This window comes from Dryas octopetala, chromosome 1, assembly GCF_963921425.1.
Source record: "Dryas octopetala chromosome 1, drDryOcto1.1, whole genome shotgun sequence".
Lineage (NCBI taxonomy): Eukaryota > Viridiplantae > Streptophyta > Magnoliopsida > Rosales > Rosaceae > Dryas > Dryas octopetala.
The window spans coordinates 13509968-13791659 of record NC_141366.1 but is presented as its reverse complement, the minus strand read 5'-3'; the positions used below and the strand labels follow the sequence as shown (position 1 = coordinate 13791659).

General features: G+C 36.9%; 31 protein-coding genes, 1 long non-coding RNA gene and 6 pseudogenes across 51 annotated transcripts; 11 read left to right on the top strand and 27 right to left on the bottom strand.

Moving 5' to 3' along the window:
• Window positions 1–167: 167 nt before the first annotated feature.
• Window positions 168–3510, top strand: LOC147298171 ((-)-germacrene D synthase-like). 3 transcript variants are annotated; one of them, XM_086239002.1, is made up of 7 exons: window positions 168–343; window positions 552–813; window positions 1491–1863; window positions 1992–2213; window positions 2377–2515; window positions 2640–2888; window positions 2999–3510. In XM_086239002.1, the coding sequence occupies exons 1-7, from the start codon at window positions 221–223 to the stop codon at window positions 3287–3289; spliced, it is 1659 nt and encodes a 552-aa protein (XP_086095128.1). In that variant the 5' UTR covers window positions 168–220; the 3' UTR covers window positions 3290–3510. The 3 variants fall into 3 exon arrangements, with proteins under 3 accessions (XP_086095128.1, XP_086095121.1, XP_086095135.1); XM_086238995.1 differs by having other exon boundaries at window positions 552–831; XM_086239009.1 differs by lacking the exon at window positions 1992–2213 and having other exon boundaries at window positions 552–831.
• Window positions 3511–14215: 10705 nt separating this feature from the next.
• LOC147298170 ((-)-germacrene D synthase-like) lies at window positions 14216–17557 on the top strand. Of its 2 annotated transcripts, none has more exons than XM_086236680.1 (7): window positions 14216–14393; window positions 14602–14881; window positions 15529–15901; window positions 16030–16251; window positions 16419–16557; window positions 16682–16930; window positions 17049–17557. In XM_086236680.1, the coding sequence occupies exons 1-7, from the start codon at window positions 14271–14273 to the stop codon at window positions 17337–17339; spliced, it is 1677 nt and encodes a 558-aa protein (XP_086092806.1). In that variant the 5' UTR covers window positions 14216–14270; the 3' UTR covers window positions 17340–17557. The 2 variants fall into 2 exon arrangements, with proteins under 2 accessions (XP_086092806.1, XP_086092814.1); XM_086236688.1 differs by having other exon boundaries at window positions 17053–17236.
• A 2646-nt stretch (window positions 17558–20203) lies between these two features.
• LOC147298169 (uncharacterized) lies at window positions 20204–22471 on the bottom strand. Its single transcript, XM_086245193.1, has 2 exons — window positions 22035–22471; window positions 20204–21581 (listed from the first exon to the last, which is right to left on the bottom strand). The coding sequence occupies exons 1-2, from the start codon at window positions 22469–22471 to the stop codon at window positions 20204–20206; spliced, it is 1815 nt and encodes a 604-aa protein (XP_086101319.1).
• A 2447-nt stretch (window positions 22472–24918) lies between these two features.
• OCT4 (organic cation/carnitine transporter4) lies at window positions 24919–30066 on the top strand. Its single transcript, XM_086228750.1, has 2 exons — window positions 24919–25451; window positions 28762–30066. The coding sequence occupies exons 1-2, from the start codon at window positions 25013–25015 to the stop codon at window positions 29949–29951; spliced, it is 1629 nt and encodes a 542-aa protein (XP_086084876.1). The 5' UTR covers window positions 24919–25012; the 3' UTR covers window positions 29952–30066.
• Window positions 30067–30544: 478 nt separating this feature from the next.
• Window positions 30545–31363, bottom strand: LOC147298167 (uncharacterized). The gene is made up of 2 exons (XM_086228751.1): window positions 30853–31363; window positions 30545–30759 (listed from the first exon to the last, which is right to left on the bottom strand). Exons 1-2 carry the CDS (start codon window positions 31176–31178, stop codon window positions 30705–30707), a joined length of 381 nt encoding a protein of 126 aa, XP_086084877.1. The 5' UTR covers window positions 31179–31363; the 3' UTR covers window positions 30545–30704.
• A 4779-nt stretch (window positions 31364–36142) lies between these two features.
• On the bottom strand, window positions 36143–38981 carry LOC147298166 (RNA-binding (RRM/RBD/RNP motifs) family protein). Its single transcript, XM_086234807.1, has 4 exons — window positions 38706–38981; window positions 37862–37930; window positions 37644–37750; window positions 36143–36650 (listed from the first exon to the last, which is right to left on the bottom strand). The coding sequence occupies exons 1-4, from the start codon at window positions 38857–38859 to the stop codon at window positions 36549–36551; spliced, it is 432 nt and encodes a 143-aa protein (XP_086090933.1). The 5' UTR covers window positions 38860–38981; the 3' UTR covers window positions 36143–36548.
• A 1812-nt stretch (window positions 38982–40793) lies between these two features.
• On the top strand, window positions 40794–44768 carry BGLU41 (beta glucosidase 41). 3 transcript variants are annotated; one of them, XM_086234779.1, is made up of 13 exons: window positions 40795–41516; window positions 41603–41672; window positions 41764–41822; window positions 42233–42308; window positions 42399–42470; window positions 42552–42639; window positions 42714–42969; window positions 43092–43207; window positions 43297–43520; window positions 43899–43930; window positions 44022–44124; window positions 44199–44307; window positions 44444–44768. In XM_086234779.1, the coding sequence occupies exons 1-13, from the start codon at window positions 41400–41402 to the stop codon at window positions 44631–44633; spliced, it is 1512 nt and encodes a 503-aa protein (XP_086090905.1). In that variant the 5' UTR covers window positions 40795–41399; the 3' UTR covers window positions 44634–44768. The 3 variants fall into 3 exon arrangements, with proteins under 3 accessions (XP_086090913.1, XP_086090905.1, XP_086090921.1); XM_086234787.1 differs by lacking the exon at window positions 44444–44768 and having other exon boundaries at window positions 40794–41516; window positions 44199–44311; XM_086234795.1 differs by lacking the exons at window positions 40795–41516; window positions 41603–41672; window positions 41764–41822 and having other exon boundaries at window positions 42294–42308; window positions 42399–42497; window positions 42596–42639.
• A 1373-nt stretch (window positions 44769–46141) lies between these two features.
• LOC147298164 (mRNA capping enzyme family protein) lies at window positions 46142–51077 on the top strand. Its single transcript, XM_086229020.1, has 13 exons — window positions 46142–46431; window positions 46972–47111; window positions 47200–47268; window positions 47347–47418; window positions 48125–48226; window positions 48392–48448; window positions 48559–48697; window positions 49566–49630; window positions 49772–49822; window positions 49940–50002; window positions 50145–50268; window positions 50476–50537; window positions 50664–51077. The coding sequence occupies exons 1-13, from the start codon at window positions 46356–46358 to the stop codon at window positions 50757–50759; spliced, it is 1116 nt and encodes a 371-aa protein (XP_086085146.1). The 5' UTR covers window positions 46142–46355; the 3' UTR covers window positions 50760–51077.
• Window positions 51078–53536: 2459 nt separating this feature from the next.
• On the bottom strand, window positions 53537–55750 carry LOC147298163 (Uncharacterized conserved protein (UCP012943)). Its single transcript, XM_086248357.1, has 3 exons — window positions 55259–55750; window positions 54434–54620; window positions 53537–54200 (listed from the first exon to the last, which is right to left on the bottom strand). Exons 1-3 carry the CDS (start codon window positions 55624–55626, stop codon window positions 53802–53804), a joined length of 954 nt encoding a protein of 317 aa, XP_086104483.1. The 5' UTR covers window positions 55627–55750; the 3' UTR covers window positions 53537–53801.
• A 5168-nt stretch (window positions 55751–60918) lies between these two features.
• LOC147298162 (uncharacterized) lies at window positions 60919–61927 on the bottom strand. The gene is made up of 3 exons (XR_015120063.1): window positions 61793–61927; window positions 61660–61705; window positions 60919–61206 (listed from the first exon to the last, which is right to left on the bottom strand). It is a non-coding gene; the product is annotated as an uncharacterized LOC147298162 (long non-coding RNA).
• Window positions 61928–64424: 2497 nt separating this feature from the next.
• On the bottom strand, window positions 64425–65896 carry LOC147298161 (serine protease, putative (Protein of unknown function, DUF538)). The gene is made up of 2 exons (XM_086229058.1): window positions 65386–65896; window positions 64425–64766 (listed from the first exon to the last, which is right to left on the bottom strand). The coding sequence occupies exons 1-2, from the start codon at window positions 65873–65875 to the stop codon at window positions 64711–64713; spliced, it is 546 nt and encodes a 181-aa protein (XP_086085184.1). The 5' UTR covers window positions 65876–65896; the 3' UTR covers window positions 64425–64710.
• Window positions 65897–68247: 2351 nt separating this feature from the next.
• On the bottom strand, window positions 68248–70368 carry LOC147298160 (DAG protein, chloroplastic-like). Its single transcript, XM_086251472.1, has 5 exons — window positions 69953–70368; window positions 69030–69127; window positions 68878–68943; window positions 68605–68796; window positions 68248–68521 (listed from the first exon to the last, which is right to left on the bottom strand). The coding sequence occupies exons 1-4, from the start codon at window positions 70303–70305 to the stop codon at window positions 68606–68608; spliced, it is 708 nt and encodes a 235-aa protein (XP_086107598.1). The 5' UTR covers window positions 70306–70368; the 3' UTR covers window positions 68248–68521; window position 68605.
• Window positions 70369–88424: 18056 nt separating this feature from the next.
• Window positions 88425–90815, bottom strand: DFL1 (Auxin-responsive GH3 family protein). Its single transcript, XM_086242402.1, has 3 exons — window positions 90462–90815; window positions 89404–90335; window positions 88425–89285 (listed from the first exon to the last, which is right to left on the bottom strand). Exons 1-3 carry the CDS (start codon window positions 90785–90787, stop codon window positions 88696–88698), a joined length of 1848 nt encoding a protein of 615 aa, XP_086098528.1. The 5' UTR covers window positions 90788–90815; the 3' UTR covers window positions 88425–88695.
• A 12745-nt stretch (window positions 90816–103560) lies between these two features.
• Window positions 103561–107286, bottom strand: LOC147298158 (Transducin/WD40 repeat-like superfamily protein). The gene is made up of 4 exons (XM_086229145.1): window positions 106956–107286; window positions 106538–106702; window positions 105810–106294; window positions 103561–104235 (listed from the first exon to the last, which is right to left on the bottom strand). The coding sequence occupies exons 1-4, from the start codon at window positions 107260–107262 to the stop codon at window positions 103864–103866; spliced, it is 1329 nt and encodes a 442-aa protein (XP_086085271.1). The 5' UTR covers window positions 107263–107286; the 3' UTR covers window positions 103561–103863.
• Window positions 107287–119797: 12511 nt separating this feature from the next.
• On the top strand, window positions 119798–123172 carry LOC147298157 (transcription factor bHLH123-like). Of its 2 annotated transcripts, none has more exons than XM_086250676.1 (7): window positions 119798–120181; window positions 120259–120859; window positions 121079–121171; window positions 121296–121361; window positions 121519–121584; window positions 121756–121812; window positions 121963–123172. In XM_086250676.1, the coding sequence occupies exons 1-7, from the start codon at window positions 119880–119882 to the stop codon at window positions 122113–122115; spliced, it is 1338 nt and encodes a 445-aa protein (XP_086106802.1). In that variant the 5' UTR covers window positions 119798–119879; the 3' UTR covers window positions 122116–123172. The 2 variants fall into 2 exon arrangements, with proteins under 2 accessions (XP_086106802.1, XP_086106793.1); XM_086250667.1 differs by having other exon boundaries at window positions 121052–121171.
• Window positions 123173–125662: 2490 nt separating this feature from the next.
• On the bottom strand, window positions 125663–130380 carry FQR1 (flavodoxin-like quinone reductase 1). The gene is made up of 4 exons (XM_086244203.1): window positions 130245–130380; window positions 127277–127370; window positions 126178–126440; window positions 125663–126070 (listed from the first exon to the last, which is right to left on the bottom strand). Exons 1-4 carry the CDS (start codon window positions 130265–130267, stop codon window positions 125839–125841), a joined length of 612 nt encoding a protein of 203 aa, XP_086100329.1. The 5' UTR covers window positions 130268–130380; the 3' UTR covers window positions 125663–125838.
• Window positions 130381–138175: 7795 nt separating this feature from the next.
• On the top strand, window positions 138176–141346 carry LOC147298155 (G-type lectin S-receptor-like serine/threonine-protein kinase SD1-1). The gene is made up of 7 exons (XM_086233697.1): window positions 138176–138822; window positions 138954–139070; window positions 139827–139984; window positions 140065–140275; window positions 140414–140651; window positions 140730–140880; window positions 140957–141346. The coding sequence occupies exons 1-7, from the start codon at window positions 138180–138182 to the stop codon at window positions 141263–141265; spliced, it is 1827 nt and encodes a 608-aa protein (XP_086089823.1). The 5' UTR covers window positions 138176–138179; the 3' UTR covers window positions 141266–141346.
• An 854-nt stretch (window positions 141347–142200) lies between these two features.
• On the top strand, window positions 142201–144845 carry LOC147298154 (uncharacterized). The gene has a single exon (XM_086233688.1). The coding sequence runs from the start codon at window positions 142308–142310 to the stop codon at window positions 144588–144590; it is 2283 nt and encodes a 760-aa protein (XP_086089814.1). The 5' UTR covers window positions 142201–142307; the 3' UTR covers window positions 144591–144845.
• A 286-nt stretch (window positions 144846–145131) lies between these two features.
• LOC147298153 (G-type lectin S-receptor-like serine/threonine-protein kinase SD1-1) lies at window positions 145132–148541 on the bottom strand. Of its 2 annotated transcripts, none has more exons than XM_086233711.1 (7): window positions 147928–148541; window positions 147689–147805; window positions 146603–146772; window positions 146310–146520; window positions 145939–146176; window positions 145664–145814; window positions 145132–145587 (listed from the first exon to the last, which is right to left on the bottom strand). In XM_086233711.1, the coding sequence occupies exons 1-7, from the start codon at window positions 148523–148525 to the stop codon at window positions 145258–145260; spliced, it is 1815 nt and encodes a 604-aa protein (XP_086089837.1). In that variant the 5' UTR covers window positions 148526–148541; the 3' UTR covers window positions 145132–145257. The 2 variants fall into 2 exon arrangements, with proteins under 2 accessions (XP_086089837.1, XP_086089844.1); XM_086233718.1 differs by having other exon boundaries at window positions 145133–145587; window positions 146618–146772.
• Window positions 148542–150002: 1461 nt separating this feature from the next.
• Window positions 150003–153601, bottom strand: LOC147298152 (G-type lectin S-receptor-like serine/threonine-protein kinase At4g27290). The gene is made up of 7 exons (XM_086233677.1): window positions 152138–153601; window positions 151804–151926; window positions 151504–151637; window positions 151187–151397; window positions 150817–151054; window positions 150570–150720; window positions 150003–150485 (listed from the first exon to the last, which is right to left on the bottom strand). Exons 1-7 carry the CDS (start codon window positions 153408–153410, stop codon window positions 150183–150185), a joined length of 2433 nt encoding a protein of 810 aa, XP_086089803.1. The 5' UTR covers window positions 153411–153601; the 3' UTR covers window positions 150003–150182.
• A 4189-nt stretch (window positions 153602–157790) lies between these two features.
• LOC147298151 (G-type lectin S-receptor-like serine/threonine-protein kinase At4g27290) lies at window positions 157791–166394 on the bottom strand (annotated as a pseudogene). The gene is made up of 7 exons (XR_015120634.1): window positions 164985–166394; window positions 159605–159721; window positions 159232–159379; window positions 158924–159134; window positions 158598–158841; window positions 158350–158491; window positions 157791–158266 (listed from the first exon to the last, which is right to left on the bottom strand). The product of XR_015120634.1 is annotated as a G-type lectin S-receptor-like serine/threonine-protein kinase At4g27290 (transcript).
• A 3817-nt stretch (window positions 166395–170211) lies between these two features.
• On the bottom strand, window positions 170212–170809 carry LOC147298150 (calcium-binding protein KRP1-like). Its single transcript, XM_086233751.1, has one exon. It carries the CDS (start codon window positions 170697–170699, stop codon window positions 170337–170339), a length of 363 nt encoding a protein of 120 aa, XP_086089877.1. The 5' UTR covers window positions 170700–170809; the 3' UTR covers window positions 170212–170336.
• Window positions 170810–171543: 734 nt separating this feature from the next.
• Window positions 171544–175017, bottom strand: LOC147298149 (G-type lectin S-receptor-like serine/threonine-protein kinase At4g27290). Its single transcript, XM_086233667.1, has 7 exons — window positions 173736–175017; window positions 173501–173632; window positions 173262–173419; window positions 172956–173166; window positions 172600–172837; window positions 172365–172515; window positions 171544–172216 (listed from the first exon to the last, which is right to left on the bottom strand). The coding sequence occupies exons 1-7, from the start codon at window positions 175015–175017 to the stop codon at window positions 171902–171904; spliced, it is 2487 nt and encodes an 828-aa protein (XP_086089793.1). The 3' UTR covers window positions 171544–171901.
• Window positions 175018–185231: 10214 nt separating this feature from the next.
• Window positions 185232–187733, bottom strand: LOC147298148 (protein FAR1-RELATED SEQUENCE 4-like). Its single transcript, XM_086244984.1, has 2 exons — window positions 186773–187733; window positions 185232–186283 (listed from the first exon to the last, which is right to left on the bottom strand). Exons 1-2 carry the CDS (start codon window positions 187731–187733, stop codon window positions 185232–185234), a joined length of 2013 nt encoding a protein of 670 aa, XP_086101110.1.
• Window positions 187734–189191: 1458 nt separating this feature from the next.
• On the top strand, window positions 189192–190770 carry LOC147298147 (G-type lectin S-receptor-like serine/threonine-protein kinase At4g27290 pseudogene; annotated as a pseudogene).
• Window positions 190771–190899: 129 nt separating this feature from the next.
• Window positions 190900–191488, bottom strand: LOC147298146 (calcium-binding protein KRP1 pseudogene; annotated as a pseudogene).
• Window positions 191489–192476: 988 nt separating this feature from the next.
• Window positions 192477–195668, bottom strand: LOC147298145 (G-type lectin S-receptor-like serine/threonine-protein kinase At4g27290). 4 transcript variants are annotated; one of them, XM_086228685.1, is made up of 7 exons: window positions 194372–195668; window positions 194149–194280; window positions 193910–194067; window positions 193604–193814; window positions 193248–193485; window positions 193013–193163; window positions 192477–192864 (listed from the first exon to the last, which is right to left on the bottom strand). In XM_086228685.1, exons 1-7 carry the CDS (start codon window positions 195666–195668, stop codon window positions 192550–192552), a joined length of 2502 nt encoding a protein of 833 aa, XP_086084811.1. In that variant the 3' UTR covers window positions 192477–192549. The 4 variants fall into 4 exon arrangements, with proteins under 4 accessions (XP_086084811.1, XP_086084813.1, XP_086084812.1 ...); XM_086228687.1 differs by having other exon boundaries at window positions 193910–194025; XM_086228686.1 differs by having other exon boundaries at window positions 194149–194289; window positions 194384–195668.
• Window positions 195669–205748: 10080 nt separating this feature from the next.
• Window positions 205749–209839, top strand: LOC147298144 (G-type lectin S-receptor-like serine/threonine-protein kinase At4g27290). The gene is made up of 7 exons (XM_086228688.1): window positions 205749–207012; window positions 207214–207351; window positions 207724–207881; window positions 208392–208602; window positions 208877–209114; window positions 209194–209344; window positions 209417–209839. The coding sequence occupies exons 1-7, from the start codon at window positions 205749–205751 to the stop codon at window positions 209723–209725; spliced, it is 2469 nt and encodes an 822-aa protein (XP_086084814.1). The 3' UTR covers window positions 209726–209839.
• Window positions 209840–211199: 1360 nt separating this feature from the next.
• On the bottom strand, window positions 211200–215110 carry LOC147298143 (G-type lectin S-receptor-like serine/threonine-protein kinase At4g27290). Of its 2 annotated transcripts, XM_086228689.1 has the most exons (7): window positions 213766–215110; window positions 213254–213388; window positions 212816–212940; window positions 212536–212746; window positions 212134–212371; window positions 211904–212054; window positions 211200–211813 (listed from the first exon to the last, which is right to left on the bottom strand). In XM_086228689.1, the coding sequence occupies exons 1-7, from the start codon at window positions 215042–215044 to the stop codon at window positions 211505–211507; spliced, it is 2448 nt and encodes an 815-aa protein (XP_086084815.1). In that variant the 5' UTR covers window positions 215045–215110; the 3' UTR covers window positions 211200–211504. The 2 variants fall into 2 exon arrangements, with proteins under 2 accessions (XP_086084815.1, XP_086084816.1); XM_086228690.1 differs by lacking the exon at window positions 213254–213388.
• A 10565-nt stretch (window positions 215111–225675) lies between these two features.
• Window positions 225676–229737, bottom strand: LOC147298142 (receptor-like serine/threonine-protein kinase SD1-6). 2 transcript variants are annotated; one of them, XM_086237428.1, is made up of 7 exons: window positions 228171–229737; window positions 227659–227793; window positions 227249–227379; window positions 226972–227182; window positions 226590–226827; window positions 226344–226494; window positions 225676–226244 (listed from the first exon to the last, which is right to left on the bottom strand). In XM_086237428.1, the coding sequence occupies exons 1-7, from the start codon at window positions 229441–229443 to the stop codon at window positions 225933–225935; spliced, it is 2451 nt and encodes an 816-aa protein (XP_086093554.1). In that variant the 5' UTR covers window positions 229444–229737; the 3' UTR covers window positions 225676–225932. The 2 variants fall into 2 exon arrangements, with proteins under 2 accessions (XP_086093554.1, XP_086093563.1); XM_086237437.1 differs by lacking the exons at window positions 227659–227793; window positions 228171–229737 and having other exon boundaries at window positions 226972–227151; window positions 227249–227628.
• Window positions 229738–233329: 3592 nt separating this feature from the next.
• Window positions 233330–237408, bottom strand: LOC147298141 (protein DETOXIFICATION 18-like). Of its 2 annotated transcripts, none has more exons than XM_086237528.1 (8): window positions 237278–237408; window positions 236202–236725; window positions 235194–235735; window positions 234664–234750; window positions 234522–234578; window positions 234197–234423; window positions 233953–234071; window positions 233330–233701 (listed from the first exon to the last, which is right to left on the bottom strand). In XM_086237528.1, exons 2-8 carry the CDS (start codon window positions 236352–236354, stop codon window positions 233570–233572), a joined length of 1317 nt encoding a protein of 438 aa, XP_086093654.1. In that variant the 5' UTR covers window positions 236355–236725; window positions 237278–237408; the 3' UTR covers window positions 233330–233569. The 2 variants fall into 2 exon arrangements, 1 of the variants encoding a protein (XP_086093654.1); XR_015121275.1 differs by having other exon boundaries at window positions 233680–233701; window positions 234163–234423.
• Window positions 237039–241461, bottom strand: LOC147298140 (G-type lectin S-receptor-like serine/threonine-protein kinase At4g27290). 3 transcript variants are annotated; one of them, XM_086237478.1, is made up of 8 exons: window positions 241148–241461; window positions 239631–240981; window positions 239187–239318; window positions 238750–238874; window positions 238467–238677; window positions 238070–238307; window positions 237839–237989; window positions 237039–237724 (listed from the first exon to the last, which is right to left on the bottom strand). In XM_086237478.1, the coding sequence occupies exons 2-8, from the start codon at window positions 240901–240903 to the stop codon at window positions 237413–237415; spliced, it is 2442 nt and encodes an 813-aa protein (XP_086093604.1). In that variant the 5' UTR covers window positions 240904–240981; window positions 241148–241461; the 3' UTR covers window positions 237039–237412. The 3 variants fall into 3 exon arrangements, with proteins under 3 accessions (XP_086093604.1, XP_086093612.1, XP_086093596.1); XM_086237486.1 differs by having other exon boundaries at window positions 239631–240947; XM_086237470.1 differs by having other exon boundaries at window positions 239631–241302; window positions 241382–241420.
• Window positions 241462–241948: 487 nt separating this feature from the next.
• LOC147298139 (G-type lectin S-receptor-like serine/threonine-protein kinase At4g27290) lies at window positions 241949–245692 on the bottom strand. The gene is made up of 7 exons (XM_086237551.1): window positions 244393–245692; window positions 243865–243987; window positions 243458–243582; window positions 243173–243383; window positions 242772–243009; window positions 242541–242691; window positions 241949–242448 (listed from the first exon to the last, which is right to left on the bottom strand). The coding sequence occupies exons 1-7, from the start codon at window positions 245684–245686 to the stop codon at window positions 242137–242139; spliced, it is 2454 nt and encodes an 817-aa protein (XP_086093677.1). The 5' UTR covers window positions 245687–245692; the 3' UTR covers window positions 241949–242136.
• Window positions 245693–246753: 1061 nt separating this feature from the next.
• LOC147298138 (G-type lectin S-receptor-like serine/threonine-protein kinase At4g03230) lies at window positions 246754–248222 on the bottom strand (annotated as a pseudogene).
• A 405-nt stretch (window positions 248223–248627) lies between these two features.
• Window positions 248628–252574, bottom strand: LOC147298137 (G-type lectin S-receptor-like serine/threonine-protein kinase At4g27290). Of its 3 annotated transcripts, XM_086237515.1 has the most exons (8): window positions 252504–252574; window positions 251200–252411; window positions 250672–250794; window positions 250264–250388; window positions 249977–250187; window positions 249578–249815; window positions 249347–249497; window positions 248628–249254 (listed from the first exon to the last, which is right to left on the bottom strand). In XM_086237515.1, exons 2-8 carry the CDS (start codon window positions 252152–252154, stop codon window positions 248943–248945), a joined length of 2115 nt encoding a protein of 704 aa, XP_086093641.1. In that variant the 5' UTR covers window positions 252155–252411; window positions 252504–252574; the 3' UTR covers window positions 248628–248942. The 3 variants fall into 3 exon arrangements, with proteins under 3 accessions (XP_086093641.1, XP_086093624.1, XP_086093632.1); XM_086237498.1 differs by lacking the exon at window positions 252504–252574 and having other exon boundaries at window positions 251200–252495; XM_086237506.1 differs by lacking the exon at window positions 252504–252574 and having other exon boundaries at window positions 249722–249815; window positions 251200–252495.
• Window positions 252575–256664: 4090 nt separating this feature from the next.
• Window positions 256665–259142, bottom strand: LOC147298136 (G-type lectin S-receptor-like serine/threonine-protein kinase At4g27290). 2 transcript variants are annotated; one of them, XM_086237449.1, is made up of 7 exons: window positions 259008–259142; window positions 258648–258782; window positions 258183–258307; window positions 257907–258117; window positions 257532–257769; window positions 257287–257437; window positions 256665–257208 (listed from the first exon to the last, which is right to left on the bottom strand). In XM_086237449.1, the coding sequence occupies exons 1-7, from the start codon at window positions 259090–259092 to the stop codon at window positions 256897–256899; spliced, it is 1257 nt and encodes a 418-aa protein (XP_086093575.1). In that variant the 5' UTR covers window positions 259093–259142; the 3' UTR covers window positions 256665–256896. The 2 variants fall into 2 exon arrangements, with proteins under 2 accessions (XP_086093575.1, XP_086093583.1); XM_086237457.1 differs by lacking the exon at window positions 258648–258782 and having other exon boundaries at window positions 259008–259092.
• Window positions 259143–259332: 190 nt separating this feature from the next.
• On the bottom strand, window positions 259333–260324 carry LOC147298135 (S-locus-specific glycoprotein S13 pseudogene; annotated as a pseudogene).
• Window positions 260325–277048: 16724 nt separating this feature from the next.
• On the top strand, window positions 277049–277432 carry LOC147298134 (calcium-binding protein PBP1 pseudogene; annotated as a pseudogene).
• The last annotated feature ends 4260 nt before the right edge of the window (window positions 277433–281692 follow it).

Genomic DNA, 281692 nt, shown 5'->3' with positions numbered 1-281692 from the left:
CATTTACCATGCATATTCTAAAGTAGAGAATATCCACATCTTTCACAATAAACATGCACACACATGCATGAAGTGCATTGACCGTATTCTAAAGTAGAGAATCCACATCTTTCACTATAAATAGCAAACCATAGCTATTGAACTCACTCACTCCTGCCTAGCTAGCTTTGATACAACTTAAGAGTTTAAACATTCTAAGTACTGCCAAGTTTGAAAAAATATGTCTGCTCAACTTTCAGCATATCAAGCTCAAACCCCAAATGCCAGTTCGAATGTTAATCGACCTTCAGCTAACTATTCTCCAAGCATTTGGAGTGATCATTTTCTATCATATGCTTCCATGGTAAGATATATGAATTTCTTATAGTTACAAATTAATGAGTTGCGCCATTTAATTAGTTTTATATATTTCAGAATTAATAGAGATTAATTTGGAATTTTATTTCATTCTCTTATATATATCACCAAGTGGTGCCAAGTGATAATTTCTCTCTGCTCGATCTACAGACCTTAATTTTTTATTTTTTATTTTTTTCAATTTGTCTGACTAGGAAACGGAGACTAAAATTGAGCAACGTGCCCAAAAACTAAAGAAAGCAGTGAAGAGGATGCTATTGGCTCCGGTTAAAAATCCCTCACAAAAGTTGGACTTGATTGATGTCATTCAACGCTTAGGTGTGTCCTACCATTTTGAAAATGAGATTGACGAAATTTTGCAGCAAATTCACATGAATTCATCTGACTATAATGACTTACAAAATGATGATGACCTTTACACTGCTGCTCTTCGTTTTCGATTGCTCAGACAACAAGGTTTTAACGTTCCATGCGGTAAATTCTCTCCTCAGTGGTAACAACCCTGTTTTTTTAATGCTTTCGGTACTGTAACTTTTTTGTTTGGTACCTATGCTAGACGAAATTGGGCTATTATATATAGCTAGTGATGTGTGGCATATATCTATTTAGTTGTCAGTTTAATTGAGCTAGAGTTAGTTAGATAAAGTTAATTAATACCCAATTAAAATGGACTTTACTGTTGTAGTGTGGATAAGTTTGACAAAGCATCAAAGTAAGCAGTTAGTATCCCTTAATAGGTGGGATCTAGTTAGCTAAGTACATATAAATTTGGGTCTCTGTGCTTGAGTAGAGATACGCTTAACATTCAGTTCTTGTTACCTATTGACAAAGTTAAGCTCTCAGTATAGTACTAAAAGTGTAGAAGATTTAAGATTCATTTTTGTAATAGCTTTTGTGGAAATGTCTTTAGTAAGTATTATTTATTACTGTCGATCTATTACTATTGTTTTAATTGATTGGTTATTTAATTTGAAGTGATTCATTATTTCATTATCATGTATTCGATTGATTATGTAAGCTACTGCCAACAACCTAATCATATGGTATCGAATTCTATAACACCCGTGTGATTTTGAGTGTTAACTAAAAAGAATCTCATCAATGGTCATGTAATGCATTGGCTGGTCATGCAGATATGTTCAACAAGTTCAAGAACAATGATGGAAAATTTAAAGAATCACTTATGAATGATGTAATAGGACTTTTAAGCTTGTACGAAGCAGCACATCTTATGATACGTGAAGAGGATTTACTAGATGAGGCACTAACATTTGCCACCACTCATCTTGAGTCGGTAGCATACCGTTTGAGCCACCCACTTTCGAAACAAGTTACTCATGCCTTGAATCAGCCACTTCGAAAAGGTTTACCAAGAGTGGAAGCTAGACATTACTTGTCTATCTACGAGGAACGCGATTCCCATAACGAAACTCTCCTAAATTTTGCAAAGTTGGATTTCAACCTACTCCAGAAATTCCATCAAAAGGAACTAAGTGATATTACAAGGTTACTACTTAAACCATATCACTTAGACTTGTTAAAGCTGTGGGCTCTCTTACACGTACTAGTGACAATTAAAGAAAATGCTATATATAGTTCTGTTGTACTAATTAATAATGCAATATATTGATCAGGTGGTGGAAGGAGTTGGACGTTAGGAACAAGCTACCTTTTACAAGAGACAAAGTGGTTGAGTGCTACTTCATTTGGGTTTTACCTTTGTACTTTGAGCCCGAATACTCCTCTGCCAGGATTACATTATGCAAAATTATTGCCCTGGTATCTATTATTGATGACATTTATGATATTCATGGCACACCTGAGGAACTAGAGCTCTTTACTGAAGCTGTTGACAGGTTTGAATTAGCACCACCTGGCCTCTTATATATTGATCATCAATAATTAATCCTTTTTAATTCAAGCCAGGAAGCTTATTAATTGCAACAGACAGTAGCTTTGGTTAACTGATTAAGTCATCACTTGACATGTATTCTAGCTTATTATTATTTTGTTGGTCAGGTGGGACATCTCTATGATGGATCAACTGCCAGAGTATATGAAAGGCTGTTATCAAGCATTATTGGAAACCTATTGTGAAGTCGAAAAAAAGCTTGCAAATGAGGGAAAACTATATCGCATCCACTATGCGAGAGAAGCGGTATTTCAATTCCCACTACTACTTTTGAGTCTATATATAAGTACGTTTTACAAGCTCAGCGTCATATATATGGTAATGAAATTAATTATTGATCTCTAGCTATCCTCAATTGATATTTGTTTAGATGAAAAAACACGTTAGAGGTTACTTGGAAGAAGCCAAATGGATCCACCAGAAACACATACCAACACTGGATGAATACATGCCCCTATCACTTTTGACATGTGGCTACCCATTGATAACAACCACATCCTTTGTCGGAATGGGGGATGTTGTTACAAAAGACTCCTTTGATTGGTCGTTGAGTGACCCCCAAGCAGTTAAGGCCGCATCAATAATTTGTAGACTCATGGATGACATAGTGTCCCGCAAGGTACTTACTTATAATTGATATATAGTACATGCACTGTAATTAATTAAATTTTTCATGACATTAATTTATATATATATATATATGATCGATGTTTCTTCTTCATGTTCAAGGAAGAAGCAGGACAGGACTTCTCAGTTATGGACTGCTACATGAAACAATATGGTGTCACAGAAGAAGAAGCAATAATCGAACTTCGTAGACAAGTGAATGACGGATGGAAGGACCTAAACGAAGCGTGCCTCCGCCCTACAGATGTCCCCATGCCCCTCCTAACTCCAATTCTTAATCTTGCGCGTGCCATGGATGTTGTATTCAAGAATGATGATGGCTACACTACTAATGATGCAACTGTGCTCAAGGATTTTATAACTTCTGTACTTGTCGAACCCGTGCCTATATAACCTTAGATTTTCTATTTCTTCTTTTTCTTATAAAAATAATGTCGAAAATAAGTCCTGTGGTAGAATATTAAGGAGCCAGTACGTCCTTTAAAACTGTTTCAAGGACAGTGAGTCCTTGCAGTTGAAACCATGTCTGACTTAAGTCATATTTATAATATTATAGAATTGGAATAAAGATTAATTCAATGAGTTGAGTTAATGAGAAGCATTTCTTTCGTCCATTTCCTCTCCTGCACTCTTCTTCTATATATGAAAGTCAGAGCTACTAAAGCCTCACGGTTTGACAGAATACTCCATGTATATCAATATATTTTCTAGTAACAATCACTATATATTAGCTATTTTAGTACTGCATATAAATTGCAAAGCATCAAATCCCTTTGATTCACAACCAATTATTAAGGTCCGTTTGACACCATTTCTTAGAAAGTGCTTATGCTTAGTAGCACTTTTGCGAGTTCTGAATTTCATGCGTGTGATGGATGTTATTTACAAGCATGAAGATTGCTACACATATCCTGAAATTGTGCTCAAGGATTTTGTTGCTTCTCTGCTTATTGAACCCATGCCTGTATAAGCCTAAAATTTGGTCCCTTGTTCCTTTTCTTAGAATGATATGATGAGAATAAATCAGTCTCTTCATAAGAATTAGAATTCTTCTGAGGAGATTCAAAATTTAAGCCACATTATAAGTGGCAACTGGTACTTTGTGAATTAGTAAAGCAATTCTACCCTGCCCTGCTTGCTGGAGGCTTCAGTTTGTTTGATCTCTTGTTCCTTGTCGAGTGTAATAAGCAGCTCATGATCAGATTGCTGGTGTTGCTTCTAAAGTTGATGGTTGGTTGGTTCCTGTTTTTAAACAGAGTTAATGCTTTTTCTGATGTACCGTTGCCATCTCAATTTATTTTGTCAACAGAGTTTTTTTTTTTTTTTTTTTGGGTCTGAAACATACTTCATAAAAACGAAACAAAGGGGCAGAACAACAAAACAGGATGGGGGACAGCACCCAACCCATCCCATGGGAAAAGTAGACAAGATAAAACAAAAGGAAACAAAGGAAAGGCAGCACCGGTCTAGTATCCAGAAGTGACACTAGCAAAGGGAGCTGCAGCAAAAAAACCAACTAACAAAACTAACACAACTAGCTGGGGGGCCAAGGGAGGCCATCCCTGGAGAGAACAAACGAAAGAGAGGTTGGTGGCTGGTTAACCCAGGACTCCATGCACAACCTCTGCAATCCAAGCCTTGCCGCAGCATCAGCAGCTGCATTGGCTTCGCGGGCTATCCACCGCCAAGAGCTTGAGAGAATCACTCTTCTCACTACAAGAAAAAAAGGTTTGGGCGACGAACCTAGTTCCTCTCCCAAAGTATAATTTCGTCGCCCAAATGTTTGGGCGACGAACTCAGTTCGTCGAGAGCTTGGCCGCCCAATCTGTGACGCCCAAGAGTTTGGGCGACGAACCGCCGAATTTCGTCGCCCAAAGACACCTTGCGCAACGGAGTTTTTTCGTCTCCTAAAGTATATTATTCCTCACCCAAATCCTGTTTAGGCGACGGAATTTTTCGTCGCCCAAACGTACTTTGGGCGACGAACATAGCTATTCCTCACCCAAAGCATGTTTGGGCAACGAAATTTTTCGTCACCCAAACATGCTTTGGGCGAGGAATAATTAATTTCCTCGCTGGAACATGATTTGGGCGACGGAATTTTTCATCGCCCAAACACCCTTTGGGCGACGAAAAATTCCGTCGCCCAAACATTTTTTTTTTAAATGTTTTTTTTTATTTAAATTATATATTTAAATTTAATATTTAAAAAAAATTATTTATTCAAAAACTATATAAAACAAAATTCATAAATTTATATATCAAAATATCCATACAAAGTAGTAATTAACCCTAATATATATAGTCAATCTATTCTAAACTAGTAGCATCATCATCATTCATATCTGACGGAGGTTGATGAGAAGATGGTGGCGGGACAAACCCAGGTATCGCCTTGGTCAATGCAGCATACAACGCCTCCTTCTCCGCTCTCTCAGCTCGTAAGTCCTCCTGCAACTTCTTCACTTGAGCGGACAACCCTGCGACGATTGCAGATGGCTGAGACGAAGATGAAGACGAAGACGAAGACAAGGATCGAACATCACGAATCCGCCCATATCCCATGCCGCGTATTTCCTTACCGGGCCTAACACCCAGTGAGTCTATCATAATACGAAGTCCGACATCGGGATCGGGTACTGGAATCGACTCCAACGGAGTACCCGGAGGGTGCTGCTCGGCCAAGCTCTCCAAATATATTCTTGAGTTGGCCACCATCTCATCCTTCAAAATATTATATATACAAGTAACCAATTAGAAAAATAAATATAAAAAATTGTGAAAAAAATTAAAATATAAAAAACTAACATGTTTTGCCTTGGCCGCATCACAACCGGGATGAACATAGATATCTCCGAAAGTGTCTATCTCCGGGAATTGCGACCCACGCTGAAAAAGAAAATAATTTTGTCAAAGACCCAACCAATATTAAAGAATATATATGTATTAAATTAAATAATGACGTACCCGACGTCGCGACTCCACTCGATATGAGATGGGCGTCGGACCACTATGATGGTTAAACGGCTTCCCTTTCCGGTTTCTGGCGTTGGCGACCGACTTCTTCTGTTAAATATTAAGCAAATTATAAATATGTTAGTGTATGTATACAATAATAGAATAACAAAACAATAATCGATTTTTTAAAGTCTTAAGATGATAAAACGTACCAAAAACGACGGACTCATGAAATGATCGCACAAAAAACGCCACTGGTCAGACCGCTCTACCAACTCCATAGGGGGGTTCGCCAATGCCTCAACTGCCGACGAAAATCCCTTGAAATGCACGTGTAGTTCGTGCTTCCACTGCCTGTAGGACTTGATGAGTAAATCTGTCATGTACATGACAGTGAAGGGATCATCCATCTGAATGTCAAAGTTAACCTGAAAAAAATATTAGATTGTTATGAATGATCAAATTTATCGTTTTGAATTAATTATTGAGCTATATACTCATTGACATGGAGCAGATCACTTTGTGTTGAATCTCTGCCGGCAATTTTTTCCAAGTGGTTGCAACCATGGCGCACTCAGCACGAATAATAGCCCCCACATCATGCGAGAACAAACTGTCAACGTTAGGATCTAACGGTCGTCGGCCGTTTTGCACACACATGACTGGAATCCGCGCCCCAGTACTGCGCACGATCCGAGAGGACTTCAACCCACTACATGGTCCCCTCGTCGCAGTGGATGACGTCGCAGTAGATGAAGCGGAAGCGGTGACCTGACTAGAGCGGTGAGATCGACGGGCCCTCCGTGGCATAGAGGGGCTCCCAGTACTCGAGGATGGCTGAACTACATCATTGGGAGCTGACTCCATCGCCTTTCACCTTATAACTAAATTATATTTCTCAAATTAATTAATCTACATTTTGTAATTAAACTAAATTTTATATTTAAAAACTAACAAACTAACTAATCTACATACAAACTACCTAATAAATTTTATAATTAAAAAATATATAAAACTAACTAATTTTATATGAAAACTAATTTGTTATCTAACATAAAAAAATATCAGCAAACTAAGAACAATGATCAGAATTAAACTAATTTATTCAACACTAATAAACAAATTTAAGAACAAAAAATTAAAAACACCAGTCAAATAACATTGAAGGAGCGATTGAGTCTTAAGTCTGACCTGAAAAATTTCCCTGGGTATTACTATTCCCCTGGCCACCTGCACTTGATCCCATTGAAAAAAAAACTAAAGCTGATGGGCAGAAAACACACAATCGGGTGGGCTTGCTGCAGCCGGGTTGGCCATAAAATATAAACCCACAACATTAACTAATTACCACTAAAATCAGAAATTTCACAACCAATTTATGCAAAATCCACAAGATAAAAAAACATAAAAAACAGAAAATAACAAAATTTAATTAAAATAACAGAAATTAAAAAAAAAAATACCTCTGTGGGTTTCGGTGAGCTGGTTTCAGGGCAGGGGGGGTTTTTGAGCTAGTTTCGGGTTTGGGGGGGGGGGGGGGGGTGGGTCTCGGGGAGGGTGGGTTTCGGTGGGGGTGGGTTTTCGGGGGAGGGTGGGTTTCGGTGGGGGGTGGGTTTTCGGGGGGGTGGGTTTCGGCGGGGGTAGATTTTCGGGGGAGGGGGTGGGTCTCCGATGGGGGGGTGGGTTTCGGGGGGGGGGGGGTTGCCGATGGGGGGGGGTTTGGGTTTCGGGGGAAGGAGGAGGGAGGAGGAGGAGGAGGAGGGAGGCGCCGGCGCTGAGAGGGAGTGGAGGGAAGGAGGAGGAGGAGGGAGGCGACGGCGCTGAGAGGAAGTGTGAGCTGCGAGGGAAATTCAGAAATTAACCAGACATGGGTTAAATTGAAAGACTTTGGGCGACGGACATGAATTCGTCGCCCAAAGTAACTTTGGGCGAGGAATTAATTATTTCGTCGCCCAAAGATACTTTGGGCGACGGAATCATGTTCGTCGCCCAAAGTCGTTGACTTTAGGGCACCGTTTTATCCCGCCACAATTTCAGAATTTGGGCGACACATCATTCGTCGCCCAAAGCTACATTTCGTCGCCCAAAGTTGAGTTTTGGTATGAACTATGATCGTTCATACGTTCGAGCTCCAATACCAAACTTCTAAATCTCCAATTGATCTAATATTTTAGAGGAATGATCTTTGAGTGACAAACTAATAAATGAACGGTTCGGATCGTTAAAAACACAATCGACATATAAGATTCTACATATAAATCAGTGGATTTTACACTTAAATAATAAAATTCTATTAACTATTTCGTGCAAACCTTGTCGATTCAATAATTGTGAAGACAATAACGTCATTACAACAATCATAGTCGTTCATCATATATGTTCATACTCAAAGATCAACCCTGGAAAAAATCGGCTCAATCGGAGTTCATCTACCCGTTTGATTATTATTATAAGAATCAAGATCGTTCATACATCCTAAATGCCAAACCTGACTTCTACATCTCCAATTGAGTTAATTTTTTGCATGGATGATCTTTGAGTGGGGCACTAAGGAATGATCGGTTCGGATCGTTAAAAACACAATACAAAAGTGATCTTCTACATACAAATACACTTGCAGAGTATAATTATATTAACTTTTGGGTAGAAATTTTGGCGATTCAACAATTTGTGAAGACTACAATGTGATTTCAACGATTAGAACCCTTCATTCTATTCGTTTATACTGGAAGATCATCCCTACAAAAAATCGGCTAAATCGGAATTCATCTCATATTTCGATTCGTATTAGAAAATTCACAATCGTTCATAAGTTCAACCACCGTTACCTAACTTCTACATCTCCGATTGAGCTAATTTTTTGCATGGATGATCCTTAAGTGGGGAATTAAAAAATGAATGGTTATGATCTTTGGAAATACAATCGTATTGTATGCTATTACATATATAAAATTGTAAACAAAAAAGTATTCGTACTTTGGGCGATGAATTACAAATTTCGTCGCCCAAAGTGATCTTGGGCGACGAAATTATAAATTCGTCGCCCAAAACCACTTTGGGCGACGAAATTTGTAGTTCCTCGCCCAAACCATTATTACAAATTAATCATTCCTACATTCGAGCTCTGATACCAAATGTTTACATCTCCAATTGACCTAATTTTCTGCAAGATTAATATTTGAGTGAGAAACTAATAAATGAACGGTTCGGATCATTGAAAACACGATCGACATATGAGGTTGTACATATACATGAACGGTTTTTGCACTTGAAGAATAAAATTCTATTAACTCTTTCGTTAAAACCTTGTAGCTTCAATAATTGTGAAGACCACAACGTGATTATCACGATCAGAGCCATTCATCATATATGTTCATACTCAAAGATCAACCCTGAAAAAAATCGGCTCAATCGGAATTCATCTACCCGTTCGATTATTATTATAAGAATCAAGATCGTTCATACATCCTAAATGCTAAACCTAACTTCTACATCTCCAATTGAGATAATTTTTTGCATAGATGATCTTTGAGTGGGGCACTAAGGAATGATCGGTTTGGATCGTTAAAAACACAATACAAAAGTGATCTACTACATACAAATACACTTGAAGAATATAATTCTATAGTTTTTTCGTTGAAACTTTGTCGATTCAAGAATTGTGAAGACTATACTGTAATTTCAACGATCGGAGCCGTTCATTTTATTCGTTTATACTCAAACATCATTCCTGCAAAAAATCGCCCAAATCGGAATTCATCTACTCCATTGATTAGTATTAGCAATTTCTAGATCGTTCATACATTTGAGCACCGTTACATAACTTTTACATCTCCAATAATCTTAATTTTTTGCAATGCTGATCTTTCAATGAGGAATTAAAAATTGAATGGTTCGGATCGTTGGAAACACAATCGCATTGTATGATTAACATACATATAATTGTACCAAAAAAAAAATGGAATGACCCTTTGGGCGACGAACCGAATTTCGTCACCCAAAGAGTCTTTGGGCGAGAAATATGTATATTCCTCGCCCAAAATGAGTTTGGGCAACGAAATATTTTGTCACCCAAAGCATGTTTAGGTGACAAATTTATGTTTTCCTCGCCCAAAGATACTTTGGGCGACGAACATGTATATTCCTCGCCTAATATATTTCTCAATTAATTGTTTGTCGCGTAAGTTTAGGCGACGAATAACACATTCCTCGCTCAAACCTCTTTTGGGCGACGGATCTGTTCGTCGCCCAAACCTTTATGACATTGAGCGACAAATGTTCTTGTTCGTCGCCCTAAATTGATTTGGGCGACGAATATATGTTCGTCGCCCAAAGTTTCGTCGCCCAAATATGTTTTTCTTGTAGTGTCTATAAAATACTGGTTTCATTCTTCTTGTTGGACTGAAGAATTAATCTGAACGAACTCCTTAAATATACCCACCTTAAATACAGACATAAAATACTTAATTTGCGATGTTTAAGAATTTGAAAAAAAATCTTCCATATTATAGGCATATGTGTCTATTTCTCTTATTACAATAAAAAAGACAAACCCGAGCATCTTTTTCATTTGCAACATGATATATGAAACACATTGTTACGTCTCCCCTGTCTAATTTTTGTAGGGATATTTGTATGTTTAGTCCTCCACACATATCACTGGACTAGACACTATCTGCTTCATCTCATACAAGTCTTAACACAGTATATATATATATATAGATAAATTAACAAGATTCTCCAATTGTGGCCCTGAATTTTATCATGGTACGTATTTGATCCACCATTTTAATCCACAGAAATTGAGTTCAGCTACCACTTGTTTGGATTCAAGTATCTGCACCAAGGCCAAGCTATAAAAAGTATATATCTAAGAGGCAAATAAATCAAACACGTAAAGGGGCAATCACACAAGACACCAACAATTTCATGGTTCGACCTTAAGCCTACATCTACAGAGCCAACAACAATCCAGTTTTTACTATCTCATTTATCCTCTAAAGTTTGCACACAAACTATACAAGATATGAAGTTTAGGAATATCCAATAATATTCTATTGCAATGCAAAATAACAATATTACGTTGATAGACCGTAAATTCGTAAATTAAATCCTCCTGAAACTAACTTTTTTTTCACTTTACCCCCTGAAAGTTAAATCATCCCACTTTGCCCCCTCAAACTTTACAAATGACTCTCAATAGCCAAGTTTTGTCAACTTCATCCATTAGTCCAGTTTTTATCTCAAATTTGGCTCAAATTTTGACCCATCAAACCTTCACCAAAATCGGCAATCTTATACTCATTTTGAAGCTATGCATTTCCTCTTTACAACCATATAAAGATCACTCAAAACAGAGCTCTATAACTCCAGATAATGGATGGAGTTGAGGGTCTTTTTTTTGGGCAAGTGTGAAGAGATTCATTAAAGAGGCACCAAGCCAGGAAAAAACAACAAAAGGGCCAAGGCCCAAAGAAAAAACAAGAGAAAAACAGCCCAAACAAGAGGCCCAACTCAAGAAGAGAAGGTGCAGGCTGAGCTAAACAAGAAAAAAAGAAAACACGATATCCCTAATCCTGATACAGGGAAGAGCAGCCGCTGCCAAGATCGAATTCTATCATCAACCACGCGGGTTTGCAGCGAGATAAGCCACAGCCACAAGCGCACTCCAGCCACAAAATAGCAACCAAAACCCAAATTGAAACCCTGACAAAAGCGCAAAAACCCAAACCAAAACTCACTAGGCAAACACCAAGATCCAAACATCACCTTCCAAAACGGCAAACATGGCCCCTGCAAAATGGAACAACACTGAGAGATGGGTATGTAATGGGGTGACGGGGACGAACCGCATGGCACCCACTGAGACAACTCGCCGAATAGGCGGGTAAGGCAGGAGGAAGATCCATTCATATTTGGGGTTTGAGGAGTGAGAAGGTTGAAGGAGAGAGTGGTAATAGAGGTGAAGTACTGAGGAGGAGAGAGAGGGATGATGGTGTAGGCATGGAAATCTAGGGATTCAAAATGTGGGTTGCAGGAGAAAGGATTAGGAGATAAAAGAGAAAGAGTAAAGGGTAAAATAGCTCCCAAAGAAGAGAGAGGAGCTCCCATTAACAGGAGAGCAGCTGAGACAGAACTCAGGGAAGGAACACCCATTTCAGGTGGAAAGCAAAGGAAAGAGAGAAGGGGCAGAAGGGAGAGGGACAGAGGAGCACCCATCTCCCTCCTGAAGCTTGCTGGTGTGTGGAGGAGAGAGAACAGAGGTTTTTAGCTAGGAGAAATGAGGGACTAATAGAGCAGAACTTAACCCATGGATGGAGTTGAGGGTCTAAATGAGAGTGTAAAGTTCGGGGGACAAAGTGGGAGGATTTTACTTTCAAGGGGTAAAGTGAAAAAAAAAAAATAAAAAAAAGAAGAAGTTAGTTTCACAATAGATTGTCACGATTCAACCATGGCAATATGTCCACTATGCAAAAAAAAGAATTAACAAGGGCGCATCGAGAGTTCGGCACTGTTCACCGAGCGTTTGGCATTGTTCATCAAGCATTTGGTATTGTTCATGTTGCGTCTCTTTTTTAAAACACGAGTGTAGTTATCATTAGGTGGACATTTTAACATTTTGAACCATTAAGTGGATTGATTTAACATTAAATGCACTTTAAAGTTATTTACTAAAATTATTTAACATTAAATGCACTTTAGTATAATGAACTTTAAAATTATTTACTAAAAAAAATAACAGTTTTTTAGGGGTGTTGCTGGTAGCTAGAGTAAAATGCATCATTGGTCCATATACTTTTATCATTTTCCCATGTTGGTCCATACTTTAATTTTTGTCCCATGTTGGTCCAGTTTATAATTGACGTGTCCCAATTTAGTCCATTCCGTTACTTTTGGGCTAACGTCCGTCCGTTTTCATCATGTGCCGTACATATGGGCTTTTTGGGAGGGCAAAAAAGTATTTTTCCTTACATTTTTGCCACCATCTCCAAAATAATAATAAAAAAGAAAAAAAAAAGAAGGAATAAAAAAAAAAAAAACAAGCCCAACAGCACCCCTACAAGTCCACAACACTAACGTACCCCACCCCTCTTCTTCTTCCTTTTTTTCTTTTTCTTCTTCATCTTCCTTTCTGCAACACCCCCCCTCCCCCAACGGAACAGATCATCTACATTCCCCCACACACCACACCTATAAACATAAAATTAAAATTAAGAAAAAAAACAAAAATAAAATAAAACAAGATTAAATGAAATAATCAAAATTTAAAAAATCAACACTTTAAAAATCTGTGGATGTCTCAGAAACCTCTGCAATCCCATCTTTGCAGAGGGTATAGGAACTCTCTACAAAAATCTCTCAGAAACCCCATCAATCATCATCATCATCCCACAAATTTCTCCAAACCCAAAATCAGTGGATGTCTTCAAACCCACCCTCCTTCATCTTCCTTCACTTGCTCTCCTTCACAAACCAGAAGAAGCCGCCGCCGAGAGAGAAAGATAGTGATATAGAGAGAGAGAGAGAGAGAGAGACAGAAAGAGAGAGTGGGAGAGAGAAATATAGTGAAAGACAAAGAAAGAGAGTGAGAGAAAGAGAGAGATGCATGCGGCCAAGAAGGGTTGTTTCCGGGGAGGGATTGGGTACGTAGATAGCCGGACTGGGGGAGGTAGGTGGGAGGGGAAGGGTTGGGTGGGTGTGGGGAGGGGGTTTCAGAATCCTTCCTTTTTTTTTTTATTACTATTTTAGAGATGGCACATGAAAATACTTTTTTGCCCTCTGAAAAAGCCCACATGTGCGGCACGTGATGAAAATGGATGGACGTTAGCCCAAAAGTGACGGAATGGAATAAATTGGGACACGTTAATTACAAACTGGACCAACATAGGACAAAAATTAAATCGTGGACCAACATGAGAAAATGATAAAAGTATGTGGACCAATGATACATTTTACTCCCGGTAGCTATTTCACTTTAAAATAGCTAACAGCCATAGCTATTGGACTCACTCCAGCCTTTGATACAAATTAAGCATTTAGACATTCAAGTACTTCCCCAGGTTTGGAATTACGAAAAGAAGTAGCTACAAGTAGAGAATCCACATCTTTCACAATAAACATGCACACACATGAAAATTGCATTTACCATGCATATTCTAAAGTAGAGAATATCCACATCTTTCACACATGCATGAAGTGCATTGACCATATTCTAAAGTAGAGAATATCCACATGTTTCACAATAAACATGCACACACATGCATGAAGTGCATTGACCATATTCTAAAGTAGAGAATCCACATCTTTCACTATAAATAGCAAACCATAGCTATTGAACTCACTCACTCCAGCCTAGCTAGCTTTGATACAACTTAAGAATTTAGACATTCTAAAGTACTGCCAAGTTTGGAAAAATATGTCTGCTCAACTTTCAGCATATCAAGCTCAAACCCCAAATGCCAGTTCGAATGTTAATCGACCTTCAGCTAACTATTCTCCAAGCATTTGGAGTGATCATTTTCTATCATATGCTTCCATGGTAAGATATATGAATGTCTTATAGTTACAAATTAATGAGTTGCGCCATTTAATTAGTTTTATATATTTCAGAATTAATAGATATTAATTTGGAATTTTATTTCATTCGCTTATATATATCACTATATAAGTACTGCCAAGTGATAATTTCTCTCTGCTCGATCTACAGACCTTAATTTTTATTTTATTTTTTCAATTTGTCTGACTAGGAAACGGAGACTAAAATTGAGCGACGTGCCCAAAAACTAAAGAAAGTAGTGAAGAGGATGCTATTGGCTCCGGTTACAAATCCCTCACAAAAGTTGGACTTAATTGATGTCATTCAACGCTTAGGTGTGTCCTACCATTTTGAAAATGAGATTGACGAAATTTTACAGCAAATTCACAAGAATTCATCTGACTATAATGACCTACAAAATGGTGATGACCTTTACACTGCTGCTCTTCGTTTTCGATTGCTCAGACAACAAGGTTTTAACGTTCCATGCGGTAAATTCTCTCAGTGGTTACAAGTTTACAACGCTGTTTTTTTAATGCTTTCGGTACTGTAACTTTTTTGTTTGGTACCTATGTTAGACGAAATTGGGCTATTATAGTGATGTGTGGCATCTATTTACTTGTCAGTTTAATTGAGCTAGAGTCAGTTAGATAAAGTTAATTAATACCCTATTAAAATGGACTTTCCTTTTGTAGTGTGGATAAGTTTGACTAAGCATTAAAGTAAGCAGTTAGTATCCCTTAATAGGTGGGATCTAGTTAGCTAAGTATATATAAATTTGGGTCCCTGTGCTTGAGTAGAAATACGCTTAACATTCAGTTCTTGTTACCTATTGACAAAGTTAAGCTCTTAGTATACTACTAAATGTGCAGAAGATTCATTTTTGTAATAGCTTTTGTGGAAATGTCTTTAGTAAGTATTATTTTATTACTGTCGATCTATTACTATTGTTTTAATTGATTGGTTATTTAATTTGAAGTGATTCATTATTTCATTATCATGTGGATTGATTGATTATGTAAGCTACTGCTAACAACCTAATCATATGGTATCGAATTCTATAACACCCGTGTGATTTTGAGTGTTTACTAAAAAGAATCTCATCAATGGTCATGTAATGTGTTGGCTGGTCATGCAGATATGTTCAACAAGTTCAAGGACAATGATGGAAAATTTAAAAAATCACTTATGAATGATGTAATAGGACTTTTAAGCTTGTACGAAGCGGCGCATCTTATGATACGTGGAGAGGATATACTAGATGAGGCACTAACATTTGCCACCACTCATCTTGAGTCGGTAGCAAACCGTTTGAGCCCCCCACTTTCGAAACAAGTAACTCATGCCTTGAATCAGCCACTTCGAAAAGGTTTACCAAGAGTGGAAGCTAGACATTACTTGTCTATCTACGAGGAACGCGATTCCCATAACGAAACTCTCCTAAATTTTGCAAAGTTGGATTTCAACCTACTCCAGAAATTCCATCAAAAGGAACTAAGTGATATTACAAGGTTACTACTTAAACCATATCACTTAGACTTGTTAAAGCTGTGGGCTCTCTTACACGTACTAGTGACAATTAAAGAAAATGCTATATATAGTTCTGTTGTACTAATTAATAATGCAATATATTGATCAGGTGGTGGAAGGAGTTGGACGTTAGAAACAAGCTACCTTTTACAAGAGACAAAGTGGTTGAGTGCTACTTCATTTGGGTTTTACCTTTGTACTTTGAGCCCGAATACTCCTCTGCCAGGATTACATTATGCAAAATTATTGCCCTGGTATCTATTATTGATGACATTTATGATATTCATGGCACACCTGAGGAACTAGAGCTCTTTACTGAAGCTGTTGATAGGTTTGAATTAGCACCACCTGGCCTCTTATATATTGATCATCAATAATTAATCCTTTTTAATTCAAGCCAGCTAGGAAGCTTATTAATTGCAACAGACAGTAGCTTTGGTTAACTGATTAAGTCATCACTTGACATGTATTCTAGCTTATTATTATTTTGTTGGTCAGGTGGGACATCTCTATGATGGATCAACTGCCAGAGTATATGAAAGGCTGTTATCAAGCATTATTGGAAACCTATTGTGAAGTCGAAAAAAAGCTTGCAAATGAGGGAAAACTATATCGCATCCACTATGCGAGAGAAGCGGTATTTCAATTCCCACTACTACTTTTGAGTCTATATATAAGTACGTTTTACAAGCTCAGCGTCATATATATGGTAATTAAATTAATTATTGATCTCTAGCTATCCTCAATTGATATTTGTTTAGATGAAAAAACACGTTAGAGGTTACTTGGAAGAAGCCAAATGGATCCACCAGAAACACATACCAACACTGGATGAATACATGCCCCTATCACTTTTGACATGTGGCTACCCATTGATAACAACCACATCCTTTGTTGGAATGGGAGACGTTGTTACAAAAGACTCCTTTGATTGGTCGTTGAGTGACCCCCAAGCAGTTAAGGCCGCATCAGTAATTTGTAGACTCATGGATGACATAGTGTCCCGCAAGGTACTTACTTATTAATTAAATAGTACATGCACTGTAATTAATTAAATTTTTCATGACATTAATTTATATATATATATATATATATATATATGATCGATGTTTCTTCTTCATGTTCAAGGAAGAGGCAGGACAGGACTTCTCAGTTGTGGACTGCTACATGAAACAATATGGTGTCACAGAAGAAGAAGCAATAATCGAACTTCGTAGACAAGTGAATGACGGATGGAAGGACCTAAACGAAGCGTGCCTCCACCCTACAGATGTCCCCATGCCCCTCCTAACTCCAATTCTTAATCTTGCGCGTGCCATGGATGTTGTATTCAAGAATGATGATGGCTACACTACTAATGATGCAACTGTGCTCAAGGATTTTATAACTTCTGTACTTGTCGAACCCGTGCCTATATAACCTTAGATTTTCTATTTCTTCTTTTTCTTATAAAAATAATGACGAAAATAAGTCCTGTGGTAGAATAATTAAGGAGCCAGTACGTCCTTTAAAACTGTTTCAAGGACAGTGAGTCCTTGCAGTTGAAACCATGCATGTCTGAATTAAGTCATAATATTATAGGATTGTAATAAAGATTCAATGAGTTAGAGTTAATGAGAAGCATTTGAATTCTTTCATCCATGTCCTCTCCTGCACTCTTCTTCTATATATGAAAGTCAGAGCTACGAAAGCCTCAAGGTTTGACAGAATGCTCCATGTATAAAGCAACCAAAATTGACAAGGAGCCAATCATAAAATTTATTGTACCTGCAACTGTAAACAATTATGTGTCAGTAATCCTGATCTTTTTTACCTCTTGTGAGAAAGAAGATAAAAACTAGTGAGTTATTAGAGTCAAACTACTCGGGTACAACCCAAGGCCAATCCGACCAAAACCTATTATCAAATTAACCCTGTATATATATATATATACCAATATAACTGGTGAACTGCAATCCTATAATGTATTAGATGATTTCTATGAGAAACGATAAGGTAGCATTTTGTCTTCTTTTTTTGAGGTGTATATGTAATTGAGAGAATTTTTATTCATTAACAAAATAAGCTTGTAATTGACACTAACCCACTCTAGCACTCTTACGCAAATTTAAAAATTCTAATTGTACGTAGTAGTTTTTCATTTATTCATAGCCAAAGTATATTTTTGATCCCTGTACTTTAATGAAGTTTCCATTCTAGTCCTCGTTCTTTTGATTTTGACAATGTTAATCTTGTATTTTCATTATTTTTTTCAATTAGGTTCAAAATATTAACTCAATTTATTTTTTTAATATGATGTGACAATGTATATAAAAATTTTGTTAAAGTACAAAGACCAAAAATGCTGTTTGGCCTTTATTCTTTTATAAATTTACGCTAAATCCCATTTATTCACAGACTAACGTATTATGTACGACGTTGTAGTATTATTGTTCTGCAAATAACCTTATGATCGAGGCGAGCGGCTGGCAAGGAAGCCACAATTAATCATTACAGATTATGATTAGGGAGAAGAAAGTTGATCTCTATGTTTGTGTGTGAAGAGAGAGAAAGAAAGAAAAGAATATAGGAGGAGAGAGAAGGGGATATTGATAGTAGTATTAGGAATTTACTGTACATACATAGGAAATGGTTAAACTTTTATTCAATACTTACATTTATTGCAAGTTGGCGAAATAATAGAGCTAGCCTGTCTAGCTAGATGCATAGTGGCATAGTGCATATGCAAATGTAAAAACATGTGAGTGAAAAGTGTGTGCTGTAGAAGAAAAGTCACCGACCCATGTGACTTTCATTCATTCTTTTGATTTGCAATTCGGTTTGCATGTTCCAACATGCAGCCAGAGGCAGCTCTCTGCTAGTAGCGACTGAGCCACTAGCCGTCTATCAATCTATTTTCTTGTAACAATCACTATATTTTAGCTATTTTAGTATTGCATATAAATTGCAAAGCATCGAATCCCTTTGATTCACAACCAACTCTTAAGGTAGGTTTGACATTGTTTTTTAAAAAGTGCTTATATTTAGTAGCATTTTTGTTGAAAGCAGTTTTACTCATAAGCAAGTATAATTTTTTGGAAAAGTTCTAAGTACTTCTTGCAAAAGCACTTTAATGTGATTAGGTACTTATCAAAAAGTCACTTAAAAGTATTTTTATAATGTAGAAGTACTTTTATTTATTTTTGTCAAATATTATTAAAGACGTTTCAATAATTTAAAAGCGTATTTAACAATTCTAAAAACAGTGTCAAATAGACATACCATTAATTTGATACAAACAAGATTGAGCTAACATCCACTATGTCTGTCCAAGTTTCAGCATGTGAAGCTCAAATACCAAATGCCACTACTACTCCAGGTGTCTAGTTATATATAACTATTTTATCATTTTGATGATCAGGTGGACATCTCTGCCATGGATCAACTGCTAGAGTATATATTGAAACTCTATTATCAGGCACTGTTGAATGTCTATAGTGAAATTGAACAAGCGCTTTAAGATGGAAAATTATATCTGATCGACTAGGCGATTGAAGCTGTAATCCTCCTCCCTGCACTATTATAGCTTTAGTAATACTAATTATACCTTTGTTGTCATCATTTATGTAATTATAGACAGTGATTAATTATGTGGCTCTCTCAGATGAAAATTCAAACGATGATAGAATACATGTCCTTAGCACTTGTGACCACTGCCTACTCAATGCTAGCAACCACATGCTTTGTTATTGGGAGATAATGTTAAAAAAGATTTCTTTGATTGGTTGCTCAAGGGACCCTAAGGCCATCCACAGTGGTGAGAGTGAGAGTGAGAGTAAGACATAGCCTGAAAAGTGATTTTTTGTCCTGAGAGTGAGAGTGATATGTGCTGAAGCTACAGTGGTGCTGAGAGTAAGAGCTGAGAGTAATGTAATTGTATATAATTAAATTAAGCCTAAGTTAGATTAAGTTATAGTTAAGTTATAATTTATAGTTTAAATATTTATAAAAATTATACCATTAGTTTTATTTTAAATAGATCTTTAATATAAGGTCAATATTGACTATATTTGAATTTATAATTTTATTACCTAAAATATAAATTCTATATTTTGTCTCCACCAATACCTTTATTTCATTTCACCAACATAAAACAAGAAAATTTAAAACAAACATAAATAAACATAAACAAATAAAACAAAAAACAATCACAAACAAACACAAACAAACACAAAACGACAGCCACAAACACAAACACAAACAAACACACAATGGTATTGGAGACATCTTCAACATTTCGGCGTTCATCGCCGGCGTCGGCGTTGTGCTTGGCCACGACTTCCTTCTCGCGTCCAAAGGTGCTGGACCAAATCATTCTTCAGTTGCCGGCGGAGTGTTGTTGACCGTATCAACCTAACCCGAGAAAGCCGTTGCTCTAAAAGAATTGGCTGATAACTTTGGCCTCCATCATATGGTTCAGTGTCATACCGTGCCACAGCCCGGGAGATTCTTTCCTGAACGTGGTCAATGTCATCGTCCGATTCATCGTCCTCGTTCTCTGGACGCTCGTCCTCAATGATCATGTTGTGCAAAATTATGCATGTCTTCATAATATAGCCCAGATCATTGGCTTTCCATCCTTTGGCGGGCTTTTTTAGAATCTCCCATCTAGCCCTCAGAATCCCGAACGCCCTCTCGACATCTTTCCGGTAGGACTCTTGATATCTTGCAAATAGCTGACTTGCCTCTCCTACCGGATTCGTTATTGTTTGTATAAGCGTGGCCCATTTGGGATAGATCCGATCCACTAGATAATACCCCATTGTGTAGTCATTGCCATTAACCTTATACTTGATCTGATGGTTTCGCATCTGCTCCTCATCATCAAAAAGGTGTGAGCCATCCAATACGTTGATGTCATTGTTGCTCCCTGGAAAACCAAAATTGGCATGCCAAATCCACGTGTCGTACCCGGCAACGGCCTCTAATATCACAGTTGGGGTGTGATAATGGCCTTGATATGCCCCTTGTTGTCCTACTGGGCAATTTTTCCATTCCCAATGCATGCAATCCAGACTCCCTAGCATACCTGGGAATCCTTTTTTTTTAGCCTTACGCAATAGCCGTTGGAGATCAGCCACTGTTGGTGTGCGGAGGTATTCCGCTCCGTACACCTCCGGAATAACTCTTATGAACTTCTTGAATGACTCCAGCACTGTGGTTTGGGCAATTTGGAAGCCCTCGTCTGGGGCATCAGCCGAGTACCCAGCGGAGAGCATTCTCATGACCGAAGTCAGCTTTTGCTCTGGCGTACAGCCCCATCTTCCAGTAGCGTCTTGTCTTTGTTGGAAGTAGACATCTTTGTTGCACACATCTTGCATCATCTTTAAGAATAGTGATTTCTTCATCCGATAGCGTCGTCGGAACATCTCTTCAGTATATCTTGCTCCAGGGTCGAAATAGTTGCTCATAATAAGACCATGGCCTAGTTGTCGGTCTCGAGGGATATATCGTCGTGGTTGGGATGTGCCTCCATGTATTGGCCTTCTTTCACTTCGTTGTGTATGTCGTCGGTAAGCAGCCATGGCACACGCCGTGATATTTGCGAGCTGGTCATCGTACATGTCTAGTTGTGCCTGAAACATCTCTTCATCTGAATCATAATCGTGGGGGGTAGACATCCTGAAGCAAAGTGTAAACGAATTTTCTGCAATTACTAAGCAGGGTGAATTGGTGAAGGCACGACATGGTGAAATTTATAGACTAGGTGTGATAATGTAAACGAATCAGAATCTTATCATCTTGGAAAATTAAACGAATCAGAATCTTATCATCTTGGAAAGTTAAACGAATCAGAATCTTATCATCAGTGATAATAGGCAATCTTATCATCTTGGAAAGTTAAACGAATCAGAATCTTATCATCTTGGAAAGTTAAACGAATCAAAATCTTATCATCAGTCATAACAGGCTATCTTATCATCTTGGAAAAGTAAAGGAATCCGAGACATATTTAATAATAGGGTATTTTATTTTAATTCATAATAAAATGCATACATAAAGTACACGACAGAAATAGTTGGAAAAACAATGACATGTCAGTCATATTGTGAAAAGTCAGTGTTGGGGAAGTACCCTCCCGAGCTTGACGTGCCCTGATTGGCCTCGTTAGCAGCACTTGCCCTCCACCTCGCCAAAACCTCACGCTGTTGTGCCTCCCAAAACGCTCGTTGTTCTCCGTGCATGTTGGTGAGGTCCTTGCCCATGACCTCATAATCTTGCTGCTTTTGTTTGAAATCGGTGTGCTCTTTGATCAATCGGTCGCGTGAAGCAGCTATGTCCTTCTGCCCGTGGCAAAGAAACCTGATACTATCGGCAAGGTCATCATCATTAGTATCAACTTGTTTGGCCCTCTTGGAGTTGTTTCTACCAGGTGGCCTCGGGCGACTACCGCTAAGTGGTTGAAAGGCCGGGGCATCCTCATCCGCGCTCAATTGAACCGCTTCAGCTTCGGTATCGGCATCAGTGGGGGTGTCGGTTTGTGCATGTTGCCACTTCACAAAGTGTTGCATCTTAGCAAAACAATGGTGCCAAGAAAATTCCGGACTGTGCTGAAGGGTTTTAATTCTTCTCTCTGCCCTTTTTCGTCTTTTCGATTTCGGTGGGACCCACTTTGATAAAAAACTCACACACTCTCACTCTCAGCCGGATCCTCTCCTCACCCTCAACTCTAACCCTCACTCACCCTCACTCTCATTACTCCGGCCCACTGTAAGCAAAATTAGAGCTTCAGGGCACTCTCACTCTCACTCTCAAGCTCACCACTGTGGAAGGCCTAAGAGTTTAAACTTTAAAGGCTTCAACAGTAGCTTGCAGACTCATGGATGACATGGGGGGCCACAAGGTACTATTTAATTACACTACTTGGGGATTTTGCTCTCTCTTTCTTTTTCTTTTCCCATTTTTCATGCATATGGCCTTTTTGGCCTTAACCTTCTTGATGTCCATGTAGTTTGAGCATAAGAGAGGGCATGTTGCCTCAGCTGTACGTGGACTGCTACATGGAGTGCCGGCCCTGAAGGGAGCACCGAGTGCGACCGCCTAGGCCCACCTTCAAGGGGCCTCACAAATTTTTATATTATGTATATATTAAATATATATATATTAAAAAAGATAGTTATTAAGTTTATTTATAATGTTTTTGCTGCAATTAAATCTTTTTACTTATTGTGTCAGAGCTGTAGTTATATAGTTTATTTCCTTAGGCTTAGGCTCCTCTTTGTACCAAAAAAAAAAAAAAAAACTAGGTCCTTCTAAGATATAAAATTTGGGTTCTACTTCTGCAACCTAATTTTCCTTGAATATTAGTTGAAAGCTACCTTTTTTTTTTTTTTATTACCTTAATTTATGTTTGGCCAACTTGCTTCATTTTTCTTTGGCTTCTCACGTGAATCACAAGAGAAGCAAGCCAACATCCTCATCTGCATGGAAGTGGGTCCTTTTTGCCCTTGGGTTTACACCTTTTTTTTTTTTTTTAATCAAAAGTACATGCCTTTTTTCTGGAAAGTTGGATTCAAAGAGCATGTTTGCTTTGAATTGGCAAAGACGGATCTTTACCTCTCCATATAGTCTTGTGGAAAACTGGTTTTTTTTTTTTTTTTTGTGTTCTCCACAGGCTCTTTCAATCTGAAAGAAATTAGAGAGATCCCATTAAGGCAATAAGGTAATTAATGTTTGTGAGTGTATATTTTTCCCTTTTAATTTTTCTCTTATATTCCTATAAATTTTTTTTTTTTTCAATTATTTTCTTGACGTTCAACCAAAAATTTCCTAATTGATTTTTCGATGTGATTGAAAATTTCCTAATTAATTTCTTGTTAATTGTGAATTGTTTTGAAAAATATTTTATTAAGGGCCTAATTTAGATTTCGCCCTTAGGCCTTCCAAAAGTCAGGGCCGGCCCTGGCTACATGTTACCATTTCAATTAATTTTGTCAACAGAGTTCAAACATGAGCATCTTTTTCATTTGCAACATGATATATGAAACACATTGTTACGTCTCCCCTGTCTAATTTTTGCAACGATATCTGTATGTTTAGTCCTCCACACATGTCACTGGACTAGACACTATCTGCTTCATCTCATGCAAGTCTTAACAATATATGTATATATAGATAAATTAACAAGATTCTCCAATTGTGGTCCTGACTTTATCATGGTACGTATTTGCTCCACCATTTTAATCCACAGAAATTGAGTTCAGCTACCACTTGTTTGGATTTAAGTATCTGCACCAAGGCCAAGCTTTACAAAGTATATATCTAAGAGGCAATAAATCAAACACGTAAAGGGGCAATCACACAAGACACCAACAATTTCATTGTTCGACCTTAAGTCTATATGTACAGAGCTAACAATAATCCAGTTTTTATTATCTCATTTATCCTCTCAAGTTTGCACACAAACCATACAAGATATGAAGTTTAGGAATATCCAATAACAATGTTACGTTGGAAGACCATAAATTCGTAAATTTTAACCACGTAAATATAATCAAAAGGCAATCTAATCAATTATTCATATGGTAAGAGAACATTTTTGTACGAGTACCTCCTTTAAGCTTAACCGAGGACAACAATAATCTCCCACAATTTATAAAATTTCGAATCAACAAGAGTGGGGAACAAATGGCAGAGGACTAGAGGAGTCCAACTTGGAAACTCAAAGCAAACCCCAAGGTGCAAAAGGCCTTTTTCTTTTCTTTCTTTCTTTCGGTCCTACATTGAAACAGACTCATTGAGGCTACAACGGTACAACCCAATGGACCTTTATGAACCCACAACAGCATTTCTCCCTCAAATATTAATATTCCGTTTCAACTAAGTTACAAGGTAGGGTACTGCCAAAGAAAGAGATCCTAGGAACATTCCCAAATCACCCTCCACGTGTCAATCCAAAAGCATCACACTCCTTGTGACAAGGAAGTGCACAAGCATACATATCCAATTCCCATACACATATAAAAAGGCTTATATGCATCATATCACCACCAGGCACCAGCTCTTAAACACATATTATAAAAGTTACAAGTTACAACCCAATTAAATCCAATATGCCTGCCACCTCATCATCCGACCCGGGTGAGCAGAGGTCCGACCTCCGGTCACCTCTTCTAGCGGCGAAGAAACCCGTCAAAGATCCCGAATACTCGGAGAAGCTATGCATCGACGACATGCTTCAAATCTATTGCGGCGAGTTTGGACCCTGGCAATTGAGGCACTTTGTGCTGACCAACTTGGCTTGGGCTCTGGAGGCGTTCCACACCATGGTCATGATCTTCGCGGACCGCGAACCGGCTTGGAGGTGCTTGGCGGGGGCGATGGGGTCGGGTTGCGATGGGACGGCCAGGACAGTTTGTGGGTTCGAACCGGGTTCGTGGGAGTGGACCGGGGGAGTGGGGAGCTCGACCGTGTCGGAATGGGGCTTGGTTTGTGAAGACAAGTATAAGGTTGGCTTGGCTCAGGCCTTGTTCTTCGGCGGCTGCATGATTGGTCAGTTGTCCTACTCTCTCTCTCCCTCTCTCCCTCTCTCCCTCTCTCTCTCTCTCTCATATTTATCCGTTGGTTTTATTATTTATCAACCATTCATATTCCTGCCAAAAAAAATTAAGCAATTTATAAATTAAATCACGTGATTAGACGGTATATAAGATGAACTAGAAACAAGTAACAACTAGTGTAGAAAGTACAAAGTTACATTTTTGGACCAAACTTGTTTGATAGCGAATTGGCCAATTGCATGTGCAATACTGCAATGTGCAAAGAAGACGACAGTACGTATATATATATATATACAGGCTCCTTCTGTTGAGGTATACCTCAACTTATTTATGTTGAGGTATGACCTTGTTGGGGTCCACACGAGTCGTTTTGTGTCGATCCGAACCGTTCAATTTTTACATCTTCATTGATAGATCATCTTTGCAAAAAATTAGTCAAATCCGAAATCATTTGCCTATCTAACTTTGATAAAACAAATGGATGGTTTCATCGAAAATATTTGATTCGTTCATTTATTTGATCAAAGTTAGATAGGCAAATGATTTTCGATTTGGCTAATTTTTTGCAAGGATGATCTATTTATGGAGATGTAAAAATTGAACGGTTCGGATCGACACAAAACGACTCGTGTAGGCCCCAACAGGGTATACCTCAACATAAATAAGTTGAGGTATACCTCAACAGAAGGAGTTTGTATATATATATATGTATGTATGCATACACACTATACCTTTCTAAGGATAAACTAAGTTAATGGGTGGATAAAATGTGAATGCACTTCAACCCTATATGTATATTATTTATTTGCTCTAAGTGCATAAGATAAGGTTTTTTAACCTCCATTTGATTTGAATTTTTTGTTTTTTTGAAAGGAGGCTCCATTTGAAGTTAATGATTAAAGAAATATGAATTTGACAATAAAGTTATTATTTTTTTAAGAAAGAAACTATAAAAGTAATAATTTAAATTTGAGATGACTAGGTACAATGAATTGTTATTTGAAGTTTACATGTTAATTTTTAAGTAAATTAACAAAAAGCCACAAAAAATTATAAGTTTCACATATAAATCCATAACTAAACTATGCTTGAATACCTTACTTGGGTATGCATGAGCTTGAATAGTATTGAATGTTTTATACTTGATTTTTCTTGAATAATAAATAGATTAGAAGTTTGGGTTTATGATTAATAAAAGTTGTATGTTGTGGCTTATTAATAAAGAACTATTATTTTTTCTAATACAAACATCTAAAAAAAGAAACTCTTGTATCTAATATTCTAATATTAGAGAAACTATCTATATGATGTTATAAATTCACTCAAATTATAACACTCATAGAATTATTAATATTTAAAATCCTAAACTCTAAATAACACAATTAAAAAATACGTTATAATTTGAATGAATTAATAAAATCACATGCATACAATAATTTTTTGTAATATTATTGGTCTAGTATGATTAGGCTTATTATTAATTGAACATAGGTTATACTAAAAAAGACAGAGATGGAAAATACGGTGAAACTAACGTTTGCAACTTTGCATAGTGCTAGCTAGATATGTATAAGCGTGACTGAAGTCAATATATGCGGTACCCAAAAAAAAGAAGTCAATGTATGCGGATGCTTTTCTGAAAAGATGAGAGAAGATATTATGTGTAATGTAATATATATATATATATATATATATATATTTACAACTTTACAAGCATATGTACTTTGCTATATTGACGTGAGGATTTAAGAGTGAGTATGTTTGTCCGTTTCCTAAAGAGTAGCACAGAAAATGGAAATGCTTAAGAATCAACCACGAAGCATCACCATCAATTGGACCTGCAGCAGTTACAGGTCTGAGGTATCACGTGTTCCTTCTGCACATATACAGATCGAAAATGTAGGGCATCAGTCATTAATTATGATCCCCTAAAACATAAGGGACCTTCAACTTTCTCAAATGTCTGGGTATATCATATTAATCATTTAGAAAAAATTTATTTTGCCAATATGTAATGTGATTTGTCTAATATACATATCCTTAATCTGAATTATTAATTGAGTGAACTCTTTTTAAACTTAGTGACTTAGTGTGTATAGATTCCCAGTTCGATGGCATGATGTATGCCTGTAAACATATATGATGGCCTTGAAGGTGCCATAGTCGGATGATAAAACGTGTACAGTGCCATTATTAATTCCCTCCGTTTAACAAACTAAAGATGGAATACTCTATCTGAAAAGTAAGATTGGGCGTGAGTTCTTTTTTTTTCTTAAAGTGACTTGTTCACATGATAGGTTGTCTGTTCCAATGTACCTAGCTATAAAGTACTTCTTTGGTCTTTAATTCAATCTTTAACTTTGTTTTTGTTTTTGTCTTTAACTTTCTGTTTTCCCTTTTGTCACTTTAATTTCTTTATGTAACTGTTTGCTAGCTTGTGTCTAAGAGAAACCATAATGGGGTGTTACATTGTGTGCTGAGGTTACATTGTGTGCTGAGTTAGATATATATTCAATAATTTTTTCCATTAATTAATTGTCATCCATGAATTAAGTCTGCACATGCACAAGTTATCATCATTTAAAAAAAAAAAAAAAAAAGAAGAAGAAGAAAGGTCTTGAATTATATATAACATTCATATTTAGTTTTAGTTTTAGTTTATTTATTATTTTTTATTTTTTATTTTTTATTTTTTATTTTTTATTTTTTATTTTTTATTTTTTGTTTTTTATAATTAAGCTGATATTTCAATCAATACATCAAACAAAACACATGCACCAGCCTACCTGCAAGCCATATTAGGCCTTGCCAGGTAGCGTAGCATATTTCATTCCTCCCTTATCTTTACAAATATGTATGTGTTTGGTTAGTTTTCATGCATGAGTCATGAACCTGAGTTCTTCAAGAAAGGGAAGATATGACACATGGTTTTGATGAAGACAGATAACAAATGGTACTAGCTGGTAACTTACCTGTAATGCTTGCTTGCTCAGTCATGATCATGTAAAGTTGTGACCATGGTTCTAATTAGCACGATGCACACCTAAATCATATATGTACTAATCATATATACTAAAATGAGTAAAACTTTTTATACCATATTTAATTACAGTTTTACTACATTTCTAATATATAAAGATGAAATGATTATATATACAAGTGGAAGTGAAGACGGTGTTTGATTTGGACTCATTGTAATTTGAATTTTCCTTTAATCAAATTAATTTGGTTGTGGATGTAATATCATATTTCAACTTGCATGGGTACTAAATTAATGAAGATTTGGCATGCATTACTTTCAGGTGCTGGAATTTTTGGGCACTGTTCAGACTGTTTCCTAGGAAGAAAAGGCTCCCTAATAATAGTATGCACCATGAACACCATCTTCGGTTGCCTAACAGCACTCTCCCCATCCTACTGGATCTACGTCCTCCTCCGTCTCCTCACCGGATTCAGCACCGGCGGCGTTGGCCTATGTGCCTTCGTCCTTGCCACCGAGCCCGTCGGCCCCACAAAGCGCGGGGCCGCCGGGATGTCCACATTCTACTTCTTCTCAACAGGGATCGCACTACTCTCCGGCATAGCCTACATCTTCCAATCATGGCGTGAACTCTACATCGCCTCCTCAATCCCATCCCTCCTCTTCCTCATCCTCGTCCTCCCTTTCATCTCGGAGTCCCCAAGGTGGTACCTTGTGCGAGGCAAAATCAATAAGGCCATGAAACTCATGCGCGCCATTGCCAAGCGCAATGGCAACCACCTTCCTGATGGGGTGGTTCTAGCCCTTGATGATGAAGCCAAAGACAAGGAAGAAGCATACAAGGGTGAGGATGAGTTTGAGAGTAAGGAAGCAATAAGTGGGTCTTTGATCGACGTGATCAAGTGTCCAATGACTCGAATTCGTTTGTTTCTAGCAGTGACCATAAACTTCCTCTGCTCCGTGGTGTACTACGGGCTGAGCCTGAACGTGGTGAACCTAGAAACCAACCTGTACATGAACGTACTAGTGAATGCGGTAGCGGAAATGCCAGCGTTCACAATAACAGCAATGTTGCTTGACAAGTACGGAAGGAAGCCCTTGGCAATTGGGACGCTCGGGTTCAGTGGGATCTTCTGTTTCGTTGGAAGCTTGGTGGGGAATGATGGGGCGTGGAAGGTGGTGAAGATGGTGTGTGGGGTTTTTGGGATTTTCGGGGTGGCGGGGACTTACAACTTGCTGTTTATTTACACCACGGAGTTGTTCCCAACTGTTGTTAGAAACGCGGCGCTTGGTTGTGCCCAACAGGCGGCGCAGATGGGGGCAATTCTGGCGCCTTTTGTGGTGGTTCTGGGTGGGGGGTTGCCGTTTGCGGTGTTTGGGGTGTGTGCGATTGTGGGAGGAGTGTTTGCGTTTTATCTGCCGGAGACGCTGAACAAGCCTTTGTATGATACCATGACTGGGATGGAGGATGGGGAGAGTGCTGACAATGCTTGCACAAGTACTAGTGTGTGACATTAAAGGCTCATGTTTTCTGCGGTTTTTTATTTTCTCCAACTATATACACTACTTGATTACAATAAGTTTGTATGATCCTCATAATATACAATACAGAGCTTAACTCATTTCCTAGTTTTAACAATGGAGGCTACTTGTCTTATAATCACACCAAATAAGCTAGAAGCTTCTGTAGCTAGGCAACCTTACTAGCTAAAGTGCGAATAGGCCCATTCACCATATAACTCAACTAAAGGCCCATAAAGAGAAATTGGGTATTTAGAGACTTTTCAGTTGTTGGTATGCATATATGCATTGGGCTAGACCCAAGTTGGGCCAACCGCATTCTTTTGTAACTTCATCACTATTAGGCTGAGTTGAAGCAGATGCTGCTTTTAGGAGTTGATTATTGGGCTTGATCCTCACTGGTTTATTAGTAGAATCTCCCAATCCCAAACCAATTTCTCTATTTTTTATTCCTTTCTTTTGGGTAAGCTATCCAAGACAATATACTAGACATCATCACGAATCATCATACCATGATTCACTTCAATATATTAATGAAAAAAGAAAAAGAGAAATGAGAAACTTAACAATAACAATAATGAAAATGTTAAATTGCACTATTCAATATATGATTGATTACAAGGGTACATTACTAATAGGCTTTAATATACACTCTTTGATCCCAACTTGGGTTGGATGAAAGTGTGTATATGTACAGTCCTCTTAAAATCTAATAATGCAACTTCATCCCATTCCCATCAAAACTCAAAACATGAACGGTGTCGGAGAAAACGCCGGAATAGCCGGAAGCGAACTCCGCCTGACAAAAAAATTCAACCAATCAATTTCATAAAAAAAACACTAAATATAAGTGAAGACTACGTCGTCGTTTTACTATATACTGATTACTGACCCGTAATCATCGCTGTGGCTACGGACGCGAACTCGGGCTCGCTCCGGACCACTCTTCCTCTTCACAGCTCGCTCTCGCTCATCCTTCCTTGACGCCATCAAGACGGTGTCCTCGGAGATGGAGATGAGGGACGGCCTCCACTCGGTCGACGTCGGCGACGCCGAGAAGAAGGCGCCGGGAATCCCGCGCTTCCTGCGGCGGCGCGGGCGGCTCGGCGGCACCAGCGAGCTCATCTCCTCGGCGCTCCGAACCGGCTCGGACGTGTTCGGGTCGGCCCGGCGCGTGGCGCTGAGCGTGGCCCCGCAGCACGACAACAAAAACTTCATGATGTACGTACGTAGCTAGCCACCTACCTGATGAGAATCGTGTGAAAGATCAGGGGCTTGGAGTTGAGCTTAATTACGATTTGTGCCATTGGCGGAGGCGTTTCATCATTGTCGACGATGGTTCATGCTTTTCGGTATGGGAGATTGGGTTTGGATACTGGACTTTGCTTGTTCCTGCCTCTTCTCTTCTGCATTTTATAATGGGTGTGGGAGATCTGGATTTATCTCAACGCTCAAATGATTTGCCCTTGCTTTCTGGGGTTATTACAGCGATGCCCCTATTCACAGACAGGTTGACGTGGCGGCGGGCCAGCCTGGTTGATAGGGTGACAGCTCGGACACTGAATGAATGCCTTCTCTTCTCCACGACTCCACCCATATTAATACATGCAGCGGTGGGGACTGTGGACTGTACAATACATTTCTGCCTTTGTCAATAGTTAACCCATAAAGAAAATTTGGCATATTGGGAATGTCCAAATTAAGATTTTAATACATTTTAAAATTTATAGAATCCATCAAAATTTTAAAAAAATTGCTTGAATTCTCTTGAAATTTGTTATGTATAAAAAATTTATCTAAATTCACCCAAATTTATCACCCAAATTTGTAATGAAATTCATGAATTTTTTAGGATACTTATATTTCTAAGAAATTCATTAAAATCTTAGTTGGGGATCCTAGATTTATTTGAAATTCATTAAAATCTTAATTGAGAACACCAAGATCTTGTTGCACTTTTAAAATCCATTAAAATCTAAGTTAGGGACACCAATTATAAAAATAATACAACAAAAATATTTTACATAACTGATCAACACAATAAAAATAACAAAAACATTCACACCAGCTAGTTTAATATATTATATATATATCAGTTTCAATTGTTAAATTAAATCCAATTATTGAATCATTATTCCTCACTTATCCCTTATTTTAGGTGAAAGTTTCTGATAAAAATGACATAGCTTCCTAATCTAACATAATTCATTTCCCAACTAGGGAAATTAAATTATGTGGCTTAATTTCCATAATTGAGCTACAACTATTATGTCCTTTTCAATGGACAAATAGCTAGTTCATCCACTTTCTTTAGAATGCTATCAGTTTCAACTTAATTGAAAAACTTCTTTATGAAAGCATAATTATAACTGGTATACTCAAATATTTATAAGTCATCCATGCATTTTATGTTCAAAATATTTAACTCTAAACACATATGACGTCATTTGAGATACAATCATACAAGCACAACAATATTAACATAGAAAATATGAGCAAAATATTATAATTCTATATATAATTTTATATTTAAAGTGATGAGAGAAACTTTCCTGGAATTGGGAAAAGGTTATATTGGTATGTCAATCCAATAAAATAATGAAACATATGTTTTTATATTTAATCACATAAAATTTTTTTCAATTTCAAGAAATTTTTTCTCTTTAAATGCTAAGTCAGCATCTATCTCTATTATAGAGGCTAGCAAGTTATGAGCTAATTAATATATATTCAATTTGGCTGACTTAATTTTTTTTTTTTTTTTTTTTGAACAATAATACCACAAACACAAAAATTCTTGTAAAATTCAATTGCTAAATACTATGACAAAAATTCTCTTATGTGCATGAAAAAATGAATATACATAGGCATAGAAAAAGTGAGTAATTAAATTGCAGCGCACCTATTAAAATCTTATATATACTAACACTTATTATACTTAAAAAATATATATATATTCATCGATAGTATTTGCTTTGCAAGTGCTCAAGACTAGAAAATGGGAGAGGAGGGAACAATATGGCCTGCATCAAGCCATATTTGGTGTACAGGTAATGGTGAAGTGTCCAACAATTATGGATTGGATTAGATTGTTAATGAGTAGATGTTAGCAGAGGGCATGCTTATCAGCTTATCCAATAAGCCCTCTTTACGAAAATACCCAATGGCCAAATGTCAAAGAGCTTTAAGGTCATATACTCAAATCCCTTTCTTGCCCAATTGTTTTTGTCAATTAAATAGATGGGTCATATACTCATTTCTTTGACATCACATTACCACATGACAAAAAGTTACTTGCAGTACATGCCTACAGGGATCAAGACCTCCTTGTTGGATAGCTTTTGGTCCATCCCCTACAAACTAACAAATAAAACTTCATGTATGTATCAAATGGAAATTGACTCGATCAATAAACGTGCCATATTGAAATTGTTATGGAAATGCCTAATTCCCTGTCCAAGACTTTTTATTTTGGACGTGGACAACCCGCATTATTCATATTTTAAGTGAGATACAAGATTCACGTAATAAATTTTAATAGGTGAAATTATTTACAAAATTATTTTATGAATTGTATCATGTGTTCATGATTTATTTTCTCATTAAATACAATATTTTTAAATTAAGCTTTGGATACACATTACTCGCAAAAACTTTTCAGAAATTGTGTGGATGCATATAACTTGAAAGGCATAATTTCATCCCCATTTTGTCGGTTGAAAATGGAAACAATTCCATCCTCATTTTCTGTCACAGAAAAGGATGTTCATTATCATATGCACCTTTCTCAGGAATGCAATTTCATCTCCACCACAACTCTAACTCTAGGCTTCTAGTATTGAAAATAGAATCTTCTCAAACCCTCCAATCCATTCCATATATTGGTGGCTCTTGAATTCATTCATATTTAATTCAAATTCTCTACTAGAAACTTCATTCTGCTCAATACTCACCCTCAAAAGAAAGCCAACAATTCAAGAACCTATAAATGACTCACCAAATTTGGCAGGACCATTTGTCCTTTAGACTTAAATGCTAGTAGCTACAGCTGCTGAGAAACGAAGACGCATCTAATTTTATCATCTTCTAATTCTCCCCCAACTAATTTCCATGTAACTAAAAATGATTTATTTGTCCCAATGGGATGACAATGCATTCGGTTCTAAAATATCCACTGTTTGGTTACTTTCAGTGTTATAAATTTTCTTGGGTTGCTTCGATGAGAAGGCGAAGCCCTATGGGCACTGGCCCATATGTCTGAAAATTATGTGCATGCTATTGGTTCGATTAAGCCCCCTCTTCTGTGGTGTAGTTGATGCTCAGACAAGCTATCAGAATCTGGATTTGTATTGTTTATGGCTAAAATTCATCTTCATCTAGCCACCATGTATTTGTCTAGCAAAAAGTACGAGTGTCAAATAATATATAGGTATAGAGACAAGAGAAGTCTAGCTTGTATGTTGTAGAATATTGTTAATTTGTTTTGATTTAATAGGTCTTTCATTGATAGTTTAACAATAAAAAAAATCAAATATATGATAAATACACTCTGTATTATATACAAGTCCCTTTTAATGAGAGGGATATCTCTTTTAAGGGTAAATAAAGTATCTCTCGTGGGGCTTATTTCACATTGTAATTTGACGATCGAAGTCGTCTATTTTTTAAGTCTCATTTCAATAATCAACTTTACAAAAATTTAGATAAAACGGAAACAATTTAACCGTTTGATTCAATAGTCATTATTTCAAACTTACATTATATTCGTCTATTTATTTTATCAAAAATTAGATATCCTAATGATTTCCTATTTGTCTAAATTTTTGTAGAAGTGATCTTTAAATAAAGACCTAAAAACTAGATGGTTCGAATTGTTGAAATACAATATATTTGAAAAATTCTTTAATGGAAGGAGTCTGATACTATATAATATACATAGACATCCTACTCCCACTCTACATATCAGTGATCATAACCATTCATTATTAGGTATTCCTTCCTTTGAAGGTCATTCTTATAAATACTAAGTCAAATTACAAATTGTTTACTCATTTGATTACCACAATCATCATTCAATTTTATCTGACAGACTTTGTTAGTCAACACAATTTACATGACCTAATATTTTTTTCTTTGGCTATAATTTTGTAAGAATGATTTTTGAAGAGAAACCTAAAAGATGAACATTTCAAATGTATCATGCAGTGGCTAGGATGAGGACGTCCACATTTTTTGTAAACATCAACAGTTGAACCTTCCACATTAAAAAAAAAAAAAAAAAAAAAACAAGTATAGGCATCTTCATCTTAGCAACATGACGATGCAATTCAATAATCAAAATTACCCACATCTTAGGTCTCATTCAAGGATCGTTCTTAAAATTTCAACCAAATTGGAACTGTTAGGTCATCTAAACTATGTTAACAAATACAATTTCTCATATAAAACTAAATGAAGATAATGATGGTAATCAAATGGATAAATAATTTCTAATTTGACTTTGCTTTTACATGTCAATTAGAGTAGAAACACCTATAGAGCAGATTGTGAGTAAGTAAACGTTTGAACGGTCACTCATAGTCCAAATGCAAACATCTACACTTGCATATTTTTCCTTAAGTGTCATTTTGTATTGGAAGGTTCCGCTTTGGGAATCAAGTAAGGCACACCTAGCCATACAAAAACATTGTCAAAGTGTACACTTCCAGTAGTCTTCCAGTTTGACTCACTTGGTCACTCATAGGCCTTAGTAAACGTTGCTAGTGTCATTAGCCTTCTCTCTACTCAGCTGTTCTGGGTGTGTAGAGCTTTCCAAGCTCGATTTGACCGCCAAAGTGAAGACAACAGTATCACTCATGACTCATGAGTCATGAGCTACTTCACCCCACACCATTACCTTGCTTTGCAAGGGAAGTCATTGTGCGCTCCAACCGCATCAGCCTAGTGGAGACCAGAAGGTACGAGCACAGTGAAGCTACTCATATGTCCTTTTTAGGATTCCACATTATTTAAAGGCTTATTTACACTCTTATCCCTTGAAACTTATCACTTTACCCCTTTAAAATTTATTGTCTTAATTTATCCGTGTAAATTTCTTACGTATCTCACATAATCTGAAACCGTCAAATCCATCAATTTACCCGTCATGTAGACGCTACATCTACCAATTCCAACTGTGCAAATAAGCCTTATATAAATTCCATATACCATTATTAATGAACCTGAAACATAACCCTTCACACAAATTGAAGATACAGAGCAATTGCTGTTGAGTTGTTCAAAGAAAAAACACAGAAACAAACGACCCCTAAGCAGAATCATTCATTATGCAAGTTGAAAAATTCTAGAATAAATCGGTCCAAGTTTTGGACAAGTTTACAATAGCAAAAAGTGTTGCACACAGTTGTCTTAAACAAAAACATTTTTGTAATACATATTTTTTCCACTTCTGTCTTGCTTGGTTGTCATATTGAGAATCCCAGTCAATGAAGACCACCCAACCACAAACCCACGAATGAAGAAATGTGATCAATAAATTCCACTTGCTGACAAATATAATTAAATGGACGATGGAACTGCATACAGGATTTAGTAACGGCCATATGAAGGAGGAGCCATATTATTCTCAGGCGGCGGCATTGGTTGTCTGGGCCTTGCGTATTCAGCAAAGATAACCCAACCATCAAGAAACTATACAGAAGGAAAAAAAAAAAAAAATCAGTTCCAAAATAGATAATTGCGTAAAATAATGAAAATAAATAAAAAATAAATTAGACTTATCAAGAAAATAGTAAATAAATGGGAGAACCATTATCATCCTCATTGAAAGAAGAAGAATGGCTATATTGAATGGATTTGATAAACAGAAGTTACAGGACTGAATGATACCCTCCGAAGTAGAAGTGCCAAAGCAAAGCACAAATTGCATAATGCTACTGATTTTGGAAAATTATAGTATTTTGAAAGTCTCACAAGTTATTGGGACTATCATGCCATGGACATCCATAGAGTGAGAGATGATAGAGATGTCAACATTGATCTGTACCAGTACTGTCATACTCAATTCTGGAGAGAGCTCAGATTGAGATAACCTAGATGATGTATGCAGGTCCCTGTGAATGATTAATTGACACTTTTTTGTGGGCACAGAAACAAGGAAAATGTATTTATTTGGTTGACCATTTTGGTTGAAGGGGGAGGATCATCTCAAATAGATGTATTTGCAAGAAAATTGAATTTGCTAAACTACTGCTTCAGTGTTTCATGGGAACTTTAGGGTCTACTAATCTCTGTGCTGAGAATTCCTTATGTTGTGCTTAGATTAGTAATGGAACATTTTTGTGAAAGGTAGCGCAAGAGTGTCCAATTTGTTTGCCTTAAGAACTAAAGAACAGTAAAGGAATCATTTTCCAATGGGAACCAATTCTGAAACTAAGGAGTTCTCTTTTTTACAAATGTTTTCTTAGGAGTTGGCGTAATATTTTTCAGAAACAAGAGTTTCAATTTATGAAACTTCTTTCTTTTTGACTGTTTTGAGCTTTGGGATACCAAACTTGAACAGTTTAGATTAATTAATAGTTTGTGAGATTTGACTTCGTGGATAGTGGGCATAATGTGTTTTACATGAATTAATCTTGTGGCAACAAACAAACTTTAACAGTGTAGGGAATTCTGTCAACTCACCTGTCCATCCATGCCCTTTATTCCTGCGGTAGCACCTTCTAAGGTAGCATACCTTACAAAACCAAATCCCTTAGAGTATCCTGAAACACGATCAGTCACCACTCTAGCTGTAAACAGCAGAGAATCAACAGTTAATAGACGAAATTACAAAGAAATTAACAAAGTTAAAAAAAAAATAAAATAAAAATAAAATAAAATTTAATAGAAGAACAACAAACCCTGAACTACTTCACCAAACTTAGAAAAGGCTTCATGTAGTGCTTCTGAAGTAGTACGTTTGTTAAGCCCTGAAAACAAACATATATGTGATCCAATACAAATCATAGTAGATCGAAAGGTAACTCAAGTGTGATAAAATATAGACTACTGAAGTATGATGATACACATACCAACCAAGGAAACAAAAACAAAAAGTTCATTTGAAATGAAATGGAAGACAAGGAACTGCCCACAAGATCATCAGTCAGTCACTTGCACACTCACAACTCAAAATGATAAGAGTTAAATAATCATTTTCCAAAAGATACTATTTAATCCTTCTATTATACAGAACATAAAATCTATAGAAAACCCCAGGCAGCTGCTTAAGGCTAATCTTAAAGAAAGAGATGTCGAAATTCAAAATTGATACTACAACATATCCACATTCAATATGAACCTGTAATCAAAAAGCTGTAAACTTTGAACTGTAACCCTTTGTTCTGAGGAAAATACAGGAAATGGTAAGAAAACAACAGTTTGTAACACCTTAAGGGTTCTATAATTAAAAAAGCTAAACTAATAGAAGTAACAAACCCAATCACTTAAGTGTTCGGTTTCTAGGTTGCCCAGGATATAAAAATTACGAACGACGAAAATTACAACTTTCTGTCATCATTTTCACCATTTTCTCAGCATCCATACACTTATAAAGTCCAAAATTATTGAACTACCGACATAAAGCTACGAGATTTTCACCACTTACAGACAAATAGACTAAAAAGCCGATGACCCATAAGCAAATAGAGACAAATAGGAAAGAAAAGTGAGGGGTAAAAAGGGAAGGAGGGAAGAGGGATATACCGGAGACGAAGAGGTTGGTGCTTGGCTCAGCCTGCTCTCGAGTCTGAGTCGACGGAGGGGTCATTGGAGGAATGAAACTTGTAGAGAAGAGCCGCCTCAAGCCACGAGTTGGCCCCGCCGCCGCCGCCGCAGCTGCTCTCATAGTCAAAGCCATTGTATATGCGTTTGAAGGGTTTATGCCCAAAACCCTTTCACTGGTTTTCTAGAGAGAGAGAGACAGAGACTGAGACAGAGGGAGAGGTTGGAGAGCTAATTTTATTGAAATCACGAAGATGACCTACGTTCTAGACTTCTAGCAAGTTAATTGTTAATTTTTGGAGAGTAAATGACATAAGTACCCTCTAAGAAGAAAACCACAAATGGCCGAACATGTAGTGGGCTTGGATCTTAAACAAGTTGGGCTTCAGTCGGATCTGGCAAGCCCGGCCTAACCCATTGTACGCCTCTATTTTATTTTATTTTATTTTTTTTTATGGTCAAAATTGTACACCTCTACCGACATTTTTTTTGTGGCCATTCACCTCTACCGACATTGAAGGTTAAGAAGACACCAATCTTCATGGAAATCTTAATGGATGAAGTCAATAAAGAGCTTCATAAAGCTTGTAGAGAATTGACTTGCGTTGATATACTAGGATTTTTCTCACATACAAACATTGCAATGTGATACATCCACATGGATGGTAGAGCGTAGTCGTAAGGGTACATCATTTTTTGTAGGACATAATTTTTTACCACTGAATAGTAAATATATGACATCGGCTGTTTGTATCATAGAAGCTCTTGATATACTAATGGTTTCAACTTCTACTATTGCACCACCAAATGTAGGTGTTCAAGTTGTATAAGAGAGTACGGCAAAGTCCTTCTTTCAAGGAAATTGGCATTAATTAGCTTGAAATAAGAGACTTGGCACAAATAAAAGCACAAATAAAAGAATGAAAGAATAAGAAGAGCAGCTTGCAAAAGAATTAATGAACCTAAAATTATCAAGACCAGAATGTATGGGTGATAGTTCACCTAAGGGTGAAGATTGAGGAAATATAATTTGGTTTCATTTTACTTTAAGCATATATATATTTTTTTTATTAGTACTCATAAAAATTATTCTAAAATTTTTAGGCCTAACCGCCTAACACAATATTTAAAAGTTGATAAAATTGCAGGACCCTGAACATTTGAAGACCTAAAATAGTTAGCTTACATGACTCTTCTTAAAACCGGGTCTATATGTGATAATCCTTCTAGTGTTAAAAACTAGTATGTACCTTCTCAATTCTCATCATTTTCCTAGTTCTTTTTCAATATTTCATATTTGATGTTTGTTTGATGTATTATTCTAAGATGATATAGCAACATACTGTAATGGTTTGATTCAGCAGTCATTAATTGTAGGAGAATGGATTGGGTCAGCAGTTATCTTACAACATGTTGTAGCTTTTGTATTATTGTTTAATTTTTCTACCTATCAAGTACCTACATGATAGCTTGATTAAAGATAGGCCAAAAGATATCAAATTTTCATCAATCTTGGCACAACACAAGTTTGTCAAGTTTGATGGAATATAATTTTTGTAATAAGCGAATTAAATCATAAAATACTTCATTTAAATTGTATGTTGGATTGTGCTTATAGTTTTCCGTACAGTAATATACTAAAAAAGTAGTAAAATGCTTTATTCTTGGTTCTGTTAGTTGTCAGGCTCAAAGTTGATAAGTGCGTATTTTCCACGCAATTCACGCACGACAAGTCTCCGTTCCTCATCGACCAAAAAAAAATCTCCGTTCCTCTTTCTTGTTTTTTCTCCCCATTTTTTTAAGAAAAGAATCCATGTAATTATAAAATAATCAAGATACTTGATGATCTAAGACTTTTTGTTTTCTTTGTTTTTTCTTAGGGAGGCAAATGAATGAAGGAGTTCAAAGATTGGAAGGCATCGAATTTCCATAGGCTATAATAAGACGACAATGTTTATGAGGTTATTTAGATAGGATGGATACAATCATATCTATCATGGCGGCTATAATTGTTTCCTTTTTAAAGGAAGAAGGCAATGGATGTGAAAATATATTAGTCCTCTTCCTACCAACTAGAGCTTAAATTTGACGCGGATGGAATCATTGCCCAAGGCTTAAGTTTTCCCTTCATTAGGACCCTTGCTTAATGCTTAGCATTCTTCTCAATCACACCAAACCCACAAACATTAGGAACCAAAATATCAGCAGAGAATCCCAACACCTCAAATCACACACTCTCACAAACATTAATTAGACAAAATAAGTAGACCAATTAGTCATCAAATAGGTCATCCTCATAGTCTCATACTATTCAGCTATTTCGCTCCCTATGGGGAGTGTCTGAATCCTCTATTTATCTTCCATGACATGCACACTAAGACCAAAGAAAGTTCAGCTCATCAGTCAACCTCCCCAAGTCACCTCCCTTAGCCTATCCCAGAGCACCTTCAAGTGCAAGAGAGAGCCTGGTCGCTTTTGCCCATTTCTTCTTCCATCATATTCTTCACTTTACATCTAAGACACATTGCTTACAGCCTTGCACTTTCTCTATAAACTAAGAATCCCCAGAAACGAGTCTTTGTTCCTCAATGAGGCTGGAAACTTACCTGAAACACCTGAGGAAGTAGGAACTTCCTAGTTCCCCTTCAGAAACCCAAGAGTACTTCACCAATCACCATGAGGCTATGTCTCATCCTGTTTCTGATTGCCAGGCTCTTTACAAACTCTGAATCTCTTAGCAGGGCTGATTTCCCAGATGGGTTCCTTTTTGGAACAGCTTCTTCAGCATACCAGGTACTTCTTTGTTTTGGTTTTAACAGCATGATGGGGCTAGCATATGCAAGAGCAGTTTAACAATCATGGGATCTTGTATGTGGTAGTTTGAGGGGGCTGTAAATGAAGGAAACAAGGGAGCTAGCATATGGGATACTTTTGCAAAAGAAGCAGGCGGTATGAATTCAAATTAGATGGACAGTTTAAGTGATGCAAACATATTTTGCAGCAGCTTTGTAATTGCATTACTTGCTTTCTATGCTAACAGGGAGGATTCTAGATTTCAGCAATGCAGACACAACCGTAGATCAATATCACAGATTTCAGGTGAACTGCAGATTGACCTTGGTTGAATTCAGAGTTTTCATTTGTAGAGTTTTAAACATACAAGCAATAGCTGATTATCTCCAACTTTTCTTTCTTTTCTTCGCTTCTAAGTGTTTTTCTAGTTTAGACAAAAAGTTTTCATATTAATTTAAACAAAGAACTTGTTCATTGAATAGTAGCAGGGTAATTAATCAAATGGCCTAACATCAATTTTAATACTAGTCTAAATTATAAAAGTAAGATAATGATGATGCATGACAATGATCCATCACCAACTTTAATAATTAATACTATAACAGGAAACATATCCAAATAAGGCCATTGACAAAAGTTCAAATATATTATTAGCCAACAGATGGCAGCTGATCTCTTACTAAACAAAAATAGATATTAAAACTCTAAATTTACAGACTGATGTAGACTTAATGAAGGATATGGGAGTGAATTCATACAGATTCTCAATATCGTGGCCAAGAATTTTTCCAAGTAAGACCCGATTCTGTTCAAATTTTCTTTTTCACTACTTCATTGTCTGTCTGTTGATTACTAACTGCTTTTCAAACTAACGTTAAACAGATGGAACGGGAGAACCAAACTCAGAAGGAATAAACTACTACAACAGCCTTATAGATGCTTTAATAGAAAAAGGTTACTCATTGAGACCTCTCTAAGAATGTAATTCCTTCTGAAGTACAACATTATTGAAGTCAAACTATTCTTTTCAATCAGGGATCCAGCCTTTTGTAACTCTATATCATTGGGATCTTCCACAGATGCTTGAAGACAGATATGAAGGATGGTTGAGCACACAGATAGTGTAAGTATCATACACCCACAGGAGACGTTTTGAAAATACTGGTAAAACTTTATACTCACCTCAATCCCTTACAGAAAAGACTTTGAACATTATGCCTTCACCTGCTTCCAAGCATTTGGAGATAGAGTGAAGCACTGGATCACCTTCAACGAGCCTCATAATTACGCACTCCAAAGTTATGACTTAGGTATACAAGCTCCTGGCCGATGTTCTATTCTTGGTCATTTGTTTTGTAAGAAAGGAAATTCATCTGCTGAACCATACATTGTTGCTCACAACATCCTCCTGTCCCATGCTGCCACTTATCATATTTACCAGAAATTTTTCAAGGTACCCTGATTTCTACATATAATAATTCCCAACTCATAGAGTAATCATTATTTTTAAGAATATGAAAAATGGCATTTAGGCTTTCTTTATTTTTAATTGGTTTTTTCTACTGGAACACCTAGGAGAGACAAAGAGGTCAAGTAGGAATTGCACTAGATTCCAAATGGCATGAACCTGTATCTGATAGTGATGAGGACAGAGATGCAGCAAGTAGGGCAATTGATTTCTCATTGGGATGGTAATTTCTTTCTGTACATTTTATTCATAACATTTAGGAAGAGTCCAAAAATTGTATAAACCACACATAACACAAAAAAAGTGAATCAGGTTACTTGATCCACTATTTTTTGGCGAATATCCTCTTTCGATGAAGAAGTTTGTGGGTAAGAGATTACCAGAGATTTCGCAGGAAACCTCAAAACTCCTGGTGGGATCCTTGGACTTTATTGGCATAAACCACTACACCACATTATATGCTCGAAATGACAGGAGTCGGATTCGAAAATTTATATTGCACGATGCTACATCTGATGCTGCAGTCATTACAACCTGTAAGATGCCAAAGCACAATCTTCTACCCTCTGGTAGTGTTTGGTTTCTGGAATGAACATTGGAATGGAATGGAATGAAATCAAGATAAGAATGAATGTTGAAAGAGTTAGAAGTTAAACTGTTAAAGACTTAAAGACTTAAAGTAGGAAGAATAGAAAATTGGTAAGGAATGCAATTGGTATTCTCAATCATTTTGAGGGGATGGACACTCCTACTGAATGTCCATTCCTTTTTTTACCAAACAATGGAATTGGAATTCCCTAGAAATGCCCATTCCATTCCAAGGTTCATTCCAATGAAACAAACACTACCTAAAAGTAATTATGAAAGGATGAAAATCAGGATTTCAACTGATATGTACCTGACTTTGATTGTAGCATATAAAAGAGGAGTGGCAATTGGAGAAAAAGTAGGTCTCAACCGCTTGCTAAATCCCTTAATTTAGTCATTCCTTTCATATTTAAGAAACATCATCAATTCTTCACTTCTTCCTCCTCCAGGCAGCTTCCCGCTGGTTACGCATAGTCCCATGGGGAATCCGAAAGTTGGCAAGACACCTCAGAGACAAGTATCAAAACCCTCCAGTGATAATAACAGAAAATGGTGAGTAGATTAAGACTCAAGATTTATACATCAAACTTTCATGAAATAATAACGGTGTAAATTCATGAAAACAGGTATGGATGATCCAAATAAACCTTTTATACCTTTAGAAAAGGCTTTAAATGATGAAAAGAGGATAAGATTCCACAGGGACTACCTCTCGAACCTATCTGCTGCTATAAGGTAAGAACAACTCCCCACTTTGATGGCTTGGTGTAATGTCCTGGGTTCCTGAAAGCTTGGATAGTGAGATCCCTATGCTATGCTTGAGCCCTTTAACATTGTACATGCCACTTAACAGAAAACTAAATCAATACAGGCAAGACAACTGTGATGTGCGTGGTTATTTTGTGTGGTCATTGCTCGACAACTGGGAATGGAACTTGGGCTACACCGTCCGGTTTGGACTCTACTATGTGGATTACAAGAACAACCTTACAAGGATTCCTAAAACTTCAGTGCAATGGTTTAGAAGATTTCTCCAAGTTAACAATGATCTGAGACTCTAGATCGAACAACATACTCTTGGTTTTTTTATTTTATTTCAACAACATACTCTTGTTACAGATCAATAAAGCACATGTTGTACAATGCATTTTATATTGCAAACGAAAGGTCAATAAAGCAAAAAAAATCAATGAAGCTCTCCAAAGTCCCAACCTTGTTATACGTATGTATTCCAATTGTCAAATCACACACCAGTTAAGCGAAAAACAAAAAAACAAACATGAGTAATGCACAACCAAACATCATAGTATACAATTCAATTGAAGAAATTGATGTCTTTCATTTTAACAAACCGTATTACACATACAATTAATACCAACTTATCAAACTACATCAATTAAATGTTCAATTAACTGGGATATATTGATATATAAGTTTGTGTTCTGGACAACAAAAAAGTAAAAAATTTGGAGATGGAAACAAAGAGCGCGGTGATAATGGCATACCGGACTTCGCCCCCAGAGCGAAATACGATTGAAAACGATGAAGTCGGAGTCCTCGCAGCCTAAAGCTTCCAGAAAGAAAGACACAGATTGTGGTTTGGGCAACTGAGCGAAAACATCAGCCAAACTGGTTAGGACTCACCAACTTACTGTTGTTGCTGTTGGTTGTTTTTTTTTTTTGGCCAAACTGTTGTTGCTGCTGTTAGTTGTTACTTGTTATTGCCTTATTGGTTTGGCTTCTCGCAGCCATTTTAGAAGACCCTCCAAACGACATGTCGCAGGATTTTTGGGAGGGGGTGTTTGGTTACATGAGGACACCTATCCTAAATTCTAAATCCTAATTCATTTACCTACCCGTCCTCATCATTTGGACTAGTATTTTTTTTATTTTTTTATATGAGGCAGCCTTAAATAGACAAAAGTAATAAATGTCACTTAATCCATCTTAAGCGAATTGATAAGCTAATGGAGTGGATTTGCATCAACAATATAGACATTCATTTATGAACTTTATTCAGTAATATCTACGCTGTCACATGTAGTCTTATAAGCTATATAAGATTAAATTTAACATGTTATTGTTATAAATGATTAATAGTTAACAAATTCTAAAAACACGTGAAATGACGAAAATACGCATATTCATAACAAGCACATAACGATATCATCATTCCATTAGTTTCTTGACATTTGAGTTTTGATTGTAATCTAATATAAAGTACCTGAAGAACAATATTAGAAATTGCTCAAATTTTATGGGCTAAAAGTGTTATTTAGGGAAAAAAAAATACAGACCGAGTGTACCGCAGTTCAAAACAAACCTACACATACACTGCTATGTTTGACCTTCTGTGACAAGCTGTTATGAAAGATTCAAAGTTGTCTTCTTTTTTGGTAAATATGTTCAACCCAACCCAACCCAACCATGCCCCTAGCCCTAGCTTCATCAAACTGGAGAGGAAAATCTAGTACGCGCCTGACCACAATAAACAAAATACAACTACATATTAGGTGAATAGGTGGTGACGGTGTTAGGTCCACACAGCCTGCAAGCATAAAATCTCATATATAGAGAGAGAAACACTTACTCAAAGCACCTTTAAGCCCTTGAAATACCCCATTCTCATTCATTCTTTGTCTCTCTCATTAAACTTTTGTTGGAGTACAAATAGAAAAACGTGTTTCTTTTCTTGTTTGATAGAAAACTCTAATCTTGAGCCTGCATTCGATTCTTTCTTGCGAAACGCGGATACTGTGCTACTGTCATTTTGATTCTTTGTCATGAAACGAGGGTACCCAGAATCGTCTTCCACCTCTCTTGGGCCAGCTCAATCCAGGCTCAAGCACAACCCAGAAGGTAATATTGGTGATGCTGAATTTACATGCCTTTTTGTTCCCTGGTTCGGATTTGTAGTTTCATATGGTAAATTGTTGATCTTTTTTGTTAGTTTGGGATTTTTTGGATCTGGGTCTTGTAGTTTTATCGTTTTCTCTCTTCTGGGTTGCTGAGAAAGTGAAGGAGAAGGGAGAGAAACATAAAGTTTGAACTCTTTCTTTCATGTTTTCGGTTGTTTTGTTATTCAATGTTTGTTGTGTATCTGATTAATGTGGTTATTAACTCGAACCTGGGGTTATTAGTTATCCAACTTACGTATTTGCTTGGTAACAGAGGAAACTGAAAGAAGGGGAATATAACCAACTTTTGGTTTGTCTATTTTTTTACTCTTTTTTATAACTGAAACATAGCAAAAAAACATATGATATATCTAACAGCCATATAATGAAGAATCAATATCAAAATCTTCATTTTTCTTCTTACAGTTCTTGCAATAATATTGAATGCAAGCACTGTGTTAGATTTTTGTCTTAATCTCTGTGACTCACATTGTGGTCGTAGGTGATTCACAATTCTTAGAGGATGAAAGTACAAAAATTTTTGCACGTAAAGTGGCCGATCATTACAGTGCAAGGACGAATCAAACTCTGGAAGAACGAGAAGCTAGTCCAATCATCCATTTAAAAAAGCTTAACAATTGGGTATGTCTTTTAAACTCATACATACTTCATAATAGTATATCACACTTCATATTTTTTTTAGTTGATCATAGTTCCTCTGTTTGAGCAGATTAAGAGTGTCCTAATTCAGCTTTATGCTCGGCGAGGAGATGCTGTTCTTGATCTTGCATGTGGCAAGGTATTGGTTATTCATTACATCTTTTTTTCCTCTTTCCTTTGACTAAATATTCTCTAATCAATCTCTTATTTTTGCTAGGGAGGTGATCTCATCAAATGGGACAAGGCCAAAATTGGGTATTATGTTGGCATTGATATCGCTGAAGGCTCAGTAAGTGCTGAAATTTGGTTAAATTTAGCTCATTAGTTCAAAATTTTCATTTAGATAATAGCTACATTGATTTACAACTTACATGCAACTGTGGTTGAGGTTGTCGAGGCTCTTCATCATAGTTATTCCCTCTTTTGGAGTCCAAAGATTGATTTCAGAATCATTTTTCATTGTATTGCCCCTCAATTTCTAACCTATGTTTCAGAATGTGTAAACTTGCATTTGTGCTTGTAGACTTGTAGTTGGTCTACATTAAAGCTATTGTGAGGTGTTGTATTCAATTTCCTAGTCTGGCTTGGTCATTTTTGTAGAGAATTGCTTCTAATAAGTTACTTGTTTGGGTTTTATTTGGTGCGGAAGGAAAATCCTTTAATTTTCAAACAAGGAATGAGTCTTTTGTGTCTTTTGCGTGCTTGTGTATTTTTTATTATCCTGCACAACCTCATCATGTAGTGATAAATTGCTGAGTCTTTTACAACGGTAAAGAATTTCTGAACACCACCAATTTCTTATTGTTCAAGTATGAAATTTTGCTTGTGTGTGTGTATTTTTTCCTGATGGCCAATAAAGTGATATCTTTATCCTCAATCCCCATGAAGACGTTCTGAAGCTGTTTTGTTGGCTGCCTTCTATTTCTTACTGTTTATGCTTTTAAATGTGTGCCACCATTAACCATCTTATTATCATGTTCAAAATTTATGTACAGATAGAAGATTGCCGCACCCGTTACAATGGTGATGCCGACCATCATCAGCGTCGTAAAAAATTTACATTTCCTGCTCACCTTATATGTGGAGATTGTTATGAGGTAATTGCAGATCTGATAGCTGCCAGCAAAGCCATTCTCTTTCCCTAGTGAGCTTGCCTTTGCTTCATTCAATCAAGGAAGCAGCCATTAAACAGAATATGTGGACATGAATCCTGCCTAGTAGTTCTATGCCCTATAAATATTAATGCTATGTTGTGGTTTCAGGTTCGCCTGGATAAAGTCCTAGCAGATGATGCCCCCTTTGATATCTGCAGTTGCCAGGTGAGCCTCTCCATGTACTAATAGATTGCTAACTTCTATTGTAAGTAATTAAAATTGGAGGTGAGGAAAGCCTTTGAAACTGAACCATCAAAATACATTTTATTTTGCAGTTTGCCTTGCATTATTCCTGGTCTACTGAGGCACGTGCACGGCGAGCCTTGGCTAATGTCTCAGCTTTACTTCGCCCAGGTGGTACTTTCATTGGCACAATGCCAGATGCCAATGTGATCATCAAAAAGCTTAGAGAAGGTTTATTTTACACCTTGCTTTTCATTCTCTTTCGGAGTCATGCTAAGAGTAGGAAATTTTGAATCTGAGGAAACAAATTTGATGCTCTTTCATAAGTCCAGTAAATTCTCAAATAAGAATTTTTTTTTAAAAGGGGTGAATGGAGCTTCTAATTAAATTTTTGGAATACAATATGCTATGTTGGCATGCTAGAGATATCCACAACTTCCTGACTCTCTGTAGAGAAATTAACACTGCCGTAATCAACCTTACCACTGTATTCCAACCTTATGTGGCTTCAACAAATGGTTTCCCTCAATGATGAGCATCCCTTGAAGACTGATGTTCTTGCTTCCTTTAGTCCAACTTTCAATGAGCGTGCTTAATCTGCTTCATCCCGCTGTGCAGTTATTTAGACAGAAATCCTCTTTTGTTTATCTTTTGTTTACTCTCTCCCTTTTCCTCTCTCGCCAATCGAACAAGTGACCTATTGACCTTGGTTGTTATGCAAAGCCAAATAGACCATAGAAGGATCGGCGGAAATCCTCTTGATTTCTGCTTTTGAAATGAAATACTCTTGAAATTAAGCTTCACAAAATTGGTTGAGAGGACAAGAGAAAAGACAGGGAGGCATAAGGAAAGACCTAGTTGTGCCTATTAAGATTGTTCTCTTCCAAATCCTTAGAAAATTGTGTCCAACTTGTTTCCTTTTCTTGTTATGCACTACACACTTCAGGTTATTATAAACTGGATCTAGTCTGATCAGATGATTTGTATGATGAAGCTCCCATTAGCTTTCTCCCTTATATTTAGCATTAAGATTGTTGGGCATGGCATTCCACTTTCATCATTATTGATTGGAGATGCTATGTTCATTGTGAATGTGCAGCTGAAGGATTGGTCTTTGGTAATACTGTCTACTCGATATGTTTTGATGAAGAATTTTCTGAAAAGGTATGTTTTTACTCATATTGCTGTTCTATGTGCTTTGATTTTTATTTATTGAGTTATTCTTCAAGCTGAGATATGATCTTTGAGAACATGAGTATTTTACATACTATTTCAAATTTGACGAATGCTTCATTTATGGCTCAGAAATTTAAGTCTTCAAGCCCCTTTGGTATCCAGTACAAGTTTCACCTGGAGGTATGGAACTTGTTTATTTATGTGTTCCGCTGTTAATATTGGTTGTATCTAAAATGTAGTGCTAGGTGGTCTGTTTGATTTCTTTCCTATGATTTCTGCTTATAATTTCCTTTGCAGGATGCTGTTGATTGCCCGGAATGGATTGTCCCCTTTCACATGTTCAAAAAATTAGTAGGAGAGGTATACTTTCTTCTTTAATGAGAATGTCACCTGCTTTTGAAATGTACTCAGTTACAATGTAAATTATATGTTGATATTTTAGGCGTTGGGTTCTTAATCCTCTAATATTCATACTACTTAAAATACATTTGACCTTTTGCAGTATGATATGGAGCTAGTTTTTGTGAAGAACTCACATGAATTTGTGCACGAGTACATGAAAAAACCAGAATATGTGGAGCTAATGCGAAGGCTTGGTGCATTAGGTGATGGTAATCAAGATCAGAGTAAGTTCTTTTGCTTCAATTCTGTGGCCCTTTACTTTCTCTTTGCATACAAACGGTTGATTAATTGGGACCCAATTTAATGATGGTAGTAAAAAAAAAAATTCAGTATCAGTTGATTATGTATGGTTTTGTCATTCACTTAATGACGTGTCGTGATCATGAGTTTTAGTATTAATACATTTTTCATTCTTGCTTTGTAATATCCAGGCACACTATCACAAGATGAATGGGAAGTAGCTTATTTGTATTTGTCATTTGTCTTGAGGAAGGTGAGCGCATACTCCCTAGTGCAAAATGACCCATACAATCCCATTTTTGTGTTACGGTTACCATTATTATAGTCCCTCTGTGTTTCCATTTGTGTCTGTTGAGGAATATATCTGTGTTATTTTCAGCGAGGCCAACCTGAACGGACACTAGTAAATGGTAGAAGAGACAAAGGGAAGATGAACATATCAAAAGAGGACATCATGTACATTAGTAGTCATTAATGGAACACTAAATATGCCTCAGAGATCCATTTTTATAGCAGAAAGGAACAACGGTTTTGCAGAATGGAGAAACCTGCTTTCCCAAATGGGAGAAGGAAGAGCTCAACTGCCCACACAGAGGGCGGAACATAGAAGGGACTAAGGGGTCATGTCCCCTGCAAACTTCTGAAAAAAAAAAAAAAAAAGACAAAAGTTAACAGATGTTATAGTGAATACCAATGTGTTGAACATATGTATAACTTGTAAAACTTTTTGTACTCTCTTCTACAGTTCTACTCTTCATGAATTGGAATTTCCCTAAATTGGAATTTCCTAAAACTTTTTGAACATACATAGATTCCCTAAATTGGAATTTCCTAACCATTAAAATGCTTCAGAGATTTCTAGGTAGAAATAAAAGAATTAAAACGAAAGACATAAAAAAAACATTTTAGGTAAAAAAATTAGAGAAAATTATAGAAATTGTCCATTTATTATTCGTTATGTTTTGTTTTGATTTACAAATTTTTTTAAGTTTCATATTGGGTCATGAATTGTTTTATGTTTTTCATTTTGGTCCAAAATGGATAATTTTGTCCCTCAAAGTCAACTCATTGGTACAAAACTTAGGGGTAAAATTGTCTGATTTTGCTTGATTTGGTTCAAAATGAAATATTTTAGACAATTTGTGGACCATTATGGCACTTAAAAAAATTTGTAGACCAAAACAATACTTAACGAATAATAAGTGGACCATATTTGTAATTAACTCAAAAAATAAATAAGAAAGTCTTTTGAATAATGACACTTCTCCTATCTCTAACTGGAAGTATACTTCCGAGGCCAAAAAATCTGGAAGTTTATTTTTACCAAATCGTTTTTAATGACGGGTTCTTTTGTTTTAAGAATCATACCTCTTCAAGCCCAATTTCTCAGTTTAAAGTCATCCAATATTATACAATCAGCACATGAACAATTAAACTATCAATTACAAAAAAAAAAAAAAAAAGAATCAAATAGAAAATCAATATTTAAAAACTGGATATTACATAACGAGTTAAAAAAAATTGATGATGATAATTAGTGCTACAAATATCATACCAAGTTATTGTGTTGAAGTGGTATGATATTCCAGACTATATCTTATTGTAATTGAAAAAGTTGTTCGGTTTCAATACATGTTATGACATCTTTCGAAAATGGACATCCAACTTTTGAGTTTTAGAGATAAACTTACATGTAACATAGATATGGCTGATTTGATATCTCAACTCAATAACATAATGGCACATATGCTCTTATATTTCATTACATAAAACTTTTTCTAATTTCAAAATAAAACATATCTTATGAAATGTCAAGTCATCTCTTATCTCTCTTATAGGTAAATATTTTCTTGAGTTTTATTAAATTACTATGAAATCTTAATAAATGATTTATTTTAAGTGGTTTGACCTACTATAGTAACGAGATGATGTGATATGACCAGCATGAACGTTATTCTTCTTTCACAAAAGTTGGGAAAGTCTTATTTGTCCATTGGATGAGTTTCACATTCACAGAGGTCTCGTTTGATGCATAGTATTAGATAGAATATGATAAATGGTAAAATCATGTGCTTTTAAGGAAAAAGATGAAGGGTGTTTTCTAACATAAAGGAAGAAGATGAATTAGTTATGAAGAGAAACTTATCCCTCCTAATCCCACCATTTTGGGGGAGATTGGAAGGGATAAGTTTTTTCATATTATTAGTCTATCTCTTTTCCATTTTCTTTCTTAAAGTTAGAAGTTTCTTATTTAAATACACATGATTTTACAATATATTATATTCTATCCACTCTTATACACCAAATGAGGCCAAAGTGTATAATCACCTAATGGGTTGTACACTAATATCCAGGCACACTATCACAAGATGAATGTTAAATAGCTTATTTGTATTTGTCATTTGTCTTGAGGAAGGTGAGCGCATACTCCTAGTGCAAAATGACCCATACAATCCCATTTTTGTGTCCCCGTTACCATTATTATAGTCCCTCTGTGTTTCCATTTGTGTGTGTTGAAGAATCTATCTGTGTTATTTTCAGCGAGGCCAACCTGAACGGACACAAGTAAATGGTAGAAGAGACAAAGGGAAGATGAACATATCAAAAGAGGACATCATGTACATTAGTAGTCATTAATGGAACACCAAATATGCCTCAGAGATCCATTTTTATAGCAGAAAGGAACAATGGTTTTGCAGAATGGAGAAACCTGCTCACCCAAATGGGAGAAGGAAGAGCTCAACTGCCCACGCAAAGGGCGGAACATAGAAGGGACTAAGGGGTCATATCCCCTGCAAACTTCTGAAAAAAAAAAAAAAAAAGTTAATATGTGTTATAGAGAATACCAATGTGTTGAACATATGTATAACTTGTAAAACTTTTCAAGTAAAAAAATAAATTAGATGTCTTTTGAATAATGACACTTTCCCAGTTTCCTATCTCTAACTGGAAGTATACTTCCGTGGCAAAAAAAAAAAAAGTTTTTTCCACCAAATAGTTTTAATAAGGGATTCTGTTGTTTTAAGAACCACACCTTTTCAAGCCCAATTTCTTAGTTTAAACTTACACTCAGAGCTCTCAAGTCCAAACCAAGTATACTAATCACACACATGAGAAACCCCAGGAAACTTCGTCGTTTGGCATGAAGCCACACAACAATTAAGATTTTCACTTCATATGTTCCCCTGGGATTGACATTCGAAATTGATGGGGGCATTACTGAAGGATGCCGGAGTCCAACAATGCCTACCAAAGATAAAATCAAAATCTTGCATAGATATAACGATCAAAAACACACTAGCTACTTCATATGCTGTGCATGTCATTTTACCACTTTCTCAATAGTATAAAGCCTTACACAACCAATTAAGCTAAAATACTTGTATGTAGTACACTGAGCTGGGAGAAAATACCCCCTAGGCATCTAAGTTTCTTTTATTTATTTCACATGTAGGCAGAAACACAGACATTGGATTGTCTTTTCGGCAAATTCAGATATGCAACCTGGAAATGAACTCTAAACACGCTTCAGCAAAACCACCATAACAACCATAATTGCCAATCCCATGAACGCAGATGCTACTACAGTTTTCGCATTCCCGTTGTCTTCTGCATATACAGGGGGTTCAAAAATGTTCTGAATGTAAGTGGACAGACTGTCGACCAAGTTGGACAATGTAAGCTTCACTTTATGAACAAAACCACTGATCAAACTTTCCAGGCTTTCAGATTGGCTTGAGTCAGCTATCTCTTCAGGCATCACAGAGGATACCGGCTCCAAAAACTCAGCATCTGCAACATATTCATCCAGGCGAAGGTTACCACTATTGTGGGACTCCATGAATTGTTTGACTGCAGAATTTTGCATCATAGCATTCCAGATATTTGGGTCACTTGCAATTGAAGCAACAACAGTCTGGGAATGAACAACAACAAAATTAAATTAGTCCCCTAAAAATGGTACAAGTCTGTCATCACCAAATTCGGGTAGCTGAAAGCAGAAATAATGTTAAAAGCACTTTTAAAAGACAAAACACACAGGCAAACTTCGATGTTCACAGCAATTGGATCTTGGAAAGGACTCCAGATTTAAACAAGACTCGAACCTTCAATGATAAATATAACTGGCAGATGGAGTTGAAAGAATACCTGTGCTTCAGCACTTCTACTCAGCATTTCAAAGGCCTGGAGAGCAGGTTTTGGCACTGAAGTCCTAGTGTGGGATTCTACCTTCGATTCTGCCTCCGCTTCAGGGTTTAGCAGAGAAAGGCCAGACACCTTATCAGTAGCAGACAGGTTCTTAGGTCCAGCAAATTTGGGTGAAGAGAGATATACCCTGAAAGTTCACGTATCAATCACATGATAGAACAAAAATTAGTCAAGCATGAGATTACACATACTAGATCAACCTGCACCCCAGCAAACAGGTTATAACACAAGATAGAAGTACCATTATTAGTTCAAATGCTCTTAGTACTTCAGTGCTAATGAACATAATCAACTAAGCTTAGAGACTGAGACAAAATCAGTTCCACTACCACAAGCAAATGTTGAAAGGAGGCACATATGGATCTGTCAACATCTCTATATTAATTCAATTATAAACCCCAATAAATTCAAAGACCGTTACTTTATTCACACCCAAAACCATTTGATTTCAGTTGCACTTAATTTCTTTCACCATCCATATATTTTATGGCAAAACTCCAATTTACCATACATTTCATTATTCCAAATAAAAAATCCCCAAAAACTTCCAAATAAAAAATCCCCAAAAACTACATACGTGTTCACCACCCTACGATAATCAACTAATGAAAAAAATTAATTTCCATTTCACAATCCCTATTTTTTAAATAGGGTTTTAGAGAAAAACAAAGCCAATAGAACACAACCATCATTAGCAAATAACAAGAGCAGAAATTAAAAAATTTGACAAAGATTGAATTTTTTCATTGGCAGAGAAAAATATACATATCAAGGGCGTCTTTCAATTCAGCGGTGGCCTCCTGGGCCTCCTTGAAGCTCGGAGCAGCCCCGAACACGACCCTCGGAATCGGCTCGCCGGCCGACATCACCAGCTCCTCCTCGCCGCCGCCGACCACCTGCCAGTCGACGAAGTCGTCGACCGCGTCCCACGCTGGCTGATTCTCGATCGCAGCCACGTCAGAGGCGGACCTGAGATTCTGAGCTGCCGAAAAGGTGGCAGCCGCGGCGGGGATCGAGGCTTTGCGCACCGAATGACCTGTCGGAGGCACCGCCGGCTTGCCGCGGAAGCCGCCGTGAACCACGCCGCTGATGCCCGCCACCTTGGCCGCCGTCCTCATCATCCCGCCTCCCATGTTCTGGTAGCTGTAGAGTTTCTCTCCGAGTCCGAGTTGATGATGCAATTTATATTTCAATTTATTGCAGATTGACACAGAGAGTCCGCGTCTGCAAGGGAATTAAGGTTTTTGTTGTTTATCTTTCTTTTTCTCTCCGTACGTAGTGCCTGTGTCATTATTATGATCATTGTGAGGCTGCCACGTGGGGGATAAAATCACTTCTTATTTATTAATTTTTGTGGGAGCTTTTTCTTATTTTTTATTTTCAATCTCTCTTATAAAGTTATAATTTCTTTTAGCTTCCTATTTTACCCTTCTTATTTTTTATTATTTTTAAATTTAGAAAGAAAAATTAAATCCGAATGAGATATGGCTAGACAAGGAGTGAAATTTCAAAAATTTCGGCGAAATTTCGTCGAAATTTTCGTTTTTTTTTTTATCCCAAAATTTTATCACATAACCCTTAATTTTTGGTAATTTTTCAGCGAAATTTCAATCCTCCTTCAAGTGCATTTCTGTGAAATTTCATCGAAATTTCGCTGTAAATATTGAAATTTTGTTGTACGGTTGTACAGCCTGTACCTCTGTCTTCTCCTTTTTCACTCGGATCTCTCTTTTTCATTTCTCTCTGTCTTCTCCCCTGCCAAAGATTTCTCTCCCCTTGCCTCATCACTGGCGTGACTCTCTCTCTTCACTCTGTCTTCTCCGCCTGCGACAGCCCCTTGCCTCCTTCTCCGCGCGTGACTCTCTCTCTCTCTTCACTCTGTAACTTTCTTCCCCGACGGTGAGACCACTGCAAGGTTTGTACTTTGTACTAATTCATACTTCAATTAATGATGCATATATGGGCAAGACTGCGCATACATCTATAATGGTTCTTGTATCAGTATATATATGCGTGTGTGGTCAGACACTCAGACCAAGCCAAAGCCACACAAGAGTGGATGTGGATCTACTGCAAATTTCTACTCGCATCTTCAATTTTATTATGATATTACAAATACCGTGTATATGTTTTCTTCTTGATGATAATATTGGGCTGATGAAAGATCTCCACAAAGCAAGACCGATCATATATCCCAACAAACAAATAAAAAGGAAGTTAAATATTAATTTTTAAAATTCAATTACTTCAAGTATTAGATGAACATGGCTGGTCTAGTTTATAGATGATTTCCCTTTTCTACATAATTCAGTGACCCTATTGGATAATGGAATAAAAAAAAAAAAGTCAACCGTTATTACTTTTTCGGTATATTCAGAATTTATAAGGCAGGATATTTTCCCTGCCAATTTTTTATTTTTTGCTAGAAAATTTTTCTGCCAGTTTTATTCTGGTAAAAGGTGCATTTAAATTTGTTGCTAAAATGCTAAGTTCCATGATGTTGGAGAAAAAAAAACACGGAAATTTCTATAGAGCACCTAAACTTAAGATAAATTATATAATAATCTAAAACTCTCGATCTAAATTATACTTTTGGCTATTGTAGTTGTTAGTTTAGGGTCAATTATATCCTTATATCTTCAGTTTCAATATATTTTCATTTTTCAATATAAATGTATTTAATACTTATTTAATTCATGATTTAAACCTGCTAGAAACTCTATGTGGTATTGAATACTTATTTAATTCATGATTTAAAATTGTAATATAAATAAATTTGAGGTGTTATTTATATAATTATTAATTACTGACCCATTTTTTTAACAGTATTTACCACCAGCGCACATTATATTCATTTTATATTACATAAAACTTACTATATAATTTGGTTTCTTCAATATTTTTTATCAATATAGTAGATAATATGTTAAATAAGCATATGGTTAAGTTTCATTCAAAATTTTCGTATTTTGATAACAATTTCCGTCGTTTTTATCTAATTTTGTCAAAATCGAAATTTTCATCGAAAATTTCTTCGAAACCGAAATTTTACTCCTTGGCTAGACTAGAGGCATAGACCATCGGTGTATGTGCCGGCGGTGTCGACCTCTCGGAGAGGAGAAGAGGAACGGTGGGGGGAAAGGTGGAGGAAAATAAAGGAAAAAAATGCAAATGGACAAAATAGGAATGTATCTTATTCTTTGAATTTTTTTAAATCAAAGAAATAAATACACAAAACTATCTCTAAATCCCTAGCAAATTGTCTTAATTGGCCAAACGCCTTTAGCAATACTTTCTAAAAATTTGGATCCAATTTAATCGGTGTTTTAGAAATTTAATGTCAATCCATTGACATTTGCGACTAATCGATGGACTATTTGATTTAAAAAAAATTTAAAATCATTTGTATGTCAATTATCATAATGATCATTTATATGTTTATGGAAAATATAATTCATTTACTTAAAGAGTGGAGTTTATGTCGAATGCGCATTATGGGCAGATCCTCATGCAACAAAGTAATAACAGGAGTAGCCTTTTGGCAGCCCAAAGCTCGAAGAAAGGGAGAGTGCACAAGTAGAATCAAATACCTTTTGGCCCCAAAAAAAAAAATAGAATCATATTCAACCTCCGGCTTTCGACAGCCAAATTTCCAACTAGCTTTCCCTTTAAGCACTTGGCCAAATCTCAAAATGGCATAAAAACCCTCTTCCATTTGATATCTAAGCAGGAAATACTTGAGTCTTCAATTTTAAGGACCCTCTTATCCTGAGCATTTATACGACTCAATAAAATAAAGTCATGTGTTTCTCTTAATATATAACAAAACATGTTTTAATTTTTTTTAAACATACAACCAAACACCCTAGAAATGCCACCCCCACCCACCTACCCAACCAACCCATCAACTCCACCACCTCCCCATCCTCACCGTGGGGGCTCCAACACCCACTTTAAACTAATAAGTAGTCAGTCCACTTAATTTTTGTCTCAATAAATCAACAATACTCACAATCATTTCCTTAGTAACATTTGAACAATTCTCCCTCCTAAATAGGGGAAACAAAAATTTTGGTATTAGTAATACATCAATATGATTAAGCAATTGGATTTGCTCTATGTATTCACGATACTGATAAATGAATATATACTTCTAATATTTGTTTACCAATTCTATTATTTGCTTTGCTCACCCAACACACACACACACACACACACATATATATATATAACATATGTACTTCATACTAGAGATTTTCTTTGAGGGGGAATTAGTATTGCATGATTTAATTATTGTTCGAACAGTGACTATACATTAAAATTCATGACATACATATATGCATAGAGATTAGGGAAGGATGTTGGTCAGGAAAATTAAGTTGCACACACTAGTGCTGGGCCAATCATGCACATTAATGCTTTGGTTGCGTATCAATCAGGGTTTGATATGTTTGTCTTTGTCTCTGTCGTGATTGGTATATAATGAAGCAACAAAGTACACTTGTACACTTGTCTTGGTCCTAGTCATGTTGCCAGATCGATGGTTAAGTGGCAAGCCACCTGAGCCAAACTAAAACCAAAGAAAAGGCCAGAGGGGACAAATTTGGGGAGTGAGTCTTCCATAAGGCATGTTCTGAATATCTCTAATGAAATAGATCTTATGGAACTCATCTTATTAGGAGAGATGCCCATTAAGTCATGCCTGAGTCTTGACTCAGGCCAAATTTGGGTGCACCACTAGAGCAAGAAAGGCCATGTGGGCCCATCTAACAACTAGGACTCCACTTGTGATTGGCCCAAACATCCTGCTTTACATAAAATAATCTCAAAAATAATGCATATTATAGATAAAGATTGAATTAGCAGTCTAATAATATTAATGTTTGTTTGAAGAATACATACATAGAATCTGATAATAAGATCCACGGAAAAAAAAGTTTTGTCTGTACGGTAGCACCATATTCGCCCGTGAAGAGAGGCTTTACTTCACACTGTCTCAATCACAGGCTATTCAGCTTTGACAAGACTTTGTGAATATTGGGTTGGTCTAAGCCCATCATTTAGCCCATCTTTTGGCCCATTCTTCCGACCACATAAGGTTTGTAGTGGTTGTGTTCGCTCATGGGCACGTGTTAATGGTGTCAAAACATATCGTGTTGTGTATGCTCGATATGAGAATGTGAAATGTTGTTTCAGATTGAAAAAGTATACACTTACATAATAACTTATAAGGATTTTGGGCAACTACTCATATTATCAATTGGTTTTGGGATAGATATCTAGATTTTTGCATGATATCAGAGCAAGTTCACCCATGTGTGTTAGACCAAATGGTAACACATGCTCCACGTTACCCAATATGAGTTGTCTACGTGTTTGACTTAAGTGACGCCACACGAAGGGTCTTGGGCTATTCCTTTTATTGTCAATTGGTTTTATGATAGATGCCTAAATTTATTCACACAAGTCATTTATATAGGGACCATTTATGTGACGCCCCGAAACTGGGAACACCACAGCGGCACCCGTCTTAAAGATCTTGAGACTATAATACCCCTTACCCCGAGTATTATATTCCCAAGCTCTCTAAAACGAGTTAAGCCCTTTTTATTGAAGAACCCGGGTTGGATCAGAGTAGTAAAAATACAACGGAAGAAATTACTGAAAATGCCTCATATTATAAATAACAGTAAAGAGTACCAACCCGTGAGGGTTATATGTTTCAAATACACTAACCCTAATGCTACATAATAAAACAGTAGATAAACAGATATGTCAGGATAGTCCAACCCACGCCAGAGTGATTCAGTCTTCAACAAAGTGGTGCAACAAATTGGACTCATGGATAGCCATTGGGATATGCCACCTACGAGGATGAAAGAGAAACACCACCACGGATCCAAAGAAAGGATCTAAACCAGATAGCAAGACTGAAACTGACAAGCTACAAGTGCCACACCCACACCCACGACCTCAATCTTGGTTTCCAACAACTGGATTATCTGCACTCACAAGAGTATAGTAGGGGGTAAGCGTCACATACGTTCATCGCTTCCCCTCGAGGAAAAATCCTGGTTAGGTTTGAAGCAATACTCGAAAATATAGGATTTCAAGGAAAACAGTTTAAAAGCGATGCACACCCAAAAACAGGGTATCAATATCAATAATATTGTAACCAAAGCCAGTAATGATAAAGATAATTATGCCAATAATCAGTGAGTAAAGCCTTTGCATGCTCATACATCTTTTTCAGTGAAAATCCTTCCTGTCACGTGACATAGTTCAGAAACATACCTGCGACCGATCACATACAGGCCAACCACCAGTATTGGAAATTCAACCACCACCTCGATACTGTGGCGAGAGTATCCATTTACCTGGTAATACCACATTGGTTAGCCTCCCCAGAAGGACATTCGACTAACCAGTCCGTACTTACCCCTCCGGAGGTTTAGGGGATCGAAACCCAAGGTCACAACACGTGCCCGTTACTCTCAGGTCGTCCAAGGTATCACACAGAAAATCACACAAATATGCCATACAAAAATCATGCACATTCTCTGTGAAAGACATTTTCATATACATATAGTACGAAAATAGGCAGGAAATCCAATAACCGGGATATGGTACCTTCCCCCTACCTGCTTTACCAAAGTGTGTCCCTTGCCTGATCCCTTTCCTGTGTCTGGGTCCCACTTGTACCTGTTGGGAAACTGGAGATCCGAATCCGACGACAGCTATTAGGAACGTACTAAACGTACTCTCGGCCTTGTCTGTTAAGACCAGGTAAAATTTAGAAGTTTGGCACTAGCGTAACTTGCTAGGCTTCTCTAAATTCTTGATCCGGCATGACCCTGCTCCCCGAGGCAGACAGTCATGTCAGACCGTGTGGTTTCTAAGTTTATTTTAATTTATTGTCGAGGAGGTTGATCAGATATGAACCTTACAACGTGACCAGGTCAGTGCATGGGGAAACTGAGGGAGCTCTGGCTCAGTACCCAACGCATGTATGCTCATGGACTGACCTTAGTCATCACGTTATTTGGTTACCACTGATATGGCCTCAATATTTATTAAGTTCATTTAATAACAACAGTTAAACGGCGTTTCGTCTATAACCACCACTTAAACAACAGCAAATTAAATAAGCTGGGTTAAGGGTATACCTGTTGAAGACTTCCCACGAGCAGAGTCTCGGTACTACTAGACTTGCTAAATAATAAGATTAAAATAGCCTAATTAACAAGAGATTTATTTAACAAAATTTTAGCAGAAATTCGACAGGGATCAAGAAATTACCTATGGAGCTCAGAAATGATTTTTTTAAAACTTCACCAAAACATAGCCTTCACACTACTAGAATTGAAGAGCTCGTCGCCACGATCGCGTAGGCGAAATTGGATCGTCGATCGGAGCTCCTGAACTCAAGATAAACTCAAAACAAGATTGAAGAAGAGAGAGAAAGGAGGAGAGAGGAGAGAGAAGCTCTCTCTTGGGAAGCGTGCGGCTGAAATGGGTGAAGAACCAGCAAGGGTGCGGCACTATTTATAGGAAGGCTTGACTGAGTCAACTCGGTCAACTCGTTGACTCAGTGGGTGGACTCACCACCAACCGTCGCCACGTGTCAAGTGGAGAGGCTGCCACGTGTCGCGGGCCATGCAGCTGTTTGCACATGCAGCCGTCGGATCAGATGGGCCATGCGAGATCCAATGGCCCAGATCGTGCCACGTGGCGCGATCTGGTATTTCCTATTTTATTTTATTTTTCCTATATTCCCCAACTTCAAAAATTAATTAAAAATAGCTCGGGACTCAGAAAAATACCCCGAAAAATACTACGGACTCGTATCGACTAGTACTAATTAACTATGAGGTCAAATTACCAATTTGCCCTTTATAAAAATTTCGAAAATTTCAAGCTCCACAACTAAGATAAAATGCTTTTAAAAATGAAATTTTGGGAAATTCGTAAAATAATTTTCCGGACTCGGAATAATACGAGACTTGCTCCGTTGGGTTCGTGAGTAAAAGTACCACCTTTTAAAGGTCTAACTTGGGTCAAAACTCTAGTCAAAGTTGGTCAAACAATTAAAGCTTAAGGCGAAAAATACGATTTTCCGCCAAACAAATTTCTAGAAAAAAATTCTATAAATTAAAGAAAAATTCCAAAATAAATTTGGAAAATTTTGGGTCTCACAATTTATATTTTTTGTCGTTCTCGTAATTGTCAATTTAATAACCATGTCGTGCTCGTATAGCCATGACCTAAGTTCAACATGACATATAACTCGCGCCCCATTCCAACTCGTGTCGTGCTTTAAACAAGCCAAACCTATGTGCTTTACACAAATTGAACCTACATACTATTTATCTTTATTTTTTTAGGGTTTGAAATTTCTCTCATATATTTCTTTTTTTATAATTAGATTATTAAGATTTTTTTTTAAAGGAAAAAGAAAAATAATGTTAGAAATTTAGAATAATTGCTACTAGTCCAGGCTCATTTCATGCTCGAGTCGTGTTCATACCAATTTGACCCGCTTAATACCTCTAATACACGTTGAAGGCTACCCGACTACCTGCTCTTATAATTATCCTTCGTATTGATCGTCCGCTCTTGGAGTTGCATTTGTTATTAGGGATTCATTTTATATTGGGGTTTTTTTTTTAAGTCCATTTTAGAAATTAGGCTGATAACTCAGCCCATGTGCTATAGGAAATCTCATCTTGGTCCACTTTAATGAGAAGTGCGTGACACAGAGGTACCAAGCACTCGGCACTGTTCACCAAGCCCTCGGCAATTGCCACTATGCGACAGTGACAATTTGAAGCTGTGTATAACCTAAAAATGACTATTACTAATTGCCACTTTTAATTGTTATTGTTTGACAGTGGCAATTTACCCAATTAAAAAAAAAAACACGTCGAGCGCTCAGCACGAAAAAAAATAATAAGATTGGCTTTATTTGTACAAAGTGGACCTATTTATCATTACAACTTTTTAGGTGATATTTTTTCTCATTAAAGACTATAAAATGAACTTTAAGTAATTTACTTTTTTATATTACCCCCACGAAAACAAATACCAAACTTCATTCAAAATTAAAATTACACTAGTAAATGACTTGAAAAATCATTCCCACCCCAAAGCTAATGAAACACAAATTAGTAATCTATCTAAAAATCTTTGAACTGAATAAAACAATTCATGCAAACTCATTATTTAGAAAAATTAAGGGCCTCTAAAATTTTGATTAGGATGCTGAGTATGAGTTTCAAAGTAACACTTACTTCCAAAGTTCGAGTTAATTACACTTACACTCCCTGAGGTTTATCGTCTTTTCACATACACCCCCTAGGGTTTCAATAATTACACATACACCCCCTGAGGTTTCAAAATTGTTGCATATAATTAACCCTCTATAGTGAGACGAAAAATGATGCAAAAAAGCATGCTAAGAGATTAAATAGCCTAATAAGATTACTCAAGGTGTAAGATCCAACCTCAATACAAATATTTTCTTTTTTATTTATTTATTTTAATTTGTCTTTTGTATGGGGTTATATGCAATAGTTTTAAAACCTCAGGGGGTATATGTGTAATTATTGAAACCCTAGGAGGTGTATGTGAAAAGACGATAAACCTCATGGAGTGTAAATGTAATTAACTCTCCAAAGTTCCAAGCTAATAGGCTAGGCGGCAGATTCAGCGTAGAGAGACCATTTATTTATATAATAATGTGAGCTCTAAGGAAAATTACAACTTAATAAAAGGCTCAATTTATTGTTATGGAATTCGAAGTTGTATCTCATACTCAACACAATTAATTAAAAATGGCATATTATCAAAATTCTTGCCTTGTCAATTCAAACATATGTTTTAAGAAAATTGTTTCTTGAAAATATAATAATATATACGGCTGAAGAGAATAAAGAAATTTGATCCTTTGCTTTGCTTAAACAGATTAGAACACAGCAAGGAATAATTAACTAAAACAAAGGTTAGAAGATTAGAACCGCTAATATGATGAGGACATCATGATCTGATACCTGGAGTCCACATCTTTACGAACTCCTCCTACTCCTCAAAACCCTCTAATCTCAAGCCACCTCTATCTACTTATATATTATATATATATAAATATGATCATTAGTCTATAAAATATTAAATTGCATAATATAGAAAAAGACAAGGTTGAAACAGGTTGGCATCTACTCCTATCTCAGACCCTCAAAACCCTTTTCCTTGTTCATCACATGATTCTTCAGCACACCTGCACAGTCACATGAATTAGCTCAATAATCAAACTCAACTTGCATGCAATTTAATTCTGAGGGCCAAAAATAAACAACATTAAATGAAGCCTAATGTTGCTATTCACACTCTAATTTTGGCTACAACCTAGTTACCATTACCAATACCATTCAAGTGTCAAGTGTGTATAAACAATTCTCCAAAAGAATCAGAAAAAAAAAAAAAAAAAAAAACCAAAGTTTCTGTTCTCTTTTTCCTTTTTGTTATTATATTGGAAGGTTCTTCTCATCTTCTGTATTGTATTTTTCTTTTAAATCATTTCTTTGTTTTTGGGAGATTTTGATATATCATGTATAAAGTCTCTGTTTTTGTTTTTGTTTTTTTATTTTTTATATCAGTTTCTGAAACAGCCACAATGAATTAATATGCGTCTGTGACTATCAGACATGGCAGACATTAAAATCCAAAAAACTGTTCATCTCACAAAAACATAACAGAAACCCAGAACCTACATCCACAGAAACTGCAACATATGTTACAAAACTACAAAAATAAAAACATAATTCAATATTAAAGCAAGGCAATGAACAAAATTAAATGAATTAATTAAGCTAATCTGATACACCTTAATTAATTACCTGAGGGTTTACAGCTAGGTGGATCTTCAAAGAGTGAAAGAGAGAACTGTTTGTGAGCGACCCCAATGTCAAAGAGTATGAGGCCTGATCTTGGGTCATCAACAATGATGTCTTTGACTGGCAGCCATAGAAAGAGCTCTTCTTGGGTCAACCCCTCAACCCCAATGAGACTGCCATAGCTGAGATTGGCCCTCACAACGCTTTCGAAGAAGACCCTGTTCTCGAACTTGGTCAGGCATGGACCGTCGAGGAAGACTTGGAGGTGGCCATTGTCAGAGAGAGTGTAGGACTTCACCTCCTTTGGGAGGAGGCCAGCTGGCAGACCCTGGGAGCGAAGAAGGTCATGAATGGAGGATGATGAGAGAGAGACGGGTAGAGAGAGAAAGACCAGAAGGGTAGATAGAAAGAGTGTGGAGGAGTAGTGGGTGTTAAAGAAGGAAGAGGAGGAGGAGGACATGGTTGGGTGTTTAGAGAGAGAAACAGAGAGCATTAGAGGAGGGGTTTTAATAAGGGATGGTGGTTTTTGGAGAGTTGGAAAGTTGAAAGACTGTTTAATAAAGGAGATTGGGATGGATGAAATTACTATATTGCCCTAGGTTGGTGATTGTGTGGAGGGGCCAAATGGCCCAAAAAGGAGTTTAATTATTTTGGTCTGTAGCACCTAATGGAGACCTTAACCAGATCTGGGTTGTTTATTGTGAATCATTTGCTGTTTTGCTTGCTGTTGTATTAATCAATTGTTTCTTAAAGTTATATCTAGTATCTGTAGACCATATATATTCCTTTCAATAATGTTCAAGTTATCAAATTTTTTTACGAGATTTATACTCAACGCATGATGTATTAATACACATATTTGTATCGTATTTGTTAGAATAATTGAGACTCAAAATACACATGATGTATTAGTACACATATTTGTATCTTATCTGTTAGAATAAAATTCATAAATGATATTCAAAATGAGTGACGCTTCACTAAAATGCTAGTTCAGTTTTGGTTGATACATCACTATATAATAATAATTTTTGAATGTCATTTGGTACCAAATGGTTATTTTTGGAAAAGAAAGCCAACTATAAGGTGCCAAAACCAAAGACAGATTTCATGAATTTTGTGGCCTGTTCAGTCTTCTATGACCTAATCATGCATGTATATACATTGGTTTTATTAAATTTGCTCAGTATCATTTAACTGCAAGAAATGTACAATAACAAAGGTCTCTGAGGTGGTCCGAACAGCTCAGCCAATGGACATCCTGCAGCTCACACAGTCACATTTCATTATAGAAGTTGTCAAGTTGACAATACAGTATGATTTTATTTATGAAAATGATTTATTTTATTAATAATAAGCAAGCCAAGCCAAGCGGCCCCACAAGCACCCAAGGCACCCACCCCAAAGTCCAAAAGAGTCCAAATCAAACCCAAATGTAAATTTGTAACGATTGGTGTAGTCTAAACTATCAAAATTTAGGAAGGCCTCACATGAATTAACATGTAACTAAAGGGAAGGTAAATAGGTAAATTCCAAACCTTATGCATATATACATTTTCTTTTGCTGTCAAAGATAGAGTTGAGGTGTATGATTCATGGGCTTTAGAATTTGGTAAGCTTAATATCCGGAGGAAATTATGAAGTTCTTCACATGTTGATGACGAAAAAGGACATGATTCACATGAATAACCAGTTAACTACTTCGACCCAAAAAAAAACCACTTAACTACGCAGTGACAGTACGAGCATGCTTCTGCTGGACATAAAAGGTTCTAGAGGTGATGATTGGGTTACCTATGGGGTCCTGGGTAGATACCCCTTGCTAAATTGTTTTGACACTCGTGGGCCATTGATTGATTGGCTAGGTTTTGTCTATGGTGCGGATACTGTGCCACATGCAGATACTCATCTAACTTTTAAATTCTTTTAAGGATACATTTCTCTTCCTCTTTAGTAAAATAAAATGTGTGAGAGTATGTGGAGTGTGGTGTTTCATATTCGAAAAGTATAGTTTTATGTAAGTGCTTATAAGGGTTTTAGGCACCACCCCTCCTTCCACCCATGTGTGTTAAACTGAGTAGGCACACGAGCTCCACGTTACCTAATATGTGTTATTAACGTGTTATCAATGTATTTGACTCAAGTAACGCCGCACGTTTTAAGGATCTTGGAGTTTCCTTCTATTTTCAACTGATATTGGGTTTAATGCCTAAATTTCTTGTAGTTTCTACCTTTGTATAGTGATTAGTGGATGTATGTTGCGTAGTGTGCTTATATAATAAAAAGTCTCTGACCCGCTATTGCAAGGGAAAATCTAGCGAGTGTGGGTTATGCAGTGACATTAAAAGCCTGCTTATTTCTAACTCACTTGTTGGAATGAGTTGGTTCTTGAATTTCAATGCTTATCAAGCTTCCTTTCTGTTTGGACTTTTTAACACCCATCTGGATATAAATTGCTTTGCTGAATTCATAAAATCCAATTATTCCAAGATAAAGCATAGCTGAGTAGAGATGAGACCTAGATCTTGTAATCATAAGCTACAAAAAGATGCCAGCACCAGTTTCGGTGTCATAACAACCATGTTATCTCTGCCCAGAAGGCCAGAGCGGCATAAGCCAGGTACACAAGAATTCCTCAAGGATAAGGCAGGAAACAGAGAGGAAAAGCTTCAACTAAGGCATAAGCTGCTTAACATTTTTTTCTGATATTTAATATGTACCCAGATGTTGAATCAAAGAAAGCAGGACAGATAAGGAAAGATCAGCAGGCATATCAGATGTTGAATCTGATATTTAATACGTACCCAGATGTTTGATAATAATAAACCTAAATCAAACATCAGTACAACTAAAATCAAATCTAAATTGACGAATATCAACTGTATAGCTGAACTTAAATTCTTAGTCTTGATACAAAAACACTATCAAAAGGGTAATCTTAGATTAATTAGATATTCACCAATAATGACATTTCAATAACAAGCCCATAAGACACCATTTCTTATCCACGAAAAAGACAAGACTTCACCATAAAAAATCTAAGCACAGATACGGAACCCCTGAATGAGTTCCTTCATACATAACCTTCACTAGCAGTTTCACATTGTACTACTTGTCTATGGAGCCCCGCATTAATTAACTGTAGAAGTAAAGGAAAAATAGTTAAAAACAACTTCATTAAAATATAATATAATTTCTTGCACAAATGGCATTTCTGACTACCTCATCCAGATGCTGGTTCCGATGGAGTTGCTTTTGATGCTGTTGCTTCTTGCCTTGGCTGTCTTCGTTCAGGAGGAGGTCCATCTCTTCGTCTTTCATATCTTCTGCTCTCAAATTTTGACTCTCTTCGTTTCTTTGGTTGATAAACAGGGTAGTTTCCAGGAATTATCTCTCCATTAATGTACTTATCACCTATATATAAACCCCCAAGATAAAGTTATTACAATGATGCTTAAGTTGTAAAATAAACCATTTTTGTGTGGCATAACTAACCTCCATAATCCTTATTTTTAACATCTATGTACGAATCCGGCAACACCCAGAGAACACCAGGCAATCCTACATCAAGTTGAACCATATTAGCTCTACAAAGCCACTATCTTAGAAGAAGATCATGCAAAGGTGCACTCGACTGCAATACATACCTTTGAATTTTTCAGATGTTTCTTCGGATACAGTACATTGGAATCCAGTGTAGGTTGTGGTGCTAAAAGCATACATATTCTTCTTCGCTTCTTCCATGCTGTAACAACCATGGGAGTTGTGAGATTGATTACTAAGTGCTCTAACTAAGTATGTAACCTAGCAGACATTGAAGCCCATGTAGGTTCAGCTTGAGTTAAATAATCTGAAGTTAACTGATCGAAGCAGAACCTTCCACATCATGAGTTAAAACTAGTTAGAAATAATTACAATCTATTACAGCAGTTGCTAATATCAATTAAAAAGTCCATTTCTCAGATTCACTCCATATTGTTGCAAGTCATGATAATGATAATCTTACACTGAACATGATTGCTTATAAAAAAATGTTTTGAAATTTACTCAAAATTACAAGATAGTTTACTGTATCTTGTCTATAAAAATTTCTACCAGAATAAAAGAATCTCTTGCCTAATGGTAAGTAGTTGAACATAATAATTTTTCCATGCTTCATTGCATTACCCTTTTCTTTTTCTTGAACCTAAAGAAATCAATAATTATCTACCAAAACAATTATTTTCTACTATATATGGACACAAACAGATTAAGCACCCAACCAGCTACATAAACAATTCCTTTCCTTGCAATAATGTTAACCATACATCAGATTTTGTATCTGTGAGAAGAAACACATGGATTTCAAATGGCCCATTATGTTTAGTCATTTCAAATTCATAACATTGTGTACAATATTTTTATGCCTTTCCAACCCAGAAAGCCTTTTACTTATCCATTTTCACCAAAATTTCTTCACAGTGATAAACTTTTGCCCAAAACAAACCGAACCCAGAAACATTTTCCATTAAAACAAAAGAAAAAGCATAGAATTTGAAAAACACAGATAGAGACAGAGATGGAGAAGTACCTTCCGAGAACAGTAGCGAGAGTGTTGAGGTAGGTCTCAATCATTTGCTCTCTAGTGGGGGCAGGGTCTTTGGGAAACTCCATGACTATAAGCCAGTGGTTATAGTCACAGCCCGGTAACATTATCGTCTCTCTCTGCTCATTACTGCTGCTACTCCTCCTGGACGAGTACTCGCTGTCGCTCACGGCATGAACGCTCAGCTTTGAAGGAACCGAGCGAGTTAAAGGCCGAGTCACTGCCAAGTTGAAGCCAAGTGTAGAGAAAGAGGGTTGGGTAGGAGAAGGGAAGAGAGAGGGTCTAGGTGCTGGTATTAGGGTTTTGGATGTGAGATAGAGGCTCGGAGCCATTGCCATTTTCACAGTTCACAGATTGAGAGACAAAGAGAGTTGAGCAGATAAGGAGGACGGTATTTTGAGCTTTTATGTTTGGATAATTTTGAGTTTGGGCTGGGCTTGCCAATGAGGGTTTTTGGTAGTTGTCGAGGTTTTGGTTTTTTTTTTTTTTTTTTTTAAATAATTCAACACTAAGATTATTTACCCAAAAAAAATGAAAATATATAATCTATATAGTAAAACATAACGGTTTTTAAATTATCTTCGGTCCGAATGACTGAGATCGTTTCGACTTAAATCTAATAGTCGGTTATCTATTTCTCAAATTTACCTCTATGCCCATGAGAATTAATTTGCCGCATCTTTCTTCTTAATTAATTTTTCCATGATTAATGGCCACTTCTCTCTCCTTAATTATTTTTTCTAAATTTACTTTATGTTATCTATTAAACTTATTACACTTGCCAAAATATCGATATTTGTGCAATACAAAAAATCACTTTGCACTCGCGGGAGCGAGTGTGGAGAGGCTAGTAATAATATAATCCAGCTTATCTTCAAAAACAGGTGATAAGTGATAACCCAGTCCACATTATGAAAAAATGCGCTAGATACAAAGTGTTTTACAATGTAGGCACTGTTGAACATTGACTATACTCATTGTCAGAGACAAATTCAGGATTTGAAAATGAGCTGGGCTAAGCTAATTTTTTTTTTTTTCTTTAGTGAAAATTTTTATTGAAATTTCGGTATAGTCTTATTTGTTTTTTTTTTTTTTCGTATTTCCTATGTTTGCACTATTAAAAAAATTCAAATCAATCAAATTTACAAGATTTTAAAAAAAAGCTTGGCGGTATGGAGAAATTTCATTAATAAATAAAATAGATACACCTAGTCGAGAGTGCGTAGTGAGATTAGTGATTGAGTGAGACTCAATTTAGAGAAGAGGCAAGACTGGGAAGAAGAGAAAACAAGGTCAAAAATTGAGAATCAATTGTACAGGAGATGATGAGGGAAAACCTCGTTCTCTGTCTTAGTTTAGTTGAGTGAGTATTTTGATTAATTTGGACCAAGTATTATAATTTTTTTTCTTTTTTTTTGGTTAGAAGTATTATGATTCTTGTTAATGGGTTGAGTGGTTGGGCCAAGAGTTTAGCAAATAGGCTGGGCTAAGCTTAGAAATATAGTAGTTATTTTTTTTTAACAAAATTTGGCCGGGGCTGAAGCCCACCTAGCCTTAAACATGGCTCCGTTCATGTTCACCATGTTACAACAACTATAAAAAAAGGATAAACATGATACTTATAGTTTTTCTTACATAAATATGTCAAAAGTTCGTAAAACCAACATAAAACACAAAAAATCACCCTTATGAAGTCACATTAACCCTTATTATATTCATCCTTGCAAAGTTCATGTCGAACATGAACTATCATTATAGAGTTACTAATCGATAGGTTTATTTAATATTAAAGGGTATAAAAAAGACTTTAAAATCATTTATTAAATTTTTTTTGAACACCAAGATCATATATATTTGTGGCAATATTTTTTAAAATTTAGATCCTTTGTTTTTCTTTACTTGGTTTTACTTGACCTTTAATCTTAGCTGTGTATTTATTATCTAAAAGTTTAGAATAAAAGATACAAATGAATTCAATCATAACACTCTTTGAGTGTGAATGAAGTTTTAACCTTTGAAACAATCAAAAACATAATAAGCAGAGAATATAAAAAAGGAGCACATGCCATCACTTGATTTGTTACTTTAATGACATGTTTACTAATCCGTAATCGGATTAGGATGAACTGAATTGAGAAGGAATTGGATTGAGGAGGAATTGGATTCTCATTGAATCTGTTTACTAAACTATATGAAATCAGAATAAGAATGATATTATGTGGGCATTTGATTACTAAAATGCCCTTATTCTAAATAAATTATTTTATATGCTAGTTAATAATGTGAGGGTATAATGAGAAAACAATAAGGAATTGAATTCCTCCAAAATAAGGAATTGAATTCTTAATTTTATGTGGACCCCACTTATGTTTTTATTCTCATATGATTAGTAAACAAAGGAGTAATCCGTAATCAAAATCCAATTTCTTATTTTGATCTCAATTACGGATTAGTAAACATGTCATAAACCATCAGATTAGATTAGGACCACGGCAATTTACTTTTCCTAAAGAAATAATTAACCTGACCTGCATAACTTTTGAGTTTTGGCAGGAGAGCATTAAGTGACAATAGGAGGCAATTGGGCTAAGGCTTGGCTAAGGCCCGCTATAAGCTTTAAAGAGCGTTGATGGCATAAATGGGCTGAATTGGGCTGGTAGTTAGTAGTAGGTTCTTGGGCTGCACACTAGCAAAAATAGTCTATGCAGGCTATGCCCTGCGAAATTTGCAATTGATACCAAGAGGTGGCTACAAGATCCAGATCTTATGCTTGTTTTTACTTTACTTATTTTTGTTTGCCTTGTAATCTTATTCATGTATTTATCATTCAAAGATAATGAGTAAAAAATAAAAGAAATTCATAGCACTTTTTGGGTGTAAATGAAGTTACATAAATCTTTAAATTTACACTACACAATTAAGAATGAAATAAATAATAACAAGATAAAGAGATAGAGAATCCAAATCCAATGGCTACCACCCAAGAAAAATTACACTACTCATGAGTTGTGAGTTGTTTTTTCTCTCATTTGGTTCATTACTACGTACTCTACTCTACCTGGTTGAGTTTCTATTGTTAATGACTCTTTTGGTTGTGATAAGAGTGTGAGATTGGGTGATGAATGAAGACATTGTAAGATTCTAATGGACTGCAAGCCTTGTTCTATTAGGATTCAACTAACTGATTATTCTTAAGGAGCAAGTAATAGGAGAACTCACTAAATGCTACTACATGATTAGTTCATATAAAGATGGAATCCTAATCCTATATGAACTAGGATAACTTAGATACAGCTGCTATATGCAGTAAACCAAGCATGACTGCAGCAAGTCTTTGTATAGGAGTCAAATTAAGATTGAGTATGAGGTACCTTAGTGGGAGGACACTCATAATCTCATGACCCTATATATAGCATTGGTCCCTGGCTGCACCATCATCCGAGCTTTTTATCCACTTCCCCATCTTGAGTGAAGTTCTTAAGCATAGTGTGCAGACCAGAAGACTGGTGCGTTGAGACCATATATCAAGCAGCTGGTGTGCATCTCGATTCACAGTCAATCCCCTGCAATTGCCATGAGTTCATCAGGTAAGTATACTGCAGCCAATATGTATGAGTATTTACTGGATACAATATATATATATATGTTTTGATTGGTACATATGAGATGTGTATGTTAAATAATGTATAAAGCAACTTACATGTGGTATCAGAGCTTATTGTACACAGATACAAATCACTTTAGTTATTGTTCCAGTTTAAGACAATCAATTTGTAATTTTATCTGAAGTTATTTTCTAATTTTCATCTGCCTACTACCTAATTCATAGAGAATATTTGTCTATTGTTTTTGATCTTGGGAAAGTATATGAATTCTACACCTGATTTACAATTCGAGTTCTTTACCCTATTCTATCATTGTTTCTTTTATTACTTGTTGGTAACTTGCATGTTTACTAAAATCAGTTTATGCATCAACTTGTAATCCAGTATATGACTAGGGTGAGGTATTTAATATGCTTTTAATCCGCTGCATGATTGAAGTTGAAACTTCATTAATATATTTGGTATTAAGCATCAGTTTTTATTATGCAGAAATAACAAATCCTTCTGCATAATAATCACTGAAACCAAAATAGACAGATTTTGACATCATAAAGAATGAAGTCTGATATTTTAGGTTTTTGTTGGCTCTCTTTACAGAGATCAAGCCCTCTGAACACTTAAGATATAGAATTCATATACAGGTTGCAAGTCCACTTATAAAAATCAGTCCTTCTTGAAATTGCTAATTCTGCTAAACAAACTGCAGAAGGAATTTTAGAACAAGAAGCATTATGAGGGAATGCAACATCATATTATTTTTTATTGTGTAAAACAGCACAAATATGTTTTTATGCAGTGAAAAATATCTGAAGTTTTGGGGTATATTACTAATATATCTATTAAGTTTCAATATCATTCTTATTTAATCTTAGATTTTTATTGATCAGCATCCATGAGTTTCGCAAGCATTGAGCCTCTGAATGGACACAATTTCAAGAAATGGAAGCAAGACATTGAAATTGTGTTAGGCTTGAATGACTTGGATTTGGCATTAAGAGAAGAAAAGCCAAGTGCACTGACAGCTTCGAGTACTAGGGAAGAAAAGGCTAAGTATGAAAAATGGGAAAAAGCTAACAGGATGACACTTCTAATCATGAAAAGGAACATGGCAGACATAGTCAAGGGTGGTATTGAAGACAATGAGAATGCTAAGGTTTATCTCGAGTCCATCAGTGAAAAATACAAAGAATCAGAAAAGGCTGAAACTAGCAACCTAATGGCTGCATTGACAAATACGACTTATGATGGTAGAAGCAGTGTAAGAGAGTACATCATGTCCTTAATTGACATTGCAGCCAAATTGAAGGCATTAAAGATACCAATAGCTGATGAGTTTCTGGTCCATCAGGTTTTGATGTCACTGCCACAGCAGTATGAATACCTCAGTGACATCTACAGTGCTCTACAGGAAAAATGGACACTCAATGAGCTTATTGGTATGTGTGTCAAGGCTGAGGAAAAATACAAGAAGGGTAAGGCAGTAGCTGAAGTGAACTTTGTGCACAAGGGAAATAATGGGAAGAAAGGTTTTAAGAACAAGAAACAATTTTCGAAACCAAGAGGAACAACTGATGGTGCTGGCAGCTCCAAACCAATTTCAGATAGCCTAAAGGCAGTGAAAACCACTAAGTTCAAGTGTTTTCATTGCCACAAACCTGGCCATTTTAAGAAAGATTGCATGAAGTGGAAAGCATGGATGATAAAGAAAGGTAATTTCCATTGCTTTTATCTCGAAGTTAACTTAGTTGATTCTTCCCTTAATTCTTGGTGGATTGATACAGGCTCACCCATTCATATTGCAAATTCTTTGCAGGGTATCACAAGAAGGAGGACACCAAGGAGGGATGAAGTTAACATTCGAGTAGGAAATGGGATGCAAGTTGCAGTCAAGGCCATAGGAGCTATCAGCATCAGATTAGGAACAGGCTTTGTTTTAGAATTAGATGAAGTTTTTGTAATCCCATCATTAAGTAGGAATTTGGTTTCAGTTGTTCAACTTGTTAGAAAGAATTTTGATTTTACTATCAATAAAAGTGGTTTGAATTTGCTTCTTAATTCTTCTTTGATTGGATATGCTGCCCTCATAAATGACCATTGGAAATTGATATGTTCTGAATCTAATACAGTGACTGAAGTTAACATGCTATCAGCAAACAAAAGGCAAAGGGTAAATGAGAATTCGTCAGTATTATGGCATAAGAGACTTGGGCATATTTCAAAAGAGAGAATGCAAATAATGATCAAAGATCACTTTATTCCTAACCTTGATTTTTCGGATTTTGGAGAGTGTATAGAATGTATCAAAGGGAAAACCACAAGTTCCAGAAAGAGAGGAGCAATTAGAAGCAGTGAATTGTTAGAAATTATCCACACTGATATATGTGGACCCTTTTCAGTTAAAACTATCTGCAAGAACTCTTATTTTATTCTCTTTATAGATGATTTTTCCAGGTTCTGTACAGTGTATCTCATCTCTGAAAAATCTCAATCACTTGACACTTTCAGAATTTTTAGAACTGAGGTTGAGAAACAACTTGGAAAGCAGATAAAGGTTGTAAGATCTGACAGAGGAGGAGAGTTTTATGGGAAATACACTGAGACTGGACAACATATGGGGCCATTTGCTTTGTACCTGCAGCAAAATGGCATAAAGGCTCAATACACAACTCCTGGGACTCCACAGCAAAATGGAGTTGCTGAAAGGAGAAATAGGACACTTTTGGAGATGGTTAGATCAATGATGTGTAATACTGGACTGCCAAAGTTCCTATGGGGAGAAGCTCTGAAAACTGCTAATTACATAACTAATAGGACACCGAGCAAAGCTTTGGACAAGACCTCTTTTGAGTTATGGACAGGGAGAAAACCAGGGATCCTACACCTTCGAGTTTGGGGCTGCAAGGCAGAGGCAAAGCTGTATAATCCAAATGAAAACAAACTGGACCCTAAAACTACAAGTTGCTACTTTATTGGTTATCCAGAGAAGTCAAAGGGGTATAGATTTTACTGCCCATCCAAAAGTACCAGGATTATTGAAACTAACATTGCCAAATTTCTAGATGAAAATATTCCATCCAACAATGCTATAATAGAAGAGTTTGAACTAGATGAATTTTCTGGTGACAAGGATTTAGAACAAAATCATACAGACTTGATTTTGCCCATTTCGGATAAGTTGTTTACAGCACCAGAAAATCAAACTAATGAAGAATTGCAAACAGAAGCTATAGATGAGGAAGATAGTCTTGGAGCTCAAAATCAAATCAACCTACAGCAAAGTGCTATACAGGATAGAACACAAACTGAAGTAGTACCTACAAGAAAGTCTACTCGGCAAAGAAAACCAACATTGTCCAGCAATGATTATGTACTATACTTACAAGAAGTTGATTTTGACATAGGAGAAGAATCTGATCCAAGAAATTACTCTCAAGCCATGAACAATGTTAACTCTAACAAGTGGCAGATTGCAATGAGTGCAGAAATAGAGTCCATGTATGATAATGGAGTGTGGGAACTAACTGAAGTGCCAAAAGGATTTAAAATGATAGGTTGCAAATGGATCTATAAGACTAAGAAAAATCCAGATGGAAGCATAGAAAGATATAAGGCCAGATTAGTTGCAAAGGGTTTTACTCAAAAGGAAGGAATTGATTACAATGAAACTTTCTCCCCAGTCTCAAGTAAGGATGCTTTTAGGACAATTATGGCTCTTGTTGCGCATTTCGACATGGAACTACATCAAATGGACGTCAAGACTGCTTTCCTAAATGGGGAATTGGAAGAGGAAATCTACATGACTCAACCTGAAGGTTTCGTAAAGAAGGGGGATGAACATCTAGCTTGCAGATTAAGAAAGTCCATCTATGGACTGAAACAGGCATCAAGACAATGGTATGTCAAGTTTGATTCAATAATCACCTCAAATGGTTTTTTGGAGAATCCATCAGATGAGTGCATTTATCTAAAAACCAGTGGGAGTAATTTTATCTTTCTAGTTCTTTATGTGGATGATATTCTTTTGGCTAGCAGCAACAAGGAGTTACTCATTGAGACTAAAGACTTTCTTTCAGACAAGTTTGCAATGAAAGACCTTGGAGAGGCATCCTATGTGCTAGGAATTGAAATAAAGAGAGATAGAAAGAACTTCCTATTAGGATTGTCACAGCAAGCTTACATCCTAAGGATTCTAAAACGATTTGACATGCTTAATTGCAAGGCTGGAGAATCACCTATGTCAAAAGGTGACAAGTTCAGTAAAGAACAATGTCCCACAACTAAACAAGAAGAGGCATTCATGAAAGGCAAGCCTTATGCATCTTTAGTAGGGTCTGTGATGTATGCTCAAATGTGTACTAGACCTGACCTTGCTTTTGCTGTGGGGATGTTAGGTAGATATCAAATAAATCCAGGGCAAGCTCACTAGATTGCAGGTAAGAAAGTGCTCAGATATTTGCAAAAGACAAAGGATTATTTGCTAGTTTTTAGAAGAGTAAAAGACCTGGAATTAATTGGCTATTCTGATTCTGACTTTGCTGGTTGTATGGATAGTTTAAAGTCTACAAGTGGTTATGTTTTTATGTTTGGAGGGGCTGCTGTTTCGTGGAAAAGTGTTAAGCAAACATTAACAACAACCTCTACAATGCAGGCTGAATATGTGGCAGTGTATGAAGCTTCTGTACATGCCATTTGGTTGAAGAATTTTATGCAAGAAACAAAGATGATAAAGTCTGTATTCAGTCCTATAAAGATCTATTGTGACAATAGTGGGGCTGTGAGTTTCTCTAAGAACAACAAGAGAACTTCTAAATCTAAACATATTGGAACCAAATATTTGATGGTTAGAGAAAGTGTCAAAGAAGGTGAATTGCAAATCGAGTATGTTAGCACTCAAAACCAATTGGCAGACCCTTTTACAAAAGCTTTACCAGTTGGAACCTTCAAACAACATGTGAAGAACATGGGAGTTGTTGAAAGTATGGATGCTGCAATTGAGTGGGAGCTTTAAGCATAGAGGGAACTGTCTATCTTTTCTGCTAGTATTTTTTGGTTTTGTTATTGCAACTTCTGTTTTTAGTTGAGGCTTAAGTAGATCAATGCCATTCAGTTAAATTTTATAGTTTCAGTTATGTTGAAGATTGAACTATGATTATCATGATTACAGCTTAATAGTTCAACTTAAACATTTAAAGTTTATTCACTTATTCAGTTCATTAAGACTAATGTACATATGTAGATATATATATATTTTCTGGTATATGCATGCATACCGTAATTTTATATATATACATACAGTAATCTTACTAATAAGATAAGAGGAATTGCTTAAAGATTAGCAATTCATACAATAGGACCAAGTTTACAAATGGTTAAGTACTGAGAATATGCCAACAGATATTTGTAAGCTCATATTTTTTTTAGTATTTCATGTTTGGAAAATGACTGAGGTAAGATGCAGTTTGAACATTAATGATTATGAGTTGTTTGGACAAATGATAGTCTAAAAACGTCTCATAGTCTAATGTCTACAACTGTGTCTTGACTAAGTTGATCTAAGTTAAGTTTTAGTTGATATCTCTAGCGCAATTACAGATTACTTGATGAATTATCAGTGAAGTCATTGATTAAAGAACAATGCTAGTCCAAGTGGGAGAATGTAAGATTCTAATGGACTGCAAGCCTTGTTCTATTAGGATTCAACTAACTGATTATTCTTAAGGAGCAAGTAATAGGAGAACTCACTAAATGCTACTACATGATTAGTTCATATAAAGATGGAATCCTAATCCTATATGAACTAGGATAACTTAGATACAGCTGCTATATGCAGTAAACCAAGCATGACTGCAGCAAGTCTTTGTATAGGAGTCAAATTAGGATTGAGTATGAGGTACCTTAGTGGGAGGACACTCATAATCTCATGACCCTATATATAGCATTGGTCCCTGGCTGCACCATCATCCGAGCTTTTTATCCACTTCCCCATCTTGAGTGAAGTTCTTAAGCATAGTGTGCAGACCAGAAGACTGGTGCGTTGAGACCATATATCAAGCAGCTGGTGTGCATCTCGATTCACAGTCAATCCCCTGCAATTGCCATGAGTTCATCAGGTAAGTATACTGCAGCCAATATGTATGAGTATTTACTGGATACAATATATATATATATATATATATGTTTTGATTGGTACATATGAGATGTGTATGTTAAATAATGTATAAAGCAACTTACAGACATACCTAAACATTTGCCCCTGTGATTTCAGTGTTAATTATGTGAGAAAGATAGACAGTCTTAAGAAATTTTTATATGCTTTACTATTACTTTACGTTATTAGATCGATTCCAGTTCAACAGCACCTTTACAAACACAAATTCCGTTTAGACATATTCACTGCGAGCAAAATGTGGTGGCTAACAAACTTGCCTCCATTGGGTTTGGTGAGAATTTGGATTGTGTAGTTCTAGACTTTCCCCTGAGTTTTGTGACCCATCTTATCTTTGAAGATCTTTGTAGCCAGTTCTTTTATTTTGTTAATTTGGGCCTTTAGTCCGCCCTAGTACGTACCCAAAAAAAAAAAACCAACAGAAATTAGTCAAATAATTTTAGCTTGTTGCCTTTGGTGATCATCGATCAATCAAATAACTTGTTACCTAAATGGTGATAATCATTAACCAAAATATTTGGTTACTTACTTAAATAGTGATCGTCTACCAAATAAGTCCAATAATATACTCCATTTGACATTAATACATTATGCATGTTCACGTACTGTTATGATCAATCTCATGATCGACTATATTAGTCCACAAACAGGAGATCGAAAACCTCCTGATATATCATCATGGATACTTCTCATGATAAAAAGAAGCTAGAGAAACCCATTAGAAATGGACAAAACTTCAAATAAACTACAACAATTATATATTGTGTTCAAAGAGATCAGAATAAGATCCCCAAAAGAGATTATGGTACGTATGAATACTGTTTTCAAAACCCCAAATAATGCCATATATAGAAGTATCAAATACGATTGGACCGTTCTCTTAGCTTTCCTAAAAATAATAGTAAGTGGCAGTCAGTACGTAGTGGAGGCAGCAAGCTAGCTATAGGTCCAAGACTCCAAGCTAACCATATTCTGGTAGCCAAAGTGGTCCAAATTGAAGACAAGAAGCTAGAATAATATAATTGTATTGCATCATCTCACAATTGGTTTTGGTATCTGCTTCATCATTCTTGTCTAACTTGTCACTTCTTTCCCTTAATTTTTCCTGACCTAGCTTTGAATGATTATTTATCAATTTGTGTATAGGCGGGCTACTACTCTTTTGTCAGATCAATAATCTAACAATATAACAATATAATAATAACCGTAAATTTGAGCATCACATTTAATTAAGAATCAACATTATTTATATTCAATTTGTAATTAGATACAACTTTTGAAGACGTAACTGTTTTAGTGAGCGACTATATTAGTAGTGTTGTTGTTTTCAGCACTGCTTGATGGTAGGAAGCAACCTCCAAGTTACTATGTCACCATGTTCTTTCTATATGTATATATCCAATAGCCAAATGGTCAATGAAAGTTGAAGACAATAATATTATATATATTAATATATATCATCCACCTCGATCAGCTGAATTGGTCTTGTTATCAACTTCAATACTTCATCATTCCTATTCCTGGGTACCTTGTTCAACAGTGTCTCTTATCTGAATTAATTTTTATTCTCGATCTCTTGACCTGGGGGCATCATATATTATCTGTTTATTTGTTTACACATTTTTGTATTACAGCTTTGACCTAGCTAGACGTGACACACCATTAGCCTCAACTCTCAAGTGTAGTTGTTTTTTCAGCAATGTTTGATGGTAGGAAGACCCTGACATTTAATTCTCAACAGCCCAACAGAACAATTAATACACGACAAACCATTAGCCCACTAATTGTACTTATTTTTTTTGTTACACTAATTGTGCTTATTAGTTGTTAGCTAGTCTGAACCGTAGATTCAAATTAATATATATACATAAAGTTTACAATGACGTTGATTGTATAATATGCGAGATTGGTTGGTAAGAAAAATTATTTCCTATATATATGTAAGAATATATATGTATATGTAGATCGACTAGTGTTTTATTTTTAGAATTTATTTAAAGGGAGCATTAATTTCCTGCCTAAAATTAATCTATAGGATAAGAGTGGTTGAAGTTTGAAACAAAACCTATGTGCGGATGTGCCTAAAATTCAAAAGGTGTGATTCACATGATCGAGTTTATATACTTGTGCACGTACATGCAGCATTTTCACTCACTGATCGAACCACTTCTCACTTTCACTCTTCATTAAATATTCATCGCAGTCTGAAGACGCCACCTTGAAAGGAACATATATGTATAGCAGTATATATATATATATATATATATATATAGACCTAACTATGTGTTTTAAACAATAACAGAAAAATTAATTAAAGAAACAAAAGAATCTTCAGGGGATATCTTTTTTTCTTTGTTTCCTTTATTTTGGACTCTAATTAAGACTAGCTAGCTAACATGATGGTGATCTTCAAGTGAGACTGATCGAGCCACTGAGGCCATATTTGAACATAAAAAGAGAATCAGATTCCTTTTGCTTATGTGAAGAATGTCGTAGTTTCTAGCTAGTGACGATTGCTTCAAGCAATGCTTTAAATTTGTTTAATGAATTTGTTCTTCCAATGACTTCAGTGAGATGGACTAAGATTGGAGACAACAGGAGTAACATAAGGATCTTAAATATACATTCAGGTGGTGTTGTTTATCCATTTTATCTAGCTAAGGGGTTTTTTTTATTTAATTAAATCAAGTTACATTTTTTAATTTATTTTCTGGTCTAACTTCCAACAGTACGCATTTACTTAATTAATTGTTTATTGGTTTTAATTTTTAAATAGGTGTGATGTAACTTGGTAGCAGCTCATGTGTGAAGCAGCCGAGTGTAGTTGAATTCAACAGTGCTAGGTGTAACTAATAATTAAGAAGGGTTAGAGGCTGTAGAATTGAATTGAATTCAACAGTGCTAGGTGTAACTTTTTGACTAGCGTTGATGACACTAGAATTGAATTATAATAAGCTTCCCAACAACCCCAAATAGGATAACAATAACAATTACTACTCATGATATATAAATATTCATTACTAATAAGTAATAACATAAACATAGAAAATCACTACTAATGATGTATACTATGAATATTGCAGTACTGACCTGAGGAATTCTAGCATTACTTACCAATACATGCATAAGAAAGTAAGCTTAGTCCAAAAAGTTGAAATCATGCTTTACAAATAATTAAGAAGGGTACTTAGAGGCTGTACTAGTTGAACTTTAAGACTAATAAGTAACTAAAATAAGTAATGAGGTATTAATTAACCAATGATGCAATATCTAAGTATGTCAACATGAAGGTTAGGTACTTATGTGGTTGCATTATTAAATCTCACATATTTCATTCTTTGTTTATTTAAAGGCAATTGTTAGTGTCAGTCCTTCAATTTCACATATTTTATTTTTTTTTCTGTTTAAAAGAAATGTTAGTATCAGTCGTTCACGCGCTTGTAAATAATAAAAAAAATTAAATATAAATCTCATAATGGGTACCACACTCATTAACAACTCAGTCCTCCACAATTGTTTGAGCGATCCAATTTAACTCATGTGTTTAATTATAATTCTACAACCATTTTTCCCTATTAACAAGTGAAGTAATCCACTAGTCGTATTGAAGTGAAAGTGTTTAACAAGTAACAACAACAACAACACTGTTGATGACAAAGTTGTGGGCCCAAAGAGAGGCAAGAGGGCTCAATGTGATGAGCCCGGCAAGAAAACAAATCAGATATCCCCCACGTGTGAATGGGGCCACAGCCCACGTGTGAGGTGACATGGAGAAGTGTACACGTCCAGAACTGCCTAAGTTGGGCCGTCACCTTCGTCGAAGGAGACGTGACATTTCACGTGAATTTTGGGCCCTTGGGCGGATCTTTGATTTTGGAGCAGTCACTGGCTCTCACTTGCCCTGCCTTCCCCAATCATTAATACATATTCTAATGGTTTGCTCTTTTGGAGGGTCCTCTTCATTTGAATTTTGAACTCATATATTCCAATTACTAGTCCACTTTTGACTCTCAAATGCTTAATATCATGTGAGCAAGCTAAGAACCAAGAAGGAATAGATCATAGTCTCAAAGAGTACTGTGAGTGACTTCTTATTTAAAAGGCTTTTTTTGCACTTTATCTACTTGAACTTTAAAATCAATTTCACTTTATCATTGAAAAAAAATATTATATCAGTTTATTACTTGAATTTAAAATTGGTTGCAATGTGCAGCCTCCGTCCAATTCCGTCACTATTTTCTTAAAAAATAAGGGCATATTAATCTTAATGACATGTCATTAATGTGAATTCCCATAATGTTTATACTTTATATGATGTACATTGATCTAGCATGGATATATGCTTGATTATATGTGCTTGAGGTTACATTTTCTATAAATAATCCTGTGGTTAATAACCCAATTATTATTTTGCTTAACAGCTGGTAATTGTCAACAATTATGATCTTTTGGTTACTATCATTTCACATTTGGTTCATGATCAAAGTAGTTATATAATATATGGATTGCAATCTATGTATCTACATCATTATATATAATGGGTTCACATTTGGTTCATGTATCTACATCATTGTTTGATAAATTGTCGCAAAAAGCATGGTTTAATTTCTCTGTCATTCTCATACATTTTTGATCTCTTATTGACTTGTCTTTCTATCACCCTCAAATCCCATTGTTCTTCCATTTCTGTTCCGTGCTGAGAGCAATTGAGCATCGAAACTAATAATTGATAGCTGTTTGCTTACTGCTAGTAATGATGTACATGTGTCATGTGTGTGCGTTGTCATCTTTGTTTATTACGTCAATAATTTCGAATATGCAACGTGTAGAAACCCTATAACTTTCATTCATTTTATAGTAAACTTAATAGTGTTTAATGGTTTACTGGGAGTAATTAATGAAGAAGAAAATTACAAAGATTTTACCCGTCTTTATAGTTCGAGTTGGTCATTGGCATTTTATTATGTATTTAGAGCTTATTTGGTAATGTTTTTAGAAGGCTTAAAAGCGTTTTTGCTTATGTAGTGCAAAAAAGAAAACGTTTTCGAGTTCTAAAAGCACTTGAAAGCGCTTCCAAGTATATTAACAATAAGCACTTGAATTTTTTTCAAAAAAATCTATGAATTTTTAACAAAAGCGCTTTTAATAAAAGCAATACGTACTGAGCAAAATCGCTTCCTACAAAAGCACTCCCAAACAAGCCTAGTACTATTGTACAAATGTACAATGATAATATAATTTTAGGGGTAGATTACTCATCCATATTTATGGTGACAGTTTTTTAGAACTATACATTCTAGCCGCTATGTTATATTTATATTGTCTTTAACTTAAACAATTTAGGTGTGTATATATGAAGATTTTATCCCAAAAAATATTAGTACAATACAACGAAATATATTCTACTTAATATATACATGATAGACATTTGATACGAGACAGATGTATCTAACACATAAAAAAAGAGTTGTGATTCTAAAATTGTTCCCTTCTAAGCTTTAATTCTTCTTGGAACAAAAAAAAAAAAAAAAAGTGTTGTATGATTCATCATGATGTCCACAAGGACCACAACATCTGTATATATACCTAACACTGTGGTAAATATTTACAACTAATGGTCATAATATATCTCATGGAAAAAAAAAAATGGTCATATTATATCTCATCTTATAGTCTGATTTTCTATTTATCTCTTAGTAGGTAAGGTCACGAGTGATGCAGGAGCATCCAATGAGAGACCCAAGCGGATCACTAAGAGGCCAGAGTACTTTGATGACTACCAGACTTAATATAATAATATGTTTAGTATTTTTATTTTCATTATAAATTATTTATTTGGGTAGAATATTTAGTATTCCTATTTTTGTTGGTAGTTTCCTTTCTTTTTAAGGATTCTAGGGTTAACGCCTTATTTAAGTGTTTGTAAACATTGGTTGGGGGGTCTTTTGATGGAATAAGAATATCGACTTATTTAGCCTAAAGTCATAGAGATCTCTAGATAACTTTCTACCATCTGCTTGTTGTTTTGTGTGGTTTGGCTATTGATAGTCCAGGTCCATCTTCATCAACGAGTCACGACTGTTATTATGCATCAAATTAATTTGTACGGAGGAGACAAATTGCAATGTTAGTTTTGACATAACAAAAGAAAAATAAACAGAATGAAAAGGAAGTGATTGCCTAATTGAGGTTAAGAAACCATGCTTCCATAAGGAGGCAAACATTGGCAATATCAAGGAATAAATCCTTAATTATTTCACTTAATTTGGATAAAGGTTTACCCAATTAGTTGTTGCCACATCAACAATTAATAGAAAGTGTAACCTGCCGCTGCAGATTTTCCCACGTGGCAGCACCATATCAAGCTAGACTTTTCTCCTCCGGTGGCACCACCACCAGCTGATTCCTCCTTATGCATCCTCTATATTGGGCCGACCAATGTAAAACTCAGAAACAGGCCCACGTGGAGTCTCTGCCCTCATTGGTCCAGCAGGTGGGTCCCCAAAATCCCCTTCTCTCTCTCAGAGCCAGGTCAACGCTGCTCAACTGCCACGTGGCGAGATCATAAGCATGGCCCCCCCTCCCCCTGTAGAGGAGCAGGTATTCTATGCTTCTCGCTTTGCCGTGACTGCATGGACTGCGGGACCCACAGACAAATGTACAATATACTCTGTACGTGCCTCCTTCCTCGCCGATCTTTTGCTTTCGAATTCAACAACTGCGGAACGAGGAATTCAACTAATCGTCTGGGCTCATATTTCTAAGATTTTATGGTGAAAATGTCAAAATCAAAATTATTTTACAAAAAAAACAAAAATTATTCCTTTTCAAATCTACCTCCTACGTACATTTTCTGTGGGTCAAAAAGAATTCTTGTAATGTTTCTAAAAAAAAAAAGTTTAGTTTTTTAATTTCAGAAAAATGTTATTTTTGCATATTGATTCTTGTTTTAGATCATTTCACCGATAAATCCTTCTAATTTCTATGTGCCACAGCCTAGTAGTAATGACAGTACCAACCCAAATTCCTTTAAAATTTGGTGAGTGACAAAGTTGTGTTCCTATTGTTTATTAGAAAGAAAAAAAAATTAGAATAATGTATAACATTCTCTTTAGTAAAATTGGTCATCTCACTCGGTATCAGTTTACAACCCACAATTAATTTCAATCCAGTCTTTTACACTTCATGATGTGTTGAACACAATATTGCTTATCAGAATTTACTGCAATATATTCACTGCAGAGATCATTTTTAAAGCTGAAGAAAGCATTTTCACCATAATGCTTATAAAGACTCATCTCTCTTTGATTTACTAATCACAGACCACATGCATGTATAAACCCCAAGATTACTACTACAAACTGATAATAGTAATTATGAGCAATTCCTCGGCTGCATGCAGTGTTGGTTGGGTGGTAATGGAGTGAACACAGTGTTGTTGTTGTTGTTGTTGCTTTTGCTGCTTGACTACTGCTTTTGATTCAAATCTGTATGAAAATGGAAAATCATAAAGAAGACAAAGGCATATGATACAGTTGCTTGCACCACTACAGCAATTAAGCAGCAACCACACACACACACACACAAACATAACAACAAAAGTGTACCACCTTATCTTTATCTTCTTGAGCATCACTAGTACAACTGCCTCTCTGATCCACAATGGCCTTTTTCTTTTTAATCTGCAACCTGAAATTCTGTCTCCGAATTTGTCTCTTTCTTTTTCTGGGTTTGTCTGCTGGGGCTTTTAATTATTTTGTCTGCCCAGTACAGACTCTGAAAACTCTGAAAATATCTGTTTTTTCACTCAAATCAAAACTGCTTTTGGCTTTTCTTTGTTTTTTTGCTATCAAAGACAAAGCCAAACAGGAACCACTTCTGATTCTATTTCATCTGTCCTCCCCCTACCAAAAAAAAAAAAACAGGCTTCTTTAGTTCTTTAATTTGATTGGTTGTGGCCAAATATCCGGATAATATCAAGCCCCTGACCAGAGATTGGGTACAAGTAAAACACTAATATACTATACATACATACACATTCCCATAATATATGGGTGGCACTATAATATGCCAAACTAATATTGCTGCTAATATATGCATGCAATTTTGTCACATACATTATATTATAGCATACCTCATAAATTTGGTCCTCTAATACATGTCCAAAATTGGTGATCGATCGATAGACTATATATAGCCCTTATAGTGTCTATCAATAATGTACTTTATCCAATTTCATTTATTTTTCACTAATGGGTTTTTATTTTCACTTTTGGCTGTGATTAATATATGGGTTCCTAATACTTTTTCTTTTCAGCCACATTATTTGGTCACTTTGACTAACTCGCAGACCAAGTCATTAAGCAGAATATGATAATTGATCTTTAGGAGTGTTTATTATTCTTAAAGTAACTCAATTACTATATGTATTACTATGGGAAAGTTGGTGACCTTTTGCTTGAGCGAGTGATAGAAAGAGAGAAAAAGAAAGGAGTTGGCTTTCTGAGACTCTGATGAGTAGTGCCGTTATAGTATATAAGGCCCATGAGACTTCAGTGGGCAGGAAACCTGGCTGGAATTAAGAATCAAATTCCCATGAAACGTGATGATTAATTATTATTATTAGCAAGAAAGGAACAGCTACTTAAACAAATAGAAAAAGAAAAGCAAATTGCAAATTGCAAAATGCAAAGAAAGAAAAAGAGCTTCATTGAGATAGGAACTGTTTTTGTACATGGATGCTAATTTAAAGTCTCTGCACCTTGAACAAAAACTAAAAATTTCAAAAGAGGGGGATAAACATAAAAACATAAGGTTAACCTAAAATGGGTAGTTACTCTTTCCCTAAGATGATCACAAAAACAGTTCTTGTGAACCTCCATGAAAGCAGCTACTTAAATCAATTAAGAGGCCAAAGCTAGCACATGATAGTCCCTTCATTACTTTATTCCTTTAATTCATTGATCATGGTTGCACCATTGCTTGTGGCCTGGGACCCATTTGGGGCACTTGGGGCTGAAGTAGTTTGAGACCACCCTTGAGTTCAAGAGCTCAAGAATGGGTGCAAATTTCACACACCTTGGGGTCTTGTACTGGTTAATGGAAGCCCCTAAGCTGATGGCATAGTCCATCAGCTTGTCAAAGGTCCCTGCCTCCACAATCTTGACCTCAAGGGGACCAATTGATTTGTCTGAGACCCGGCCTTGGCGGTACACACTGTTGAGTGACTCCTCAATGGTCAAGCAGCAGTCCTCAAAAACTGAGGGTGGGATTGGGGTTGACCCATTGAGGCTGAGCTCCCAAAAAAGCACATAGTGGCCTGGAATTGTGGTTGTGTCTGCATAGCTTGTGTACTCGGCCACAGTGGCATCAAATGGCACCAAATGGTTCACAGCATTCTTCACTGCGTTTTGCAGCTCCACCTCATCAGTCTTGTCTGAATCAATGCTTAGCACCACATTTTTCCTGCATATGAAGGTGAATTGTGGAGCCTTGTTCTTGAACCCTGCCACTCTTAGCACATCTCCTACTCTATAGCGGTAAAGTCCTGCAATTTATAGCACCAAAAATCCATCTTAGTCCCAAAAATTTAGAAACCAAATTGAGCTAGAATGCATATAGAATTTGATGAATTAAGTAGTTGAGATAAAAAAGTTACCACTTACCAGCATAGGTTGTGACAACAAGCTCATATTCTTGACCAAGCTTGACATCAACAAGATCCACCAGCTGTTGTTGCTCTTTATCATTAAGAGAATTGGGCACAGAGAGAGAGTTGTTGGTGATCCCATTGTTTCTCTGAACTGGGAGGAACTCAAAGTAGCCCATGGTGGGAATGAGGGTATAGGAGACCTCACTCGGTTTGCACAGAGGGTTGAGGTTCACACCAAAATAGCACTCTGAGGAAGCATACATAGTGCAAACCAGAGGCAGCCCATTGCTGTAGTAATCAAGTGTGGGAATGTACTGTGACATGGTTCCAGTCACAATAACATCCACATACTTTGTGTTGGGCCAAAGCCTTGGGATGATCCCTTGCCAGGAGTTTTTCCCACACTCGGTTTCAATGAAATTTGCCAGTTTTGGGTCAGGCTTAAGGATTTTCATGACTGACTCACGCACTGAAGGGTCAGTGATTTGGGGGTTTATGGTCCCAGAAGCTATGTCCTTGCAGAGAAGAGGCCAGTGCTTCTCTAAGAATCTAATTGCACGAATGAAGCCAGAGGCAAAAACAGCACCAACCCGGAGGACCTCTTTGTTTTGGCAGAGGCCGCAGAGCAATTGGGAATACATGCTTTGGTAAGAGTCTGGGCAGAGAATGGTCTCATTTGGGCTGGTGTAGTTTGTGTAAGGGTCAAAAGGCCTTTGTTGGAAATGGGAGCTTTTGTAATAGCTAGTGAGCACTGGGCGTGCCACAAGACCCCCATGTGTTTTGGCCTCTGATTTTATGAACAAAAAGTACATCCCTTTGCCTTTGTCTAAGCCAGGCACATATTGGCTCATCACAGGCATCAATAGGCTATAGAGAAGTGACCTCCTCTCCAGCTCTTCTTCAATTGTTGGCATCAATTTTCGCTCCCCACCTGATGTCCCAGAGCTACAAAAAAACCAAAAACAAGAACAAACCCATTTAGCCAAAAAAACCAAAAACACAAACAAACAAACCCGGCCATTTAGCTAAACTCACAGAGATGTTAAAAAATGTAGACACCCCACTACCCACCTTGTCAAAAACTCAGAAATGGGCTTTGAGCAGAGGATTGGGGAGGTGTCACCATTGGCAATACGGTTGATATCAGCTTGAAGGTCCTCATACTTGATCACAGGCATGACTTTCTTGAAAGTCTCGCGGTCAGTGTGACCGTTGAGGCCATGTCGCTGCAAGTACTCAACGTGAGCACTGCGACCAAGGATTTCAGCTAGCACCCGCTTTTGGACCTCATCAGCGTTTTCTGTCACATCTTCAATGAAGTGAAGGGCCTTCTCGTTCTTGTCTGCGAGGTAATAGTCTGTGGTGGGTTTCAAGGAGTTCTTTGGAGCTTCAGGCATGGTGTTGTTTTTTGTACTTGCAAATAGAGAGAAAGAGATGGCTTTGAAAGTGTACGAGTGAGAGAGAGAGAGAGAGAGAGAGAGAGAGAGAGAGAGAGAGAGAGAGAGAGAGAGAGAGAGAGAGAGAGATTGAGATGGTTATGACAAGGAAGATGGTTTAGGTGTGGGGGAAAAAGAAGGAGCGAGCCGGGGTTTTATAGAGCAAGAAATTGGAGTTGGCTTTGCTTCACCTACAGGCTATGGGGATTAGAAAGAAAACAAAACAATATAATGAAGGGCATAAGTGTAAAATGCATCCTTGATAAGTTGATATCATTTTGTTTTCCTTTTCTTATTTTTTTTGGTCATGAATCATGATTTGTTTTCCTTTTCTGAACATGCTTCTTTGACACATAAAAACATAGAGTTTCGATGCATTCAAGGTCAAACTACAATGGTGTGTTACACAAACTAACTATTGTTCTATATTTTGAAACGTTTTGATTTTAAATTTCTACTTCTTTAACTTAAAGAAAAGAAAGAATAATGGGGGTTACACTAAGTAACACTTGTTTATCCAGTTAAGTCTCAAAATTTTATATCTATCACTTAGAGTAAATTATGCGTTTGGTTTACTTATTATTTCATAAATTTCGTTTTTGTCCACAATTTTTTTTAAGTTTCATATTGGTCCATAAATTGTCTGAAATATTACATTTTGTTTCAAATTAGGCAAAACTGAACAATTTTACCCCTCAGTTTTGTATCAATAAGTTGACTTTGAAGGATAAAATTGTCTATTTTGGACCAAAATAGAATACATCAAATAATTCGTTGATCAATATAAAACTTAAAAAAAAAATTATGAACTAAAATGAGATTTATAAAATAATAAGTGGACCAAACGTATAATTTTCTCAATCACTTGCAATAATATTTTACTTTTAAACCAATGCTCATCACACAGATAGTCTTAACAACATATAATAATGCTATGTTATCATATTATTAATCTAAATCATATATCCAATTAAGAGTTAATCTAATTAATAATTCAAATTTATAATATAACAATACAAATTGTTATGTTATCAAATTTTATTTGAAGAAAACTTTTTTGTTTTTAATAATAAAATGTTGACATATCATCTGTTAAAAATTTCGAAGAAAATAAAGCAATTTTCACTGTGAAGCAACTACCCAGGTGACGAATTTCAATTTTTCAGGGAAATCCCACTAAATGAATTTTGACTTTTGCAAGCTTAAGTTTTTAACCCAATTTTAAAATCTTTTTTAATTTGTTTACTTTTGTTGTCTTCGGAAAGTGGTGGGGTACTACACTGCACACAGCAAAGGTGTACTTGTCGTATAAGGAAAACCGGGATATAGAACCCACCTTCTGAAGGTGTTTAAGGGCCATAACTCATAACAAAACATGTTCAACCGGCAATATCCGGTAAACCCGCGGTAAGTACACTCTTTACATGCGCGCTTGTACCACGGATGTTTCACAATATACCGGCAGCCATTTCCCTAATTTTTTATATTTATTAGTTAACTCTGGCATTACCCGGTAAACCAAAATGGAAAACGGCGTAACCACGAGTCGAACGCGATATTTTAAGTCAATGTATCGCGAGTGTTGTAGGGAGGGAGCACTGGGAGAAGAATTGTGTGTGCAGTTGTGTACGGTAAAGTTATCCAAGTGGGGACCAGCCAGCTGGCTGCCAGCTCGATTGGTCAACACGTGTCTAATTGGACGTTCAGTGCCTGTGCCTTCACGTACTTAATTTTGTGGCAGTGCATTCGGCACCGTTCTTCGGCAGAAACTCCAACGTGGCAGTCAACATTGTTTTTTATTTTTAAATAAGGATTAAAATATTCGTATCAACTTTGTACAATATCTTCAAGTGAAATTTCAAATGCATAATCACCTACACATCACACTTATTAGTTAAATTCGGTAAAATTCATTTTCATAGTACCGAAATGTTTAATACAATGCATATATATATGGAATGGTTGGAGATATTAAATACACTTGAAATTTGATATATATGGTGAGATAATTAGAGCATCTTTAATTGGAAGAAGGGTGGAAGAGCTTGAGATACAAAGACATATCTAACAAAAACATGACTAAAAGGGAAATCAATCACCAACTTTTGTTGTGACTATTCACTACGAGAGAGGTGTATGATCTTAAAAAAGAATGTGGAAGGAAATTTGATTTTCCTTTGATGTAAATATGGGTGGTGTTGAAATTTAGGCTATAGATTCAACACAATAATAGAACTTCTAGAGTGACTTATACTATTTTCCGACCCAAAAAAAATATATGCTACAGCTAAGCTAGAAGTACTGAATTAGAGTTCTAATAGGATAAGAATCTTATTAAGATAATATTTTAGTGAAGGATTTGGTGAGGATGACATAAGATTTCGTTTGTCCCACTGCTTTTAGATTGGATAATTTCATTCAATTTGAGAGGAGTTGCAATGTAATTACCTTCTATAATTAGTAGAGCCTACACAATAACAGCTAATATGGAAAACGGAACCCCATAAGAGTATATTTAATTAGTACATGCTAATGCATTTTTTATTTATTATTATCAACAATTGATGTTCATCATATTTGAATTCATGCATGACTTCCTCTTAAAAAAGAGAAATTAGGAGCTGCCATTAGACTAAATGGTCATTTACTACTTACACACCAAACTAGAAATATTGTACTATTATAAAAATAAAATAGAAATAAAATCCAAGTTAACCTAACAATTAGTAGAGTGGATGGCAAATAGAGAGTTTTATGAAAAATTATTTATACTAATTATGAACAAATTCTAATAGAAAGTCATGATATAAGAATGAAGGCGTCGTCGACCTTAACTATTAGCTGGCATGAGATAGAAAACCACAAAACTTCTCTTGCCTAAATTTGGTGAGATCATTTCTATCATATGACTAGTTGGAGCTTATCATATTAACATTGTTGGGTGATTAGATTGGCAAACATGATTTCTTTGTGCTCCTATAATTAGCAAAAGAGCAGGATACACACTGCCATCAAGGTTCAACTTGTTATTTATATCTATATTGTAGGAATTAAGAAAGATTTGAATTTAAAACATTTCTAACATTGTAAGGAGAACTACCTAAAAGTTAGACCAATAATTAATTCACACATTAAAGTTTGACTTGAATTTTCAAATTCGCCTTCTTGAAAAGCTATTTCTTTATTTCGTTCTTTTAGTTTTTTTTTTTTTTTTTCAAGTTTATCATTTTAATTAATTGGCCTACCTTTCCTTTTAAATATTTTGACTCGATAAAGCTCACCAAATATTTTCACTAAACGTGTGTGTGTATAAATGTCTTATAGAGAGTATCTATGTATTCACTTGCTGCTTGCAAATCGATCAGAATGAGACTGATAATGATTTCCAAGCAGATACTATACGGAAGGCACAAAAACACTTAAGAAAAATACATGCATGGAACTCAAGGAGTAGTACTATCAGTCCTCACAGTCGATACGTACCTAACATGTCCGATTATAAGGTCATTTAGGTCAAAGATAATCTTATTTATACAATTATACCACACGCAATGCCAATGCCAGTCAAGATTTTAAGGGACAATTTTGACATACCTATGCATTTATTGACTTTAACTCAACCGGACAACTATGCTTTATATGTACTCAAAACAAAAGTGTAGAAATTGGGAAGCTTTGTAGCTAGCTCAAGTGGTAACTAATAACTAGAAGTCTATAACTCATCTTTACATTCCTGAAAATAGTTCGAACTATTTTCAAAGAACCATATATAGCTTTTGTTGTCAATTTTAAAGAACCATATATAGTTTTTTTTCCTTCAATTTGAGTCTCACAAAGCTTCCACCTTTAATAAGGTGAAAATGAGTGTAACACTACCTAGTTTATCATGTAACTTCATTTATTTGTTTTATTTTATACATATAAATAAATAAATTATGCTCAATTTATGTTGTTATATTTTAATTTGATGTGCCGTGTGCGCTGTATATATGGTGATATTTATTTTTTACATATAGGATAATATTCTTCCTTGAATTAAAGAAGTGAGTAAGAAATTAAACCCTTTATTTGGCCAAGAATTGAAGATAGGTTATTGGGTAAAACTGTAAAACTGTAAAAGGATTTGTGAAGCTGACATCATCGCCACGTCACCTGAACACCACTCCAGCTAGCGAGAATGTCCGGAGCTGACCACGTGTCAACGCCCCACCTGAGTTGTCGCTTGTCCACCCCCTTTTGGCCCTAATCTAAGACTCACGTGTCGCACGCCGCAACGCATTGACTGGTCAAAACCCCGACTGGTAATAGGATCGGATGGCCAGGAAGCCAGCAAGATGAGGCGGAGGAAAAGAATTAGGAAAAAAAAAACAAAAATTGAGTGGGAAAATGTGAAGGGAGGTCGGGGGTGGGGGAATTGGGCTTGGGTCGGAGGCGGGTGCACCGAGGAAGCAGGTAGGCCCGCACCCAAGTGGGACGCATAGTGCTTGGTGTGAGTGTGAGAGGGATTTTGGGAATGTTATCCGACTCGGACCGAATGTGTGTTGAGAGTTATAGAGGTGAGGGAGTGTGGTGCCTTGTGTGGGAGACACACAGTAATGCAAATCTTTGACCGTTGACTTTTTCCCTCCTCAGATTTTTTTTCTTTATTTTATTAAATTATTTTTGGGTTTAACATCTCGAGGAAATTTGGTAATTATGAACATGGATACAGATTGCAATTATTTTATTATTTGTTTATTGTATAATCATAATCAAAAGACGTGAATGTGATATGAATTACAATATCATTGCTAAAACAAATCCTTGCTCTCTATTCCATTCTCTCTCGTTATCTTCATTTGTTTTTTAGATTGAAAAATAGGAAGACAAGAAAATATAACGCATTTGATCTTGTTGTATGTGTCAAATAAAAACTTGCATGTAAAAAGTATATATATTTTCATTTCATAATAAATGATCACATAATTAATATGTGAGAAGATATTGTGAGAGTATAGGGGAATACACATGTTACATGCAAGATTTTTTTTGTAACATTATAAGAATAAGTTTAAATGCTTGAACCCTTATTTTTCTATTATTTTAATTTTGATTTAGTGGTTTTAATGATGAGACTATGAAATGGAGAATATTATTAGGTATGAACCGTATGAAATTTTTTTACTGCAATAAGTGGTCGTCTTGAACTTTACATAGTGCTATGGAACTTTTTAATTATTTTGTTTCTAAAAGCAACTTAAAAGACACTTCCAAATTGGAATTTGGGATAGGCTTTTGAAACCAAGATGGAATGGAATTGGAATATGTGATAACATGCATGTCCTTAATTATTGGGTTGAATCGATGGTTACTTACATATATAAATCATTGGGATTTGTTGTTATAATCTCTATATGTAGGAATGAACTCACCTTCCTTTTTCACAACTTGCTTTAATCTCATATAAGAGATAAAAATGTAACTCAAGATGCTATACATGAATTAGTATTGCACAATATTTCTTGGTTCAATGAGTAATAGAGTATACAATACTGCATGTGCACTTAAGGTGCGGTTAAATTCATGCGGATATTATGAAAAATACATACATAAAACGTTCGAACGTTTAAATTAACACAAGCGTTGAAAATGTTTCATATATTTTTAAGATATCTGCATGCACTTAACAAAATATTTACTGAAAATATTCGCATACTAACAAAATATTTATGGAATATATATATATATATATATATATTCTAGTACGTACGTTGAAGTCTCGATACTGAAAATGTACAGTTGGAAAATCGAGTAGTACTACTCTTATGGAGAATTAAGTCAATAAACAAAAGGATCACAAATGATAGAAATTTGACAATTAAGTCAGATTATGGTAATTGATAAATGATAATTAAGGCAACAAGCATGCATAGGATCGATAGTTTTTTTTTTTTTTGCGTGAAAGTACTTTTTTTTTTTTTTGACCAATTGGAAACCATTCCATTAAGAAGCCACAAAGGCAGAAAATTCAAACCAATGAAACAACAAGCATCAAACTAAAACAAACAGCATCATAACAATGAAACAGAGCAACATTAATTGGTCCATTTATATTAGTTCTTTCATGCATATATTCCTTATGTACGTAGAGCGGTAGAGTACAAAATAAACAAATCTGCATGCACTAACAAAAGGCTCAAGGCTGTACAGCAATATATTCACATTGGTCAATCATGGTATTACAATTTTTGTGGGGGAAAATATATATGTTCACATGAAGGTGATCTTGTTGCACGAGCTAGCTAGGAGAGAAGCTAATTATTAATTAAGTATCTTGCTAGGATTTTGGCCAAAAAAAAAGTATCTTGCTAGGATTAAAATAGAAATCATGCATGCACTATGATCGATAATTAAATATATAGTACAATAACCAATAAATTCCAGCACACAAAGAACATAGAAAACCTAAATTTTTTCGTTAACAGCTTTTTAAGACATGATTAACTTTAAGAGACCCGTATTGTGGTCCCTAATATCATGCTGCCCTTTGGGTGTAACATGGAAAAAATTGTCACTGACACAACAAACATGGATACGTTTTTATTCAAGATATAAAGGGAATAATTACTGTATCGTTAAGTCAGGATCCTGTTGCATTGTGACAGTACTTGGGAGTTAATTAATTAATTATTGGCTAGTTACCATGATTTAACACACAGACTTGACTTAATGCTAATTGGCTGCTAGAGATTCAAATTTTGGTATAATATGTGTAAACTATTCCTTAATCACATGCATGTAAACTTTTGGGTTTGAATTAATACTATTTCATGGTAGATCAGTCAATGCAAAAGATGCATGGCTACTAACTTTTTTTTTTTGTGTGTGTGTGTGTAGATTTGAAAGTACTTGAAAAAGCTTTGGAGATTGTGCATGTTTATTTTAACATGGTACACAATGATCATGGTTTAATATGGTACACAATGATCATGGTTTTACATGGTAGTTTTAATTGGGTTTTAAATCCTGCTGGCTGCTGCACACAGGAAGCAAAATTAATTAAAACTCAGCTTCCTATTTGTGTAATGATGGAGTGAGGACTTTCATGAGCAACCCTACCTTGTTGAATTATTGGTGGAATCTTTTTATCTTCTTCAGGTGAAAAAGTAATCAAGTAACAAAATGATGATGAGGGCTATGGAACATGTCCAAAGCAGGTAACATATATATGTGGCACATTCAAAGCTGTAGAACAAGTTTCAAGCTCATGAATTTCCCCCAATATAAATCCTATATATTGTTTGTCTCAAATTCTAACCCATATATATGTTATGTCTATGGAAATTGACATGTATCTGAGCTTTAATATGGACCCACTTGGGCCACCTTAATTATTAGCCTGGCTAATAATTAACCCCCCATGCAATGTAAACCATGTTTTGTTTATATTTATTAGGAAAATAATTAAAGAAAATCAAAGAGAGAGAGAGAGAGAGAGAGAGAGAGAGTAATGGTTTCTTTTCGCACCATTGTTTGTTTTTCTGGTGATGCCATTACGTACATCAAACTTGTTTTTGTCATGTTTGTTGACTTTCCGTATAGGTGTCTTAATAGTTATGAGAGGAATTGAAAGCATATATATATCATGCATATCATCCATAATGAAGGCATATATAGCAAGTTCTATATATAGGGCACATTAATATCAGGTGTTGCTTACACAATCCAAATTTTCCAATAAAATGATCTTCAGGTTGGAGAATGAGCAAATTAGGGTTAACCATCTAGCGTCAACGTCTTAATGCCTGATTGGGACATGGAACACATGAGGGTACGATTTTCTATCTTTTGCACTTTTTAATTAAGGGTCTTTAAATTAGCAGCTTAATTGGGGTTGTTTGTAATTGTCCAGAATATTCATGCAAAGCTCTTCATCATAAACGTCACTCTTCAATCTAGACTTTTCGACATTTCACCACGACTTGACGACACTAAGGAGAAATATCTTCAAGTTGTTTTTCTTTTTAGATGAGGACTTTTAAGATCCTATAAACCCCAATTCTTAAGATTTAAGAAAATTATAGAATACTCTCCTCTCCGTTAGTTATATGTTATGAATTAGTGCGCGCGAATCTATTACTATTATCACTTCTATATTGATATCTTCTACAATTTAACTATCTAAATAGATCTATCATATAAATGAGAACATGTGCAATTGTCATTGACCCTCAGACATAGTTGTAGTAAATTTATCCAAATATACGGTACTGTAAATTATTGTATTAGATATAAGATTCATTTCAAGTTTATAACTTGTATCATGTCACATATATAATTTCAAAATTATACTGTCACAAGCATATATGCATAACTGAAAGATCGATTAGTGACTATATCTCCGTTTTTCCACTTTCCTACTAAAAATAGGGATAAATTACCATAAACTAAAAATAAAATTAGGGATAAGGCAATTGGTCACATAATTAATGACCATAAAATTAGTGACTATATGGTAAGAAGATTCATTTGTAGTAGCACGTACAGATCGATATATAGCTCTTATCCTTTGCTCGCCGACAAAGGCAGCTTCGCTGATTAATTGGCCGACAACAAGATCATCATGATGATCATATGCAGAAAGGAAAAATGGGAAGTGACATGCATGCATTGAGTAACTAAATTCCAGTACTTGGCTTGTACCACCCAGCTGGGGCATGCCCTCAATCACATGCATAAAAGGAAAAGAAGACCAAAACAAAGATCAAAAGAGTAGAAAGAAATCATGTAAAGGGGAAATCTCCCTAGCTAGCTAGCTTTAATAATAGATAACATATACATGATGCCATTTCCACCACGTCATGCATGCACCAAACCAAATTGACAACACAATTCACAATATACACGATCTTTATTGTTTTCTTTAGTGTTGATTTGATATGTATGTCTAAGATTATAGCGTTTCAAATTTTTGTATAATTTTTAACTCTTAAACCAAAAAACGACGCGGTTTTAAAATATAAGTACAAGATAAAAAAATTAAAAATATCTATTCATCAGATTACTACAGTGTCTATCAAATTTTCACTGGTCAAGAGGAACTGATCGATCATGTCGAATTAAAACCCACTATGATGGATCACGAAGCTAGCTAGTTGAGGATTTGACATCTTTGTAAGCATATAACAGGAAATTAATTAATGTTGGCCAAAAAAAAAAAAACACAGGAAATGTTGGCGTGACTGTTGGCCTTTTGGTTTTATACGTGTGTGCTTTCATTCACATTCACATACAGTGATTCACTTTTACTCTCACTTTCATTGATAGATAGATAAGTATATGGATGGAGCAGTACCAGTACGTGATGATTTTACTTGTTAGAGAAATGGGAGCTTCACCTCAGCTTGATAGTTGATGGGTGGGGCTATAACTTTTAACTATATATTGATAATTTGATAGTAAAGGGTGTACGTTTATCCAGAAGGTAGTTAGCTAGCTAGGGGTACGTAGCGGCTGTTTGTGCACTCGATCTTGTCGGATAAGTGCCCCAAAATTTAGGGGACACTGTTCATGATGTCGCAGCTTCAAGTTAATTAGTCAATTCCCCACCTGGTACTCGAACCATCCAGAATTATTGGTGTACCTTGTACGTGCCCATGACTAACAAAAATAGAGAGCTCAACCTCTTCTCTTCATAATTGCATGTGTAATCTCATATCTTCAAGATAAGTCTTAAGACTGCAAAATCAAACACATGCACTACTTTACCAATTACCACCCTTCTTCTTCTTCTTCTTCTTTGCATGCTTGTGTGCTTGATTTCATTATTGTTTTGTTACTAGCTGGTTCAATAGGATATAGACTTTAGTCACAACACTAATAAATTTAAACGTTAAATATGTTGGAAAAATATTAGGAGAGGAATATTTTTATATAGTTTTAATCCATAATTTTGTTTTCACAATTAATATCATGCCACAAAGTAAAACATGAAGTTATGTATCGATGTATATATTTATTGTGTTTGTCTTTTTCTTATATTATCATCACCTAATACACTTATGGTGTCTAACAATCCCATCACATAACATTCTTTATTTCTCCTCATTTTCGTGGCCAGCTAGCAATATTATGTTAAGATAAGGTAAACAGAAGACCTAGCTAGCTAATATATACCTACAAGCTGATATATATATATATATCTAGTTGACTACAAATATATATACATCATGCAATCTCTGCATGAACAGTTTTACTATTCAAGTAGATAGCACTCCCTGTATTGATCGAGAAAAAGAAATATTGCATTGCTTTCTAAAAGCTGAAATATATGATCGAAAATGCTGCTTATAGATCGAATCCAATTCAACTGGATTCTAGCTGGACTCAGCTTTCTAGACCTTTGTTGTCAACCGGTGACATAATCTTGGCTTTAGCTTTTTAGGATATCATTGCCACTACAAAATAATTCATACAAATTCCATCTTGTTTAATTAAGTAGTGTGATCAGAGGACCCCTAATAAGGCTTATTTCCCAATCAGGAAAAACAAGAAAATAAACAAAACTATGATTGGTTGTTTTCCCAAATATATATTACAATTAATTCTTGATATGATATCCATTGGGAGGAGTACCAAAAAAGAAGAACCAACCAAATGGGTGAGAGAGTTAATTGTTTGAGGCCACAAATCACATGGTAATGCCAATAAATATGAGTCTGTCGGCTACTTTTCAAGGCCAGGATTGGACGAGGGGTTGGTGATCACTGATCTATGTGACACTTTAATTGTGTCCAAAATAATTAAAAACATTCTGACTATAATGGTCTACCATGTAGAGCAGTGTAGGAGAGGATAACACATTTATCTAAAGTTGAAAAAACATGCATGACAAGATGGATCATCACTAATTAATATTATATATATAATAAAGTGTGACAAAAAGATAACGAAGGTGACTTAAGAGGGGGTTTGTGATTCCAAAGCAAGGATTGTACATGGTTAAGCATGAGCTTAGATTCCCAATAATTTTGTTTTTGGTTCCCTAATCAAAAGTAAAGGCATGATGAAATTGATTAGGACCATGGAGTTCATGTCCAATCCTAGCTAATTAATAACGATGTCAAAATAGGCTTAGGTAAGACCTTTCAGCCCATCGTTTCATGTCTCAAGATGGGCAAGCCTGTGGGGACCTCATGGTGCGAATACCCGCTTGACCACAAGTGCAAATTCTTTTGTTTTCTACTTTTTTGAAAAAAGAAGTATCTCTTTTTGATGATGATTGCAGTCATATGGAGAGTAGTAGGGGCATACTTGAGTTGAGCTTCCCATTTTGATCAGCTTCTTTCTTTGCTTCTTACTTTTCCCATTTGCTTCTGATCATCAATTAATGGTGTAACAATAAATAGATATATGGAGTTATATTGTAGAGAGAGAAGGAGAGAGAGGGTGCTTCAGACCAGGTAAGGTGGGGAGCATATTCATATGAAGGTTGAAAATAAATAAATAATGTACATAGGCAAGTAGGCTGGTATGACTGTGTTCCTTTGCTTTAAATGGGATTAGGGACTGCCATATTTTTCCAACAGAGACATGTTTAAGAGGGGTTGCATGTGGACCATGAATGTTTTTTGAAGAAATGGCTGGTCTGTCTGGATAGTGCTGTGGAAGGAAAAAAATGGAGATATGCATGCTTTTGATCATTTTATATAAATTTATTATTTGAGTAAGAAGACTTGTTTGTTTTTTTGACTTGGGGTTTTGGGTTTGGTGCTTGTGTCTGTGTTTGTTTGTGTTTGTGAGGTGGTGTTGATCAAAGATTGGGGTTTAGCTAGAGGGGGTTGGTCCCATTTTGCAAATGCATCTAAAAAGGGAGAGAAGTGGTGTGCCATGTCCCCCTACAAATTGACCCCCATGAAGAATGAAAAGGGAATTGCATAATTGTGTCTTGTTTTAGTATCCTTTTGGCCCCCCCTCCCTCCTCTTCTCCTCTTCTCCTCTTCTCCTCTTCTCTTCTTCTCCTCTTTCATCAAATGAACAAAAGCATGTACAGTTTTTGAGTATGCCCCCACACAACACCACCCCTCTTAAATTGAATCATATTTGTGTTCCTCATGGTAGGTGTGAGTTAGTAGCACCTGGCCATTCCCTATATCAAACATTCAAACTGCACCACTGCCACTTTGCCCCATACCTAACAGCAATAAACCCTTCAAACATTTATTTAAGATTAAGCAAAGAGTCTTGCTTATTTATGTTCTTTTATTTCTTCAAATAAAGTCAACAATTAAAGTCAAACTCTGATCCTATTTTGAGGATTTCATGTTCTATGCATATGCCTGGACACTCATGTAGAGAGTTAGTGATGACCGAAGCAAATTGCATTGGCACCTAGCACTCTACCTTGAAGCACAAAAAAAAGCCACCAAGAAAAAGCTTGCTTCAAATGGGTTTATTGATTTGCATTGATAGCAAAAGCTCCACAACAGTGATAGTTTAACTGATATGTAGACCAAACTGTTGCTGAGGAGATTCTAGTGCGCAACACGGCATCATTCAACATAGCCCTCAATGGCTCAATGTCAATTTTTTCATTAGCTGTAATTTATGACAGCCTCTTTGATTGAATGATGCACAATTCTAATTCATAGGTGTCAACTCCAGACAAGATAAAAATATCAGCACTTTCAGGAAATCATATCATAAAAGTTTAAAGAAATAAAGCACAACTTTGCGTACCTCCAACTACAGTTTATATCAAACACTTCATGTATGATGTGAAATATACATTGTGACATGTCCTCTTTTGAGCCTAACTTTTAGGATAAATATCCTAAAAGAGGAAAAACCACAATCCCTAGAATGGTAGGAACACTACATAATTCAAATCCTAGACGGCAAATTAACAAGTACAAAATAAAATCACTAATACAAGTTGTTAGTTTGTAACCTGGTCAATAAGAAAACAAAAACAAAAAATCAAAGAAAATTTCTTTCAGCATCAATTCTCTCAGACCCAAAAGAATGCCTTGCAATGAAGTAGGTTTAAATGAACCATCTCACTCAAACACTGAAACGTCTCCATTCCAACTGCATGAAGCAATCACATTGGGTATGATGGGGTGGATAGCAATGTCTATGCAAGCCTGCTCATATGCCTTGATTTTTCTGACAAGCTCAGAAGACCTGTAGTCATAGAAGTATATAGAACCATCTGAGGAGCCCGAGACTAGCTTTTCCCCATCCAAGCTAAATATGCATCTAATGGGAAACCCTGATACCCCATGGCTTTCATACCTCTTGTACTTGTTCAGCTTGAACGGGGAACGTGAAGAGAAGATTGCGATATAATTACCATTTGACTGAGCAACAAAAAATGGTTCAAATGGGTGGCTTCTCACACAGGGACAGGTGTAGGCTTCCACATAAACCTGATACAGTGGAATATCAGTTTCACAGTACCTAAACCTAAGAAAGGGAATGGAGCATGAATGAGCAAGGGAATGTTTCTATTAGTTTCAACCAATATAATATAAGCAAGGGAATATTTTGTGGCCCATAACTCCATATATAACAATATTTGAAAAAATGAGAGCTGGCTACAGTTCCCAAAACATCTTTCTTTGACAGAATGAATTTAAATGAAGCCATATAAATATTATGTACACTATCAAATGAAAAATGTCGACGCACAAAAGTATTATTTTAGAATAATTTTATCATATTTTTATAGACCAAAAGCATTCAGAATCATTCACTGTTGTACTCCATATATACAGCCATGAGAATAAATATCCACTTGATGTTTGTAACTGAAAAGTTGGCTTTCAAATTATGAACTGCCTATAGCATCAGACGTGTCCAAATATATTCTTATTCAATTTTTTTTTTTTTTTTTTTTTTTGTGGTAAATGATCCAAAAGTAAAGTTGATGAGTGCCAGAGTTCATGAACACATCACATAAAAACTTTCCATGCAAAAACCATCATCAAATGATGAAAGCAGAGTAACTGAGTAACAATAAATATCCTAGTTGATTCATAAACATTTTAAGCAAGAGAGAAGAACAAACAAACAGAACCATTTTTTTCAACTTGATGTAGTGAACGGTATTATAAAAATAAATTAAGATCTCACTAATGCTTACTATAAAAATAACAAAAGTGTCTTTTTTTTTTTTGTGTGACCATTATGATGCCTTGAACTTCTATGTAAAGCATACTACCAAATCCTCGCATCACAAAAATAATCAAACGCATCCTAAGTAAAATTAATTTAGTGTAAAATTAGTTAAAACTAATTAATTTTCTTATGTTTAAATATTTAATTAGAATGACTCTTCTTTCTCACCCAAGTCCCAATGAATTTTAGGTATTCAAAGATAGTAAAATATGTGTTTTCCAACAACCACAGTTTTGTTTTGCTGTCAAGTGAGAATTATCAACCTTCCAATAATTAAACAAGCAAGACTCCAAAGCAGGAACAGATCCTTACATTGGAGATTTCTAATTTTCTACAGTTAAGACCCTTGACAATTTCTATTCAACATGAATTGTACACTTATTTGAGCTGATGTAGTCAACATCTTTAGTACAACACGTCTTTCATCATTAAAAAGATAATTCTAAATTTCCTTGTATTATCTACATCTTAAATATACCATGCATGCTGACCAAAGTAACACATTATAGGCAGGTCCACGTCTCGCAAGTGTGACTAGAAGACTAGATGAACAAAAGTATAATGAAGTCTAGGAAGGTCAAATAAACGAAGGTTTTCCCAAAAGGGGCAGTAAAAAAAAATACAGGGTTTACAAGGATGAATTCATGTTCCTAAAGGATGATGCAGAATTACAGTACATACAAGTTCTGCTCAATATATGAAACAGGATACAGGGACAGCCATATCTGTAATCAGGTGTTCAAGGTCATGTAATTTTGATAAATTATATGAAACACAATATTTGTAACAGATATTGAACGAAGAATTGGAAAAAGCCTCCTACCTGATTAGAGAGTGGAACTTGTCGTGAAACATCCCAAACAACAATAGAATTCTCACTAAGGTTTCTTCCAGATACATCACTAGAAGAGATAATCTGCTTCCCATTGGTGGTAAATTCAACATCAAGGATGGGATCATGACCTCGAACGTATTCATGGACCACCTTGCCATTTCTAACATCCCACAACCTGAGACCACCTTTTGACCCCCCAGCAATGAAGAGGTTTGAATTGTCGGGATGGAACTTAACAACACTGACAACTTGATCCTCCTTAAAGACCTGAGTCTCTATCCCCTTTTCAACATCTACCAACCTTGACATGGAGTCATATCCGCAAGAAAGCACAAACAACCCTTTCTGCGACCATTTCACATCTTTGACTGCAGCATTGTGAAAACTCAACACACGGGCTAACTTCTGATCACTGCTCCACACATTCCATATGCAGATTGTGTGATCCATCGAAGCAGAGGCAAGAAGATGAGCTGTAGACTAACTCCAATGAACAGATCAATAAGGCAAGTGATAAATAAATGCAACACGCATATAATAAATACATCATTGACAAAACACCCTTCTATGCAAGTTAATGAAACAATAAACTGAGATCACAAATGCATCTAAATAACTTCCAAGAACCAATGTTTAAAGTGGAATTTACTGTCACAAGGCTACGAATCCCAAAGGGTAAGTATTAATTCAAAAGTTCGCGAATGCTAAGAGCTCACCATGACTTGGTGACCAATGTACAGAATTGGCAGCTTTGATATGTCTATTTAGAGCCACACACATTCTTTGAGACATTTGACCAAGCTGTGCACGGCCCTTTGCTTTGCTTCTCAACGATGAGATAACATCACGAGGAACATCCAAATCCGAAATACTCCCAAAAACTGCCAACAACAACATGACTACATAACATAAGTACACTACACACATTTTATGCACATAAATGTGATATTGTCAATTTGAGCAATTCTTTGTCATGCAATTTATATTCCTAAGTATCTATAAATGTTTAACTTTTCTCTAAGCAATACTACAAATTACTATATTTCAATTTACAAAGTAATATAGAAGTGCCAAGTAAGTTAGTTTATTTGTAAACAAAAACACAAGCATTTCCAAATAAGAAAAACAAAGTACCAGGGGAGGTGGTGACCGAAGCATTCGGGTCGGAGATTCTGGGTTGGGACCCCAAGAGCGCCCGCTCTCTCTTGGATATGTATCTACCAGGAACTGTAGCGTCTTTTTGGAGGGCCGGAAAGTGGGTTGCGCCGGGCGGAGGATGATAAGTTGTGGTATGCGTAAATGGGTTTTCGGGTTTGAGTCGCTTCGAATTCGGCGGTGTGAAGATTTCGGGTCTGCGTTCTTTAAATCCTCCTCTTTCTTGTTCTTCTTCTTCTTCGTCGTTGTCTGAGGCGTTTGAGTATGCGTTGCAGAGAAGGTCCATCTCTGAACTCAGCTCAGCTCAGGAGCTTCGGCTCTTCGATATTCATCTTTTCCTTTTAGAAAAACAAAATGTATAAATAAATGGGCTCCTAAACTTAAGAGCGGGCCCACTGGGCTTGGGCTCAAGCTTTTTTACGAAGCAAATATGACCCAAGGTTGAGATTGAGCCCAAGTAAAACTTTTTTCCTTTTCTTTTTCTTTAGAAGTTACAAGATTTCTTCTAGAAATTTACTATTTACAAAACCTCAGACATATTACATTTTATTTGGACTTTATCAAGAATTTCCAAAGTCCATAACCAAGTAAGTGATAGAGCGGTCAATCACCATTAATTTGGTCCAATGACACTCAGTCTCTAGACGATAGTTGTAGTCCATATCCTCTCTATCTTAGGTTATTGGGCTTTTTTAGTGTAATATTTTTCATTTGCTGGGCTTCTCTATCTTTTTAGTGTAACTTTTATTTCTTAACCAATGCACTTTTTTTTTTGGAACATTAACCAATGCACTTTTATTCTTGAGTCCTTGACAGAAAAAAATAAATAAAAAAGATATTTTTAACCCTAAAGTGGCTGTCATCTGGGTGTGGCGCCTATAATGGTGCAGAAGATACAAATTTGTAGGCATGGCTCTGTCATCCTTAAACAGGTTAAACTTCATGAACCAAACCTGGGTATATGAGCCCACTAAAGATTTCTCAAGCCCAAAGGAAGCCCAAGTGCAGAATTTGAAGCCTTTAAACTAGAATATATTTACAGGCTTGCAACAAGCAATGGGGAGTGAGGTGACATTCATATATTAAAGTGGAGAGGGAAAATGATGGTCATGTGATTTTGTTGGTAAAATGTGAATGAAGGACAACAAGTTTGGAGTATGAAAACTGGTTTGAACACAAATAAAAGATAAGACCATAATTAAGGGTAAGGCCAACTGGCCAAGGGTAGCCTTCACCCTTCAGTACTATCAATCATGACAACTGAAGAAGGGTATGTAAATAAGACTCTAGTAGGTCCATCCAAACCCTTTTCTTCATATTTTCATCATGAATTAAACCTTTAAAAATGCATATATATCTGAACCGCTCCCACACTCTCCTATAAAACAACTTTTAATTTCCTCAAAGAAAAAAGAAAAAGCCAAAATATGTTTAACTTCAGACTTCAGTGACGCCAATCTGAGGTCATGCTTTGTGGCACCTGATCACCTGCAGTTGGGCTACATGCGAGCTCATATATCCCCATATGAGTCTATGGCACAAATATTAACACTCAAATTTCAATTCTACGAGTACTTAATTCAGTCACAGCTCTCAAATGAAACACAGTATTAATGGTTGTTTTTCTGTGTTCATCAACGTATAGAATTGTGTTTTGTGATTTGAAAGAATGGCGGAAATTGGGTTTAATCATTTTCTCACTCTTAAGCAGATGCAATTATATATTGTTCTTCTTATTACTAATGTATATGGATGGAGACTTCATCACTTGATTAACTTATGATGAGTTCTCGTTAATTTTTTTTTTTAATTTAAGGGAAAGAAAATGCGAAAATTTATCTCTTATCGTTAATGCGATGAGTGTGAAATAAGTACGCTTTCTACCACTTAAATTATATCATAGTAACCATAAATTGGTTATATATATATATGTTAGCCACAAAAGAAGAAAAAGAATGGTTGACACATATATGACAACCCACTCAACCAATTAAAAATGAAACTATCAAATTCGTGTGTAAATTTAACAACATTATTTTTTCTTTTATATAAAATTTGATATTTTTTCTATTTGGTTTCATATAGCATAATTAAATATCCTAGCGATGGTTAGTAGGTAGATATGACAAATGTGTTATAAAATTGATATTGTATATCAATAATGCTAATTGTCCCACATTTTTTTCCCATATTTGTATACCACCTTATGTGTCATTACTTTACTAGAAGGGTATTTTCTTTTTCTTTTTTAGGTTTATTTTTTATTTTTTAGTATCCAATGCATGAATGACATGTAAGGTGGTATGAAATTGTGGTATAAAAATGTGATAATATATTGATAAGTAAACTTCAAATGAATAGAGCAGAAGCTAGAAAATTATGTAGAAAAATATATTTCATCTTCTTAAGTGAGATGCATGTCATCACTTGCTACTGTTCCCTTTAAGTAGTCAAGAATATAAAAAATCATATAGCATCAATCACAGGCAGAGGGTACAAGAGAAATAATAGAATGATTTTGAAATAAAAGCATAAGAGGACAAGAAATAAATCAGCATTCAACTTTCAACCCAGGTCCTCAAATATTGTAGGATTATAAGAAGGGTCACAATATAGATGGGGAGACCAATCATGTCTGAGGGAATGTTTCATCAAAGAGGGTCAAGATCCATGTCAACCCCACCAGGTGGGGGGAGACTCATTTTTGTGACAATAGGCATCACACCCCACTAGTCAAATTATTAATTCATTATCATCATCCTATTGAAACCATGAGCTAGCTAATTAGCTAGCCTCTCTTTCTTTATGTTTGAAATGAAAGTTTCAAACCACTTAATTCAAATAAAGTCAATGAAAAGAGAGATGGTCATATAAAGCATGCACACAAGTAAAACCCATAATGAATAATATTGAAATAGTGTTATAGCTTGTACATCTAAATTTTGATCGATTTGTGTACTATTTTTTTAATAGATATAAAAATTATTTGGATTTCACACGGGTGAATCTCATTTCTATTAAAAAGATATATATATATATAAATCAATTTATATAATACAAATAGTTTCATTCTTAATAATGTAAAGGGGAAGAGGCCTTGCTCTCTATTATGGGTTACAAAAAATTGTTAAAAATAAAAATAGATGCAAGAAATAATGAGGTTTTGAAGGTTGGTAAGGATGACAAGAACTTGGACAAGTTTTAAGTACAAGCTAGGAGATATTTTCACATTTACTTAATACCACACGTTTAAACTTAACCAAACAACTTGATTATGATCATGATAACAATGCAATTAATTTATATTATTCGCCACTCAGCTATTTGTGAATCTTACTTGAATAAGAAATAATCTGCCTCTAATTTTCAATGATATGATTGAATTATTTTGTAGGTGTGTATATATATATATATTTAATGTATGTCATATTTATACATATCCATAAGCCTTTGTCCTTTGGAGAGCTCACTTTTAAAAAGTTGGCAAACAGTCTTTCGGCTAATATTATACAAATCGTGCAGTCTAGATGAACAAAGTGGAAGTCTTAGTTGGTCTCTTTAGAGAAGATTATTTATGTGATGGGTGGGTCGATTCATATATACTAGTATATATAATATATACTACTTTTCTAGTGGCTGAGTAAGCCGAAAATTAGAATATAAAAATGGACAACATAGAATATTTTATATGCATGAGATATATATAAATATAGCTAAAAATTTCATTAGCAATTTATTAATTTAATTCCATCATCACTGGTACAAAAATGAAAAATTATCCTTAATTTATCAATTAGCTCCTTCCCATATTGTGTTTCAATTCTTCTTTGCGCAAAGTTGTTCTGCTTCTGCGCACAAAGTAGGCAATTATTGGGCTCCCTTGCTTTTGTCAGTCCTCTGGTTTTCCAGGATTTGCTCAATCTAAGTACTATCCTCAAGTAATAATCGATAATTGTTTATTTATAATTTATCTACTTCTGCTTATATATATATATATATATTTCTGTTTCTTTTGTATGAAGAGCTCATTCAATAATCTTTGTGCATTAATGTAGAGAAATGGAAAACCTTGAAATCCATAATTAGAATCCATCCAAGGCTTCTCTATGGTATCTCATTATAAGAATGTGCAACCAATTTGATGTTTGACATGCTTAGTTAATTGTTAGAACGAATGTTGGCTTTCGATCGGAGCAAGTTAAGTTTCTATTCAACATCCATTCCAAAAGCTTAAGTTATTAGTGAAAGTACTCAATCCATATAGGGAAATTTAATTTGTGAAATAACACCTTTTAATACCAAACTTACTTTTTTTTATCATTAGCTCCAAAATTAATCTTTGTTTTTTTACTCTTTTGACATTTTTGAGACCAAAACACCCTTTATATATACTATGTCAACAAATTTTTTTAGAATTCCTCCTACAAATCTCTCTCTCTCTCTCTCTCTCTCTCCCCTTCTCCCTATCTCACTCCCCCACCAGATTTGAGTCGCCGATGGTCCCAGCCAAAGCTCTCTCTCTGCAACACAACACTCCCCACCTCCCTTTCTCAAACTTTCTCTCTTTGTGCAACACAACAGTCGTCGGAGCACAAATGTCGACGACCACCGGGCTCTAAATTAGAGACCAGCGACCTTGGACCTTGTAGCTTGCAAAAAATCTTCTTCTATGCTTTATGTGGACATCTACTCTTTGTATAAATAAATGAAAATATTGATTTGGAAAAGTGGGTTTGTTGTTAGACACTAAAAAAATATCTAAATATGAAATTCCGACATGGGTCTTTTGTTCCCGATTTGAAATTTGATCTGAGTTTGCTGTTCCAAATCTGAAATTTTGACCTGAGTTTATTGTTCTAGATCTAAAATTTTGATGGTCGACAAATAGTTAGCTAGCGACTGTTCCAATGACAAATAAGAAAAGATGAACATGATGAACTGGCTGCATGCAGCACCATCTAAAGCGGCTGTAATATCATCTAATGTGGCGACCATTTGTCAATTATTAGTCAACCATCGAAATTTCATATTTGGATTTGAGTTCCATTGATGCCGAGCTTTGAAAATAAATACGAATAAAAAATTCAGATCTCCAAACCTAACAATATGAAACTCTCAAAGCAAAAAAGTTATTTCATTGTGTTAATTTTTTTATATCAATACAACACAAAGAGATTGTAAAAGAAAAAAAAAATTAAGTTTCCCCTATCATTTATCAAACCCAGATCTCCAATTTTAACCTTTAATGTCAATCTCCATTTTATTTTCATCAATCTTTCTCATCAATTTTTTTAATTTACAATTAAAAAACTTGTCGTCAGTGGATCGGTGTGGCTAGTCTGCCAGTGTGTCCGTCAATGGTAGAGAGAGAATGAGAGAGATGGGGCGGGAAAGGGAGGCGGATGGTGGTGGAGTGGTGTTTCCCAATTTGGTATTTTCATACCAGATCTGATATGGTGTCCATGATATTCTAGAAAGAGGATGGGTTAGGGAGATAGAAGGGAGGAGAAAGGAGACGAGGGAAATTCTGAAATGGAGCAAAGATCTAAAGTGAAAGAGAATGATGTATATCAAGGGTGTTTTTGTCCGAAAACAAGCAAAAAAGTTAAAAAAAAAAAAAAAGGTAAGTTTGGTACTAAAAATAATTATTTCACAAAATTTCTCATTTATATATGCAGGTGTGATCGTAACATCATGTGACATGCTAAAATCCTAAAGTCTAAACAATATTTTTAAAAATTATACACGTTTTATTATTTGAGTAGATTGATAATACTACATCAGTATGTCACATTATGTTACTCTAATTTATTAGACACTCAACCTTTTTTAGAGAAGGATTTGTCCATCACAAGGATAGGAGAGGTGGCATCTCTCCCTCTCATCTTTGTCTCTGTCTCTCTCCCCCTCTCCCTCTCTCCTCTTTCTCTTTCTCTCATTTATGTCTCTATCTCTCTCTTGAGAGGGATGCCTCGTACGGTACATGCAAGTTTTATTCATCTTGTTATGTATTTGATGGTATAGTTAAGTAATTATTTATGGTTAAACTATTCACAACTTTATCAATGGCACCAAATCTGCTTCCTATATATGTAGCTTTTCGCAAATTAGCTAGTGCAAAGCGTTCACATGTAGTGATATAGACAACTAGTTTGAACACGGTAGCAAACTAACAAACAAAAAAAGTAAGAAAAACCACAGAAAGTTAAATATGATCCAATAGGGTTAACTTTTCTTGCATGCTAATCGATTAAATCAAAAAGTCAAAACCCATTAATCTGAACCATCAAAATTGCCCCTAATCAAAGTCGGCCACTCTCTTAGTCAACCTCTCAAATCATGCCAGTTGACTTGCTAAATGGTTAAATAACTTATTGACTTATGAGTTGGCAAAATGCATGGCCCATTGGATGCATGACCACTACAAGAATATGTATCACATCAAAGTAATTAATTAATTAGACAACATTCAATTAGCTTGTTAGTGAGTTAGTGTGTGTGTGTGTGTCTGACATAATATTTTAAAACATGATTAATTAAGTTCGATCCAATCAGTTAATCTAGTTAGGAGATGAAAGAAGACTAATAATAAGTTTGGTGAATGTCTTTGGCCCAAGTAGACCTACCCATTAATGTAAATGAATGCGCGTACACTCTAAGCTCTGTGGGTTGACCTAAAAAATATAAATATTATAATACGTATGCAAGAAAATTAGAGAGATTAAAGCAGCTTGGAATTGGATTGACAAAACATGGACCTAATACAAAGTTACAAAGGCAGTGTTGTGTCGTGCTGCACTGTTATTTTGTAAGAATAAAATTATTTAGACTATCTTAATTAATATATTATATAATATACGATCTCTTTAATAAAAATATAAATTCACTTTATAGATCAATCTCATCTATATTTAAAATAGGTATATTAAATACAAACACAGATGGGAAATAAGATTACTCTTCTGTTCATATGTCATGTTATTCAGATTGGTACTCTTCTGTTCATGTCATGTGCTTTGTATTTGCTTTATCTGTCAATTTCAGTGTGACCCAAAAAGGACCCCACATGGTCAGCTTGTACGTCATGGACTCTCTTACTCGTTCCTCTCTCTCTCTCTCTCTCTCTCTCTCTCTCTCTCTCTCTCTCTCTCTCATACGAGGGATGTCACTACTTTGTGTCTAAATCGATCTCCGAGTAAGCATCTTTCAGTTTGTCAGCTTGCACACCTCAAGCTTACAGCGATATGACATCATTTCTTGTTTTCACCAACGCTGCTAATCACTTTCTTGTTGAAGAAAATGGCTAAACTATAACCAACGAGTAAAATTTCGGTTTTGAGAAAATTTTCGATGGAAATTTCGACGGAAATTTTTGTAGAAATTTTGATTAAAATTTCGATTTCGATAAAATTAGACAAAAACGTCAAAAATTGCTATCAAAATATGAAAATTTTGAATGAAACTTTATCATATGTTTATTTAACATATTATCTACTACATTGATAAAAAACATTGAAGAAATCAAATAATATAGTAGATTTCATGTAATATGTGATGAATATAATGTGCGCCGGAGACAATACTGTTACAAAAATACTTCACTAATTAATAATTACATAATAAAATTACACGAATAAATCACTAATGTGGCAACGAAAAGTAGCAAGCTTGCTCAAAGGGACTTGGAAATGGTCTTCGATAGTTAAATTAAGCCGAATTGGGTTAAAATAGAACCAATCCGATAGCAGCAGCGGCGACAACTGTTTACTTAAACTTTCAATTTTACAAATTATCAAAATTGGAAAACCATTAAAAAAATGAAACTTCATGATAAGGGATAAATTTCTTTTTCATAATTTATGTTTATAATTAAACGAAATACAAAAATGACCAGATCAAACCCCAAATAAAATCTCAAACCTTTTTTTTTTTTTCTTTCCAATTGTCTAAAGACTCCAAAATCTCAATCTACCTTAAAAAAAAAATAATTCTTTCCTTTTTTCTCTTCTTTTTTTTTTTTCCTTTTTTTTTTCTTTTTTTTCTTTTTTCTCTTTTTTTTTTCTTTTCTCTTTTTTTTTTTTTTTCCTTTTCCTTTCTTTTCTCTTCTTTTCTTTCTCCCTTTTCCTCTTCTTCCCCGTGCCCTTCCTCTTCTTTTTTTTTCTTTTCTTTTTTTTTTTTTCCTTTTCCTTTCTTTTTTCTTTTTTTCCTTTTTCTCCCCTTTTCCTCTTCTTCCCCGTGCCCTTCCTCTTTTTTTTTCCTCTTCTTCCCCCACTGGTCTTCCCTTCCTTCAGTCCTTCCCCAGCCACCAGATCTGCGCCCTCCTCCCGCGCCGCCCACACCGCCTGCGCCGCCCGCACCGCCCGCGCCTGCTGCTTGCCTCATCCCTCCTTCCTCAGCCAGCCTCGCGCCGCTCGCTCACCTCGCACAAATCCACCGTCCGCGCCCATCGCTCGCCTCCTCCCTCCTTGCCCAGCTAGCCTCGCGCCTCCTTACTCGCCCAGAACCCGTGCCTCCCACCCCGTGACTCGAAAATTCCGCCGAAATTTCGAGGATTTTGGAAAATTTGGGCGAAATTTTTTGAAATTAATTTGGTATAGTGTTAAAATTTCCATACCCTTAAAAAACGAAATTTTCGGTGAAATTTCGCCGAAAATTTCGAAATTTTACTCCTTGACTATAACCATGTATTGATGCATATAATCCACCAACATATCATTAATTAATTAAGAAGTATTTATTAGTGTATAAAAATGAATTTCACACTAATGTCCACCTCTTTTTAATAAACCTCATATCTATGTTTCTTTATGAATAATTGTTGCTTATGAATTTTGAATTTAACATTATTTTAAACAAAAAAAAGAATTATGTGTCATTCACTAAATCAAATAATCATTGATTGACAATTTTATATTTGTTTGACTGCATAAATGACTAATTAGAGAAAATATAAGTATGTATGATGGGTAGACACATGAAGATGTGTGATCGGACTCATCTATAACTTTTCGCATAATATGATATTTTAAGTTTAAAAAATTAATAGCATATTTGCATAGTTTTTTTATCCTACATATAGTTGGTAATATTTATTCTAATTAAACGATTGAATTCTAAGTAGATTTGGCAACGGGTCGTGTTTTTTGCAAATTTGGTTTAAACACAACATGATTCGTTAAGTTAACGAGTGAACATGATACGACTCTGTAAATCAATGGGGGTGAAAAAAAATTCCAACACAAATACGACATAAAAAATAACGGGTAAATACGACACGACTCATTTTACTCATTAAAAAAAATATTTTTTTTTAACAAAAAATTTAAATTAAATATATTATATTTACATAAGTAAATACATTTTATTCTATAAATGTATAGTTTAAACATTATACATAAGAAAAATATAAAAAATGTGCAAATTAAATTATTAATATCATAAGAAAAAATTAAATTAAATATATTTATTTATTAACGGGTTTCGCGGGTTAATACGAATACGACACAAAAATTAATAGGTCACTCACGGGTCTACACGATTTCTACACGACATGATAAGCCTCAATCCGAACACTGAATTATTTGTGTCATGTTAACGCGTTAGATAAAATATTGCCAAGTTTAGTTATGAGTTATACATGGGGGGTAAGCTCTCAAGAATTTAAATCATCTCCTTGTCTTGACTGTCCTCGACTTCTAATCCAAAAATTTTCTTATTTTCTTAAAGATTGAGTGATAGAACTTCAAAATTCATTATAACTTTCGGATTGCTAACGGACCGCTAGGACAAAAATTAGCTGGGATATATAGTCATGACAATGAGAGGATCTAGATCCAATTAATCCTTAATTATTCACAAATAAACCACCAAATAAGTATTAAAATTTGATTGGACCATATTATAAGGTGGGCTCTACATGTGAACTTATAATATAAACCGTTCATTTTAATTAGGTTACCTATCAAGAATTATCCTTACAAAAATTAGTTAGACTCAACTTATATGACCATAGAAGTATAAAATTGTCATGAGCCATATTGATTATTTTTCATTTGATATGAATGAAGGCCTAAGATTTTAGGAGGGTAAGAGTAAGGGTCGGACACTAATTACCCTACGGATGGAAACATGGTTGAGCAGACTAAGTTACAATTGGGACACACATTTTGGTTATCAAATATTATATCAATTATTTTCAAGGCTCAACTAATCTGCGAGTATGATGAGTTGCGCACCAATTCAACAAATGTTCACAACTTTGGACTTACAACAAGCACAGTTGAAACTCCTTGGTTGGTTAAATGTATGATTTCATCATCATGGATTCATGATGATCCAATTTTTAAACCTAAGTCCACCATTTTAAGAGAGCTTGTACAAATTGGCTTCTTGTTTGATCCACCACACTTGTCAAGTACCCAACACACAAAATATATAAAAGGCTCACCATCATTACTATAGTACTAAATTGTACATCAACTTCTAATTCACCAGGTTGATGCAGTTTTTGTCTCAATTTCATCTATAGATAAGAGTTCTTTAATAACACAAACATCATTGTATGATATATATATATAAATAAATTTATCGATAATAAAAAATTAAATTCGTAAAAATTCAAATGAAAACAAAAAAGAGTGAGTTTAATTTGCAAAGGTAGAGAAATAATTAAAATTGAAAGGAGGGGATATTTGATGAAGAGGATGGGTGGGTGTTTGGTGTTGGGCCTGTTGGGTGTTTGGGTAGGCCGAATGATTAGGATAGGAGAAGAATATACAGATAGGTCACTGTCAGGGCTCTGACTCTTAGGGTGGCTGGAAAATTTGAAAGTGGGTCCCACGTGTCTTCGCACGCTTGCACGCCTCCTGGACCCCACTCGTTGACTCTTGTTTCAAAAAGTCATAATAATTTCTAATATTAAATCTCATCTAATCCCCTCGTCTTTCTCTCATTCCCCTGCCGCCTCTTCATCCCTCCAAGTCTCCAACCTTGTTAGTCAAAACTTAACATCATTCTTGTTTAATTTAGGGGTTTTTACTTTTTATGCATTACAAGTAAAATTTTAGAAAAATAATAAATCATTGAATAACTTTTTTTTTTGTAAGAGAACTATGAATGAGAACTTAGAAAGAACCAATGGTCAACGGGAATATTCCGCATTATAAAAATATAGTCTTTATTCATAATTAATTAGTTTTAGATTAGATATTTTAATTTTCTTTATAATATTAGAGCATGTTTATTCATATATTAAGTCTAGTGATTACATATCATTTAATATGAATTAAAATTATAATATGGTTCTCTATTTAATAAATAATAACGATTAATTATAAGAAAATAAAATTACAATTGAGTCATGCATTTAGGATTTAAGAAAAAAAAATACTTACTTTATTAGCGGTCATTAGTTAAACGGTGGACTTCACGGAGAGGGTTCTCATCATGCCACAGGTGATGGGACAGTTTTGACCCTCCTTCCATATCTAATTTGATATTCCGATTGGTTGACTTGACTTCGATTAATTTCTATTTTGTGCTGAAATTAGTATTTGTTGAATGGCCAAATGGCTTTGTCAATCTTTTTATTTAGGCAAAGCCTCCACCAGTAGACAACATAAATAATGATAATTATTGAAAGCCTTTTCATATTCAAAAATAAATAAAAAAATTGGAGAAATTAAAGTCTTAGAAAGAGATGGAAAATTAAGTTTGAAGTGTAAATCACTCTTTTTTAAGGGTTTAATTAGTTGATGACTAACTAGTTAATGATATTTTTCTCTACGTACTTTGTTAAAAGAGATAAGAAGTTCCTATGTACATCCATTCCTCAAATAAAAGAAACCTGATGAAGTTGAGTGTATGTTTAGGTCCAATCTTTCCAGACCTAGCTAGGAGGCCTCTTGTCAATTCATTTCACCAAAACCTTGCTTAAAGCGAAGCCTTATAGACTTATAGTTCAGGGGTTTTGATCAATAAATTAAGGGCATCAATCCTATATATATATAGAAGCATTTTTCATTAGCTCATTGTTCTTTAAATGGATAAGAAAGCAGCAACACAAATTAAAGCCCATAGTCTAACAGTACGTATGTACTTATATTTGTACGGGCTTGTATATTAGTCAAGTTTAATTTTTGTATCATTGGAGTGATAAAAATAACTAGAGTTCGAGATTGATAAGGTTCGAGAGGGACACTAATATATTGTGTGATTAGTAGCTAGGTGTCTAGGTTATTTATTTATTTTTGTTATATTAGAAGAAATTGAATTCTATCCCTTATAATCATAGGACAAATTAACTCGACACATAGATTAAATTTTGAAGTGGTAATTGCGATACACCAATCATCTTAATTTACCCTTTTGTGACTTTTGTCTTAGCTCTATATAATTGGCAGGGTGGCTAGCTCCTCTGAGAGGCCAACCTAGCTTGACATATATAATTGAAGTGCCACAATTATGTCTCCTAATTCTCACTAAATTAATTAAAGATAAAATGAATCTCTAGTGATAATTTATATATACTAACAACAAGAAACAAACAAAAACAATTAAAAGTGAAAATTAGTAAAGAAATAAAGAATTAAAAGACAAAAGAAGAGAAACTGAAATTGAAATTGAAATTGTCCTTTTCCGTTGTCTAATCAGCCCATGAAATGTCAACCACATTCCGGTTACTATTTCTTTCACTCACTGTTAGCTATACACCCAAACGGTTGAAGTTGATGACCAGCTTACCTTACTATCTAGCTAATATAAATATGTATAAATACAGAGATGCAGCGAAACGCTTTCTCTTCATCATCCTCATCATTTTATGAAAGCACAGCAGCAAGTTCGCTTTGTCGAGTGCACCCCAAGAGATCGCTTTGTTGAGGTTTGATTGATTTGCAGGTATATATGGCAGACGAATTTCAGACAACTGGGAACTGGTGGGACTCATCATCCAGAACATCCCCGCCGCCTCATCCGTCTTCTAGCCTGAATAGCTTGGGGAGCTTTGGATGGCAACCGGACATGGTTGACCTCAAGGCAAGGTCCTCCATGGATTCTGGATCAGTCTCCGGCACGTCTTCGATGGTTTTCCATGATACCCAGAAGCTGCAAGGGCCTGATTCCACCACCGGCGGCGATCCCAACTTGCATATGATGGGTTTAGGGCTCTCCTCCCACGCCGCGGATTGGAACCAAGCCGCCTTATTGTAAGTGCAGCAATATTTTCATGAATTTGATTCGAATGTGAAATTGTATAATCTGTGATGTTGATTATTGTGTACAGTCGTGGCCACGAGAAGGGTGCGGAGAGCAGTTTTCGTTCAATATTTCATCAAGAAACGGATCAGCAAGTCCAATGGAGGGACAAGATGTTTTCCGGCAGCTGTGGCGATTCCTCGAACACCGAGTTCAAGCCAATGAATCGGGGTTTTTCGTTAGATCAAACGCAGTTTAGTCCTCAGTACAGCTCCGGCGGCGAGAGCACGGTGACATGCCAAGGCTTGCCCTCTAGCTTTCAGATGGATTCAGCAGCTTTGTATGGAAGCCCATCAACCATATTATTACAAGGACTATTGGGATCACCACAGGATCATCATCATCATCATCATAATCAGCCTTCATCGGCCAATATCCATAACTTCCCTTATCAAGCAAATTATGGCATTAACTCTAGTGAGTTATTGCCTGCTTCTTGGTCTAATAAGGTGCCTCAGTTTCTAAGAACATCATCACCTCCAAAACACCCTCCTCATAACCACTTACAATTTTCTAACAACGCTCCCTTCTGGAATGCGTCTGAGGCTGCCATCAAAGATGTCCGGCCGAGCTTCTTCCCCTCATTGCAACCGCAGTTTCCCACAGCACGCTTTGATGAGAAACCAAAGGTAATTACTAATTTATTAGGATGATAATAACTGTCTCACATGTTATGTTATCACTTAAATCACGTATATATCATATTGATCACCATATTGATTAGCTAGCTAACTTCATGATTAGGTTTCGATTATCCATCATGATCAAAGTGATTAATTAAATTAATTAACATATATGTTCGATCATTGATTGTTGAGCAGAATCTATCTCATTTAGTTCATCATCAGGCGGACTCGGGTGCAGTGGTGAAGAAAAGTGGGACTGAAGCAGCATCCAAAAGGCCTCGGAATGAAACCTCATCAGCTTTGCCAGCTTTTAAGGTACAATAAGAGCTTTTATTGCTCCGTTTATTTCTTTTTTGACAAGAGGGATCGTTGAGCTTTTTCTTTTATCATAGCTAGTAGCTAGCCATGGATATGAGAACTTGTAGCTTTGGTGTCTTAGGTGAGGAAAGAGAAGATGGGGGACAGAATCACTGCGCTCCAACAATTGGTTTCACCTTTCGGAAAGGTAAGCAGATCTATCTAGCATTCTATCTCCTTTACTTTCACAAACAGTAATAGAGTACTAGTGAGATATCATCGATCATCATTCACTTTCTGAAATTTTTTTTTTTTTAATTTACTTCAATTTGATGGATTTTAAATCATCTTTAATTGTGTGTCAGACTGATACAGCCTCGGTTCTCTCTGAAGCCATTGAATATATCAAGTTCCTCCATGAACAAGTAACTGTAAGTCCCATAAAGCTAGCTAGCTAGACCTTTTCTATATTAATGTCATAAGTTAATTACATTACAATAGAATAATTGACTTAATGACAATGCAACCCATTCCTGTAATCCTGTGGCACAAACAGAATATGGTAATTAATGTATAAATGTTTTTTTATCTTATAATATCAGGTTTTAAGTACCCCATACATGAAAAGTGGAGCTGCCATACAACACCAGCAGCAGCAGGTCCAATATATATTCTCCTTCTGCCATTCAAAAAAATAATACCTATATATATAGTACTGATCCCAATGGGTGCAATTAACAATTAGTTAATTTATTGGTGTACTTATTTTTAAAGAGTTCATTTTTTAATTTTTAGTTTGGTTAATGCAGAATTCTGATCATAAATCTAAGGACCCTGAAGGTCCCAAGCAAGACCTTAGAAGCCGAGGGCTGTGTTTGGTACCGGTTTCGAGCACATTCCCGGTCACACATGAGACAACGGTTGATTTTTGGACGCCTACATTTGGAGGAACTTTCAGATAAAGCAAGCAAAAATGGTTGAATTACGTCCGGGGCATGCAGGAACCTATTCTCTTCAATTCTCTGCTACTAGATAGTTGTGTTGTACGATGTGTTTCGATGGATCTTATCAAACCCTAGCCAGCCAAGTTAATTGGGAATGATAAGATATGAATTAATGCAAAAAGGAGCGGAGAAACAGAGATATGCCCACATATGTGTACGGGTCCGGGATGAAAAAGAAATAATAAAATTGGTGAATGGGGGGGGGGGGGGGGGAGGAAGGAAGGAAAAGGCAGTGACCCTCCAAAAGGACATGCCCTAATTAACTTGTTGGGTCAGCTACAGGCAAAATGATGCAGCTTTGGCCTAGATTGGGACCATTGGAAGCATAGCATATTGATTAATTATTGTAATAATTGAAAAATTATGATTAGGGCTGTGGGGATTAAGAATAAAGAACATATGCTGAATTTAGGGAAAGTTTCTGATTAATTAGTTTAATATTAGAGAAAAATTAATTTAATTGTTGTTAATTATAGGCTGCAGCTGCTGATGATCATTTTAATAGAAGAAGAAGAAGAAGAGATAAAGGAGCTTTTATTCCTTGTTGCTATATTGTGAATAGAGCTGGCACTACCTTTAGTTTAAGAGAAAAAGGAAGATGGAGAAAATTTGGGAAGGGAATAATTGAATTTTAGAATAGGGGAGTGAGTCAGTGTGGGGATGGCATTTGATTGGAGATATCTCACTTTTCATTTGTTTATGTGCTGGGAATATATGATAGTGGAAGTCAGACGATGGCCCACAGCTCCTCTTTTCAGGTCTTTTTTTACAGTTAACTTTTTAGATTATATTTTGTTGTCAGAATTAGAAAATTGTATTTAATTTGTAAGATGCCATGGCTCATGCTTTGTGCTTTTTATCGAATGGCATGGTCACATTGAGGGGCTTCCATTGGAAGGTAAAGAGACGCCAAACCTCTCTTTCTTTCTCCATTCATATATATATTTCTATTTCTATCCTCTATGGACTATGAATGGTCCCCCTCCATCTAATTGTTCTGGTCTTTCAATTTCTTTTCCAGATTGTCATTGGGTTATATGTATCATGGTGTTCTATAAATGTAAATACCTTAGGTATTAATTATCAAATATTTCACATGTTATATTATTAATCTAATTATTATATTTTAATAAAATTTTACCAATCAATGATACAAATGTCATATTGGGATATAACATGTCAGATTAACATTGCTCGTGAGCATTCAAACGCTCTTGCATGTAATTGTCATTTCATCACAATTAATTATGTTACATTTTAACAATTACAATTGTATTTTTAAAATTTTAAGAATTTTTTTCCTTGGACTTATGTGTATACATTATTTTTCATGGTAGTGATGCATTGACATTCCACAAGTAATATGTAAAAAAATTATATAAATTACTATATATTTTTCTAATCTAATTGTGGGTTACAAGCACTTTAAATGAACTTAATTCTATTATTTTTTAGGCGTGGGACTTGTTTTGTCCCTCTATTATCTTATTATCCTTATTGATTATTTGTTCTAATTAAAATGGTAATAACAGTTGATAAGAATAGTTGGTGAGTGTTGTCACAATGGCTTTTGCCATTTGGCTGGTCTCTAAGGAATAACTTTTATAAATGGAGTTGAAACAACTAATTATCAACAACTTTATGTGATTAATTATAATTCTTGGCATTAAAAAAGAGAGAGGAAATTCTGTATGCTATACAATTAAAATAAACATAAAGAAGATAAAAGTGGCTGATCTTTGATCTTTCATTTCAAATATACTCAATTGGTATAATCTTGGCACCTACTTTACCTCTTATGACGTACTCTTGTAACAATTGGTTAGATGAGATATTTGGAGAAACATATATTAATGTGTCACACCTCGGGATCCGCACCTTGTTATTGAGTACTTATGAAATTAAATATGAAATAAACATATGGATTGTTTGATATTATCTCTCGTTAGACTTTATTACACTTTACCTACTTGAATTTTGAGCTTAATTTCACTTCACCACCTAATAAAAAATTATGTCAATTTATCAACTGAATTAAAAATTTGTTGCAATATACCACCTACGACTTATTTTGTCTCAACTTTTGTTAATATGGGTGTTTTGATCTTTTCAAGTCAGTTTTTTATTGTGTCAAAGTAGTTCCAATGTAAAAAAATCATTTTTTTTTTCTAACAATTAATAGGAATTTGAAAAAGACCAAAACACTCTTATTTTTAACAAAAATTTAGACAAAATGAGCCACAGGTAGTACATTGTAACAAATTTTTAATTCAGGTGATAAATTGACACAATTTTTTTTTAAGTGGTGAAATGAAATTGAACTCAAAATTCAGGTGGGTAAAATGTAAAAAAGTCTTTTGGTTATAAATTAAGAATGGAGAAAGAGGGATTCCAAACTCTTATATTTAATTGTCTTTGGGTTAGTACAAAACTATTGCCAGGGTTGTGTACGGACTAACCCAGAATATTTAATTTCAAATTACTCCCGAGTATACGTATTCGAAAAAAATTTATTAATTTATTTATCACGGATATATATATCATATGTGTATATGTCTATCTCTTTTATTATGTACTAAATCATAAAATGAGAAAGATAAAGACAATTAATATATACATCCATTATATAAAAGTTTTACTCAGTCCAACACTCAACCTATTCCCGACTAGAGTTGTTGGAATTTGATTTCATCCCTACAATTTGCATTGCTTTACATTTAATCCAAATGATACATTATAAATATAAGAATTTTCCTCTATGCTTCAAAATTTGTTACGTAAAGATATGGAATAATCCTTGAATTTGTAAAACAAAACTTGAATTAATATATAAACAATGGCAAAATAGGCAGAAAGCCACATCCTTTGAAGAAAATTCTCTAGTAACATCAACTTTAGTGAGAAACATAAATAAATGCAGAAATCAAGAAAGCATCTAAGCACATTGATCATTATTGTGCTAATATAGCCTATCATGTGAGTAGAAGAAATTATAATATCTTCTAGCTTACTTTACCATCTACTTTTGTCTTCTCTTACAAGTTAACCAAATTCTTAATATGCTTTTCACTTTTAATCGTCCTACTCCTGGCAAGTGATTTTCTTGGTAAGTGCTTTTACCCCCTAATCAATTCTCTTTTAGTCATTGTTTACTGTCATTGAAGCATTTCTTTAATTAATTGAAGCCCAAATGCATCAGCAGTGATGCATGCCCTCCACCTCTTGCATACGTAGGGTGACAGTGAAGGAAATGGTAGTAGCAAACTCTTTGGCCCTTTGTATCTTTCTGTTGGGCTTTGCCTTTTGTATGTTTAAAGATGCTTTACTTCCCAGGGAAAAAAAAAAAAAAAGAGAAAATAATTCTCCATTTTCATCACAACTGACTACCCAAAAGAATAATTAAGACTTTTGTATTCTTGACACCAATTTGTGTATTATATAACTGGTTTCTCTTGGCACCTTATACGATCAACAAAAAATCTAAGAAATTTATGGGGAATATGGATGAGCAAACAAACCCTTATCATTATGAATAATAACTGTTTTGTGTAAAACACATAGAAAACATATACCAGATAAAGCAAGAATTATACTTGCAGGCAAATAGAAATGAGCAATTGAAATTGTAGGTAGAAGAATTGACTAAGGTCCCCCCATTTGAGTATCTTTGTGCACTTGATATTAAGCAGCTCCCTTGAGCTTCTTTGTGATGGTGGCAATGTATTTCCCTTGGTGGAATGCTTGCTCCAGCTCAAGCTTGGTTGGCTGTCTTGAGCCATCCCCAGCAAAAGTTCCTGCACCATAAGGACTTCCACCTTTGACATTCTCCATTTCAAACATGCCAGCTCCAAATGTGTACCCAATGGGTACAAATATCATCCCATGGTGAACCAGCTGAGTGATGGCAGTCAATCTATAAAAATCACAAATATTATTACCATCTCCAGTCTCCACCTAAGATACCGACAAGTTTTTCAATGTTATTCTGGTTGATTGATTAAATGTGATATAGAAACTTACGCGGTAGTCTCTTGTCCACCACCTTGAGATCCGGTGCTGTAAAAGATCCCAGCAGGTTTGCCAGCAAGCTGTTGTGTTCTCCATTGACCGCCAGTTGCGTCCAGAAATGCTTTAAATTGAGCAGCCATCATACCAAATCTTGTTGGAAAGCCAAAAACGAATCCATCTGCCTCAGCAAGTTCATTTGGCGTGATGATCTGTACATCACTCTTCGGTGGTGCACTCATTTTCCCAAGCACCTCATCTTGTAGTGTCTCAGGGACCTGTTTCATAAGCCCACTATAGTCAATCTTATTCTTCAATCAAGTTCACCAGACTTAGAAGACAAACATAATCATGAAATAGAAGAATAAAAATTTTAATTCAACCAAAAAATAAAATTTTTATCCTATACTAACAACCAGGATCTTCATATGTAGAAGCAAATAGATGGGAAGCCCATGATTGTGTTTAAACAAAGGAGTAAAAAAGGAAAATCATGATTTGTCAAGGTACTGAAATTAATAGTAAAACTAGAGAAGAGTACACACAAGTGTTGCTAATTGCGAAGCTATATATAATAATGAGAGAGAGAGACAGAGACAGAGACAGAGAGATGCAAGAAAATGATGGAAAACAATATTCTGATATACAGGTGCATCCATATAGACAAGTAACCAAGATACATTGGAGAATCAGGAGAACCAATTTTTACAAAGCAACAGGTGGAAAGGGGGGACTTCTCAACAGAGCATAGGTGTACCAATTTGACAAGCACTGGTGGTAGATGGGGCTTTAAAACAAGGTCAGTTTCAAACCTTGGCCTAAAATGTGAGACATGCCTTGGAAAATGATTTGTGACTATTGAGTTAACCATCAAGCAAGGTTCCAACCTTAAAACCTTGGTAATAGGGTTACTAGGTTTAATGTTTTGAATCATCCTATGTTTATACATCCTTTTGCAAAAAGAAGAAGCTTAATCTTTTTCTGAATCTGTTTGTTGCTCAAAATTAGCATTCTAGGTTTCTACCATCTATTGAGCAAGCTCCAATAAACACGGGCTGAATTCATGAAATGTTTGCAGATTGCAATGCATGGATGAAAGAAAATGCACACTCACCTGCCAAAGTGTGGCTTCTACACCTTCGACAGATGAAGCACCTTTTTTTATTTCTTCTGCTAGTTTCTCTACATGTCCGTACATGGAATAGTACCTGTAAGAGCAATAAAAGGTCTCAATAAAGTGGGTTGTATTTAAGTAAAAGAAATATGAGAGCATGCTAGAGAATCAACTGGATGGGTTTATGTTTATACATATACACAAATGTTTTGAATGGAGAAAAAAACAAAGAGATCAGGTTAAAACATATCAACACGGGAATGTACAAATGTGGCTGACTTAGGTTCAGTCACCATTCTCATTTGCTAATTACAGGGAAAAATACTTTTCCCAAAAGTGGCCTCTAATTGAACTGCTGGCTTCTGTCAGTCTTTCTGGAGGCAATGATTTCATTAGTTCACCAAAAGAATTACTTCAAAGAAAAACATTATTCCAATTTCTCAGATATACTGTCCCAATTTTGAAAAACTAATTATGCATTAATAACCACCCATATTCAGATAAGAACCTTTTTAGTGAAGAGATTCAAAATTCAGAGAAAAACTAATTCAACCAACTCTAACAGTAGTCTAAAAGCATTCCATGTCTCAACTTGGCCTAGTTACCAAATTTTGATACCACTACCACCAAGAATCAAGGTCAACTCTCTCGCACATGCTATGTACTAACCACATGCATATGGACCAAAGCCTATGTGGCAAGTGGCAACCAAACAAAACTGATAAGGTTTCAAAATTAACCACAGAAGACCATATAACCAAGAGTATGATGAAACAACATGCCATGCCACTCTGAGTATAGTACAGAGCATTATTGGCGTGACCACCTATTGTGCCTGAACTAAGAGGCATGGTCAGAGGATCAAACAGCCAATGCATCAAATTGAGGCATGACCACAATAAAAAAATATAGGACCTAGAAGGGATCAGTTTCGCATAAAATAAAATAAAAAAATGTGGAGTGACACATGCCTTTGAAAACACAAAGCAGCTGTAAGCATTAATAAAGCCCCTTTTCCATTCATGGAAAATGTTGGCAACAGCTGATTGCACTCTGACTAACAACATATTTCTAAGAAATATTGCAATGCCATGTCTTTTTGCATTTCTGACATTGATTAAAAGGACACAGGGAGTAGTGTCAGAGTATAAAGTAATTGCAAGTATAGAAGAGGGCTTCTGCTAAGACAAGAAACTAAACGTGTAAAGATGAATCATTTAAGTCTAGAAAGAATTAAGGCCAGATCAGAATGATGTTGCCAATCAAGCACACAACAAAGTGCAGGAAAGTAGCTTTGGCAAGCCCATAAGGAATTCTGTACTGCACCAAAGGCACTATCACTGCACTCTATTCAAAACCACCAAAACAGATAAAAAGTAGTTTCTAACAATAATGAACTTCTCTTATTATTAAAATTTCAACACCAACTGAAAAGACTTTCTTAAAAATCCAATCAATTCTGCCTTTCCCCTCCAATCGCCAACCCTATCCTTCCCTGGCTCTAACTTTCTTTAACTAATGGTAAGTTTTCCTACCTTACAAATACTTGCCAACCACAGGCAACTGTTTGGAATATAAATTCATTACCAAAGGTCAAATCTAGTGAAACTGAGTGGAATGAATATTTACATATTTAAGTCAAACCTAGGAACAATATTGCAAATTATGGTGGCCTTGACCAAATAATAAGTTAATTTAGTATTTATGATTTTCTATCACTTCAAGTGGATAAAAAATATCAAAGGAACTATAAAACCTAGTATATACAAAAGAGCGAAGTACTGCTACTACTCCAACAGAGTGCTATTATTTAAGAGGATATCATTTGCAACAATGACTTAAGAATATATCCACATATCCACATATCTCCAATTTTCCAACAGTAACTACTACATTTTTTTTTTCTGTAAATTGATTGGTGGAGATATGCTAGAAAAAACAAAGTCATGCTGTGGATGATGAATGACTTAGGTTTCAAAGTCCACTATAACATCCATTAATCAGAACAGAACCGCCTCAGCATTCAGAAAAGTAAATCTTTTTTTGCCTTTCGCCCAAAAAGGTCTAATGTATTATTGTTTTACAAAACTGATTTCTTCAAAAAAATTCAGAGCAAATAGTTTCCAACAATACAATCCCACATCAGGAGGAACAAATTAAACGCCACAGTTCCTCCAATTATAGACTCAACATCATCAATACAACCTCACCAGGGCCATAAGCAAAACACAATCATCATGCTTTCTTGTTACACAAAAATCGGATCTTGGGGTAATCCAAAACTTCTTCTACATGGTCAATGGGAAAAAAACCCAACAGTCATTCTATTCTATCTTACTTTAAATTTGGTGCAGGAGTGTAAACTGTGTAATTCACATAAAAATTATCTAATTCATTAGAGCCACTTTATTAATCTTTGCACTTGAAATTATTCAATTTTGGATTCATAACAAAACAAAGAAAGAGACTACTGGGCTCTTTGAGTGAATTATCTGACATGCAAAAGCTTCCCAATTCTACATTGACTATAATTTCTCACTCTTCATAGCAATCCACACAAAAAACCACAGCCTTTGTCTCACTACTATCAATATCTTCCTAAAATCAGCATCTTGAGAACAACAATACAAAGAATAAACCTTCGTCAACTATCAAGAAAACATCCACTTCACCAAAAAGTACAAAAAACACAAAGATCAAACAAAGATTAATCAAAATTGTTACCTGGTTGACAGATTAATCAAAATTGTTCTTTCTACTTAAAGAATCAAAATTTGGACCAACCATATTCAGATAAAGCAATAACTAATCTAAAATCTTAACAGCTTGAAGCTCTAACAGACTAAAAAGCACCATCAACAAAACAATTAAAATTCAACAAAAAAACCCGATCCAGAAAGAACACATTCGCATTTCGCAGTTCATAGTGAATTGGCATAAAAGATAGAGATAAAGAAGTGGTACATACACAATATACACTTTGGTAGCCATGAATGGAGTCCTGCTGAGTCCGTGATTTTTCTATTTCGCTGTGGCTTTTTCTTGATTTTTTTTTTTGGAACGTTGACGAAGCTGCAAAAATAGTGGGGGAGCCAAACTCTTTTTATAGTCAAATATATGGGATTAGTTTAAGTAGTTTAATTTCTTATTGGTGGCTGATATTTTTAATTAATTATTTGTTGGCCTGTATAAACGGTGTCGTATCTATGTGAATTGTTTTCTAGTAGAGAAATGTGTTTTCTAATTTTTGTTTTTCTTTTTGTTTTTCGTGGTTATCAACTTATCATTAGAGGAGTAAATGAATAATGATGCTAGGTTGGTGTCACGCTCACGTCTGATCATCATGGTCCTTTCAAACAAAGGCTTTTTTTTTTTTCCCCTCAATCAAACAACAAGCAACAAAAGCTCTAGAAGATGTCATTTTTCTTCTATAAAAAAATAATGTCATTTTCTGAATGATTTTAATTAATAATTATAAGACATTAGACATATATAAGAGGACAAAGGGAAGGTGTTGATGTATGTAATACTATTATGTTGATTTTGATGCATTGAACAATCAAACTTGTTCATCAAGAGGGGCGGCTTTGCTCATCAGTTAGCGATCAAACATAAAAGGAGATGTTGGTTTAAGTTTATCGAATTGTATGTCAGTATATAAATTCTTAAATTTATATTATATGATTAAAATTGGAATAAGTAAAAACAAGAAAGGTATAGAATTTGAATTTTTATCTTTAACTCGTAAAAATAAATTATATGGAGATTTAGAGTACAGTTTATTTTATGAGTCTTTTTTAAGGTTTAAGATTTTTAATCAAGTCCTTATATTTTTCTTATTTGACGACTTTATGTTAGGTTTTAACTCCGAAATTTTAGGTTCCGCCCAAAATTCCGGAGTTAAAACCTAACATGTAGCCTCTACAAAACTCACTCTACACTCTAGAAGGGGGGAATACCATTCAAATCGGGAGATGACTTTATTATGAATTAAAAAGAATTTTCTTATAAATTAAAAGAACTTTATTATGAATTTTAAAAAACTTATTATAAATTAAAGGACTTTATTATGAATTAAAAAAATTTTCTTATAAATTTTAAAATACTCTCGGTCTCCATCTTAAAATTGTTTTTCTAAAGGACCAAAGTCTAATTATCTCTAAATTATATTTGAAATAAGTCTAAATTTTTTAAGAGGCGATTTCAAATTCAAAATATCTTTTAACAAAATTGAAAGAAATATATTTTGACCAATAATTAAGAGGTAGAATAAACTTAAATTAAAAAATGAAAATCTGTGACATCATTTAATAATAACTTAGATGTAAACAGATTAACTTAAATTTATATATTTGTTGAAATATGGGTTTGGGGGGTCCAATTATTGGAGTTAATGAATCTGGAATTCTGGACCCTAAATTAGATGATAGCAAATTTTTCCTATTTGGTATTAGATCGATGATAATTGAGATGGAAGTTGAAGGGATTTGACTTTCTGCAAAACTAACGGGGACAAAAAGAGATGACGTATTAGAAGCTGCAGGCTGACCCAAACCGGCCAGCCATGAAATTACAAAACTGACCTACCTACCTACCAACTCGTAAGTCGTATCTTATCTGTTATTAATTAATTAGTTTCAAGAGTCCAGGTCATACCAAGTTGGCATGTCTGATTAAAAATGATACTATAAAGTTTGTCAACCTTGGAAGGAGACCAAGTTCTGCAACTTTAATTAAAACTTATAAACTCTTCAAAATAACAATTAATCAATGTTGGAAGTTATGTCTGAATTTTCATAGGCTAAAATGGAAGATGATGAGGCATGGATCTTGCTTCTCTGCCTTTAGAGGGCTGTTGCATGCCTTTCATAAAATCATGTGAATTAAAGTAATCCAATGGTCTAATGGACGTACTCCATTGCGTTGAACAGTTTTTGGGGATGAATTATATGGAGTTTCTACCTACTATCAAAAGTCAAAAGGCCGGTTGCAGTTGATTGATTACCTAATTCTAGTGCTTATTAATAACCAAATTGAGGTAAAAAAAAAAAAAGAATTTAAAGTGAGAATAACTATTAAAAGTCTACAAACCAAAATTTTAAGTTAAAACTGCAAAGGTTCATTAAGGTTCATAACATTTTTATTTATTAAAATGGAAATGTTTCATTAAAGTGATGTAGCCTTGGTTATGGAAAAATCTTTAACCACATCACAAGAGCCCCAGTGAAAAGGGCAAACTTAGCTAATTCGTGAGCAACCCGATTCGCCTTTTTAGGGCGATGATAAACATGTACAATATGCAAATGTTCTATGATTTTTTTTTCCATTTCATATTGGTTTACTAATTTTATTACGTTTTTCATTGTGATCTAAACTGTCAAATTAGCACAAACGGTCGTATATTTTAGTAATGTGATATGCACATGAGGTACTGTTGTGGTCCACTAATTCTTTACTTAGTTCCATATTAGTTCACAACAACACTCTTATATGTGTGACACATGACTAAAATAGACAGAAGTTTGTATTAATTTGACAGTTTGAACCATAAGGGAACACGTCACAAACTTAGTGAACCAATAAGGAACGAAAAAAAGAGTGTAGATCAATATGAAACTAAGTGAAAATAAAATGAACCAATGGTGCAATTTCCTCTTACTTTCAGCACCCAACATTCCATAGACTATTGAGAAGAAGGGAAGCCTAGCTCCCATGAATCGGTTTCGACTAGTAAAGGAAAGCAAACTTGCATTTATCAAAAACAAGTCCGAAATGACTTGTAAGGAGCTCCATGCCTACAATAAGGTTTTGATTCTTGCTCGCTCTTTGATGAATAATATTATTAATAAGAAATACCAAATATAGAAGACTTAAGAATGGAAAAAATTAAGCTAAGAAAACTTCTTTCTTGAGTCTCATATATCAAGATTCAAATGCTTTACTTATTTTTTTTTACTCTTAATCTTAATCAAATGTTTATCATCCAATAATAGAAAGCAACATATGAAATGAATTCATAATGCTCTTTTAGTGTGAAAGAAACTATACAAACTATTTTATTTACATTACACCGTTAGAATTGAAAAAAAAAAAAAAAAAAAGCAGAGAATTCAAATATCATATATCATATACATTATATATATATATAGAATTGAAAAAAAAAACCAAAAAAAAAGCAGAGAATTCAAATTTCATATATCATATACATTATATATGATATGATAAATTTCAAATTTTAGCATTCTTGTGTGTGTATGTGTATATATATATATATATACAGGCTCCTTCTGTTGAGGTATACCTCAACTTATTTATGTTGAGGTATGACCTTGTTGGGGCCCACACGAGTAGTTTTGTGTCGATCCGAACCGTTCGCAAGGATCATCTTCATTGATAGATCATCCTTGCAAAAAATTAGCCAAATTGGAAATCATTTGCCTATCTAACTTTGATAAAACAAATGGACGGTTTCATCGAAAATATTTGGTTCGTCCATTTATTTGATCAAAGTTAGATAGGCAAATGATTTCCGATTTGGCTAATTTTTTGCAAGGATGATCTATCTACGGAGATGTAAAAATTGAACGGTTCGGATCGACACAAAACGACTCGTGTGGGCCCCAACAGGGTATACCTCAACATAAATAAGTTGAGGTATACCTCAACAGAAGGAGCCTGTATATATATATATATATATATATATATAAGGATGAGTGTTCTAAAGCTAACTGGTTAACAAGTTAATACGTAGCTAACCATGTTTTTGGGCCCACTACATAACTAATCTCATAATTCGAACCGTCGATTTTGTAGGCCATACTTCAAAGATCATTATTGTAAAAAATCATTTAGTTATCTAATTGTGATTAAATAAATAGACGAACACTGTTTTCGACAAAAGCATATGAATAGTTGTTATTATAATCAAATTGCTAAATGACTTTCAATTTTGGAGAATTTTTACAGAGATGATCTATAAAGTAAGGTCTAAAAAATGGACGGTTTAAATTTTAGAATTATATTGTGCGGTGTACCCAATAGGTGCTTAATTTTGTATTAATTTATTAACTAGTTAACTTTAGAGCATTTTTGTATATATAAGACAGAAATTGACATTAAATAATACTTGCTAATAATAACATTTCTCATATTCTTAAAATAATCTTCGATACGTGAATTGAAGTTGGATGCATGAAATTTTGGGTCAAGAAAATCCAACTCCCAGCCCCAGCTGCTTCATTTTAATGGCATGCAAATGACAAGTCTTTTTTTTTTTTGGTCAAAGCAAAATGGCAGTCATATGCCCAATATTGGGTGCTCAATTCTTCAACGCCTGAAACCATGGCACTCTTACCAAAGCTCCTGATTAATGAGGTTAGAGAAGGTTTCACGACAAGACCGATCCAGATTCACCTCAGCGATTGACCTTGACCGTAGATTGTAAATTGACATGTATAGTGATTTTACTCATTCTTTAGTACGTGTTCTCACCCAACAGCAGACACCATGATGCATGTACCTTGTATGCCTGCTCTTTGAACTTTCAAGTGGAATTGAATAATGAATAATTCCTTGAATTCCTACCATAGATTAAGCAAAATCAAAACAATCCACAGCTACAGATCCATAAATAAAGCCACAACTTGTTAACGTGACATTGAATAGTATAGAAAGGCTGTAGCTAATCATGCACACGATCATCCAATACCTATATATATATATATATATTCTTATACCTAGTTTATCTATCTTAGTCAACAATACACCACCTTAAATAATTAAAGATTGTCTGTTATGCATTTGAACTTATCTGTAATTTTAATATTTTTTGTTAGACAATCATGTAATATTGATATTGTCTCCGACTTAATCACTTTTAAATTTAAAGTGTGAAATTTTATTTAAAAATACATCACTACAATACGACAAAATGAGAATAAAATGATGAAGTCATAAAAAATTGTATCAATTGAAATGAATTCATCAAGTGTTCTTCTACAAACAAAACTAACTTTTTAACTTGTGATGAGAAAAGGGATGGGTTTCCTTGGATTATCTTTAGGAACACCCATGTTTCTTCATCATGCTTCATAATTCCTTGAATATATAGCTAGGTCCACCAGAAAAAAAAGAAAAAAAAAGAAATTGGCTTTTGCTTCACGAATTTTAAACCTTGTCTTGTCCATGTGATAATGTTGCATCGATCTCATCTTCCTTGTCCCAGAAGTAACACATATATATATTTTGACTCCTTTTGATAATCATTTGGGTTCAATGACTCAGTCATCCATATAACTAAGGCTATATACATAAACACACAGCCATGATATACATAAACACACAGCCATAAACAGGGATTGGACACATAGGATCTGTGCCCACAATGATGTCCAAGCTATCTCAAATTGGTATAACATAAGCCTTTATGGAACAAAGACATGATTTATATGAAAGGCTGTCTTGTCCACCCCAACTCCAATGATGTCCCTCACAATCCACAGGCCCACAGGTAAGTTCTGCTTAAGCTGTCTGCACTTTTTGAATCTTTAGCCATTCTTTTGGGCCAAGACTCGGCCCAAACTTGAGTACAATGGGGGAATAGCCCGTCAATGCCAAGATACCAAAGGTCCAAACCTAAAGACATCTGATTAAAGGTACAGAAGGCCCCTGGGCCCTGGCAATTCTACCAGATTACATGAAACCGATTGGACCAATCCAACAGCTTACTTCTTGTTTGATCTGCCAAGATTCCAACTTCAAATAATTTAGACAATTATTTGATAAGTTTAACATTTTATCAAATTAATGATTGTTCATTTGTACAATTTATTCTTACAAAACTCAAAGGTATGTGTATCTAGGCAATATGGGATTTTACACCAAAAAAAAAAAAAAAAAAGCCTATATGCTTATACCAGCTCTAATAATATGACCAAAACAACCATACATGTACCCATAACATGAATATGTAACAAAAATGAGTCGAGTAGAGCTAAGCTTAAGCTCAAGTTGGTTTCAAACACTTGTATACTAAATTTGCGTTGATTGGTTTGACTGTGGTAGATGACTGATATTATGTGGCTTAATATGAGCCATATATCCCTTGATATTTGGACTCAAAATGAAATTAATGTTTCTAGAAGGCAGTAGGTACAAACTGCTATATATCATGAAAGTTGCACGCAATTTGAAACTAAGAAAAGGAAAATCCTTTCCAAGGCAATCATAAAAGGTTAATTGCTCTCCTAGGTTTTCTTTCAATTGGTCAAAAGTCTAGAAAAACAGTGAACTAGATACACAGAGACCAATTTTCATGACCACGTACACTATGACATTTTGGTCCCTTGGACGGCTTTGAAAGTAACATGTCACCTAATTTTCCTTATCCGTTTCAACACAATTAACTTTTCATTATTAAGGTTGAGCAAAACTTATTATTAATATTCGGTTTGTGAAATAGCTGTGATATTATGTTGTTAAATTGTTAATTTATTTATATATTTAAATAAGCTTTTACATTATTAATTGGTTAGATGAACTTGTCCAACAAGAATTTCTGAAAAACCAAATGAGGTTGGGTCCTAAATCCTAATTAACAGGTTATAAATTGCTTAGATTAAGTGTTAGATCCCGAGCAGCACAAGATGGTGCTAATTCATTCAGATTTCTGACACGAGCTCACTTCCAACTTGCAAGTGCAACTGCCCCCAAAATCCAGTTTAGGCGACCCGGCACCTACCTTTGTTTCATCATTTTAAAATCAGATGACCACTAGTATTACACATGTTGCTTCCCAAATCCAATTTTTGTTGATATTTTAACAAATATATCTTTTGTTCCCTGGACAGTGGACGCCACCACTCAACTTCTAGCTTATGTTCTTGTTAGGTCCCACACTACTAAATGACGGAACAGTCTATTTAAAACTGGTAGGCATTCAAATTTAATGACAACTTTTTATTTATAAATGAAATTTTTTGTTTTTTTTTTGAAGGGTTTTGTCTATGGTGCGGACACTGCACTATATGCAACATTCTGATCCTTAAAAATCTTTTTGAGGGTATATTTCTGTTTAATAGGGTGTAATTTCCCATCCTTAAGTGGTGGATGTATGTGGTGTAGAGTTAATATGACATAAGCTTTCCTCTAGAAGACATACATGTTAGTTTTTAGGCTTATTTACACAATTGCCCCCTGTAAGATACACTTTTTTTCACTTTGCTCCCTGAAACTTAAATCCTCTCAGTTTGCCACCTGAACTTCACAAAGTTATTGCAAAAGACCCTATGCCGTTAACTCTGTCAATTTTTCCGTTAAAATAGCTGACGTGGCACCTATATGGCATGAGTGAGACCCTTTTTTAGTTATGTAAAATCCATATGGACAAAAAAAATAATTTTTAAACTAAAAAATAAAAAGATCCATGTCAATTTTTTATAATTTTGTTTGTCTACATGGATCTTACATAACTAAAAAAAGGTCTCACTCATGCCATATAGGTGTCATGTCAGCTATTTTAACGGAAAAATTGACAGAGTTGACGGCATAGGGTTTTTTGCAACAACTTTGTAAAGTTCAGATGGCAAACTGAAAGGATTTAAGTTTCAGGGGGCAAAGTGAAAAAAAGTGTATCTTACAGGGGCCAATGATATGAATAAGCCTAGTTTTTAAATTGTCTTATCATTCAGTACTAGACAAAACATCCTTTACAAGTTTTTTCTACATACTAATAGCCTAATAGGGTTAAGAACAAGAGTGGGCCACAGAAGTGACCTGGCGTGTGGCTCACGGTCTATGCCCATCTTGGCCCGCCATCATAAATTCATAATGTATTTATCTGCAACTGTTGAAAAGTAGTAGTTGGCACTTTAGTAGGCACAGAAGTCCTTGGCTAAGAAAAACAATGGCCATTCTTTCCTTCATGTTGATTGGGATTTATGTGTCCCTCTCTGTCACAAAAACCTCAACCGCAGCTGATACCATTACTCAATCCCAATCCCTTAGAGAAGATGGTAGGCTTGGTAGCACTCTGATTTCCAAACATGGCAGCTTTCAATTGGGTTTCTCAAACACTGGTGTTTACCGGAGTCTACTGTCATATTCAAGGGTCAATGCAGCAACTTCAGGAGACATCTGTGACATCTATGGCCGCTGTGGCCCCTATGGACTGTGTGTCATCAGCAACTCACAAGTTTGCAGCTGTTTAAAAGGGTTTGAACCCAAAGAACCAGAGAACTGGAACATGGGAGAAAACTATGCAGGTTGTGTGCGTATTACACCATTGATCTGCCAAAATAGAGATGATGGGTTCAGAAAATATGCAGGGGTGAAGTTGCCAGATGCCACACATTCTTGGGTCAACCAAAGTATGAGTCTCAATGAATGCAGGGCACACTGCTTGAACAACTGTTCTTGTGTGGCTTACACAGGCTCCAATGTCACAGAAGGCAGTGGCTGCACTATTTGGTTTGGGGATCTTATCAGCATTAGGCAGCTCCCTGATGGTGGGCACGATCTGTATGTTCGAATGCCTGCTTCCGACTTAAGTATGTGAAAAGATTTCTTCTGCTAATTCTTATTCCCCTGATTTGTGTTTTTTAATTTTCTCATATTTTTTATTTTATTTTACCCATGATTTAACAATGGTTGTTTTGACCTGTTGAAATTAACTATGAAGAGGAAAGCAATTGGCCTAAGACAAAGATGATAGTGATAGTTGTATCAGCTGTTTCCTTTGTCTCTTTGACGCTTTTAGCTCTCTATTGCATTCACAGAAGGAGGACAAAGTTCAAAGGTAACATTTCTTCTCTAACCACCTTCAACTTTATGTTTTCCCATTGGTAAAGTAAAGAAAGGCTACTTCTATCCATCCTGAACAAACTAGAACCGGTTTGATGTGTTCTCATTTAATCTCAACTTCGAATGCTTTAGAAAAGTATTCCACAATGAAACATTGTCACTAACCAAAGAAAATTTTGGCACATTGACCACAATACCACATGTCAAGTCACCGTCTGAAAATTGAGGATGGAATGGTGAACTAATAGACTAGGTGAATTCAGGTCTAGGAGTTGCATTCCAATTTGTGTTAACTGAAGCTCTTGTTTTAACACTAGAATGAATACAACACAAAACTGCAGAGTTTAAGAATATGTATCCATTATCCACATGAGTTTATCAACTTAATCTGCTAAAGAAGATGTCATGTGGATTGAATGGATGGTGCATGATTCCATCTCATGCTATGATTGAGAACTTAAACACATGGTATCATGGTAAAGCCAGAACTAGAAATAAGGCTTAAGGAAACAAAGAATATTGATGAAATCAAATGAATATGGTGGAGCCTAGTATTCAACTACCAGCTGAAGAAGATGCTTGATGTAGGGTAAGAAAGCAGAAGATTCACTCATTTTCTATTTTAATTAAGGGTCAATTGGTATGTAATTACTTTTGTTCTCTACTCGTTTATTATGCTTGATGACAAAATGATCTTTATTTTTATTCTTTTTTTATTTATTATTATCTATATTTTTATTCTTTGTATTAGAGAAAATGGGGAAAGATGGAATGATGGGTCAGAACAATGAAGGAGAGAAGGAAGACCTGGAGCTACCATTATTTAGCTTGTCCACAATAGTCACTGCCACGGATAACTTTTCGTCCAACATGAAGCTTGGAGAAGGTGGTTTTGGATCAGTGTACAAGGTAAAATTTCTAATATGTGAGCATAAGAACCATAAACTTCATCAAAACTTCGTAATCCTTTTGCTAATGAGAATTTTCAGGGTAGACTAGCAGATGGCCAAGAATTTGCTGTGAAGAGGCTCTCACAAAGGTCTGGGCAAGGACCAACCGATTTCAAAAATGAAGTAATGCTGATTGCCAAACTTCAGCACCGAAATCTTGTAAAGCTTCTTGGTTGCTGCATTCAGGGAGAAGAGAAATCGCTCATTTATGAATACATGCCCAACAAAAGCTTGGACTTCTACATTTTTGGTTTGGATCCTTTAAAACTTACCATATCCTGATGAATTTGTTTACACTTTTACTACACTTTTGTTCCATAGGTCTGAAAACTCTCTAATTTGTTCTTATGAGATTTCAAATTGGAGTAACATGAATCAAACTTAACAGATCAAACTCAAGGTCGACTGCTGAATTGGCCTCAACGCTTCCATATTATCTGTGGGATCGCTAGGGGTCTTCTCTATCTGCATCAAGATTCCAGATTGAGGATTATTCATAGAGATCTTAAAGCAAGCAATGTGTTGCTTGACAGGGAGATGAACCCAAAAATCTCAGACTTTGGCATGGCTAGAACTTTTGGTGGAGATCAGACTGAAGGAGTTACGAAAAACGTGGTTGGAACCTAGTAAGTATACATAACACTTCTTCCTATTATGTACTAGTTTCTTAATTAAAGTGTTTTGCTTCTTGTGACATGGTACAGTGGTTATATGGCACCAGAATATGCCATTGATGGTCAGTTCTCTACAAAATCCGATGTTTTTAGCTTTGGGATTTTGGTGCTGGAGACAGTAAGTGGAAAGAGAAGCAAAGGGTTTTATGATCCAAGTTACAACCTTAACCTCGTTGGGCATGTAAGTATATATCAACCACTGAGTTCCTTACTTGTGTTCAATCTTGTGTTTAATATATGCTTTATATATGGCTCAGGTGTGGAGGCTGTGGAAAGAAGGAAGGTCTTCAGAGCTGATTGATGAATGCATCAGGGACTCATGCAGTCTATCAGAAGCCTTGCGGTGCATACATGTTAGTCTCTTATGTGTGCAAGAGCTTCCTGAAAACAGGCCAACCATGTCGTCTGCGGTTCTGATGTTGGGTGGTGAGAGTGCCTTGCCTCAACCCAAAAAACCAGGTTTCTTTGTAGGAAGATATTCATCATCTGAGGTAGATTCTTCTTCAAGTAAGAATGAAACAACTTCAACCAATGAATTTTCCATAACAGTGTTGGAGGCTCGATAAGATTCACTAAATTGTACATGATCTAGTACTATGTAATTTTATTTAAGACAGTGTTCATATAAACATGCATGTTGTACCGTATTTCCTTCTCTATCTCTCTCCATGCCAATGAGATGACTATCATCCTTGTGAAGGATCAAAATCTGCATAGAAGTAGATGTACAAGTGCAAAAGAACAAGACAACTTGCAACTATTAGGGGACACTAATGAGTGTAAAAGAAGGACAAAGACAACATTCAAAGATTAGGGGACATTATTATGGCGTCTTCACGGGAGTCTTTGATGAAAACTTGGTGAAAGGTTTTGAGTGCTTATCTTTCACTACAAGAAACACTTTCAGCAATGACACGTTTGGCTTCTTGGAAGAAAAAGAAAATAGAAAAAAAAAAAAAAACAATCATCCCAAATTCATCATCATTGGTTTATCAAAAAAAAAAGAAACAAAAAAAAACACTTATTATAAATTTGTATTATTTGGATCCCAAATACATGTGTTAGTGTTTCATAAATTCATGTCAGAATCCACTCTAAACTCAATTATTTACAATAAGTAAAATACTAACACATTATTTAAGTTCCAAATTTGAGATCCCTACTATCATTAAAATTTTAGTCTCTCCTCCTAATAGTTTAAGGCTTTAAGCCATAACTCCCTCCTTTTGACATCAAAATGGCTGGCGGCTATGATATGGTTGTGTTTTCTTTTTTGAAGAATGAAATTAAGTTCAGACAAAAAAGAAAAAAGGAATGAGATTAAATTAAATTTATAATAAAAAATAAAAAGAATTTGAAGTTTACTAATTGGCAAATATGGTGGTATAGTGGGTATATTGAGTAAAGAGATAAAGTTAAAAAATGATTGGTGGGCGAATTTGGGAATCAAATTGAGTTTGAGGTATAAGGTTTACGAAATGAGAGTCCTATTCAGCATTTTACATGTCTGGATTGATAGGTGAGGCAGAAAGTTGCAGCAGTAAAATGAGATAGAAATGAAGTGAATGAGAGCAAAACGCCCTAAACCGAAGAAGAAAGAGAGGGAAGATGGAGAATGGGCACGGTTGGAAATTGGCAGAGAAATTGTCAGGGTTGGCCATTTCCAGCGCTGACCCAAACCCTATTCGTCCCTCAACCAACAACGACGACCACAACCACGACAACGACGGCAACAGCTTGTTTCAGGTCATGAAGGCGGTGGAAGCGGCGGAGGCCACCATCAAGCAGCAGGTCGAAGAGAACCTCCAGTTGAGGACCGAGCTGGAGCTCAAGATTCTCGAGCTCCACAGATTCAAGCCCAACGACGAATCAATGTCCCCCCAAATCTCGCGCTCTCTCCATCTCCGGGGACCGCACGACCTAGCTCAAGACGATAGGGTTACAACAAACACTGATGCTGCTGCTCAAATACAGAGTAGTCAGCGGCCGCCGCCGGATACTGCCGGCGGTGCCGGTGCCGGTGGCTTCTCTCTCTTGTCTTCGCCGTCTACCAGATCCTTCTCTCCCGGGAGGTTCAGCACGGAGGGAGAATCCGATCACGGGCTTAATTTTTCCGGAGAGGGAGGGATGATGTCGATGACGACGATGGCTGAATTGAATAACAACCCTAACCCTAACCCTAACAGCCTCTGGAAGAAGGATCTCGTTGTCAAGGTCCACGAGCACGAGCAAGAGATTATGCAATTGCGGAGACAGCTGGCGGATTATTCCGTAAAGGAATCGCAAATTAGGAACGAGAAGTATGTGCTGGAGAAGCGCATTGCGTATATGCGTCTGGCGTTCGATCAGCAGCAACAGGATCTCGTCGACGCCGCATCGAAAGCCCTATCTTACAGGCAGGAGATAATCGAGGAGAACATTCGCCTTGCCTATGCTTTACAGGATGTGCAGCAGGAGAGGTCGACTTTCTTTTCGTCTCTGCTGCCTCTTCTTGCAGAGTACTCCTTGCAGCCTCCGGTTCTCGATGCCCAGTCGATTGCTAGCAATGTCAAGGTTCTGTTTAGGCATTTGCAAGAGAAGCTCATTATGACCGAGACAAAATTGAAGGAGTGGCAGTATCAGATAAGACCTTGGAGCTCGGATTCGCCGAGTTCGAATCGCCCTAACATTAACATTGGTGCAGCAGCATTGGCAGCAAATTTAGACAAAAATGGGCTCGAATTGGTTCCTGAGCCAGCATATTCACATGGGAATTTACCGGTTTCTGCTAACGAATCTCAGGCAACCCCGGATTGGGATCCATTGGGTCGACATCAGAGTGGTTCGGGTGGTGCTGACACAAGGAATGTGGACTCCAATGATCTGGGTTTGGGGAGGCATTCACCTGCTACAAGCAGGAGTTATGCAGCCCAAGATGTAGCTGCTAATCATGGTGTTACTCAGGGTGATACGCAGATGACTCATTATAGTGAAGAAAGAGCCACTAAGCAGGTCACATTTCATGACCCTGTCAAGAACACACACAGAGAGATTGATGACCAAGATGCTGAGAGGAACCATAGTGAGAGAGAAATGTCATCGAATTGGAGTGCAGGAAACTCGCCATACACATCGCCGCTTAATGAGCACACCCCCCCTTATTCAAATTTTTTATCACCAGTTCTTGAAGAGCCTTCTTCTTCATTTTCAGAGGCTGCAGATGATGATACATTACCAGGCATAGAGGGCCTCCAAATCTCAGGCGAAGCTTATCCAGGACGGGAACTTCAAGCGTGTGGATACTCCATTAATGGAACAACCAGTTGCAACTTTGAGTGGGTACGCCATCTCCCAGATGGATCTGTCAACTACATTGAAGGAGCAAAGCAGCCAAACTATCTTGTTACAGCTGATGATGTTGATACATACCTTGCTATCGAAGTGCAGCCTCTGGATAACAGGAAGCGCAAGGGAGAGCTTGTGAAGGTTTTCGCCAATGAGCACAAGAAGATCACTTGTGATCTTGAAATGCAAAGCCAGGTAGAGAAGATCCTTCAAAAGGGTCATGCCTCATTTAAAATATTTCAGTTCACCGGATATCTTGACATATGGGAACCTGCTACATTGGCCATTAAGAGGGGAGCTTACAGCATTAAGTCTACTGCTGGAACTAGCGGAAGTGTAGCCACGGAAAAGTTTTTGCCCAACATGCTCGTTACGATTCCTTACGGAAGTCGTACTGAGTTCCTAATAATTGGTGGTGGCATAGGCGGTGGCGGCGAGCATCTCTTGAAAACAGACAATATTAGCTGTTTTAGAGATATAGTTGTGCTCACATTGAGGATCTTTATCCTAAGGGCTGGTGACAGAAGGAGTTCAAGGAAAGGAAAGAAAAGGGTCTTATTTTTTTAACAAGTAGAAGTAGGACAATTATCTGCAGCTGGTCTTGTTCTGCTCAGCTAGTCAGCAAGAGCGTCTGTTATTTGTTAGGGGTTTGGGTGTCCATTACATATTTTGGGTGTTGGTTGTGCAGTTGAAATGTGAATTTCCTGAGTAGCGTTGTGACTTGTGAGCTATTTTTGTCTGAAATTTGATGGCCCATTTTTGCTCATTATACTTTGAACATATTTGCCTGTTCCTTCTAGTGATTCTATGCCAAATTGCCAATGACAAGCTCTCTGAAACCCACCATTAATGAATGTTGGGCCATTTAAGGCCCAAATCTGTTTAATGGTTCTAAATTTTCATCATGATATATTCCTGCCAAAAGAATTTTTTTTTTTTTTTTTTTCCAAAAATAAGACATCTAGTATTATTTCTTTTTTGACCAGTGCTTGCAGAAACTTCAATATTTAAAAGCTTCTAACCGAACATGAGCCTGGAAGCTATTTTGGTGTAATAACAGTATCACTTATAAGTGCACTGGCCAATTTTACTCTAGAAGCTTTCCAAGGTGCATTAAAAAACTATTTCAATTTTTAAATACTTTGACTATTTCCGCACAAAAATTGCAGTCCAACACTGTTATGAACAATACCTCGAATTAGTTACATGGTACAAGGTGTGCAATTAATTGATCTTATCGAGCCTCCACCACTGTTATGCTAGAGTAATAGGTTGAAGACATTTCGTTCTTACTTGAAGATGTTTGGTTCTTACTTGAAGAAGAATCTGCTGCAGATGATGAATATCTTCCAACAAAGAAACCTGGTTTTTTGGGCTGAGGCAAGGCACACCTACCACCTAACATTAGAATCACAGATGACATGTTTGGCCTGTCTTCAGGAAGCTGTTGCACACATAGAAGACTAACATTTATGCAACGCAAGACATCAGACAGAGTGCACGAGTCCCTTAAGCATTTATCAATCAACTCTAAAGACCTCCCTTCTTTCCACAATTTCCATGCCTAAGGCAGATATAACATGTTTGTCAGTCACAAGATCAAACACAAGTAGATGAGGAATTCAATGGTGGAGACTTACATATCCAATGAGGTTAAGGTTGTCATCTGGATCATAAAATCCTCTACTTCTTGTCCCACTTACTATCTCCAACAATAAAATGCCAAAGCTAAAAACGTCGGATTTCACAGAGAATTGACCATCAATGGCGTATTCTGGTGCCATATAACCACTGTAGTATTCACAAGAAACCGAACTAATTAATGAAGGAACTAGTAGACAATAAGTCGAGATGTAATAAGACATGAAGTGATGAAACAAAACACATTAATTAAGAAAGTTCTAGCCATGCTTACTAGGTTCCAACCACTTTTCTTGTAACTCCTTCAGTCTGATCTCCTCCAAAAGTTCTAGCCATGCCAAAGTCTGAGATTTTTGGGTTCATCTCCTTATCAAGTAAAACATTACTTGCTTTAAGATCTCTATGAATAATCCTTAATCTGGAATCTTGATGCAGATAGAGAAGACCCCTAGCGATCCCAAGGATAATGTGGAAGCGTTGAGACCAATCCAACAGTCTACCTTGAGTTTGATCTGGTAACTTTTAATTCATGTTACTCCAAATTGAAATCTCATAAGAACAAATTGAAGAGTTTTGGAACCTATATTGTTTAACAGCAGTAAAACTAATTTCAATAGCATACAGTAAGTTTTAAAGGATCCATACCAAAAATGTAGAAGTCCAAGCTTTTGTTGGGCATAAATTCATATATCAACAGTTTCTCTTCTCCTTCAAGGCAAAAACCTAGAAGCCTTACAAGATTTCGGTGCTGAAGTTTGGCTATTAGTAGTACTTCATTTTTGAACTCATTTTGTCCTTGCCCTGAACTTTGTAAGAGCCTCTTCACTGCGATTTCTTGCCCATCTACTAGTGTACCCTGAAAATTCTCATTAGCAAAAGGATTACGAAGTTTTGAACAAAATAACTGCTTCATTGATGTTTGCAGTTCTTATCCTCACATATTGGAAATTTACCCGGTATACAGGTCCAAAACCTCCTTCTCCAAGCTTCCTGTTGAATGAAAAGTTATCAGTGGCACTGACTATTGTGGACAGACTAAATAATGGTAGCTCCAGGTCTTCTTTCTGCCCACTGTTCTGACCCATCATTTCATTCCTCCCCATGTTCTCTAAATAAAGATAAAAGGATAAAGATCAGCTTCTCATCATGTGTAATAAATGAGTAGAGAACAAAAATCAATACATTTAAAGGAATTACATATCAATTGACCATAAAATTAAATTAAAGCAGTGAATTGAAACTTCTGCTTTTTTCTTTGGGTATCCTGTAGTCATGCATTCATTCTCTTCAATGGGTCACTGTCCCACTCAGGTAACTGAGCTCTTGTTTGAATACTATAATGCATACAACAAAATAGAAAAAAACTGCACAGTTAAGGAATATTTGCCCACATAAGTTTATTAGTTTAATCTGCACTAAAGGTGATGATGTAATTTGAATGGATAGTACATGATTCAGTCTCATGCTATGAGTAGAACCTAAATACACAGTATTGTGGTAGAGTCAGAACTAAAATAACGCTTTAGGAAAAGACAGTATTTGTGCAATCAAATGAGCAGCACTTGATGCTTCAGCATATGACATGGATGGAACCCAGACATTTTATATAACTATCAGTTAAGAAAGGTGTTTGATCTAAAGTTACCACAAAGTGGAATGGAACTTCTAGACCTGCATTAACCTCTATATCATAAACATTCCTGGGGTTTTTTCATTATGTGTAATGCAATTCATTGAGTGCTTATTAGTTTCACCATGCCAGCCTCAAAACTCAGACGGTTGCATGACATTGTATCAATGTGCCATAACTTTAGTTTGGTGGCTGACAGTGTTCAATTATGGAATTCTTTTCTAAAGCAATGAAAGTTGGGATTAAATGATAACACATCAAAGTAATTCTTGCTCAGGATGTGCATTTCAGAATGAATATAAGTAACCTCTCATCACAGTACCTAATTGAAAAACAAAAGGAAGTTATGGCCGTATGTTTGCAAAGTTGGAGGTGGTGATAGAGTAATAATCACCTTTGAACTTTGTCCTCTTTCTGTGAATGCAATAGGCAGCTAAGAGCACCCCAGAAACAACCAAAACAACGGATACAACTATCACTGCTATCTTTGTCATAGGCCAATGGTTTCCCTCTTCATAGTTAATTTCAACAGGGAAAAACAAAGTATTGTTAAATCACAGCTAAAATGAAAAATATGAGAACAACATAAAGCAGGGGAAATAGTCAAAATTTTAAAGAGGAGAAAGAGAAAACCTGAAGCAGGCATTCGAATATACAGATCCTGCCCACCATCCAAAAGCTGTCTGATGTTGATCAGATCACCAAACCAGATGGTGCAGCCACTGCCTCCTCCTTTGTTGCCTGCGTAAGCCATACAAGAACAGTTGTTCAAGCAACTTGCTCTGCATTCCATGAGACTCATACTTTGGTTGACCCAAGAATTTGTGGTATCTGGCAGTTTCACCCCACCATAATTCATAAACCCATATTTCATTTGGCAGTTCAAAGCTTCAGTACGCACACAACCTCCTGAAAATTCCCCCGAGTTCCATTTTCCTGGTGCTTTGGGATTGAACCCTTTTAAGCAACTGCAAACCGGTGAATTGGTGATGACACATATCCCATAGGGGCCACAAAGGCCATTGTTGTCACAGTAGTCAGTTGTCTGCAAAAGACTCCGATGAACACCTTCTGGACTAAAGAAACCCAATTGAAAGCTGCCATGTTTGGAAATGAAGGTGTTACCATCTCTAAGGGGTTGGGGTTGAGTAATGGCATCAGCTGCAGTTGGGTTTTTGATAAGAGAGAGGGACACATAAAACCCAATGAACATGAATGAAAGAATAGCCATTGCTTTCTAGTTTTGGAGTTGTATGCCTACTACAAGTACACTACTTTACAGTCTTTCGAAGGGGTATGACTGACGTTTGTTGACTTTTGAGGCCACAAATTTTTTTTTGACCAATGAGGCCACAATATTACAATAATGTGTCACAGTTTCTTGGCCCCCAGAATCGAGCCAGAAGTTGATGGGGGCAGGGGCAGCCTGGGAAAAATGGTATTCTTTGCAAATTCTCATACGGAAGAAGCAACTAATGTGGTTGCAACATGTGTGATTCTAGTGGTTATTGAAGCCTCAACAACTCAAGCAACTATCGAAAACATATCATTATCATCTTGATAAAGGTATTGAAAATTGATAAAAGAAAAACCAGGGGGCAAAAGAGGAGGGATCTGCACTTTCTTTCTTTTTTTTTCTCAAGGAAAGAAAATCCAAGAGCAAGCAATGAAGGTTGGGTTGCGTCACGAGGACTGTAAGAACCAGCCATGAAGGCATAACCTTTTAAAGGGGGTGTGTAGGGTTGGTTGACCCAATTGAAGTGGCATCGCAGTAAGGTGGGGATTGGGGAAGTGTAGATTAGAACTTATCTTTTAGCATTAAATACCAAATATGGACAAAACCACAAATTTCCCGTAGCTGGAAGGAATGGGATTAGAACTAAGAAAAATTGCCATGACATTTCAAGTAAATTACTACAATGCCAGCCATAAGCAATTCTCTTTTTCTTTTTTTCTTTTTTTCTTTTTTTCTTTTTTTCTTTTTTCCTTTTTTCCTTTTTTTAATTAGAAAAGGTCACACGATAGCATTGCTTGTTTAGTTTTCTTCAATTAAATATCTTTCAATAAAAAATAAAAAATATAAGGATTCATTACAATATGCGTATAATCGTTAAAATCTAAAGTTTGATATCTTAAATCTATAAACTTATCGTCCATTCATATTATAACACGTGGAATAATAACATTATATACAATCACACCCAAAAGTTTTTCCATGAGCAGGTAGGATGTTGTAATTACAATTTATTAGCTTACAGAGTTACAGATCATCTATATTGTAATTACAATTTATTAGCTTTTGACTTTTGAGTGTTCAATACTTCTTCTCATTACTGAGCTCACAGGTCATCTATATTGTAATTACAATTTATTAGCTTACAAGAGTCAGAGATTTAATTTAGATCATACTACATCTTAAATTAAAGCGTCAAACAGATTTTGAATCTCAAATTTGAGTTCAATTCACTTTTGGTCAAACGTATTATCAAATCTAGAACTATTACACGAATAGTAAGTATAACTCTCTTTATGTTAAATAAGCATTAATATTTTATAGTCGAGTACCAAGTATATATTGTATTATATTTGCAGGAAGTCTCATTATCCAGAAGTGTTGTGCAGTGCTGTGCTTTTCTGCAAGCTGCACTACCTGTCTGGAATTGAGGACATAGTGCCGAGAGTTCTGGCATGTTCTTAGACCTGAGTGATGAGCTACAAAGGGTTCTTACATTTGCAATTTGGAACCAATTATTGGCTCTATAACTATTGTATGTCCACATATTACATTTGCAGCACAGCACTTCTAGCTAGCAAGTATAAGATGTATGATAAACAACACTGCATAACTTTGTTGCACCAAATCTATGATATGATCGAATGATTGATCCTCAACGAGCCTCGAGTAGAGTAATGGTTAATCCATTGGAAGACATTTCATGATTAATGAAGGGAAATTCTCCTTCAGGAAAATCCTTTTCTGGGAAGAATGCTGGTTCTTTGGGCTCAGGCATGGCACTTTCACTGCATAACATCTGAACCACAGATGACATGCTTGGCCTGTCCTCAGGCTTCTGTTGCACACACAAGAGACTGACATGGATGCAACGCAGTAGGTCCGATAGAGTGATGGAGTTCCCAAACCCTTCATCAATTAGTTCTAGTGGCCTTCCTTCTTTCCATAATCTCCATGCCTAAAACATGTTAAAACATATTTGTCATTCATTAGTTTTAGACTAACATGTAGAACAAAATGGATTTCAATGCTTTAAACTTACATTTCCAATAAGATTAAGGCTGTGGTTCAAATGGTAGAACCCTTTGCTTTTCTTTCCACTTATTATCTCCAGCAGTAAAATACCAAAGCTAAAGACATCAGATTTTACTGAGAACTGCCCTTCAATAGCATATTCAGGTGCCATGTAACCACTGTAGGACATATCATTGAAACAAATTAAGCATGTTAAAACACAAACAGAGGAGAATTAAAGTGTTCTATATATAGAACATGCCAAAAATACTTACTATGTTCCAACCACTCTGTTTGTATTTCCTTCAGTTTGATCTCCACCAAAAGTTCTAGCAAGACCAAAATCTGAGATTTTCGGGTTCATCTCATGATCAAGTAACACATTACTCGCTTTGAGATCTCTGTGTATAATCCTCAGTCTGGAGTCCTGGTGAAGATAGAGAAGCCCCCTAGCAACCCCGCAGATAATATTGAATCGCTTAGGCCAATCTAACAATTTACGCCGTGTCTCATCTGCCAAGTTTTAAACTTGAACTCTCAGAAGAACATTATACAGTATCCTATTAGTCCTACTAGATTATAAAATTCTGAAGGACCAACCAAAAAGTAAGTCCAACTAGATTCAGAATTTTAAAGGGAACATACCAAAAAGGAAGGAATCCAAGCTTTTGTTGGGCATGTATTCATAGATCAGCAATTTCTCCTCTCCCTGAATGCAGCAGCCAAGAAGCTTTACAAGATTTCGGTGCTGAAGTTTGGCAATCAGTATTACTTCATTTTTGAACTCCTTCACTCCTTGCCCAGAACTTGTTGAAAGCCTCTTCACTGCAATTTCTTGTCCATCTACTAGTGTACCCTGAAGATTATTCACATTTGCAGAAAGATTATATGTTATGTCGTTAATAAAACAGGTGCTTTCTTAACTTTTATGTCCTTGTATATAATTAGGAGGTTGGAATTACCTTGTACACAGGTCCAAAACCACCTTCACCAAGCTTGTTGTTTATTGAAAAGTTATTAGTGGCACTCTCTATTGTTGGCAGATCAAACAATGGCAGCTCCAGGTCTTCATCCTTCTGCTCTTCATTATCTTGACCTTATATTATCATTAAAAAGTAACAGAAATTAGTGGTGTTCTGATGTTCATTGTTATGACCATATAATATCAGAAAAGAAAATAGAAAAAAAAAATCTTCATGGAATTTGTTGAAGGTATATATGGCAATATATTCTGCATAGTTGGTTAGAGTAGGTAATCTTACCTTTGAATTTTTTCTTGTCTCTGACTCTAAGAATGAAACAATAGCCAACCAAGAGCATCCCAAGAATTAAAGCAGAGGCAGATGCAACTATCACTCCTATCTTCCACTTCTCATCTTTCCCTCCTTCATGGATGATTTGTGACAGTATGCAAATATGGTTAAGTGTACAGTAAAATTAATACATATACAAGGAACATTCTTAAGAGGAAATTGGACTGTCCATGAACTCTAACTCAAATGCTCAAATCATGTACAAGTGCGCAAATTCGACTAGGCGTAAGAAAAAAAAAACAATCACATCAATATACTTGTAGAGAAGTAATTAACTTCATACCTAGTTCTGCAGCAGATAGCTTAATATATAAATCCTGGTCACCACCTGGAATTTGCTTAATATCAACAAGATCACCAAACCAGATGGCACAACCACTGCCTCCTCCTCTCACATCCAAGTTTGTATAAGCTGTACAAGAACAATTACTTAAGCATTTGGCCCTGCATTCATTGATATTCAAGCTCTTATTGACCCAACTATGCGTAGTATCCGGCAATTTCAGCCCTGGATACTTCACAAACCCATCATTCTTGCAGCTCAATGCCCTTTTGCGCACACACCCTTGCGAAAAGTCGTTTAAGTTCCAGTCCTCCACTGAATTAGGCCTAAACCTATCCAAACATTGACAAAATGGAGATGCACTGAGAGCACAATTTCCATTCCCACCACAGTGGCCATAACTGTCACAAGGGTCTCTTGGAAATGCAGCATAGAGTGTCCAATTCCGGTCTGCTTCAGACCATATCAAAGACTGGCGGTAAGAGGTGGTTTGGTTCAACATCATCCTTCCTATTAAGGACTTGTTCACCATGTTGATGGTCAAGTAAACCTCATCCTCATTGAAGATGAAGCTGAAGTTCAAAGCTGCAAGTGCCTTGGCTGGTTTGCCACTGAACAAAACACCATTCCATGGACCACTCCTCAAGAACTCTTTGGACCCTTTCCACATTACTGGCTCAGGATAGTTATGCAGCTCCATCTCCCAGATAAAGTCTCCAGGAGAAGGGTCATCCGGACTCTTCCACGCTGTTAAACGCCGGTTAAGCCCCGTCCTCAGGTCCCATCCAAGCTTCATTCCCGGCAACAAAGTGTCCGAAGGATAGTCGAAGCTCTGCCACAAATAGCTCTCTGAATTCCCATCTCTCCCATCTTTGACAACAAGATTGCCAGTGTCCAAGAGTTGCAGCATAGGACTCCCGGCTTGTTTCGACGAGTTTGCTGACCAAACCACTGTCTTGTTGCTGTTGCTGAGAAGGACTAGATTGCCTGTGCTGTTGATCATCAAATGGCCTGAGGAACCATTGATTGGATGCTGCCTATTTGCAACCCAAACAACAGTTTTGACTGGGATGTTTTTGTACCATATTCCCAAGTACCTGTTCTTGGAAATGCCTGGACTGAAGAAACCCAGTTCGAACACTCCACCAGTGGAAACCAAGGACCTCCCATCACTAATGGACTCAGATGAAGTAAGAGTATCAGTAGCAGTTGAGATTTTGCTCAGAGAAAAGAGTAAGCAAATAATGAACACCATCAAACACAGGTTGTCCATTGTCTTCTAGCTTTCTGAGTATGGAGCTTACTGCTCAAAAGTTCAAATATAGATGCTATTTGATGGGCCATTAAGAGCACAAAGACCCCGGAACTGCACGCAGTTGACTAGGCTGTATATCAGACATTTTTGGTCCCTCCCTACTTGTCTGATTCAGATTCAATGAAGATCTTTTTCTCTCACAGTGAAGATTTTGTTTGGAAAATAAATAGGAAGCGTTTGTTCAAATATATATATATATATATATATATATATATCCAAGTTGCAATTAGGAATTAATGTGGACTACACAGAGTGGGTTAGAGAGCAACAGGGTGTCCCCTGTTTCTATGCATTGTATAGACTATAGAATACTCCTCTTGCCTCTTGGTCAAGGTTTACTTTAGGTCCTGACAATCTTGTCCCTATAATAAAGGAGGTAGTTTGCTGATATTTTCATCAATTTCATATATTAACCTAGGACTATATAACATAATATATATATATAAAACCTAGGAAGCACTGATAAAAATATTAGATATGGAGTATCAAAGATATAGTAGCAACAACGTAAGGCAAAGGGTAAGCCAAAGCAAGCTTAGCAAGCAACTCCAATTTTCATTTTAATCACAAATACTATTTTCGTCTTATTTAGTTTTTGTCTTTGATTTAAGCACGAGAGACCCTTTTGAAAACGCACCTAAAGAATTGTGGAAATGTGCTTTTGCAAGGTAATCTAACAACTTAACAAAGAGAAACATAATTCCCCATTCATCCAAAGTAGTATTTTAGTATAGAACATAAGCATTTTAAGCGGACTATACAATCACATGTGCATCTAGTGCAAGTATGGAAGCAAACTATCTCGACCATCTTCCAAAGTTCTAAATAATCTACTTATCAAATCTTATAAGGATGAAATATTCTACTCATCTCAATGACTCTCGTAGAAATCTTAATTTGATCACAAAAAAAAATTCAACAATATATTATGTTACTTAACTGTTAATGTGATTATATATAATTGATTAAATTAACTTTCAAATTTGTAATTTGAACTCAACGTAACAAACAATGTTAGAAGAGGAACACTACTCAAATTATAAGTTGAGTCATTTTGTCATGACAGCTACACATCAAGTCATCAACACCTAAAAGATAGACCTTTTTTTAATCTTTATATAATCCATTTGGAAGATGTACCTTCTGGATGGATTTGAAACCCGGAAAAGGTGCTTTTACAAAACCACTAGAAAATATATATGGTCTACATATGCATGCCTTTTCATACTCACCAATATCATTAATCGACATTAACATCCGTGACTACGGATTTAATTTGTTAATGGTTTTGATCAAAGCTGTGGTTTTCTCTAAGTCAAAAAGCTTGTGGAAAATCCTTTCCTTTTAACAATATAAAATTATAATCAACCACCCACTCCAACCCCAAGACCTTGGCAATTTCTAGATTTCCATTCACATTTCATCTATTTCTCTTTCTCTGAATTTTTAATTCTTTTTGTCAAAAAAATAAGAAACTTCTTTTTTTCTTAAACGACAAGATGAGCAAATTACAAGATTCAAACAGAATCACCCAAAAAATTTTCTCAATCAAGATAGAAAAAGGATATTGAATCATTGATTGGTGGATTGCGATTGATATATATATATATATATATTTTTTTTTTTTTTCAGTAGTCAACAATCTTCTGGAAAATACACTCCTTAATGGCGCAACTATCATTCACAATTCGTCTAATTAGTCAATAATTAGTTCCAGCTTCTGCAGCTTCAGTGGGTGAGTGAGTGATTGCAGTTGAAAGTTCAAGTCCTTTAGCAATATTTACACATAAGTTATATATAATGTCCAAAAAAATGATATAAAATTTATATATATGTATCCTTAAAGTCGTATTGCATTTGCACGCCATGGTTGTTGTCTGATAAAGGTCACGGGTCATCAAATAAATGCATTTCTAATTTTCTATGTCTTGTCCCTTTCACATTAGACTTTAGTTTTGCCTTTGTGTGTCATATTCTTTTTTACTAGAGGGATCACATTATTTGACCAATTTAGAGTTTGAAAAATATCAAAGAGATAAGACCACATTGGCATGGATCTCACGCGTGAATAAGACCACATTGGCATCCAATAACAAGAATCCAGAGGGTCTGTTTTAGTTGGAAAACAAAATATTGAGTGGATGGCCTGGGTTTGCCTAGTAACTTAGGAAGTAACCAACATAGTCGGCTGTTCTACTTACATTTTGTGTTGATCTTCTGTTTATGACAAAATATAAACAAGGTATAATTACAAAAGAAATACAAGTAGATAATTCTATTTTGTTTTTGGGGAAAATGTTAGCAAAATGATTATAACTATACTCCTATTTTCAGTTGAGGATCCCGTTTTCACTTTGCTTCAATCAAGGACTATTATTTTTCAAGTGTTTCAATCAAAGATATTTCGTCAACTCCGTCAAATTTTTTGTTAAAACCTTGTCACGTGACTTGTACGTGACCAGTTTGCAGGGGCATTTATGTACTTTTTGTGCATTTAAAAAATAATTATTAAAAAAAAACTGGGAATTGAAACCCAACCACACAAACCTCACCCCCAGCCACCACCGACCCACCTTCACTCCCCAGCTGCCACCGACGACTCCCCATCCACTGGCCATCCTTCTTCCCCATCAGCCCAGCCCCGCCCATTTCCTCTCTCTCAGACTCACTTTCTCTCTCATCTCTCTCTGCCTCTCTTTCTCTTTCATCTCTCTCTGCATTTCCTCTATTTCTCTCTCATCGATCTCTCTCTGCCTCTCCTCTATTTCTCACACCCAGCCTTTGCACCATGCTGATCCGGCCCTCCCCCTTCCCCCATCCAGCCTCGCCTCTCCCCCCACCACCTAGCCCGACCTTCTCTCATCTCTCTATGCCTCTCTCGCTCTCTCTCTCTTTCTCTCTCTCTCTCTCTCTCTCCCGCCCGGCCCTTCCTCTTCCCCAACCCATCCTCGTCACGCCCCCCACCCAGCCCTGGCCCCGTCTCTCTCCTGGGTTCGAGTCCGACCCGTTTTACTTTCTCTCTTTTACAAGTTCGTGATTGATATTGAAGTGAATTGAAGGTAGCTGACAACCACTGTCTCTCTCAATCGACCACTAAGTGTTCGACGAAATGCTTCACTGAATAAATTACGTTTTGACAAAGCCGCAGAGATGAGGTACGTAAGGCCTCTGAGCTTGTTCCAAGATTTGGTAAGGACCAATGCTCTCGAACGCGAGCGGTTGCTTGGTTTGGACGTAGGAGACAAGTACGTAGGCCTAGATGTTTCGAACCTCCATAACAAGATTGTATCACCTCTGAGATATTGAATTGAAATCCCTCTTATCTATGCATAAATCTTCAAACTTTGCGTCACAGAATATATAATATGTGCTAATATTCAATGCTCCGCAATGTCCTGCTTAGGACGAAATCGAATATGGATTTGATGGTCGCTGATTTTCAGAGTTTGGCAAGTATTTTCATTTCTTTGCTGAAGTTTTTTTTCCTTTTTGTTTTTTAGTTGATATTATTTGAAGGACTTACAGTTACAAAGAGTCAATAAATATTGAAGAAAATGCTGAAAAATTGGACTGGGAGGGGGAGGGGGAGGGCTGGGTCAGCATGTTGCAAGGAGTGGGCGGTGGTGGGAGATATATATATTTTTAATTCATTAGTTTTATTTTTTAATATTTTTTTAGGAGAAATTACTTTTTTGTCCTCATGAATTGGTCACGTAACCCTCATGTGATCAATTTTAACAGAATATTTGACAAAGTTGATGGAATATCCTTGATTGAAACACTTGAAAAATAATAATCCTTAATTGAAGCAAAGTGAAAACGAGATTCTTAACTGAAAATAGGGGTATAGTTATAGTCATTTTGCTAACATTTTCCCTTGTTTTTGCATATTGCATAACAATTGAAACACGTATTGTGTCATTGTGACACTTTTAAACGGTTATATTCGAACTCTGAAAATATTCTAATTCTGACCTAGTACTCCATCCTCTCTTACCACTTGGACTAATTCCATGGCTCGCAGTGTGGCAGACTTCAAGCTCATATCAATTTAAATGATGGTTTTTACGTTTCAAGACAATGTCAAATAAATTCGGCTTCTTCTTTTTTGGGCCAGGAAAATTTCAGTGGTTTTTTATAACACAACAAGTACAAAGATAGAGGGCCCAAGACAAGGAGTTAGGACCGGCCCAATCACAAAGAAAATTGGGCTTGTAAAAGACTCATTAACCTACACCTTAGGCTTCTTAGCTAGCAGAACCGTAGAAGGCATCCCACTACGGTTGCTGAACAGTGCATGCTGAACAATAATTTGTAGCATATAGATACAGTATGAGATGAATAGCTTAATTGTCTTTATGTTGCCTTAAAGCCTGAACCATCAATCTATATAACGCTATTTTATTGTTCAATAACTGATACAGCTTGGATCTATAATGATGCTTGTTGAAGAATATGCACATGGATACAAAGCAGCATGAACCTTATATATACAAGGAATGAATTGGTCTTTATCGAGCCTCCAAAAGAGAAATGGATATTTCGTTGGTTGAATATGATTGATTACCTGATGAAGAACCTGCTTCGTGTGATTCCTTTTCCCTGAAGAAACCAGGTTGTTTGGGCTCAGCCAATGGCATCTCACTTCCCAACATTATAACCACGGACGCCATGCTTGGCCTATCCTCCGGATGATGTTGCACACATAAGAGACTAACATGGATGCAACGTAACACTTCCGGTTGAATACATGAGCTTTCTAAGCATGCACCAATTAGTTCTAAGGGCCTTCCTTCTTTCCATGATCTCCATGCCTGAAACATGTCAAAACCAATTCATCAATCGCTATTTATAGATCTAACATGTAAGAAAAAGAAATTTTACTTCTGATACTTGCATGTCCAATAAGGCTGTGGTTTGGGTTGTGAAATCCCTTATTTTTCCTTCCACTTATGACTTCCAGCACCAAACCAAAGCTAAAGACATCGGATTTCACAGAAAATAGCCCATCACTAGCGTATTCAGGTGCCATGTAACCACTGTAGAAAGTAGAAGCATAAAAAAGAAGTGAGAATAACATTAAACTATTAATGAAGATCAAAAGTAGATATGTTCTTCATGGAAAATGTACTAAGAAAGACTTACTATGTTCCAACCACTCTATTTATATTTCCTCCAGTCTGATCTCCTCCAATTAATGTTCTAGCCAAGCCAAAGTCTGAAATTTTTGGTTTCATTTCATAATCAAGTAAGACATTACTAGCTTTGAGATCTCTATGAATAATCCTTAGCCTGGAATCTTGGTGGAGATAGAGGAGACCCCGAGAAATTCCACAAATAATGCGGAAACGTTTAGGCCAATCTAACAATGGTTCTTCTATCGTTTCATCTGGAAAAATCCAACTTTAATTTTCTATACAAAATTGTTCAAAAACCTATACATGAAATTATTTAAAAGTGATTACACAAACCAAAAATGAAGGCGTCCAGACTTCTGTTGGACATGTATTCATAAATCAGCATTTTCTCCTGTCCTTCAACACAACATCCAAGAAGCTTTACAAGATTTCGGTGCTGGAGTTTGGCAATCAGTCTAACTTCATTCATGAACTCGTTCAATCCTTGGCCAGAGCTTCTTGAAAGCCTCTTCACAGCAACTTCTCGTCCATCTGCTAGTGTCCCCTGGAAATTTATAGGATAGTTCAAATATTGGGCAATTCAGGATGAAGTGATTCTCTATTAGTTCTGGCCCTTATTCTAAACCAAGTTATAGATGTACCCTGTAGACAGGTCCAAAGCCACCTTCTCCAAGCTTCTTGTCACTTGAAAAGTTATCTGTGGCACTAGCTATTGTGGCCAGGTCGAAAAGCGGGAGCTCCAAGTCCTCCTTTGGCCCCCTTCATTGTTCTGACTTTGTTCTTTATTTTCTATTCTCATGTAGTAAAAATTGGCTTCATGTTAGCTATAAATAAGAGTAAGGGAATTAAAACTTATATAAGCAGATGGAATACACAGTAGTTCAACCTTATCATTTCAAACCAATTTAAACTCGATAGAACTTAAAATCCCTTTCTCTCAAATACTCATATCGAAACACAAACAAACAACATTGACAAATATTTTACAAAGATTGTCGGTGTAAGTTAATCTACCTTTTAATTTTGTCCTGCTTCGGTAAATGTAATAGCCAACTAACAACATTCCAGAAAGCAATACTGCTATGGTGACTGCAACTATTACTGTTGTCTTCACTTTACCACCATTTTCTTCTTCATGGTTCAGTGATGCAGTAAAGCAGATAAATTTAAATTGCAGCCAAAAAAGAAAATGAAAAAGCTAGGTCAAGTATTTACCTATGATAGAAGCAAAATGGACGTCTTATAGAAACACAACGGAAACAATAACTGAACTACATATTAGATAAAGTTATTAGAGTTAGTTAAGGCATTTGCCTGATAAGCAAGTTTTCTGTTTTAGTTTGTTAATTAAAGTGACGTTGCTTAGGTGGCATTGCCTCATAGGGTAGTGCTTGTATTGCTGTAAGAGCTCATAGGCTCATGTGTGGCAACGGTCATATTTGATTGATGCTATGTCGTTTTGTATAACAGAATTTGTAATGGAATATAGTTTGCTGGTGTGTGCATCTTGCACATGTGAGCATGCCTTTCTCGTGAATCATCCTCTTCTTTCTCTCATCACTCTGAAAACCTCTCTGTAACCCTTGTACCATTCTTGCTTACATTCCTGGTCACATTCCAGGTACATTCATTCAGTAAATTCAACATGTTATCAGAGCCCAGGTTGGTTCTGTAACTGGGCGTTGTACTGTGTGAGTGAGCTAGAGTAAAACAGAGGTACAAATCCATCTAGATCTAGGCATGGCTGGGTCTGGGAGTGGTGAGCTACGAGCTCCCATTTTTGATGGTACTGAGTATGAGTTCTGGAAGGTGCGCATGGTGACTATCTTCAAGTCACATGGCATCTGGAAGTTAGTTGAAAAAGGGATTACAATCCCAGAAGCAAAGAAGAGGAAGGAGAAGGCTAAGAAGGAAGGAGACTCCAGCATCGATGAGGAGGATGAACTGGAAGCTTACATGGAGGAGCAAAATATGAAAGATGCAAAGGCATTGGGCATTATTCAAGGGGCTGTATCCAAAGAGATTTTCTCTCGGATTATCAACCAAGACACTACCAAGGGAGCTTGGGATCTTCTACAAACAGAATACCATGGTGATGAACAATCCAGGTCAGTTAAATTGCAAAGTCTGAGGAAGGAATTTGAATACATGAGGATGAGGGAGAGTGAAACCTTGTCTGAATACTCTACTCGGTTCTTTGATTTAACTAACCAAATGGAAAAATATGGTGAATGTTTGTCTCAACAAAGAATGGTGCAGAAGGTCTTGATCAGTGTAACTAAAGGCTATGATCCTATGTGTGTGGTGCTCGAAAGAACCAGTGACTTAAACTCTGTATCTGTAAATGAAGTGTTTGCCTCTCTCAAAAGTTATGAGTTAAGGCTAAGCAGGCATGAAGAAGATGATGAGAAGGTGGAAAGGGCTTTTGCTAGTATGAATGTTGGCTCCAAAGGACAGAACAATCAAGCAAAATCTCACAATCATGATGGGGGAAAAAGAAACTTCAAGAGTTGGAAGGGAAAACCAAAGAAATGGGATAACAAGTTTCAATCTAATTTGAGACCAGGAGGTGACACTGGGAAGGCAAAGTGCAAGGTGTGTGATAAGGTTCACTATGGAGAGTGCTGGTTCAAGGGAAAAGTGAAATGCTACAATTGTGATAGGTTTGGGCATGTAATGAAGGATTGCCATCAACCACACAAGAAGGGACAGGTTGCTAATTATGCAAACCAGGTCCATGAGCCTGCCACCATGTTCTATGCATGCCACAAAGCCTCTGTGGAGAAAGAGCAAGGTGTTTGGTATTTAGATAGTGGCTGCAGCAATCATATGACTAGCCATGAGTCACTTCTGATCAACATTGACAGAAGTATGAAATGCAAAATAAAAATGGGGACTGGAGACATTGTGGAATCAACTGGGAAGGGAGTCTTGCCTGTGCAAACCAAGGGAGGAACAAGGTATATCACAGAAGTTATGATTGTGCCAGGATTAGATGAAAATCTTCTCAGTGTTGGACAAATGGTGGAGCATGGTTACTGGCTGGTATTTGGTGAGTACATGGTGACCATTTATGAAGATAAGAGCATGAAAGCTCCTGTGGCAGCAGTTCAAATGAAAGGGAATAGGTGTTTCCCACTTGTACTCGAGGACATAAGTCCAATGATGGCAAAGAAGGCCACAGTGGCTGGTTCAAACTGGAAATGGCATAAAAGACTTGGCCATTTGAATTTCGAGAGCATGCTGCAATTGCAGGACAAAGAAATGGTGATTGGCTTACCAAAACTCACAAAAGGAGAGCATGTCTGTGAAGGATGTGCTTTGAGCAAAAGTCACAGGGAAGCATTTGATAAAGGGAAGACTGTTAGAGCTATTGATCTGCTAGAATTGGTTCACACAGATGTCTGTGGACCAATGTCAGAAACTTTGGGAGGAAACAAGTATTTCCTCACATTCATTGATGACAAGTCAAGAATGTGCTGGGTATACTTTTTGAGACAAAAGTCAGATGTGTTCACTGTATTCAGAAAATTTAAAGCCATGGTGGAACTTCAGTGTGGTTACAAAATGAAGAAAGTAAGAAGTGACAGAGGGGGAGAGTATACCTCAATGGAGTTTGAGAAGTTTTGTGAAGACTTTGGAATAGAAAAGTAACTCACTGTTGCTTATTCTCCTCAGCAGAATGGAGTGGCTGAGAGGAATAATAGGACAATTATGGAGATGGCAAGGGCTATGCTGCAAGAGAAGAAGCTACCTACTTATTTTTGGGGGGAAGCAGTTAACACTGCTGTGTATCTTCTGAATAGATGCCCTACTCGAGCCTTGATTGGTCAAACTCCATTTGAAGTTTTCAGTGGAAGGAAGCCAGGAGTGAAGCATTTGAGAATCTTTGGTTCAATGTGTTATACACATATCCCTACTCAATTGAGACACAAGCTGGATGATACAAGTCAGAAAGGAATTTTTGTTGGATATGGGACTAGAGAGAAAGGTTATAGGGTGTTTGATCTCAAAAGCAATAAGGTGATAGTCTCTAGAAGTGTGATTTTCGAAGAGACAGCAATGTGGAATTGGGAATCAAAGTCCACTGAATACATATCAGTTCCTTGGAGTGATGAAGAGGATTCTCCTATTGCAGAAACTGATTCTGAACATGAAGTTTTGTGTCCAACACCACAGAGTCCCTTCAATCCAATTGCATCTCCTAATGCTAATCCAAGTCCTAGTACCTCACTTACATCACCTGCTGCAGCAACAGAAATTGACCTTGCAAGCACATATGACTCAACGCCTAAGAAGTGGAGGAGTCTTGATGAAGTATTTGCTCACTGTAAAATGAGCATTGTGGAACCAGAAACCTATATTGAAGCAGCAAAAGACAAGGCATGGCAGAAGGCTATGGAAAATGAAATTGAAATGATTGAGAAAAATCAAACTTGGCAGCTGGTTGATAGGCCAGGGAACAAACCAATTGTTGGTGTAAAATGGATATTCAAGACTAAACTCAATCTTGATGGGTCAATACAGAAGCACAAGGCTAGGTTAGTAGCCAAAGGTTATACACAAAAACCAGGGATTGACTTCAATGAGACATTTGCCCCTGTGGCAAGGCTTGACACCATTAGAACCTTAATTGCTTTATCAGCTCAAAAGGGTTGGAAGCTCTATCAGTTGGATGTCAAATCTGCTTTTCTAAATGGAGAGCTAGAAGAGGAAGTTTATGTAGATCAACCTGATGGCTTCACTGTTAAAGGCCAGGAAGACAAGGTATATAGGCTGCACAAGGCCCTCTATGGTCTAAAGCAAGCACCAAGGGCCTGGTACAGCAACATAGACACATATTTGATGCAGTGTGGATTCGAGAAGAGCCCTAGTGAAGCTACCCTTTATGTTAAGAATAAAGAAAATCAGGGAACACTCATTGTTTCACTCTATGTGGATGATATAGTCTACACTGGCAGTAGCATGAACATGCTTGAAGACTTCAAGGCAGAAATGATGAATAGATATGAGATGACTGATTTGGGACTGCTACATCATTTTCTAGGAATTGGTGTAATCCAATTAGAAGGGAGCATTTTCATTCATCAAAAGAAGTATGCTCAAAGTTTGTTAGAAAAATTTGGTTTGAGAGATTGCAAGGCTGTCACTACACCTCTTGCAACATCTGATAAACTCAAGAAGAATGATGGAAGTACACCAGCTAATGAAGAACAATACAGAAGAATGGTGGGAAGTTTACTCTATTTGACAGCTACAAGACCAGACATCATGTTTGCTGCAAGCCTCTTAGCTCGATTCATGCATTGTCCCTCAATGAAGCACATTGGTACTGCAAAAAAGGTGCTGAGATACATACAGGGAACTTTGGATTTTGGCATCCAGTACAAGAAAGACTCTGCTGCAATCCTAATAGGATACTGTGACAGTGATTGGGGAGGAGATGAGGATGACATGAAGTCTACCTCAGGTTATGCATTTTCATTTGGAAGTGGAGCTTTCTCTTGGGCATCTGTGAAACAACACAGTGTGGCATTATCAACAGCAGAGGCTGAGTATGTCAGTGCTGCAGAAGCAACAACACAAGCCATATGGTTGAGATTTGTGTTACATGATTTTGGTGAGGAACAAATGGAAAGCAACCCCACTTATGTGTGACAATACATCAGCTATAGCTATGACTAAGAATCCTGTCTTTCATCAGAGGTCCAAACATATTAAGAGGAAGTACCATTTCATTAGAGATGCCATTAATGAAGGAGAGATTGAGTTACTGTATTGCAAGAGTGAGGAACAATTGGCTGACATTTTCACCAAGGCTCTTCCTAGAGAAAGATTCTATGAACTGAGGAATCATCTTGGAGTGATATCAGTCAAATCCTTAGAAGGGAGTATTAGAGTTAGTTAAGGCATTTGCCTGATAAGCAAGTTTCCTGTTTTAGTTTGTTAATTAAAGTGACGTTGCTTAGGTGGCATTGCCTCATAGGGTAGTGCTTGTATTGCTGTAAGAGCTCATAGGCTCATGTGTGGCAACGGTCATATTTGATTGATGCTATGTCGTTTTGTATAACAGAATTTGTAATGGAATATAGTTTGCTGGTGTGTGCATCTTGCACATGTGAGCATGCCTTTCTCGTGAATCATCCTCTTCTTTCTCTCATCACTCTGAAAACCTCTCTGTAACCCCTGTACCATTTTCTTCTTCATGGTTCAGTGATGCAGTAAAGCAGATAAATTTAAATTGCAGCCAAAAAAGAAAATGAAAAATCTAGGTCAAGTATTTACCTATGATAGAAGCAAAATGGACGTCTTATAGAAACACAACGGAAACAATAACTGAACTACATATTAGATAAAGTATTTAACAAGCAGCTCATGTTACAAAGTTCCATACCTAACTCTGAAGCTGGCATTCGAATATATAGCTCCTGCCCATCAGCCGGATACTGTCTGATATCTCTTAGATCACCAAACCAGATGGCGCAGCCAGTACCTCCTCCCCTGATATCCGAGCTTGTATAAGCCATACAGGAACAGTTCTTCAAGCATATGCTTCTGCATTCCTTGAGGTTCAAACTTTTGCTTACCCAAGAATGAGTAGTATCTGGCAATTTCAAGCCATTGTATTTGATAAACCCATCTTTATCACTTTGTTGGCAGCTTAATTGTTTATTGCGCACACATCCTAGAGAATAATCCGTAAAACTCCATTTTTCTTTAGACTTAGGCTTGAATCTTTTTAGACAATGGCAGATAGGATTATCATCAATGATACAATCTCCATTGGCTCCACAGAGGCTATAATCATCACAACTGTCTCTAGGTGCTGATGAATATTCCCTCCAAGTTTGATCAGATTCAATCCATGTAGAGCGAGTACGCTTATAGGTGCTTTGGTTCAAAACTAATCTTGAGATTACAGACTTACTTACAAGGCTGTACATGTAGTACACTTCATCGTCATTATAGACAAAGTTGAAATTATAAAGTGGATTAGGCTTTAATTCTGGTGAACCACTGAATCTTAGGCCATTCCATGGGCCAGTACGATGGTATTTTGCAGTGCCTTTCCAAATATATGCCTCAGGGTATGTGTGAAGTCCCATTTCAATCCCAAAACTGAAACTTCCTGGGCATGGGTCTTCTAAATTTTTCCATGCTGTTAAAGTCCTTTTAAGACCTGTCCTCAAGTCCAATCCCAACTTCATCCCTGGTAACAATGTATCAGAAGGATGGTCAAAGCTTTGCCACAAAGTTCCTGAATTTCCATCTTTCACATCTGTTAGTACTAAATTCCCAGAATCCAAGAGCTGTACCATTGCACTTTGAGCATGTTTAACTGAGCTTGTCGACCAAACAACACTCGCATTCTGACCCAACAGCACAAGATTGCCTGTGCTGTTTATCATCAAAGTTCCGGACGAGCCATGAATCGGGTTGCATCTGTTTGCAAACCAAACAGCAGTTAAAAGTGGGATGTTCTATTACCAAATTCCCAAGTAACGATTCTTGGAACTACCTGGACTGAAGAAACCCAGCTCAAAGTTTCCATCTGATGAAACCAAGGTCCTCCCATCACGCATATACTCAAAAGAACTAATACTGTCAACTGCAGAGGAAATTGTGAATAACAGAAAGAGCAAATTAGTACTAATAAGCAAAAACCAAGCATCACCCATTGAATTATTGTTCTTGAGCTCCCTTCCTACTGGTTTTCATTTAAGTTAAAGATATAATTAGAAAGACCCTTGTGACTGCTAAATGAGATGACCATATCACACCGTGAAGGACGCAGCTAATATTGACTAGTGTTTGTGGATAAATCCACATGGATTCAATGGCCAAACACAGACCAACACGTGGCACACCAAGTCCCATTTTTGCTCAGACTCTTTGATGGTCAACTTGGTCAGACCCAGCCATCTATGTCATCATCTTAGCTCAGCAATGCCAACAACATGTACATCTGAGATCGGCTCTTACCTTCGGGTTACCCATGTCCGATCCGAACCGACATTGGGATCCACCAGGAATTCGAGAGATCATCTTTTTCGGACACCATCAGTTCGGCTCGGATCTGGAGATCATCTTTCTCCAGTCACATCTCAACCATTGGTTCGGATCGGCCCGGCCCAAATGACCGATCCCGATCAGACGTGTTACGACAATCTTGTCACCACCTGATCATCTCAACCATTGGTTCGGCTCGGCCCGGCCCAATGACCGATCCCGATCAGACGTGCTTCGACAATCCTGTCACCACCGAATCACCTCGACCATTGGTTCGGCTCGGCCCGGCCCAATGACCGATCCCGATCAGACGTGTTACGACAATCTTGTCACCACCTGATCATCTCAACCATTGGTTCGGCTCGGCTCGGACCAATGACCGATCACGATCAGACGTGTTTCGACAATCTTGTCACCACCGGATCACCTCGACCATTGATTCGGCTCGGCCCGGCCTAATGACCGATCCCGATCAGACGTGCTTCGACAATCTTGTCACCACCGGATCACCTCGACCATTGGTTCGGCTCGGCCCGGCCCAATGACCGATCCCGATCAGACGTGTTATGACAATCTTGTCACCACCTGATCATCTCAACCATTGGTTCGGCTCGGCCCGGACCAATGACCGATCACGATCAGACGTGCTTTGACAATCTTGTCACCACCGGATCACCTCGGCCATTGGTTCGGCTCGGCCCGGCCCAATGACCGATCACGATCAGACTTGGATCTCCACGTCACCACATCAACTCAGTCCATTCCATTCCCAGTTCGGATCGGCTCGGCTTTGGTGATCATCATCTCAAATCCTAGTTGCGGCCGGATTCCACTTGAGGGGATCACTGCACTACCTACCTGATCGGCTTGGCTGACTTGTCTAAATCCGATCCGATCCGATCATACATGGGTTTCACATCTACACGTGAGGACATGTGTTCAGATCGGCTCGGCCTCCCACCGCCATTCTAAAGAAGATCACGTTGGGACGAACCGCCATACTCAAGTGCACCTGACATGACTCTCTGACAGATGAGACATTCCAGCTCACAGCCATGACTATTGGGGCATTCCACCTGATCTTCCATCCTTGCATTCAATGCAGCATTGAATGCAAAGGAGGTGAGTAGCTGTGCATGCTACTAGTTATGACCGAACGCGTGGATCCCCCTCAACCATTCATCCACATTCAGGTAACTTAACCTTCACGACTTCCTTTGTCTATATAAACCCACTTATATGCACAAAGGAAGGGGTTGGCAATTGGCTCACAGAAGTCCACACAAATACACCCAACTTGCTGAGAAAACCCAGAACATTTGCCTTGTTCTTCCCATTCTCCCAAGTTCATCCCCTGTTCTTCCTCACTTTTATTCAAACACCACCAAACACATATCACTGACTTCATCATCGGAGCATGTTTGACTGGTACCACACCGGTCCATCTCCTTTGGTTTTGTGTTCATTTGCAGGAAGATCCCAATCAACATCCACGTCATCATCCGGCAAGGCTTCTGATCAGCCAGGTCACTATCTTTAAGTTGTTGCATCTACCTTACGGAAATTTGCATCAACAACTAGTATGCATGTATTCTTCATACAAAACAAGGCAAATCTTGATCTTTACAAAATGTGGCTACATTTGTGAAGATTGGTATTATATGCTGGAATTTCCACAAGCCAGACAAGAAGATCCCTTTCTTCATTACAAATAGGTCCAGCTCTATCTCTATTCAAACAGTCAAATAATGGTGAAAAATGAGTGGTCTTAAACAAGTCAAAAGTGAATATTTTTTTGTTACCTCCTGCTCCTGCTTGATTCAGACATCAGTTGGCTGAATGAGTGCCCCCACCAATCAGAATTTGAAGAGAATCCTTTTGGTGTCAGCCGTCGAAATAGACTGTTGGCGAAGCAACAAAACAACTTCAACTCGTTCGCAGCTTGCGGGTCTTGCGGTTTCTTCTTCTCATTGTGTGCTGACTGCCACATAAATTCCAGTCATCATCAGAAATTTGAGTTTTTGCGCTCAAATTTTTTTTCTTCAGATTTGAGCTCATTTTGCTTTAAAGATTCAGAGGAGAGTTAAAAGTAGAAAATTTGAGTTTTGGGTACTTTACCGTTCGCAGGTTGTTGTCAAAGAGGACGATACAGAGCTGGCTTTGTTGTTTCGGCTGCGACATCCCAAATATCACCTTTGTTTCCGCAGTGGTTGCTTCTTGTTATATAACTTATAGGGGAATTCTAATCATACTTTCTTTTTCTTTTTTTGAGATTTCATAAAATGACCATTTTTAACAAAATCTATTCTAACTCAATACAAAAATTATTAACTTTATAATTCATTTAGATATAAAGTGATCAAATTATCTAAAAAAAGTTGAATATGTCAAGAGACTCAAGACCATAGTTGATTAGGTCCATATTATTTGAAGTCGAATAAGTCAAAATTATAATCGCCTTACCATAAGTCAAATTATTAAGTACATACGTTCTTATACAAAAAAGAATTCAATAAGTACTAAATGCATAAGTCGTGATCTTTTAATTCTATACATAAATATATAATTATTCTCTAGAGCATATATTTACAATTTTATTTTTTACGGATTTCAAATGTTGATCAATTGACACTCATCAACGAGTACTCAGTAGTATATTTTTTATGTATCTTTAAGCTATCGACATTTAGTTTATTGATTATAGAGTTAAAATATAATATGTAGACTCTATAAACTATTCTAAATCCTATAAAAAATAAACCCATCAGAAAAATGAGTAAAAAAAGAAAAAAAGAAGTGGTGTTGATTGCTACAAGAAGCGATCGACAATATAAAAAATTAAAAAAAAAAATTGACACCAAGCACAACGCTACTATATATCGCTCGACACCAAAAATACACAAAGAAAAAATACAAGCATCCTTCCTAGTGAATTTTTCTATGTATATGAGAGTACTATGTAATCAATTGGTGCACAATACATACTAATTAACTAATATTTTTTTAAAATAATATTAGAGCATAAATTGTTTTCTTAATTTTTAGTTATCAACTAATATAACACATGATATGATATAAATGAGACCAACTTTGAGCCCAAATTAATCCAAGTTATGACTTTGGTAAACTTATAAAGTTGATGCTGACGAAAGTTTAAGAATTTTATATGGACCGATTATATTCATGGATTCATTATTCTTATTATTCTATAAATATTGTATAATGTAAATGATAAATTATACAAAATGCTGTCCACCTTCTTCACTAACTTTTCTTTTATTATTTTTATTTTTCAATGTAAATTTATAATTAAAATTGTTTAAATTTTAGATCTAATTATAAAGATTATCTCTATAAAAAATTAACTAAATTGAAATTCGTTTGATTATGTAATTGTAATCAAATAAATAGACGATTTTGATAATAATTTTATTTACCGTTTGTTTATTTAATAATAATTTTTAATTTAATTAATTTTTTATAAAAATGATCTTCAAATTATTATCTCAAAGATAAACAATTTTAATTATAAAAATATACTGTAAAATAAAAAAAATAAAAAAAAAATAGATCACCAAATATAACAAATGGAAACTGAATAACACGAAATATGTGTCAACTGTCAAGTGTCAAATGCATTTCTGTAATTTTTATTTTCACTAATTCCATAGGCACAATGATAATCTTTGGAAAAGAAAATCCAAAAACCCAGAACATAAAATTAGTAAAAAAAAAATCAATAACAATGTTTGAACTCCCGTTGAAGAGCTTGTTCTAGCCATAACTGAGACTCCTCCATAAGCTCAGGACTCAGTCTAAACATGAGAACGCAGAACTCCATCTGATTGAGAGACCCATCACCGTCAAAATCACCTTCCTCTACCATGGACCGTAGATCATCATCACTCAGGTCCTGCAAGCCCAGCAGAGCAGAGTTCCTCTTGAGGCTCTCAAAGGTGATGACCCCCTTGTTAGAATCCATCAACAAATTGAACCCATTACAGAGCTCGCCTATTAGACCGTCCCCACCAAGCTTGCTGGCCATGGTGGGCAGCAAATCTTGGAAATTGGATTGTGGGTTTTGCTGATGAGAAGCCATTGGCAAATTTGGGAGAGAGAGATGAGAGGAGAGGAGAGAGAGAGAGCCCAAAGGGAGAATCAGATGAAGAAATTCAGAGTATGTTGCTGGGGAAAGAGAGATGTGGAAGAGTATATAAAGGAAGATGTGAGATGGGTTTTCCAAGAAAGAGAGGCCATGGAAGACAACTCAGGTACAGCCGTACAGGTAAGGGGGGAAGGTCTGTCTGTTTTGCTGAAGCTGCCATTGGGTTTCTGAGAAGGTCATGAGGGATTGAGGGGTAGAATTGTCAAACTCGTGGAAGGAAATGATGGGTGATGGTCTTGGACGTGGAGAATATTGGTCAAGCGAAAGGTGCTTAGGGGTAAATGTGTCATTTGGGAGGAAGGTGCCTTTTTCATTTTCTTTCTTTGTTTGGAAAAAGGTGAGTTCCATCCCCTTTCTCACGTAGTGTGGAAGTCTGTGACCAGGCACGTAGCCACCTTTTTTCCTAAAACTAAGAACCAATTGCGAATAATTAGGGCCGGGATTAATATATAGTCATACTGTTAAAGTCGTGGCATTTAACTTTGCTAGCTCATTGGGTAAGACCGTAAGACCAAGAAATCCATGGTATAATACCAATGTTGATGGAGCCAATCCACCTTTATTGGGGTAAAGCCCCGGCAGATTCTAAGAATTTTACTTGGTAGGGGCAATTTTACTCGGTAGGGGTGAGACAAAGAAATTTCAAATAGCCACGTGGGCTGTATTATCACTTGCCTTTTAAAAAATTAAACTAGTCTCTTTGAGTCTTTTTATCAAATAAATTCTCTCTTATTCTTAAAAAATAAAATAAAAAACTAAGAAATATTCACTTAAGCCTATGAGAAGAAGATTAATTTCATGAATTGACCCCTTTGCTCCTTACTGGCCAATGGTGTTGGGGGATTGAGAATAGTACTTCGCAACTTTGCAGGGGAAGCTATGGTAGTAGAGCTGATACCATACTTGACACGAGACTATAATATGACTTAAACCTCACACAACCTCACACAAAATAGTAAGTTTGAGTTGACCATTACTTAATACCAACTCAAATGTAAACATTACTTTAATTATGCAAATAATTAATAAGTCCTCACACAATATAATTACAGTTATAGGCAAACCATGTACACCCCCAACCATGGTGCCCCATGGCCATAACTGTATTCTGCTACTGCTTTTGAGTAGATGACATTTTACCGTGCCTCTAACAGTGTTTCACTCATCTCATTTATTGAATGTGATTCATGCTTGCTTGATGAAGAATGATCAGCTTCAAGTGTGTGTGGGTTCCTTTCAGTAAAGAAACCAGGTTGCTTGGGCGCAGGCAATGAACCCTCACCACCCAACATTAGCACCACAGATGCCATGTTTGGTCTATCTTCTGCTTGCATTTGCACACATAACAGAGCTATATGAATGCATCGTGACACTTCTGCTAGAGCACAGGAACCATCCAACACCTTATCCATCACTTCCAATGGTCTTCCTTCAGTCCATAGCGTCCATGCCTGAAATTTAATCAATGAAATTTGTATCTAGGTTAGATTCCATTCTGATTTTCCCACATCTATATGTAAAGACCTCCCATCTTCAAATAATTACAGAACAATCTTGCTGTATTGTAGTAAACTAGGACTAGTCATTCATTAAGCTTACATGTCCTAGAAGGTTAAGCTGGTGGTCTGAATGACAAAATCCTCTGTTCTTCTTCCCACTCACTATCTCCAGCATCATCACACCAAAGCTATAAACATCGGATTTGATTGAGAAGAGTCCATCAACCATGTACTCCGGAGATATATAACCACTGGAAGATGAAATTGCAAATACAAGTTCACAAAGAACATAAAATAAAGAATGTACGAAATGAAACGAGTTCAAAGATACTTACTATGTTCCGACCACTCTATTAGTATTTTCCTCAGTTTGATCTCCCCCGAATGCTCTAGCCGTACCAAAATCAGATATTTTTGGGTTCATATCTTTATCTAGTAAAACGTTGCTGGTTTTAAGATCCCTATGGATGATCCTCAGTCTAGAATCTTGATGAAGATAAAGAAGTCCTCGAGCAATTCCACCAATAATGTTGATGCGTTGGTCCCAACCAAGCAATTTACTCCTTGTGTCATCTAGCAAGTTATAAAAGTAAGTCCAATCTACACTTAAATCTAGAACAAAAATTCCAAAATGAATTATGACAACTAAGACTTGAGAGGTGAGTGCAGGTTGATCGATAGAGGTTCAAACCAAATATGAAGTAGTCCAAGCTTTTGTTGGGCATGTATTCATAAATTAACATTTTTTCATCTCCTTCAGTGCAGCAACCCAGAAGCTGTACAAGATTTCTATGTTGGAGTTTAGCAATCAATATTACTTCATTCATGAATTCTTTAACTCCTTGCCCAGAACATTTTGAAAGCCTTTTCACTGCTATATCTTTCCCTTCTATCAATATGCCCTATAAATTAAAGTAGAAACCATCATTTGAATAAGTTGAAAGATATATATTTTGAAAGGAAAGACACATTCTAATCACACTATATATTTTGTAACCTTGTACACTGGTCCAAAACCACCCTCTCCCAGCATGTTATTGTTTGAGAAGTTATCAGTGGCTCTAGATATGGTGGCCAAATCAAAGGTTATCAACTCTGTGTCTTCGTTTCCACCTTCCATGTCGAACTTCTTTACACGTCTGTTTTTCATTTTTCCTGACAGTAGAAGAATGATTGGGAGTCATTAACAATAGGTTCATACATGATCAACAAATCAGGTTATTAATTAGTTTCTACCTTGTGCTTTTAATTTCTTCCGTATGTAGAAAACCAATCCTAGTGTTAGTATTCCCATGACTAGCAGCCCAAAGCTGACTGTGATTGCCACTCGCTTCTTCACCCCAGAGTGCTTGTTTGTCTTAATGTCACCTGAAAGATAAGAAGTAGATTCAGTGAGAATAAATATAATATATGCCCTGTTACTTTTCGCAAAAAGAACAAAACTTGAACAAGAAGGAACTAAAAGAAGTACCCAATTCTGAGGAAGCCATCCGTACAAATAGGTCTTGCCCGTCAGAGTCGAATTCTTTTATATCAATGAGATCACCAAACCAGAGCAAACAGCCAGTTCCTTCTCCCCTAATATCCATATTTGCACACGCAGTGCAGGTGCAGTTTTTCAAACACAATTTCTTACAATCCTCAAGGGACATAGTAGGATCGGTCCAAGACGAAGATGTGTCCGGCAATTTCAACCTTGTGAACTGCCGAAATCCATCTTCATTACTACAAGCAAATGGAGTAGTACTTGCGTGAACACAGCCGGCGGACCTGTTTTTCAAACTCGAGTCTCTTGGTACAAAACCGTGTAAGCAAGCACATAGAGGAGAATCAACTTTGCAGACAGAGAATGCACCGCACGAAGCATAAGTGTCACAACGATCTGCTGGAGCCGAGTACATAACATTGTTGCTGTTGCTCTTAGTAATCCAAAAGAAGCGCTGCAAATCACCTGACCGGTTCAGCACCAGTCTCGAATGAAGGTTGTTGCTCAGGAGCTCAAATTTGTAATAGACCTCATTCTTGTCCAACACAAAGTCGATTTTGAAGTCTCTCTGAGAGCTAAGTTGAGGACTCCCTGTGAAAGCAAGGCCATTCCAGGACCCCAACCTATACTGTGTCAGGGGACCTTTCCTAAGGACTAGTTGGGGGTACCCATTTGGGTCTATGGAAAATGAAAATTGGCCTAGAGCAGGGTCCCCTGCATCTTTCCAAGAACACAAAACCCTGTTTAGGCCAGTTTCCAAGTTCCTTCCAAGCTTCATTCCCGGTAGCAAGGTGTCGCTCGGATAGTCGAAGCTCTGCCAGAGAGAATCGACCCCATTTCCATCTTTCACGATAAGATTGCCCGAGTCTAACAGCTGAGCAACTGGGTTGCTTATGGTTCTTGAAGATGAACTACTGTTGGATGACCACACAGTCGTACTATTTGTGCCACTGAGAAGCACAAGAACTCCTTTTTCAGTAATATTCAGAGCTCCAGAGTGATCAGTGAGTGGGGTTCCTCTGTTTCCCACCCATACAACTGTCTGAGGAGATATTTCATGGTACCATATTCCAAAGTATCGACGAATACTCTTCGAATTAGTAGGGCTAAAGAAGCCTAATTCGAAGCTTCCTCCGGTGGAAACTAGAGTCTCTCCATCTCTGATTGACTCACTTGGAGTGATGAGGTCTTTTGCAGTGGAGGTACTTAGAATGGAGAACATAAATGATGAGAAGACAGACACAGAGAGCACTGTAAAGGTTTTCATAGCTCTTCCTCTTTGCTCTGAATAACTAGTAGAAACCAAGTTTACTATCATGCGTGCATGCCCAAGGTTGGAGACTTGCATTATATGCAAATGGCAGCTGCCATCAACGGTTAGACAGCTAGAAAATGATAGGTTTTTTACAGAGGAACAAGGCAATTAATATGGTCATCAAAGTAGCTCGAGCTGACAGTTGTTGAAGTTAGGTGTTTCCGTACCAAAATGTTAAGAACTAAAGACAGCAGGCCAGTGGATGGTACCAATAATGCTTACGTGATTCTATTTCATAAGACACATCCGAATTGTATAAGGAATTGAAATGAGGTGTTCCTGTCAAATATCTAGGCGAAATTCATAAAGGCGATTGAGGAGACTCCAAAACAGAAGTTAAAGTCATTGCATGGGGATAAAGCCAGATTTTTGTTGTACAAGCTCTTTCATTAGATGGGTCGCACCTATCTCAAATTGCATGTCAAGGTTAAGGTGGTGATCTGGTGTGTTGGGATCAGTGTCGGATCTGACGTGGTGCAGTGCAACCGCACAGAGCCTACATAGTAAAGGGCCTCATATTTTGGAGCAATATTATATATTTTTTTTCTGTCAAAAATCAAAATGTTATATAGGCTTTATTGTTTATTAAACTCTAAATAGGAAAACAACTTGTTGAATATTTTTCTTATGGCTTGTCACTTGTGTCTTCAACTGGCATGTTAAAACTTAAAAGCTATCAAATCCCTACAAAATCAAATCCCTACAAAATGGAATAGCATATAAGTAGCCATATAATTAAGATACAGATTAAAGAAAGGAAAAACATTGGGCTTTAATAAATCACTTTCTAAGTTTTATATTTGGCCATGAGAAATATAATTTTACTCTTCATTTTGAATTAGGATTTTTTTTTTGTTTTTTATTTAGATGTATTGGTATGTTAATTCAATGCTTTTCTTTGATATTGTTAGAGTTAACAAAAGCGAAAAAATTTCAAAAATGATTTAAACTTTGACCTCTGTATCAATTGAGACTATGAACTATGAGTTGTACCAATTTGCCTTCTTAACTTTACTTTCTATGTCAATATGCCACTTTCGTCAACCCAGTTTGTAAATTTCGTCCAAAAGTGATCACATGTCACACATGTAATCACTTTTTTAGGAATAAATTCATCATTTTACTTATAATATAAGAACATAGAAGTCGAACCACTTCACGTATATGACCCTTTTTTGGACGAAAAATGTAATTGAACTAACGGAATGGGCAATTGGCTTCAAAATTAAAGTTCATAAGGCATATTGATATAACTCATAATACGCATTATGAATTGACATATAAGTCAAAGTTTAAGTCATTTGTGAAAACTTTTCCTTTAACAAAATTATGTTTTAACTCTGTATTCTTGACTTCAAACATATTGATCTTCTATGTTATATTGTCATACTCTTAAAGAAATGAACAAATGTTTTATTACTAGCTTCGTAATGTTTGCATTTGATTTCTAACTTAGTACTAAGCATAGTTTTTTTGTTCTCTTCGTAAATGTTGTAGACTCATTCCATTAACCTTAATACTAATAAATCTTACAAATATACATCTAATGTGTTAGAAAAAAGATTGTACAATAATAAGGGTTCCATTTTTAAATTATGCACAGGCTTGTAAATCTTGAGAGCAGTTTTGCTCACCTCCTTTAACTCAGGTGTATGCTCACCTCTCATCTAAAATGATGTCATGTGTTTAAAAAATTAACCATGAGTTAATCTATTATATTTAATTATTTTTTATGTTATATTAATGATGAGAGAGAAAAATAATTTGACAGCTCTTTTCTACTTTTATCATTGTCTTTTATTGCTCAACTTTTTTTTATCACCCATTAATTTCTCTTCTCTTTTATTTAATTATTTCTAATAATTTTTGTTTATTTTGTTTTTTTTGCTCTTCTCCAGTACGCCTCTAGTATCCATAAAACCACATCCATTTAATAATTTTTGCTTTTTTTTTTTTGCTCTTCTCCAATATGCCTCCAGTACCCAAAAAACCACATCCTTTTTTTTTTTGGGGTCTTCTCCTATATACACCTTTTATGTACTTTTTTAATTAATTAAAAAAATATTCCAACATTAACACATTTTTTTGGGCTTAAGAATTCTTCTCTCTTGTCTCATACATGACATTTTCAGATCAAACAAATGCTTAGGCCAATCCAAGGTGTTGCAGCATTTGAAGAGAGAATAATAGTTGCAACGACTTTTTTTTTTTTTAAAACTTATGTAACTTTTTTATTGGATTTTCTATGTATGCAAATGAGTTGTTTTAGATTTGTTTTTGGCCACATTTTGGATTAAACTTTGCAAATGAGTTTTTTGTTTGAATTGCAAATGTGTTGTTAGAATATTTTAGTTTTTAATTAATTAAAAAAATAGATAAATGTGTATACAGGAGAAGACCCAAAAAAATGGATAAGGTTTTTTGAGTACTGGAGAAGAGCAAAAAACAAAAGAAGCAAAAATTATTAGAAATAATTAAATAAAAGAGAAAATAAATTAACGGGTGATAAAAAAAGTTGAGTAATAAAAGATAAGGGTAAAAATAGAAAAAAGTTGTCAAATTATTTTTCTCTCTCATCATTATAACATCAGAAATAATTAAATACAATAGATTAACTCATGATTAGTTTTTTAAATACATGACAACATTTTAGATGAGATATAAGCATACACCTAAGTTAGGAGGTGAGCAAAACTGCGCTCGTAAATCTTAAGAATGATGCTGGTTGAGATTACATGATTCGATGCAAACCATGACTGAGATGGAGATTAGTGCCACATCGGATAGAAGACACAACAATTTACAACAAAGAAAATGTATTATTCACTATTAACTTTTTTTTTCTTTTGGGGTCGAAATTCACTATTAACTGTACCTAGTTTTTTTTTAAGATAAAACTCCACACATGTATAAATGTATTCACGGATAAGAGCCTATCAATCACATATCCTGGTGACATATAACTGCAGTTTTAGGATCAGGTTTAGACTTGCATATAACTGCAAAATTGAATTGATAAGGCAAGAGAACAGTACCCTATAATATAATATGCTGCTCATGTCGTGCTAATTTACCTAGTCTAGTCTGTTTATGGTCAACTTGCTTGGTTTGCATTTCTGATTTTTCTTTCCTTCCTTTTCCAGTTAATTTATGTGTTGGCTTACATATATCGATAGATTAGTGAAGTCGTCACCTAGGTGGAGGAGGATTTGCAGTTAACATCAAATTCTTGGGAGCCCTGAAAGTCTTGCAATTAAAAATTTATTTTCCATCATATGACATATGCATCATATATTGATTAACAAAGAATTAAACAAGAACATCCATTCAAAGTGCCACTCGCGTTGTAATAAGAATTATAATGACCGAGTCACCATTGAACAAGTCCTGGTGAGAAAAACAACAAGTAACATGCAGTTTCCATATTCCCCTGGTCAAATTGTACTTTAATTGGAACAAGCCTTCTGCTAACCGCGTCAAATCAAAACAAATTGGTTCTCTACATATACTTTTTTGACAGCTTCTTTTTCTGTTATTTCTGAACCAAATTGAACTTCCTGTGGCCTAATCTGAGCTTCCAGCTATATAGGCACATATGCAGTAGACAACTGAGAGACTATATGTGAAAACAAATGACCAACTTGCAGATAATTTAACAAGCAAAGTTTTCAATTCTACCCTTTCCAAGCTAACGTGTAGGGAGTAATTAGTAGCTGACTTATAGGATGTGATTAGCTGTATCTAGCTGCATCGTTAGTTTCCTTTTTAGTCATACCCTATGTACTCTTTAAACAGTCCGTAATTTATACCACCCAACTATAGGAAAAAATTTGTTGCCGCACCCAGCCATTACCCAACAAACCAGCCGCACCCTAACCACAGCCTACCAATAGTTTAGGCTTCATTATTACTAGAATTTACGTCTATGCCATTAACCAAGCTCACAGCCCACAGCCCACAGCCCGCAACCAATCCCATAGAAACTGCAACCAAGCCCACAAATTGCCAGAAGCCCACAAACAAACCGCACCCAAGAAAGTCCACAGGACAGCTGGAAGCCCAAAACCCCCCAGCAGCCCAACCCACCTCACGAAAATATCCCACGATCTCTCCCACGAACAGTTTCAGACCCTCTCTCCCACGAACAGTTTCAGAACCCATTTCAATTTTCCATACTCCCTCCTCCAAGATTTCTCCTTCCATTAGAAAAAATTTTGGAACCGCCCCCCCCCCCCACGAAAACAGTTTCAGAACCCATCCCCCTTCAACTTCCCCACTCCCCCCTCCAAGATTTCTCATTCCATCACTGAAAGAGTTTCAGACCCACTGCCCCCCACGAAAACAGTTTCAGAACCCATCCCCCTTCAACCTTCCCCACTTCTCCCCACCACGATTTCTCATTCCATTGCGAAATCAGTTTCAGAATCCACTCCCTCTGAACTTCCCCCAACTCCCCCCCCCCCACGATTTCTGATTCCATCATGAAAGCAGTTTCAGAACCCACTCCCCCCTCCGAAAACAGTTTCAGAACCCACTCACTCTTCAACTTCCGCCACTCACCCCCCACGATTTCTCATTCCGAAATCTACTCCTTCTCCTACAAACCAACACATATATTAGCTGAAGAAACCAAAATCGACAACAAACATAAAGAATTTTTGCAGAAAAGGTAAGTGTACATAATTTTCTTCTCGGTATTCTGGGACATAAAAATTTGTGGATATTCTGGATAAGTGTACTAATGTAACTATATTTGAATTGAATTTGTGTTTCTTATGCAAATTTGTAGGGTTCTAAAACTGTGACTACTTTCAGCAAGGTCACTAGTATATTCTAATAACTGTGACTACTTTCAAAATTGCAGGGTTTAAAAAATGGCAAAGGGGAAGCAAGCAACAAAACAAAACAAAGCACCGAAACATAAGGTAAAACGACAAAAAACAATTGCAACTCAATTTCTAAATAAGAACAGTTTCACTAAGTTGCATAATGTAATATGGTTTCGTGATTTGACTGATGTAGTTTCACCTAGTTTATGCAAGTTGCACAAATTTATGTAACTACAACCAAGTCTAGGAGGAAACAGTTTCACTTAGTCTAGGAGGAAACAGTTTCACTTAGTGTAGGAGAAAACAGTTTCACTTAGTGTAGGAGAAAACAGTTTCACTAAGTTGCATAATGTAATATGGTTTCATCATTTGACTGAGCTAATTTCAAGCACATAATTGTTCTTGATATAAATTCACTATAATTATCCATTTACACATAAACAGTTTCACCATAATTATCCATTTGCACATGTTTACTTTACTTTACTATAAATGCAATGTAACTGAATATGGGACTAGGAAATGTACCTGGACATGTTTCTTATGTTTGAGTATACCTTGACATGTTTCAATTCATAGCATATCCTAATAAGTGTAACTGTTTAAACATTTATAGAGTCAGAAAAAATCACCAGCGAAGGACGCTAAAAGGAATCCAGGTATACAATATCGATCTAACCTGGTGAGCTTTTTGAATATCCTCCAAAGCATCAAGCCTAGTCTACAGCAGAAGCATCTGGACAAGTTAAAACAGACTCCTTTTTGGACTTTTTTCGATGCCTGCAACAGAGGATTAATAACAAAGAAAGAGCACAGGAAATCAGACCAGCAGATCCACCAAATCCTCAGCTTGTATGACACAAGAACACACAAATTCAAAATTGGGGGAAGATTTGAAGCAATTGAAGTTGAAGATGTTGCACAGATGTTTGGGTTGCCAAGTCATGGAAAGGAAGTACAAATCGACAACTATGGCTGCACAAGATGTGATTCAAGTTTTGTAAAGAGATATTTCAGTGAAGACATAAGAGTGACCAAAAAAGAAGCTGAAAATGCACTTACAAAAGCCCTTCAAGCAGACAGAACAGATGATGTGGTGAGGCTGATTGTTATCTTGATGTTAACTATCATCTTCTTTGCAAATTCGGGGTACACACTTGCATGGAATTTAGTCTCCCCGATAGAAAACATCAAGAAAATGAAATCGTTTGCATGGGCAAGAGCCATAAGAGATTTCTTGAGAAATAATTTGAGGAATAGTCCACAGGGCAGTTCTGTCAGTGGATGTGTTATAATGATTTTGGTACGTAATTACATTTTTCTATTTTTTATTAACATTATTTTACAATATGTTGATATGATTGTAACTATATCTTTATTTATTGTATCTTCACAGTATTGGTTTTGTGAGAAAACTAGAGTTATAAAACCAATAGAAGGAAGAGAAAACATGAGTCCAACAATTGTAAAGTGGGACTTGTTGAAATTGATTGCAGCTTTGAGAAAGACAAAACTTGCAGATATAAAGGTAAAAATTTCTATTCTAATTAAGCTGTAATTGTATTATTAATATACTGAAACTGTTTTCTCAATGATACTAACACTAATGTAAATGTGCAGTTTGCAGAAGAAGATGTTGACAGTAGTAATGAGGATGATGATGATGATGATGATGATTTTGAAGAAGACATGTCATTAGTACAAATGGTAAGTGAAAAAAACATTATCTATACTGAATCTGAAATTATTGTATTGTAACTATTATTGCAATACCTTATATTGCAACTATGCAGATGGCAAGAAAGAACTTAAGGATCAGGCGAAGAAATACAAACCAAGAGGGTCCAAAAAAGAAACACAAAGTACTGGATGAGGCTGCAGAGAAAGATGAGGGAAAAAGCGATTGTGAGGAAGGAAGTGACGATGAGGAAGAACAGCAGGGTGGACACACTGAAACTGAATCTGACGAGGAGGATGAGGGAAAAAGCAATGATGAGGAAGGAAGTGAGGATGAGGAAGAAGAGCAAGGTGGACCTCCAGAAACTGAATCTGATGAGGAAGAACAAGTGGATGACACTGCAAAGGGGAAAAATGACAACAAAAAACAAGAGGAAAAGAAAGATGAGGATGAACCTGTAGAAGAAGAAGATGAAAATGAAGAAGAAGGGAATGAGTCTGACAGCAGTGCAACTGAAACTGAATCTGATGCTGCAACTGAAAATGAAGATGTCGAAGGTGGAGACCAGACAGGCGGCAATGATGTTTTTCGAGACATTGTTGGCTCATTAGAAGGTCATTATCTGAGAGAAAGGGAAGAAAATTATAGGCAAATTAAAGTTCCACATGGAGTCGAATATCAAAGAATATCGACTCAAGAAATGCTGGCAGAAGAAATGACTGAGAATGAGGAGCTTACACGAGAAAGGAATGATCTAAAACATCAATTCAACATGCTGAAAGAGGAAGCTGACAAACTTCGTGAACAGTTACAGGAAAAAAATAGAGAAAATGAAGAACTGAAGCACATGTTGCATATTGAAAAACAACAAAATTCTGAAGTTGAATTTCAGATGCAAATGTTGCATGCTACAAATGCATCTCTAAATGAACATGTAAATGGATTGAATGAACAAGTGAAGGGAATGAGTAATGACCTTTTGGCAATAGCGACTGAGAACTGCAGCCTAGAGCTTCAGATCAAGAACCTAGAAGACATCCAAAGTGAAATAATCCACATCAAGAACGAACTCATCAAAGAGGTAGAGTTCTTGAAGGAAAAGAATACTCCTGAAACTCCCTGCCAGGCATTAAAGATATCAAATAAGCATTTCATCCAAAACCTGTCAGCAATATTACGGATGAAACAAAGAAAGAGGAAGAAGTTGGAGTACCCTGAATTCGATTATGACTGTGGAAAGAAAAAGACAAGGACCACCATCAAAACTGCCGAAGTTGCAATGCCAATTTCACAAGTGGGTCCTGATGATGTTGAGGAACTCGACAACACTCAAACCACTGAAACTGTTGAAACCACTGCAACTGTTGATTCAGCAGTAGTAGATCAAAAAAGGAGAAAAATCCCATGGGGCAGATGTGCAGTGTACAAGATGATGGAACCTGAATTGAAAGCACAAATCATATATTACTGGAAAGAAGCTGAATTTGAGTAAGTCAAATAAACTCCATCTTTTTACATATGAAGTTTCACTACAATACTAGACTGAAACTGAATCTTCACACTGCAATTGAATTTATACTGTAACTGAAATTGTTTTCTTTATCAAACAGTGAATTCTTTTGGTGTGGTAAACCTGGATGGACAGTATCACGCGAGGATGTGGACCAGTTGATCAAAGAGCATGATGTGGCAAATACTGTAAGATAAAAGCATGAAAGTAACACATGCTCAATTTCATTCTTCTATACTTCTTATACCTTAAAATACTAATTTCTAACATTGAAATTCATCACAAAACATAGGTTGTCGACTCATATAATCACTTATTGCAAGAAGAGCTACAAGAAAGTGGTACATTCATTTTCAGTACTTATGCCTGGGTAAGAACTGAAACTGCATTATTTATTTCTACTATTAATTCTAAATGTGTATATGTATGCTTTATCAAATTCAAATCTATTTTTCTTGAGAACATCAGAGATTTTTGAAAGAGAAAAACGACAATGGCATCGTTGGATTCCTTTTGAACGAATTGTTGCAACGCTTGCCAAAATATGACAAATTCCTGTTTCCTATGCTATCTACAAAAAAGAGCCACTTCACACTACTTATGCTTGACTTGAAGAATAGAAAGTGGACGCATTTCAATTCCCTCAGATCAAGTAATGTGAACGGAAGTGATGTATGCTTTGAAAATGCAAAGTATTTGGTAAGAAACAAACAAAATGTATATTAACATTAAATTACACTAACATATGATTCATTCAGTTACACTGACATATGTTGTCTTAAACATGTAGAAAGATTACGTGGATCAATTCCTCACAGAATCCAAAAAGAATGCTGCACAAGATTTAGCTAAAGGGACAAGGAGGCAGAATCTAGTGAAACAAATAGGTCCAATTTCCCTAAACCAGGCAAATCAACAGAAACTAGATGACTTATATCAAGTGCAACTGAATGAGGATGAGAAAGTAACATTAACTTGGCTGTTGGAACACAACATTGAAATGCCAATTGAAGATGACAACAACTGTCCCCAGCAAAAATCGGGAACGTAAGTATTATTACATATTTTAAAAAGTGCAAATATATATTTCAGAATAAAGGAATGACTGTAACTGTAAGTTTGACTGTAATTGTAACTTGTCTATTGCAGAAATGATTGTGGATTCCTAGTCATGTACTACACAGAGCAAATTCAAAGGGGAGCTCCATTTAAGAACCCTTTCACAAAGACAGATGTGCAGAAATTCAAAATACAAGTCCTGAAGAAGTTCATGGATCATCCACTTAGCTGGTTGAACATATTGGGCAAAAAAGTTAAGAGACCAGAAGCCAACAACAAGTTTGATCATATCATGGCGAAATTCAAACATTGATAAAATGTCGAGACTTTTATATTTATGACTTGTATATAAGTAGTTGGTTTATTTCTGTAATTTTTGGCTAAATTCAAACATTGATCTAATTTCTTAAATTTATTACTTGTATATAAATAGTTCTTTTATTTCTGTAATTTTTGTAATGTCTAAACAATTTCACTTTAAAAAAAAAAAACTTCTTGGTCATTAAGTTAGTGTAACTGTTAAACAATAACTAAAATTGGACACTAAAAGTAACTGAAACTGTATTTAAATGTTGTCAACTTTGCTTGTAGGACCAAAAAAACTCGCAATAACACCAACGCACTTGTCAACTTTTACAAAACAGTTTCTCTTGAAAAACAATTTCACTTGCAAAACAGTTTCACTTACAATACAATTTCACTTAAAAAACAGTTTCAGTTGCCATGTTCAGAGAAAGAGGTTACGTCTTTTCAGTTTCAAGAGAATGAACAGTCTCATTGTTAATAAGCTATCAACTGGAATATAATAATTGTATCATAAGTCAGATAATAACATTCAACTACAATCATAAACCAAAATCCCTAATAATACAAAATATTCAACTGAAACTATATCAAAACAGTTTCACCTTCGAAAATAATACTAAAAACAAGAAAACCAAACAGATTCCATTTGCAAATTCCAAAATCCAAGAATACAGGACTACATAATCAAAATTTCGAGAATCATCAATCTAATTCAATGTAATAATTCCAAGAAATCCTTAAATTCAATTTCATAAACTGAAACTAAACTACAAAAACAAAGAAATCAATTCCTCAAAGGAGCAGTACATGTTTTCTTATTGTGGCCATCAACTTTACCACATCTACCACATTTAATAGATCTTGAACTGGCTCCAATAGACTTATACCTCGTTGATCTTGGTCTTCCAGGAGGCCTCTTTGTAAAAGGAGGAATAACAAAATCAGAAGCATCATAAGCAGATATCTCAATATCAGGAATGGGAAGAATTGCAGCTGCATAGGAATTCCTATAGTAACCAGATTTAAATTCGTCTTCAATGTAATCATAGACATTTTTACCCTCTCTTTGAATTGCTACAAGAGCATGAGCACAAGGGAACCCTTCAATTTTCCATCTACGACAAGTACAAAAGTTGGAGTTCAAATCAACTAAAACAGAATGTGGACCGAACACCTCATAAACAGAATCATATGATCGGGCAATCTTCCAATGCCTACCCACTTCCATATACTTCCTCAACATCTCATCCATTTTAGGACAAAGAACATTATGCCAACTACTAGCCTCAGTCCTTCTTTTGTCCATAGTTTCCATTATTTGAACTCTAATACCATCAACCATTTCAAATATGGGCAATGAACGAAACTTGAGGATCCAAAAATTAAAAGACTCAGATAAGCCATTTGCCATAACCCCATACCGATTACCTTTAAAAAAAGCACACGCACAATGTTCAAACGGAATGCTCTCTAAGAATTTCTTAGCATTGTCATGCCCTTCTTTTTCCAAATCAGCCAAATGTTTGTAAAAAATCTCAACCGTTGGCGCATATGCACATTTCATGAATAAATTCAGAACACGTTCTCTCAAATATTTACCAACTACTTTCACAGGCAACTTATTTTTCAAATTTCCTACCAAATGAAAATAACAATATGCATGAGGTGAGGAAGGAAAAATACGGTTAACACCTTCTAACAAGCCAGGATTACGATCTGAAATGAATGTAACTGTACGACCTTGGGGTGCCAAAACTTGATACAAATTTTCAAAAAACCAAGTCCAATTGTCTTCAGACTCAGAATCCACAATAGCATAAGCAAGAGGAAATATACCTACAGAAAAATAAATAAAACAAACAAAGAAAAAGCCGAAGTGTAACTAATAAAGCAAAAGAATAAAATATGATAATTTACTGAACTGTAACTGTAACCAAGTCAAATAAACTCAATCTTTCTATTTTTTAACTTTCACTGCCATATTAGACTGAAACTGAATTTCCACAGAATTGGTACACTGAAACTGATCTACCAAAAAATTCCTACACTGAACTGAATTAATATCTTTAGAGCCATATATAATTAAGTCAATTAAAAGTTTCAATATTACAAATACCTGGTTTGTCGGCATTTATGTTAGGGTTTAGCTACGAGATTTTGGGCTCTGCCCAAAATCCCGTAGCTAAACCCTAACATAATGCCTCCACCAAGCCCATTCTATACCCTAGGAGGAGATTGGATCAAAAATAGGGATTTACCCTTAAAAATCGAGGAAGGAAGCAACGAAATCAATAAACAACTGCAACTAAAAAAAAAAAGACGTACCTTTATCACCATCCCTTCCATTTGCAGCAAGCAAATGACCCAAATACTTCCCTTTCAAAAAAGTTCCATCAACATGAACCATGGGAAGACACCATCTATATCCTTGAATACATGCAGAATATGAAATGAAAAATCTCTGAAACCGACCACTTGACTCATCCAACTGTAAAACACAATGTGTGCCTGGATTTGAAATCTTCACAGCTTCAACGTACCAAGCTAACTTTTGAAAAGAGGCCTCCTCATCACCATGAACAAGAAGCTTTGCCATCTCTTTACCTTTCCATGCATTTTGATAACTGATATCCAAACCATAGTTCAGTTTCAGTTCCTGCACAATGTCAATAGGTCTCAAAGATGGCTTCAAACGAAGCTCATCTTTCACAATTGATGATACAATTCGTGAACTCATCATCTTACCTTTAGTCTCACGAACAACTCCACGGCATGTATGCTGATTATTCATAGTACGAATATAGCAAAATCCATTTGCTCTACATAACACTGCATACACACGCCATTTACAACCGTGTGAATTCTTCTCAAAACATTCAGCTATAATCCGATCTTTGTCATTCTTCGCATATACAAATTTGAATCCCATCTGAACAGCATATTTCACCAATTTCAAACGAAATTCAGCTACACCGCCCTCAAATTTTTGTCCAACATGATCAATATAACCTTCCCACTCTTTCGATAGATAACTTTTAGTTTCAGCAGTTCCAAAATCACCTAAATACTGATTCGGATCAATCAAACTCTCAAACTCTTCAGAAGATGAACAACTTGCACCTTTCTTTCTTGTATAAGAGACTTCACTAGCACTTGTATCTTTAGATGATGTACTAGGAGCACTACAAGCAACATACTCAACAAGAACACCATTGTGATTCACAAGTATATCAACATATGAAAGTTTAAACAAAGGCAAAGAAGCTAACATCAAGTGAACATCCATATCACATTCCAATTTGCAACTTTCAAGATCCGGTAAAGAGTAAGATAACCTAAATTGCCCTGCCTTCAAATGATTGAATCTCTTTATTACTTCACTACAAATCCATTCATAGGTAACACCGGAAAACAATGACAAAAGAACTGACTTACTGTCACAAGTAACTCTTGAAATCACACCAACATCCATTAAGCTACATGATAAGAAAACATAAAACAAAAAAGTAAGTAAACACTGACTAACAAAATAAAATCAATTGAAACTGTTAAAACAGAACAACATAATCAGTATTGCAATTCAATTTCTTAATAAGTTTAGGCAATATCAGTTTCAATTTCTGACTTAAAATAAAACAAACAAAGAAAAAACACAAGTGTAACTGAAACTGAATTTCCACAGAATTGCTACACTGAAACTGAATTTCAACATAATTCCTACAGTGAAACAGAATTTCCACAAAATTGCTACACTGAAACTGAATTTCAACATAATTGGTACACTGAAACTGAATTTCAACATAATTCCTACAGTGAAACTGAATTATTCTCTTTAAGGTTTTGATATCAATTGACTAAGTTGATATTACATCTAAATAAATCAACAAACCTAAATTCAACCACTAAAGCTGTAACTAAATTACTCCCAGAAATTGAAACTGAATCACTCAAACAAATTGTAACTAAATCACACACAGAAATTGTAAATCAAATGAAATTTACAAGAACTCACAGTAATCAAATTTGGTCTACTAAGCTCCGATGAAAACCTCCCGATCACAATCAGAACAATCCGATCACAACACCCCGAACAATCCGATAACAAGCTCGCGTAGATTCAATTACTCCAAAATCCGATGAAGACCTCCCCCGATCACAGAAAACACCCCGCAGAATCCGATCTCAAGCTCACGAATCGCACGAAGAGAATCGCATATGAAGATGAAGAAACTCACGATGAAGATTCAAGCTCACGATGATGAAGATTCAAGCTCATGATGAAGATTCAAGCTCACGATGAACATCGCAAGCGCAAGAACAGGGGTAACTAAAAAAACGGTACGGTAATTAATGTTGTTGATGTAGGAAAACAAAACAGGGGTAAACCTGGTATATTTAAAAAAATTAAAGTCAAACTTTTCTTATTAGAAGTTGACTAGGGGGTTTACAGAGATATTAAGTGTTAACAGGGGGTTTTGAAATAGTTTAATAAAGATTGGAGGTTTTGAATTAATGTATATCAAAATAGGGTGTTTTTAATAGTTTACATCTCTTTAAATATCCTCCTTTGTGAGAAGAATAGATAAGCCAATTCTATTATTCCTTTGACTCTAAAATATTACCACAAATACCCCATAGTCAAACTTCTTTTAAAATATATCAAAATGATCAATACAAGACTTGTTAAAAGAAAATGAAAGATGGAACTTCAGCTTCTTTAAGCAATTCAAACTTCAATGGGGACTATTTCTGATTGAAAAAGCTGATAGAAATTTTCTGAAGCTTGACAATCTGAGCTTGACACAGTAAGGATTTGGAATCCCTCTGCAGCCTCTGCATTTCCTTCCTTACTTTATTCAATCTATCAAGCAGTTGATTCCCTGAATTATTAGACACACTTACATGATAAGCAGGAGGAAATCAATGGAAGTCCTTATCATGCTTCTCTTTGTTTTCTGTTTGTCATCAAGCTTTGTACTCTCTGCAGCACTAGACACTATAAGTGCTACTGAATCACTTAAAGATGGCAAGACCATAGTTTCAGCTGGAGGCAGCTTCGAGCTAGGATTCTTTAGCCCGGGGCATTCCAAAAATCGGTACTTAGGCATATCGTACAAGAAGATAGCTACTGGGACAGTGGTGTGGGTTGCCAACAGAGATATTCCTCTTAATGATTCATCTGGAGTTTTGAAGCTTTCTGACCAGGGAACACTTGTCCTCATAAATGATGCTAACAGCACAATTTGGTCTTCCAATTCACCAAAATCAGAAACCAACCCAATTGCACAGATTTTGGATACAGGAAATCTAGTTGTGAGAGATGGCGAAAACCCGGAAAGTTTCCTGTGGCAGAGTTTTGATTATCCAGGCAATACAATTCTGCCAGGCATGAAGTATGGAGTGAACTTGGTAACAGGCCTGAACCGGTTCCTGGCATCATGGAAGAGTGATGATGATCCTTCGGAAGGGGAATATACCAATAAGCTTGAGGTGAATGGAGTACCACAATTTTTTCTAAAGAAAGGTTCAGATGTGCTATTCAGGTCTGGACCATGGAATGGTCTCAGGTTTAGTGGTATGCCTAATTTGAAACCAAATCCAATATATACATATGAGTTTGTATTCAACGAGGAGGAAATATATTACTATTATCAACTCATTAACAGCTCAGTTTCTACAAGGCTTACATTGAATCCCTATGGAAACCTTCAGCGCTTCACATGGATTGACAGAACCCAGGACTGGAGCCTTTACTTGACAGCACAAATTGATGACTGTGATAGGTTTGCATTATGTGGTGCATATGGTAGCTGCAACATTAACAACTCCCCTGCTTGTGGATGTTTGAAAGGCTTTGTGCCAACGTCCCCCAAAGACTGGGAAATGGCGGATTGGTCACATGGCTGTGTACGAAAGACTCCATTGGATTGCCGGGATGGAGAGGGTTTTCTAAAATATTCTCACATTAAATTGCCGGATACACAGCTTTCCTGGTATAACAAGACCATGAACCTCAAAGAATGTGAGCAGGTATGCTTGAAGAACTGCAATTGCACAGCTTATGCTAATCTGGATATCAGAGGAGGAGGAAGTGGCTGCATACACTGGCTTGGAGAACTGATTGATATTAGAGAATACTCTGATGCTGGGCAAGACATATGCATAAGGATGGCTGCCTCTGAGATTGGTATGGAATTATTTACATTTTAAGCACAGAAAATTTGTGTCTCATACAAGTTCAAATGAGTCTTACAGCCACTTAAATTTATGCATGTGGAAGGCTATGACCATATCTGAGTCCACTAACAATATTCATCTGGCAAGATGCTAAATTGGACCATAACATTCCATTGTGATAATTCTAATTGCTTTATACTCGAAATGGCAGCGACATACAAAAGCTCGAAGGGAAAGACACGAGTTAAGATCATAGTTCTACCTGTACTAGCTGTAGGAGTGGCTCTTCTAGGCCTAAGCTTGATATTACATTTAAACAAGAAGAAGAAGAAGCAGATTAAGAGAGAAGGTAACTTATTTAAAATTGTGATTGGTCAATAACAATGTTTGAGGGAATGACTTGTGCAAATGTTTGAACTCCCGTTGAAGAGCTTGTTCTAGCCATAACTGAGACTCCTCCATAAGCTCAGGACTCAGTCTAAACATGAGAACGCAGAACTCCATCTGATTGAGAGCCCCATCACCGTCAAAATCACCTTCCTCTACCATGGACCGTAGATCATCATCACTCAGGTCCTGCAAGCCCAGCAGAGCAGAGTTCCTCTTGAGGCTCTCAAAGGTGATGACCCCCTTGTTAGAATCCATCAACAAATTGAACCCATTACAGAGCTCGCCTATTAGACCGTCCCCACCAAGCTTGCTGGCCATGGTGGGCAGCAAATCTTGGAAATTGGATTGTGGGTTTTGCTGATGAGAAGCCATTGGCAAATTTGGGAGAGAGAGATGAGAGGAGAGGAGAGAGAGAGAGCCCAAAGGGAGAATCAGATGAAGAAATTCAGAGTATGTTGTTGGGGAAAGAGAGATGTGGAAGAGTATATAAAGGAAGATGTGAGATGGGTTTTCCAAGAAAGAGAGGCCATGGAAGACAACTCAGGTACAGGTAAGGAGGGAAGGTCTGTCTGTTTTGCTGAAGCTGCCATTGGGTTTCTGAGAAGGTCATGAGGGATTGAGGGGTAGAATTGTCAAACTCGTGGAAGGAAATGATGGGTGATGGTCTTGGACGTGGAGAATATTGGTCAAGCGAAAGGTGCTTAGGGGTAAATGTGTCATTTGGGAGGAAGGTGCCTTTTTCATTTTCTTTCTTTGTTTGGAAAAAGGTGAGTTCCATCCCCTTTCTCACGTAGTGTGGAAGTCTGTGACCAGGCACGTAGCCACCTTTTTGCCTAAAACTAAGAACCAATTGCGAATAAGTGGGGCCGGGATTAGTATATAGTCATACTGTTAAAGTAGTAGCATTTAACTTTGCTAGCTCATTGGGTAAGACCAAGAAATCCATGGTATAATACCAATGTTGATGGAGCCAATCCACCTTTATTGGGGTAAAGCCCCGGCAGATTCTAAGAATTTTACTTGGTAGGGGCAATTTTACTTGGTAGGGCCCGTAGGGGTGAGACAAAGAAATTTCAAATAGCCACGTGGGCTGTATTAACGCTTGCCTTTTAAAAAATTAAACTAGCCTCTTTAAATCATTTTATCAAATAAATTCTCCCTTATTCTTAAAAAACAAAATAAAAAACTAAGGAATATACACTTAAAGCCTATGAGATGAAGATTAATTTCATGAATTGACCCCTTTGCTCCTTACTTCGCAACTTTGCAGGGGAAGCTATGGTAGTAGAGCTGATACCATACTTGACACGAGACTATAATACGACTTAAACCTCACACAACCTCACACAAAATAGTAAGTTTGAGTAGACCATTACTTAATACCAACTCAAATGTAAACATTACTTTAATTATGCAAATAATTAATAAGTCCTCACACAATATAATTACAGTTATAGGCAAACCATGTACACCCCCAACCATGGTGCCCCATGGCCATAACTGTATTCTGCTACTGCTTTTGAGTAGATGACATTTTACCGTGCCTCTAACAGTGTTTCACTCATCTCATTTATTGAATGTGATTCATACTTGCTTGATGAAGAATGATCAGCTTCAAGTGTGTGTGGGTTCCTTTCAGTAAAGAAACCAGGTTGCTTGGGCGCAGGCAATGAACCCTCACCACCCAACATTAGCACCACAGATGCCATGTTTGGTCTATCTTCTGCTTGCATTTGCACACATAACAGAGCTATATGAATGCATCGTGACACTTCTGCTAGAGCACAGGAACCATCCAACACCTTATCCATCACTTCCAATGGTCTTCCTTCAGTCCATAGCGTCCATGCCTGAAATTTAATCAATGAAATTTGTATCTAGGTTAGATTCCATTCTGATTTTCCCACATCTATATGTAAAGACCTCCCATCTTCAAATAATTACAGAACAATCTTGCTGTATTGTAGTAAACTAGGACTAGTCATTCATTAAGCTTACATGTCCTAGAAGGTTAAGCTGGTGGTCTGAATGACAAAATCCTCTGTTCTTCTTCCCACTCACTATCTCCAGCATCATCACACCAAAGCTATAAACATCGGATTTGATTGAGAAGAGTCCATCAACCATGTACTCCGGAGATATATAACCACTGCAAGATGAAATTGCAAATACAAGTTCACAAAGAACATAAAATAAAGAATGTACGAAATGAAACGAGTTCAAAGATACTTACTATGTTCCGACCACTCTATTAGTATTTTCCTCAGTTTGATCTCCCCCGAATGCTCTAGCCGTACCAAAATCAGATATTTTTGGGTTCATATCTTTATCTAGTAAAACGTTGCTGGTTTTAAGATCCCTATGGATGATCCTCAGTCTAGAATCTTGATGAAGATAAAGAAGTCCTCGAGCAATTCCACCAAAAATGTTGATGCGTTGGTCCCAACCAAGCAATTTACTCCTTGTGTCATCTAGCAAGTTATAAAAGTAAGTCCAATCTACACTTAAATCTAGAACAAAAATTCCAAAATGAATTATGACAACTAAGACTTGAGAGGTGAGTGCAGGTTGATCGATAGAGGTTCAAACCAAATATGAAGTAGTCCAAGCTTTTGTTGGGCATGTATTCATAAATTAACATTTTTTCATCTCCTTCAGTGCAGCAACCCAGAAGCTGTACAAGATTTCTATGTTGGAGTTTAGCAATCAATATTACTTCATTCATGAATTCTTTAACTCCTTGCCCAGAACATTTTGAAAGCCTTTTCACTGCTATATCTTTCCCTTCTATCAATATGCCCTATAAATTAAAGTAGAAACCATCATTTGAATAAGTTGAAAGATATATATTGTGAAAGGAAAGACACATTCTAATCACACTATATATTTTGTAACCTTGTACACTGGTCCAAAACCACCCTCTCCCAGCATGTTATTGTTTGAGAAGTTATCAGTGGCTCTAGATATGGTGGCCAAATCAAAGTTTATCAACTCTGTGTCTTCGTTTCCACCTTCCATGTCGAACTTCTTTACACGTCTGTTTTTCATTTTTCCTGACAGTAGAAGAATGATTGGGAGTCATTAACAATAGGTTCATACATGATCAACAAATCAGGTTATTAATTAGTTTCTACCTTGTGCTTTTAATTTCTTCCGTATGTAGAAAACCAATCCTAGTATTAGTATTCCCATGACTAGCAGCCCAAAGCTGACTGTGATTGCCACTCGCTTCTTCACCCCAGAGTGCTTGTTTGTCTTAATGTCACCTGAAAGATAAGAAGTAGATTCAGTGAGCATAAATATAATATATGCCCTGTTACTTTTCGCAAAAAGAACAAAACTTGAACAAGAAGGAACTAAAAGAAGTACCCAATTCTGAGGAAGCCATCCGTACAAATAGGTCTTGCCCGTCAGAGTCGAATTCTTTTATATCAATGAGATCACCAAACCAGAGCAAACAGCCAGTTCCTTCTCCCCTAATATCCATATTTGCACACGCAGTGCAGGTGCAGTTTTTCAAACACAATTTCTTACAATCCTCAAGGGACATAGTAGGATCGGTCCAAGACGAAGATGTGTCCGGCAATTTCAACCTTGTGAACTGCCGAAATCCATCTTCATTACTACAAGCAAATGGAGTAGTACTTGCGTGAACACAGCCGGCAGACCTGTTTTTCAAACTCGAGTCTCTTGGTACAAAACCGTGTAAGCAAGCACATAGAGGAGAATCAACTTTGCAGACAGAGAATGCACCGCACGAAGCATAAGTGTCACACCGATCTGCTGGAACCGAGTACATAACATTGTTGCTAGCACTGTTGTTCTTAGTAGTCCAAAAGAAGCGCTGCAAATCACCTGACCGGTTCAGCACCAGTCTCGAATGAAGGTTGTTCAGGAGCTCAAATTTGTAATAGACCTCATTCTTGTCCAACACAAAGTCGATTTTGAAGTTTCCCTGAGATCTAAGATGAGGACTCCCTGTGAAAGCAAGGCCATTCCAGGACCCCAACCTAAACTGTGTCAGGGGACCTTTCCTAAGGACTGGTTGGGGGTACCCATTTGGGTCTATGGAAAATGAAAATTGGCCTAGAGCAGGGTCCCCTGCATCTTTCCAAGAACACAAAACCCTGTTTAGGCCAGTTTCCAAGTTCCTTCCAAGCTTCATTCCCGGTAGCATGGTGTCGCTCGGATAGTCGAAGCTCTGCCAGAGAGAATCGACCCCATTTCCATCTTTCACGATAAGATTGCCCGAGTCTAACAGCTGAGCAAGTGGGTTGCTTATGGTTCTTGAAGATGAACTACTGTTGGATGACCACACAGTCGTACTATTTGTGCCACTGAGAAGCACAAGAACTCCTTTTTCAGTAATATTCAGAGCTCCAGAGTGATCAGTGAGTGGGGTTCCTCTGTTTCCCACCCATACAACTGTCTGAGGAGATATTTCATGGTACCATATTCCAAAGTATCGACGAATACTCTTCGAATTAGTAGGGCTAAAGAAGCCTAATTCGAAGCTTCCTCCGGTGGAAACTAGAGTCTCTCCATCTCTGATTGACTCACTTGGAGTGATGAGGTCTTTTGCAGTGGAGGTACTTAGAATGGAGAACATAAATGATGAGAAGACAGACACAGAGAGCACTGTAAAGGTTTTCATAGCTCTTCCTCTTTGCTCTGAATAACTAGTAGAAACCAAGTTTACTATCATGCGTGCATGCCCAAGGTTGGAGACTTGCATTATATGCAAATGGCAGCTGCCATCAACTGTTAGACAAATACAAAATGATAGGTTTTTTACAGAGGAACAAGGCAATTAATATGGTCATCAAAGTAGGCTCGAGCTGACAGTTGTTGAAGTTAGGTGTTTCCGTACCAAAATGTTAAGAACTAAAAACAGCAGGCCAGTGGATGGTACCAATAATGCTTACGTGATTCTATTTCATAAGAAACATCCGAATTGTATAAGGAATTGAAATGAGGTGTTCCTGTCAAATATCTAGGCGAAATTCATAAAGGCGATTGAGGAGACTCCAAAACAGAAGTTAAAGTCATTGCATGGGGATAAAGCCAGATTTTTGTTGTACAAGCTCTTTCATTAGATGGGTCGCACCTATCTCAACTTGCATATCAAGGTTAAGGTGGTGATCTGGTGTGTTGGGATCAGTGTCGGATCTGACGTGGTGCAGTGCAACCGCACAGAGCCTACCATAGTAAAGGGCCTCATATTTTGGAGCAATATTATATAGATTTTTTTTCTGTCAAAAATCAAAATGTTATATAGGCTTTATTGTTTATTAAACTCTAAATAGGAAAACAACTCAGAAGTTAAAGTCATTGCATGGGGATAAAGCCAGATTTTTGTTGTACAAGCTCTTTCATTAGATGGGTCGCACCTATCTCAACTTGCATATCAAGGTTAAGGTGGTGATCTGGTGTGTTGGGATCAGTGTCGGATCTGACGTGGTGCAGTGCAACCGCACATAGCCTACCATAGTAAAGGGCCTCATATTTTGGAGCAATATTATATAGATTTTTTTTCTGTCAAAAATCAAAATGTTATATATGTTGTAAAAGTATGTAGAAATTAGGATTTGTAGAAAAGAGGAGGCAGAGAGAATATGATCAGTCTATTTCATTCATGTTATAAATATCCTTATATAGAGGTAGGGTTTACTAGGTTTTAAATATTTACTAGTATACCCCTACCACTAATTACAGGAATAGCCACTTAATTATAACAATATATTTACAACACTCATCCTTGGATATTCCATGTCATTAGTGTTGTCTCTGCTATGCGCTTCTAAGTTGCCTCGTTAAAACCTTGCCAAGTAATAAAAACCATGTGGGAACAAAAACAACCCTGGTCGAAGGAAAAAGAGTGCAACGCGCGTGAGTGTGGTCGCATCAGGACCTCGAAAATAGGTGAAGTCATATCTTCTGGATCATGAGCAGATAGTATGTCTATGGGAGCGGGGTGCATTAGAGTTGCTACACCAAAACCTTGCCCGGTAAACCCAATGGGAAAAACCCGTGGTCGAAGGGAAAAGATGAGCAAATGCATATATATCAGATCAACACATCTTCAGGATGTATGAGTAGGGTGACCATGCCAAGATGTGCCTCATTAAAACCTTGCCAGGTAACAAAACCCAGTGGGACAAAATAACCCTGGACGAAGGACAAAAGAGTACACGATGGTCAAGCGAGTATGCTTCGGGATACTCCCCCTGATGTCGACTCCCCCTGAAGACTACATACTAGGTAAATCAGCCAATCTACGCAACCCAATACCTCGAACATGCATCAAGAACGTGGACTTTGACAGTGACTTGGTAAAGAGGTCTGCATGGTTGTCTTGAGATCGGATCTGCTTGACTTCAATCATCTGATGCTCTTGTTGCTGTTGACTGAAGAAGAACTTCGGTACAATATGCTTGGTGTTGTCTCCTTTGATGAAATCTGTCTTCATCTGCTGGATGCAAGCGGCATTATCCTCATAGATAATCGTTGATTCATCAGTGGTAGAATTCAGCCCACACGTAGTTCGAACATGCTTGGAAACTGCTCTTAGCCATATACATTCACGAACTGCTTCGTGAAGGGCTAGAATCTCAGCATGATTCGAAGAGGTAGCAACAAAGGTCTGTTTCGTAGACCTCCAAGATATTGTTGTATTCTCAATGGTAAAGACATAACCAGTTTGAGAACGTGCCTTATGCGGGACTGATAGATACCCTGCGTCAGCATATCCAAAAGGCGGGCATCATTCCGAGGATCGAGGGGGTTCGATCCATTCCTTGATGCGTAGCTAGGGATAGAATAAGCCCATATCCGTCGTACCTTTAAGGTAGCGGAAAAAGTCTTTTATGCCATTCCAGTGGCGGCGTGTTGGCGCAGAGCTATATCTAGCTAACAAGTTCACAGCGAATGAGATGTCCGGTCTAGTACATTGAGACAAGTACAATAATGCGCCTATTGCACTTAGATATGGGACTTCTGGTGCCAATATCTCTTCGTTATCATCTGCGGGACGAAACGGATCTTTCTTAGGATCTAGACTACGGACGATCATGGGCGTGCTAGAAGGTTTCGCTTTATCCTCATTAAAGCGCCTTAACATCTTCTGGATGTAATTCGATTGATGGACCAAAATTCCATCTGCACGGTGCTCGAGCTCCAGGCCGAGACAGAAGTTCGTTCTCCCAAGATCTTTCATCTCGAATTCCAATTTCAGGTGTTTAGCGGTTTCCTTGATCTCTCCAGGAGTACCAATTAGATTCATGTCATCAACATAAACAGCTACAATAGCGAAACCAGAACTTGTTTTCTTAATAAACACGCAAGGGCATAGATCATTATTCACATATCTCATCCCGATCAAATACTCACTTAGACGGTTATACCACCTCCGTTCGGATTGTTTCAATCCATAAAGTAAACGCCTCAAACTAATGGAGAGCGTGTTCCGTGGTCTGGAACTATTTGCATCGGGTGTCTTAAGTCCTTCGGGAACTTTCATATATATCTCTGTATCAAGATCCCCATAGAGATAAGCAGTGACCACATCCATAAGCTACATACTCAGTTTTTCGGAAACTACCAAACTGATAAGGTAGTGGAACGTTATGACGTCCATTACGGGGGACTACTCTTCCTCGTAATCAATCCCAGGGCGTTGAGAAAATCCTTGCGCTACTAGACGAGCCTTGTATCTCACAATCTCGTTTTTCTCATTACGCTTCCTTACAAATACCCATTTAAATTCTACAGGTTTAACATGGGGAAGGTATAGGAACGACAGGCCCAAACACCTTTCTCTTTGTCAAGGAATCTAATTCGACCTGGATTGCTTCTTTCCATTTTGGCCAGTCGTCTCGACGTTGACATTCATCAACGAAGTGAAGTTCGATGTCATCGCTAGTTATGATTTCGGTAGCTACCGCGAATACAAATATATCATCGATGATAATCTCTTTTCGATTCCAGAGCTCACTTAAGCATGCATAATTTATAGAGATCTCTATGTTCTCGGGAGTGGGTTCTAACGTTGGAGCGTCCCCCAACGCCGTCTCTTCTGGGACGGACCCATAATCCGGAACTATTTCGTGAGATGGATCGATTGAGATCGCGATGTCAAGGGGACTCATTTGTGCCAAATGTATCCTCTTCCGGGGATAAGAGTCCATCGAACCTAGTGGTCAACCTCACTTCTGGGCAGGGACATATGACTAGTTAGCCACTATTGTTGTACCTCGTCCATCTGGGACGACACGTCCTCCTAGGACGACACGTTCTTCGGGGACGGGTATCCTTGCAGGCACATTTGCAGCAGGTATATGTGATCTCGTCACTTTAGCTAGATCAGAGAATGCGTCTGGCATATTATGAGTTATACTCTGTAGATCTAGAATTCTCCGCACTTCACTATCACATTGTGCGGTTCGGGGATCGAGATGAGACATAGTGGGGACATTCCACGTCAATTCAAGTCGTTCTTCAGGAACGGTGACGTTCTTATCTCCCCCTAACGGCGGGAAGACTGTCTCATCAAAGTGACAATCCGCAAATCTAGCGGTAAAGAGATCGCCTGTCAAGGGCTCTAAAAAGCGTATAATGGATGAGGATTCATAATCGATATATATGCCCATCGTTCGTTGATGACCCATTTTGGTACGTTGTAGCGGCGCAACTGGCACGTAAACTGCATACCCAAATACGCGTAAGTACGAAACGTCAGGTTCGTACCCAGTCACCAGCTGTAACGCGGAGTAAGGTTGGGTAGCAGTGGGCCTCAACCGGACCAACATGGCTGCATGCAAGATTGCATAGCCCCACGCAGAAATTGGAAGCTTGGTGCGCATAACCAAGGTTCGTGCGATCATTTGTAATCTTTTAATGAACGCTTCTGCGAGACCATTCTGGGTGTGAACATGGGGAACTCGATGTTCAACATTAATCCCAAGGGGCATGCAATAATCATCGAAAGTTTTCGATGTAAACTCTCCGGCATTATCAAATCTTCTGGACTTTATAGGATAATCCGTGTGGTGAACCTTCTGGGCGAGAAGTTTAGCAAAAGCAGCGCTTCTTGTGGACAATAGTGTAACATGTGATCACTTTGTCGATGCATCAACCAAAACCATGAAATATTTAAATGGTCCGCATGGTGGTTGGATAAGTCCACAAATATTCCCTTGTATCCTTTGCAAGAAAATGGTGGAGTCTTTACTAGTCTTTGCATATGATGGTCTAGTATTCAACTTTCTGAGCGAGCAAGTTTGGCATGGTGTGTCACTAAACACAATATCCTTATTAGTAAGGGGATGCCCGTGTGATGAATTGAGGATACGGCGCATCATACTTTGACCTGGGTATCCCAACCGGTCATGCCATAGAAAGAAACTGCTCGAATTGGTTAACTTCTGGTTAACTATGTGATTTGCCTCAATCGATCTAATGGTGGTCATGTAAAGACCGCTCGATAGACATTTCAATTTCTCCAATGTACGCTTCTGGCCATACAAATTGGAGGTTATGCAAAGATATTCCACTCCATTTTCCTCAGTGGTTTCAACGTGATAACCGTTGGCTCGAATATCCTTATAACTCAACAACGTTCTTCTGGAACTTGGAGTCATGGCCCTCTATCAGGTTGGATTAGCCTGATATGGTTGTCACAGAGGTATGAGTAAGCAATAAGTTTGAAAAATACTTCCGATCTTGAAGTATGGTGTGCGTAGTAGCACTGTCTGCCAGACAACAAAGTTCCCCACTAAACATGCTTATTCATAAATTTAATTCAATAGATCACATGTATGAAAATAACTTGATTGAATTAAATAATATTCGAGCATAACCAAATTTCCAAAACAAATAATCCAAATCATAAATCACCAAAATAATCCGAATAAGAAAAACATTATTCAGAAAATAAATACGGCACAAGCGCCGATCATATCCATGTCATCGAATTTCTAATCCTCGAAGTGTCCAGTAGCAGTCTGGAAATCAGTGACCTCTAAGGTGGTATCCATAGGAAATGATCCATCAACGAGATTGGTCTCTTGAGTTCCGCGACTGGCGTGATACTCATTTACAGCTTGCGCTGATGCACGGCAGGTGCGGGACCAGTGATCAGTTCCTCCACATCGGTAACAGATATCATTCTGATTCTGATTCTGGTGGCGACGGGCCGGACCAGTGTTCCTCTCATTTCGAGTTCTTGGGGCCGAGGGACCGTGGTTCCTACCACGTTGGCCTCGGTCATACAGGTCATTCAGGTCATTCCTCTGAGAACCTTTCCTTCCATATCTCGGGCGGTCAGACTTTGTGCCCTTTCCATGACCTCGGTATCCTCTTTCGCGGTTTGAATCGCGATAAGCAACAGCGTTTGCTTCAGGCAATGGTGCTGCTTTAGTACCGACAGGTCAGGCTTGATCATTTCTCATTAATAAGTTGTTGTTCTTTTCAGCGAGCAACAGAGTGGTGATCAATGCCGAGAACTTGGTAAAATTCCTCTCCCTGTATTGTTGCTGCAGGACCAAACAGGAGGCAGGGAAGGTGGAGAAAGTCTTTTCCAATAGGTCAGCTTCGGTGAGCTCCTCCCCACAAAATTTGAGGAGCGACCGGATCCGGCAGATCTCCGAATTATACTCATTCACGGATTTGAAATCCTGGAAACGAATGTTCTGCCAATCATGTCTTGCTTCAGGCAAGAAAATGGTCTTTTGATGGTCAAACCGCTCTTCCAGAGCAACCCAAAGAGCTCGTGGATCCTCTTCAGCGAGGTACTCAACTTGGAGTGCTTCCTCCATATGCTTCCTAATGAAGATCATGGCACTTGCCTTAAGAGATTCTGCGACAACATTGTCTGCATTGATTGTCGATCTCATCTTCTTGGCAGTCAAATGAAGCTTAACATCTTGAGTCAACTTTAGATAGTTTCTTCCGGAAACTTCCAAAGCGACGAAATCAAGCTTGTTGAGATTTGACATTCTTTGGTTGAAAGGAACAAATAATCATGATTAGTGCTTCGAGCAATAATATCCATAAACAATAAATAAGAACTTCAAGTTCTATAAGATGGTATAGACATGTAAAATCTACTGGTTTTATCATGTATGGTGAATTTATGAAGGAAACTTCAGGTTCCTTATATGGCATTATTGAAGCTATAGGTTCAATATTTATGTATGAACTACTAGTTCATTAATTACCTGCAATTTCTACACATATATTCTAGTGCAAAAATTTAAACAAGTAAAATATTCATATACCCAAGTAGAACAGAAAAATATCCCAAAATTATTTGAATAAAAGTTTATGGCATTTAGAGTATATATATTAAACGGTTTGCATACTAACAATAAACTATCAGCAGCACAGTGGTTAAGGTGCACTCTTGGTACCCAAGAGGTCCTGGGTTCAAATCCCAGGCATGACAAGAATTAACATCTCCTTTTTACAAAGTTTCAGGAGGCTTGCCATGTGTCAGCGTGAGAGTGGCGCATGCGTGGCGCTGACGTGGCAGCTTGGTGGCGCATGCGTGGAGCTGACGTGGCAGTTTGGTGGCTGTCTGCGTGGCGTCCATGTGGCAGCTGACGTGGCAGCGGCATGGTGGGCCTGCTGGGCTGCCTGCGTGGCAGGCCTGCTGGGCTGGCAGCATGGGAGTGGGCCTGCTGGGCCTGCGAGGCGCTGCTGGCCTGGTGGGCTGCTGCTGGGCCTGCGTGGGCAGCAAGGCTGCTGGGCTGCGCTGCAGCAAGAGTGGGCTGCGATGCTGCTGGGCTGCCTGGCCTGGGTTGCACGGGCCTGCTGGGCTGGGCCGCGCTGCACTGCTGGGCTGCGCTGCTGAGCTGCAGCAAGGCCTGCTGGGCTGCAAGGCAGCAGCAAGGCTGGCTGCTCGATAAGGGGCCTGCTGCGCGAGGCTACTGCGAGGGGAGGGACTGCTGCTGGCAGCGAAGGGTTGCTGCAGGCAGCGCAGGGCAGCAAGGCTGCTGGCAGCGAGGCGCGGCTGCTGGCCACGCACGGGGTGGTTTTCCGATCACCCAAAAATTATTCCTCTTTTTATTTTAATCATTCAATCCAAGAAGACATGTATAAAATATGTAAACCCAAATAAATCAATCACATAAATCTAGGGTTCATGCTTCATGGGGATTTTTCAATCAATCAAGGTTAAATAACCATGAACATAAAATTATTTTATAAAACCTACTTGGTTGAAGAACAAATTGAATGATGATCCTCTTTCGTTTAGCGATCCACAATCCAAAGAGCTTCTCGTGCTGATAACGTGTTGTAAAAGTATGTAGAAATTAGGGTTTGTAGAAAAGAGGAGGCAGAGAGAATATGATCAGTCTATTTCATTCATGTTATAAATATCCTTATATAGAGGTAGGGTTTACTAGGTTTTAAATATTTACTAGTATACCCCTACCACTAATTACAGGAATAGCCACTTAATTATAACAATATATTTACAACAATATAGGCTTTATTGTTTATTAAACTCTAAATAGGAAAACAACTTGTTGAATATTTTTCTTATGGCTTGTCACTTGTGTCTTCAACTGGCATGTTAAAACTTAAAAGCTATCAAATCCCTACAAAATGGAATGGCATATAAGTAGCCATATAATTAAGATACAGATTAAAGAAAGGAAAAACATTGGGCTTTAATAAATCACTTTCTAAGTTTTATATTTGGCCATGAGAAATATAATTTTACTCTTCATTTTGAATTAGGATTTTTTTTTGTTTTTTATTTAGATGTATTGGTATGTTAATTCAATGCTTTTCTTTGATATTGTTAGAGTGAACAAAAGCGAAAAATTTTCAAAAATGATTTAAACTTTGACCTCTGTATCAATTGAGACTATGAACTATGAGTTGTACTAATTTGCCTCATTAACTTTACTTTCTATGTCAATATGCCACTTTCGTCAACCCGGTTTGTAAATTTCGTCCAAAAGTGATCACATGTCACACATGTAATCACTTTTTTAGGGATAAATTCATCATTTTACTTATAATATAAGAACATAGAAGTCGAACCACTTCACGTATATAACCCTTTTTTGGACGAAAAATGTAATTGAACTAACGGAATGGGCAAATTGGCTTCAAAATTAAAGTTCATAGGACATATTGATATAACTCATAATACGCATCATGAATTGACATATGAGTCAAAGTTTAAGTCATTTTTGAAAACTTTTCCTTTAACAAAATTATGTTTTAACTCTGTATTCTTGACTTCAAACATAGCACAGGGCCTGTAAATCTTAGGAATGGACCCTGGTTGAGATTACATGATTCGATGCAAACCATGACTGAGATGGAGATTAGTGCCACATCGGATAGAAGACACAACAATTTACAACAAAGAAAATGTATTATTCACTATTAACTTTTTTTTTATTTTTGGGTCGAAATTCACTATTAACTGTACCTAGTTTTTTTAAAGATAAAACTCCACACATGTATAAATGTATTCACGGATAAGAGCCTATCAATCACATATCCTGGTGACATATAACTGCAGTTTTAGGATCAGGTTTAGACTTGCATATAACTGCAAAATTGAATTGATAAGGCAAGAGAACAGTACCCTATAATATAATATGCTGCTCGATCATGTCGTGCTAATTTATCTAGTCTAGTCTGTTTATGGTCAGCTTGCTTGGTTTGCATTTCTGATTTTTCTTTCCTTCCTTTTCCAGTTAATTTATGTGTTGGCTTACATATATCGATAGATTAGTGAAGTCGTCGCCTAGGTGGAGGAGGATTTGCAGTTAACATCAAATTCTTGGGAGCCCTGAAAGTCTTGCAATTAAAAATTTATTTTCCATCATATGACATATGCATCATATATTGATTAACAAAGAATTAAACAAGAACATCCGTTCAAAGTGCCACTCGCGTTGTAATAAGAATTATAATGACCGAGTCACCATTGAACAAGTCCTGGTGAGAAAAATAACAAGTAACATGCAGTTTCCATATTCCCCTGGTCAAATTGTACTTTAATTGGAACAAGCCTTCTGCTAACCGCGTCAAATCAAAACAAATTGGTTCTCTACATATACTTTTTTGACAGCTTCTTTTTCTGTTATTTCTGAACCAAATTGAACTTCCTGTGGCCTAATCTGAGCTTCCAGCTATATAGGCACATATGCAGTAGACAACTGAGAGACTATATGTGAAAACAAATGACCAACTTGCAGATAATTTAACAAGCAAAGTTTTCAATTCTACCCTTTCCAAGCTAACGTGTAGGGAGTAATTAGTAGCTGACTTATAGGATGTGATTAGCTGTATCTAGCTGCATCGTTAGTTTCCTTTTCTGTCATACCCTATGTACTCTTTAAATATCCTCCTTTGTGAGAAGAATAGATAAGCCAATTCTATAATTCCTTTGACTCTAACATATTACCACAAATACCCCATAGTCAAACTTCTTTTAAAATATATCAAAATGATCGATACAAGACTTGTTAAAAGAAAATGAAAGATGGAACTTCAGCTTCTTTAAGCAATTCAAACTTCAATGGGGACTATTTCTGATTGAAAAAGCTGATAGAAATTTTCTGAAGCTTGACAATCTGAGCTTGACACATAAGGACTTGGAATCCCTCTGCAGCCTCTGCATTTCCTTCCTTACTTTATTCAATCTATCAAGCAGTTGATTCCCTGAATTATTAGACACACTTACATGATAAGCAGGAGGAAATCAATGGAAGTCCTTATCATGCTTCTCTTTGTTTTCTGTTTGTCATCAAGCTTTGTACTCTCTGCAGCACTAGACACTGTAAGTGCTACTGAATCACTTAAAGATGGCAAGACCATAGTTTCAGCTGGAGGCAGCTTCGAGCTAGGATTCTTTAGCCCGGGGCATTCCAAAAATCGGTACTTAGGCATATGGTACAAGAAGATAGCTACTGGGACAGTGGTGTGGGTTGCCAACAGAGATATTCCTCTTAATGATTCATCTGGAGTTTTGAAGCTTTCTGACCAGGGAACACTTGTCCTCATAAATGATGCTAACAGCACAATTTGGTCTTCCGATTCACCAAAATCAGAAACCAACCCAATTGCACAGATTTTGGATACAGGAAATCTAGTTGTGAGAGATGGCGAAAACCCGGAAAGTTTCCTGTGGCAGAGTTTTGATTATCCAGGCAATACAATTCTGCCAGGCATGAAGTATGGAGTGAACTTGGTAACAGGCCTGAACCGGTTCCTGGCATCATGGAAGAGTGATGATGATCCTTCGGAAGGGGAATATACCAATAAGCTTGAGGTGAATGGAGTACCACAATTTTTTCTAAAGAAAGGTTCAGATGTGCTATTCAGGTCTGGACCATGGAATGGTCTCAGGTTTAGTGGTATGCCTAATTTGAAACCAAATCCAATATATACATATGAGTTTGTATTCAACGAGGAGGAAATATATTACTATTATCAACTCATTAACAGCTCAGTTTCTACAAGGCTTACATTGAATCCCTATGGAAACCTTCAGCGCTTCACATGGATTGACAGAACCCAGGACTGGAGCCTTTACTTGACAGCACAAATTGATGACTGTGATAGGTTTGCATTATGTGGTGCATATGGTAGCTGCAACATTAACAACTCCCCTGCTTGTGGATGTTTGAAAGGCTTTGTGCCAACGTCCCCCAAAGACTGGGAAATGGCGGATTGGTCACATGGCTGTGTACGAAAGACTCCATTGGATTGCCGGGATGGAGAGGGTTTTCTAAAATATTCTCACATTAAATTGCCGGATACACAGCTTTCCTGGTATAACAAGACCATGAACCTCAAAGAATGTGAGCAGGTATGCTTGAAGAACTGCAATTGCACAGCTTATGCTAATCTGGATATCAGAGGAGGAGGAAGTGGCTGCATACACTGGCTTGGAGAACTGATTGATATTAGAGAATACTCTGATGCTGGGCAAGACATATGCATAAGGATGGCTGCCTCTGAGATTGGTATGGAATTATTTACATTTTAAGCACAGAAAATTTGTGTCTCATACAAGTTCAAATGAGTCTTACAGCCACTTAAATTTATGCATGTGGAAGGCTATGACCATATCTGAGTCCACTAACAATATTCATCTGGCAAGATGCTAAATTGGACCATAACATTCCATTGTGATAATTCTAATTGCTTTATACTCGAAATGGCAGCGACATACAAAAGCTCGAAGGGAAAGACACGAGTTAAGATCATAGTTCTACCTGTACTAGCTGTAGGAGTGGCTCTTCTATGCCTAAGCTTGATATTACATTTAAACAAGAAGAAGAAGAAGCAGATTAAGAGAGAAGGTAACTTATTTAAAAAAGTACAGATACCAAATTTAATCACTGCAGAACTTTAGTAAGAACAAATCACTGCAATACAACTGCATCTTTTAACCCATGCTGTTATTATTGGTAGAAAATTTCTGTTTCTTTTAGTATGTGTTCTTTATAGTGAATGGGAGTATTAGATGAAATGCTATTCTAGCCTCCACACTGCAATGGACACATCAATTGGGAGTAATAATGACAATGACGGGATGAATACCCTGTCAGTGAGTACCATTTGGTGAACTAGGGATAATCCACCTTGTGAAGTATAGCAGGATGGGTGAACTCACTATTCTTAAGTGGATATGTTCTTTTTATAATTCTTGGATAATTCATATTTAATTGTAGGAAATATGGTGCGTAATCCGGAGCAAGACTACACTGACAAACACCAAGATGAAGATCTAGAGCTACCATTATTTGGTTTTAATACGATAGCAGATGCTACCAATAACTTTTCATTTCAAAATAAGCTTGGACAGGGTGGTTTTGGTCCCGTTTATAAGGTATAACATGGTAATGAGCTCCTTAGATATGGTTGGGGTAATCCAATTTACCAGTTTCAAGAACTGTAGTTGGTATTTATGCACATAATTCAGTCCCTAGTTTACCTGATAACTTCATTAAGTATAATACCATTCATCATTCTGAGTTTATAGCAGCATCGTTATAGACGAACAGTTTTCTTCCATAAATTTGATTCCAATGTCTCAATTTGTTCTATAGAAATTTGACTCAGTATGATCCTCTGCATATGTACATACAGATAATATAGGAACTGTGTTCTTCTTTAGCAGTATGAAACAAAACTGAGTATGCGACATTTCACAAACTATATGTTTCAACTATCTACAAAGATAGACTGGTAACAGTAAACCTTTTCTGCAAAAGATCACTCATGTTTTCATAAGATAAAATAAAACAGAAACATAAAGAGATAGATGCATACATATGCATTCAAGCATGATATTATTTTTAGCAGGACAGTTGTGATTAATGAAATTAGTAACCTTCAGGGAAAGTTAAAAGAGGGACAAGAAATAGCCGTGAAAAGGCTTTCAAAAAGTTCAAGACAAGGGATTGACGAGTTCCAGAACGAAGTATTATGCATTTCCAAACTTCAGCATCGCAACCTTGTGAAGCTTCTGGGATGTTCCATTCAAGACGAAGAAAGGCTTTTGATGTACGAATACATGCCCAACAAAAGCTTAGACTTCTTCATTTTTGGTTTGGCTCTTTCCATTCCTTTTTCTTTTTCCTTCATAAGCTTAAACTAACTGATTGGTGTATTACCAGCTAGTATTTTCTACAGTTGTTTTGGAAAATTATCTTTCAAAAAAACCATCCAGATTTTCTGACATTATTGTTGCAAACTCCACCAAAGAACTCACTTGCACAAGAAAGTCCATGACTTCATTATTGGTGAAATTTGCATGCATATATACAGTGTCATTGCTCATTAGCCACAGCATACATTAACTTGACTGAAAAACTTGGGCAGATGAAAAGCGCAGTGTAATTCTGGATTGGCCTAAGCGCTTCCACATTATCAATGGGATAGCTAGAGGGTTACTTTATCTTCATCAAGATTCCAGACTAAGGATAATCCATCGTGATCTGAAAGCTAGCAATGTCTTACTAGATTACGAAATGAATCCAAAAATTTCCGATTTTGGCATGGCAAGAAGTTTTGGAGGAGATGAAACAGAAGCAAATACAAATAGAGTGGTTGGAACATTGTAAGGACCATATACATCTTGCAGTTTACTGCAGTTCAATTGACAACAAGTTCCTGAATTTACTAACTGATTTTTGCAGTGGTTACATGTCTCCAGAGTATGCTATTGATGGGCTCTTCTCAGTGAAATCTGATGTTTTTAGCTTTGGTGTTGTGGTACTTGAGATAGTGAGTGGAAAGAAAAACAGAGGATTTTCTCACCCAGACCACAAGCTTAACCTTCTTGGACATGTAAGTCTTGCATCAAACAAATTTACTTCATCCCCATAACATTGACTATAATGAAGTAATTTAATAATTCAGGCGTGGAGGCTCTACAAAGAAGAAAAACCATTGGAACTGATGGATAAAACTGTAATGAACGATACAAGCAATATGTCTGAGGTGTTGCGATCAGTCCATGTGGCTCTATTATGTGTGCAAAAGAGTCCAGAAGAAAGGCCTAGCATGTCAACTGTGGTTCTGATGCTTAGTAGTGATATTACACTGCCACAGCCTAAAGAACCAGGCTTTTTCACTGAAAGGTATCTGTTAGATATGGATTCCTCATCAAGCAAGCGTGGAAGTTCTTCAACCAACAGACTATCCATTACATTGCCAGAGGCTCGATAAAGTTCATTTCATACTCGAAATATGTGAGTTTATAAAATTTCAAAACAAGATATGGATATACCAAACCCTCATATTCTTTCTACAATTTGTCAGCTAGAAAAACTTGTGCTTATATCAAACCTCAAACTTCTGCCAAATTGTCAACTTTATTTGGATACCAAGAAAACATGAAAGAGTCTGAGAACCCTTATTGGTGTGACTGCTCAGCTTTAGTAGTTTGGGATATACTTACAGCAGTCAAAACACAAGAGAAGGTAAAAATTATATGAAAGATGGCAGACAACTAGAAGAACTTTCAGCACAGGTGCTAAGGAGTCAGAGAAAAAAAAAAAGAACAAAAAGCCACAATTATTAGAGGTAAAATGATCCAAATATGGTGAAAATCACCGGATCCTGAGAGAACTGCAATAGTTTATACAATCTGTTACAAGAGTGGCAATCAAGCCACCCAGTAGACCAGTAGTGTTCTACAAGAAAATGAAGTATTCAGCAAATATGAAATTGCTTTCACTAGAGCAACTGTTAGAACTTATAAGTGGAACATTGTTTTTTCATAAACCTAGTAAACAAATGAATGGAAGGGGTCGGGCTGTTCATTTGGGAGCCCACCATGAGTTCAAGCCCATCAGTTGAACATATCCCATACCTAGTCTCTATAAGATTTTATGGCTTTTTTAAAATGCTGATTTCTCATGAGGGAGACATCAATCTGTTATGAACTGGCACTAACTACTTTTTCTTGACTCCATGGTTTTTCAATTTTTGTGGAGATTGGGTTGGTGTTATAAAATAAATGCTGATTGGATTGGCTGTTTGCTATTCATCCTTTAGTGTCTATTACATGAAGAAACACCTTGAACAGATACCTGTCTGTTATGAACTGGCACCAAATAATTGGTCCAATCTCTTGATTTTATGGCTTTTTTAATGCTGGTTAGGTTGGCAGTATTGAAACAAATAATGCAGATTGGATTGGCTGTTGCCTAATCTCTTTAGCTGGAAATGTGCCAAGTAGAAACTTTTTGCCACCAGATATCTAGTGCGCAGATGCAGAGTATAATGACATTGTCTCAATTGAAACAGAATACTGTGCATATCTTTCATTGTTTGTGACAACGTCTCAACAGTCAACACTTTAGATTATCATCAATCCAATTTTCCAAGCTAGAAAGAAACATGTCGAGAATGACTGGAGTTTCATACATGAGAAGGTAGCTCGTGGATCACTAGGAAGTGGTAGTCATCAAGTATGTTCCAGTTAATCACCAACTCCAAGTTGCTGATATATCCACCAAGAAATAGCATCTTCTGCTCATATTTTGTTTTCCACATGAAACTTTAAATTTCTTGAAAACATTACAAACATCAGAATTTTGCTTAAAAAGATAAATTCAGAGCTTCCTACTGAAATTTAAAATTAAAATATTAAAATACATATAGGCACCACTGGAGAGAGCATCAAATTCCATAAAACTTCAGCAGGAACAAAGGCATATAATTATATGATAGAGCTTACATGTATATGATGGCTGTATATTGCACTGGAAACAATAATTTTAGCTTTGGAAATAAAATAAAGTGTAAGGTATTTCTATATCACCTATTTTTGAGTCAAAACTTACATTTTACTATTCTCAATTACCTCCAATCACCTTTCTGTGTCTGTTTGCATGCATAAGCAATTAAGCATCAGCATCCATCTCAAAATGCGTGAATCCGAAGTATGAGTTCCGATCTAATTTTTGAATGTGCATCCACTCAAGGTCCTCCATGAGTCAATTATCTACCTTCCACTGCTGTAAGAGTAATTGTGTTTCCTGTGCTGCTCCTTCCTTCACTTCTTAACGTATCAATGTCCGTGGAACTTCTTTCAGTGAAGAAACCAGGCTCCTTTGGTTGAGGCAATGTTGCTCCCTCGTTGCCTAACATGAAAACCACTGATGACATTTCTGGTCTGTCTTTAGGCAGCTTTTGGACGCATAATAGACCCACTTGAATGCATCTTAACACCTCAAACTCAACATATGAGTCCTCCAAGCATAAATCTATTAGTTCCATACCCTTGTTTTTGTTCCCCAGTAGCCATGCCTGGAACAATCATATGCCTTTAGTCATACTCATGTACAACTAGAGGTTCATAATTAGCAGACACACATAAGCATATCATATAATACTTACATGTCCTAGAAGACTGTGATGGTGATCTGGATGATGAAACCCTCTGTTTCTTCTGCCACTCACTATCTCTAACAAAAGAACTCCAAAACTGAAGACATCGGACTTCACTGAAAACTTCCCATCAATTGCATACTCAGGAGACATATATCCACTGCATGTACACAACACAATTTAAATACTTGGTCATAGCTGGAAATGAAGGCATTCATGATTTTGTTAGTGTGACTTACTATGTGCCAATTACTCGTTTTGTTTTTGCTTCAGTTTGATTGTGTCCAAAAATCCTTGCTATCCCAAAATCCGATATTTTGGGGTTCAGCTCATCATCAAGTAAGATGTTGCTATTCTTAAGATCCCTATGAATGATTCTTACTCTGGAGTCTTGGTGGAGATAGAGAAGTCCCCGTGCAATTCCCATGATAATGTCGAATCGTTTTTGCCAATTTAGCAACGCCTTCCTATTTTGATCTGCACAAGTCATCCATCACAAGAATGTTGGTTCAGTTTTCCTCATTTGTAGCATAAACAGAGTCCTATATGGCTCTGTTTAATTCAATTAATTGCACTGAAAATCAGTAAAAATATTGTAGTTTACATAATTAATCCAAAAGATAAAGGATAGAATCTTAGACCGAAAATAAAGAAGTTCAAGCTTTTGTTGGGCATGTACTCATAGATGAGAATCCTTTCTTCTCCTTCAATACAGCAGCCCAAAAGTTTAACAAGATTCCTGTGTTGAAGATTGGCTATCATTGTAACTTCATTCTTAAACTCTATAAGACCTTGCCCAGAATCTTTTGAGAGTCTCTTTACTGCTATTAGTTCTTCTTGATTTAGGCTGGCCTGAAAATTTAGTATGTATATTAGCTTAACTTCGTAGACAATAAGGTCAACTATCAATTTCTTACATACCTTGTAAACTGGACCAAAACCTCCCTCTCCTAATTTGTTTCTGCTGGAGAAGTTATTGGTGGCGGTTGCAATTGTACCAAAATCAAACAATGGCAACTCCAGATCCTCCGTACTGGCTCTTGAACCTGTAAAATGAAAAACATAAATAAATAAATAAATGGGGGACAAGGCAATCATATAAAAGTAATGTAAATGCATGAATTTAGTCTTAAGTTATGCATCTTGCAAACTTAGTTAAGAATGAAAAACAATGGAAGTACAAACAGACTTCAAAGACAATGTCTTTGTCAATGCATAAGATTTCCTTGAGCATATACAGGTCTGCTAGAAAGGCCACTGTACATGTGCATGAACTGATACTCTTATAATTCTTTCAGAGCACAATATATACATGCCTCTTTGTCAGTAATTTCAAGCTAGGTGAATATTCATGCTTACCCCTTTTCTTTCTTCTGTACTTCAGAATTAAACACCAGCATGACAAACCAAGGAAAAGAAACACAGAAACTGCTGATATGACCGAGATGAGTACTACTCTGTTATCCTTCTGACTGGTGTCTGGTATGGTATCACCTAAAGATCATGTAATAGATAACATTGAGAATTTAAATCACAGATTGAACTATTCTGATTTCCTTAGAAAATCACGCATTGCTTTCTTCTGGTCTGGTGTGTTTCCAGTTATTCTATTGTCATTGCAGCAGCTTGCATGCATTTAAGCATGTCTAAATTGAAGCATAAAAAAGAACAAAATTTTGACCTTTTGAATTTGATCCTTGCAACATACTATTTGAAAGCAATAAATCATTGTAATTAACAAAATTAGTTTCTTTCTTTGAAAGAAAAAAGGGATAAAATGGGACTGCACAACCTAACTATATATTCCTAGAGGATGTGTTAAGACCTTGTGTGCAGCAGCATGCATGTATTTGGTACAAAAATTCACTTACCTAGTTCTGAAGCTGGCATCCGGATATGTATTTGGCCATTATCTTGAGTGATCTCTCTTATATCAATCAGCTCGCCAAACCACATCAGACAGACACTGCCTCCACTGCTATTATTTGCATTAGCATAAGCTACACAAGAACAATTCTTCAAGCACTCCCCCTCACATTCCTCTGCGCGCATGCTGTCTTTCACCCAAAACTCCAACAGGTCTGGCAATTTCACATTTCGAATTTCCAGAAACCTTTCACCCTTGTGGCAATCCAGTGCTGTCTTCCTCTTGCACCCATTTGTCCCATTAAGCACCTCCCATTCTTTTGGTGATTTCGGAACAAACCCCTGCAAGCACTCACAAATTGGTGCTTTGGAAATTTTGCAAATGCCATTCGGCCCACACTCTCCATAATTATCACACCGATCATTTGGTATAGTATACATAGCAGCCCATTCAGTGCTTCCTTCATTCAGCACTAGCCGTTGCAGCAAACCCGACTCAGTCAGTTGTAATCTTGTCATAAAAGAATTAGCAGTAGCCTCATACGTATAATATAACTCATTGGTATTATACACAAATTCTGTTTTCACAAACATTTCATGGCCAGAACTAGGACTAGGAATACCAGTCAATCGAAGACCATTCCAATGGCCAGTTCGGAACTTTTTCTTCGACCCTTTGGCAAGAACAAGCTGAGGCAGCGGAAGCTTTTCAATCCCATAGGTATATTCTCCAAGAGACGGGTCACTAGCATTTTTCCATGAACTCAAGAATCGGTTGAGGTCCGTTCTCAAGGGCCACCCAAGCTTCATGTTTGGTAACAGAGTGTTTGATGGGGAATTGAAACTTTCCCATATATAGCTTTCTGAAGCTGTTGTTGCCCTGTCTCTAACAACAAGATTTCCAGTCTCCAAAAGCTGTGCAACAGGATCTTCTGCAACTCTGGAAGAACTGGAGGACCAAATAGTATTATTCATTTGGTCTAAAAGGACCAGACTGCCATTTTTGGATAATGTCAAGGCTGCTCCAGATGAATTTGAAAGTGGGTTTTTTCTGTTGGCAACCCATACAACAGTATCTGAAAAGTTCTTGTACCATATTCCTAAATACCAGGCCTTAGAATTGCCAGCGGGAAAGAGTCCTAATTCAAAGCTTTGGCCGGAAGAAACCAGGGTATCAGAGCCGATGATGAATTGTGATGGAGATATGGTATCAGCTGCAGTGGTCAAATTCATGACTATAAATTGGAGCAGAGAGGCAGTGACGAGAAAACGAAGGCCCTTCATCTGAGTTCTTTGCTAGGAAATGGGAAGGTCACCAGTAATTCAGACTTTTTGTATGGACTTAGCAGCCACTTTTGACTTTTACAACTAGAGAGTAACTCTATTCCATGATTACAAATTTTGGGCATGAGTGTTCTTTTTGAGGAGAAACAGTGAAGAGTTTTATTCAAGGAGAGTCTGAATACACTGTTTCAGTAAGCCATTCAGGCATTACATCTGTCCAAAAATGGACACCAACATGAGAAAGAGCAAAGTGAGCAAGTTTGTGCGCCGCCCAGTTGCTCTCACGCCGTCGGAATTGGCAGTTGCCATCTTCAAAAGAAGCCAGCAGTTGCTTGATTTCGTCAACAAGAACACCATTGACTGCCATGCAGTGAGAAGAATCCAGAATGTCGTTGACCACCTCAGCCGCGTCCATCTCCAGCACAATCTTGGACAGTCCTAGGTCCATAGCCAAAGTGATCCCCATAATGGCAGCTAAGAGCTCAATGGTGCGAGGAGAGTAAGACCCTCGGACCTGTTTGGAAGCCATTAAAAGGATCCCTCCATTACTATCTCGAAGAATTGCCCCGAGACCCCGAATTCGGCTTTTCGCAGAACCTCCGCCATCCACATTGATTTTAACATAGCCCGTCTCTGGCTGTTCCCATTCAGGGGGCCCCAGTTGCATGGTGGCCGGGCGTGGGGGGGGGAACACTTGCGGCCAAGAAATCCGCAGCATACATAGCCAATCTACTATAAGAGCATGAGGCAGTTTCTGTAACGCCATTATGCACCAGTTCATTTCGCAGATTCCAAATACCCCAGCAAAGAAAACCAAACACTATTAGTTCCGAGGAAGATAGCACCCCCAGTGCAAATTGGACAAAATCAGTTACAGTGCCGCCCATAGGCCAACCAACCACTTCCCCGAAAGTGGAGTGACGCCAGATTTCCTTGGCGGCATTGCATTCCCAGATTGCATGGAGTGTCGTCTCCGGTTTCTTCCAGCACCGCGGGCAGTGAGGTTGGGGGGCGATGTTTTTCTGGAAAAGGAGAGCAAGGCAAGGGATAATGTTTTTGCAGCAGCGCCATAAAAACAATTTGATCTTCCCAGGGGCATTAATTTTCCAGATTTTTCGCCAGAAAGTCTGTTGCGAAGCATTGGAGGAGCAAGAGGCAGCTCTTCTGGTATCTATTCTTGCAAGCGCAACCCAATATGCACTTTTTACATTGTATATTCCATTTCGGGTGTAGTGCCAAATCCATTTGTCCTCCTGACCTAGATGGCCCAGCGGGATGCCTGCTATTATATCCGCCTCCTCAATACAGAAATGTTGATATAGGAGAGTAGAGTTCCAGACCCCAACTGAGCTAAACAAATCTCTGACCCGGGTGTTCTCATCGAGTGTCCGGGGTGATTGGACACGGAATGAGAATGGCGTTGGGAGCCACTTGTCCTGGTACACTGAGATGGATTCGCCATTGCCCACTCTCCACCTCACTCCCTCATCTAGTACACTCCTAGCCCACAGTAGGGATCGCCAGAAAAAAGACGACCGAGCTCCAAGACGAGCCGCCATGAAATTGCCACTAGCAAAGTATTTTCCTTTCAGAACTCTGCACACCAGAGAGTTGGGAGCGGTGATGAGGCGCCAGCCGTGTTTGGCGAGTAAGGCCATATTGAAGTATTATAGATCCCGAAAGCCTAAGCCCCCCTCAAGTTTTGACATACACATGCGATCCCAGCGAAGCCAGTGCATCCCTTTCCCATTGTTTGCTTTCCCCCACCAGAAACGGGATGCCATGGAGGTGATATCTTTGCAGATGCCCTTTGGCATTTTAAAGAGGCTCATGTAATACGTAGGTATGGCTTGAATCACTGCCTTTAAGAGAACTTCTTTTCCTGCTTTTGATAAAAGCTTTTCACTCCAACCATTCACCCGCTGCCAGACACGGTCTTTGACCGATTGAAAGAGCTTTTTTTTCCCTTTCCCAGCAATCGTTGGGAGTCCCAGATATTTTTCATGGCAATCTACTACAGGAACCCCCAGAACTTGAGAAGAGATTATTCGGAGAGTAGAGTCAGCATTGTTGCTAAAACAAATGGCCGACTTGTCAAAGTTCACTTGTTGGCCCGAGATTTGCTCGTAAGTTTCCAAGATCCTCTTTATTTCACTAGCAGCACCCATGGTAGCCTCCAGGAAGAGCAGACTATCATCCGCATAGAAGAGATGTGAGATGGGGGGAGCATGTGTGCCCTCCTTAACACCCGTTAGAGCGCCCCTCCGCTCAGCATCATTTAAGAGGGCACTCAGTCCTTCCCCACATAGGAGGAATAAATATGGAGATAATGGGCAGCCCTGCCGCAACCCCCCGGTTGTGGAGAAATTTTCTCGAAAAGGGTGCCCCGCCAAAGCACAGCAAATTGCACCGTGGTGATACAGTCCATAATTTTTCCTACCCAACGAGGCTGAAACCCAAGACGAAGCATCATAGCTTCAAGAAAGGTCCACTCAACCCGGTCGTATGCCTTTGCCATGTCGAGCTTTATTGCCATTTTGGGGGTGGCAGATACCGGCTGAGTCTTTATTGAGTGAGTTGTTTCAAAAGCAATTACCACATTGTCAACAATTAAGCGCCCTGGCACGAAGGCACTTTGATTTTCCGAGATTACCATGGGTAAGACATCCTTAAGGCGGTTAGCAAGAGTCTTGGCTACCAGTTTATATAACACATTACAGAGACTGATCGGTCTGAACTCGGCCACCCTTCTAGGTTCAGCAACTTTCGGGATCAAAGCAATAAGGGTCTCGTTGACACAAGCCACACTGTCGTTGCCATTTAGGACCTTCAAACAGAAGTGAACCACCTCATCGCCCACTATATGCCAGTACTGCTGATAGAACAGTGCCGGCATACCGTCCATGCCTGGCGATTTTGTGGGGTACATCTGATGGAGAACTTTCTCGATGTCGTCTCGCTGGAAAGGTCGGAGAAGCTTTCTCATTTGTTCCGTGACTTTCGGTTCCACCATGTCAAGCAATCTGTTCATATCATGACCTCCCGTCTTAGAAAACAATTTGGTAAAATAATCACAAAACATACCTCCAATGTCAGTGTTATCAGTAATCCAGTCATTTTGGTGGTTGAAAAGGCCTTCAATATAGTTTCGGCGCCCCCTTGCCTTTGCCTGCTCGTGAAAGAACTTGGTATTTTTATCTCCCTCCCTTAGCCAGGTGATTTTGGAACGTTGTCGCCAATATATTTCATCCTGTTCGATCAAGGATTCCAGAGTTCTTTCTAAGCCTTTAAGCACGTGATACTGAGAGGAAGATTTTTGTTGGGCCTTAAGTATTTCAATTTTGTTTTGGATCCTTCTGATCTCCTGCTTCCTAGCCCCAAAGAGTGTAGAGCTCCAGGATTTTAATTTCTCTGCACATTGATCTACCCCTTGCACCACCGAGAGAGCATGAGAGTCAGAACGACGCCATGCCTGCTTAATGGTCTCTTCACCTCCCTCCTCTCTACACCACCTTTGTTCAAAGTGAAAGCGTCGAGTGCCCAATAGCCGCAACGGTGTTTGCTTGTGCATGACCCGCACCAAGATGGGGATATGGTCCGAGCCAGGTACTTGAAGGTGATGGGTAAAAATTGACTCAAATTGAGAGTGCATGGCAACATTAACAACACATCTATCAAGTCTCTCGCTAATAAAATTCTGCCCATCCCGTGTAGCCTCCCAGGTGAAAGGGGTGCCTGAAAAAGGAACATCAGCTAAGTTACAGTCCATAAGGGCCTCCCGAAAGGCACTCATTTGTCTTGAAGGTCGGTCACAGCCACCACGTTTTTCTTTCCATGACGTGATTTCATTGAAGTCCCCAAACACCATCCAGGGCCCGGTTCGTACACTGTGGAGTCTTCGAAGGAGATCCCAGGAGTGCTTCCGTTGAGTAGTCACCGGATTTCCATAGAAGCCTGTTAAGCGAAAACAGAACCGATTGGGATTCACAATCTGCATATCCACGTGGCCCGAGGAGTAAGATATCAGTTGGAGGTCCCAGTCATGCTTCCAGAGCATAATCATCCCCCCACCCAGACCTCGACGCCCTACACACATAGAGCCCTTCATGCCTAATTGAAAATTCAATTTCTCCATTTGTTTTTCCGTCATTTTTGTTTCCATGAGAAAAATGACGTCCGGCCTTTTGTCTCTCACCAGGAATTTGAGAGAGTCGAATGTCCGAGGTTGCCGAAGACCCCGGACATTCCAACTTAAGAGTATCATTTCTCGTGGTGGGCCGGCTTGCCGGTTCCCACCACGTCAGAAGTCAATAAAGCTTCAGTCATAGTCACCATAACTCTTCCCTTTTTATTGGAGGGGCTTGACTTATTATTGTCCCCCTTCAGTTTCCTCTTGTCCCCTACCGCCCCGATGCCATCCTGTTTGGCTTGGTACCTATCACCCGGTAGCGCGTTCTCTTTTCCCCTGCCTGGTTTTTTCTTCCAGCTACTTTGGGCCACCCCCTGCTGGGATACATTAGAGGTGGGTGGGGTGGTTCTCCCCATTATTGGTTGTAGCACCTTTTGAAAGAGTTGCCCCAGATTGTGAGCCGAGGAGTTCTGGTTGCCCGACTTATTTAGGAGTGTGTGGGAGGTACCCTCTTGCTTGTCCTTTAGCTCTGCCATCACGTGTGCTATTTTTTGCCTTGATGCAGCCAGAGCCTGTTCGACTTCCAAAGTGGGTGGTTTACTACCCCCAGCTGTTTGCCCCCTCCACACTTTTTCCTTCTCCGTCTCCCTCTGTATTTTTTCCCCTTCCTTTCGCTCCCCATCAACCCCCCGGGCCAAAAAGCGTTGCTTCTCCATAGCTCGATCCCTTTCCACCATTTCTGCGGGACTCTCGTTGTTTAAAATCTTTTTTCCTTTTCTCTCCACCACTGGATTGTCCCTTATGAGCGTTGTTTTGTTTTCCGAGAAGTTTGGCACCGAAGTGGTGTCAATTTTTGTTTGTTCCCGTATTCGGGATCGGTTGGTGTCCGCAGTTCCCATTGCATCTGCCTTCGAAAGTGTTTCCTGGCCTTGGTTTGTGGCATATGTAATATCTGCAGCAGCCCTTGAGGTTTCCCTATCCACCACCTGTTCAACTAGCTGCTCAATTTCAGCTTCTGCTCCGTCCTGTCTTCCAACCTCTGATGGGAGGAACTTCCCTCCTTCGCTTCTGGCTCTCAGCCATGCCCCCCATTGTCTATCCCGGGTATGTGAATTACCCTCCATCTTGTGTTCACAGATTGCAAAGTTGTGTCCAATCCTACCACACTCATAGCAAAATGGTGGGAGGCGTTCATATCTAAACTCGACTCTGACCATTGACCCATCCTCCAGTAGCAACTTTTTTATTCTTGCCAGCGGCCTACTCACATCCAACCGGACGCGGATTCGTATGAACCGTCCTACCATATGTGACTTGGAGCCTTCTCCGACCTCCAAACATTGCCCGATCCCATATCCTATCAACTTCCCGATTTCTTCCGTCATGTATTGGAAAGGGATATTGTGGCACTGTACCCAGAAGTCAGCATACCTAAGACGCATCTGTGATGGCATCACACTTCCATTTGGTTCCTCAAGGAGCACAAGAGCCTTATCAAAAGTCCACGGTGCTTGCCTTATCACACGCTCCTTATCCTCATCAAAAGCAAACATAAACAGGAATAGATTCGGGCCTAAATCCATCACCGTTACATTACCCAAGGCATCCCAGAGGCGGATCATCGAGTTCTTGAAAGCACCCCGATGGAAAGGCTTTGCAGTCAACACCATGCCAATCAAGCTGCGGTGCAGCACCTCCTGATTGATCATCGGAATCGTCGCCTGCACCGAAATTGGCTCCACCTCTTCTTCGGTGAGCGTTAAAGATTTGGAAAAGCTAGTCTGTATTTCTTCCATTGAAACTCACCCTCGCTGTTGCACCACCAGGGCAGAGTGTTGAAGAGAATCCCCAAATGGTCGTTGGGGAGAAGAGAAACCTTAAAACCTAGCCGTCAGGCGAGCAAACCCTAGCGTAGGGTTTAAGGTTGGAAAAGACTCTCACTCAAAGGGGGAGAGTTCCCTAATAGATGTTGAGAGATTGTGCATGAGTGTTCAGACTGCTAACAATCAGTGCCGGCCCTGAAGGGGGCACGAGTGCGACCGTCTAGGGCCCACTTTTAAGGAGGGCTAACAAATTTTTATATTATATATATATATATTAATATATATATCTATTAAAAAAATAGTTATTAGGTTTATTTATATAGTCCGTAATTTATACCACCCAATTATACCAAAAAATTTGTTGTCGCCCCTAGCCATTACCCAACAAACCAGCCGCACCCTAAACACATCCTACCAATAGTTTAGGCTTCATAATTACTAGAATTTACATCTATGCCATTAACCAAGCCCACAGTCCAAAGAACCGTTGGAAGCCCACAAATTGCCAGAAGCCCACAAAATTCCAAAAACCCACAAACAAATATCCCACGATCTCCATCACGAAAACAGTTTCAGACCTTCTCTCCCACGAAAACAGTTTCAGAATCCATCCCAGTTCAATTTTCCCCACTCCCCCCTCCAAGACATGCTGACGCACGCTGATATCACTGTAACTGAATTTTGGTGAAACTGTTTTTTTTTTTTTTTTTTTTTCTAGAATTGAAGTTTTTGTTAAAACTCAATATTTCGCTAAAACTAAAATCAAACACTGAAATTGAATTTCATTACACTAAAACTGAATTTCAAGAATTCAGTTACACTGAAACTGAATTTCAAGAATTCAATTACACTGAAACTGAATTTCAGAAATTCAGTTACACTGAATTGAAGAATTCAGTTATAAATTCACTTACTGAAACTGAATTAAGTGATGAAACAATTACATCTTAACTAAAATGCAATTACACCTTAATTAAAAAATAATTACACATTTACTAAAACAATTACACTTCACTAAAACAGTTACACCTTCACTAAAACAGTTACACCTTCACTAAAACAGTTACACTTTTACATGACAAAAAATAACAATTATATCAATTCATGCGTCGCGAGTACACGACAGTCGCCACTGCCTCGATCTGTTTCTACCTGCAAATTTGATTCATCATATTTCAGAACCATAATTTCATTCAAAATTCATTTAAAACTCATGTTTCACAAACTGAAATTGTTTCACGAACTGAAACTGTTTAAGGAAGTGAAACTAACTTTTCTAGAACTGAAACTGAATTTACACAGTTGCACTAATTAAAGAAACTGAAACTGAATTTTCTGAATTCAGTTGCACTTTTCAATCACCCAGGTACCTGTTTAAGACCAGACAGTTCAACAAATCAAACAAGGTTCACAAAATTGTTCGTTCAACGGCCGAGTCGGGCGGTGACCACCACGCACGGTGGCTACCCAGCCCCAATCAACACACATAAAATCACAGAACTCACCCAAAAATATTCTCGGACCTCAAATTGAGCTTTTAGGATTCGGAGGAGGCTGAACAGTAAAAAAAAAACCCAACCCGCCGCCACAAGTGGCAGATCTAGCAGTGGCAGCAGCAGCCCAACCTGAAAAACCAAGATTTGAGTTAAAACAACCCAACCAATAGCAAGAGCAGGTCGAGGGGACAAAGATTGATACCTGGATCGACGGAAAACACCACCAAAATCGGCCCGAGAATCGCCGGAGAAGCCAACGATGCGAACCATCATCATGGGCTCAACGTGACGCGAGAACTCAGATGGATCGATGATCGGAGCACACCATCGTGATGAGCTCGATGAGAGGAAGAATTCTGAGCCGGAGTTGGGCCGCGAAGTCGCCGGAAACGACGAGAGCCGTTGGCGTTGACCCACTGTGCGCGGGCTGGGTTTTATGTTCGGGGTGTTTCTGGGTGAAACGAATACCAAGGGAAGAGAGAGAGGAGAGTTCAACGGGCCAAAAACCACCTTCATCCGCCGCCGGACGCGCTGCCACGCGCCGGTGACAGAGGCGGCGAAGGTGAGTTCTTGCTAGCAGGGGAGAGACGCGAGAGAGAGTGAAAATGAGAAATGAAATTTCAAAACTGATTTTTAATAGTCAAGGGTTATAATCGGAATTTTCAAAATAGAGGGGGTCAAATCTAGCTAGGTATAGGTTGACTAGGGGGTTTTGAGAGAGATTAAATGTCCAATAGGGGGTTAGGAAATAGTTTTATTAAGAGTGGAGGTTTATAAATAACCAAATTCAAACTTGGGGGTTTTAAATAGTTTACATTTATTTATAATGTTTTTGCTACAATTAGGCTTTTCTACTTATTATGTCAAGAGCTGTAGTTATCTAGTTTTTTTCTTTAGACTTAGGCCCCCTTTTGTACAAAAAAAAAAAAAAAAAACTAGGCTCTTCTAAGATATAAAATTTAGGTTCTACAACCTATTTTTTCTTGATTATTAGTTGAAAGCCACATTTTTATATCTTTTTATTTCCTTAATTTATGTTTGGCCAACTTGCTTCATTTTTTCTTTGGCTTCTCACGGGAATCCAAGGAGTAAAATTTTGGTTTCGAAGAAATTTTTTATAGAAATTTCGACTGAAATTTTTGTGAAAATTTCGATTTCGACAAAATTAAACAAAAACGACGGAAATTGCTATCAAAATACGAAAAATTTTAAATGAAACTTAACCATATGTTTATTTAACATATTATCTACTACATTGATAAAAAATATTGAAGAAACCAAATTATATAGTAGGTTTCATGTAATATAAGGTAAATATAATACGCGCTGGAAACAAATACTATTAAACAAAATTAGTATAATAAATAAATGAAATTAGTATATTCTTTATACTCTATAATCTATAGATTAAATCCTAATACCAAACCCTATATATTCTATCTATCTTAATACTCTTATACTCTATAATTTTTCACTAAACTCTATATACTCTATAATCTATATTCTATATCATCTAAGATATTAGTGTTTAAATCCTTTAGGTATTTTAAATTATTTTTTATATAAAAATATATTAGGGTTTAAAAACAACTACACAAAACCTCAAATCTTCTTTTTTCTTTTTAATTGTCCAAAGACCCCAAACCCCAATCAACCCTCAAATCTACACAAAACTTTTTTTTTTTTTTTTCTTTCCTTTTTTCCCCGTGACCTCTCAAAGTCTTCTCTCATGACCTCTCAAGTCTTCTCTCATTAGTCATTACTAGTCTACTCCATAAATAAAAGGAAAGAGTCAAAGAAATGATTTGGGCCACTGTTCAATGTAGAGGGGAGGGGGGGGAACCGGTTCAGGCGGATTCTCAAGTTCCACCCCAGCTTCATGCCTGGTAACAGAGTGTCTGATCGGAAATCGAAACTTTGCCATACATAGCTTTCTGAACCTGTGGCAGCCTTGTCTCTAACAACAAGATTTCCAGTCTCCAAAAGCTGTGCAAGAGGGTTCTCTGCTACTGTGGAAGATCTGGAAGACCAAATAGTGTTGTTCATTTGGTCTAAAAGGATCAGACTGCCATTTTTGGAAAAGGTCAAGGCTCCTCCATATGAATCTGCAAGTGGGTTTTCTCTGTTGGCAACCCATACAACAATATTTGGAAAGTTCTTGTACCTTATTCCTAAATAGTAAATACCATGCTCTTGAGTTGCCGGTAGAGAAGAGTCCCAATTCAAAGCTTCGGCCGGAAGAAACCAAGGTAGCAGAGCCGGTGATGGATTGTGATGGAGATATGGTATCAGCTGCAGTGGACAAATTCAAGACCAAAAAATGGAGTAGAGATGTGAAGAAGATGAAAAGAAGCCCCCTCCATGTGTGTTATTTTTTTGTGAAGATATCATATGGGAACGTGACAGGAATTTTGGACATTTTGTTTAGACTTTTGTGGCCAACCTTATAATGCTATTTAGACAATAATGGAAATATATTTTGGAAATGCCAGAATATGGTTCTTATGGAAATTTAATAAAGATGGCTGCTATGTATTTGAAAAATAAAATAAAAAGATGGCTGTTGTATGAATATCTTTTGGCCCAGGCTAAATTTACTACTCTCAACTACTGAGTTCATCATTTTATTTTAAAAATTTTATTTTTATTTTTCGATAAATAATCACCGAATGTATAGAATATTTGCTAAATTTTGATGAATTATTAGGTAATGAAAAGGTGAGGGTGTTCAAATAGCAATCATCTTAAGAAAATGAGATCTTCTCTAGTTCTAGCCCTCCTACTTAGTTCCTACACACTTCGAGGCAGGGCGTTCCCAAGGTCTCTCCATGAAGATGCGGAGTACCAATAACTAGACGATCGGCCTAGCCAAGAGTTGGCTAACAGAGGTTTAACCGGCCAAGCCCAATAAAAAATTAAAGTTCATCCACTGTAAGCCCACTAAAAGCCCAATACAAATTTTCGATGCACGTCGAGATTAACTAGCATTCAATATGAGAAGGTGGCCGTCGGGTCTAATTATAACCAAGTATGTTGAACTAGTTGCTGAGATGTATAGTTTCCAAACCACTTCCAAGGGTCCCATTCTGTTCTCCACAGGTCAAACTTATTGGTCTCTGAAACTCTCCTCTCAGGTTCTCATCACCCAAATTTTTGGGGGAGAATAAGTCAAACAAAATTAAAGAGCAGAAGATAAATAGTGTAATTGAATTAAATTTTCTTGAATACAGTACAAGACTAGATTTTTGCATCAAAAGGTAAATTCAGTACTGCCTACTGAATCTGCATTTTACTACTTTTAAGTTTTAACTAACCTAGCTTCCTCTCGGTGTCTGCAGTTTGCATGCATAAGCATGACGTACTATTTCCGAAGTACAGTATGAGTTCATCACTATATCCTAGATGTATCCACTGGACTGTTCCATATATGTGTACGTCAATTACCTAGCTTCTACCGTCGTAATGGTAATTGTGTTTCCTGTGTCGCTTGTTCCTTCCCCTATCATTATGGTGTCATTGTCCATGGAACCTCTTTCTGTAAAGAAACCAGGCTCCTTTGGTTGAGGCAATATTGCTCCCTCAGTGCCCAACATGATTACTACTGATGACATCACTGGTCTGTCTTTGGGCAGCTTTTGAACGCATAACAGACCCACTTGAATGCATCTTAGCACCTCAAACTCATCATATGAGTACTCCAAGCATGGATCTATCAGTTCCAAGCTTTTGTTTTTGTTCCACAGTAGCCATGCCTGGAACAATTGCAAATAATTAATATACCTTACTCGTACACAAAATATACTCGAGATTCCAAATTAGTAAACACATGCACATAAGCATGTGATACCTACATGTCCCAGAAGACTGTGATGGTGATCTGGATGATGAAACCCTCTGTTCTTTCTGCCACTTATTATCTCTAACAAAAGCACTCCAAAACTGAAGACGTCGGATTTCACTGAAAACTTCCCATCAATTGCATATTCAGGAGACATATATCCACTGCATGTAAACAGCTCAATAAGTACTTTGTCATAGTTGAAAAACCAAGGCACTCATCATATATGTTGTTATGAGTGTATAAGTGTATAACTCACTATGTCCCAATTACTCGTTTTGTTTTTGCTTCAGTTTGATTTCGTTCAAAAATCCTTGCTATGCCAAAGTCAGATATTTTGGGGTTCAGCTCATCGTCAAGCAAGATGTTGCTACTCTTAAGATCCCTATGAATGATTCTTAATCTGGAGTCTTGGTGTAGATAGAGAAGTCCCCGTGCAATTCCAATGATAATGTCAAATCGCTTTTTCCAATTCAGCAACACCTTTCTATTTTGATCTGCACAAGTCATCCATCACATGAATTTTGGTTAGTTTCCTCCACTGTGACAAAAACAAACTAGTTGCATTAATTTCACTTAAAAGTAGTAAATAAATTTATTTTATGCAATTACTCCCAAAGATGAAGGATAGAATTTTAGACCAAAAATAAAGCAGTCCAAGCTTTTGTTGGGCATGTACTCATAGATCAGCATCCTTTCTTCTCCTTTAATACAGCAGCCCAAAAGTTTAACAAGATTCCAATGTTGAAGATTGGCTATCATTGTAACTTCATTCTTAAACTCTTCAACTCCTTGCCCAGAATCTTTCGAGAGTCTCTTTACTGCAATTGATTGTTCTTGTGTCAGGTTGGCCTGAAGTTTAGTATAAATATATTAGCTTAAATTTCTAGACAATACGGTCAACTATTGTTCTGTTACCTTGTAAACTGGACCAAAACCTCCCTCTCCTAGTTTGTTTGTGCTGGAGAAGTTATTGGTGGCAGTTGCAATTCTATCAAAATCAAACAGTGGCAACTCCATGTCCTCACCGGGTCTTGATTCTCTTGAACCTGTAAAATGAAAAAAAGAAAAAGGGAAAAGCCAACGATATACAAACAATGTAATTTTAATTAGCTATCTTGTTTACATAGTTAAGAATGAGAAGAATGAAAAGTGCACATTGAAATTCAAAGACAATGTCCTTGTCAATGCACAAAATTTCGTCAAGCATATACCGGTTTGCCCGAAAAGCCACTGGCCATGAACATGAACTGACTAGTATAATTCTTTCAGAGCACAATATATACATGCCTCTTTGTCAGTAATTTCAAGGTGAAATTCATGCTTACCCCTTTTCTTTCTTCTGTACTTCAGAATTAAACACCAGCATGACAAACCAAGGAAAAGAAACACAGAAACTGCTGATATGACCGAGATGAGTACTACTCTGTTATCCTTCTGACTGGTGTCTGGTATGGTATCACCTAAAGATCATGTAATAGATAACATTGAGAATTTAAATCACAGATTGCACTATTCTGATTTCCTTAGAAAATCACGCATTGCTTTCTTCTGGTCTGGTGTGTTTCCAGTTATTCTATTGTCATTGCAGCAGCTTGCATGCATTTAAGCATGTCTAAATTGAAGCATAAAAAAGAACAAAATTTTGACCTTTTGAATTTGATCCTTGCAACATACTATTTGAAAGCAATAAATCATTGTAATTGACAAAATTAGTTTCTTTCTTTGAAAGAAAAAAGGGATAAAATGGGACTGCACAACCTAACTATTTATTCCTAGAGGATGTGTTAAGACCTTGTGTGCAGCAGCATGCATGTATTTGGTACAAAAATTCACTTACCTAGTTCTGAAGCTGGCATCCGGATATGTATTTGGTCGGTATCTTCAGTGATCTCTCGCATATCAATCAGCTCGCCAAACCACATCAGACAGACACTGCCTCCACTGCTATTATTTGTATTAGCATAAGCTACACAAGAACAATTCTTCAAGCACTCCCCCTCACATTCCTCTGCGCCAATGCTGTCGTTGACCCAAAACTCCAACAGGTCTGGCAATTTCACATTTCGAACTTCCAGAAACCTTTCACCCTTGTGGCAATCCAGTGCTGTCTTCCTCTTGCACCCATTTGTCCCATTAAGCACCTCCCATTCTTTTGGTGATTTCGGAACAAACCCCTGCAAGCACTCACAAATTGGTGATTTGGAAATTTTGCAAATGCCATTCGGGCCACACTCTCCATAATTATCACACCGATCATTTGGTATAGTATACATAGCAGCCCATTCAGTGCTTCCTTCATTCAGCACTAGCCGTTGGAGCAAACCCGACTCAGTCAGTTGTAATCTTGTCATAAAAGAATTAGCTGTAGCCTCATACGTATAATATAACTCATTGGTATTATACACAAATTCTGTTTTCACAAATATAGCAGGGGCAGAACCAGGAGTATCAGTAAATCGAAGACCATTCCAATGGCCAGTTCGGAACTTTTTCTTCGACCCTTTGGCAACAACAAGCTGAGGCAGCGGAAGCTTTTCAATCCCATAGGTATATTCTCCAAGAGACGGGTCACTAGCAGTTTTCCATGAACTCAAGAATCGGTTGAGGTCCGTTCTCAAGGGCCACCCAAGCTTCATGTTTGGTAACAGAGTGTTTGATGGGGAATTGAAGCTTTCCCATATATAGCTCTCTGAAGCTGTTGTTGCCCTGTCTCTAACAACAAGATTTCCAGTCTCCAAAAGCTGTGCAACAGGATCTTCTGCAACTCTGGAAGAACTGGAGGACCAAATTGTATTATTCATTTGGTCTAAAAGGACCAGACTGCCATTTTTGGATGATGTCAAGGCTGCTCCAGATGAATTTGAAAGTGGGTTTTCTCTGTTGGCAACCCATACAACAATATCTGAAAAGTTCTTGTACCATATTCCTAAATACCAGGCCTTAGAATTGCCAGCGAGAAAGAGTCCTAATTCAAAGCTTTGGCCGGAAGAAACCAGGGTATCAGAGCCGATGATGAATTGTGATGGAGATATGGTATCAGCTGCAGTGGTCAAATTCATGACTATAAATTGGAGCAGAGAGGCAGTGACGAGAAAACGAAGGCCCTTCATCTGAGTTCTTTGCTAGGAAATGGGAAGGTCACCAGTAATTCAGATTTTTTGTATGGACTTAGCAGCCACTTTTGACTTTTACAACTAGAGACTAACTCTATTCCATGATTACAAATTTTGGGCATGAGTGTTCAGACTGCTAACAATGGTGACGTGAAACAAGAGAAATGAAGAAGATGAAGAGAAAACTGTATATATATGAGAGAAAATGAATCAGAGTTACGAGATTGAGAGCAGCTCGTAGCTCTTATAGACAAAGCCAAAGAAGAAAAGTAATACGGGTAGCACACTAACCAACAGAATAACAATCTTCTAACAATCCATTTAACAAAAGGTCACATGTCACTCTACTATATGCTAGAGACTAACTAAATGAAACCTAATGAAATGAAAGAAATATCCAGCTGTATCCAGCACATCAGCTAGATTAATGACACATGTCCATCATTGTAGTCACACTGTCATATGACTCATATGCTTGAACATGAAATTCTTCCAGGGCAATATATATTCAAGTCTCCCAGTGTCTCCATCAATTTTCAAAAAAGTGGTGCTATTCCCACCCACCATTGCTATTTTTCCACCCACTGATTAATAAAATTTTTAATTAGTAATTTATTTTTATGTGAGATTGCCAAAAAGGATAAATATTAATTAATCAAAAAAACAATTTATAATCATTTTGCGGCTGCTAACTTTCAATCATGGTGATTACCATGGCAGCAAACTTTAAAGAATGATCGAAGAAGGATACGGGTGCAACACTGCTAATAATGATATTCAAAAGCCAAGCGGCAACAAGCAAACAATCAAACAATACAGAGGAAAAGAGAGGTAGTAAGAGGGGATGGAACCCAAGCTCTTAAAACCCAAGGAAATGTAATACAACACAAACTATAAAGACATGGTAACTAAGAACAGCAAAAAGAAAGCAAGGGAAGACAGATAAAACTGTAGCTACAAGTAACTGCTGCGGCATGCCACTGCTGCTTGGAATTAAACCGGACTGATGGAAGACAGGACCTCAGCAAGTGGATGAATGCCCATCAGAAGTGGCTGCCCAGCCAAAGTAATTAGGGGGGGGGGGGGGGGGGGGGCAAGGGAGTCCACACACAGACTAAAGCCTGGCTGCTGTAGTGCTGCGGTACTCAAGTTGTTGTCCAAGCCATCAAGCCAGCTAAGTCAGAAAGCTATTTGGACTTGGGCCCGCAAAGGCTAAGAGCTAACCCCTACATTGAGAATTTGAGAGTGCTCCGAGCTTGTTTTCAAAGTTAATATGCCCACTTAAAATATAAAGCGTGTCAATTAATACAAAATAATTTGTGGGCACAAAACTAAAATCTAACCTCCCAAATTCATTAATTTTTATGCCCATTAAAAAAAATATGTGTTAATTAATAAATAATTAATACAAAATATTAGTGGGCATATAACTAAATTCATATTCACCCATTAAAAATAAGAACATGTGTCATTTAAAAAATAAATGATACGAAAATATTAATGGGCACATTCTCTTCCTCCAAATCTCAAATCTCAAATTTCAAACTCTAAAATTAGTACAAAGCCAACACTCTCAAATTGATACAAAACCAACTCTCTCAATCGGTACAAAACCAAATTCTCAATTGGTACAAAACCAAATCTCTCAAATCCAAATCTCAAAATGGCATAAAGCCAATCAAGTCAAATTCTTTACCGAACTACGTCCGGTTTGATCCCATCATGAGTACGTAGGCAATGTGAGCGAAATTCAAACTCAACTGCATTCACAAAATTCTCTAAATTTCCTTAGGAATTAATTCATACAAGTTTCTTTGAATTAATTTCGTACCAAATCAAATCCGTCCAAATTCTCTAGAAATTAGTTCTATACACAAAAGTCTCTGAATTAATTTCTCAAATCAAATCCAAGGGCTCTAAACCCTACCCAAATTACACAAATCTTTTAAGTGGGTCATTCATCCATTTAAATTCTAAAACCTTGAAACTACGTGTGGTTTGATCTTGCAATGGGTACGTAAGCAACCTAAAATATGGGTGCAACTGTAATCACAAATAAATTCAATTTCAATGAGTCTTTCACCTATTGGAAATCCAAACACTCACAAAGTGATCCGTTGGTTTCATTGCAGTTGGAAACAAAGAGTATTCCCTTGAATCAAAGGACTGTAATTAAGAGATTTACTTCATCTTGAATGGATCGTACCCAAAATAATAAAACCCTTATTCTATAAATGAATTTGGATGAAATTATATTGAGTAATATTATTGTTTATTAACCATTTTTGTTCAACAGCTATTAAAAAAACAATTGGTTTTCTGATGTGGGAAAAGAGTTTGATGGTGGGTCATTGAGTTTGTAAGTTAACTAGTTAAGGGTATTGTGGGAATAATGTAGGTGAGATAAGTAGATTGTTGCATTCTAAAATTTAATAAGGGATGAAAAAATAAGGTGGGTGGGAAAATAGAGATGAGAATAGTACCACTCTTTTCAAAATACAAAATTTTAATAAATTTCTAACTCTACTTCTCACACAAAATTTTAAATTTTTTCAACATTACAAAAACTAGAAGTTTGCATCTAACATAAATTCAGTTCTATCCACTGAAATCATCAATAAAAATAATAATATACAGCCATCATCAGGGGGAACCATAATTGCATATTATTCAGTAGGAACCAAAGGCATACAATTTCATGTGACATAGAATTATTTATTTAATGTTTTAGTTTTGTTCCTTCTTCTCCATCACCACTTGACTCTAAGGGTGCAGTACGTGGTAATGGAAGTAACAGTAGTATTCCATTCTGATCCTGTATTTGGTAACATTTCTATCTTCTTCTCCTTCTCTTTCTCCTTGTCCTTGTCCTCCTCCTTTTTTTCTGCTTCTTATATTTTTCTTGTATGTTGTTTCCTAACAAGACGGCTATAATTAATGAGGGTGATACAAATTAAAGATGTGGTACATTACATATATAGTGGCATATTAATGGAATTTTAGTTGATCAGATCAAACGCTAATCTAAACGTACAAGAGGATGAAGTGAGATTTGAGCGAGTTATCTCAATCTGTACGCAGGCTATTTCCTCATCAATTGGTAAAAATTAAGAGATTAAGGCATTCTAGACAGAGATGTTACAATATGTATATTTTCTGGAAGATTGACAGATTAATCATTTTATATTTTGTTTGATTCTTTGATGTTTGCTTTCTAATTTTTTTTTTTTTTTCTTTTATCAAGTGGGATGGTGTCGTAGATAATTGTTCATTCACATTACCCCTTGCATCCGTCATGCCTTGATCGCCTCCATTAACAATTTGATTTGCTCCTTAATTATTAATTTATTATTATGATTTTTATCTTTCTTAGTGACATGTATTTGTATAAATTCGGTACTTTCAAGATATTTAGCCTGTTTGGTATTCAATTCAAAAACCTTTTTTTTTTTTTCAAAAACAAAAAAAACATGTTTTAATCAAGAAAACATGTTTGGTAGATCATTTTCAAAAACAATTTTTAGAAAAAAATTCAAAAACATACCTTTTTTAAAAAAAATAATAAAACATTGTTTTTCTCTTTTTTTTTTTTACACTTCCTTCTTCTTTAGCTGCTATTATTTTTAAAATTTTAAAATTATTTTCAAATTTCATACAAAACAAGTTTTCAAGTTTTAAAAATTGATTTTGAAAACTTACATTAAAAAAAATATTGAGTAGGATACCAAACGGGCACTAAGTGGCAGGACTTACAGTCCAATTCATGTTCCAAACTTCTGCAGGCACTCACAAATAACAACACTCAGCAAATCAAAGACTGATGTGTGATTTAGTCAAAGTGTTTGGTCTCAAACTGTGCGGTGACTTTGCTCCCAATATCATGAAAAGATTAAAATGGCCTAAGATAGCCTTGAAATTTATACAGAGAACTTTACAGTTGTCTCTCAGAAGCTGCAAAATTGGTTGACATAATATAAGATATTTTTAGTTTTTATTTTAACAGAACACATAGGTTTCATTTGTTCCACTCACTCATCTTCTACTAGACAATGCATGATGAACTAGTCGCATAGTTTTCCCAAGTGGTATTATAGGTGTATGCTTACTATTTCCTCACATTCACTCAAACCAAAACTGGTTTTTCTTCCTCTTCATTATCAGAGGAACCCAACAGAGTCCATTTTGAGCGCAGTGTAATAAACAGAATTGTGCCAGCTTGACATGAGAGACCACAGATTAAACCAATCCACAAGCCCTGAAACAAAAGAAAGCACAAAATGTGAATTGAAAGCAATGAACAAAACAAACCAACGTACTAGCCGCTTGTTCTCCTACTTATGTATGCAGTTCAGGAGTTGGAAATTTTGTAGTTGATGTGTCATGTGCGTGTCTGTGTGTATGAGTAAATAAAAAACTACCAGGTTGTTATATAAAAAATAAAATAAAATAATAAAATAAAATAAAATAAAAATAAAAAAAACCTACAAGGTTGTCTACTTGTCTCACCTTGGCATATAGTTTGAACTTGAATCCAAGAAGATTGGCAATTGTCATACCAATCAAATAGAATGTGCCCAAGTTTACATACACAGTCAAGTGTTGCCAACCACATCCTCTGGCCACACCTGAAAGACCAACAATCACTTTCATTGACACCCCGAAAAAGGCAAGAAAATGTAAAAAATTCAAATGAAAAATAGCAGATAGAACTACTACTAGAAAATTGGATGATCTCAAACTGATAAGACACCTTGCACAGAATCCACAGTTATTGAAATTGCAAGCAATGGTGTCATAGAAGCAAACTTCCTTATTATTGTATTGTTTTCACTGAACAAGCCAGCCCAGACATTGTGGCTGATCTCTAGAGCCAGAACAATAACGAAAGCGAGAAGCACAGAGAGCTTTAGAGTCACAGCCATTGCTTTCTTAGCTTTGTCAGGATTTCCGGCTCCCAATTCATTTGACACCCTTGTGCTGCAACAAGAAGTAATTTTTGTTTCAATGTGCAAAACAAATGTAGATTTTGGAAAACTTTAAGGAATACTTAACCTGGGAATTGTTATTCTACCAACCTTGCAGCAGCACAGAGGCCATACATAATCATGTATGCAATTGCTTCTGTATTCACACTGAAGACACAGTTAAACAAAGGCTACTTGAGTCAACTGGCAAAAACATGTTTAGAGAAGAAGAAAAAAGTATATTGAAGCTTACCACATTGCAATAAGTGAAGTGGTTTCTTCCGAATTTGGCATCAATCCTCCCAGCAACACCAGAATCTCAAAAGCCCATTCTTCCAAACTGGTAAGATAAAAAAATGTGGAGTTTAACAATGCAAGTCCTATCTCATATTCTTATAGATAATAATGCTGCTATGTTAAAGTTATTGTGCAGCATCTGAGTTAATACTTCAAAAGTTTAAACCCTTAATTGATGTAATGTGTCCATGGCTTCATCTCTTGAAGCAAATAGGTCTAAGTGCTAATTTGGATCAGAACTCGGTTTCAATATCCTTTCAGGATGGTTATGGTATCTTCCTAATTATGGTTTTAAACCTGATGCTGAAAAGGTTTTTCCAAAAAACTTTCATTGATCATTGTGAACTTTTGAATTTAGCTTTCTGAACCAACTTTTTTTATGAACCTTTCTGAACTAACTTTTGGCAGAACAATTGAGGCTGTGCCACTAGTTAGTCTTTAAAAATTAAGCATAAAGATAAAAGCAATGAAAAATGTGACACTTACCATACCGTTAGTGCTGAGGGGAGGGCAAGTTTCAAATCAGTGAGTATATAATGGAATGATTCTGATGAAAATCCTTCCCATGTATGATCAAACTTCTTAGAGCAAACAACATACATGACCAACATAAGGACAGATATCCATAACGAAATCGAAGCTGCTAGTGCAGCTCCCTTGTAACCGAGAGCTGTCCAATGTACCAAACCATATGCAATGCCGATATGAATAACAGCGGGGATCATTGAGTAGAACAATGGCAGGATAATGAATTGTGTCTGAAGAAATCTTAAGATGTTTTGCAGCAAGGCATATGCAAATAATCCCGGAATCAGAAATTTCATGAAAATAGCCGCAGATTTGGAAATTTGAGGATCTTGATGGAGTAAAATAAGTATTGGCTCAGTATAGCACCAGATTATAGATATGAAGGAACAGAATACGAAGGATATGATGCAAGAGGCTTGTAGATAAATCCCCAACATTCTATATAACTTTGCACCAAACCCTTGCCCACAGAGAGTCTCAAGAGCTCCGCTTAACCCAACCTAAACCAAGAACAGACGAGAAAAACAATTAAAAGAAAAGGCCTGCACTCATACCAATTTTATGTGATCTCAGATGCAATAGCTTTGAACATCTATGTCAGAATTTGGAATATTAAAATATACAGACAAGGTAAATGTTCATCCCAATTCAGATTGGTGATAATTTCCTGCACTGGATAAACTGATACATAATTCTTGTACATGACTTTTCAATAGGTTAGTCCAAATACTTAAGTGGAAGTGAGAAAGCAAACACCAAAATATGCAATACCTGAGAGGCTGAGATCAACCCCCCAAATCCTTGAACCCCCTCTACCAGCTGAAGCCTATAATTACCAAAAATATACCAATCTATGTTTATTACAACTAAGATATAGAAAATAGTACTCCAATACTAACATTAAGAGTCAGAAGAAACATAGAATGGAGTGACAGAAATATTATAGTGAGAGAGAGAGAGAGAGACCATGAAAGCAAAGCCAGTAACAGTGGCCCATGAATTGGCAAGGTGGCCAGCAAACATGACTGAGACCAAAGTGATCATGTAATAGAAAACATTGGTAAGAATCATTGGCAATGAAAACAACACCTGCTTCTTGGCCTCCTCCATGTCTAACATTTCTTCCACCACCTTGGTTTTGTTCCTTCTTCTCCATGACCCCTTGCCTCTAATAAGGGTACTGTAGTATGGACTAGAGTTAGTCTCTAGTTGTAAAAGTCTAAAGCGGCTGCTAAGTCCATACAGCAGCTGAAGGGCCTTCGTTTTCTCTTCTCTGCCTCTTTACTCCAATTTATAGTCATGAATTTGAACACTGCAGCTGATGCCATATCTCCATCACAATTCATCATCGGCTCTGATACCCTGGTTTCTTCCGGCCAAAGCTTTGAATTAGGACTCTTCTCCGCTGGCAATTCTAAGGCTCACCAGTAATTCAGACTTTTTGTATGGACTTAGCGGCCGCTTTTGACATTTACAACTAGAGACTAACTCTATTCCATGATTACAAATTTTGGGCATGAGTGTTCAGACAATATATAAACATGAAATTCTTCCAGGGCAATATATATTCAAGTCTCCCAGTGATATATAGTTTCTGCAAAAATTCTTCCAGTGATATATATTCAAGTCTCCCAGTGTCTCCATTAATTTTCAAAATACAAAATTTTAATAAATTTCTCTCTGCTTCCCACACAAAATTTTAAATTTTTTCAACATTACAAAAACTAGAAATTTGCATCTAAGATAAATTCAGTTCTATCCACTGAAATCATCAATAAAAATAATAATATACAGCCATCATCAGGAGGAACCAGACCTGCATATTATTCAGTAGGAACCAAAGGCATACAATTTCATGTGACATACAGTTATTTATTTAATGTTTTTTCCACAGGGATATAATTCTATAGGCCCTCTGATTATCAAATCCTGGCCTGGTCTCTTGAAATTTCTAGAGCCACTACATGTATAAGATGGCTGTACATTACTCTGAAAACAATAATTAGTCTGAACTTACATGTTACTATTCTCAATTAACCTACCGTTGAGGCCGGTCATTCTCTGTCTGATTGCATGCATATGCATCAGCATCAGCATCAATGTAAAAGTGCGAGAATCCAAAGAACAAGTTCATCTCTAATTCCTGAATACATCCACTGGACAGTTCCATGTGTCAATTATCTAGCTTCCACCGTCGAAATGGTAATTGTGTTTCCTGTGTGGCTTCTTCCTTCCTCTACTATTAAGGTATCAATGTCATTGGAACCTCTTTCTGTGAAGAAACCAGGCTCCTTTGGTTGAGGTAATATTGCTCCATCATTGCTGAACATGAGAACTACTGATGACATTACTGGTCTGTCTTTGGGAAGCTTTTGAACGCATAATAGACCCACTTGAATGCATCTTAGAACCTCAAACTCAAGATATGAGTCTTCCAAGCATGGATCTATTAGTTCCAAGCCCTTGTTTTTGTTCCATAGTAACCATGCCTGGAACAATTGCAAATAATATGCCTTTAGCCATACACATGAAAAACTAGAGGTTCAAAATTAACCGACACATATTATGCTAATGAAACCCTCTATTCTTTCTGTGCAACCTACATGTCCCAGAAGACTGTGATGGTGATCTGGATGGTGAAACCCTCGGTTCTTTCTCCCACTTACTATCTCCAACAAAAGCACTCCAAAACTAAAGACGTCGGATTTCACTGAAAACTTACCATCAATTGCATACTCAGGAGACATATACCCACTGCATGTAAATAACACAATTTAAGTACTTGGTCATAATTGGAAAATATGACTTTCATGATATATGTTGGTACAACTCACTATGTCCCAATTACTCGTTTTGTTTTTGCTTCAGTTTGATTTCGTCCAAAAATCCTTGCTATACCAAAGTCAGATATTTTGGGGTTCAGCTCATTGTCAAGTAAGATGTTGCAACTCTTAAGATCCCTGTGGATGATTCTTAATCGGGAGTCATGGTGGAGGTAGAGAAGTCCCCGGGCAACTCCCATGATAATGTCAAATCGCTTTTTCCAGTTCAGCAACACCTTTCTGTTTTGATCTGCACTATCCATCCATCACATGAATTTTGGTTCAGTTTTCTTCCTATGTAACATAACAGAGTCAACGACTCTGTTTAGTTGCATAAATTGCACTGAAAAGTAGTAAATAAATTTATGTTACGCAATTAATCTGAAAGAAGAAGGATAGAATCTTAGACCGAAAATAAAGCAGTCCAAGCTTTTGTTGGGCATGTACTCATAGATTAGCATCCTTTCTTCTCCTTCAATGCAGCAGCCCAAAAGTTTAACAAGATTCCAATGTTGAAGATTGGCTATCATTGTAACTTCATTCTTAAACTCTTCAACTCCTTGCCCAGAATCTTTTGAGAGTCTCTTTACTGCTATTAATTCTTCTTGTGTCAGGTTGCCCTGAAATTTAGTATAAATATTAGCATAAATTTGTAGACAATATGGTCAACTACTGTCCTTTTATGGTTTTACCTTGTAAACTGGACCGAAGCCTCCCTCCCCTAGCTTGTTTGTGCTAGAGAAGTTATTGGTGGCAGTTGCAATTGTATCAAAATCAAACAGTGGCAACTCCATGTCCTCCTTACTGAATCTTGGACCTGTAAAATGAAAAGGGACAAAAGGAAAAGGACAGTGATATAAAAAAGCAATGCAAATGCATAAATTTAATTTTTAAATTAGCCATCTGGCATACAGAGTTAATTATGAGAACAATTCAAAGCGCATATTGAAATTCAAAGAAAATATCCTTGTTAATGCATAAGATTTCGTCAAACAAATATAGTTTCGCCAGAAAAACCACTTGCCATGAACATGAACTGATTTGTATAACTCTTTCAGAGGACATTATATACAAACCTCTTTGTCAGTAATATAAGTTATCCACCAGAAATGTGAATATGCATGCTTACCCCTTTTCTTTCCTCTGTACTTCAGAATTAAACACCAGCATGACAAACCAAGGAAAAGAAGCACAGAAACTGTTGATATGACCGAGATGAGTACTACTCTTTTATCCTTGTGACTGGTATCACCTAAGGATTCTGTAATAGATAACATTGAGAAATTAAATCACAGATTGTACTATTGTGATTTCTTTAGTAAATCACGCATTACAGCAGCAGCTCTTATGCATTTAGGCATACCTAAATTGAAGCTTAAAAAAGAACACAATTTGACCTTTTCAATATGATCCTTGCAACATACAATTTGAAATCAATAAATCTATGTAATTGATAAAATTTTAAAAAACAAGGATAAAATGGGACTGCACAACCTAACTATTCCTACAGGATGTTTTAAGACTTTCAGTAAAGCATGTAGGATCAAGGGCTTAACTACAAAATTTCACTTACCTAGTTCTGACGCTGGCATCCGGATATGTATTTGGCCAGTATCTTCAGTGATCTCTCGCATATCAATCAGCTCGCCAAACCACATCAAACAGCCACGGCCTCCACTGCTAGTATTTGTATTAGCATAAGCAACACAAGAACAATTCTTCAAGCACTCCCCCTCACATTCCTCAGTGCGGATGCTGTCATTCACCCAAAAGTCCAACAAGTCTGGCAGTTTCACATTTTGAATTTCCAGAAACCCTTCACCCTTGTGACAATCCAGTGGTGTCTTCCTCTTGCACCCATTTGTCCCATTAAGCACCTCCCATTCTTTTGGTGATTTCGGAACAAACCCCTGCAAGCACTCACAAAGTGGTGATTTGGAAATTTTGCAAATGCCATTTGGGCCACACTCTCCATAATTATCACACCGATCATTCTGCAAAGTGTACATAAGAGTCCATTCAGTGCTTCCTTCATTCAGCACTAGCCGCTGGGCGAAACCCGAATCAGTCAGCTTTACTCTTGTCATAATAGAATTATCAGTAGCCTCATACATATAATATAACTCATTGGTATTATACACAAAGAATGGTTTCACAACTGTCTGAATGGCCGAACCAGGAGTGCCAGTAAATCGACGACCATTCCAAGGCCCAGTTCGGAACATTTTCTTTGATCCTTTGGCAACAACAAGCTGAGGCAACACAAGATTATCAATCCCATAGGTATATTCTCCAAGAGATGGGTCAGTGGCATTTTTCCAAGAAGTCAGGAACCGGTTCAGGCCAGTTCTGAAGTTCCATCCCACCTTCATGTTTGGTAACAGAGTGTCTGATGGGAAATCGAAACTTTGCCATATATAGCTTTCTGAACTTGTTGGGGTCTTGTCTCTAACAACAAGATTTCCAGAGTCCAAGAGCTGTGCAACAGGATCTTCTTCTGCTACTGTGGAAGAAGTGGATGACCAAATAGTGTTATTCATTTGGTCTAAAAGGACAAGACTGCCATTTTTGGACAACGTCAAGGTTGCTCCAGATGAATCTGCAAGTGGGTTTTCTCTGTTGGCAACCCATACAACAGTATCTGAAAAGTTCTTGTACCATATTCCTAAATACCAGGCTCTGGAGTTGCCGGTGGAGAAGAGTCCTAGTTCAAAGCTTTGGTCTGAAGAAACCAGAGTAGCAGAGCCGATGATGGGTTGTGATGGAGATATGGTATCAGCTGCTGTGCACAAACTCAACACTGAAAACTGCAGAAAGGTAAAGAAGATGAAAGCAAGGCCCTTCATCTGTGCTATTTGTCAGGAGAAGAGTCCTAGTTGAAAGATTTGACCTGAAGAAACCAGGGTATCAGATCCAATGATGGGCTGTGATAGAGATATGGAGTTAGCTGCTGTGGCAAAATTGAAGAGTGAAAAATGGAGTAGAGAGATAAAGAAGATGAAAGAAAGGCCACTCATCTGTGATCTTTGTCAAGAAATGGGAAGCTGACAACTTATCATTAAAAATGAAATGGGGTAGTTGACAACTTACCATTAACAATGAATGGGAAGAAGACGCCTTTGCCAAGAAATGGGAAGGTCACTGGTATTTCGCACTTTTTGTATGGACTTAGCAGCCGTTTTCACATTGAGGCTTGGTGCAGCAAGCTCCGTTTGCTTCTTTGCAAATTTGAGTGTTCACACCATCTTAAACAGCAAAACTCAATTATCCAAACGCAAGGTACAAACAATGAATTTGGCTGTTTTTATGCATCATTAGTATCACCTTTGAATTCATATTCTTTGCCTCTTCGTCCATTTCTGCAATTGGGGCTCCAGAGACAGCTTCATTAATTTTCTGGTGGATAATGCAGGTACCTTGTTCGATAAAATGCTTCATTGAATATTTTATTTTGTCTTTTTGTTAGCATTTATAACTTACCTTTTGTTTGTTTGAAATTCCAACTTTGTTTTCCTTGTCCAAAAGTTCAACTCTGGTTTTAGGTATCCTACTACATACTATTTTAACCTAGTTCAAGTCCAAACTATATGATTTTATTATTCAAACCGCTTACTTTTTATGTCCTTTTAAAATCATTCATGTCAAAGATAAGTTTATTAGAAGATCTTTGTACAATAGTTTAAAATTATATTTTTTTGAACGGTTGAGATGTATCTGGTATAGTCGAGTAGAAGATTCTGGTTTGTAAGAACAAGTTGGACCAAGGTTCTATCATTTTCTTTCATTGATAGTTGTTAACATAGCCAAAAATAAACTTTTTAGGAAGGAAAAAAACTCAATATTAAATAACATTAGATCTATGCTGAGTATATCATAATGTAAAAGGCAGAGTCACACAACTGGTCAAAGGACCAAATCCAAAAAATAAAATTGAGAGGGGGCTGACAGCTTCAATACAGCACCTTACCTCATACTCAGGGCATGACTAGGAGTCTAGGACTCTGGCCCTCCCATTTCTGTGAATATTAGAAAAATGTGAAAGCCTCTATTCTGTATCTGTTTGCCTTGATGTGCTCAAATTATCTAGCTTCCATAGTCGTAATGGTAATTGTGTTTCCTGTGTGACTTCTTCCTTCCCCGACTATTAAGGTATCAATGTCCATGGAACCTCTTTCTGTGAAGAAACCAGGCTCCTTTGGTTGAGGCAATGTTGCTCCCTCGTTGCCTAACATGAGAACCACTGATGACATTTCTGGTCTGTCATTGGGCATCTTTTGAACGCATAATAGACCCGCTTGAATGCATCTTAGCACCTCAAACTCAACATATGAGTACTCCAAGCATGGATCTATTAGTTCCAACCCCTTGTTTTCGTTCCACAGTAGCCATGCCTGGATTAATTGCAAATAATATGCCTTTAGTCATACACATGAAAAACTAGAGGTTCAAAATTAGCAAACAAACATAAGCAAGTGATACCTACATGTCCCAGAAGACTGTGATGGTGATCTGGATGATGAAACCCTCGGTTCTTTCTCCCACTTACTATCTCTAACAAAAGTACTCCAAAACTAAAGACATCGGATTTCACTGAAAACTTTCCATCAATTGCATACTCCGGAGACATATATCCACTGCATTTAATGAGCACAATTTTAGTTCTTGGTCATAATTGGAAATGAAAACATTCATGATGTATGTTGGTACAACTCACTATGTCCCAATTACACGTTTTGTTTTTGCTTCCGTTTGATTTTGTTGGAAGATTCTTGCTATACCAAAGTCAGATATTTTGGGATTCAGCTCATTGTCGAGTAAGATGTTGCTACTCTTAAGGTCCCTATGAATGATTCTTAACCTGGAGTCTTGGTGGAGGTAGAGAAGACCCCGTGCAATTCCCATGATAATTTCGAATCGCTTTTGCCAATTCAGCAACACCTTTCTATTCTGATCTGCACAGGTCATGCATCACATGAATTTTGGTTCAGTTTTCCTCCTCTGTAACATAAACAGAGCCGCATGGAACTCAATTTAATTTCATAAGTTGCACCGGAAAGTAGTAAAATAATTTAGGTTATGTGATTGATCCGAAAGATGAAGTATAGAATCTCTGACCAAAAATAAAGCAGTCCAAGCTTTTGTTGGGCATGTACTCATAGATTAGCATCCTTTCTTCTCCTTCAGTGCAGCAGCCCAAAAGTTTAACAAGATTCCTGTGTTGAAGATTGGCTATCATTGTAACTTCATTCTTAAACTCTTTAAGACCTTGCCCCGAATCTTTCGAGAGTCTCTTTACTGCCATTATTCCTTCTTGTGTTAGGTCGGCCTGAAAATTTAGTCTAAATATATTAGCTTAAATTTGTAGACAATAAGTTCAACTATCGTTCTCCTCTTACGTACCTTGTAAACTGGACCGAAACCTCCCTCTCCTAGTTTGTTTATGCAGGAGAAGTTATTAGTGGCTGTTGCAATTGTATGAAAATCAAACAGTGGCAACTCCATGTCCTCCTTACCTGCTCTTGGACCTATGAAATAAGAAAATAGGAAGGAAAATGACAATGATATAAAGCAATTTAAATGCATGAATTTAATTTGTAAAGTGCATATTGAAATTCAAAAACAATGTCTTTGTCAATGTATAAGATTTTCTCAAGCATATATAGGTTTGAGAAAATCTTATGCATAACATGAACATGAACATGCACTTACTATGTATAATTCTTTCAGGGAACAATATATTCAAGCCTCATTGTCAATGATATAACATTTCACCAAATATATTTAGCAAGTTGCATATGCATGCTTACCCCTTTTCTTTCTTCTGTTCTTCAGAATTATACACCAGCATGACAAACCTAGAATAAGAAGCACAGAAACTGCTGATATGACGGAGATAAGTACTACACTTTTCTCCTTCTGTCTGGTATCACCTAAAGATCATATAACATATAACATTTAGAAGTTAAAAATCATACGTTAATGTTCTGTTCTATGGTAAATGTCACACAGTACTTTCTTCTAGTCTTGTGTATTTCCACTTTGTTGCTATTTAAGCAGTTCTTCATGCATTTAGAGATGCCTAGATTGAAGCATAAACAAAGTTCATAAAACTTTGACCTTTTGAATTTCTCACTTTTTGGTCTTAGACCTTTATCAATTTAAGCCTTGCAACATACAATCTGATAGCAAGAAATCTATAGAATCGATAAAATGGGACTGCAGAACCTAGCTATTTCTACTGGATGTTCTAAAACCTTATGTACTGCATGTTAAGATTAAGAGCTTGACTCCACAAAATCAGGATCTAACATTGTTAAAGCAAAATATTCACTTACCTAGTTCTGAAGCTGGCATCCGAATATATAAATCTTGTTCACTAACTTCATCAACAAACTCTCGCAAATCAATCAGGTCGCCAAACCACATCAGACAGCCACTGCCACTGCCTCCACTACTAAGTCTACTAATATCTGAATTAGCATAAGCTACACAAGAACAATTCTTCAAGCACTCTGCCTCACATTCCTGGACGCTCATGGTCCCGTTCAACCAAATATCCAACAGGTCTGGCAGTTTCACATTTCGAGCTTTCAGAAACCCATCTCCCTTATGGCAATCCAGTGGTGTCTCTCTCTTGCACCCACTTGTCCTATTTTGCACCTCCCATTCTTGCTGTGATTTTGGAACAAACCCCTGCAAGCACTTGCAAATGGGTGTTTGGTTAATTTTGCAAATGCCATTTGCGCCACACTCCCCATAATTATCACACCGATCATCCTGTACTGTATACATAATAGCCCATTCAGTGCTTCCTTCATTCATCACTAGCCGCTGGACAATACCCGATTCAGTCAGCTTTAATCTTGTGATAATAGAATTGTCAGTAGTCGTATACATATAATACAACTCATTGGTATTAGACACATAAGTTGGTTTCAAAATTGGGTTGTTCGTAACAGCTAGACCAGTAAATCGAATTCCATTCCAAGGTCCACTTCGGAACTTCTTCGTTGATCCTTTGGCAAGAACAAGCTGAGGCAACACAAGATTACCAATCTTATAGGTATAATCTCCGACAGATGGGTCACTAGAATTTTTCCAAGAAGTCAAGAATTGGTTCGAGCCGGTTCTAAAGTTCAACCCTTGCCTCATGCCTGGTAACAGAGTGTCTGATGGGAAATCGAAACTTTGCCATATATAGCTTTCTGAATCTGTTGTTGTTGCCCTGTCTCTAACAATAAGATTTCCAGTGTCCAAAAGCTGTGCAACAGGATCTTCTTCTGCTACTGTGGAGAATCTGGAAGACCAAATAGTGTTGTTCATTTGGTCTAAAAGGACTAGACTGCCATTTTGGGACAATGTCAAGGCTGCTCCAGATGAATCTGAAAGTGGGTTTTCTCTGTTGGCAACCCATACAACAGTATCTGAAAAGTTCTTGTACCATATTCCTAAATACCAGGCTCTGGAGTTGCCGGCGGAGAAGAGTCCTAGTTCAAAGCTTTGGTCTGAAGAAACCAGAGTAGCAGAGCCGATGATGGGTTGTGATGGAGATATGGTATCAGCTGCTGTGCACAAAATCAACACTGAAAACTGCAAAATGGTAAAGAAGTTGAAAGCAAGGCCCTTCATCTGTGATCTTTGTAAAGAAATGGGAAATAAGTTGACAGGTTACCACTAAAAAGAAATGAGAAGAGACGGGTCTTTTGAACCTTCATGCAGCCGCCTTCTTCTTTTGGGTTTAAGACGTTGTATTAAATTAAATATCTTGCACAGTAAAATACATGCCAATTCATTATAGTTCAGTCTGACTTATTCCTGTGTAACAAATGAGAAATTAGGGAGTTATTATAACATTAATTAATTTAAGGATGTCCATAATTACAAAGCTTTTGATCATATTAAAACGGGTAGATTACAAATAACTACTCTCATTGTTTATATTAAGAGTTTTAATTTCTCAACATGCATCAATGTCTCATAATTGACCAAGGAAAATCAAGGAGATAGAATAAATATAACAAATACACATATATAATGAACACAAACTCTTTAAATTGGATTCAACTACTTGTATTAGAGTGGCTTTCATGCCTTATCAAGAAGAAAAATTCTACATTTAGCACTGCATATCATGTAGACGTGTTTTTGACCCTTAGATCTAACAGGTTCACCTTTTTACATATACAGTACACGAATTGTAAGATTTCTTGTTGACTTTCAATTAATCCATTTGAAGTTTGTACCCCATTTTATATAGACTACACTTTTGAATAGTTAGCGAATATATCTCTTAGAGACTTACACTTTTTCTAAACCAAGTACTCGTTTGACATTTTATCTGTATAAAAATTTATTTGAAAGTCTTTGCATATAGGGAATACTTTAATACATGAAATGTGTATTAATGTGTCGAATAGCATTAGCATTAGCCAGGTAGTATAGGAGTTCACAATTAGTTCATTCCAAACTAATTAGACAGAGCACAGAGAACAAAATTCTAATATTTCCATTTTTATGACGAATTGGATCCTCAACTTGAAAAGGGAGGACCAACAGAGCAATAGATGGGGCATAAAGTCTAAAACACAACACTGTCATTGTTACAATTGCTATATGTCTAGGAATGTGTCTGTATCAAACGTTTTTGCTCAATAACGGTTTTGTTAGTATCGATTTTATTAGAAGCACGTAGTCCTCTATCGGCCTTCCACCAATGTGGTGGTTATTTCATTTTCTGTATGATATTGTTCCCCTCCTGCCCTTGCATACATATCAGTGGAACATCTTTCCACAAAGAAAGCAGGTTGTTTAGGCCAAGGCAACCTTGCTCCCTCATTTTCCAACATAAAAACAACAGATGCCATTGCTGGCCTGTCTGCTGGGAATTTCTGAACACACAACAAACCCACTTGAATGGATCTTAGTACTTGAGATCCAATGCAGGAATCCTTCAAACATTTATCCATTAGGTCCAAGGCTTTCTCTTCATTCCATAGCAACCATGCCTAATTAAACAGTTGCAATTAATAGCATATGGCTTAGTCCTACTAAAGAGAAATGAGAGAAGAAACAGCACATTAATGCTATATTAATGCTCTTTCTACTTACATGTCCCAGAAGGTTATGGTGGTGATCTGGGTGAGAAAACCTCATGTTTCTTTTGCCATTTATTATCTCTAACAGAAGCACACCAAAGCTAAACACATCAGATTTTACAGAAAATGTTCCATCAATTGCATACTCTGGGGAGATATAGCCACTGCATCAATAAATCCATATATATAAGTTTATTTGACTAATAAATACCAATCTTCATCAGATGAAGATCCATATTTAGTGAACTTACTATGTTCCAACAACTCTCTTTGTTTTGGCTTCATTCTAATCACCTCAAAATATTCTTGCTAAGCCGAAGTCTGAAATTTTAGGATTCATGTTGCTGTCCAACAAAATATTGCTTGCTTTGAGATCCCTGTGAATGATTTGAAGCTTAGAATCTTGGTGAAATAGAGAAGGCCTCTTGCAATTCCCATAACAATGTTAAAGCGCTTCACCCATCCCAATAGTGAACTTCTTTTATCATCTGCACATTGATTTCATCCCTTGTAAATCATATTGCATGAGATGTTGAAGGAAATTTTTTTTCTCTTCTTTTTAAACCAACAAAAGATTGAACCTAGATGCATGAAGAGCTTTAAGCTGAATTGAAAAAATTCTAAATAACTAGATGCCAGAAGTCCCAAGAGGCTCAAACCAAAGATGAAAAAATCCAAGCTTTTGTTGGACATGTACTCATATATTAACATTCTTTCATCTCCTTGCATAAAGCAGCCAAAAAGTGAAACGAGATTCCAGTGTTGAAGTTTTGCAATCAAAACTAATTCATTCTTGAACTCTTCTAGACCCTGCACTGAGTACTTTGACAGCCTCTTTACTGCTATTTCTTGGCATGCTGAAAAGCTGCCCTAAAGGTGATTATATTGATCAAGCATTTTTATTATAATAGGGTGAGAAAGATGGACAGAAAAAACGTATACCTTCTTGTTTACTATACATAAGAAAATGTTACCTTGTAAACTGGGCCAAAGCCACCTTCTCCAATCAGATTTTCATTAGAGAAATTGCTAGTAGTAGTAACAATGGTTGCCAAATCAAATAAAGGTAATTATGTGTCTTCCTTCTTGCTTTTGTGGCCTATCAAATAAATGGGATTATTGCTTTTTCAGGAAGTATTTATAAAGGAAATCCTACTGTCATTCTTACAACTTCTGTTAGTTCTGATAGGTTCATAATTGTTCATGTTAATGCATGTTATTTATCTCTTTTCTTGGTTAGTTCTTGGCGTTTCTTTATGTTGTTTTTGTGTTTTGTAGGTTTAAGCATGCAAAGAGTGGAAATTAAGCATCTAGAAGTGAATTTTGAGCCGAAAAGAAGGTTTTCCTATTCCAAGCATTTAAAAGATAATCAACATAATACTTTAAGATGGCATACTTGAACTTTGTGTCCTTTTGATGCTTATTAATATAGACAGGTTAATTTTTATTATTTGATGTGGAAGAACTAAACCAGAATCCAGAAGAATGTCATCACATGCATCATCATTATTGTTATTGCTTTGAATAAACCATTAACAAAAACCAAGTAACACAAAGTCTAGCCATGGGGACCTACTAAGATCGATCTTCCTCAATGTATGTCAACTATAATAAAAAAAAAGGCGCATAATCAAGAGAAATTAATCTCACAAATTGTTAAAGAAGATTTAGTTGACCAAAGAAAGTCACTTCTAATTACTTAGAAGATTCACCAAACAGACTGAATATTACAAGTAAAGCAAAAAAAAAAAATCTAGGAAGATAATTGTAGGTGTGCAAATGTTCTCATATTATCTAGCTTCCACAGTTGTAATGGTAATTGTGTCTCCGGTATGGCTTCTTCCTTCCCCTGCTATTAAGGTATCAATGCCCATGGAACCTCTTTCTGTGAAGAAACCAGGCTCCTTTGGTTGAGGCAATGTTGATCCCTCGTTGCCTAACATGAGAACCACTGATGACATTTCTGGTCTGTCATTGGGCATCTTTTGAACACATAATAGACCCACTTGAATGCATCTTAGCACCGCAAACTCAACATATGAGTACTCCAAGCATGGATCTATTAGTTCCAAACCCTTGTTTTCATTCCACAGTAGCCATGCCTGCATTAATTGCAAATAATATGCCTTTAGTCATACACATGAAAAACTAGAGGTTCAAAATTAGCAAACACACATAAGCAACTGATACCTACATGTCCCAGAAGACTGTGATGGTGATCTGGATGATGAAACCCTCGGTTCTTGCTCCCACTTACTATCTCTAACAAAAGCACTCCAAAACTAAAGACATCGGATTTCACTGAAAACTTCCCATCAATTGCATACTCAGGAGACATATATCCACTGCATTTAATGAGCACAATTTTAGTTCTTGGTCATAAATGGAAATGAAAACATTCATAATGTATGTTGGTACAACTCACTATGTCCCAATTACACGTTTTGTTTTTGCTTCCATTTGATTTTGTTGGAAGATTCTTGCTATTCCAAAGTCAGATATTTTGGGGTTCAGCTCATCGTCGAGTAAGATGTTGCTACTCTTAAGGTCCCTATGAATGATTCTTAACCTGGAGTCTTGGTGGAGGTAGAGAAGACCCCGTGCAATTCCCATGATAATTTCGAATCGCTTTTGCCAATTCAGCAACACCTTTCTATTCTGATCTGCACAGGTCATGCATCACATGAATTTTGGTTCAGTTTTCCTCCTCTGTGACATAACAGAGCCGCATGGGACTCTATTTAATTGCATAAGTTGCACCAGAAAGTAGTAAAATAATTTGGTTATGTAATTGATCCGAAAGATGAAGTATAGAATCTCTGACCAAAAATAAAGCAGTCCAAGCTTTTGTTGGGCATGTACTCATAGATTAGCATCCTTTCTTCTCCTTCAATGCAGCAGCCCAAAAGTTTAACAAGATTCCTGTGTTGAAGATTGGCTATCATTGTAACTTCATTCTTAAACTCTTTCACTCCTTGCCCTGAATCTTTCGAGAGTCTCTTTACTGCTATTAGTCCTTCTTGTGTTAGGTTGGCCTGAAAATATAGTCTAAATATATTAGCTTAAAAATTTGTAGATAATAAGTTCAACTATCGCCCTTTTCTTATGTACCTTGTAAACTGGACCGAAACCTCCCTCTCCTAGTTTGTTTTTGCAGGAGAAGTTATTGGTGGCTGTAGCAATTGTATGAAAATCAAACAGTGGCAACTCCATGTCCTCCTTACCTGCTCTTGAACCTATGAAATAAGAAAACAGGAAGGAAAATGAGAATGATATAAAAGCAATTTAAATGCATGAATTTAATATGTAAAGTGCATATTGAAATTCAAAATAAATGTCTTTGTCAATGCATAAGATTTTCTCAAGCATATATAGGTTTGAGAAAATCTTATGCATAACATGAACATGAACACGAACTTACTAAGTATAATTCTTTCAGGGAACAATATATTCAAGCCTCATTGTCAGTGATATAACATTTCACCAAATATATTTAGCAAGTTGCATATGCATGCTTACCCCTTTTCTTTCTTCTGTTCTTCAGAATTATACACCAGCATGACAAACTGAGAAAAAGAAGCACAGAAACTGCTGATATGACAGAGATAAGTACTACTCTTTTCTCCTTCTGTCTGGTATCACCTAAAGATCATATAACATATAACATTTAGATGTTAAAAATCATACATTAATGTTCTGTTCTATAGTAAATGTCACACAGTACTTTGTTCTAGTCTTGTGTATTTCCACTTTGTTGCTATTTAAGCAATTCTTCATGCATTTAGGGATGCCTAGATTGAAGCATAAGCAAAGTTCATAAAACTTTGACCTTTTGAATTTCTCACTTGTTGGTCTTAGACCTTTTCAATTTAAGCCTTGCAGCATACAATCTGATAGCAAGAAATCTATAGGATCGATAAAATGGGACTGCAGAACCTAGCTATTTCTACTGGATGGTCTAAAACCTTATGTACTGCATGTTAAGTATTAAGAACTTGACTCCACAAAATCAGGATCTAACATTATTAAAGCAAAATATTCACTTACCTAGTTCTGAAGCTGGCATCCTAATATATATATCTTGTTCACTAACTTCTTCAACAAACTCTCGCATATCAATCAGGTCGCCAAACCAAATCAGACAGCCACTCTCTGAATTAGCATAAGCTACACAAGAACAATTCTTCAAGCACTCTGCCTCACATCCCTTGACGCTCATGGTCTCGTTCACCCAAAAATCCAACAGGTCTGGCAGTTTCACATTTCGAGCTTTCAGAAACCCTTCTCCCTTATGGCAATCCAGTGGTGTCTCTCTCTTGCACCCACTTGTCCTATTTTGCACCTCCCATTCTTGCTGTGATCTTGGAACAAACCCCTGCAAGCACTCGCAAATGGGTGTTTGGTTAATTTTGCAAATGCCATTTGCGCCACACTCCCCATAATTATCACACCGATCTTTCGGTAAAGTATACACAATATCCCATTCAGTGCTTCCTTCATTCATCACTAGCCGCTGGATCATACCCGATTCATTCAGCTTTAATCTTGTGATAATAGAATTGTCAGTAGTCGTATACATATAATACAACTCATTGGTATTAGACACAAAAGTTGGTTTCAAAATTGGGTTGTTCGAAGGTAGACCAGTAAATCGAATTCCATTCCAAGGTCCACTTCGGAACTTTTTCGTTGATCCTTTGGCAAGAACAAACAAAGGCAACACAAGATTATCCATCTTATAGGTATAATCTCCGACAGATGGGTCACTAATATTTTTCCAAGAAGTCAAGAATTGGTTCGGGCCGGTTCTGAAGTTCAACCCCAGCCTCATACCTGGTAACAGAGTGTCTGATGGGAAATCGAAACTTTGCCATATATAGCTTTCTGAATCTGCTGTTGTTGCCCTGTCTCTGACAATAAGATTTCCAGTGTCCAAAAGCTGTGCGACAGGATCTTCTTCTGCGACTCTGGAAGAAATGGATGACCAAATAGTGTTATTCATTTGGTCTGAAAGGATCAGGCTGCCATTTTTGGATAATGTCAAGGCTCCATTTGAATCTGAAAGTGGGTTTTCTCTGTTGGCAACCCATACAACAGTATTTGAAAAGTTCTTGTACCATACTCCCAAATACCAGGCTCTGGAATTGCCGGTGGAGAAGAGTCCCAATTCAAAGCTTTGGCTGGAAGAAACCAAGGTACCAAAGTCAATGATGGGTTGTGATGGAGATATGGTATCAGCTGCTGTGCACAAATTCAAGACTGAAAAATGGAGTAGAGAGGTAAAGAAGATGAAAGAAAGGCCCTTCATCTGTGAACTTTGTGAAGAAATGGGAATTAAGTTGACAACTTACCATTAAAAAGAAATGAGAAGGAGACGGCTCTTCTGAACCTTTGCAGCAATCAGTCATACAGCCGCCTTTTCATTCTTCGTCTTTATATTAGACTTTTAATTTCTCGACATGCATCATTGTCTCATAATTGACCAAGGAAAATCAAGGAGATAGAATAAATATATCAAGGGTTAATTACAATTATATATCTTAATTATACCTTAATTATATATCACTTTTTAACTTGGTACCTCCGTTTGAAAAACTTTCATTCAGGTACCTCAACTTCAATATTTCGTCAACTAAATACCTCTGTTAGTTTGACCGTTAACTGCTAAGTTGGCGCTGACACGCATACGTGAACCCCACCACTAAATGTTGACTTGTCTTTTAGAAATAGCCACGTGTACAAAAATTAATAAAAAAATCAAAAAAACCATTAAAACCATTAAAATTATATTAAATAAAAAAAAAAGAAAAAAAAAAAAAAACAAGCCCCCTCCCCTGCCCGACTTCACCTCCCTACCCAGCCCCCTCCCTCCCTCCCCCCTTCCTCCTCTACCCATCCCCGCCACTCCCCCCACCCCACCCCACCCCACCCAGCCCAGCCTAGCCCTTTCCCTCCCCCCAGCACCCAGCCACCAAACCAGCGCCGGCGACCCACCTCCCTCCCCCAGCTCTGACCTACCCATATAGCCCTCTCCCTTCCACCACGTTTCGACTTGCCCCCACCACCCCCTCCCCCCGCTCCGACCCACCCCTCCCACCCATCATTTCGACCCACCCCACCCCATCCGACCCATCCCCTCCCTCCTTCCCCGCGCTCCGACCCACCCATCCCCTCATTCCCTCCCCCTGCTCCGACCTACCCCTCCCACCCATCGTTTCGACCTGCCCCCTCCCTCCCCCCTGCTCTGACCCACCCCATTCCACCCAGCTCCTCCCTCCCTCCCCCCGCTCCGACCCGTCCCCTCCCTCCCTTCTCCCACCCACCCACCCACCCAGCCCAGTCCCTCCTCCACCCATCCCCGCCACTGGGTTATGATTTGATTTTTGACAAAATAAAGCAGCAGTTGTTTGAGATGAGAGTTTGGAATAAAGCAGCAGTTGTTTGGGATTTGATTTTTGGATTATGATTAACGATTTTGGTTTGTTTTTGTTGGTTTTTGTTTTGAATTCGATTAATTGCTTACTGGGTTTTGGTTGTTGTGGCTGGAGAGCGAGAGGTGAAAGAGAGACGAGAGATATAAGGTTGAGGAGGGGCTGGGTTGGGGACGGGGGCTGGGTGTGGGGTGGACGGGGTGGTGGTGGGGAAGGAAGCTGAGCTCGCGGAGCAGCTAGTCGTCGTCGTCGTCGACGCAGGAAACCGAGCTCGCGAAGCAGCTGGAGTGAAAGGGAAAAAAAGTGACAAAGAGAAAGAGATAGAGTGAGAGATAGAGAGATGCGGCCGGGAGAAGGTTGACGACGCAGGGGAGGGGGTTGCTGGCCAGTGCCCGAAGAGGGGGAAGGAGGTGGGTGGGTTGGGTCAACGATGCGACGAAGGGGGAGGGATGAGAGTTTCTGTTTGCCTTTTTTTTTTTTTCAAAATTCAATAATTTTTTTTCTATTTTATATCATTTTTATTGATTTTTTTATTATTTTTTGTCCATGTAGCTTTTTTTTAAAGATAAGTCAACTTTTAGTGGTGGGTCCGCGTGTGCCACGTCAGCGCCACGTAAGCATTTAACGGTCTTCATAACAGTCAAAGTAACGGAGGTACTAAGTTGATGTACCTGAATGAAAGTTTTTGAACCTGAGGTATCAAGTTGATAAATGATGTATAGTTGAGGTGTATATATGTAATTAACCCATATATCAAATACACATATATAATAAACACAAACTCTTTAAATTGGATTCAACTACTTGTAACAGAGCCGTCCCTGAGCAAGGGCTGGAGGGGCGACCGCCCAGGGCCCAATTTTATATATATATATATTATAATATTTAAAAAATTATATTTAAAGCTATGATATGAAGAGGCCTAGTAAGTAGTAACTAAGGTGTTCAAGGCTTATATCTAAGAGGCCCAAGTTTGTAAGAGGCCCAAATTAAATTTATAATAACTAAAGTAATAATTAAATTTAGTTTTTAGACTTTTATTTCTTTATTGAAAAACTTAAACATCAAAATGTTTTTTATATTAAACGAATAAGAGTTTTGTTTTTTGTTTTTCTCTTTCTCCTTCCTTCCCTCACTGTCTTAGACTCTCTCAACTCTCAATCATTTAATTTCTCTTCCTCAGTTGAAGTTCCTCCATAATTCATTCGATCAGATTTTCGATTCTCAAGACTTCAGCTCGATGCTCTTCTTCGATTAATTATCGGTTTCTCTTGATCCATTCTTTAGTCCTCATATTCTCTCCATTGTCTCCAAAGAAATTAGGGTTTTGTTCAAAGTTTAAATTATTTTTTGTTCAAAGCTTGTATGTCTAAAGGCCCTATAACTTTAATTATTTATTGTCCCAAATTTTTTGTTGAAAATTTGTACAAACTATAATATTATCTCATGTTTAATGAAAGTATCATTTTATTTTTTATTTTCAAGCAAAAATAAATGGAAAACATACCTACATAATTTTATACTTTTTTTCTTTATATACAAAAGGGCCCTTTTTAGATTTTTGCACTGGGGCCTCTAAAAAGTTACGAACGGCACTGACATGTAAGAGTGCTACTAGGGATGGCATTCATTCCTTATCAAGAAGAAAATTCTCCATGTTGACACTGGATACCATGTTGATATATTTTTTACTCTTAAATTTGAGAGGATTATATTTTTTCATTCTAAAGTATAAATTTGGACCATTCGATCTGTTTACACAACATGCGGTGTACGCACTATTGGAGTTCTCTACCAAGACATAGAGGCATTACAAGAGTCAGCGATTAGTGGAACTTACATCTTCCCATGCTTATAAATTTATAATACTTTAATTAAGTTAGTTGTGTTTGTGTTGTTTTTTGACCAAGGAGCTTGTCACTTGTCAACGTGATCAATCATTACACACTAATTCTAAGATTTCTTGTTGACTTTCAAATCCAATTTGAAGTTTGTACCCCATTTTATATAGAACTACACTTTTGACTAAGTCAGCGAATATATCTCTTAGAGACTTACACTCTTTTTAAACCAAGTACTCGTTTGACATTTTATCTATATAAAAATTTATTTGAAAGTCTTTGCATATAGGGGATACTTTAATACATGAAATGTGTATTAATGTGTTGAGAGTTCTAGATTATAGATGAATAGCATTAGCATTGGGTAGTATAGGAGTTCACAATTAGTTCCTTCCAAACTAATTAGGCAGAGCACAGAGAGCAGAAATCTAATATTTCCAATTTTATGAAGAATTGGATTCACCTTGAAAAGGGAGGACCAACAGAGCTATAGATAGGCATAAAGTCTAAAACACAACACTGTCATGGTTACAATTACTATATGTCTAGGAATGTTTGTGTATCAAACATTTTTGCTCAATAACACTTTTGTTAGTAACATTTTTATTAAAAGAATGTAGTCCTTTATCAGACTTCCATCAATGTGGTGGTTATTTAATTCATTTTCTGTATGAGATTGTTCCCCTCCTGCCCTTGCATACAAATCAGTGGAACATCTTTCCACAAAGAAAGCTGGTTGTTTAGGCCAAGGCAATCTTGCTCCCTCATTTGCCAACATAAAAACTACAGATGACATTGCTGGCCTGTCTGCTGGGAATTTCAGAGCACACAACAATGAATGCATCTCAGTACTTGAGATCCAATGCAGGAATCATTCAAACATTTATCCATTAGGTCCAAGGCATTCGCATATGGCTTAGTCCTGCTAAAGAGAAATGAGAGAAGAAATGGCACATTAATGCTATATTAATGCTCTTTCTACTTACATGTCCCAGAAGCTTATCCTGGTGATCTGGGTGAGAAAACCTCATGTTTCTTTTGCCATTTATTATCTCTAACAGAAGCACACCAAAGCAAAACACATAAGATTTTACAGAGAATGTTCCAAGTTCCAACAACTGCATACTCTGGGGAGATATAGCCACTGCATCAAGAAATCCATTTATAAGTTTATTTGAATAATAAATACCAATGTTCATCAGATGAAGATCTATATTTAGCGACCAAGTAACACAAAGTCTAGCCATGGGGACCCGCTAAGATCGATCTTCCTCAATGCATGTCAACTATAAAAAAAAGGCGCATAATCAAGAGAAATTAATCTCACAAATTGTTAAAGAAGATTTAATTGACCAAAGAAAGTCACTTCTAATTCCTTAGAAGATTCACCAAACAGATTGATATTACAAGTAATTGAGTAAAGCAAACAAAAAATCTAGGAAGATAATTGTTGGTGTGCAAGTGAGCTCATATTATCTAGCTTCCACAGTTGTAATGGTAATTGTGTCCCCGGTATGGCTTCTTCCTTCCCCTGCTATTAAGGTATCAATGTCCATGGAACCTCTTTCTGTGAAGAAACCAGGCTCCTTCGGTTGAGGCAATATTGCTCCCTCGTTGCCTAACATGAAAACCACTGATGACATTACTGGTCTGTCTTTGGGCAGCTTTTGAACGCATAATAGACCCACTTGAATGCATCTCAGAACCTCAAACTCAACATATGAGTCTTCCAAGCAAACATCTATTAGTTCCAAGCCCCTGTTTCTGTTCCACAGTAGCCATGCCTGGAACAATTGCAAAGAATGTGTCTTTAGTCATACACATGAAAAACTGGATGTTCAAAATCAGCATGTGATACTTACATGTCCCAGAAGACTGTGATGGTGATCTGGATGATGAAACCCTCGGTTCTTTCTGCCACTTACTATCTCTAACAAAAGCACTCCAAAACTGAAGATGTCGGATTTCACTGAAAACTTCCCATCAATTGCATATTCAGGAGACATATATCCACTGCATGTAAATAACACAGTTTAAGTACTTTGTCATAATTGGAAAAAAAAAAAAAACAAAAAAAACATTCATGATGTATGTTGGTACAGCTCACTATGTCCCAATTACTCGTTTTGTTTTTGCTTCAGTTTCATTTCGTCCAAAAATCCTTGCTATGCCAAAGTCAGATATTTTGGGGTTCAGCTCATCGTCAAGCAAGATGTTGCTACTCTTAAGATCCCTATGAATGATTCTTAATCTGGAGTCTTGGTGGAGGTAGAGAAGTCCTCGTGCAATTCCCATGATAATGTCGAATCGTTTTTGCCAATTCAGCAACACCTTTCTATTTTGATCTGCACAATTCATCAATCACGTCAGCATCGATTCAGTTTTCCTCCTCTGTGGCATAACCAGAGCCTAGGACTCTGTCCAATTGCATAAATTGCACTGAGAATTAGAAATAAAATTTATGAAGGATAGAATCTTAGACCGAAAATAAAGCAGTCCAAGCTTTTGTTAGACATGTACTCATAGATGAGCATCCTTTCTTCTCCTTCAATGCAGCAGCCCAAAAGTTTAACAAGATTCCAGTGTTGAAGATTGGCTATCATTGTAACTTCATTTTTAAACTCTTTAAGACCTTGCCCGGAATCTTTTGAAAGTCTCTTTACAGCTACTAATTCTTCTTGTGTCAGGTTGGCCTGAAATTTAATACAACTATATTAGCTTGAATTTTTACACACAAGGTCAACTATCATCCTGTTACCTTGTAAACTGGACCGAAACCTCCCTCTCCGAGTTTGTTTGTGCTAGAGAAGTTATTGGTGGCGGTTGCAATTTTATCAAAATCAAACAGTGGTAACTCCAAGTCCTCCTTATTGGCTCTGGAATCTGTAAAATGAAAATGAAAATGAAAATGAAAATGAAAAAGGAAAAGACAATGTAAATACAGGTAATTGAAGCATCCAACCCAAAACCAATTGGTAATGGCCGGATCAGCAATTGGAAGAGAGGCCCAACTCCTTATAAATTACTGAGCAAGGCTATATCTTTCTAATGTGGGATCTTTCTCTCAACAAATCATATAGGTTTGCCAGAAAGGCCACTGGGCATGAATATGAACTGAGTCCTATAATTCTTTCAGATCACAATATATACAAGTCTCTTTGTCGATCAGTATTCAGTAATATAAGGTATGCACTACCACTGGCAAGTGAATATGCATGCTTACCCCTTTTCTTTCTTCTGTACTTCAGAATTAAACACCAGCATGACAAACCAAGGAGAAGAACCCCAGAAACTGCTGATATGACCAAGATGAGTACTACTCTGTTATCCTTCTGACTGGTGTCTGGCATGGTATCAACTAAAGATCATGTAACAAATAACACATTATTTCCAGTTATTCTATTGTCATTGCAGCAGCAGCTGTTCATGCATTTAGGTATGCCTAAATTAAAGCATAAAAAAGAACAAAATTTTGACCTTTTGTGCACAACCTAACTATATATGCCTACAGAAAGTTTTAAGACCTTGTGTGCTGCTGCATGCATGTTAAGGACCAAGGGCTTGACTACAATAATTCACTTACCTAGTTCTGAAGCCGGCATCCGTATATATATTTGGTCAGTATCTTCAGTCACTTCTCGCATATCAATCAGTTCACCAAACCACATAAGACAGACACTGCCTCCACTGCTAGTATTTGCATTAGCATAAGCTACACAAGAACAATTCTTCAAGCACTCTGCTTCACAATCCTTGGCGCGGATGGTCTTGTTCACCCAAAAATCCAACAGGTCTGGCAGTTTCACATTTCGAATCTCCAGAAACCTTTCACCCTTGTGGCAATCCAGTGCAGTCTTCCTCTTGCACCCATTTGTCCCATTAAGCACCTCCCATTCTTTTGGTGATTTCGGAACAAAACCCTACAGGCACTCACAAATTGGTGATTTGGAGATTTTGCAAAGGCCATTCGGCCCACACTCTCCATAATTATCACACCGATCATTCTGCATGGTATACATAACACCCCATTCAGTGCTTCCTTCATTCAGCACTAGCCGCTGGAGCAAACCCGACTCCATCAGCTGTAATCTTGTAACAATAGAATTGTCAGTTGCCTCATACATATAATATACCTCATTGGCATTGTACACAAAGAATGGTTTCACAACTGTCTGAATGGCCGAACCAGGAGTACCAGTAAATCGAAGACCATTCCAAGGCCCACTCCGGAACTTTTTCTGCGATCCTTTGGCAATAACAAGCTGAGGCAACAGAAGGTTTTCAACCCCGTAGGTATATTCTCCAAGAGACGGGTCACTAGAATTTTTCCAAGAAGTCAAGAACCGGTTCAGGCCGGTTCTGAAGTTCCATCCCACCTTCATGTTTGGTAACAGAGTGTCTGATGGGAAATCGAAACTTTGCCATAAATAGCTTTCTGAACTTGTTGGGGTCTTGTCTCTAACAACAAGATTTCCAGAGTCCAAGAGCTGTGCAACAGGATCGTGTTCTGCTACTCTGGAAGAAGTGGATGACCAAATACTGTTATTCATTTGGTCTAAAAGGACAAGACTGCCATTTTTGGACAATGTCAAGGCTGCTCCAGATGAATCTGAAAGTGGGTTTTCTCTGTTGGCAACCCATACAACAGTATCTGAAAAGTTCTTGTACCATATTCCTAAATACCAGGCTCTGGAGTTGCTGGCGGAGAAGAGTCCTAGTTCAAAGCTTTGGTCTGAAGAAACCAGAGTAGCAGAGCCGATGATGGGTTGTGATGGTGATATGGTATCAGCTGCTGTGCACAAAATCAACACTGAAAACTGCAAAATGGTAAAGAAGATGAAAGCAAGGCCCTTCATCTGTGTTATTTGTCAAGAAATGAGAATTAAGGTAACAAGCTACCATTAAAAAATAAATGGGAAGGAGACGGGTCCTCTGAACCTTTGCAGTCTTGCAGCCGCCTCTCCCTTCTTAAGTCGTATTAAATTATTTGACCAAAAAAAAAAGTCGTATTAAATTATTTTTAAAAAACTTTGCGTAGTAAATAGTAATACACATGCCAATTCATTATAATTAATACAACTTAATTTAGTCCTAATCCTGCATAATAATAAATGAGAAATTAGTGTTTTATAATATTAATTTAAGGATGTCCATTATTTCGATGCTTTTGATTATATTAAAATGAGTGGAATACAATTAACCGTTCTCATTTTTGTTCTTGAACTTTTAATTTTTCAACATGCATGATGCATCAATGTCTACCAACTAGGTCTTAATCTACTGGTCGATCCATAATTCAGTGCTGGCCCTGAAGAGGGCACCGAGTAGGCCTCACCAAAAAACCCAAGGCCCGAAGCCCACCCGAAGCCCGCCCGGCCCATTAGGTCCGAAGCCCGATTTGGCCCGAAATTTGGGCCGGCCCGGCCCTACCTGAAAGTCTCTTGGGTTGGGCTTGGGCCATCCCCTTGAAGCCCATGGGCCGTCCGAAGCCCGGCCCGTTTAGGCCCATCCAAAGCCCGGCCCGAAGCCCGACCCAAAGTCCAATTTGGAAATCATAACATATTTAATAGGTTTTTCATTTGTTTACTCTAATAAATTATTAATATGCTTATTAAGTTATTATATAATACTATAATGTTAGTAAATAGTAATAGTGTAAACTATATAATACCATAAATAATAAAGTAATAAACTTGTAAAATTATATACAACATTACAATTATAATAAAACATAAATGTATATGTGTATATACAACTATAATTAAAGTTATTAAACCACGATCGTCAATTCATTAATTCAACGATCTGAACCGTTCATTTTTTATTTTCATAGTCAAAGATCATCCTTACAAAAAATTGGCTAAATCGGAATTCATCTACCAATTCGATTATCATTAGAAAAACTATGATCGTTCATTAATTCGACCACCGTTACGTCACTTTTATATCTCCGGTTAAGCTAATTTTTTGCAAAAATTCTCTTTGAGTGGGGAACTAAAACTTGAACGGTTCGGATTGTTGAAAACACGATTGATATGTGAGCTTATACATATAAATACACTTGAAGAGTATAATTCTAATAACTTTCTCGTAGAAACCTTGTTGCTTCCATAATTATGAAGACCACAACGTGATTTCAACAATCTGACCCGTTCATTTTCTATGTTCATAGTCAAAGATTATCCGTACAAAAAATTGACTAAATTGAAATTCATCTACCCATTCGATCATCATTAGAAAAACCACGATCATTCATTAATTCGACCACCATTATGTCACTTTTACATCTCCGATTGAGCTAATTTTTTGCACGAATTATCTTTGAGTGAGGAACTAAATTTGAATGGTTTGGATCGTTGACAACACAATTGCATCGTTTGTTTATAAAAATATGTAATAAAATATATAATAAAACATATGTACATTTATGTTTTATTATAGTTGTAATGTTGTATATAATTTTAAAAGTTTATTATTTATGGTATTACACTATTACTAACAAAATAGTATTATATAATAACTTAATAAGCATATTAATAATTTATTGAAGTAAACAAACGAAAGAGCTATTAAATGTGTTATGATTCACAAACTTAACAAATAAACTAGTCAGCTCAGTTGGTTGAGAGTTGAAGCTTGTTACATGAGGTCATGTTCAAATCACAACATAGCCAAAATCCTTTTTTTTTTTTTTTTTTTTAAGATATATATGTGTCTAAATAGGCTTTGGGCTCATTTTGGGCCGCCCGTTCTGGCCTAATCCGGCCCGGTCCTCCAAGCCCGATGGGCGGGCCTTGGGCTTGTGTATTAAAGCCCAAGCCCGGCCCGGCCCGGCCCGAAAGTCTTATTGGGCTTCTATAATTCAAGCCCGAGCTCGGCCCGAACTCGAAAAATTTGGGCCGAGCTAGCCCGACCCAGCCCATTGACGAACCCTAGCACCAAGTGCGATTGCCTAGGGCCCACTTTTAAGGGAGGTCCATAAAATTTTATATTATGTATATATTAATATATATATTAAAAAAATAATTGTTAGATTTATTTATAATGTCTTCGCTGTAATTAGACTCTTCTACTTATTATGCCAATAGCTGTAGTTATTTAGCTTCTTTCTTTGGGTTTAGGTCCCCCTTTGTAAAAAAAAAAAATATATAGGCCCTTATAAGATATAAAGTTTGGGTTCTGCAACCTATTTTTCCTTGATTATTAGTTGAAAGCCACATTTTTATATCTTTTTATTTCCTTAATTTATGTTTGGTGTTTGGCCAACTTGCTTCATTTTTTCTTTGGCTTCTCACGTGAATCACAAGAGAAGCAAGCCAACATCCTCATCTGCATGGCAGTGGGTCCTTTTTGCCTTTGGGTTTACACCTCTTCCTTTTTTTCTTTTCTTTTTTCATCAAAAGTACATGCATTCTTTCTGGAAAGTTGTATTCAAATAGCATGTTTGCTTTAAATTGGCAAAAACAGATCTTTGCCTCTTCATATAGTCTTGTGCAAGGGTTTAAATTTCGACAAAAATTTCGATTTTGAAGGGGTCCGAAATTTTAACAATGATTCGACAAAAATTCGAAATATTTCGACGAAATTTTCGAACACCCTAACAGCCAAATTTTTTGAATTTCGTCACTGCACAGCTACCCAATAACCCAGCTAACCAACTTACAGTTACCTCACCTACACAGTCGAGGGAGAAAGAAGGGGTGGCGGGGGGCGGCATGGTAGTGGCAGGTCAAGGGAGAAAGAAGGGGTGGCGGCAGCGGCAGCGGCAGAGCGAGATCGAAGGAGAAAGGGCGATGGCAGAAGGGGCGACAAGGGGGCGACGGCAAGGGGCGACGGCGAGGGGGCTACGGCAGGGGGGCAACGGCGGGGGGGCGACGGCAGGGGGAGAGAGAGAGGGGATGAAGAAAAAGAAAAAACAGTAGAGCTGAAGTGGAGACTCGGGGGGAGAAGAAAGGAAAGGAAAGCTGGAAAGGAAGGAAAGAAAAAGAAGAAAAAAAAAAAAGGAAAAAAGGAAAAATAAAATAAAAAAGAGAAAAAAATTAAAAGGTTTAGGATTGATTAGGGTTTGGGGCCTTTGGGCAATTGTAAAGAAAAAAAATGGTTTGGAGTTTCGTTTGATCATTTTGGAGTTTCGTTTAATTGTTTTTAAACTCTAAACTAGTAGACTATAATATATTTCTATATAAAAAATAATTTAAAATACCCTAAAGGGCCTAAATCCTAATATCATATACCATATTCTAAACAATATAGAATATAGATTATAAAATACATAGGGTTTAGTATATAGATTATAGAGTATAAATAATATACTAATTTTATTTAACAGTATTTGTCTCCAGCGTGCATTATATTCATCACATATCACATGAAACCTACCATATAATTTGGTTTTTTCAATGTTTTTTATCAATGTAATAGATAATATGTTAAATAAACTGTTGAATCGTAAAAAAATTCAAAAAAAATACAAAGGTTGAGGTTGAGATAAGATCCCCATATGCCATGTGCCACATTAATTTCAAATGAAAACAAATTGAAAAGTGAGATAATGTGGATTTATCTGAAAGCTTAATTATCTCTTATCTGATGAGTTTAAATTTAAATGGAGAGAGTTATCTCATCTCCATCTGATCTCATCACTTGGACTTCCCATGGACTCTATAAATAGAGCATAAGGGATTCAGAAAAAAGGAGAAAAAAGAAAGGGGAAGACCGAAAGGTTGAAGGAGAAAGTGCAGAGAGAAGAGAGAATTACTGCAAGACCGTTGCTGTTCAAATTCAAGGTAGTGGCCTTTGGCGGTGTTCTTTCTTTTAAAGATGGGGGTTCTGGTCTGAACCCCCCCCCCCCATAAATCTATCCTCTCTCAAGAGATGGGGGTTCAGAGACAGAACCCCCCCATAAATCTATCATCTCTCAAAAGATGGGGGTTCTGGTCTGAACCCCACAAAATTAATTTTCCAAGTTGGTGGTTCTATGCTGAACCCCACAAAGGAAATCACCTTTTCTACCATCAGCCAACAAAGAAATCAAGTCTCATGGCTGAGATATATTTCCTTTGCATTAGACAAAGAAAACAAAGCCAAGGGAAAATATAAATGGCATTTGTCATCTTTGTAGCGGCATAAAGTCAAGAAAGCCAAGCAAAAAGCAATGACTGGCCTTCTTGCTCTCTGTACGTCAAACAGAAATGAATGGAGACTTCCAGCTACAAGAGCAAAGTAAACAAAAAAAATATCTCACTTTGCGGGCCCGTGGACGCAAGATTGCTATTTGGAATTGCTACAAGTTAGAGACCAAGAGAAGGCAAGGTCTTCAACGGAGGCAACAAAAAAAAAAGACATTGAAAGAACAGCCCTCAAAATGACGAAAAGGAAAGAGGAGTCATTAAGTTGCCATAGGGAATTTCAATCTCTCCTCTAATAGTCGGTCCTACATGAGAATGCCCATTTCAATTGGGAATGTTTAAAGACCAGTATTGCATGCCTAAAATTCTAAGCAGTTCATCTATTCACGCTAACAAACACAACCAGCAAAAGAAAGCAAATGCTACTCCAAATCAAAGCTAAAGCAGTGTGGGTCACAAATAACATTTTCTTCAAGTTGGAAGCTGGAAGGTTTATGTTAATTGAATGAGCTAGCAGAAAAGCAAGTGCCTTCAATTAAAGTTCAATGGGCAATTAGGCATGTTATCCGAAACAGCCCATCAACAAAACAAACCACCAATTGACAAATCTTTTATTGGTGTGAATTCAAATTAAGGTTAATTGGGCTTGTCTCCAAAATTACAATGCCCATTAATAAATAATTACCAATTAACATTTAGTTGGTACAAAATCTAATGGATCTCTCTCAAATTCTTTTTGCCCATTAAAAATATAAAGAGTATCAATTAATAAATAATTGATACAAAGATATTAGTGGGCACATAACCAAATTCATGTTTGCCCATTAAAAATATAAAGAGTATCAATTAATAAATAATTGATACAAAGATATTAGTGGGCACATAACCAAATTCATGTTAGCCCATTATAAAAAAATGTGTCATTTAACAAATAAATGATACAAAAATATTAATGGGCACATTTTTCCTCAAAATCCCAAATTCTTAAATTGGTACAAAACCAACACTTTCAAATCGGTATAAAACCAACTCTCTCAATCGGTACAAAACCGAAACCAAATTCAAACCCCAAATTTAAACTCTCAAATTGGTACAAAACCACCTTTCTCAAATGGTACAAAACCATCTCTCTTAAATTGGTACAAAACCAAATATCTCAAATCTAAATCCTAAATTCAACTTCAAAATGGCACAAAGCCAATCAAGTCAAATTCTTTCACTGAACTACGTCCGGTTTGATCCCATCATGGGTACGTAGGCAATGTGAGCAAAATTCACACTCAACCTCATTCACAAAATTTTCCAAATTCCCTTAGGAATTAATTCATATAAATTTCTTTGAATTAATTTCGCACCAAATCAAATCCACCCAAATCCTTCAGAAATTAGTTTTACACACAAAAGTTCCTGAATTAATTTCTCAAATCAAATCCAAGGGCTCTAAACCCTACCCAAATTACACAAATCTTTTAAGTGGGTCATCCACCCATTTAAATCCTTAAACCTCGGAACTACGTGTGGTTTGATCCTGCAGTGGGTACGTAGGCAACCTAAAATACAGGTGCAACCGCAATCACAAATAAATTCTATTTCAATGGGTCGTTTACCTATTGGAAATCCAAACACTTGCAAGATGATCTGTTGGTTTCATTGCAATTGGAATCAAAGGGTGTTCCCTTGAGTCAAGGGACTATAATTAAGAGATGTACTCCATCTTGAATGGGTCGTACCCAAAATAATAAAAACCCTTATTCCATAAATGAATTTGGGTGAAATTATGTTGGGTAATATTTATTATTTATTTACAAATTTTGTTCAACATAATTTTTGGCACGCCCGGTGGGATCCATTCTCCCTTTCATCTCCAATATAATGGAACTAATCCTTTATATTGCATTTGCCTCTCAGGAAAGTCAAAGGAGACAAGAGATAGATCAAATGGCACCACAAGTCACAATCTACTTCCATGAGCTCTCAGCCTCTCAAACAGAGAGCGGATGCTCGAAACATGCTGGTTACCATACCACATTTGTCATCGATCAAGCACCATTTTCAAGCAACGTTCCAAGGCTAAATGCTGGAGTCAAAGCTAAGGTCACCAAGGCCCAACAAGTAAGGACTTCATCAAAGAATGCCACCAAAACTTCAAAGAAGCGAATGGCAAGAGCTCTAAGGAAGAAAGCCACAAAAGCTAGTGCTGTTGAGGTTGCTAAAGCCATTTCAAAAGTAGCTGTTGGAGCAACATCCACCACAGCCAATGCCAGCAAGGCCAAAAGTCACATAGTCACCAAGACTGCCCAAATTTTGATTGGGTCTATACCAATCAACTTGACCATTACAGAGTCAACCATGATAATTTCCAGCAAAGAAGAAGAGGAGGTTCCAACAAGCCGAAAGGCCGAGACCCTCAAATCTACACAACAAGCATTAATGGAAGCTACAACAACACTTCCACCACCCATTAAAAAAGACATCATTGACACAAGTGCCCAATCCCAAGTACAAGATTTTGGTTCACATTCTACCGACCCACACATGGGGCATGGTAGAGATGTTCAAGGACCATACCCATGGGGGCAGTCAACAATGAACGAGTTTGTGGACCCGACGAAGGGGGCATTTCTTGAGTCCCAGGTCGAGCCAAGACCCCACCTAGTCCCCATCATTCCTGCATGGGTCTGGGCGATGTCATATGGGTACCCAGAGGATATGTCGATCCCAAATGATACCTCTGAAGATGAAGACCCAGCATGGTCTTCCAATCCTTTGTATGGAAACGCTGAGTCTTTCTTTCAAGAAGAGGAAACTCTAAAGAAATCAACAACCCAGTCTCATGTGTCCAAGACAAATGAGGACGTAAAGTCCGAATACATGTCAGTTATGGTTATTAGCGCAATGAGTATTGAGGAACAAAATCAAGAACTGCAAAGAAAGATTGCTGAAAAAGAGGCAGAAATGAAAAAATTGAAAGATGAACATGATGTAGAAATAGCAAGATTGACTGCTAAATTAGCCAAGGCTAATGTCAACAATAGTGGAAAATCGGAAAAAGGACAGGGTTCCACATGTCCGCTTACTAAAAAGGACATAGAGTCACTGGTAGCTGAAGGAATCAAGAAAGCTCTGATGTCCCAAAATCCACCAATTCTTGGGTATTTGAAACCTTACCCGGACCACTACGATGCATGCCCATTCCCTAAAAATTATCATAAACCAGTCTTTGATAAGTTTGATGGGATAAACGGCTCTCCCCTTGAACATCTAGCTCATTTCTATTCAGCTTGTGGGGAGACTTCACGGTCAGATGCCTTGCTCATAAGGCAATTTGTTCAGTCGCTCAAAGGATCAGCTTTCACCTGGTATACTCATTTACCACCACATTCCATTCACACATGGGAAGACATGCAAAAAGCATTTCTAGCTCAATTTGTCAACGCCAAGAAAAAAGTCACACTTCTTGACTTGACTGAAGCTAGGCAAGGTCCCTATGAGAATGTTAATGAGTTCATTGCCAGATGGAGAAGCCTTAATGTTCAATACATAGAGAAATTAAGTGAACAATCTGCAGTACAAATTTGTTCAAGTAATCTCTTGCCTGAGATAGCGTCATTTGTCTGCGCTCGAGAACCCCAAACGTTTGATGCATTAGTCTCAAAAGCATGCAACGTTGAAAAACAAATTGCGCGCCAGAAAACCATAACCCAAGAGGTGTACTCAAGACATGAGACAACTGACAGTGAGGAAGAGACCGAGTCAATGGCTACCTTTGCTGAAATTGACAAAAAGTCTGATAGAGGCAAAGGAAAAGAGGAACCAAGGGAGCTAATGCTCAAAGAAAGGAAAGAAGCCAAATTCACCTTTGACGAAGAGGATGTCGAGGAAATATTCTTTGAGCTTCTCAAAGCCAAAGCTATCAAGCTTCCCGAGCCAAAACGACCGAATGAAGCCAAGAAAGCAAATAGCTCCGGATATTGTCGGTATCATCAAGTTACTGGTCATTCTACAAAGGATTGCAACGTTCTCAAGAATATAATCCAAGAAATGATTGACAACAATGAGATAGTGGTGGATTTAACTTACAGCCACATGTTTCAAAAGAAAAAGAAAGAAAAAAAAAAAGGGAGCTCGCTAGGCTGAAAACCCGAAAGGGCGGTCTAGGCAAAAGTTAGAGCAAACCCGTTGGATTGAAAACCCGAAAGGGCGGTCCAAGCAAAAGTTAGGGTTGAGCTTAAAAAAAAAAAAGGGCCTGTTGAGCTAAAAATCCAAAAGGGCAGCTCAAGCAAAAATTAAGGCACAAAAAAAAAAAAAAAAAAAAAAAAAAAAGGAGCTCGCTAGGCTGAAAACCCGAAAGGGCGGTCTAGGCAAAAGTTAGAGCAAACCCGTTGGATTGAAAACCCGAAAGGGCGGTCCAAGCAAAAGTTAGGGTTGAGCTTAAAAAAAAAAAGGGCCTGTTGAGCTAAAAATCCAAAAGGGCAGCTCAAGCAAAAATTAAGGCACAAAAAAATAAAAATAAAAAAATTTCTTCCCCAAATCAAAAGGGGTGAACTACGTATGGCTTGATCCCTTAAAAGGGTACGTAGGCAATTTAGCCTCAAAAGCTAGATGCAGCCGTAAAATCTCAAAATTCACTTTTCTCCACCAATAGTATCTGCACGTGATTAAACTGCTGTGTACTACAAAGTCTTCCATTTATGTTATGGACAAGTTGCAAAGAAGCCTTAAGCGTGTCTTTATAAATGGATCTCAAAAAAGAAGAAATTTCAAGCCTCGCACGTGCAAAGCCGTTCCACGCACGATGCTTGAGGGGGCATCTGTTGAATCGTAAAAAAATTCAAAAAAAATACAAAGGTTGAGGTTGAGATAAGATCCCCATATGCCATGTGCCACATTAATTTCAAATGAAAACAAATTGAAAAGTGAGATAATGTGGATTTATCTGAAAGCTTAATTATCTCTTATCTGATGAGTTTAAATTTAAATGGAGAGAGTTATCTCATCTCCATCTGATCTCATCACTTGGACTTCCCATGGACTCTATAAATAGAGCATAAGGGATTCAGAAAAAAGGAGAAAAAAGAAAGGGGAAGACCGAAAGGTTGAAGGAGAAAGTGCAGAGAGAAGAGAGAATTACTGCAAGACCGTTGCTGTTCAAATTCAAGGTAGTGGCCTTTGGCGGTGTTCTTTCTTTTAAAGATGGGGGTTCTGGTCTGAACCCCCCCCCCCCCCCATAAATCTATCCTCTCTCAAGAGATGGGGGTTCAGAGACAGAACCCCCCCATAAATCTATCATCTCTCAAAAGATGGGGGTTCTGGTCTGAACCCCACAAAATTAATTTTCCAAGTTGGTGGTTCTATGCTGAACCCCACAAAGGAAATCACCTTTTCTACCATCAGCCAACAAAGAAATCAAGTCTCATGGCTGAGATATATTTCCTTTGCATTAGACAAAGAAAACAAAGCCAAGGGAAAATATAAATGGCATTTGTCATCTTTGTAGCGGCATAAAGTCAAGAAAGCCAAGCAAAAAGCAATGACTGGCCTTCTTGCTCTCTGTACGTCAAACAGAAATGAATGGAGACTTCCAGCTACAAGAGCAAAGTAAACAAAAAAAATATCTCACTTTGCGGGCCCGTGGACGCAAGATTGCTATTTGGAATTGCTACAAGTTAGAGACCAAGAGAAGGCAAGGTCTTCAACGGAGGCAACAAAAAAAAAAGACATTGAAAGAACAGCCCTCAAAATGACGAAAAGGAAAGAGGAGTCATTAAGTTGCCATAGGGAATTTCAATCTCTCCTCTAATAGTCGGTCCTACATGAGAATGCCCATTTCAATTGGGAATGTTTAAAGACCAGTATTGCATGCCTAAAATTCTAAGCAGTTCATCTATTCACGCTAACAAACACAACCAGCAAAAGAAAGCAAATGCTACTCCAAATCAAAGCTAAAGCAGTGTGGGTCACAAATAACATTTTCTTCAAGTTGGAAGCTGGAAGGTTTATGTTAATTGAATGAGCTAGCAGAAAAGCAAGTGCCTTCAATTAAAGTTCAATGGGCAATTAGGCATGTTATCCGAAACAGCCCATCAACAAAACAAACCACCAATTGACAAATCTTTTATTGGTGTGAATTCAAATTAAGGTTAATTGGGCTTGTCTCCAAAATTACAATGCCCATTAATAAATAATTACCAATTAACATTTAGTTGGTACAAAATCTAATGGATCTCTCTCAAATTCTTTTTGCCCATTAAAAATATAAAGAGTATCAATTAATAAATAATTGATACAAAGATATTAGTGGGCACATAACCAAATTCATGTTTGCCCATTAAAAATATAAAGAGTATCAATTAATAAATAATTGATACAAAGATATTAGTGGGCACATAACCAAATTCATGTTAGCCCATTATAAAAAAATGTGTCATTTAACAAATAAATGATACAAAAATATTAATGGGCACATTTTTCCTCAAAATCCCAAATTCTTAAATTGGTACAAAACCAACACTTTCAAATCGGTATAAAACCAACTCTCTCAATCGGTACAAAACCGAAACCAAATTCAAACCCCAAATTTAAACTCTCAAATTGGTACAAAACCACCTTTCTCAAATGGTACAAAACCATCTCTCTTAAATTGGTACAAAACCAAATATCTCAAATCTAAATCCTAAATTCAACTTCAAAATGGCACAAAGCCAATCAAGTCAAATTCTTTCACTGAACTACGTCCGGTTTGATCCCATCATGGGTACGTAGGCAATGTGAGCAAAATTCACACTCAACCTCATTCACAAAATTTTCCAAATTCCCTTAGGAATTAATTCATATAAATTTCTTTGAATTAATTTCGCACCAAATCAAATCCACCCAAATCCTTCAGAAATTAGTTTTACACACAAAAGTTCCTGAATTAATTTCTCAAATCAAATCCAAGGGCTCTAAACCCTACCCAAATTACACAAATCTTTTAAGTGGGTCATCCACCCATTTAAATCCTTAAACCTCGGAACTACGTGTGGTTTGATCCTGCAGTGGGTACGTAGGCAACCTAAAATACAGGTGCAACCGCAATCACAAATAAATTCTATTTCAATGGGTCGTTTACCTATTGGAAATCCAAACACTTGCAAGATGATCTGTTGGTTTCATTGCAATTGGAATCAAAGGGTGTTCCCTTGAGTCAAGGGACTATAATTAAGAGATGTACTCCATCTTGAATGGGTCGTACCCAAAATAATAAAAACCCTTATTCCATAAATGAATTTGGGTGAAATTATGTTGGGTAATATTTATTATTTATTTACAAATTTTGTTCAACATAAACATATGGTAAAGTTTCATTCAAAATTTTCGTATTTTGATAGTAATTTCCGTCGAATTTTTGTCGAGATTTAAAAATCTTCGAAATTTCCATCGAAATTTCCTCGAAATCCGAAATTTTATTCCTTGATCTTGTGGAAAACTGTTTTTTTTTTTTTTTTGTTCTTCATAGGCTTTTTCAATCTGAAAGAAATTAGAGAGGTCTTATTGAGGCAATAAGATAATTAATGTTTGAGTGTATGTTTTTTCCTTTTAATTTTTCTCTTATATTCCTATAAATTTTTTTTTTTTCAATTATTTCTTGACGTTCAACCAAAAATTTTTTAATTGATTTCTTGATATGATCGACAATTTCCTAATTGATTTCTTGTCAATTGTGAATTGTTTTGCAAGTGGGTTATGAGTTTCATAAAAATAAAAGCTTGCTTTGCAAAATCAAAATTATTGCTTTTTTACATTTTCCAGATGAGAGTTTTTTCTTTCTTCTTTCTGGAAGAGAAACAATAAAGAGGTGTTCAAGCACCTTCAATATAGTAGCCTGTATCCTAATGGAGAAGAAACCAATAGAAAGGACACGACAACAAATCAAAAAAAAAACAAGGAGAGGAGGACCCCAATGAGTGAGAAAAATGAGTGGCGCTAAATGAATTCCAAACTAAAAACGAGATAGAAAATTAAATGTTTTCTTAGTCAAATTTTAAAGGGTCAATTTGAAATATAAAAAATACTAAAATATAAAAATTAAAAGAGTGCATGAAATAAAAGTGGAGCTTGAAAATCGCACTCTTAGAATAAATATAATAATACAAGCTGATGGTGCAAGCTGGGTTATTGATGGAGATCTAGTGGCTGAGGCCGGTACTCATCTATTTTTAGTTTTTCAATCTATTATATATATGTAAGCATGCTTATGGTACTTGTAATAAGGCAGTGCGTCTTCTAGCCAAGCATGCTAATCGACATAGAATATATAAACTCATTTTTTACCCTTGGATGTAACAGATTCACCTTTTTCTATTCTAAGATATAGATTTTGAGCCATTGGATTCGTTTCCACTTGTTTTAAATTGTCGTTCATGCCTTACTAAGAAATAGAGGCATCAACATGTCACAAGTCTGCGATTGATTTAATTGAACATGCAATTTGATAGTCGGACTTAAATTATCAAATTTTTACATCTTCTCATGCTCATAATACAGTAATTTTGTGTTTGTGTTGTCTTTTAACCAAGGAGCTTGTCACCCCGTTCATTATACACAATGAAGATTTCTTGTTGACTTTGAAATCCAACTTGATCAGTTTGTACGTACCCCAGGGCCAGCCAATTATGGAACTAGACTTTTGAATAACAATGATATATCTCTTGGAGACTAGACTCTTTCTAAAACTCATCGAGCTTGGAACAATTAATTTGGACCGTTTCTGTTTGCAACCCACACAATCATGCCAGCTAGGTGTTTTTCAAATCTTTGACCCAAAGAAGTTAAAAGTCTCAGCATCAGTGATATATATACTGGTTAGAAATTAATTGTGGTATCAGCTGCAATGATCAACTTCAATAAGATTAAGATCAAACAAACCAAAGACAACAGGAAGCCAAAAGAATTCGAAGCATTTCCATCAACAGATGATCCTAATGACTTGTTGATCAACAGATAAATCTGATGATTAATAAGTCTCAGTGAATTTGGTACTTGTAGAATTAATGGGGTTATGTATTAATTGGGTCTATATTGATCTTCCACGGCTTGCAGAAAAATAAAAGTACAAGACCAACGACCAAATCCATACACGTGTATTGTGTCCTTTTAAGGTTATTAAAATAAAAAATATTCTAAAACTAACTAATTAGTAAGTTAATACAAAACTAACAACCTTGTTGTCCCACCATACAATATTGAAATCTCAAAATCTGAACCGTTTATTTTTTATGCCTTATTTCAAAAATCATCTCTGTAAAAAATCTCCAAAATTAAAAGTTATTTAGCCATTTGATTGTAATAATAACTATTTATATACTTTTATCGAAAACAGTAATCGTCTATTTATTTGATCACAACTAGATGACTAAATGATTTCTGATTTAGTTAATTTTTTGCAATAATGATCTTTGAAGTAGGGCCTAAAAAATAGACGGTTCGGATTATGAAATTAGTTATGTGATGAACCCAAAAGTATGGTTAACTTCATATTAACTTGTTAACCAGTTAACTTTAGAGCACTCATCTATTAAAATAGACAACTTAATTTATATTATTGGATGTGGAAGAAGAATAAACCATTCCAGAATCAGGGGCAGATCTACAATGAGGTCAATGGGGTCAATTGAACCCATGAACCCAGAATTGCTAGGCTTGAGAGAAATTTTTGACCCTATGAAGATTAGGTGTTACTGGCAGGTGTAGGGGCAAGAGAAGCAAGCATGGTGTTTGTGAAAATGGCTAAGAGAGAAATAAAGAACATATATATAAGGAAGAGGAAGGTGGTCACGTGAAATGCATATGTTTTTTTTTTAATTCTAAACTGAAACAACATTTGAACAGAGCAGCGTTACCCTCGCCCAGTCGCCCATACTCCCTTACGACGCGCTGACTCCTGCTTGGCTGCTTCTCCCTTGCGACGTGACGCGCCGACGGCCCCTTGCTAGCCTGCTCGCTGCCTCGATCCATCATTCGCGATTGCTGCTGCGCGGCTACGGCTGCTCCTTAATCTTGCCCCCATAACAGAAGGTTTCTGGATCCGCCACTGTCTAGAATCCATTGACATCATTAATGCAAAGTCTAGCCAATTAAGTGGAACCTCTATGGTCCCCTTGCTCAATGTAAATCAAGAGAAAATAGTACCCTTTTAAGTATTTTTTTTTTAAAATTAGTTGATGGTAAAAAAATATATATATAATTAGTTGAACAAATAAAGTACGTCTCTATGAATTTCACCAACTGTTGCTGCATAACTGTTGTTGACTGTGTGATTCTACTTGGCCCATATGAAACAATGAAGCCCAACCTCATTCAACTGCATCCTGGTGGTTTATACCCATCTCAGCCCAAGGCCCGGCCCAAACTTGGTTTGCACATACCCACCGTACTAGTCTGATGGAGGGAATATACGTTGATTGATGACAGGACTACAACAAGATTCAAATTTCAATTATGTCGTTTTTTTTTTTGGCCATGAAATTTCAATTATGTCGTTGAACAAATGAAAAGAATGATCACGACGGGACAAAAGAGCTTGGAATTGTCACCCCTATATATATATTATATATATGTCTAGGAGTCCCCCGGCCAATTTCATCACAACCGTACGTTTCAAGCTTTCAAGCTTTCAAGCAAAACACGTGCATCATGCATGGGGCCACAAGCTTCGATGAACATCTATACAGTTCCGACACCGCATGTGATATTGTGATATATATATATTTATTCTTTTAACAAAAGAAATATAAAACCCTTATCATACGATATTTGAATGGTAGAATTTTTCTAAGCTCTAACCAATTAACCATGAAAATGAAATCTTAATTATCAAGATGTTTTATGACAAACTTTTAACAAAGGAAGAATGAAGGAAGCTGCATTGAAATTTCCCATTTTGTTGGACTGATTCTGTCAAATGATCAGTGAGAACGCTCTAACACTATAACAGTATAACTCGTCCATCGCCTAGCTAACATCAATTTAACTTTCAAATAGTTTAACAAAAAAAAGTTACAGAACCTTCAGACAGCATATATATATGCATGGTACAATTGTGATGCATGCAGACATGCTTCACAACGTACAGTCCAATTGATCATCATGTAGATAGCCATAGGACATTGAAGGACATCCACAACTAGACACACCAAGCTGAGCATACAAATTAAAATTGATCGACCTACCAAAAATGTATAATTCATGGCTAGGCTCCCATGTACTGTGAAATTAAATTGGTGTTTAATTTGGGTTGCCTACCTTTCTATATATAGACTATACAGTAATGTTCTACGATGCTACCTTTTCTACTATATTGGTATTACATTTCATTGTCTTTATTATTATTTTTTTTTTTTTCAAAAGAGAGAAGATTTTGAAATTTGGAGAACAAAATATATTACCACTAGACCAAAAGTTTTTTGGTCTTTCCCCTTAATTTTCTTTTGCATAAATTGAAGAGTAATTATTGATTTCTGAAAAAAAAAAAAAAAAAGTTACAAATATCAATATTCATTTTTTTTTACAATTTTTTTTTACTTTAAATTTTGCTTCCTATAAAGTACTCTAACGCACTTTAGGGACTCTAATTACTAATTTACTACTAGACTAGTAGCTAAAACAAGAGAATGTTACAACGTATTTATTTTTATACTATTATTTTAAGGACAATGATTAGGTCACCCCACCTCTCAAAAAATTTTGTTCAGCAGTGCATACTTAGAATCGGAATCATTTATTTTTTAGATAAGATTATCTCTACAAAAGATCAACTCAATTGAAAATCGTTTAGTTATAAACTATTATCGAATAAATAGAATAAATAGACGGTTGATTAAAAAATTACTCTTTAAATACAAATTGTCCATTTATTTTAGTTATTCGATAACAGTTATATAACAAAACGATTTTCGAGCAATTTGATTGTTTGCATAGATTATCTTTAATAAGTGATATCGATTCTAATCATGAATATGCACTGGCATATATGGAAGTCACACTTGAGGGTGACCCAAGTATTGTCCTTATTTTAATATATAATCCATAACGTGTTACCTACATCATAAATTAAATAAATGAAAAAAAGAAAGTGCGAAACGCGACGTACGTACGGTAGGTTGTCATTAGTGAAGAAAACAAAACAAAGCATGAAAATTGAGTAAGGTTAATCTGTAATTTCCTCTCCAAATAAACAGATGAGAGGTAGCTAGCTAAAGTTGATATCCGCGCACAAGATCCTTGAGATCGATTCCAATGCAGCTTCCAGGAAGGAGAAGCTCATCACAGAACCAATGAGAAAAAGGAAGAAGCCGTTGCTAACAGTTAAAGCCTTCAGACCTTGCAAGAAAGTCCCCAATCAAAATTTATAAGTGCACGCCCTCTTCTCGCTTGCTCATTAAATACCCCCCTCTAGCTCTCGAATTCTCACCAATATCTCAAAATATTTTTCGAAGCAGTTAGCTCGTTTTCAATCATGATCGCATTAGAACATGCTTCAGTTGAGTTCGTGGACTACTTCCCGTCAATGATCGCGCGTATGGGGGAGGAAGGGTTCATCATGGAGATCTGCAACGGGTTTCGTCTGCTGATGGATGTGGAGAAGGGGCTCATCACGTTCGAGAGCTTGAAGAGGAGCACTCTCCTGCTGGGCCTGCATGACATGGGAGATGAGGAGCTGGTGTGGATGCTGATGGAAGGTGATTTGGATGGAGATGGGGCTCTCAGTCAGATGGAGTTTTGCATTCTCATGTTTAGGTTAAGCCCCGGTTTAATGGATGGGTCTAAGCACCTCTGGATGGATCAAGATCATCATCACCACTTTGATGCAGTTCGTGTAAATGATCAGATGATATTGTAGGATTTATCATTTGCAATTCGATCATGATTATGTATTCATGTCTCTTAATTCTCTTCATCAGCTCATGTACGTTTCTTCTTTGATTAATAATTAACTTCCATCAATTTGTATCAATGCAATGTTTAACTAGTCAATAATTGGATTTTAAAAAATTAAGACGTACCTTCATATATTGTTCCATGTTCGATCATCTCTACTGAAAAATCAAACTCTATTAACTTTTAGGTGGTTATCTAATCTTTAGCAATTAAACTGGTCTAGAACTCTACATGGCCTTATACATTCACCAAACATATATTAATTGAGAATTTAGGGATGAGGAGTACTTTATCGAAACTAATGTTGGAAAATTCAAAATATATAATTTTTTTTTTATATATATGAAGATATTTTGAACCATACATAGAACAGAAACTATTACTTTCATGTTCGGAAAAGACCAAAAGTACATCATTCTTTTATATTTAATTAAGTACTCTTGCCATATTTCGATACCCCGATCAAAAACACTAGCTTGTAATTTTTGGTAGAGCTAGCACATATATAATTTGTGGAGGGGCAATTAATATAATCTGTGACATTATGAATCCAAATTATTGATTAGATTAACTTTTGATTGAATATGTGATTTAGATTTATAGTTTTTGAAACATAATTAAACATCTTATGTTTTCTCAAACTTACTCTTAATTAAAATGATTAGAGGTTTGTAATGTATTTAAAGAAAAACATTTGTATATGGCCGAAATACGGTCATGTGGTTGATAATATGAGTGGATGAGTGATTTATACTTTTAAAATATAATATTAATAAATATACACTTATTATAATATAAATAAATTAAAAAAATCACTCTTAATTACGCACACGTACGCCACATATGGTAAAATATATATATGCAGACCTTAGTTGATTGATGTATGCAACTTCCTGGAAGGAGAAGATCAAAGTGTCCATGAAACTAAAAATGGTTGGTAAAAAGAAGGTTGTGAAAGAAGCTATAGCTCCCCAATCGAAGGAGATAATATATTAGTGATTTTGGTTGGCATGCAGTAGCTCGGCGATGTGATCGTGATCGAGATCGAGTGTGTTCCCTTAATTTCCTGGAAGTCCGCACTCTCTTTCCTCCTTTCGCTTTTTGACACGAGACGATGAGCATCATCCCGTTGTGTAATTTGTCTCATCATCTTGCATCTTCCATTTCTCGTCACTTAATTTATTCACTACCATACAAGCTATTTAATGAGCCCATATATAGGTCACACATCTTTTTCACGTTAAAAAATTACCTCTAGAACTAGTGTACTACTAAGTTCTACGTACAATGTATGTATATATATGTATATAATTTTTTCAATAATTTTGATATGGGCATGCATGAAAGGTACGTAAGAAGGGTTTCATGATAAAGGAAAAATCACAATTAAGACTTTTGGACATTATTTTTTCATAAGTATAACTTATTTTTCCAAATTTACACTTGCTCTTGCTAAATGGTCACCTTTGGGGATTTGTTAGGAACATAACAGACCTTTATATTTTGGGCCACTTAAACTAGGCCTTTGGAGGATCTACGCTATTGGACTCCACCCTTTCATAGGGTTTATTGGAGCTAGTCAAACAAGAAGGGTTTGGACAAAGAATGATGAGTAAGGCTGTAAATGGACTTCATACAGTTCGAGTTTGACTTGTATTTAATTCATTAATTCATTTTTAGTTCGTTTGAGTTCCGTTTGTAAAAAATAGGGCTAATTACAAAGTTACCCTCTTAAATTTAGTGTCATTTTTAATTCCTTCCCTAAGGTTTTAATTTTTTTCAATGTGATACGTATAATTTTCAATTTAAGTCATTGTGCAAACTGAAAACTTCAAAACTTCAAAAAAACTAAAAAAATAAAATAAAATTACCCAATTAGCCCCATCGCCCACCCAACCCCATCGCATCCCCTTCTCCACCATTGCCGTCGACTCTCCCTTCCCCCGGCGACGACCCTTCTCTCCCCTCTGCCCTATCTCTCTTTTTTTTTTTTTTTTCTCTCTGGCTTTCTCTCTCTCCTTTAATTAATTATCAAGGCTTATGAATTAATCTTCTTCATATTTTATTTTTGTGCGTGGCATGTTTGTTGTTGTGTATTTCTGCCAATGAACAAATGGGTAATGATGGTGTAGTTTGTGTACTCCCTGCATTACTCGTAAAAAAATAAGTGAGAAGGAAAAAAAAAGAATGAAGGATCTTTTTCATGGGGGAGAATCCAAAGATAGAAAAATGTATATGGTGGTGTGTAACGTTGATTTCTTGGTGTTTGCTGATCGATTTGAATCCAAAGTTGGCAGAATGGCCTGTGACTGGTCTTTAAAGGAGAGGATGGTGGTGGTCGCCGACGGGGGAGCCAGAGAGATGGCGCAGAGGGAGAGAAGGGTCGTTGCCGAAGGAGGGGGAGTCGGCGACAAAAGTGGGGAGGGGGGATGTGACGAGGCTGGGGAAGGTGGGGGGTGGTGGGGCTAATTGAGTCTTTTTTTTTTTTTTTTGCATATTTACATAAATTGAAAAGTATATGTATTATATTGAAAAAATTGAAACTTTATAGAGGAAATTAAAAATGACACTAAATCTGGGAGAGTAACTTTATAGTTTGCCCTAAAAAATAAAATGAGTTGAGTTATAACAAAAGATAAGAATTTACATATCACCCATATGATACCACATGGTATTCTCACCTTCTCTCATTGGCTCTTTCTCTTCTCTCTCTATTTTTCTCATCTTTTGTCTATATTTCTTTATTCAAAAAATACCACATCATTCTAACATGAGGATAAATAAATTTTTTTTCCAACAAAATAATAGGCTCGTTAGAAGAACAAGTTAATCTTGAGCTTTCGTATACTAGACTCATAAAGCTCGCAAAATGTTTGTATTTTTTATGAGACGACTCGAGTTTGGTTTGAGCTTAGCTCGTTCGCAAAGCTCTTGTTTCATAATTATTCGCTGAAGTCAAGTATAAACTCTAGCTTGTATTGCAAATGAATTGAGCTGAGCCGAGCTGAGCCAAGCTTGAGCTGCCGAGCTTGAACATTTTGAAATTCGATTCAACTTGGCTCCTTTACACTCCTAATGATGAGGGAGATACTTATAGTTATACACATGGTATATTTTGAAATAAGAAAAAACAAATCATCATAAATTAAGTTGAATGGATTTTATTTTGGGGGCTTAATACAAATTACAAGAGTAACATTCAATTTTTCCTTTTTGGATTATTTGGAATTTAAATCTTCTGAGTTATTGATTAATAAAAAAAAAAAGGAATGGGTGGGCCTGACTGAACATCACAGTAGGCGTCACCCTCTGTGCTTTGAGAGTTGGATACTTGGATTTATGCTCAAAGCAAAGGAACATGCACCCTCTGTCTTGATGCAGAGAACCTCATATATCTTCATCTTCAGTTCACCTCCACCACAAACCAAATACTCTCTTCCACACATTCCAATACTACTACACTATTCTTTTTTTGACCAGTTTACTACTACACCATTCTAATTGCTCCTCCCCCACAACTCCAACTCAGCCAACAAAGATTTTCTCATATGTAATCATGTGCCACAAAGGACCCATCCACGTGAACTTGCCATCTCATCATGTAATCATGTAATCATGTAATCATATGCCACATAGGACCCATTCATATATATATGTGTAATATATGATGTATAATATATCACAGAAAATAAAACAACACGACTCGATTGTCACGCTTAAAACCAGATATGTGGTAAACACTACCACCACGACCCAGCCCTTCCCTGCCCATAACCTTCTGGGCCCTAATATTTATTTCAATATTCTTTCTCCAATTTTTTAATTTGGTAAATACACCAATAATGTCATCCACAAAAATAAACGAATTTAAAAAAGTGAAAAAGATTAGGTAAATTAAATAATAATTATCATTTATTAGAAGTAGCCGAAAGTGGAGGCATGGATGATCATCTTGGCCGTGGGGTCCACCCCTACCAAGCCAGATGGGCCCAGATCCTCAGACGAAACCCAGGTGCGCGTCACGTGGCCCATGTTCTCTTGTGGCCAGGAACTGTCCACGTAGGACGGACTCGGAATCCGGGGGGCACCCACAGGTTACAGTCGAGGACGCCACGTCATCGCCGAATCCGAGAAAAAATATCTCTCTTGGCGAGGAGGGAGGCGGGCCTTGTAAATGCTTCGAGGCACGCAAGGCTTTGCTTCCATAAACGCCCCAACACGT

Coding starts and splice junctions, on each gene's coding strand:
- BGLU41 (XM_086234779.1), top strand. CDS start 41,400: ATGAGGCTATGTCTCATCCTGTTTCTGATTGCCAGGCTCTTTACAAAC. Junction 41,823..42,232: donor ATCAATATCACAGATTTCAG/GTGAACTGCAGA, acceptor CTAAATTTACAG/ACTGATGTAGACTTAATGAA. Junction 42,640..42,713: donor TGGTTGAGCACACAGATAGT/GTAAGTATCATA, acceptor AATCCCTTACAG/AAAAGACTTTGAACATTATG.
- LOC147298148 (XM_086244984.1), bottom strand. CDS start 187,733: ATGGATGTTCACTTGATGTTAGCTTCTTTGCCTTTGTTTAAACTTTCA. Junction 186,284..186,772: donor TGGAAGGGATGGTGATAAAG/GTACGTCTTTTT, acceptor ATTTTTCTGTAG/GTATATTTCCTCTTGCTTAT.
- LOC147298140 (XM_086237478.1), bottom strand. CDS start 240,903: ATGAAGGGCCTTGCTTTCATCTTCTTTACCTTTCTGCAGTTTTCAGTG. Junction 237,990..238,069: donor AAACGAGTAATTGGGACATA/GTGAGTTGTACC, acceptor ATTTACATGCAG/TGGGTATATGTCTCCTGAGT. Junction 237,725..237,838: donor ATCACAGTCTTCTGGGACAT/GTAGGTTGCACA, acceptor CAATTGTTCCAG/GCATGGTTACTATGGAACAA.
- LOC147298137 (XM_086237498.1), bottom strand. CDS start 252,460: ATGAAGGGCCTTTCTTTCATCTTCTTTACCTCTCTACTCCATTTTTCA. Junction 250,389..250,671: donor GAACAGAAGAAAGAAAAGGG/GTAAGCATGCAT, acceptor CTTATTTCATAG/GTTCAAGAGCAGGTAAGGAG. Junction 249,255..249,346: donor ATCACAGTCTTCTGGGACAT/GTAGGTATCAGT, acceptor CAATTAATGCAG/GCATGGCTACTGTGGAATGA.
- LOC147298160 (XM_086251472.1), bottom strand. CDS start 70,305: ATGGCAATGGCTCCGAGCCTCTATCTCACATCCAAAACCCTAATACCA. Junction 68,944..69,029: donor AACATCTGAAAAATTCAAAG/GTATGTATTGCA, acceptor AACTTGATGTAG/GATTGCCTGGTGTTCTCTGG. Junction 68,797..68,877: donor TAAAAATAAGGATTATGGAG/GTTAGTTATGCC, acceptor GTTTATATATAG/GTGATAAGTACATTAATGGA.
- LOC147298169 (XM_086245193.1), bottom strand. CDS start 22,471: ATGCAACACTTTGTGAAGTGGCAACATGCACAAACCGACACCCCCACT. Junction 21,582..22,034: donor GGCACGTCAAGCTCGGGAGG/GTACTTCCCCAA, acceptor ACTTTGCTTCAG/GATGTCTACCCCCCACGATT.
- DFL1 (XM_086242402.1), bottom strand. CDS start 90,787: ATGCCTGAAGCTCCAAAGAACTCCTTGAAACCCACCACAGACTATTAC. Junction 90,336..90,461: donor ATTTCTGAGTTTTTGACAAG/GTGGGTAGTGGG, acceptor GTTTTTTTGTAG/CTCTGGGACATCAGGTGGGG. Junction 89,286..89,403: donor TGTTGTCACAACCTATGCTG/GTAAGTGGTAAC, acceptor TATAAATTGCAG/GACTTTACCGCTATAGAGTA.
- LOC147298143 (XM_086228689.1), bottom strand. CDS start 215,044: ATGAAGGGCCTTCGTTTTCTCGTCACTGCCTCTCTGCTCCAATTTATA. Junction 213,389..213,765: donor GATGCCAGCTTCAGAACTAG/GTAAGTGAATTT, acceptor CATGATCTTTAG/GTGATACCATACCAGACACC. Junction 212,055..212,133: donor AAACGAGTAATTGGCACATA/GTAAGTCACACT, acceptor GTGTACATGCAG/TGGATATATGTCTCCTGAGT.
- LOC147298157 (XM_086250667.1), top strand. CDS start 119,880: ATGGCAGACGAATTTCAGACAACTGGGAACTGGTGGGACTCATCATCC. Junction 121,362..121,518: donor TGGTTTCACCTTTCGGAAAG/GTAAGCAGATCT, acceptor ATTGTGTGTCAG/ACTGATACAGCCTCGGTTCT. Junction 121,585..121,755: donor TCCTCCATGAACAAGTAACT/GTAAGTCCCATA, acceptor TTATAATATCAG/GTTTTAAGTACCCCATACAT.
- LOC147298136 (XM_086237449.1), bottom strand. CDS start 259,092: ATGTGGTTTGGTGAACTGATTGATATGCGAGAAGTGACTGAAGATACT. Junction 258,308..258,647: donor GTACAGAAGAAAGAAAAGGG/GTAAGCATGCAT, acceptor TTCATTTTACAG/ATTCCAGAGCCAATAAGGAG. Junction 258,118..258,182: donor GTTTCGGTCCAGTTTACAAG/GTAACAGGATGA, acceptor ATTAAATTTCAG/GCCAACCTGACACAAGAAGA.
- OCT4 (XM_086228750.1), top strand. CDS start 25,013: ATGCCTGCCACCTCATCATCCGACCCGGGTGAGCAGAGGTCCGACCTC. Junction 25,452..28,761: donor CTTCGGCGGCTGCATGATTG/GTCAGTTGTCCT, acceptor CATTACTTTCAG/GTGCTGGAATTTTTGGGCAC.
- LOC147298170 (XM_086236680.1), top strand. CDS start 14,271: ATGTCTGCTCAACTTTCAGCATATCAAGCTCAAACCCCAAATGCCAGT. Junction 14,882..15,528: donor AGGTTTTAACGTTCCATGCG/GTAAATTCTCTC, acceptor CTGGTCATGCAG/ATATGTTCAACAAGTTCAAG. Junction 16,931..17,048: donor ATGACATAGTGTCCCGCAAG/GTACTTACTTAT, acceptor TTCATGTTCAAG/GAAGAGGCAGGACAGGACTT.
- LOC147298164 (XM_086229020.1), top strand. CDS start 46,356: ATGAAACGAGGGTACCCAGAATCGTCTTCCACCTCTCTTGGGCCAGCT. Junction 47,269..47,346: donor TTGATCTTGCATGTGGCAAG/GTATTGGTTATT, acceptor TATTTTTGCTAG/GGAGGTGATCTCATCAAATG. Junction 49,631..49,771: donor ATGAAGAATTTTCTGAAAAG/GTATGTTTTTAC, acceptor TTTATGGCTCAG/AAATTTAAGTCTTCAAGCCC.
- LOC147298166 (XM_086234807.1), bottom strand. CDS start 38,859: ATGGCTTTGACTATGAGAGCAGCTGCGGCGGCGGCGGCGGGGCCAACT. Junction 37,931..38,705: donor CACCAACCTCTTCGTCTCCG/GTATATCCCTCT, acceptor GTTTGTTTTCAG/GGCTTAACAAACGTACTACT. Junction 36,651..37,643: donor TAAAGGGCATGGATGGACAG/GTGAGTTGACAG, acceptor CCTTCTGTATAG/TTTCTTGATGGTTGGGTTAT.
- LOC147298139 (XM_086237551.1), bottom strand. CDS start 245,686: ATGAAGGGCCTTGCTTTCAACTTCTTTACCATTTTGCAGTTTTCAGTG. Junction 242,692..242,771: donor AAACGTGTAATTGGGACATA/GTGAGTTGTACC, acceptor CATTAAATGCAG/TGGATATATGTCTCCGGAGT. Junction 242,449..242,540: donor ATCACAGTCTTCTGGGACAT/GTAGGTATCACT, acceptor CAATTAATCCAG/GCATGGCTACTGTGGAACGA.
- LOC147298155 (XM_086233697.1), top strand. CDS start 138,180: ATGGCCATTCTTTCCTTCATGTTGATTGGGATTTATGTGTCCCTCTCT. Junction 139,071..139,826: donor AAGGAGGACAAAGTTCAAAG/GTAACATTTCTT, acceptor TCTTTGTATTAG/AGAAAATGGGGAAAGATGGA. Junction 140,276..140,413: donor CTTGGACTTCTACATTTTTG/GTTTGGATCCTT, acceptor CAAACTTAACAG/ATCAAACTCAAGGTCGACTG.
- LOC147298141 (XM_086237528.1), bottom strand. CDS start 236,354: ATGTTAGACATGGAGGAGGCCAAGAAGCAGGTGTTGTTTTCATTGCCA. Junction 234,579..234,663: donor ACTTCACTTATTGCAATGTG/GTAAGCTTCAAT, acceptor CTGTGTCTTCAG/TGTGAATACAGAAGCAATTG. Junction 234,072..234,196: donor AACTGTGGATTCTGTGCAAG/GTGTCTTATCAG, acceptor TTGGTCTTTCAG/GTGTGGCCAGAGGATGTGGT.
- LOC147298171 (XM_086238995.1), top strand. CDS start 221: ATGTCTGCTCAACTTTCAGCATATCAAGCTCAAACCCCAAATGCCAGT. Junction 832..1,490: donor AGGTTTTAACGTTCCATGCG/GTAAATTCTCTC, acceptor CTGGTCATGCAG/ATATGTTCAACAAGTTCAAG. Junction 2,214..2,376: donor TTTACTGAAGCTGTTGACAG/GTTTGAATTAGC, acceptor TTTGTTGGTCAG/GTGGGACATCTCTATGATGG.
- LOC147298150 (XM_086233751.1), bottom strand. CDS start 170,699: ATGGCTTCTCATCAGCAAAACCCACAATCCAATTTCCAAGATTTGCTG.
- LOC147298167 (XM_086228751.1), bottom strand. CDS start 31,178: ATGAAGTTTTTGTTGTCGTGCTGCGGGGCCACGCTCAGCGCCACGCGC. Junction 30,760..30,852: donor AGCCACAGCGATGATTACGG/GTCAGTAATCAG, acceptor TTTTTTTGTCAG/GCGGAGTTCGCTTCCGGCTA.
- LOC147298145 (XM_086228685.1), bottom strand. CDS start 195,668: ATGAAAACCTTTACAGTGCTCTCTGTGTCTGTCTTCTCATCATTTATG. Junction 194,068..194,148: donor GAAGAAATTAAAAGCACAAG/GTAGAAACTAAT, acceptor TTCTACTGTCAG/GAAAAATGAAAAACAGACGT. Junction 193,486..193,603: donor CTTGGACTACTTCATATTTG/GTTTGAACCTCT, acceptor ATAACTTGCTAG/ATGACACAAGGAGTAAATTG.
- LOC147298142 (XM_086237428.1), bottom strand. CDS start 229,443: ATGAAGGGCCTTCGTTTTCTCGTCACTGCCTCTCTGCTCCAATTTATA. Junction 227,794..228,170: donor GATGCCAGCTTCAGAACTAG/GTAAGTGAATTT, acceptor CATGATCTTTAG/GTGATACCATACCAGACACC. Junction 226,495..226,589: donor AAACGAGTAATTGGGACATA/GTGAGTTATACA, acceptor GTTTACATGCAG/TGGATATATGTCTCCTGAAT.
- LOC147298158 (XM_086229145.1), bottom strand. CDS start 107,262: ATGGACCTTCTCTGCAACGCATACTCAAACGCCTCAGACAACGACGAA. Junction 106,703..106,955: donor TTCGGTCACCACCTCCCCTG/GTACTTTGTTTT, acceptor TGTTGTTGGCAG/TTTTTGGGAGTATTTCGGAT. Junction 106,295..106,537: donor ACATTGGTCACCAAGTCATG/GTGAGCTCTTAG, acceptor GTTAGTCTACAG/CTCATCTTCTTGCCTCTGCT.
- LOC147298161 (XM_086229058.1), bottom strand. CDS start 65,875: ATGCTCTCTGTTTCTCTCTCTAAACACCCAACCATGTCCTCCTCCTCC. Junction 64,767..65,385: donor ACCTAGCTGTAAACCCTCAG/GTAATTAATTAA, acceptor GTGACTGTGCAG/GTGTGCTGAAGAATCATGTG.
- LOC147298152 (XM_086233677.1), bottom strand. CDS start 153,410: ATGGACAACCTGTGTTTGATGGTGTTCATTATTTGCTTACTCTTTTCT. Junction 151,927..152,137: donor GCTATCTGCTGCAGAACTAG/GTATGAAGTTAA, acceptor TCATCCATGAAG/GAGGGAAAGATGAGAAGTGG. Junction 150,486..150,569: donor GCCTTAATCTTATTGGAAAT/GTAAGTTTAAAG, acceptor AACATGTTTTAG/GCATGGAGATTATGGAAAGA.
- LOC147298144 (XM_086228688.1), top strand. CDS start 205,749: ATGGAAGTCCTTATCATGCTTCTCTTTGTTTTCTGTTTGTCATCAAGC. Junction 207,882..208,391: donor GTTTTGGTCCCGTTTATAAG/GTATAACATGGT, acceptor AGTAACCTTCAG/GGAAAGTTAAAAGAGGGACA. Junction 209,115..209,193: donor AATAGAGTGGTTGGAACATT/GTAAGGACCATA, acceptor TGATTTTTGCAG/TGGTTACATGTCTCCAGAGT.
- FQR1 (XM_086244203.1), bottom strand. CDS start 130,267: ATGGCTACCAAAGTGTATATTGT. Junction 127,371..130,244: donor GCTACCAAAGTGTATATTGT/GTATGTACCACT, acceptor TTGCTCTTACAG/GTACTATTCCATGTACGGAC. Junction 126,441..127,276: donor TAGAAGCCACACTTTGGCAG/GTGAGTGTGCAT, acceptor CTTATGAAACAG/GTCCCTGAGACACTACAAGA.
- LOC147298153 (XM_086233711.1), bottom strand. CDS start 148,525: ATGGCTATTCTTTCATTCATGTTCATTGGGTTTTATGTGTCCCTCTCT. Junction 147,806..147,927: donor TATTCGAATGCCTGCTTCAG/GTTTTCTCTTTC, acceptor TTAACTATGAAG/AGGGAAACCATTGGCCTATG. Junction 146,521..146,602: donor ACCGGGTAAATTTCCAATAT/GTGAGGATAAGA, acceptor GAGAATTTTCAG/GGTACACTAGTAGATGGGCA.
- LOC147298163 (XM_086248357.1), bottom strand. CDS start 55,626: ATGGGAGGCGGGATGATGAGGACGGCGGCCAAGGTGGCGGGCATCAGC. Junction 54,621..55,258: donor TTGAAAGACGCCCTTGATAT/GTATATTTTTCT, acceptor GTGAACTTTCAG/GGTATATCTCTCTTCACCCA. Junction 54,201..54,433: donor GTAGAAGTGCTGAAGCACAG/GTATTCTTTCAA, acceptor GTTCATTCCCAG/ACTGTTGTTGCTTCAATTGC.
- LOC147298149 (XM_086233667.1), bottom strand. CDS start 175,017: ATGAAAACCTTTACAGTGCTCTCTGTGTCTGTCTTCTCATCATTTATG. Junction 173,633..173,735: donor GATGGCTTCCTCAGAATTGG/GTACTTCTTTTA, acceptor CTTATCTTTCAG/GTGACATTAAGACAAACAAG. Junction 173,420..173,500: donor GAAGAAATTAAAAGCACAAG/GTAGAAACTAAT, acceptor TTCTACTGTCAG/GAAAAATGAAAAACAGACGT.
- LOC147298154 (XM_086233688.1), top strand. CDS start 142,308: ATGGAGAATGGGCACGGTTGGAAATTGGCAGAGAAATTGTCAGGGTTG.